The sequence below is a fragment of the Aulonocara stuartgranti genome (assembly GCF_965226115.1).
Source record: "Aulonocara stuartgranti genome assembly, chromosome: 1".
Lineage (NCBI taxonomy): Eukaryota > Metazoa > Chordata > Actinopteri > Cichliformes > Cichlidae > Aulonocara > Aulonocara stuartgranti.
The window spans coordinates 2,757,117-3,040,859 of NC_138939.1; the positions used below are offsets into that span (position 1 = coordinate 2,757,117).

General features: G+C 43.7%; 13 protein-coding genes, 5 long non-coding RNA genes and 1 pseudogene across 49 annotated transcripts; 10 read left to right on the forward strand and 9 right to left on the reverse strand.

The window, feature by feature from the left end:
- Nucleotides 1-5,134: 5,134 nt before the first annotated feature.
- On the forward strand, nt 5,135-44,073 carry kifc3 (kinesin family member C3). Of its 16 annotated transcripts, none has more exons than XM_082537509.1 (24): nt 16,536-17,525; nt 26,186-26,306; nt 30,129-30,271; nt 30,721-30,756; nt 30,952-31,108; nt 31,223-31,308; nt 31,997-32,062; nt 32,917-33,060; nt 33,142-33,423; nt 33,584-33,757; nt 34,139-34,225; nt 35,647-35,794; nt 36,315-36,445; nt 36,643-36,754; nt 37,275-37,456; nt 37,630-37,734; nt 37,871-38,001; nt 38,550-38,673; nt 38,914-39,043; nt 39,496-39,725; nt 39,817-39,963; nt 40,100-40,229; nt 40,798-40,955; nt 42,962-44,073. In XM_082537509.1, the coding sequence occupies exons 1-24, from the start codon at nt 17,274-17,276 to the stop codon at nt 42,968-42,970; spliced, it is 3,285 nt and encodes a 1,094-aa protein (XP_082393635.1). In that variant the 5' UTR covers nt 16,536-17,273; the 3' UTR covers nt 42,971-44,073. The 16 variants fall into 16 exon arrangements, with proteins under 16 accessions (XP_082393631.1, XP_082393635.1, XP_082393627.1 ...); XM_082537515.1 differs by having other exon boundaries at nt 16,537-17,525; nt 40,909-40,955; XM_082537505.1 differs by lacking the exons at nt 16,536-17,525; nt 42,962-44,073 and adding an exon at nt 5,135-5,242 and having other exon boundaries at nt 40,798-42,955.
- A 1,560-nt stretch (nt 44,074-45,633) lies between these two features.
- Nucleotides 45,634-96,745, reverse strand: LOC309709147 (uncharacterized protein). 3 transcript variants are annotated; one of them, XM_082537638.1, is made up of 29 exons: nt 95,039-95,230; nt 94,857-94,940; nt 91,350-91,466; nt 91,127-91,257; nt 88,881-88,998; nt 88,204-88,304; nt 88,082-88,123; nt 87,298-87,381; nt 86,455-86,570; nt 85,308-85,379; nt 85,087-85,237; nt 84,809-85,002; nt 84,362-84,510; nt 83,883-83,933; nt 83,616-83,680; nt 53,580-53,663; nt 52,737-52,852; nt 51,590-51,661; nt 51,369-51,519; nt 51,091-51,284; nt 50,646-50,794; nt 50,167-50,217; nt 49,900-49,964; nt 49,269-49,487; nt 49,038-49,187; nt 48,780-48,856; nt 47,508-47,582; nt 46,943-47,059; nt 45,634-46,160 (listed from the first exon to the last, which is right to left on the reverse strand). In XM_082537638.1, exons 3-29 carry the CDS (start codon nt 91,396-91,398, stop codon nt 46,019-46,021), a joined length of 2,985 nt encoding a protein of 994 aa, XP_082393764.1. In that variant the 5' UTR covers nt 91,399-91,466; nt 94,857-94,940; nt 95,039-95,230; the 3' UTR covers nt 45,634-46,018. The 3 variants fall into 3 exon arrangements, with proteins under 3 accessions (XP_082393764.1, XP_082393763.1, XP_082393762.1); XM_082537637.1 differs by lacking the exons at nt 94,857-94,940; nt 95,039-95,230 and adding an exon at nt 96,370-96,745; XM_082537636.1 differs by lacking the exons at nt 94,857-94,940; nt 95,039-95,230 and adding an exon at nt 95,997-96,362.
- LOC309709171 (conserved oligomeric Golgi complex subunit 8-like) lies at nt 64,356-69,340 on the forward strand. The gene is made up of 5 exons (XM_082537676.1): nt 64,356-65,714; nt 66,169-66,376; nt 66,913-67,737; nt 67,824-67,992; nt 68,527-69,340. The coding sequence occupies exons 1-5, from the start codon at nt 65,386-65,388 to the stop codon at nt 68,784-68,786; spliced, it is 1,791 nt and encodes a 596-aa protein (XP_082393802.1). The 5' UTR covers nt 64,356-65,385; the 3' UTR covers nt 68,787-69,340.
- LOC309709284 (RNA-binding protein NOB1-like) lies at nt 70,462-73,490 on the reverse strand (the record flags this gene model as incomplete). Its single annotated transcript, XM_082537839.1, has 5 exons — nt 70,462-71,080; nt 71,220-71,364; nt 72,173-72,270; nt 72,413-72,652; nt 73,257-73,490. 5 exons carry the CDS (start codon nt 73,488-73,490, stop codon nt 70,811-70,813), a joined length of 987 nt encoding a protein of 328 aa, XP_082393965.1. The 3' UTR covers nt 70,462-70,810.
- Nucleotides 75,740-77,673, forward strand: LOC309709387. Its single transcript, XR_014277497.1, has 2 exons — nt 75,740-75,828; nt 76,562-77,673. It is a non-coding gene; the product is annotated as an uncharacterized lncRNA (long non-coding RNA).
- Nucleotides 79,666-83,470, reverse strand: LOC309709294 (katanin p80 WD40 repeat-containing subunit B1-like). The gene is made up of 7 exons (XM_082537848.1): nt 83,248-83,470; nt 83,062-83,166; nt 82,831-82,980; nt 82,573-82,649; nt 81,325-81,399; nt 80,760-80,876; nt 79,666-79,999 (listed from the first exon to the last, which is right to left on the reverse strand). Exons 1-7 carry the CDS (start codon nt 83,338-83,340, stop codon nt 79,858-79,860), a joined length of 759 nt encoding a protein of 252 aa, XP_082393974.1. The 5' UTR covers nt 83,341-83,470; the 3' UTR covers nt 79,666-79,857.
- Nucleotides 96,746-98,910: 2,165 nt separating the features above from the next.
- Nucleotides 98,911-103,126, forward strand: cog8 (component of oligomeric golgi complex 8). Its single transcript, XM_082537687.1, has 5 exons — nt 98,911-99,431; nt 99,893-100,100; nt 100,637-101,461; nt 101,548-101,716; nt 102,250-103,126. The coding sequence occupies exons 1-5, from the start codon at nt 99,103-99,105 to the stop codon at nt 102,507-102,509; spliced, it is 1,791 nt and encodes a 596-aa protein (XP_082393813.1). The 5' UTR covers nt 98,911-99,102; the 3' UTR covers nt 102,510-103,126.
- A 1,121-nt stretch (nt 103,127-104,247) lies between these two features.
- Nucleotides 104,248-109,950, reverse strand: LOC309709195 (RNA-binding protein NOB1-like). The gene is given in 11 exon segments (XM_082537716.1): nt 104,248-104,844; nt 104,847-104,862; nt 105,002-105,146; nt 105,955-106,052; nt 106,195-106,434; nt 107,039-107,179; nt 108,457-108,597; nt 108,678-108,749; nt 108,993-109,126; nt 109,195-109,327; nt 109,839-109,950. Coding segments are annotated over 11 exon segments (1,440 nt in total). The 5' UTR covers nt 109,908-109,950; the 3' UTR covers nt 104,248-104,593.
- A 231-nt stretch (nt 109,951-110,181) lies between these two features.
- On the forward strand, nt 110,182-126,810 carry wdr59 (WD repeat domain 59). 3 transcript variants are annotated; one of them, XM_082537655.1, is made up of 27 exons: nt 110,182-110,278; nt 110,955-111,004; nt 112,756-112,891; nt 113,020-113,105; nt 113,183-113,263; nt 113,584-113,621; nt 115,340-115,428; nt 115,521-115,637; nt 116,013-116,090; nt 116,682-116,838; nt 116,934-117,013; nt 117,093-117,222; nt 117,457-117,578; nt 117,694-117,858; nt 118,019-118,114; nt 118,744-118,848; nt 118,977-119,098; nt 119,617-119,770; nt 121,362-121,415; nt 123,568-123,701; nt 124,153-124,234; nt 124,502-124,614; nt 124,727-124,877; nt 125,134-125,215; nt 125,293-125,413; nt 125,494-125,636; nt 126,067-126,810. In XM_082537655.1, the coding sequence occupies exons 1-27, from the start codon at nt 110,225-110,227 to the stop codon at nt 126,300-126,302; spliced, it is 2,976 nt and encodes a 991-aa protein (XP_082393781.1). In that variant the 5' UTR covers nt 110,182-110,224; the 3' UTR covers nt 126,303-126,810. The 3 variants fall into 3 exon arrangements, 2 of the variants coding, with proteins under 2 accessions (XP_082393781.1, XP_082393780.1); XM_082537654.1 differs by lacking the exon at nt 121,362-121,415; XR_014277442.1 differs by lacking the exons at nt 121,362-121,415; nt 123,568-123,701; nt 125,134-125,215; ... (1 more) ...; nt 125,494-125,636; nt 126,067-126,810 and having other exon boundaries at nt 124,727-124,842.
- Nucleotides 126,811-127,629: 819 nt separating this feature from the next.
- Nucleotides 127,630-134,346, reverse strand: LOC309711251 (WD repeat-containing protein 88-like). The gene is made up of 11 exons (XM_082541433.1): nt 134,142-134,346; nt 132,877-132,987; nt 131,775-131,863; nt 130,905-130,968; nt 130,591-130,729; nt 130,384-130,513; nt 129,990-130,177; nt 129,409-129,491; nt 129,248-129,316; nt 128,034-128,132; nt 127,630-127,927 (listed from the first exon to the last, which is right to left on the reverse strand). Exons 1-11 carry the CDS (start codon nt 134,229-134,231, stop codon nt 127,802-127,804), a joined length of 1,188 nt encoding a protein of 395 aa, XP_082397559.1. The 5' UTR covers nt 134,232-134,346; the 3' UTR covers nt 127,630-127,801.
- A 6,614-nt stretch (nt 134,347-140,960) lies between these two features.
- On the reverse strand, nt 140,961-146,438 carry LOC309710095 (uncharacterized protein). Its single transcript, XM_082539307.1, has 4 exons — nt 146,375-146,438; nt 146,204-146,292; nt 143,978-144,087; nt 140,961-142,266 (listed from the first exon to the last, which is right to left on the reverse strand). Exons 2-4 carry the CDS (start codon nt 146,254-146,256, stop codon nt 141,758-141,760), a joined length of 672 nt encoding a protein of 223 aa, XP_082395433.1. The 5' UTR covers nt 146,257-146,292; nt 146,375-146,438; the 3' UTR covers nt 140,961-141,757.
- Nucleotides 146,439-148,174: 1,736 nt separating this feature from the next.
- Nucleotides 148,175-151,665, reverse strand: LOC309688767. The gene is made up of 3 exons (XR_014271162.1): nt 151,559-151,665; nt 149,979-151,223; nt 148,175-148,914 (listed from the first exon to the last, which is right to left on the reverse strand). It is a non-coding gene; the product is annotated as an uncharacterized lncRNA (long non-coding RNA).
- Nucleotides 151,666-151,853: 188 nt separating this feature from the next.
- LOC309688813 lies at nt 151,854-153,114 on the forward strand. The gene is made up of 2 exons (XR_014271171.1): nt 151,854-151,962; nt 152,345-153,114. It is a non-coding gene; the product is annotated as an uncharacterized lncRNA (long non-coding RNA).
- Nucleotides 153,115-166,150: 13,036 nt separating this feature from the next.
- LOC309703076 (parathyroid hormone-related protein-like) lies at nt 166,151-175,365 on the forward strand (annotated as a pseudogene). The gene is made up of 3 exons (XR_014280656.1): nt 166,151-166,694; nt 171,458-171,989; nt 174,747-175,365. The product of XR_014280656.1 is annotated as a parathyroid hormone-related protein-like (transcript).
- Nucleotides 175,366-175,539: 174 nt separating this feature from the next.
- Nucleotides 175,540-179,109, forward strand: LOC309720402 (deoxyribonuclease-2-alpha-like; the record flags this gene model as incomplete). The annotated part of the gene is made up of 8 exons (XM_082557308.1): nt 175,540-176,218; nt 176,425-176,522; nt 177,143-177,281; nt 177,372-177,462; nt 177,657-177,818; nt 177,912-178,085; nt 178,712-178,867; nt 179,093-179,109. Exons 1-8 carry the CDS (start codon nt 176,216-176,218, stop codon nt 179,107-179,109), a joined length of 840 nt encoding a protein of 279 aa, XP_082413434.1. The 5' UTR covers nt 175,540-176,215.
- LOC309703017 (deoxyribonuclease-2-alpha-like) lies at nt 178,807-186,072 on the forward strand (the record flags this gene model as incomplete). 9 transcript variants are annotated; one of them, XM_082527720.1, is made up of 13 exons in its annotated part: nt 178,807-178,867; nt 179,144-179,241; nt 179,862-180,000; nt 180,091-180,181; nt 180,376-180,537; nt 180,631-180,804; nt 181,432-181,572; nt 183,120-183,217; nt 183,838-183,976; nt 184,067-184,157; nt 184,352-184,513; nt 184,607-184,780; nt 185,406-186,072. In XM_082527720.1, 6 exons carry the CDS (start codon nt 183,132-183,134, stop codon nt 185,828-185,830), a joined length of 1,077 nt encoding a protein of 358 aa, XP_082383846.1. In that variant the 3' UTR covers nt 185,831-186,072. The 9 variants fall into 9 exon arrangements, with proteins under 9 accessions (XP_082383846.1, XP_082383847.1, XP_082383848.1 ...); XM_082527721.1 differs by having other exon boundaries at nt 181,438-181,572; XM_082527722.1 differs by having other exon boundaries at nt 179,923-180,000.
- Nucleotides 183,137-197,468, reverse strand: gpatch1 (G patch domain containing 1). Of its 4 annotated transcripts, XR_014275820.1 has the most exons (22): nt 197,354-197,468; nt 196,049-196,183; nt 195,626-195,711; nt 195,173-195,333; nt 194,949-195,046; nt 194,399-194,457; nt 193,960-194,202; nt 193,732-193,879; nt 193,384-193,463; nt 193,080-193,296; nt 192,588-192,884; nt 191,029-191,207; nt 190,814-190,941; nt 190,627-190,715; nt 189,590-189,801; nt 189,179-189,512; nt 189,002-189,079; nt 188,594-188,709; nt 188,396-188,511; nt 187,865-187,980; nt 184,221-184,345; nt 183,137-183,184 (listed from the first exon to the last, which is right to left on the reverse strand). XR_014275820.1 is itself a non-coding variant. In XM_082527686.1 (20 exons), the coding sequence occupies exons 1-20, from the start codon at nt 197,421-197,423 to the stop codon at nt 187,947-187,949; spliced, it is 2,877 nt and encodes a 958-aa protein (XP_082383812.1). In that variant the 5' UTR covers nt 197,424-197,468; the 3' UTR covers nt 187,842-187,946. The 4 variants fall into 4 exon arrangements, 2 of the variants coding, with proteins under 2 accessions (XP_082383812.1, XP_082383811.1); XR_014275821.1 differs by lacking the exons at nt 183,137-183,184; nt 184,221-184,345 and adding an exon at nt 185,321-185,495; XM_082527686.1 differs by lacking the exons at nt 183,137-183,184; nt 184,221-184,345 and having other exon boundaries at nt 187,842-187,980; nt 189,002-189,076.
- A 52,593-nt stretch (nt 197,469-250,061) lies between these two features.
- LOC309703095 lies at nt 250,062-260,245 on the forward strand. The gene is made up of 4 exons (XR_014275829.1): nt 250,062-250,308; nt 257,573-257,637; nt 259,721-259,901; nt 260,203-260,245. It is a non-coding gene; the product is annotated as an uncharacterized lncRNA (long non-coding RNA).
- A 7,608-nt stretch (nt 260,246-267,853) lies between these two features.
- Nucleotides 267,854-269,332, reverse strand: LOC309703087. Its single transcript, XR_014275828.1, has 2 exons — nt 268,933-269,332; nt 267,854-268,705 (listed from the first exon to the last, which is right to left on the reverse strand). It is a non-coding gene; the product is annotated as an uncharacterized lncRNA (long non-coding RNA).
- Between the last annotated feature and the right edge of the window lie 14,411 nt (nt 269,333-283,743).

The window sequence follows — 283,743 nt, forward strand, 5'->3', positions numbered from 1 at the left end:
GTCCAGTTGGGAGACTATCAGAATGACTAAAAGGTAAGTAGAGCTGGCAGTCATCTGCGTATAGATGGAATGGCACTTTATGCTTTCGGAAAATCGCGCCAAGAGGCAAAAGGTACAACGAAAACAATAACGGCCCAAGAATAGATCGCTGTGGCACACCCCAAAGCAGAGGGGCCACAGAGGATGAAGCCGACCCCAACTTAACACAAAAGGTCCTACATAAGAGATAGGACTTTAACCACAAAAGTGCCAAACCAGAAATTCCCACACAGTGCTGCAAGCTGGAGATCAGCAAATCGTGATCCACTGTGTCAAATGCAGCGGTCACATCCAACAAGACCAGCACTGCATATTTACCACAGTCTGTTGCTATCAGGAAGTCATTCATAACTTTTACGAGGGCTGTCTCCGTACTGTGGAATGGCTTAAAGCCGGACTGAAAGATTTCTGACAATTTAGAGTCATTCAAGTAGTCCATCAACTGAGTATAAACAATCCTTTCCAGAATCTTACTAAGAAAGGGAAGCTTAGAGATGGGTCTAAAATTTGACATGACTGAACTGTCTTAAGTAAAGGATGCATGACTGCATGCTTAAATTACCTAGGTACCTGACCAGACAAAAGACTAGTATTAATAATGTTCAGAATGTGTGGTCCGATGATAGGAAATACCTTTTTAAGAAAACGGGGAGGAACAACGTCATTTGGAGAGCCACACGGTTTAGCATTCAGCACAAGTTTCTCTGAATCAGATAAAACAATTGGTAGAAAAGCAGAGAACAAACTTGAGCAAGAACCATGCATGGCTGGGTCAGCAATAGGTAGAGTCGGAGGTCTCAAACTAGCAACCTTGTCCACAAAATAATTAAGAAACTTATTAGCCGTCAGTGATGTGTTTCTGTGACAGGCGGCTCGTAACAAAGAGCCTGAAGCTCAAACAGGTTCTTTGCTAACTTGTCTGTTACGTGTCGACACAACACCAATTCATCCCTTCAGTTGGGAGCCTTTTTATGCTTGAATGATTCATAGATTGGGATTAAGAGGTTTAAGCAAACAAAAGCATTCCTCTGAGAATGGTCATCCCAAAGACTGGAAATGAACCTCGTGACACCAAGTCTGACTGCTTAATATCAGCATGGACTTTGCTTCCAAGTGTCGGTCCTTTAAAGCTCGCACTCTGTCACTCAACCATCCGGATGTGTTCCATCACTTCCATGACCACAGGTGTAGAAATGCAGATAGCTTCTACAAACCTGAAGGCACTGAGACCAAAGTCATCAGGTAAGTGTTCACTGAGCTGAGGTGAGGCTCCTTGTCTCATAGACGTCCTCCTCTCACTCCTGACCAGCCACAGCAGATGATTACCAGGTTTCTTCCTGTTAAAGGGGAGTTTTTGCTTCCCACTGTGGCCATGTGCTTGCTCATAGAGGGGTTGCGTGATTGTTGAGGTTTTCTCTGTGTTATTGTAGCCCCCTGCTGGCTGTTGCAAACAATGCAGGTCTAGGTCGTCACTCAGAGGCTGTGTGTCTCTTATAAACACTGCATGGATGCAAACTGTTGTTTTAGAAAACAGGAAGGTATTTGGGGGGTTTCGGTTTGTGATCTCGAGTCGATTAACGATCTCTGCGTTTCCTTGTTTTCAGCACTGATGGAAAAACTATGAAACCCTTCAGTTTACCTTTAAAGAGGCTGCTGTCTTTAACTGCTTCACTGTTTGAGGCCTTGATGTGTTTCACGTGTTTGTGTGAGCGTAAGAGGTGCTGCCTTCAGGGTCCATGGGTAAACATAAACTCTCTTAACTGAAACTAAACTAAAAACTAAAACCAGATGTGAAAAAAATACTTTCTTAGTAGAAATAGAATATAAACTATACTTGCAAAGTAAAATGGGCGATCGTGGCTCAAGAGTTGGCAGTTCGTCTTGTAATTGGAAGGTTGCCGGTTCTGACAGTCTCAGTCGTTGTGTCCTTGGGCGAGACACTTCACCTACTGCCTACTGGTGGTGGTCAGAGGGCCCGGTGGCGCCAGTATCCGGCAGCCTCGCCTCTGTCAGTGCGCCCCAGGGTGGCTGTGGCTACAATGTAGCTGCCATCACCAGTGTGTGAATGTGTGGATGACTGAATGTAGTGTAAAGTACTTTGGAGTCCTTAGGGAATAAGTAAAGCGCTATACAAATGCAGGCCATTTACCAAAATCTAACATGTCAGTTTTAGTTTCTGTTAGTTTGATCAAACGTGAAGAAGCTGAAAATGAAACTGAAACAAACAAACCTGCACGTCCTCAAACCAAAGTCAACAAATGAACAATACAAACATAAAAAGCTTCCTTTAAACGTGGGTGTTGTGTGAAGTCTTTGGCTTCTTTAGACAGAAAACACTGAGTTAGTTCAAAGGTTTAATTGTGCTTTGATTAAAATAAGACGATTTTAGATTTCAGACTTCTTGCTGGATCGCGGCAACTATTTCTAAGTGATTTTTGAAGCTTCCTGATGGATATCAGTGAGGAGACGAGGACAGGAAGTGGAAATGACTCTCAGCCCAAACACATGCGCTTCACATGTTCAGCTCTGACTGAGTAATGGTTTCATAACCTCAGAGAATATGGAATTTTTCTCACAGCAGAGACCTGCGGGTCATCCTCGCACGTCCTGATTGGCTGCAGTGTTTGAGACTCAGCCCTATAACAGACCCACAGGCCTCCAGCCTCCACGTCGCCGTCTTTTTCCACGAAGCCTGAGGTGGAAAATCACCAAAAGTCTGAAGCCACACAGACGTCTGTGGGATATGATGAAACTTCCACCACCAGTAAAATGAAATGCAGCAGCAGCAGAACAGACTGGGAGGCTTCCAGTTGCTGGATGAAACTGGTGGGAGGTGCATTGGAGAGCATTTTCATGTGTTCATCAGTTTTCCTGTGAATCTTGAAACCTGCAGCTCAGCAACAGATGTGCCTGCTGACAGATGCTGAAAGATTTTTACACAAAGCAGCGACTGAAATAGCCGCTGACAACATTTTAAAGGTTAGTCTGATAAAACAGAATATTCAGGAGGAGGCGTCACGCTGCTGTTTGCATCTTCTCCCTGTGCCTGTTTGGGCTGTTAGATAAACTGCTGCTGGATCCAGAGAACACGTGGGTCAGTTTGCTGCTCGCTCTGCCTCATGGATAACTGTGCGCTCACCTTGGTAATGACAGGTTTCTGCTGTGGCGACAGTCTGAGGACCAGCTGCTTGTTTCGGTGCACACACGATGCATTTCTTTCTCCGAGGCTTAAAGATGAAGCTCTGCGTGACCTCAGGTCCTTTCCGTTTACTTGCATGGACAGGAAGCGACACATCCAGATGTTCAGAATGAACGTTCTCCTGTTCTCCTTCATATTGATTTGGGGATTTCTGCATGAAGGTAAACCTGGCCTCCTCATAAACCCCATGGCAGCACTGAGCCAGAGGAGCAGCACTATGCAGCGCACCGTTGCAGGGCAGGTTCCTGCATCTTTTTTCAAATGGTTAACATAGTGCCAGTTCAGTTCAGTTTCATTTACACATCATCAAATCACAACAACAATCACCTCAAGGTGCTTTATATTGTAAGGTTAAGATGCTAATAATACAGAGAAGACCCCCAAACTCAAACATCCTCCTATGAGCAAGCAGGAAAAGCCCGATTTAAACGAGAATCCTAAATCTTTAAATCTGCTTCCTTCACCAAGATGAAGGATGAAGATCACTGTGTCACTTTTTTTCAAGTGAAGAAGTTAGAAACACTTTCTAAATTTGACTTTTTTGCATTTAGAATTATATATAAAATTCTATTTATCCTCAGCAGCAGAGGTGACTCCTGGTCTTCCCTTCCTGGGGCGGTCCTCATGTGAACCAGTTTCCTCGTAGTGCTTGATGGTTTTTGGGGACACATTCAAAGTTTTCTGGACTGACTGACCTTCAGTTCTTAAAGTAATGATGGGCTGTCGTTTCTCTTTACTTAGCTGATTGGTTCTTGCCATAATATGAATTCTAACAGTTGTCAAGTAGGGCTGTGAGCTGTGAACCAACCTGACTTCTGCACAACACAACTGATGGTCCCAACCAGATTAAGAAATTCCACAAATGAACCCTGACAGGCTCACCTGTGAAGTGAAACCATTCAGGTGACTACATCATGAAGCTCACTGAGAGAAGGCAGCGAGGTTTGCAGCGCTGCCAACAAAGCAAAGGGCGGCTACAGGAAACTAAAATCTAAAACATATTTAGAGTTAGTTGTCATTTTTTTCAGTTTGTGTTTACATTTTAGAGAGAAGTAAAAATAAAGAAAAACCATTCAATGAGAAGGTGTGTCCAAACATTGTGCTGGTGTGTACATTTACAGTGATGCATTCAGGAGGGTGGCACTGAGGTCCAAAGTCCGGATTAAGTCACACCCCCACACCTGTGTGGAAACACCTGTTATTTCTTCCTTTCTTCAAGCTTCCCTTAATGTGCCGCTCACCTGCATCTGCAAATACTGCATAAATAGATGCATTTATATAAAGTCTGAAGTCTTATTGTTGTGGTTTTATCTCACAAAGTGAAAACATGTCTCGCGCTCTCTTTGCAGGTTTTATGTAAAAATATGTCACATTTGCCCAAAAACACCAAGATGAGAGCTTCTGTTATGTAAACAGTTTCAGCTGCAGTGGGTCAACGTGACACACTGGCCACTTTGTACTGTCTGTAAAGATGTCTGTATCAGTCATATTACTGACATGTTGTCACCTGTTTGACTCTTTGCAGTGATACATACTGACACATGTGCGGGTCATGCTGATGTTTTAGAAAACAAAAAAGAATAATCATGAAATAAAGAAAAATCTAAATTTTAAAGAGCTCATCTGAGCTGATGACGTATGTGTGCCAGATCTTAGCCTGATGTTTTTCACTGACAGTCTCACAGTCAGACCCGCCCTCCGTCTATAAAAGTGCCATTTTTTCCACTCCGCCCATGCGCGCTCAAACACACACGCAACCACAGAGTCACCGCATATCCCACAGTCCGTGAAGGCAGCAGCACCAAGCAAGCAGTCCGGAGTTTCCAGCGGCGCAGGGCAGGAGGCGCACACGGATTCGGGGCCTCGGAGATCCGCAGGTTTCACTTTGAATCCGCGTCTGGTTGCTGGAGAGTCTGCCCGAGTCTGCAGAAGACTTCACTGCGAGGAAGGAGCGGGAGAAGAGGAGGAGAAGGAGGGAGAGGAGGCGCTGCTCGGGACCGGGAGGTAAGGAGAAGTCTGCTTCCTCTAAACTTTTCCTTCCGTCGGGCTGTCAGCTGTTCAGAGTCTGGGTTCTGGGTGCTGTCCTTCACATGACCCGGGTCTGACCCGGCTCGGCCCGCCTGTTTCTGCCTCTTTTCATCCGGCCGTCCAGCAGCTTCCACCGCTTCAAAGCTCTTTTCTTTCTCAGCGGTTTTTACGCGGACAAAAGCCCCGCGGCCTCACCTGGCCAGCTCTCCACGTGTTAGTTTCCATGGTGATGATGACGACAGGCCCGCCGGCTGTCAATACCGCTCCATCAGTTCATGCCCTGATCGATGGCAGGGGTTCAGTTTGACCTGCAGCACAGAGGTCCGAAACCTGCGTTTACGCAATCCCGCTGATCAGAGCTCAGCTTCACCATCAGCAGACGACCAAGTTTCTGTCAGCAGCAGCTTCTTTACCTCACAGGAGCAGAAAGCAGCAGCTCTCTGCTTTACTGCTGGGAAAACACGTTTTCAGCTCATCGGAGTTTCAGTAAAAAGTCAGAAAAGTGAAATATTTGCACGCACGTGTTCTCGGACACTTTGTCCACATCACAGAAAACTTCTGCTTCGCGTCCGGTTTGTTTTTAGAGTTTATTCTCAGAGTGGCAGCAGATGCATGCTCGTGGAAATGACACAGACGGTGTCCACCTCATCGACTAATCGATTAATCGTCTGCCCTGCTGTTAGCTTTGATCAGCAGATCGCAGGTTTAGTCTGTGAGTGTACAAACGCTGAAGAGGGAGAGATGCAGGAGAACAAATATCTGGATTTTCTCCTTCAAAGATCTTAAACTTATTTTCAAACTTGATCTAAACGATCATCGGAGCAGAAAAATAAAAATGAATATTTGGTTCGGTTTGTCGTTGCTGTGGTTTCGTGTCCTTGAGCAGCAGCTGTGCAGAGCGGAGGAGGAACAGCGAGGAGTTTATTTACTGAAAGTTGCATTTAAACAGCAGCAGGAGAAACCGTCACATTTAAGGCAGTTTACAGACGGAGGGAATAAATTTGCCTTCTTTTATCTGATATCCATCAATAACTGGAGCAAGAATGAGCAAAATGGTCATAAGTCAGAACAACTTTAATTCATTTTTAAATATAGTGACGCGTTTAAAGAACTTCTGAGGAGAACAGTAGACCTACAACCTCACGTTTAGGACCATCAGGTCCGCCTGGGGTGGGATGGTGATCTATTTACATTTATTTCTGGAGAGCAGGAGTCTTCTGACTTCTGTTAAAAATGATCGATTATCGTTTTTGCTGAGACGCATCAATGAGAAATGTTCTGGATCTTCATCATTGATGTTCACAGTTAAGTCTTAGAAAGCAGAACCAATAAAGGTGTCACGTTTTCACATCTGAGCACCTGTTGTTGCCGTGGTTGCATTGGTTGCAGGAGTTGCTTCAGCGTGTTGGTCTTGCTTCCTGGTCTTTTGCGGGTTTCTTTCAGCTGAATAAACTGTTTAAACCTGAAGTCAAACATTCGCCGTTGCGGCGCTTTGAATCGGGCCGAGAGCTCGGCTCAGGAAAGATGCTGGAAACTTTTCAGCTGAGGTGTGTGTGTGTGTGTGTGTGTGTGTGTGTGTGTGTGTGTGTGTGTGTGTGTGTGTGTGTGTGTGTGTGTGTGTGTGTGTGTGTGTGTGTGTGTGTGTGTGTGTGTGTGTGTGTGTGTGTGTGTGACTGAGCGAGCAGATGGCGAGCATGTGAGGCCTGAAGCGAGCTGCACGAGAAGCTGCTGAAGTTTTTCCTCTGGAGTCAGACGCTTCCTGTTCCTGCAGTGATGGAGGAGGTTGGCCTGCAGGGTGTGTCTGCACACGCTGACCACCGCAGCACAAAACCTTCTATAAATACAGTCTCCTCTCCGAAGAAGCCTCGTCACACTTCACTGGCGTGGACAGACTCCTTCTTTAACCCTTAAACTTCCAGGTTTCCAGAGTTCGGAGCTTCTTTCTCTCTCTGGAGCTTTCCGGTTTCTCCTGTGATAACTGAGAAAATGTCCTTTAACATGAGAGCAGGAGAAGCAGGAACCCCACACAGTGTCACCACAGGAGCCCGACTATGACCGGTCTCTTTTAATTTCACCAACAGCTCCAAATATTTCACGTAAAAGCAGGAAAAGGAACAAATTAAACCGTTTTGTTGTCGGGCGTCTTTCAGCACACGTTCTTCAGAAAACTGTGTTTTTCTGTTCTTAGTGTTCGATTCCCCGTCACGTCTGACGTGACGTGTTTTTAGTCTGCGGCGTACACACAGCACCGCTTTTATCCAGCCGGCTACGACCGAAGCGTGGCCTACAAAAGGTCGATTGTGAAAGCTTCGCCAGGTGTGCTGCGTCACTGTGCTGCCACAATTCAGACAAGAGTAACCACAAAGCTTTGTTGGGTTTTGTAGCTTCCAGGTAACAGGGAGTTGCACCTTGTTTACTGCACCGTTCCCAGGACGGCCTCTGCAGGCTCACGTGTGTTTACGCCGACTTCCTGCATCAGCCTAACTTCCACGTTTCAGAGCGACCGTCTCTGCGTGGATCCTTTTACGGCGCCCGTCAGAGCCAAAAAAAAGAGCTCGTCATTTTCCTTCTTAAATCTGTTTTTATGTTTTACTTTGTTGCCTGAACTCGCCCGGCCTCACAGCTTGTGTGTCTTTCATATTCAGGCTGCTTACAGGACGAAATGATTGGGCGTGCATCAGAAGTTGGTGACGGTGAGCTCTGCCCGTGCAGCTACCCATCAAAACACCTGGAAACGATTCTAATGGTCATCAAAGCACAACTTTATTGATATACACAGAGGTGTCAAAACTCGTCATTGAGGGCACAGAGGAGTTGGTCAGATGTCGTCTTTTTGGGGTAGCGGGATAAAGGCGGGAGCTGCAGATGTGTCAGTGAACATGTTGGCAGGTCAGCAGTGATTTTACACTTCAGACTCTGAACTCAGCAAACAGCCGGTTAACCTTTAATGAGCCGAGCGGCTGAAGCTGGTTCCTGTAAAGCTGAGCAGCTGGAGTCAGAGCTAGTGTGATGCTCAGTTAAACCGGATACCAGCGAACGCCTCGTCTCAGCAGCTGTTAGCACATCTGCTTTATCAGGAAGATGACTTAAATGAAAGCTCAGGTTTGCTCCTGTTTGGTGTCTTTCTATTGGTTTCTGCCGTCGCTGCTTCGGTTTGGTTCTAAATCTGATTTCTGACAGCAGAGATCACAGAGGAGTCGTGAAGGCAGCACGAGCTCTTCTGTTGTGTGAGGAAATTTAGTTTACTGCCGTTTGACTTGTTCGTGGACTCGATTTACTCGTCAGATGTGACGCTGCTGTGAGACGCCCGCGGGCCTGCAGGGAGGGTGTGGTGCTTAATGTGTAACGTCTTTTCAAGTATGGTGATGACGACGATGATGATGATAGTTATTATGTCATCTTGACTTCACGCTGAGAGACTGAACCCAGCATGAGAGGGGGAGTGTGTGCACTCACACACTCCCCCTCTTGTTTGTGTGTCTTAGTGGGGACTTGAATAAATTTGAGACATTTTGAGGACTTTTTGTTGAGCAAGACGGAGTCCAGATTCAAAAATGTAGTAGTTGTTTGTTTTTTTTTTCTTGTCATTTCTAACTTTATGTGACTCCATCACTCTGTATGCATTGGGGTGTCTTGCTCTGCACTATGACCAAAATCTCATATCCCGATATAACACTTCTTATCCCGATAACGATATATATCGCACAAATTTTACATTTTCGGTAAATTCTGTGGATCTCGGGCAGCTCGACCTGTGTGAAGTGTTTTCAGCTGTGCGTCGTGTACCTGGAGTCGAGTGTTTTGTCTGATGCCTAAAGCAATACGTTTTTAGACAGAAGTTGTAACCGCCGTCATTTTCTTTGTATTTATTACATGGCGTGCGTCGGGGCAACGCCCGTTTTAACGTTTGAGTCTGAGGTTTATTTGGAGCACCTGACAGCTCGTTTTTGCTTTCATCCGTAAACTCTCTACAAACTCTTTCACGTGATTTTTGCGTCGGTGGTTGAAGAGGTTTGTCGTGTTTGAGTCTGTGGTGGGGGCCGGTTTGCGGCGTAATTTACGGAGTACAGTTTTCTGGTCCGTGTCAGACATTTCATAACCAACCCATGTCCGTGCTACAGAGGCAGCCCCTCGTTTAGGAATAAGGTCCTCGATTTGCTTGGACTGGTCCTTCTGTTTGGAGCTCCCTGGTTCTGCCTCGTCGTCACTGGCTATGCTGGGATTCTCTGTGCGTGCATCCACGTGGTGACTGTAAGCGCCATTTATAGTCACGTCATGTTTGTATTTGAGGTCATTTGTTTGATGCATATTCTGAAATTTGATGATTGAGAATGATGTATTTTTCTGTCATTTCAGTTTATTTTGAAAAGTCTCAACAGGATCTTGAGCTTTATTGTGAAGGGTTTATATGGAAAATAAACAAGCGGACTCCGGAGCCACACGATAGTCTTACTGTCATTGTTGCTAACGACAACGCGTAAAAACAGTTGCTTGTCTGTCTGTAATGTGGTTATTTAAATCTTAGAGCGAAGTTTAAGAAATGACCAAGCTGCTACAGTGACCATCAAAACCATGAAGCAATATTCTGTAAACAGTTTATTTTCTGACACCACGAAACAAACGGTCGCGTATAACATGAAACGATAGACGTTTTCATATCGTCGTATCGAACAGCGCTATGTCCTGCCTGTGAATGCTTCAACATGCAGACTGGAGGGATCATCCACCAGCCTTCTGATTGGTCAATGATCTGTTTGACATCCTGAGCCAGAGCCACTCTCCTACTGCTGGTTTGCAAAGTGCACACTGTCAGATTCAGCGACTTGAGTTTTTCTACTGCAAAGTTTAAACAGTTTATTTTGAAAAACTGAGAATCTGAAAGACATTTGTGCTTTCTTTCAGTCTTTGAGTTTGTATTTGTTTGTTATTCACCGTTGAAAATGTTGCTAACGTCTCGTTTAGTAAATGAAGTCACTCTGCAGGACTTGTTTTTGGATGCCGGGTCCCCCTAAGCAGATCAGCCACGAGGCCTGAGAATTATGTCAGCGGCAGTGCTCACAAAGATGTGTATACAGATGTGACTGTGTTATGTAAGGCGTGTGATTAAAACCAGACGGCTGTAGCCGGGCTGAGTCCAGCAGGCGGAGCAGCTGAGTCAGATCTCCCATGATGCCTTGGGGCATCTCTGCTGTACGTGTGATTGGGTCTGGGGACTTCATTTCCTGCTCAGTGGGATTCCAATAAAACAGAAAGCGAGTGGCTTCATGTCGGCCCTGCAGAGCTGCTGAAGCCAGCACGGGTTTATTGACTGAAAACAATGACAGGAAACACACACACACACACACACACACACACACACACACACACACACACACACACACACTAGTTTAACAGTGATATTTGATCCAGATGTTATTTTTTTTATTTAAGTGTGACGATTTGTTTTGCTGGTGTTTGGACTTTAAAGCGCAGCAGGTGGTTTGTGGGAGATTTGAGTCGTTTTTGTTTTTTCACTTCAGATTAAATACTCCAGCTAAAAGTTTCAGGCCTGGTGAGATGAAACTGAACCATCGCAGTAAGAAACGGTCGCTGTAGATCAAAGACAGAGCTGGGCATCGTCTGGATTTCTATAATCGATTCGATTTCTGACACAGTCAGAAATATTCTAATTTGTGCCGTCGGGTGAACGATCCGCGCTCTGTGTTTACGTCTTTCTGCTCTCATTTACTGTTTTAGCTGTTTGGCAGCTGTTGAAATAGTTCTGTGAGCTTAAACTGAGATTCTGGGGTTTCTGGCAAAATTCATTTATATTTAGAAATTGATTCAGGATTTAATTTATCGATATCGCATTATTCAAGCTAAAATAGAGTTGTTGTTTTTAAACCCAGCCCTAGTTAAAGCGGTCTCAGAGCCGTTTCTCTTATTTAGCCTAAAAGGGATGGCCAAATCAGAAACCCCTCTGTCGGGGGTCTGCATGCTCCTGCCTGTCTTGAATGACTTCTAGCCTGTCATATCCGGCTTTATCTTCCTCTGATAATCAAAATAAAAATCAGGAACGGGGGCTCCGGTGAGAAAGGAGCCGACGCCACGTATCCTGGTCCTGTTCCCGGCCTACCTTCATCCATCCTCAGAAATCAGAAAGCTCGCTGCTGAGTGTCAAACGCCTGACGAGTCTCACAGAGGCGAGAGCTGCCGGCTGTCGCTTCAGCTGTGATTCTGTTACGAACCGTTTGTGCCGCGAGTCTGAACGTCGTTCCAAAGTCTCGTCTCTCTGTGAGGACGTGGGCTGTTGGATTCATTGTTTCATATTAAATATTTCAGTGGTTCTGCCCGTGTGAGAGGAGGGTCTGTGGTGAGCTTAACCTTTTTGTGCTGTTTGATTTTTGTCCTCTGGAGAAGAAAACATGACTGAGATGAAGTCATTGTTAAAAACGGGTTCTGATCCAGAAACAGTAGTTCAGTGACCGGTTAAAACTTTTAGACGCTCTGACAGGGCAGCACACCTCGTTTTAAGGATGTTGTGGGGACTCGGTGTCAAATAAAATGTGTTTGATCAGCCTGATCCGTGCACGTCGTTGTGCAGCGCGTGTGCAGCAGCGTTCAGTTCAAATACAGACAGATTCTCAGCTGCAGGACGATCCTGGCGTTTAATCAGGAGACCTCGCGCCGAGCTGACCGCTGTCTCACATGCCGATAAGAGCCTCCAGCTTACCCAGAATGCACTTCATCAAGTTCATCAGAAAACAAATGAAACATCTGGGACACCAACACTGTTAATTCAGACTGATGGATCCTTCACACTGATGATGAAGATGAGATTGTGACAAGAACAAACCAACGACAGTCTGAAAATGTTCAGAGTGTGAAGGTGAAGCTTTACTAAAATGTGCTGAAGTTACTGCAGAACAAAAATCACCCGACGTCCTTTACTGTCATAAAAGTCTGCTGCTCTGCGTCTCTGAGGGTTGAAGTGTTTGAAGCAGGAAACATGGAGTTTAGTCTGAGGTTTGGAGCTGAGGAGAAACTCCTCCTCCTCCTCCTCGCTGAGTTGTTTCCTTCTGTTAGCTCTTTCCTTCCCTCTCCTGTTTTCCTTTTTTCAGCTGGTTGATGTCACGGCTCCGTTACTCAGACTCTGTGTGTTTCCACCCGGCTGATCTCTCTGTAATTTCCTCCTGAAATAGCTCAGAGCAGAAGAGGGCGTAAACCACCAAGCCCAGCCGCCCCCTCCCCCCTCTAAGTGCTGCTGCAGTGGTGAAAAGAGCAAAAAGGTGGGATGAAGACGGAGGGTGGAGGGAGACAGGAAGTGCAGTTCATGTGCTGGTTTCTCTGGTTTTCCTGAAACGTGTCTGATTCCTGACACATGAATAAATCATAAATGAGAGCGCACGTGCTCGGTGACAACAACACAACCGTTACCAGCTCCGGGTCTCCATCCTGAACCGAGGCTCATCCCGGTAACTTCGGGGTTAACCCCTCTTACCGTCGTGATCACCGCCGCTGCAGACCAACCTGTACGTTGTGTTTAAGGTCGCTTTGGTCCTGCTTTTGTTGCTTTAAAGCTTTAATAAGATTTAAAAAGAAGCAAAGCTGAGCGTCCTGCACACGTCTAAGGTTAATTTGAGACGATATGTAACTGCTCAGCATTCAGATCCTCCCTCTGCTTAATGACAGAGCTGTGATGGCGGGAAGGCCGTTATCTTCAGAGTCAGGTTTTTTTGGTTTTCCATCTTTTCTTTAAATAAACTGTTTATATCGTCTTTTTCTTCTTCACGCAGCTCTGTCCTCTCTCTGCAGCAGCTGTGCAGGGTGTTTATTCTCTTCATAGTTTCTAATCCTGAGACTTCGTCAGTGAATCTGTTTGTGGAAAGTCCGCCTCTCAGAGCTGAACTGATATTTCTGGGTCAGACTTCTCCGGCCGATAAGCCCGATAAGGAAAAATATCCTGGATGTGTTGAACTGGTTTCAGAATGAAGCCCATAAACCATTTATTAAAAAACTTTGCTGAAGGATTGATGTGATTGGTTCAGCTGTGTTTGTTAGGATTACTCTGAGACTTCTGGACAGATGTGCTTCAAAGGTGTCACACAAATGTCTTCCTTTAAATACTAACTGGGAGGTTTCATCTGATGTCTTCAAGAAAATATCAAACTAAACGTGACAAAAAACAAACAAACGTTATTATTTTAAGCTGAGTTTAGAAAGTCTGTGACGGGCAGATGAGCCTCCAAAGGAAAAAGCTCCTTAAATAAAAACAGCAGGTTTCCAGTAATCTGCAGCAGGTCTGAGCCTCTTACAGTCGCCGACACACCTGAGACATGAACGCATGCCTGCACTGCCCCCTACAGGACCAACACAGTAACTACATGTGTGAATCCTTTCACTCTGACCTCGCTGTTATCTGTAAAACATTCCTGTGATTCACTTGATATAAACATTACGTCTGAGCTTGATGTGGAGGGAGGGTGTGAGAATGAAACACCGGATTATTTATCCACGTTTATCTAATCAGCTGATCATGTTGCAACAGTTTGGTGTGTAAACATTTTCCATTTCCATCGTGTGTGTGTGTGTGTGTGTGTGTGTGTGTGTGTGTGTGTGTGTGTGTGTGTGTGTGTGTGTGTGTGTATAAAGGAGAGTCCGATCTGATAACTGACACTCCTCCGTGTTGGGGTCATTAACTCGCCACAGCCCACTTTCTCTGGAAGACTTTATACCTCTGATTTGATCAGTTATTGTTTGATGGCGCGTTCAGGTCACCTGAAGAACAGGAAGTGGTTTCAGAGGAGCGCTGGAGGCGCGAGGCCGGGATCTCCTTCTGTAGTTTTCTCCTGTTTCTGTGACACGTCGTTTTCTCCCTCAGGCTCTGACTGAAGTTTAGAGAAAACGGCTAAAGGAAAATCCGCTCATCTCTAACACAGTTTGAGCACAATTAAATCACAATAAATATACATAAAAGCAGTCAGCCTGGTTTAAAGCCAGAGAATAAAAACTGGCTTTCAAACAGGTGTTACAAGTGTCGGCTGATGGATCGGCGGTTAGTTCTGATTTACTGCGGCGGGTATGAGATTTTGGTCATATCCAAAATCTCATATCCCGATATAAGAATTCTATCGTCCCAATAACGATATAAATCACAAAAACTTAACATTTTCTGTAAATTCTGTGAATCTCGGGCAGCTCGACTTGCGGGAAGTGTTTCCAGCTGGGCGTCGTGTAGCTGGAGTCGAGTGTTTTAACCGATGCATTAAAATATACATTTTTAGACATAAGTTGAAACGGCGCCGTTTTCTTTGAGTATTTATTACACGGCGTGCTGCGAGGAAAAGCCTGTTCTAACGTTCGAGTCTAAGGTTTATTTTTTAGCACCTGGCGGCTCTTTTCTACTTCTCATCTGTAAATAATCTGAATCACGTGAAAGAGTATGCAGTTTATTTTGAAAAGTCTCAAAAGGATCTTGAGCTTTATTGTGAAAGGTTTATGTGGAAAATAAATAAGCGGACATGCGATGGTAAAACCATCGTTGTTGGTAACGACAATGCATAAAAACAGGCGCTGGTCCGTCCGTAGTGTGGTTATATTAAAGAGAAAGAGAGAACTTTAAGAAATGAATATAGCCACTACAGTGACATCAAAACCATGAACAAACAGTTTATTTTGCGACACCACGAAACAAACGATAGATGTTTTTATATGGTCATCAGATATATATGGTTATATCGAACAGCCCTAGTCTACTGTACAGTATAAAGCACCTTGAGGCGACTGTTGTTGTGATTTGGCGCTGTATAAATAAAATTGTTCAGAGGTTTTGTAAGTCTGAGATTTAAAAACTACAAACATACAAGAAAGAAAATCTGCTGATTTTCTAACTAACGGCAGAATGTTGTTTTGGAGCCGCTGTGAGTTTAAAATAAAACTACGGGTTACAAGAAGAAAGTCGTGAAAGTAACGAAGCCAATAAAAATGTGTTAAATCTGAGTGGGTTTCATCTAAATTTACAATTAAATGTCAGGATGGCATTTAAGAGTGCATGTTTTCCCAGGCTGCCTCATTAGCACAGAGCCCTGAAATCCAGGGTTTGAGTCAAGCCCTCGTTCTTTGTTTACCATCAGCTGTAGAATAAACTGCGTGTCTGCGGAGCACGTTTGGACAGTTAGAAATTAAAACTAAAGTCCTCCTTGGCTCATTGAACTTCTGCAGGAACTCTTAAAACTCTCTGAGATCTCGATGACCCCTGGGTCTTCCTCGTGAGGTTTTTTTTTTTTTAACGTGTGACCCTGAGTTTGGACCGCAGCCCCGCCCTCCCCTCATTAGCGCCCTGAAAGGGGTCGGTGGACCGGAAACGCCCCCCTTTTGTTCTTGCAGGAACGTTTCCAGAAAAGGTCCCGGCTCTGTTTACAGTGAGCTGCAGGATGGATCGCTGCTATATGCAGTGAGGTCTGCAACCAATCAGAGGCGAGCATCAGGATTGGCTGGCTGTGATTCAGACCGTCAGCTCCCACTGGGTCAAAGTCCCAGCATGCCCGGCTCTGCCACATATATGGCACATATTTGGGAGAGGTGGTCGAGGTCCCTACGACATGAAAGAACGAGGTCACTCTGACCCTAAAACCCTTCACTTTACCAAAATAAAAGCCTTTGTGCCTCATCTACTTTCCCAATCAGCAGGTCGTTGTTCCCACAATAAAAGCCTTTTATGATTTTCCAATCTGCACATTCAGAATGAGACGGTGATGTCAATCAGATTGTCCCTGTCACTAAAATAAAAGCCTGTTCTGATCTAAAATTATACTTGGACATCGGGGTTTTTTTTTTTTCAAAATTAAACTTTTCTGGACTATTCTACCAACTAGAACATCACTGCTGTCAAAATAAAAGTCTTCTGTCATCTAAAATTATAGTTGGGACAGCACTTTCCAAAATAAATTCTTTTCCTCACTCTAAAAATCAGCCTTTACTGATCTTTATGACCAGTGTGCTGCAGTTATGTTTACTGTTCTCTACTTTATTTCTACTCTCTCTTTATTGAATAAAAGTGCTCCAGTAAAGTGAAAGTTAGAGATGTGATCAGTTTAAGCAATGACTGCAAACGGATCAGTGATCAAAGAACTGGAAGTAATCCCGACTGTTATTAAACGTGAAAACCGGCACGTAGCTTATCCTGAAGATATTAACATAAATCCATCGTTTAGTGTCGTGCTGTTACGTCACCGCCGATCCTCTGCAGTTTTATCCTGCAGCAATAACAACAGATGGTCCCGGGACGGCAGAGAGAGAGGAGGGAGAGGAGGCCCCTCGAGCTCTTTCTCTGATCCACTCAGTCTGATGGAGGTGAAGACGCGACCTGCCACAGTGCTAATCTGTTCCATTCACAGAGCAAGCAGTTTGCTGCACCTGCTGCTCATCCACAAACTCTGTGAGGAGAAGTTCTTGGACTCCACGCAGGAGCTGGATTCGTGCTTTTCTTGCAGGTCTGCACAACAAACTTTGTTTTTTCTTGCAGTGGAGCTCAAGGTCAGAATATCACTGCAGGGAAAACTCTGCTGAAACTTTGCATCTTGCTCTGCGTCCATGTTGCACTTCGAATCACTTTTCTCTTATCTGGGGGTTTTTGTTTTTGGTGCACGGCTCTGCAGCCTCGCTTCAGAGCAGGAGGCGTTTGCACAGTCTTGAGTTTCACTGAGAAACTGAAGCTGGCGGCTGCAGGCTCTGGTTACCTGTCTTGATAACCGTTGGCGTGACAGCAGAGAGGAGGACGGGACAAGGTTCAGAAGTTTTTATCGTCTGTGGATGTTGGCGGGGCGGGGTTCGGGACAGAGGTGAACAAACACAGCAGGATTTAAACAGCTGATCCTTTTTAGAGGAAACATTCAGAGCGAGGATCGTCAACCTCAGCGGGACCCAAACGAGACGCCTGTGAGCGCCCACCTGGGCTGGAACAACCCTGTGATGAAACCAAACACCCATCCGAAGCACCCTAGAGTCTGAGGGGTGGGGGGAGGGGGTCATGTATGTCCTGTGCACCCTGGCGGTTCTGACGCTCCACAACCTGATTAAGAACCGGAACAAACCGGAGCAAAGCCAGTCCACCGAGGCTGCGGGACTGGAAGGTCGTCGGAAGGATGGGGGCACCGGCGACGGGTGCTGGGGGACGTCCGGGCCCCGGGATCGAGTGGATGGATCAATGAACCGCAGAGCTGAGGGGAGGAGGAGGCGAGGGGACATACGCAACCTCCCTAACGGCAGGAGGCATGTCCAGGTGAGGAGGAGGTCGGGTTCAGGCAGCGTGAGGTTTCAATTCTTGAAAATATTAAAACATAAAAACTTTAAAACAAGTTTGGGAAACGGGGGACTCACTCCTAATTTTAGAAGGAAATACAAACTTTTAGTTACATTTTCGGTGAGTGTGAGTCTGCACTTATTAAGGATTGACCCCCTGATTTGATCTGAAGCGCGCTCGATCAGTAAAGCTCGGAGTGTAAAGCTGAACCCTTGTTTACCAAACGGGTGACGTGCAGCCTGAGAGACTTCACAAAAATGAGCATCAGGATCTTTGCAAAGGTCTTTAAAGTATTTTTATTTGACTGATTATTGTTTTTAGACTGATTTGTTTACATGTAGAAATATTTTTACTTCATTTCAGTATCGTTGGCCTCACTTCAGCTGGACCATCAGGTGCACTGGACCATTTGTAGCCTGAAGCTTTTACACCTTTAATTTGGTCAAATTAGTTATACAATAGATTATAACACTGCGTTTAAACAAGTAAATCTTTTTTTAAATTATGATTTTGTTTCCATGAAAACGTGATCAGTCTATTTTTAAATCAAAGAAGTAAATGTTGTTAAAACTGTAACCGTGATGATCACAGCAGCAGTTATGAGAGCTCGGTGTGTTTTTTGTCCTCGACGTTTCGGTGTTTGTGAAATCTGCTTTGGTGATTTATTATTATTATTATTATTATTATTATTTTTTAATTTGTATTTTATTAGTGAACAAGCTGCTCTTATTTTGAAAAGTCAGCCACTGCTAACCAGTTAGAGGTTAAACATTTGAAATCCACTGAGGAGAACATGATGCACAGGATGCTTGAATCTAACGCGACTTCATTTGTGAGTGCCGGTGTTGTGCCAAAAAAAGGTCGTCTACCAAAAACTGACTGCTTGTATTTAAACTGCTATAAATAACTGGTTGGACTATAATATGTGAAACATATGTCAAATGTATCCCTCATGAATGATATCAAGTCATTTTGAGCCACAAACAACATTCCTGTAACAAAGTAGAAGCTGGATCAGTTTTTGGCAGTCACTTATATATATGCTTTATTTATCCAGTTAAAAAATATCTTGTTGTTATTAAAAATTTGTTTTTTTTAAGAGTAATCTGCCCAAGAGGACAGCTGACAGTGCAACAAATATACCAACAGTTATGTAAACATATTTTAAGTGGACAAGAAGGACTGGATTAGTTACAATGTAAGTAACACAGTTATAAAGAGAAACGGGTCATTTTTAAATGTTATATTCAACCCCTTTGTGAACCTGTTCACTGAAGTCTATTTACAAACACATGTTAAGATATTACACATAAAAAACACACAAACATTGGAAATCACTGTTTGACACAACACCGGCTCGGAGGCCCTGCAGGCACCAAAATGGAACGAGTCCTTTCTTTGAAGCGTCAGGTCTCGCTCATCTTTGCATTTCCTGATTAATCCTGCAAACAGTAAAACAGACATGGCTCAAACCCCACAGAGGGATTATACAACACTTACACTAACACTGCTAAAGTACGAGTTAGACTCCCGGCCGACTGTTTGGTGAAGACTTCAGTTTTCGTAATGAGCGACTCGTTGCACACGTACACAAACTGAAGGCGCTGACACACATTCACAGACGGGACTTGTGTGATTTCTGTGGAGTGACTTTCACTTACAGCGGGGCGATTTTATTTTCCAATCCTTTATTGTTCAATAATCATAAAGTTGTGATTCAGCAGTTTTTACCTGAACTTGCTGACGGACTGAGGAATGTTTACAGCTGCACAGTAAAAGTTATCATATCTGACTGCAGCAGTAAAATGTCACTAAATGTTAAACTTTACGGGAGTTCTGTTGTTAGGCAAAGGTGAGTCTGCTCTCTGATTGGCTTAAAAATCACCTGTCTGATACGAGAGGTCAGCTCAGCAGGGTTTACGCGGTCAGTGACTCAGACTTGGTGGAGCTCTGATACAAACGCAGATAACACTTGATTGTGGAAAAAGCCATTAAATGATAGCAGGGCAAACTTTTACTGCGGAGTTTATTTTGTGATGGACCGATGTGACGCATGTTTGGGTCTCATTGTCAGATTTGTGGTGTTGTGCGGTTTCTGTGAAGTTTGCTGCTATAAAAACTATAAGTGCACTTGTTTTACACTCAGGTCAGCTGGTGTGAAATATTTCACAGGTGATCAACCTGTGAGTTCACATTTATGTGTCGGCTGTCAGAAACGGCGCCACCTGCTGGTCGTGTAAACTGATTGCACTTGTGTAGACGGAGGTGAATGATGAGCTCGGGATGAACAGATGTGGAGTCTGAGCTGGAGGACGGACTGTAAGGATGATCTCAGGTTTCACTTCAGCTTCTTTGTCCCACCCTCGGGAGGCGCTAGAGAACATGGAGCAAATATGTGACTTGAACTGCCTGTGAACATGCGAACTGTGTGCGTTTATTTTAGTCCCCCTGCTTTACTGTAAGTAATAATTAACCCCAGGAGGCATATTTGTATAGTCTGAATGCAGGGACAGGCGGGCACAGTGTTGTTCAGATATGGTCACTTTTTAAATGTTTTCCCTGTAACTCTCTAACACTCTGAACATGATGAAAACCTGCATCAACAGTAGCCGCTGGGACCCATCAGAGGCTTCATGCTTCCAGTTAAATCTGATGTTTGTTTGTTTGTCACAGGACATTTGATCACATGATATAAATGTCTGAAATCCTCTGCCTCCTTATAGAGAGACGGCATTCAGGGTCGAGCGCGTTGGTCACATCAGTTATGTAACCAAATATTCATCAGCATCCTCTGATGGTATAATCTGTGAGCTCCCGTCCTGCAGGACAGGACAAGCTTCGTTTTCCCAGAAGTTTGTATAACATATTCTGCAAAGTTCCCCAAAGATTATACTTTATGAAAGGCACAAACAGGATGTGTAATGTGTTAGTGGAATAAAAAAAGTAAAGATTTTACAGTTTAAGATGCGAATGACTTAAACAAAAACAAAAAAACAACCTAATTTGATATCAGTTAGACAAACGTCATCAAATACATTTAATAAAAGAAACTTAAAAGCATGATTTTTTTTTTCTTTCTTAATTTTGATTGGGTCCTTGAGTTGAAACCCTCACCTTCCCCTCACGTAAAGCCAACCTTGTGCATTGTGGAGTCCTCGCATCTTAACTGTAAACTTCACGTCCCCACAATCTGAGTAATACGAGTACACACAGTGCTGAATATTTGAGGTGGGGGAGGAGCAGCCGCTCTCGCTTCAGTGGAGGCTGAAATATTCATCCGCTGCTGGGATGGAGCGAGGAGGAGGAGGGGCTACAGGAGGTGTGATGCTGCTGTGCTGTTGCTAAGGAAACGGAGGGAGGAAGCTGTGTGTGTGTGTGTGTGTGTGTGTGTGTGGTTAGGGGGGTTGGTGGGTGTCTTTGACTCTGATCCTGCTGCTGTGTGTCGGCGCGAAGCTGCAGCAGTCTGGGCGATGCGGCGATGATGATGTGGACGGAGAGGCCGCAGGGAGGTAAGAGCCGGGCGGATGGTGCAGAGAGGGAGGTGGGGAGGGATGGAGGCGCTGCAGGAGGAGGCGGACATGTTGAGCAGACATGGAGGTCTGGCTGTAACCTGATGCAGAGCAGACGCTCGTGTTTCATGACCTGAATACGAGCCGTCGGTGGCACAAAGCTTCATCCTCATTCATCTGGTTCCTCTCCTCCTCCTCGCTTTCACGCCGTTTTATCTCGCCACAAACCTCTTCCTGTCCATGGAGAGTTTACCAAGGGACCCGTAGATTGTCCTAATTGAAGCGCACGTCTGCTTTCACGCATTGTGTCCTTGCAGCATGTGTAGGCGGAGCCACTGCCAGGTATTTTTAGCCTCTTCATAATGACTTCAGCAGTTTGTAAAAATAAGTGGGTCAAAAACGTGAAGCGTCTGTGGGACGGAGCAGGTGCAAGCGTCCTGATGATGATGTCACTCATTTATCTGCCTGTTGTCTGAATCCCGTTTAGACACCTGTGAGCTGAAACAGCAGCTAAGGTTGTGCAGGGAGTCTGCCTCTGCTTGCAGAGAACATCCAGATGTTTCCTGCTGTTGTTCAGCTTGCTGCCTGGAACAGATAAACGCTCTTATTTTGTTTGTTCTGCTCTTTTCTGAGAGCTCACAGATGCAGATGAACAGGGACTCAAAGGGCTGCGTTTAGATGCCAAAACAAAGCAGGTTGGATACAGATGTCTTTATCATGCCATCCTCTTTGTGAGACATGAAAAATAATTTCAGGGCATCAAAGATGTTGTTGTTGTTTTCAGTTGTAGGAAATGGTAAGATTATTTGAGAGGTTATAGTCTGAACTTTGACCCTGCAGTTTTGCTCTGTGGGGCAGACTGGCTCTAAAGATGAGCGTGTGCAGCCAACGGAGAACAAGCTGAACAGACGTCCCCATCAGCAGCGTAAAATTCCCCACACAGCTAACCACAGTGAACACAGGTTAACATGGTGTTGTTAAATGTCGGGTTCCCTTTTAGCTGCTTCAGCTTCAGGTTTGAAAAAATGAAAGATGTACTTCCTGTGTAGAATGTGTGTTTGTGGGGTAGCGATGATGATGATGAATGATAATGAGATCTGAGTCTGAGTACAGGGAGAGAAACGTAAAGATTTGACCCAGTTTGGAGGAGGCGGCTCTTAAAGTCTCTCCAGGAGGTAAACGGAGCAGGATGCTCACTTTGTTACTGTGACACTGAAGAGAAGCCGAGGATGCCATCCTTCTCCTTCATGCTTATTTCTTTCTAAGGATGTAAACGTTTGCAGCATAAGAGGATAGAAAGTAATTCAGAGGTTACAGTTGACAGAAACTGTATCTGCACGGTGAAATCTGAGGGTTAAATTACAGGTTTATCATTTTTTGTCTCCGTTATGACAGGATCAGTGTAAAAGCTGAGAAACGTGAAGATTTTCTTTCTGCTTTTGTCCAGTTTAATTACAAACTTTTTTAAAATCACGTCTGAATCTTAGATTAAGGATTTTTATTTCCCGTCTAATTCGGTTCACTGTGAATTTGTTTTTTTAGAGCCAAAAGTGAACGTGAGGTATCAGCCGATGAGGGAACGTTCACATTTTAAGAAGGTGCCTTGGTTAACATAACCATAAAGTGGCATTAGCCTAAGGTTATATTAGCACATTGTGGTTAAAGTAAGGTTAAAAGTGTGTGTGTGTGTGTGTGTGTGTGTGTGTGTGCGCGTGCGTGTGCTCATTGTGATAACTGGCAGTGTGAGAGGTGAACGTGAGCTCTGCTGTGTGCAGGGAAAAATGTGTCAGCAGCTGTCAGCATTAATAAAGCTTTGATATACTGTGCGTGCGTGCGTGCGTGCGTGCGCGCGCACACGCGCTAATCTGCACTTTCACCATACATTGCATGAGTCAGCAGCTCCAGCCGTGTAATTCCTTCCTAACTTGTAGGTTTGAAATATCAGCTCCACACACCAGGCAGCTGGAACATCTGTCTGTACGTGCTCTGCTGCTCTCTGTGAGCGGGAAAGCGTCGGCCTGGCTGCTGTCAGGAAACGGAGCTGTGGCCGGCTCTGGATTGGTCAGCCGCACGCCGGGATGAGTAAAACGCTCTCGGCCTAAGTGCTCGTTTATCGACCGCGTTTCCGCTCCGAGCGTCTCCTGCTGGCCTTTGTCCTGCAGTTTAACTTCATGTGTCCGAACATATGCTCCTGCCCAGATGGTTTCCATGTTCTTTTTGTTTTGTGTCTTTTCTATTCTTGGCGTTGATTTCTGGTTCGTGATCGCCTCTCTCTCCTCCGTCTTCACTTGGCTCGATTTACCTTCGAAAGGATCCTGTGATCATCAGCCTCTGTTTTCTCTGGACTTTCAGGCCTCTTCGTGCTGCTGAGCCTCTCTGTGACGATCAGCTGTGGTCCTGCTAACGTTCACGTCTCCTTTGGTTGCATGTTGTGGGTTCAGAGAACCATTACCAAATCTAAATGCCACAGTCCAAATCCCCTTCATACGGTTTACCTGCTCAAATGATGAAGAAATAACAAAAGCAATGAAGCCCACCTGTGCAGGTTTTTGGGATCCTGCCCAGCTTTCTTTTGTGTAATGCCCTCAAATTAAAGCGGATAATCTGCACTGCGAGCCCACGTATCTGTAACTTAAATATATTTTTAGCAGTTTTACTCTGATGACCTTCCAGAGATGGGATTTGTGTCTGGCTGGAATCGATCCAGCGGCCTTTTGCTTTCCAAGAAGGTGTGCTAGCCGCTGCCAAAATATTATTTTTTAATATTGTACATAATTGTAATAAAGATCTGTTAGTGATACCAGGTGCATCTAACCTTCCCCATGGTAGAATTAATCCATCACAGTGACCTTGGGCTATGAACGGATTACTGAGCAGGGTCAGAGGACCTGTGGACTACAGCAAGGGGTCCTGTAGAGTCTGTGCTGGAGACGGCAGGTAGTTTGTAGTTTAAGTGGACTTGAGTCCATTGAGTGGATGAAGTTTCTCCTGATAATGTTCGTCATCTCTTCATTCCTTGTAAGCAGACAATGTCATCCACTCGATACTGAATCCACATTAGTTTGTTTTCTTTAAACTTTTCCTTTCGATGCATTTGTGGTGAAAAAGAATGAAAAAGCTCGGCTATAACGTTCATGTAGAACTTTGTTTAACTGCAGGATTCTCAATCAGGTAATAATCACAGAACCGGTTTGTGAGGTGGAGGCAAACCTGTGGTGTAAAATTTCTCCTGGAAGTTTAACGTAAACGAGCTGAGGTGTGATTGGTGCTAACGACGTGTGAGTCGCGGTCACTCGAGGGTTAACGAGGCCATCTGCTCTCAGGATTAACAGATTACGCTCACGCTTGGCTCATCCTGACCAGAGAGACTCCCGATCAGCTGTTCTGGGATCAGCTGCTGGTAATCCTGCAGGTGATGTGGCGGTGAGGCTGTAGGTGGGTTAACTGACCGCCGTGCAGCAGGAAGCTCTGACCACCTGTCTCACATGTCCCACCTGAGACTGCGGCCGGTCGCTGGTGCAGAGTGAATGGGTGACTGGGACCAGCTGTGCGGAGTGGCAGCATGCTGGGCTGGGTGGGAATGCTGATCAACAAGAGCTGGCTGGACCGACAGCGCTACGTCCAGCCTTCAGAGAGAAGAGCTCGCTGTGGACCGGAGGCTGTTAGAGAGGGAGGCTGTCGGCTGATTGGTGGAGTGCTGCAGGTGAGACGGGACGGGACACCGACGGGCTGTGATGTCGAGGTCTGAACTGAGAATGCTAATGTAAGCAACTTAGCTTAAGCCTCAGGATGTTACCTAAACGAGTCAGCCAGGTGTGTGTTCGTCGTGTGTCGGCATCGCTGATATTTCCAGGAAGGATTCACTCAAAGACGTTTCCTGCTCGGCTCTGTGGAAGTTGCCAGGTGTGTTTCTGCTTTAGTGGTCATGACCCACTACACGTGCTCATTAGTCTTTTCTGGTGTTCATCCTGTACTGACGTCCGGATCGGCTGCTATCCGGCAAAGATGAAGTAAACTGACGTCACAGCTGCTGTTGTTAGCCACCTTTTCTGCTCGTCGTGCAGATTCTCGATTCTTGTCGCTGCAGCTGGATCGATGACACGAGTGCACGGCTGTCGGATTTTACTGCAATTCAGTGATCATTAAAGAAGTTCGGAGATTCACAGATCAGTGTTTCAACAGTTTGAAAAGATGAGACTTTGTGGAAAACTCCCTGCAATTTCTGTACTTCCTGTTTCTGATGAATCCTCATCCTATATCAGCACTGATATAGATTTTGTCTGAGTGGCGACACCTACTGTTCAGGAGAATACTGCAGCTGTAACAGCAAGCATAAATGGAGGTGGCTGTGCGATGGCGGCAGGTTTAGTCAGACCTTCAGTATTGGGTTAGTTTGGTTACTTTGGAGTTTTCCACAACTTTTCAGTGGTTGGTGCCACTTGTGAACCCAAATACGCCACGAGTCACGCCACGCTGGTGAAGACTCAGGTGGGTGGTGATTGGTGACACAATGAGAGTCTCCACCTGTTGTTACAACCAGGTACTACAGCCAACCGGCAACTGCCGTCTGTTTGGCTCTCACACATAAACAGACGATTAAAGTCCGCCTACCTGCTGCCGTTTCTTGAAACGTCTGGTTTTAATCCCAAAAAGTTGATTCTGTTCATCTGGACGTAGCGTTTCAGAAACGTTTCGTCACTCATCCAAGCGACTTCTTCAGATTCAGTTTCACAGTTTTGAGATATTCCTTGCCTGCATGGTTGCTCCTGCATCAAGATGTCTGGTTTTAACGTGTGTAATATTAAATAATATTTGCAAAGTTGTTTCACATAAACGTTCGCATCTACTAAAGCAGGAACGATGGAGCGTTTGATGGAGAGGCTCTGATGGTGAAGTGGCAACTAAAGCGCTTAACATGTGGAAACAATGTGTGAGAAACGTTATGTGAAAGCGTTTGGCTCATAACCTGTTGGGTCAAACAAAAGGGGGTGGGGCTTATCTCAACCAGCCACCAGAGGGCGCTGTAGTGTAATCCATCCATCAAGAATAAACTTCAGCAGCAGAAGCTGCTCTTTTTATCTTCACATCTTCTTGTTTTTAACCTTTCTGTTTGTCCCTCTGTGCTTCCAGCCGGTCCAGCGGTCCAGCGCTCTGGTCAACCCGGCGGTCATGTTCGGCACACGAAAGACCTGGGACCTCGGCCACGCCCCCTGCCTGCAGGATCTCTGGAAGAAAGACCTCTCATTGGATGGTGAGTCAGCCGCCTACCTCGGGAAAGAAACAGCAGCGTGGCTGCATATTTTCTGTGTGTGTGGAGGAGAGGTGAGTCATACCTGTGTGTATGATTGAAGCTCGGCGGTCAGAGGGATCCTGGGACTGTCAGTGGGGGGGACAGGTGAGCTGAAACCGTCACGTTTGCTTTATTGACTGCTGCTCGCTGTGTTTTTCTCAGCTGCTCGTTTCTCAGCGCGAGTCCCCGGAGAGCTGGATCAGGTTAACAAACACTGCAGCTATTGTCTCTCCTGTTCACTCGTCAGACTTTCATTCTGCCCCCTCAGCCACAGCCGTGTGTTTAAAGAGGCTCAGGGCTCCAGGTTTGTTTGAACGAGGGTTTAGGCGATTACAGGAAAGGGCAAACCTGCAGTTATTTTCATAATGTTGGTAAAACTTGTGTCTGAAACTTCAAGTTTCAGTTTATTGTGAGTGAAACCGGGTGAGCAGGTGGAAAAAGCTGAGGTAAGCTGCTTCACATTCCTGCTGCATAAAAACTTAAATGTCCTCTGGATTAAAATTAATATCAGCTTAAAACTTTTCATTCTACCTGCTCGCAAGTTTCATCACGTCCTTGGCACTGCTGCAAGAAAGTTTGGTGAATGACTTTTGAGTCATTATTGAACTGCTTAAAATAAAAGTGTGTGTGTGTGTGTGTGTGTGTGTGTGTGTGTGTTCTGCACTCTTCTGAATTGTTATGCACCATTTTGATTTGTATCCCTGCTGAGTCGACACATCCAGGCGCTTCATTCGTCTGTCGCCTCCTCTTTGTGATTTGCTGACTTGAGTGTAATGAGTTGATCATTTGCTCTGATATCGGGGCGATTTTCAGTCCTTTGTTCGGGGAATCTCAAATGAAGAAATATTCTGCACACAGCATACGTCACATATTTAAGACGTGCACATCTGAGCTCATTGAGACTTTAGAAGCCACTTCTTTTAAATTAGAGTTTTCTGTTTCATGGTTTGTGCAGTGCTTTCACTTTTAAAACTTTGAGAATCTTCATAAATTACTTTGGTGTCTGGGTTCTCCCTTAGAGATGTTACTCCTGCAGTTCAGTTGGTTGTTCTGAATGGGATGCTTCACGAGTGCCTCCTAGATGAGGTGTTTAACTGGCAGGAGACCTCAGGGCAGATCTATATCTTGGCTGGTCTGGGAACGCTTCAGTGTCCCTGCTGGAAAGCTGGAGGAGGTGGTGGTGGCTGAGGGGAGGCAGGTCTGGGCATCTCCACCCCTGAAAGCGTAAAAATGGATGGATGGATTTCTGTTGTTGTTTTTTTTAAGGCTGGCTATGAAGACAGGGGAGGTATCATGTAAAGCACATCATACTTTTTTGGGGAGGGAGGCATTTTTACTTTAATGAGTCAGTAACTTCACCTTTTGTCATCTATTGAAAGATAAACCTGCAGTTTTTTCTCTCTCTGAAAGTCCCAAGGAAAGGAATCTCCTGGTGATGAAACTCTCTCCCCGGAGTTTCATTTGGACTGTGGGTTCCTCCTGTGGTGGAAATGCAGGTTGTCTGTTGCCAAACAACAAAGGCTTTAAACAAAGTGGTGACGAGCCGCCGTCTGTGAAATTCAGGGTGGATACTGACGTGGATTTGGTTACTGTGCAATGTCCTCTTCAAGGTCTCCATTAAAACTCTTTTGATTATTTAGCCAGAACAAAACTGGTCAGTGGGATCTTCTTTGCTGAAACGCTTTATAGAGGCTGAGGGATATTGAGGTGAAGGCAGTGACGCTGCAGTATTTCCCTGTCAAACTGGGTCATACTCAAAATCGCAACCAAGTGATGAAATATGAAAGTGTAACTGGAGGCCGGAGGAATGCGGACTGTCAGACATGTAATTTTCTAACACGTCAGCAGCGTGTTGGACCTGTGAGCTGAGGTTTCAGCATTTTTTTTTTCTTCCATGTGTAAACATTTACTGTGATGCAGGAAAAGCAAACGCGCAGTACTTCTGTGTAATCCTGTTTTCTAATCCGTCATTATTTGGTTTAAAGCAGGTTTTCTGCTCAGTTTGAGTCCACGATGCAGCTCTGAATGTTAAACTTGGACAAGAAAACACAAAAACAATGTCTGAAGGTCGGCGAACAGCTGACTTACAGAAGATAAGATTTAAACGGTTTTATGGGCCCTTTGTTCACCTGGAGCAAAAGCACAAATAAGAAAAACAATTCAAACAAAATCAGGGAAAAGAGACGAATAGCTCGAGACTTTAGTTTCTGTTGTTTTCTATTGTAATATTGGGCGTCACACTGACCGGCAGTGCCCAATATTGCAATAAAGGAATACACAGTTTCAAATCAAATCAAATCAAATCACTTTTATTGTCACATCACATGTGCAGGCACACTGGCACAGCACATGCGAGTGAAATTCTTGTGTGCGAGCCCCACAAGCAACAGAGATGTGCAAACACAACAACACAAACGAGCAAAATACAAGAATGGCCAACCTGAAACTAATAAATATATGTACGATATATAATAGTGTATGCATTTCTGGATGTGTATACTAAATATTTTCGTGTGTGTGTGTGTGTGTGTGTGTGTGTGTGTGTGTGTGTGTACACACATTTTTACAAATTAAATAGTAAAAAAAGAAATAATAATAATAATAAAATATATAAAATATACAGAGTTGAATATGTGCAAAACAAGTGGCATTTATATGCAGTGTGGAGTGCATAATGTTTCACAGCACACTTGTTTTCATGTCTGCCAGCTGGAGTCATGTGAGTGATGAGTGCCATTATATTGTCAGATGGAGGCGGTTTGAACATAGCTTTGCTTTGCAGTGAGCTCGGTTTTACTTCCTCACAAACGACGTTTGGTTAACACACCACGGGCGTATTGTACGAGGTGTTGCAGAATAAGCAGAAATCTTCTGTGTCTTTCATTAAATAAGCGGCACATAACTTAGTTGTTTAACTCAACCGTCTAGATGTGTGAAATTCTCATCCCTGAGGAGCGGCCAAGTCAAGGTGTGACTAAGGGTTCTCACAAAGATGGAAAAACGGGTTTGTGTGTATGTTTGTGTACCTGTTTAAACATATTTGTGGGGACCAACAGTCCTGTCCTCACAAGTTTTAAGGCATTTTTGAGGCTCAAAATGTGGTTTTACTTTCAGGGTTACACTAGGTTATGGTTAGGTTACGGCTGAGGGTTAGCGTTAGTGTTAGGCATTTGTTTTTGAGGGTTAGGAAAGCATTCTCCCCATTAGATGTCCTCACTAAGATATGAAAACGTGTGTGTGTGTGTGTGTGCGCGCACAGAGAGCGGATTGTTCTCAGGTTGATAAGATTTGAGGCCTCACACACTTAAAGAAACTTGTGGCGACGTGTACACACACACACACACACCCCTCTGTGAGCAGGTTAATGTGTCAGTGGCTGTTATCAGTAGTTATCTGGTTGGACTGGTTTCCATGGAGCTGCAGGTTTACTCAGGAGGAGAACGGGAGCTGAGAGAGAGGAGCTCAGCTTGTTTCTCGCTGTGACCTCAATAATCACTGATCACTTACAATCTGCTTATAGATTACCTTACACCCACTCAGAAGGTGCTTTCTTCTGAGCTTATCAAGGTGGGCCCATAGTTTAATTTCACAATGAGGTTTTAACACGTGAACTTTAACAATCGAGCCATTGTTATATTTTTCCACGTTCAGTCGGAGGATCCGTGTCTTCTTCTTTTGGAAGATGCACTTTTAATTTTAACTTTAAAAACATTACTAAATGGAAATGATGCTGAGTAACACGTGACGTCGTATAACTAAGCTGTGTCTCCCGTGTCTCCGCAGCGAGCTCAGTGGACTTCCTGATGAGTGATGGTGAAGACGACGGCTCCTTCCTTTCTCTGCCAAGCACCGCCTTCTCGCAGCGCCCCTCTCTGACCGCCGAGCTCAGTGAAACGAGCGCAACCAGCCAGCAGCTGATTATCCAGGTAAACGACCAGCACAGACAATCGACTAATCAGGAGACTTAAAACGACCGTAAAAGCATGAACTGAGGCTCGACTGAGCGCGCTCACTTCATGCTGCACGGCGGCATGTCTGCAGCGACGGCGCTGACTCGCAGCTGACATCAGCAGAAAGTGACAATGTTCAGCTGACCGAGCCTCTGTCTGTTTACGCCTCGGGGACGCTTCCTGCCGTCCTGCTCGTCACATCTGTGACACGACTGCTGACGCTCTGAGTGTTGTTGCTCCGTCAGGTGACGTTGGCGACACGCAAACGTTTGCAACAGACTGACGAATGAGGGCTGGAGGCCCAGACTATAAAAGATGTTCACTTTTATTCTTTGTCTTCCACCTGTCAGATTTCTGGTTTCCCTCGTTTATTGTCCGTCCATCATTCCCTCCGTTTTTGTTTTTCATGCCGTCTTCATCTGCAGAGGGTCACCTGGTCGTGCTGGTGGACTCCTGCCAACGTAAAAACCTTCACTGTCCTTGTTGCTCGCTGTAGATTCTTCTTCTTTTGTATTTTTCTGTAGCGTTTCCCTTTTTGTCTCTGACAGGCAGAGGTCGTAGTGACCATGTAGACGTTGTTGTGAGCTTCTAGAATCAGTTGCACAGCCTGGATAATTGTTGCCGCTGATTGATTTGTGCTTCTCGTGTGTTTTCAGACCCTACAGGACAAAGTTTGCGAGTTTCAGGCTCGACTTCACTCTGAAGAAGTAGCCCGCCACCTGCTGGTCCAGCAGCTGCAGCAAAGTGTCAAAGAGAAGACGGGTGGAGGCGTTAAGACGCTACAGGAGGAGCAGACGTCAGAGACGCCCAACGGTCAGTGTTTGTAGAAAGACGATTCCATTCGATGCGACTGATCTTTCATTTTATTCCAAGATGGCAGGCCCTGCAGTCCTCTGCAGTGACGTAAACGCGTCTGTGTGTTTGTAGGTGTGAGGGTGGTGCAGCCCAGTGACCCTGCGGATCGTCTCAGCTGTCCAGAGGAAGAGCAGCTCGTTACTCGGCTGCGCACACAGGTACGTCTGCAGGAAACCCGCCGATCAAACAAGGCAGGCCTGACACTTCCCACAATGCTTTAGGGGGACACAAACATACGATATCAGCTAGCTTGTAGTCGTGAGTAACACGACGGTCTGCAGCTCTGATATTTGTTTAGAAGCTCCTGTTTGCAGGATTTGGTGGTGTTACAGACAGCTGTTAGTGAATCTGCTGCAATACTGAACACATGAACATGAATATTCAGGCGAAGGATCTTTAAGTTCTAATAGTTTATTCTGATCAGCGATGAGATTATTCTCAGGACAGTAAATCCAAAGCTGTGTGTTTCTGTGTGTTCAGACTCTGAACACTCGAAGGTGTGTAACTGAATATTTCTTTGTGTTTTCTTTGCTGTCGGGCTGACATCTGCACGTTGGCGTCAAACGTAAAGCGAGTCAGAAACGTTGACAGATTTGTTACATCAACAAAACGAAGCTGCCGGTCCGATCTGCAGCTTCATGCTCAGCGACACGTCACGGTGCAAACGCAAAGATCCCAACTATCGAATCAGTGTGGTGACATTCAGCAGAAAGCTGATCCGAATGCGATCTGCAGCTGAGCCGGCGCGTTTTGAAATGGACATGTTTAACTGAGACGTGCAAGATATAAAAACAGGGTTAAAAGTTTGTTTTTTACCTTTTTAATGATGTTCTTTGGCATCTGCAGGTGGAGGAGCTGGAGGAGAAGCTGTTGGATCAGACCCAGGAGGTGGAGAGACTTCGCTCTGAACTGGTGAGACCCTGCTGGACCATGTTGGACCATGTTCCTCAAAAACGCATGCGTCTTTGTTCTGTGTGGGGACACTTGCATGCTATAGTCGTAGGACCCACATCTTAAACTTTAACCTGACTCAAAACCTGAAGCTCGTCTGAAGGCTGTTCCAAAACGAGGGCTGGATGCAGTTTCCCTGTTGCTCCTGTTTGACAAAAACGACTCATTTTCAGTAAAATGTCCCAGTTTTGCAACAAAAGTGTTTGACTTTATGCAACAACATCCTGACTTTGGAAAAAATGTTCCTGCTTTGCAGAACAAATGTCCTCATTGTCCAGCCAGGAAAAGTGAGACAGCACTCGGTCATGTGGTCATGATGTTATCGATTAATGGGAAATTTCCCCTCCTGATTTATTTATTTATTTATTTTAAAACTCTCCAACATTCAGGAGAATGTTTACTTCATACGTCTCAGTAAATGGAAGTGGAGCTTAATGAGAGAAACACTTTCCTAATAAAACAACTCAATAAGTGGTCAGCTTTAGAAGAAGGTCGGGTTTCACGTACAGGAAAAATGTTTTTCACTTGTTTCAAATCACTTTTATTGATTGCCAGGTTAATGCGTCCCTCCTGAGGACTCTGCAGTGCTGCAGACATGCAAACATCAAACAAACGTCCTACTACACAGCACCAGTTTCATTTTGCCCAAAAACAGTGGCCACAAACACACGACTTTATTTTTCACATTTTTACACCATTTCAAATTTTGCCAGGAGGCTGGGCTGGCCTTTGTGAGGACCCTAATGTGCAGCTGTGTTAAATGTTGGTACACTCTGACAGACATTAAGGTGTTTGTGTGTCTTTGTGTCCTTTAGGGGGCGACAGACCTGGAGAAGCAGCTGGAGCTGCTGGTGGTGGAGAATGAGCGTCTGAAGCAGGAGCTGAAGTCATGCAGGAGCTCAAAGCTTCAGAAGCTCGATGCTGCCGCAGAGACCTGCAGCCACTGCCCCCACAGCCAGGTAACGTGCATGTGCGCGGGCTCGCTCAGCAGCCTGCTCCAGGTGTGCTGACGAGTTTAAACTCCTCTCTGTGTGCTGCAGGATGCGGAGGCCCTGCAGAGGGAGGTGTCCCGCTGGGAGACCCAGGCCCGGCAGAGGGAGCGGCGGCTAGCTGAGCTGGAGAGAGAGCTGCTGGAGAAAAGCTCCAGGACGGAGGCCCTCCAACGGCAGCTGGACGACTCCACCCGGCAGCTGGACGACAGCCGCAGGCAGCTGGAGGAGTCGAGGCGGAGGCAGGGGGAGGCTGAGCAGAAACTCACCCTCCGGCTGCAGGAGTGCGAGGAGGAGCTCGCCAGACAGGCAGCGACGCCCCCCAGAGTCAAAGTGAGGATGCTGGTCAGGTTGAAGGAGATTAGATTCATGCCTTCAGTTTTTCAGGAGTTCCATTAGATCTGAAGTAGCTGAGTAACTCTACCATGAGAATGCAGCATCGTCTTGGGTGGAAACTAAATCTAATCGGCTCTAATTGTTTGGTGTTCCTCAGTATGTGACGCAGACGGTGGAGGTGGAGTCGGCGGACTCTCAGAAAGCTGTGGCCGAGTTGCAGGTGAAGAACAACACCCTGCAGGAGCAGCTTTCCGCGCAGAGGCAGCTGCTGCGAGAGCTCGAGACGCAGCTGCACGAGTCGCAGAGGACCTGCGCTCAGCTCAGGACGCAGGTAAGTTCACCTGCAGCCGCACGTCAGCTCGTCCGGTTACCGTAGAGGCTCCAGAAGTGCTGCATGACCCAACCTGCAGAAGCCAGCTTTGCCTTTTCCTCGTCTTCCTCTTTAATGTCACCGGCAGCTCTATGAACGTGAAAGAGGAGACGAGCTGGAGAGGAGCTACGAGCAGAAGTCGTTTTTGTTCAGTGCTTTTCTAACTACGCATAGATGATGTTGGGTCAGAATAAATCATTTTGATGTGAACCAGACGTTTTCTTCACCTGTGGTGTGGTGAGGCAGGTGATGAGGTTCTCCTATGAGCAGACCTCAGATCAGCCAGTTTCCAGGTTAACCCCTACGCTTCACCTTTTCCTCTCCGCATGCATCCGGTTGCAGCTCCTTGCAGATCGAGGCCGTCTGTGCGGCCTCCTGTCCAAGGCCGGCGGCCGGCGCAACAGCGAGGTGGTTCGCAGGTTATCGAAGGTTGGCCACCCAGTCCTTTTCCCCGCCTACCCCGTGACATCATTAATGTTCAGAGAACAGAGGTCACAGCGAGCGACCGCCCCTGACCGAGAGCGCCGGCACTGAAGCTGCCAGATAAACCAGACACGTCAGCCACTGACGCCATCGTTTGTTACGATGCAAAGACACGATACACAAGTTTTATTAAAACATGATTACATGAGGGCAAAACGGCTGTGCAACGATGTGATGGCAGAAATAAAGATCTTGTTTAATTGGATAAAAATTTAAATATGAAGAGTGTGTGTGTGTGTGTGTGTGTGTGTGTGTGTGTGTGTGTGTGTGTGTGTGTGTGTGTGTGTGTGTGTGTGTGTGTGGCAGCTTATGAGAGTTTCTCAAATCTGTGGTTTGAACTGGTTTAACTGGGACGCTTCAGAGCCTCAGACCCTGTGTGATCACCCAGTGTGTGATTTTTAAACCATCCCAGTAACTGTCCCAGTGCTCCCTGGTTATTGCAGGCTGTGTTCACATTAAAATACAAAGCTTTTATTTTGGTTGTTCTAGTTTAGCATAAAGAAAGCGTTAGCCCAGCTCCAGGTATCAGCCAACCTGGCGAGCAGCTGCTGGATGAACCATTAGTCATCAGTGTGAAGAAGCCTTCCCGTATGTTCCTGTTCCACCTGTGTGATACACCTGTGTGTTCTCCTGTGACACTAGCTTTTGTGTTAGCTGTTCGCTTTGACAGTGTGTTAAAAAAAAAATTTACTAACTGCTGCTTAGCTAACCGATGTTAGCTGATGTTTGCTGGTGATCCTGAAGGTTTTTTTCTCCTCGCTGCATTTGAAGCGTCACTAAAGTCTGAGATGTTTCCGTGGTCTTGTTAGCTTTGTGATCAGCTGTGTCTGGTACAGCTGATGTAATGTTATTCTGAATATAACTTTAATTAAACATGAAAACAGTCTGCTAATGGAAGTTATCCTCTAAGAAATTCCATGTTTGAAATGTAAAATTAAATTCTGAGTTCTTGTGAATCCAATAATTTTAGCTGTAAATGTGAAATTATATTTAAAATTTGAGTTTCCAAGTAACATCTGTAAGTCATTTTAGTCCAATCCTAATTAAAGATGCCTACAGTTTATTTTTCACTAGCAAAAACATTCATTTCTTATTAGTGAAACTGTAGATCTGTAATTAATGTATTTATATTTTGAAATAACTAAATGTAATTTGGCCTTTTTGTAATTTATGTTGATATTATCTGCAGCAGTATCAACATTTCACATAATGTTTAACGTTATGGAAACAAGTCAAACTTGAATCGGGGATATTTAAAAGTTTTCCGTGAGGCTCGTCGTACAGATGAACGCAAAGGCAGAAACTCGATGATGTGCTCGGGTGTGTATTCTGACACTGGCCTCCACCTGTGTGCATCCGCCCTCCAGATCCTGGTCTATGAAGGAGAGATGGAGCGAGCTCAGGGTCAGCTGGAGGCGGAGATGCAGAACCTGGAGGAGGAGAAGAACCGTGTCATCGAGGAGGCGTTCATCCGAGCCGAGAGCGAGATGAAGGCCGTCCACGAGAACCTCGCAGGTCAGACGCAGTTTCCTGTTGGTCTGAACCGCAGACTGTGTATATGGACTCTGTGACCATTCCCATGTTGTGTGTATCCATCACAGAGACGCAGGTATCCTGTGTTCTTGGTAACATCCAAATAAAATCACTCGGACATCTTGGAGAGTCTGTTAGCACAGTAACCTCACTGCAGCCATATTGGTCACCTGAAGACATTAAAAATGCTCCAACAGCACAAACATGGTCCAGTTCAGGGACTCTGGTTAGTTGAGGTGAAGTCAGCAGAAAGCTACACAGGCCACACCCCTAATAATGCAAATTTTAATGCAGGCGACTTACCAGGCATTATAAAGGAGGAAATCATCTGCAGAGACCGAACAGTTTGTGTATCCGGCTGTAAACACGTTTATTTCTGCTGCAAAGTTTTAACTTGGGAGTCTATAGGGACCGACTCACTGCTGCCTCTGCTGGATGTTGGAGGAACTGCAGGTCTTGATGCTTCCTCGTTAGCTTCATTTGTTGTTGTTGTTGTTTACAGGTGTGCGTATGAACCTGCTGAGCCTGCAGCCGGCCCTCAGGACTCTCACCTCGGACTACAACTGTCTGAAGAGGCAGGTACAGGACTTCCCCTTCATGCTGGACAAAGCAATCACGGAGGCCAAGCAGGAGGTGAGTCAGAGCCCCGCCCTCATGGTTACGCTCAGAGATGGGTCGAGTCAAGACGCCCTTTAAATGGGAAAAAAAAAAAACTATAAGTGTTAATTCATACAAATGATTTTGCAGTCATTTTATAAATATTGTGTGTGTGTGTGTGTGTGTGTGTGTGTGTGTGTGTGTGTGTGTGTGTGTGTGTGTGTGTGTCTCAGATCTGCCAGGTGATCAGTGAGGTGAGCAGCACCAACCAGGAGCTGCTGCGTAAATACAAGCGAGAGATGAACCTGAGGAAGAAATGCCACAACGAGCTGGTTCGACTCAAAGGTCTGAAACAAGCTTCGTGTTTTCTGTCCGAACGTTTCATAGCTCCCGCTCTCACCTGCTCGCTCACACACCTGATCACAGATTTTAATACTTTAGTAAAACAAAAATCTTCTATTAAAGAGCTTTAAAGAATCACATATTAGTCTGCAACATGGAGCATATTGCTGCATTTTATTTTGAAGGAGGTGAGAACCTGCTTTTCCTTGTTTCCTGTCATGTCTTACTGACGAGCTCATACCAAAAACTTAAGCATCAGGCTACTCAAAACATCAAACACAGGTACAGAGGGGCAGCCAATCAGAATAAAGTTGGCATAAAGAGGGCGGAGCTCTAAATCGGCTTGTTTCAGATGGAGAATGAACTCCGCGGAGGATAAAGGATTATTTTGAGCCATGATTCATGCAAAGCTGCTCTGGTAGAGACCGATAATCTCACCTGTGCAGATGCAGGAAATGATCTTGTCTGTTTGGTCAGAACAAAATGTTCTAAATTCACCGTGCTGCTGTGTTTGGTCTCCAAGGTAACATCCGTGTGTTCTGTCGTGTCCGGCCGGTCAGTCAGGAGGAGCAGGACTCCGCCGATGCCAAAACCATGCTGAGCTTCGACTCGGACGACGACGCCATCCTCTACCTCTCTAACAAGGGCAAGGTCATGACCTTTGAGCTGGATAAAGTCTTCCCCCCTCACGCCACGCAGGAAGAGGTGAGCGTCCTCGGAACGTTTAGATTGTTGAACTTCAAAATAATGAAGCCCGAAACGACCTCCAGGTCAGAGGCTCGTCTTGTGAGCAGATACCCCATCGGTCATGATTTTTGTGGTCATTGTGAATAAAGGTGTGCGTCTCATCTGCTGGTTCTCTCTGATTGGCTCATCAGGTGTTTCAGGAGGTTCAGGCTCTGATCACTTCCTGTATTGACGGCTATAACGTCTGCATCTTCGCCTACGGGCAGACCGGCTCCGGGAAAACCTACACCATGGAGGTAGGACATTTATCCGCTCAGAAAAGCTCAGTTTTTGCTCCAATAACAAGACACAAATTCAAATGTAAGTAAAATTTAATCGAGATGTCGCTGAATACACCTGTAAACTCCGCCTCCTCTGCCTGTGGACCTTCAGGGTGTCACTGATAACCCCGGCATTAACCAGCGTGCTCTGCGGCTGCTGTTCTCCGAGGTATCGGAAAAAGCTCCAGACTGGGACTATAAGATCACCGTCAGCATGGTGGAAATCTACAACGAGACGCTGCGGTGAGGAGAGAGCTGTCCCGTCTGAGGGCCTCTGACCCTGTAGACTGATGATGGCTTCATTTACATGTAAACTACAGTGTTTGTGTTTACAGCGATGAGGAAACATGAGGATGTGTTTCAGGGTTTGAAGTGTGGAGGTCTGTTATCACAGGTTTTACTCCCGCCTCCTCGTATGGGAGCAGCTGCAGAGCAGTTATGTAAAGCTGGACCACTCCATCTGTCCAGCTGTTGTGTAACAAAACATCTGTGCAAAGAGTCAGAGCTCAACATCTGGCGAAAGGTTTTCTTGGCAGAAACATTCAGAGCTCTGAAGGTCAGATTAAACTCAGATTATCAGACTGAACAACACGAAACAGAAAAACGCAGAAATGGGAGAAAGGCTTCACGAGCTGCAGTTGGTGAAAGGTTAAAGATTTGTTTCATGCTGCAAATTACGGATCTCTTCAGACCCCTGAGGGCCCCTGAGTTCTGTTTTAATCAGCCTTCGTTGTTGCACTCAAGCCCTGAGTCGAAACCTGCAGGCACTCAAACGCCTCTGTTGCCTTCAGGGACCTGCTCGGGGAGAATCCGTCTGACAAGCTCGACATAAAGATGAATCCCGACGGCAGCGGCCAACTCTACGTCCCCAGACTGACCGAGATCACGGTGCAGAGTCCTGAGGACATCAACAAGGTGAGGACTTCCTGCTTGTCCTTTAGTGTAACATGCCTGATGATCATTTGTCTTCCTGTGATGATGGATGACGGCTTGTGTTTTAAATGTAAAAAAACAAACAAACAAAAACAACAATCAACTTTTGTGGATTTTTTTTTTTTTACTGTTTGCAAACATGTGGATCTAAAATTCATCTTGCACAGGAATGATGTGTTTAGCTCCCAGCGGCTCATGGTTACTCTGTTTACCTGTCTGCAGGTGTTTGAGTTGGGTCACGTCAACAGAGCGACAGCCTGCACCAACCTGAACGAGCACAGCTCGCGGTCACACGCTCTGCTCATCATCACGGTGTCTGGATTCAACACAGCCACTGGCAACCGCACGCTAGGTACACACACACACACACACACACACACACACACACACACACACACACACACACACACACACACACACACACACACACACACACACGCGCGCGCGTTTGTTAGGGTGTCTGTGTGAGGACTTGTGTTAATGCACAGTATTACCAGGACACCAAACCATAAACAGCCCTTAAAAGGTACCAGAGTGTGGATCAGATCAGCTGCCTCCTCTTTCTAAAAAGAAAAGCCTGACTTACCAAATATTTTGTCTTTTATAAAAAAATCATTTCCACATAAACTTTACTCTTCCTGTCCCAAAAATGTCTTATTTCAAAGATTATCTTTACAACATAGCTGTATTCCCCAAAACTTTCAATAAGGGGTCCAGATTTCATCAGTTTGCCCTCTGAAGAAACATCCTGGTTCGATTCAATGACTTTCCATGTGGTACTCACTCTGCTGTGCTCCGGTTTAGGGAAGCTGAACCTCGTGGACCTGGCGGGCTCGGAGCGGATCGGTAAGTCGGGGGCGGAGGGCAGTCGGCTCAGAGAAGCTCAGTGCATCAACAAATCCCTGTCGGCGCTTGGCGATGTCATCAACGCGCTGCGGAGCAAACACTCCCACGTCCCGTTCAGAAACTCGCGCCTCACGTACCTGCTGCAGGACTCGCTGAGTGGAGACAGCAAAACCCTGATGATGGTGCAGGTGAGTCCAGGAGCTGGCCAATAAAAGCAGCAACCTGAACAACCCCACAGGGCTTTGATGAAGGTGACGACTTACTGTTTATCATCATCAGGTCTCTCCGTTGCCCAGCAACATGAGCGAGTCGGTCTGCTCGCTAAAGTTCGCTCAGAGGGTTCGCAGCGTCGAGCTGAGCTCCTCGTCCTCCAGGAAACACGAGAACTCGTCCACGTCATCCTCGCCCACCCACGACAGCATTGAGGTAAAGACGTATTTCTTCTTCTTTGGTTTATTCACGATCAGCTGTTGAATAAGGGCGGGGTTAACGGTGTGATGTAGGGTAGAAATAATTGGTTTTATGAGACAATTAACAAAAGTTACCTTTGACCTCTCTCTAGCTGGACTCCCCCCCGGTGACCCCGGTCCCTCTCCCCATCTCTCGGGCCAGCAGCGCCGGCTCCACCCTCTCCTCCGCCTCCAGAACTCCCAGCAGCTCCCGCAGGAGGTCCCAGTCGCAGCTCTCCACAGGTACACTGCGCTCAGAGGTCACATGATTAATTGGGATTGTTGCTAATAAATTATTTCAGCTGTAAGCTCAGTGTTGTAGTTTTAGCAGCAGCTCGGCTCTGTGAGGACGGCTGCTTCCCGTCTGAACTGAACCCTGCTTCTTCCTGAAGTGCCCCAGAGCGGCTTTGCATGATTCAGAGTTTAAAATAATCCTTATTTGTCTTACACTGAGCCTTGGTGCAGCTCATCCCCTTCTGCCTGAAGAAGGCTGTTTAGCCCCTCCCCTTTTGAGCTTTTGACTTTCTACTGATTGGCTCTATTTTTTTATTTTTTATTTTTTTTACTGATGGTTTGAAAAACCATCTGTCTGAGATGACCATATGAGGATATCTTCTTTATGACATCACACAGTGCCAAGAGTTACAACAAAACATTTTTTTTTTTTTTTTTTTTTTTTTTTTTTAACACTGAGCAACCTTCATGCCATTTTTCTGCAGTGCATTGTGGGAAATGTAGGGCGCTGGTGCCTGAGCAGGGGAACAGCGGCAGCGTAAATAATAATAATGATGATAACTCCTGAACATCGCAGGTCTGAGCTGTAAGAGTGGAGGAGGAATTTTCCAGGAACGCCCGCTGTCAGTCTGTCCTCCTCCTTCTTCTTCTGTGTCCTCATTCTGTGGTCTGATTGGTTGGTTTGCAGACAGACAGGTAGACAGAGCCAGCCCATTGGTGGGGGACGGTGGGCAGGTAGGTGGGGGTGTATTCTGATTGGTGGACAGCTTGGCATGGAAGCTCTCAGCATGGCATGGTGCCCCCTCCCCCTGTCTCCTCCACCATCCATCTAATGCTCCTCACCTCTAACCACAGAATGTGTGTGTGTGTGTGTGTGTGTGTGTGTGTGTGTGTGTGTGTGTGTGTGTGTGTGTGTGTGTCGCCTGTTCGGCTGCTGGAGTCTTGTATTATCACTCATCAGCTTCTTTTGGAATTCAAGTCACCAGAAATTTACACGTTTGAGGTTTCATCTCATCCCAGGACAGAGAGGTGCAGGACGAGTTGGATAAATTAAAGATGAGAAATGATTCTTACATTAACATCTGGGAATAATAAAGAAGGTAAACGATGAAGGCACTGAGTGCAAAAGCAGCTTAAACCTGCATCCTTTCTGATGACCTGCAGGGGGCGACTCCTCAGTTTGAAAAAGAAGTGCTTTGAAAATATGATTTGTATCCCAGGTAAATACTTTCCTGGTGAGTTTATGGCCTCGGTTGCTCCTTTCAGGTCTTATCAGGTGTTTAATTTTTAAAATAAAGTTGTCTTTAGTGTCCAGAAGGACGGACGATAAACCCCACGTGACGATCTCCAGTTTCAGTCAGGTCTGGTTACAAAAAGCCATTATGGAGACGTAAAAGCACTCAGAGGCTTCGGAAGCAGCTGGAAGGTTTTTTATTTTATTTTTATAAAGCATTTAGTCCTTAATGGAGCGAGGCCAGCAGTGTGATCCCGTCTCTAATCCTCCTCCTCTCTGTGCTGCTCTCAGATGAAACTGATAAAAACACCTGCAGCTTTTTTTATTTACTCATATTTCTGAATCTGCAGCAGCTAAAACCAAACGAGCCGCCTCTCTCTGTTACGGTCTCGTGACGTCCGACTGTTGGTGGGTGTTTGAGTGCGCTGGTGTCCGGATAAATCCCGTCCCTCCCCCTCGCTGCTCTGTGGCCTGGCTGAGCGTCCTCGCTGATGAGCAGAGGATTGTGGGATTGCTTCCTTCCTTCCTTCCATGTCTGCACTGATAAATCTGAAAACACTGTTTGTGTCAGTTTGATAGGAACACTTCTGGTTGTTGCTCGTTCACACTGCAGTCAGGCTCAGTCTGAGGTTTCAGCCTCGGTAGATCGACTGACTCCTGCTGGTTTTTCTGGGACCACGTTTGACAGAAATGCTCGGTGAGAGATCGTATTGATTACCAGAAGCTAATTGAACAAATGTGACATGAAGACTTGGCCTCAGAGTCGATCTTCAGGTAACGTTAGCAAAGGTGCTGCTGTTTCCTGTATTAGCAGCGACCCGATGACTGTGGAGTAAAATCCTCCATGTTTCTGTGTTTTTGGTTAGAACAGGAAGTGTTATCATGAGGTTCTTGAACCATGACTGTAAAAAGCATGAAATTGGCCAGATTTAACTCTTTAACTTTAATTGTACGTTTCATGTAGAAGTTGGAGGAAGCCAGTGTGCTGAGCAAAGATCACGTCTGTCGGTGTTCAAACGCAGACGTGATCTTTGCTCAGGACACACAACTTATCTTTAAAAACACACCTGAATGATTCTTTGACTTGAAGATTTCTGTGGTGTAGATGGAGACTCTGCTCTGAGCACCAGTAATAATTCTCATCTAAAAAGTTTCCAGACTAAATTCCTGGTAAAAACTGGGAGGTGGTTTAAAAAAATGTCAGCGGTACACAAGAGAAATATTTAAAGCCAGTTTGTTTTCTTCTGAGCAGAGGTTAGTAAGGGCAGCACAGGTGTCTGTTTTATTTGTGGTCCGTGCAGAGGCGTTAGAGGAGAGTCTGCAGGAGCTGTCGGGATGCTTTGTAAACTGCTGACGAAGTCGCTTCACAGTGTAAGAACTTTGTGATCAGCTCTAGAAAGAGCGAAATGAAGAGAAACAACATGTTTTCACATTTATTGTCAGTAGTGTGGACATGGTGAGTTAAAGGGTCACATGACTGCTGGCTGACGCTCTCGTTTCTCTGCAGGACGACTGAAGCTGACGGCCTGACGGACGCCGCGCCGTCGCTGCAGGGTGTCAGCCAGCACCCTGAGGCCTCTGCTGCTCTTCCTGGATTTATTTCCTTCTTAGCCAACGACAGGAGCGGCAAAAGCGATCAAAGACCGATGGAAACTTTACAGGACAGGACGGTCTTAAATCTGGACAGACTGTTATGAGACGATGGCCAAACGTCTGGACTGCTGTGACGTCTGATATGAGCTGACAGGACTCGCGCTCCTCCGTCGGGACTCAAAAAAATCCTTATTAACCCTGAAATCAGTATCTGCTCTCCAATCAGTATTTCTCATTGTTTCTTTGTTGCACTTTAAACTTTTAGATCATTTTCTAACCCGAACGTGGCTGATGATGTGCATAGATGCATAATGTGTTTGTATATTTATGTTTGACATGCTTTAATTTTTTTCTTTTGGAGAATACGGGCACATGAATTTTTCCGCTTTTGTTTTTTTTGTGATCCAAATTTAATTTTTTTTGTCTCCATCTGTTTTTAATCTTTTTTTCTCTGCACCGTGTTCGATGGAGGATTTTCAGGCTGAAACCTTAAAGTGTACTTTTTTCTTCATAAAGTTTAGATAAATTTTAAGGTTTTTTTTCATGTGTGTTGTGTTCCCATCTGTAGTTTCTGGAGGCTTTCCTCCTTTATCCAATCAGGGTACTCCACTGATCCCAAGCTGTCCAATAGGACGTGAGCAATACGAGGAAATCTGTACATCGCGTCTCAGTCTTCTGCTCCGGTGGACGTTCCTTTTATTTCAAACTTCCTTCAGCTTGAAGAACAAAAAGACTCGAATCGTATCTAAACTCATTTCTTCTCTGTGTGCTTCTGCTGTCGTCTCTTCACCTGTTTGGAGAAAACAAAAACCTCCAGGAAGCCACTGGTGACCTTTGACCTGAGACAGAACACGTGTAGCTGTTGACTTGGTGCGAAGTGGACTGTTAGCTGTAGCTGTAGTAAACAGGAATGCTTAGAAACGCGATGAGCTGCTGTGTGTTGACCTGATGATCAAACTCTGCTTGCTGTTTTTGTTTTGTAATTACTTTTTAATAAACGCTCCAGAACAAACGCACACGTCGGCATCGTGTGGACACAAATATTTAAAAGAGCAGTAAAAAGGAGTGTTTGACACACCATCACTGTAGATTTGAAAATGACATGACCAAGAGGTGAGTTGAGTTAATCTAAAGAGTGTTAATAAAATGACTGAATTAACCACTTTTTTCCCCTAGCACCACTTTCAGACTCAAATAACTGGACAAACTGAGCTGAGTTTGTGATTAAACCTCATTTCCTGTCTATGCTTCCAAAGTTCCCACACAGCTTAAATCACATTTAAGGATCGCATCAGTCAGGAAGGCTTTAGACAAAAGGTGAATGATCATTTCTACCTGCAGTAATTGGCTCCGACTTGATGTCACCTGTTGACACCTGCTCAGTTCCTCAGGCTGGCGGAATAGGAGAAGGTGGGCTGCAAAGCGGCTTGCAGGTGCAGAGATTTGTTTAGGATGTGTAGATTTGCCAGGGCTGTCACAGAGTTTGGCTCGACTGGATTAATTAACTTTGAGGTGCTTCAGGATGTTTCAGCTCTCACCCAAAAGACTTTACTCCTAACCGCTAACGGGGAGTCCCACGTATTTGACCCCTACTGGGGTTGTCCCCTTGGAGCTGGTCCTGGGAGTTTTCATATGACTCATTGTAGACACGTGGTTAAGGTGCGAGTCTGGTTGGTTTGAGGAATCTGGTAGCTGATAGCTGGCACTTGGAAATAATTTCAGGTGGACACGGAGAGACCCAGGCGTTTAATCTCTAGTGTCAGCTGCTCTATCTATAGAGACGCCATCGTTCAGCGTCTAGATTTGAAAAAGTTTTTTAGATGTGAGACGGGAAAACCCTGAATGATCGGGAACCTACAGACTTGTTTTAATAATTCAATTCAATTTTATTTATAAAGCATCAAATCACAGCAGTCCTCTCATTGGAAGAGAGCCAGAGAGAACTGAACTCAACCATGCTAACCTTCCCTCCTTTGCTTTAGCTGGCACTGGGTCTATCACCAACCCTCAGTTTGTGTTCAGGAAGTGAAAAGCATGATCAGCTGATTTGGGGTCAGCTGATCGACTCGACTGTTGAATATTCTGGGTCTTGGGTTGCTTTCACAGAACGTTTTTGGTTGTCCAGTCAATGATGCTGGAAATCTGTTTGTCCCAGTAATAAACACCGGTGACTCCGCCCACACGTCACACTCGGCTGTGTGCAGTTTTCAAACCTGTGCCAAGCTGTTATCTGTATTTCAGTCACATATTTTACTATTTTAAATAAATTGTAGTCGTTTACAGAAGCAAAAGAATAAAAACTGCCCAAACACTCATGACCTGACCGTACACTCAAGAAAAGATCTTCAAATATGAGTCAAAGTGGTCTTATGTTGTAGAAATAATGCTCGATCATGTCTTTCCACAAGCTTCCTGTGCAAATGTCTAATTCTTTACAGACTTAAATCTGTGAGCAGATCACCCGACATGACTTTCACACGCTTGGCTCTAAACTGATGTAGAAATGCATGTTGCATTTGAGGTCTGCAGGAAATCTGAGAGACAGCTTCTGGTGCATTCATGAGTCACTCTGAAGAGTACAGTAACTAACTTCATTTTGTCTTTATTTAAATAAACAGAGCTGTACATAAACACAGTGGAGAAAGTGAACAGTAGAAAAGTGAAAAGTCCGAGCCTTTCATGAATCGCTCGTGTGGTGCAAACCTGTGAGCACTTTTTAAACATCCAAACCTCTGAAGGCACATTCCCGTCAGCGCCTCCATACGAGACCGAGACTCCTCCCCGATTCGAGTACCGACCCGCTCGTTTAGCAGCGGCGGTTTAATTTCTCAACTTCCTCTGAGTGTCACTTAACGTCTTCAACATTAAAACATTTCTTCTTCTGTGACGGAGGCCTCAGGAGAGAGTCGTGACAAAAGAAGGACACACAAAGTGCGGGGTCTTGGGAGTCAGCTGATCCACGGCGCCGCCCTCAGGGCGAGTCGTCGAGCGGCGACATGAGCAGCTGCAGCTCTTTGAACGTGCTGCCGTGACGACCGACCTGCGTCGCCTTGTTCTTCACGATGTTGCTCAGGTTCTTCAGCTGCTCGCAGCACACTCGGCACTTCTGGTGTCTGGAAGCACAAAAACATCAGAGGCTCAAACGCAGAGGACAAAGACGTTGGCGAGTCTGTCCGATTAAAATGGTTTTCCTTCAGTGATTGAACAAACCGCCGCTGATGATGTGTTGCTATGAATTATGGGACATCTTTGCTCCAGTGTCTCGTCTGATTTACATCATCTCTGCACAAACCTTTATAAGAGAAACTGACTGTCGCTGGTTACAGTTCAATTCATTTTATTATGAAGGTTCCTGTCGTCTGAGTACTACACCAAAGGTGGTTTAATGTTTCCTTTTTTACCTCCCTTGGAGGAGGAGACACTGAAGCATCCTTCATTCACAACAAATGCAGTGAGGCGCAGAATGAGTGCTGCCCCACCGCACTAACATGCTGCTCTCTCTGAAGCTCATCTCAGGAATAACGTCCGTTAACCTCAGCAGCCTGTGTTGCTGCTGGCGAGGACGCAGGCCCTCGCCAACAGCACAAAGGTGACACCTGCTGGACAAACAAACCTACTACAGTCACTAAAATACAGCTGTGGCTCCTGCAGATGCAGAGTGCAAAGAGGAGACCTGGAAGGGAAAAGCAGCCGGCTGAGGAGCGATTACAGCAGGAATCAAGTCTCTGGGTTCGAACACGTGTCAGACATCTTTAAAAACGTCCCACACAGAACGAGAGGTGGAGTCAGCCGAGGTTTGGGGCATTTCCTCCTCAGAGTAATCTGAGTAATCAGCAGATTGATTGACGGTGCTGCTAAATCAGTCAAGCAGCTGTTGGACAGATGTGAGACTCACCGCTCCTCTCGTGTGATGTCGACCCCGACGGACGGCGTGGCCTTTAGAGTGTCCGAGATCAGCGTCCAGAAGTGCTTCATGACGAGTTTCAGAGACGTGCAGCCGGTCTGTATGTAGCTGAGGAAACGCACAGAGAAGGAAGCTGATTGGATGATGGAATTACACGACATACCGACACACTGACGGCATCGGGGCAGGTTCAGGTTCAGGACGGGAGGAAGCGGAGATCTGCTCCACCTCCTGACAATCAAAGTACTCCGGGTGACCTCAGGTTACCAAACAGGAAGTGATCTTTCTTTTTACGTAAAATCCGAATTAGAGTTTTAAATTCACTTTGAGAAGACGAAATCATCTCTGATGCAACCCGAGCTGCCTCCCGGCAGTTCGTCTGAAGCATCATCAGAACTCATTTCTCTCATTGTAATGGTGAAACCCACAAAGTCATCCGTCACACTTGATGAAAACGCCCACAAAGATGCTGACGTTGTTTTAAAACGTACCCTCTGCCGCTGAACGCTCGCGCGCCATCTCTGGACAACAGAAACTTTACCTCTGAGCCGCTCACCTCTCGTACTTGCTCTGCAGCAGTTTGTCGAGCTGAGGAAGGACGACCATGCACACGTCCAGCTTCCACAGAGATCTGGAACAGCAGCGCAACATCTGGTTTTATACGTTCATAAAGGTCAGCAACCCGCAAACAACTGCAGGTCAAACTCTTCAAAATGAAACTTAGAAGACAGATGCAATCAAATAAACAATAAAAACTTTTCAGTGATTGGAAACAGAACAGACTGAAAATAATAATAATAATAAAGCTGCGTAGAACGATTCGTCTGTCATCAATCGTCAGCTTCTGTCACTGTTTTTAGATTTTTTGGGTTAAACTAACAAAGAAAGGTTTTGTTTTTGAACTCCAGTGTAAATAAAGGTTTGTACTTGTATAAAATCAGAATTGTGTGTGTGTGTGTGTGTGTGTGTGTGTGTGTGTGTGTGTGTGTGTGTCTCCACGCGTGTGTGTGACATCTTTGTCAGGACAGGAAATTGGCATGCTACTATAATTGTGGGGACAAAATGGCCTATTGTTGCAGAATAAGCAGATTTCTTTGTGTCTTTAATTAAACAAGCGGCGCACAACTTTAGGCTCTACAGCATAGGTGTCAAACTCTGGCCCGTGGGCCAAATTTGGCCCACAGACTAATTACATTTGGCCCGCGAAGCCATACCAAATTACTATCAGAGCTGGCCTACTGGTATTATACAGCTAATATATATATTGTTTAGTATTAAGCTTTGCTTGTTCCATATTCAGTTTTTCAGCAAAACTTGTTTGAGTCCATAAGAAAAGATTCATTCTTATATCTGGAGGAAGATTTTTTTTTTTCAATAAATATTAACGTTAGCCCGCGACCTTGTTCCAGTTTTGAATTTTGGCCCACTGTGTATCTGAGTTTGACACCCCTGCTCTACAGTAATTAGTCATTTAACTTGACTGGATAGATGTGTGAAACTCTCCTCCCTGAGGAGCAGCCAAGCCAAGGTGTGACTTAGGGTTCTCACAAAGATGTAGAAACGGGTTTGTGTGTGTGAGTGTGTACCTGTTTAGACAGCTTTGTAGGACCGAAACTTGAAATGTTACTATACTTGTGGGGACCAACAGTCACCTGTGAGGACAAAGTGCCTGTCCCCACGAGCTTGAATGCATTATTGAGGCTCAAATCCTCAGGGTTACGAGTAGGCGTTCATTTTTCATGGTTTGGGTAAGCGGCTCTCTAAAGCATGATGTCAATGAGATGTCCTCACTAAGATATGAAAACGAGTGTGTGTGTGTGAGACTCACGGCTGGGGGTTGATGATGTTCAGGATGTCCACGACTATGGACGGATCATTCATGGAGACGGCGGTGTCAAGAGCGATCTGCACACAAACAAAGAGCAGTTTGAAAATATTTTGATTGACACAAACGAACTGAAAACAAAACAATAAAAGAAGGAGCTGCATGAATGAGCTGCCCGGCTGTATCCGGGCAGAAGATCGCCAAACGGTCATGACCTTCTCACACACGTGCGAGCTGCTGGTACCGGTGTGTCAGCCTCACCTTGATGCCGTCTCGGGTCCACACCCCTCGGACCGTCTGCAGGTTCTTCAGTCGGCTGCTCAGCATCACACACATGGTCTCGTGACCCTTCTTCATCTGGGTCAGGGCCTCCTCGTCACTCAGGGCTCCAGATCTGTGGTTGGGTGAAGACTGACCGACCACACACGTTCAGCTTTATTCTCATCATCAAAGCTGTCGCGAGAATCTAAAAACACTGACGCGTGCACTCACGGGCAGGAAGTCGGCCACGTTCAGCCCGATGGGCTCGTTCCGGGCGCTCGAGATGATTTTGAGCTGCGGTTTGGATTTGGCCGCGGTGACGGGGGGCTGGGTGGGAGCGGGGTGGCTGGAGGACACTGTGCCCGCAGCTGGAGGGGACGGACGCTTCACAGCGGAAATGACCGTAGGCTCCACCCTCACCACGGGAGTGGAGGCAGCCAGTGGAGGACCCTTTAAAACAACAGACACGAGCAGTCACAGCCTTTATTCTCTGATCTCAGCTGTTTTTATGGGCATTTGATTTTTGGAAAAACTGTTAATAATGACAGAAACAAGAAATTATTACAAAATAATTTCTCACACATCATTTTAGTTGTTAATTTAGACTCATAAAACCTCTCATATAACCGCACTCAGACCAAAGTCACACAGCTGTTAAAGGTTTTAGATGGTTTTGAATTAAACTGATTTTCTGAAGACAAAGAAAAATCTTTAACTAAAGAAAGAGAAAACCGAGCGGCTGGAGGACTACTTTGTTGTAAACAGCAGGTATTTGAGCTCTGATAGGTTCGTTGCATTTATAGTCCGCTGTCCTAAGGCGTCCATGTTTCCACACAGACACACGGCTGCTGCGTTCACTGACCTGCTGTTTATCAGGAAAATTAGACTTGATGTCCTTCAGCTGCCGGCTGATCGCCAAAATGGACTCTGAGCAGAAGAAGAAATCATCAGGAAACGACCCAGTAACCACAAAACAGGAGCTGAAACACCTCTGTCGTGTGTTTTTGTGTCGTGTGTTTTTCACTGTCGAACACGTGATTTATTGTTCGTGTTTCATCTATAAACTGAAACGTCGGAGGCGCGTCGTCTCCTGATGTCTCACAGAAACGTGAAGCTGTGCTGGACTCACCGTCCTCTGGAGGAGCGGGAAAAGGCTCCGACATCTTAGGAGGAGTGCGAGCTGGAAGAGAGGAGAACGAGGAGCTCAGACTGCAAAATAAATGTGACGACATGAAAACAAAAGAAGAAATGACGAGAGTGTCTTTGTCCTCATTAGGATGAATATTTTAAAAAGGCACAAAGAACCAATCAGATCCTCCCATCCTGTTTGGCTCTTACAGCGAGTAATGTTTACTCCTCTCACTTTTCAAATATGGCCTGCTTCTCAAAATCAGCCAGAGCAGAACTGATGGCGATGCTGCAGGTGGATCAACAGGTGAGGAAATAGAAGCTTTCGGGGAAACTAAACACAGATTTTGTTGGTGCAGTGTTGATTAAAGATGAACTCAGCGTCCTTTTCAATAGCAATATTTCACAGATCTCGTTGTATGTACGTATAACTGTATTCGTTATTCAACATCTGAGCTGCGATGCTCCGGGTCCACCTACAGATGGCGCTCTTTGGCTGGAAGATGGCCTTGTAGTCCTCGGCGTTGTGGATCTCAGCAGACGACAGCTTCTCGTCCGCCTCGTCCTCGCTAGGGCTCCGCCTCTCCCCTTCGGGGCTCCGCCTGTCAGACTCTGAACGGTGCTTCAACCTGATGACATCACAAACATTTGTTTGTTTGTTTTTAGAAGAAAAACTGCAAATTTTTTACTTTATTTACTTTTATTAAAGAATCTGGAAGCGAAACTTTTCCACTGAAGTCAAATAAGATTTTTTTTTATATATATATATATATATATATATATATATATATATATATATATATATATGACATGTGATCTGAGTGTTTGATGAATGAAACCAGTGGCTCATGTATAAAACTTTAAATCCAGGAGTCAGTACTTGCAGTATCTGGAGTATTTTCTCCTGTCTCTCAGTGTGCCGTACCTCTGCGATCTGCAGGTGGTCGTGGGTCTCTCGTAGTTCTTTCGCAGTGCCGCTCCTTTGGGGTCCTTCTTCGGCTCTGTGAGCGGCTGGTCGTCCTGGATGATCCCCTGGATCACGGCGCCACCGCTCTTCTTTACCCTCTTCAGATCGACCACGTAGGACGACACACTCGACAGGTGATGAGACACGCCGATCTGACATGTGGAGAAGGTGGAAGATTAAGATTACCTAAAACTTCTGCACAGTACTGTTACTGAGCGGTGGGCGGAGCTACACACCAGCTGCTGGTTGCAGATGGCGAGGTCAGACACCTTTCCCCAGCTCACCGGCACCGCGTCAAAGCAGCGGTCCGGTTCCCAGCCGAAGACCCGCAGCGAGTCCGTGGCGCCGCTGTACAGGCAGGAGCCATCTGGGCTAAAACATATACACCTGAAACCACAGGGACAGGGGTCAGAGGTCACATTCCAGTTACACCCTGCTGCAACGGGGAAAAACTCACCTGACCGGAGTCGTGTCGCCCTCCAACGAGCCGATCATCGTAAACTTCTCCAGATCCCACAGCTTGATGGTCCTGCAAGCACATGCAGAGTTCATACAGCTGCAGCTCATTAGAGACACCTGTAGGTGTTTTATAGTGTCAGGTGAAGACGCTACAACACGGCTGAGGAACAGGAAGAGACCTCCAACAGATCCACGGTCAGCAGTGACAAGTCAGTAAATGAGGAGAAAGAGAAAAGAGGAACGAAACACGAACAAAAGAGGGAGTGGAGGGCAAAGTGCACCTCTCAGTGCATCATGGGAAGTCCCCAGGAACCTGAGGGATGGTTAGGGTCGCCTAACCCAGCTCTAACTACAAGCTAAGCTAAAGACATTTTTATAATTAATTGAAGAAAGTATGTGTTTGAGTCACTTCTTATTCTCATAAATGAGAGTAAGATTTATTCCATCAATAAACTGTTTGAGATAAAAATGACCCTGCTCCCTGTTCTGTCACTAAAACAGGCCAAAACCTACAAAATGTCTCATTTCTTTGAAGTGACACATTCAAAGCTTTAACGGCTCCATCACGATCACATGACAATCGGAAAATCAGGCCACAAACTACAGCTTTGCTTGCTGGTGTAACTTATAAACTGTCTCTAACACCAGGTCGATGTCCTCAAATTAAACATAATAATCAATTTAAGTGATTCATGTTGGAATACTTATTTATACTTCATATGCAAAAATAAAGAAATGATTAAATACTGAGTGCACTTGCTGGTTGTGTTGGAGAAAGGATGAGTTATTATTTCCATTTTATTATATTTATATTATATTTCCTGTTTACTTTTAGTTATAAATGTATGATTTAGTGGCACATGCAGAGGACATGTAGAAGACACAGGACATGTATGTGAAAAAAAGTAAAAGAATTTCAGACTAAAAGAAATGTTACATTTTAAAAAATGCCACAAACAATCAAACTCAGCACCAAAATAAAATCTTGGCGGCACAGAGAGAGGACAACCTCGCGCAGCCTCTGAGCTTCATGAAACAGAAAAACTAAACGAGCCACAAAGTGTCACAAACACTGATTCCACTCATGAGTCGCTCCTTCAGCTCCGAGCTGCTGCGTCTCGGGCGCTCGGCCTGCGGCGACGTACCTGTCGGAGCTTCCGGAGGCCAGCAGGTACTCGTTGGGGTGGAACTGGACGATGTTGACGGCGGCGGTGTGAGATTTGAATTCCGTGATGGTTTTCCCCTGAGCCAGGTCCCACAGCTGATGGAGACAAGAGGACAGGGCTGAGGTCATCGAACAGGAAGAGAGCAGAGCTCACCTCCTTCAGCCAATCAGAATGAGCGATTTTATTACAGGATGCTGCCGGTTTGATGCTTTCACAGCATTTACAGAATAAACACATCATGTTCACACTTTTAAATTCCCAAGATGCTCTCAAACACCCGAACATCCGACCGCTGCAAATGAAATGAAACTTAATTCTAAACATCGATGAAATGTTAGCCTAACGAGTCGTTACACATCACCAGCTTATTACTTTATTTAAATAAATGTAACTGAACCTGGGTCAAGAAGTGTCCTGAAAACTATTTTAATAGAAAAGATGGATCTTAAAAATCCTAAAACACTGAAGTGATTCAACAGACGGACCTTTTAAAACCATTTTAAAATGTAGAAGAATCTAAAAATGTTGCGATTCAATCGCTCGTTTTATTTTATGGGAACACGTGACTACCAAACATGAACCAGGACCAGCTGGAACATTTTAACGTCTTCCAGCCTTTCTGCACAGTTTCCTGCTGCTGATGTTCTGCTTCACAGTTTACATTCACAGCATCGTGTAACTCCTGCAGGTTATAGTTACTCTGAAGGTTTCTCAGCATCTACTGTTACAGAGTCAGAGTTACCACAACATGTAAGTACCGGGAAAAACAATCCTTAAAATATATTTTTTACATTAAAGGTGAGACGTCAGATCAGGTCGTACCTTGACGGTGCAGTCGTCGCTCGCTGAAGCTAACCACTTCCCATCAGGACTGAAGGCCAAACTCCTCACAGCCTGAGTGTGACCCTGCAACACCAACACTGGTCAGATTTTTGCTATCGAGACTCATGTGAAGCTTTTATTTTGAAGGAAAGTAGAAGCTCTGAGCCTGGTTCTGGAGTTTTTCCTTCCCACTGTCGCCAAAGTGCTCATAGGAGGTCATATGATTGTTGGTTTTTCTCTGTATGTAGATCTTAAAGTATAAAGGGCATTGAGGTGACTGATGTTGTGATTTGGCGCTGCATAAACAAAATTAAATTGAAGTCTCTCAGTTCTTTTAAATGCAATAATCCGTTTACTGTAAGACTCCATAAAAGCTCCGACTGACACAGTTTAATCCGAATCATTCTGAGCGTCCTCGGCTTTGGCGCACAGTGACCACGTGTCTGTGTGTGTTTGTTTTGTATGTGATGGTACAACTGTGGAAAACAAGCATCAGAATGTAGAGCGGGGCTTAAACATCTGAAAAACATCAAAAATCTGTCAGAAACCTGAAAACAATCAGGATTTAGCTTTTCACACGGTGCTGTTTCCAGGTCAGATGAGGTCAACTCATTTGCATAAAAGATCAGATTCCACTGAAGCAAATGTCCACATCACACTTTGTTAGGTCACCACAGGTGTGTTTACCAAATCCACCTGCAGCCACTGTCCACCTGTTAGAAACGTGCACCTGGATTCGAGCAGGATATTAGGAGCCGGCCTGTCATCCTGAGCACAAACTTACCTTATATCTGAACACGTATCCTTTCCTCCGCAAGTCCCACAGCTGACAGCAGAAAAGAAGAGACATTTCATTAGAGCGGATTAAGACTTCAAGGATGTTCTCACACAGGAAAGCACGCCTACCTTAATGTTTGTGTCCATGGAGCTGGAGGCCAGGAAGTCTCCAAAGGGATGGAAGCCCAGGCTGGTGATGTTGGCTTTGTGTCCCATCAGAGTCCTTAAAACTGAGCACAGGAAGCAGCAGGGTCACCTCTTTGCATCTCTTTCTAACTAAGACCCAGCTTAGGTGCATTAAAACGCCTCCGCATGATGGGACGGACGATTATTCTGACTGCGGGGTACAACGTCCTCCGTTACAGCCTGAGACTGAACACTGAGGAAGCTGTATCAATTTTCAAAATAAGAGTAGATGGAAAAATACTACTAATAATAACATATACTCAATCAGACTGATGTACTATATTACAGAGGCTGACATCATGTGGTATGACGGATGTCCTGTGTCCTCGAGGCAGCAGAGGTGGAAGAGCTCATAGCTCAAACTTTGCACTCAGAAATTTAGAAAAAACTCACCACACTAATAAAAAAAAGCAAGTTGATTTTAACATGTTTCAGCTCTTTGTGTGTCATATTTCTAATCGACTGGTTCGCTCACTTCACTTCTCTTTGTCAGTGTGAACCTTACGCTGTCCACCGCTGATCTAAAGCACCTGTGCAGATAAATTACGCACACAGACAGTTTAGAGGCGGTGAAGCTTTGACTAAAAAGCCTCATAGCCACAGAACAGACAGAGTCTTACTCTTGGCAGCCTCCAGGTCCCAGACTCGTATTGAACCTGACTGCGACCCGGCGGCGACCTGCTCCTCCGACACGTTGAAATGGATAGACTCCACTGGGTTCTTGTGACCAGTCAGACTCTGAGAGGAAACAGTCAGAACAGACATCATCACCTAAAACTGCACCTCGCTCCTTTCTCAAAAACTCAAAACACAGACTGTATATCAAAATGTTAGTGTTAGTGAAGCTGCTGAGGGACACCACGTCACCTGTCAATCACAAAATAAGCCCACCTTCATCTCCTGCTTTATCGTCCCCTGAACACTAATGGAAACCATCATTTCCAAAATGAGCTTCATCTTTTATTCAATAAGACCTGAAAACAGCGACTGAGACCATAAAGCCGTCAGGAAACTGTTTACTGAGCTCAGAGATCAGGTGAGGAGGCGGCTCGTTTTCTCACAGACTTCTATTCACAGTCAGAGGAGTCGCCCCCTGCTGGACATCCATGAAAATCGCAGGTTTAAGCTTCACTTTTCAGAATTCAAATCTACACCCATCCTTTATACAGGGAGTGCAGAATTTCAATGATTTATTTTTACCAGTGAAACCAATATAACATCTCCACATTCACAAATATACATTTCTGACATTCAAAAACAAAACAAAAACAAATCAGCCACCAATATAGCCACCTTTCTTTGCAAGGACACTCAAAAGCCTGCCATCCATGGATTCTGTCAGTGTTTTGATCTGTTCACCATCAACATTGCGTGCAGCAGCAACCACAGCCTCCCAGACACTGTTCAGAGAGGTGTACTGTTTTCCCTCCTTGTAAATCTCACATTTGATGATGGACCACAGGTTCTCAATGGGGTTCAGATCAGGTGAACAAGGAGGCCATGTCATTAGTTTTTCTTCTTTTATACCCTTTCTTGCCAGCCACGCTGTGGAGTACTTGGACGCGTGTGATGGAGCATTGTCCTGCATGAAAATCATGTTTTTCTTGAAGGATGCAGACTTCTTCCTGTACCACTGCTTGAAGAAGGTGTCTTCCAGAAACTGGCAGTAGGACTGGGAGTTGAGCTTGACTCCATCCTCAACCCGAAAAGGCCCCACAAGCTCATCTTTGATGATACCAGCCCAAACCAGTACTCCACCTCCACCTTGCTGGCGTCTGAGTCGGACTGGAGCTCTCTGCCCTTTACCAATCCAGCCACGGGCCCATCCATCTGGCCCATCAAGACTCACTCTCATTTCATCAGTCCATAAAACCTTAGAAAAACCAGTCTTGAGATATTTCTTGGCCCAGTCTTGACGTTTCAGCTTGTGTGTCTTGTTCAGTGGTGGTCGTCTTTCAGCCTTTCTTACCTTGGCCATGTCTCTGAGTATTGCACACCTTGTGCTTTTGGGCACTCCAGTGATGTTGCAGCTCTGAAATATGGCCAAACTGGTGGCAAGTGGCATCTTGGCAGCTGGACGCTTGACTTTTCTCAGTTCATGGGCAGTTATTTTGCGCCTTGGTTTTTCCACACGCTTCTTGCGACCCTGTTGACTATTTTGAATGAAACGCTTGATTGTTCGATGATCACGCTTCAGAAGCTTTGCAGTTTTGAGACTGCTGCATCCCTCTGCAAGATATCTCACTATTTTTGACTTTTCTGAGCCTGTCAAGTCCTTCTTTTGACCCATTTTGCCAAAGGAAAGGACGTTGCCTAATAATTATGCACACCTGATATAGGGTGTTGATGTCATTAGACCACACCCCTTCTCATTACAGAGATGCACATCACCTAATATGCTTAATTGGTAGTAGGCTTTCGAGCCTATACAGCTTGGAGTAAGACAACATGCATGAAGAGGATGATGTGGACAAAATACTCATTTGCCTAATAATTCTGCACTCCCTGTATACAGTCTGCGCTCTGCCATGATGTGGTGCACTACACACAACGTAAGAGGTCAGGCAGGTTAGTTTAGTTGGAGGAAGATGGCGAGCAGTGGAGGGGAAACATGAGTCTGTTTAATTCCCATGGAGCGAACTCTGTTTTCATCATTTAACAATCAGAAATGAATCAATAATAAAGATAAAAGCGTGAGGTGGTGACAGGAGAGAGGCAGGTGTGGGCATCATGACCTGCAGACTGCAGAAGAGCAGTAGGTAAAGGATGGGTTCCTTTGAATCTGCTCATGTTTCAGGCCTAAAAAACCTCGACGGAAACCTTAAAAATTAGAAACCCATCGCATTTTGCATTGCGGGGGACTCACCATGATGCAGTTGGCCTTGCTGACGGCCCAGATGTTGACCCTGCAGTCCTCTCCTCCTGTGGCCAGCAGGCGGCCCGAGCTTTTCCCCAGAGCCAGACAGGAAATGGAGCTGGATTGAGCCTCGAACTCCTCTGTACGGCAACAAAGGAGGAACAAATTCAGGTCGGGCTGGGCTGCTGGACAGGAAGGGTGTGATGATCGTTTGAGTAACTTTAATACTCACGAAGGCGCCATGCGATCTTGGTTGTGCTGGAGGCAGCCATACTGGTCATACTGGGAGACTGGCTGCTGTGTTTGACGACCCCGGCTGAGGTTAATTCATGAGACGGACATCAGCTCCTGGTTTAAAATGGAGCACTGTAACAAAAAATAATTTCCCCCAGGGATCAATAAAGTATTCTGATTCTGATTCTGATTTAGTGTTTGCACTGAGCGTCAAACACCTGCAGGAACACAACACAGTGATAAATAAGTGATAGAAGAGATAAGACATATAAAACCGTCTCAGTCTCGCCTCTCTGACGCTGAGCTCTCATTTCTACTCCCAGTGAAGATACCATCGTCTTCAGCTCGGCCTCCAAACCACACAGGTGTCACTACCACCCTGTAAACCCTCCCTTTCATGCTGGCTGCCGTCCTTCTGTCACAAATCACCCCTGAAACTCCACCAAGCCTGCACACTTCTTCATGTCTCTTGTGTGCTGTCCCTTGTTTTGGATGGTTGACCCCAAGTATTTAAACTCATCTATTATTGGAAAACACTGTATACAAGCCAGAAGCCAGATGATATAAGTTAGTTAAACTGCAGGAATGTCTTAAAGATATAAAAACCTTGATGACCGTTAATTTCCTACAAATATAGTATCTAAGCAGATTCTTACTCTGGATGGCATTACCTTGGCCTCCAGTAACGCTGTGAGGAACCTTGGAGTCATTTTTGACCAGGACATGTCCTTCAACGCACATATTAAACAAATATGTAAGACTGCTTTCTTCCATTTGTGCAACATCTCTAAAATTAGAAATATCCTGTCTCAGAGTGACGCTGAAAAACTAGTTCATGCATTTATTACTTCCAGGCTGGACGACTGTAATTCATTATTATCAGGATGTCCTAAAAACTCCCTGAAAAGCCTTCAGCTAATCCAAAATGCTGCAGCAAGAGTCCTGACAGGGACTAGAAAGAGAGAGCAGATTTCTCCTGCTATAGTCTCAGGCTGCTGAAGGATTCCCATGATGCACTGAGTGTTTTCTTTTCCTCCCCTCACTCCCATACCGGCCCCTCCCCGAGCGTGGTTCTTCTCGAGGTTACTTCCTGTGACAATAAGTTTTTCCTCACCACTGTCACCAAGTGCTTGTTCATTTTACCTTTATTTATACAAATAGTCCTGAGACTCAATGCCTCATTTACAAGAGAGACCTGTTTCAAACAGGCATAATAAAATAACACCAATAAAATATTGAATATTTTACCAAGTGTCTACACAGTCAAACTAAAAACAAGATTCCCAGTGATGATTTCACAAAACCATTTATGCGTCTTTTAAAGTCTACGAGCAAAATCAGCTGAGAGCCTGAAATCCTTCTGTCATGTAATCCATGAGGACGGGACAGAAAAGGAGAATACCTTCTCTCTGAGGTCTGAACAGTGAGTGCAAAGAAGTCCTGAGACCGCAGATTGTGACTAAACTATTTGTCAGATTACAGGTAATCTGACAAATAGGAGACGAGTAAACCAGAAATGAATTTAGAGACAAAATGCTATCAATGAACCATCCTGCATGAGGCTAATGAGGACTAATCAACCAGTGAATATAACGTACAGTGGTGTGCTAAAGGTTTTGAGCCGGTGATAAATCTTAATGCCGTGATAAACAAAGTCCAACGATCCATTTCTAAGAAAAACAAAACTCCAGCTTCAGCCTAGCTTCAACAGGAACTCGATGTTTGTAAGACTCCACAGCTTCATTGTTAATACATGTACCTTGAGAAGATACAAGAGAGGGAAGTTAGGATTAGGGTTAACCGAACCCTCTGAGAAGAACACAACCGTGGTTTTTTTTATAGATGCATTTCAAAGACAGCCTTAGCAGAAACAGCTGTGACTGTGTACGATCAAAAGCTAACTGCAAATGTTCGAAAACCATGTCGATACCAGGGTACCAGATTATTACCACAATTAATCATCTGCGTAAAAATAGGCAGTTGCACTTAGATTTTGTCCCACAGCACTGACATAAATAGTAAATAACGCAGGTCCCAAGACAGAAACCTGTGGCACTCCATCAGTCACATTTAAAAAACTGGAAGAGAGACCATTAAACTGCACACACTGCTTATGGTGAGAAAGGTGCTTAGCTTGGTCTGAACGGCCCTTTTCCAATAACCTCTGACATAAAACCCCACGATCAACAGTGCCGGAGGCTTTCGATCAATAAAAAGAGGGGTGCAGTATTTCTTTGCTTCCAGGGCCTCGTAGATATCATTGAGAACTTTAAATTTTAAACCTTTAAGTTACAGTACTGGAGAGATAAAATATCATTTTCATTCTGATAGCTCTAAGGTTGATTATTCCTCAGCCATTAAAGAATCTCAGCTAAAATACAGAGTTTGCAGATTGGTTCATATTATTACCATCCAAGAATCATCACCTTTCAGGAGGGCAGTACAAAGGCACACTGGGATCTCTGCTGAAGTGTTCAGTTGTATGGAAAGATTAAAAATATAAGACGCTGGCTCATCTATGATGCTTGCAAGCAGACGCAAGAAAAACGGAGACAGACTGTCTGGACCGGTGACTTTTTAATGTTAATGCTCTTCAAAGCTGTCAGAGAGAGAATTTATAGTCTGCCAAAGCGTCCCAGGGACTTTGAGACTGTCAGTGGTTAAGATCAGAAAGTGATCACATTTGGATTTCCTAATAGAAGCAGCGAAGCTATTACGCAGCTGCCAAACCTTAGCCATTGGCATCAGTGTCGGACTTTCTTGAAGCTGCTCAGGGCTGCTTCCTGTCCCGCCCTTTCACTCTGACCTGGCTAAAAGCAGCATGTTTGTCCACAAGGCAGATAAAACTCTCAGAGTAATATTTACATGCTAAGTTAACACCGTCCATCAATGTAAAACTGACCCAATGTAAATTCATGAAGTCGTGACAAAAGGCTTGCTCATGTAAAAGCTTTAAATTTCTGTTTGTGATGATGCTCAGAGCATGAAACTGTTCCTCGCAGCACCAACCATGCAGCGATCAGTCAAGTCGCTGGTAAAAACTGCTGTGGAGAAATGATGTGGCACATTAATCAAAGATGATTTATCTGGGGAATAAGGTGTGTGGGGCTTTAGTCATTTGTGTTAGATTAAAAACAGTGTGCCTTAAAATAATCAGACACAGGAGAAAACCGATCCCAATTAAAATCACCTACCAGAATGATTTCATTATAATAGCTGAGCCAAAGAGGAGAACGTGCCAGGGTCAAAGTCAACAGCAGTTAAAGACCTAGCTTTATAAAAAAAACTGTCACACTTCTGCCTTTCTGAGGCTGCTTGAGCGATAAATTTTAAATCCATAAATTCCCACATCTCACGTCTCAGAAACAATTATTCATTTGGCACTACCTCCGGTGCTTGCATGTTAACCTTTCCACTCGTCTCTCTCATTGTGTGAATGAGAGTGAGACGAGTGGCACGTTATCCTCTTCGGTTCAGCTATTTTCCTCCTACTGACTTTCATTCCTCTTGTGTTCAGAGCATACCTCGACCTGCTCCCACTGCAGCTCACGGTGTCATCTGCAAACATCACGATCCACAGAGACTCCTGCCTGGCCTCGTCTATCAGCCTGTCCCCATCACCACAGCAAACAAGAAGGGGCTCAGAGGAGATCCCTGATGTAATCCCACCCCCATCTTGAACCCATCTGTCATTCCTACCACACACCTCACCACTGTCTCTCTCTGTCCTCATACATGTCCTGCACCACCCTCACATCCTTCTCTGCTACTCCCGACTTCCTCATGCAGTACCACAGTTCATCTCGTGATCCATAAAGACACGGTGCAGATACATCATCAACAACCTCAAAGCAACCGCACAATTCAAACTCCTTGAATTTTTTTCTTAAATAACATAATTCTTCACCTGCAAACACAAGATTTCACAAATGAACAAACAGAATAAATCTTGTTTGGTGTTATCAGGTGATGTCGGTTGGTGTCTGATATTCATTTCCTGCTATAACAAAAGTCTCCCAAATATGGGATAAATAAGATATTTCTCATCCTCATCAGCACCTTCATCTACATCCAAACTGTTAGATAATATCTATTTTTCTAACACAAAAATAATACTTAAAATCTGCAAGAACCTTCATGTGTTACTGTCTGCAGACTGAAGCGAACATTTCTGTTTATGGAAACTGGCGCATTTTTCTCAGATCATAACGTGTATGAAAACACCGGTAAACTAACTGAGCAGTGCTGTTGTGGTCAGGAGTGTTTGCTCTGCTCTCCTGGAGCTTCAGCTAACTTCAGGTAATCTCATTAAGGTTCTTCATTAAGCTCATTAAACCACAGACGAGCTCATGTTCAGACTAACACAGCAGAGGAGGTCCGTCTGCTCCCCACTTTAACCCGTTAACTCTGACTCTGTGGCGGGTGTTCCAGATCAACTGGCGTTTAGATCAACTGGCGTTTAGATCAACTGGCGTTTAGATCAACTGGCGTTGGTCGAACAGATGTGTGGCAGTCTTGCGTTTCAGGAGCTCCCACCGACAAACCAGCAAAAAAACGCCAAATGTGTCACCTGTGACACTTGTGAGGTTGTCTCAAACACACTCCGTCAGTCTTGATGCTGTTGAACAACAAAATGTTTAAAAATGTGGCGAGTTTACCTGGTGATATCCTCATGCGCGACGCGATCAACTGGCGTTTAGATCAACTGGCGTTTAGATCGCGAAAACAGCAAACAAGTATGTTGTTCACAGGACACAAAGAGTAAACGATCGTTTACTCTTTGTGTCCTGTGAACAACATCGGCGTGGTGTTACTTGTTTGCTGTTTTCGCGATCTAAACGCCAGTTGATCTAAACGCCAGTTGATCTGGAACACCGGTGCTGACCTAACCACCCGCCGTACCGAGCTCCGGGCTAACGTTAGCCGAACACTGAGGCCGGGCATCGGCGTCAGGAGCAGCGGCTCCCCGGCGGAACTTGGACCGAGCAGACGCAGTCTGGCGTTGGGCAGCTTACCTCGGTCTGTCGGTCACCGACGGACGGCTTAAAGTTGATCCGGTGAGGCGGCGACAGCAACTTGTCGACGGTCCGTTTACTGCTCGGCTGCAGCTTAGCAACTGAATCACACACCTCACTTCCGGTGACGTCATTACCCTTTTCCCCCAAACAACTTTATTAACAAATACGCTTCGAAGTCATGACTGTAGAAAACGATCACTAGGTTGAACTTTTCAGTAGCGCCGTTAACTTAGCGGTATTTATCTTAAATTTCCATTTCTCCAGATTTGACATGTTTCTCTTTGTTTTTATTTTTGTTACGTTTGCCAAACTTTTCCCTTTTTCTCAAATCTTTTCTGGTAAATTTAGATTTTTTTCCTTATAATTTCTCCTAAATGCATCTTTTATTTTCTTGTGATTAAGTATTTTCCCCCTCACATATCTGTCCCTTTTCTAAATTTGGTTTTTAGTTTCTCATAAACCTGGTTACCCGCCCCCTCTAAATTTGCCTCTAATGATTTAAGCTGCACTGAAAGAAAAGCAGCTTTGTAAGAAAATGAAAGCTATCTAAAATGACATTGTGTATTTACAAAACTAAAATAAAACAAAATTAATTAGGAAATTAATTCATTAGTTCAGGGCTGGATTGGGACAAAAAATCGGTCCGGGCATTTTGACTAGTGACCGGCCCACCAGGTATTACAGGAAAAGCCATAAAGCCTTTGAATGAAAACAAACGCTGTTGTGACAGTGATGTACAGTCTTGTTGGTATATGTAGGATTTCTATACATTGTACATCAGATGAAAACTTTGGTTGTAAGATTCAGATAATTATTTATTAAAAGCGAGACATTTTAAATGAGAATAAGAAAGAAAAGTATTTCTTTGTGCCCCCCTCTCCCTGTTAATGCCCTACCTGCCCCCCTGGCAAAACTTTGCTAGACCCGCCCCTGCACAGTTACCAGCTGTCAGCTACATAAAAAAGGATCCTGGTGTTATTTGTCTCTCAGAAACAGTTGATAACTTCAACTCATTCATGTCATCTAAAAGGTAAACCTGTTTCTCCATCACCTGTTCAGCTCTGATGATCCAGTAAGGACATCTCCTGGTTTCATCTTCATGTTTCCCTCTCACATAACCAAACCGACATCATGACCAGCAGTTTTAGAGCTGTGGCTCCAGCAAACATCAGCTGATACTAGAAATTAATATTAAATAAATTCTAACAACAGCTGATCCAGCTTAAACGTGCTGCTGTTGTTTAGCGCGACATCTGCTGGTTTCCTGTTTCTGGCGCAAAGTGGGCGATCAACAAACGAGAGAGAAAAGCCGATCAGTTGATCATTGATCAGTTTCATGATTGAATGAGCGAAGAAGAGGCAGCTAACAGCGTAAAGACGCAGAATAAATCCAGCTTTGTGTCTTTTTCATTATAGCTGAAGTCCGGGACAAACTGCGTCTCTTCTCAGCTCAACACGAAACGCGTAATATTTTCTCTGATGATTCCGTTTTTACAGGACGGTTGGCAACTCTACTAACTAACCTTATGAATAAAGTAAAGTTCACTATCAGTAACATCATAGCACCCACCCAGCTGTATAGGAACTCTGTCAGTACAAGTTATTGTAACTGACTGTAAAAAGTCAGCATAACGAAAATAAACTCCACCTAAACTTGGTTCATATCTGACCCAGATAGACTGCAGGTCATAACTTCTTACCTGAAGTTCAGTTCACCTGACACTCGGACCGGCGGCCGCCTCGGGGCTCTCCTCCTCCTCCTGCCTCCCCTTTCCCTCATCCACCTGCTGGCCTCAGTGGGAGCTCCGCCATAGCCACCACCAAACAACTTCTTACACATCTGCCAGCATCTGGCCAATCCACCACCTTTCATTGTTTATACTGTTACAAACAAACAAAAAACCATCGGCCCATAAAAACGAAAAATCACCAAATGCCCGGTATGCCCATGGCCAGTCTATGCATTAGTTGTAATAACGTAATTCGTTTAAATTAATTTAGGCTATTTTTAGCCTCACTAGGCTTTGGTGCAGAGGTTCACTGAGAGGTTAACGAGTGTGTGTAATTTTTCTATTACAGTATCATATATACTTACTGTACTGTAATGTACTTAGAATATTATTATCATATTATTATACAGGTAAATCAGTATCCTAGTAATTATTCATATTGGTGTTGGTGATATTTGCAAAAACATTTAAACAGTCATAAATTAATTGTTGGCCTGTAATCTGTGAAAAAAGTGTTAGACATCTCTCTCATGAATAATTCATTCACTTTCCACAAAAAAAAAAGAAATCCTATCTCAAGGCAGAAGCTGCCTTGATAATAGCTGAGTTATCAGTTTTTAGCAACAGAAATGTCTTTTTCCAGAGAGACGTGGCCAACAAATGTAACGTCACAGTTATAGAAACATGATTTAAGTGACCAAAAAGGACAAAATAGATATAATAACTCAATAAATCAGAGTCACAAATATATTCTATGTATTTCATATATACCTATTATTATAGTATACAGTCAAAACAAAACAAAAACAAAGAAACTTCGGAAATGACTTTTTGGCACAACACCGGCAGGTGGCAGTATTTCACCTTTAAGCTTTTTTGACACGCGTCAGAAGGAGAAGAAGAAGAACCGGGACGTGTTCGTCAGCACTGGATGTTCCGGTTGTTTACAACCAGGAAATCTGTCAGTTTGTGAACCGGGACTCCGTGAACCTGCAGCGGTAAACATGGCGGCGGTGGACGTGGAGGATGAGAGCATCCTGGCGTCCATCTTTAAGGACAGCTTCCCGGACAGCTGGAGGGACAACCCGGACTTCGCGGCCTACCTGTCGGAGCTCAGCTCCTTCGGGGTGGAGAAGCTGGGTCGGGAGCCGGAGAGGCTGGCGGAGGAGCGGGCTCAGATCCTGCAGCAGACCCGGGAGCTGGCCTTCTCCAACTACCAGACCTTCATCCGCACCGCCGACTGCACCGAGCACATCTACCGGGACTTCGGGCGGGTGGAGAGCAGCGTGTCCCGGCTGCTGGACAAGCTGCCCCGCTTCGGAGAGAATTGCAGGTCGGTGGCTCCCTGTGGAGGGGATGTCAGCAGGAGGAAACTGGGGTCTATAAAAGTGTCATCATTTACTGTTAGGTTAATAAAAACTTTAGATATTTTTTAAAAAGCACACAGGATGAACTGATCAAGGAGAGAGATGCAGATTATTATTATTGTAGCTCACTGTAGGATCACAAAGTGAATAACTTAGTTATTTTCTTAGGAATATGCCACAGAAGGTGAATTGACTGGGAATAAAACAGCAGCAGATTAATTTCCCTTGAGCTGGCTCGTCAGCCTCCTTTCAGAATAAAAAACAGGCAGCCAGACTTTAGCCACAACCAGAACAAAACTACAGACTGGGAACATTAATGAAAGATAATAAAAGGTTCTTAGAGCTATAAAGTGTTACACATAGTTGTGTTTTTGCTGTTGTGCTGTCTCTCTGAGCTTTGGGGGCTCATTTTGTTTTCAGGCACTTCATGAAAGAGGCGGAGGAGATCGGAGCAAGCCGCCGGATGAACAGCCTCACTCTGAACCGCCACACGGAGATCCTGGAGATTCTGGAGATTCCTCAGCTCATGGACACCTGCGTCCGCAACGGCTACTACGAAGAGGCTCTGGAGCTGGCGGCATACGTGAAGAGGCTGGAGAAGAAACACTCGTCGCTGCCCGTCATCCAGGTGAGTCCAGACCAGGCTGACCAAAAAGCGGGTGTGTTTGGGGTTTTTTTACTGCCTGAATGAAACTCTAAATGTTATTTAGGAAAATGAACTGTTAGGGCTAAATAAACGTTACTTTTCTTTGATTTTCTGTCGTGTGATGTTGGAGAAAAAATGTTCAAATAAACAATTACACGTGTGAAGAGAATTAAAGAGCTCAGGCTCCAGACCGCTCTGAATACTCAGTTTTCTTTTGTTACGTGCACAGCTAACAAGCTCTGGGTGTTGCCCCTCAGCAGGCTTCCAGGTGTTGGCCAGCTGGAATAAAGCAGGCTTTCAGAGAAGGTGAAAAAGCTAAAATGTGACTGCGGGAGGTTGTTGATGGGGCTCAGGTTCAGGTACAGGCTGGAAATCGCTAGTTTAAACTCTAAATTGACAAAAACTGGAGAAAAACAGTTGAGAAACTTTCTCTTTGCTGAGATATAAAACAGAAAAGGTCACTGTGGAGAACATCTAATGTTTCGGCTCCTCTAACCTTTGACCTTCTCCATCTTTAGGGTATCGTGCGTGAAGTGCGTCAGTCGGCTCAGCTGATGCTCAACCAGCTGTTGCAGCAGCTCCGCAGCAACTCCCAGCTTCCCGTGTGCCTCCGCGTCATCGGTTACCTGCGGCGTATGGACGTGTTCACGGAGGCGGAGCTGCGGGTGAAGTTCCTGCAGGCTCGCAGCACTTGGCTGCACTCCATCCTCGCCGCCATCCCTGAAAACGATGCTTACTTTCACATCACCAAGACCATCGAGGCCTGCAGGGTGCACATGTTTGACATCATCACCCAGTACAGAGCCATCTTCTCTGACGAGGACCCGCTAGTGCCCCCCGCCGGTGGGCTCATGGCTGTGAACGAGGGCGCCATCTTCCACGGCTGGGTGGTGCACAAGGTGGCAGAGTTCCTGGAGACCTTAGAGAGGGACCTGCAGCGGGGTGTGGGCAGCCGCCTGGACTCCCTGCTGGGTCAGTGCATGTACTTCGGTTTGTCCTTCAGCAGGGTGGGGGCGGACTTCCGCGGGCAGCTGGCGCCCATGTTCCAGCGGGTGGCGGTGGACACGTTCCGCGGAGCCGTGAAGGAGGCGGTGGAAAAGTTCCAGGAGGACATGAACCTGTACACCCTCATCGCCCTGCCCTCAGTGCTGGCAGGGACCATCCCCGTCGTAGCCCCCGCCCCGCAGCCCGGCACCCTGCAGCCCCCAATGTCCCTGCTGGACTTCCAGCCGCTCGCCTGCTTTCTCAACAACATCCTGACCGCCTTCAACGACCTCCGCCTCTGCTGCCCCATCGGAGTGGTGGAGAATGTCACCAAATGCCTGGAGGAAGCCCTGAAGATGGTGAGCAGCTGGATCTTTGGTGTAATCTGGGTTAAAGTCAGACTGATGCTGGATTAACAGCTGCTGACGGTGTCGTTTTTTGTCAGGTGACCCGTCAGATTCTGGTGTTTCACCGGGCGGAGGAGACGGCCTTCAGCAGCCGGGAGAAGGAGCTGTTTATTCAGTTCTGCTGTGCGTACGCTGAAGACCTGCTGCCCTTCCTGAACCGCTGCCTGCAGGTCCTGTTTCCACCGGCTCAGCTCGCTCTCATCCTGGGTGAGGACTCGCAGCAACGTCTGAGTTTGTTTCTTCGTTTAAAACGGACGCGGTGATGCTGAAGACGTTTAACGACGGGCCTGGAAGTGAAGCCGTTATTCCAATAATGCGGTCTCAGTTTAAACTGTTGTCCTTGCGTTGTTGTTCTTGTTGGTCACCTTCGGTCTCGGGCTGGAAACCGCATGAACGTACATGGTAGACTGTACATAAAAGATGGGCGTAGCCACTGGGACATTTGTGAAACCATGGTCTGAATTTGGAGTAATGACCGCTTCAGCCTGTAGGGGGCACTAATAAAACCACAAAATCACCACACAAGCTTTTTTTGTGTAGTAAAGTTAAACTTTTGGTCCAATCAGTCAATGAGAAGAAAACTTCACAAAATTAGTTTAAAAGAGAAAAAAATCTTTAACCTCTTTTTCTTTTTTTGCCCTGGACTCTCTTCTCAAAGTTATTCTTTGTAATGGCTAAAATAGCTTAAGAAGTGCTGAGCAGCAGAGTTTGGTCTGAATCAAATCTGTTGTCTCTCCGCAGGTGTTCCTCCCACCCAGCTGCACAAGTACGGCCATCTGGGCTCCATCGACCTCGCCACAGTCCTCGAGCCTCTGGACTTCCTGCTTCCTCAGAAGGAGCCGCCGGTGCCAGAGGTCGACATTACGGCAGAATTGAGCAGCCTGACGTTTGACATGGAGCCCAAAGAACCGGCGCCGACCCCATCCGATGTCAGAGACTCCAAACCCGGAGCTGAACTGACAAAGACAGAGTTTAAAGAGCCGAAGCAGGACGAGGAGTGAAGGCGAGGAAACGCTGGCTCTAAACTGTATCCTGTGACGGACATCTGTCAAAACTGAAGCATTAAAATATTTTTATATATGTGAGAAAAAGGCTTTAATGGTGACATTTCTTCTCTTATTTAAAGGTTTACTCACTAACGTAGAAGGAAAATAAGCAAATAGTTTAGTTTGCTTCTTTTTCCATCGATGATGGAGTCCACCTGATTTTAACTCTGCTCCCGGAGATCTTCAGCTCGTTCTCGTCCTTTAAGAAGGAAAAACTGAATGTTTGTGTTTTCCTGGTAACGTGTCAGAAATGTGAGAAAACCAAAAGTTTGGTTTATTATAGGAAAGTCCTGAAGGGCAGAAACTGACTCTGCATTTTCATCCAGCGTCGGCCTCATCTTTGAGCTTTTTCTGCTGAGGCAGCTGGGAGTTGTAGTCCGTCAGCTGGGAGTTGTAGTCCGTCAGCTGTGTCTGATTTACATGGTGGGTTTGTTAAAAACTGTCTGGACACAAATCTTTCACTTTGATTCAAAGATTCATTGGAAATCAATAAAGATCAATTATATTGACGAGTCAGTCTCATGTTTAAAGGAGCGTACTGCAGTTTCTGCACAGTCACGGTCAGTCTGAGCTGATCTCCACCTGTCTGGAATATCTGAAGATAAACTCAAGGATCTCCACCTTCACAGATCTACAGGTGAGCACCTCGTGGACGCTACTTCCACCAACTAACAGCCTTACTACACCTGCCTGTTAGGTCTTATTTTCCTGTTTAAAAATATAAACCTTCCAGTGATCATGTTCTCCCTCTGCGTCGTGTTTGAATCGTTGGTTTTTGTGTAATTTTACTGTCAGACGGCGACGGGACAATTCAATGATGTAATGCTGTGTTACCATAGAAACACAGCATTTCTGGCACAACTTCAGTGACTCACAAGGTGCAACGAGAAGATAAAGGCATAAAAGGTCCAGCACTATGCGGCACACAGTGGTGTTACCGTTTAACCACACGCCAAAGCATGAAATTGTAATCAATAATAAAGTTTATTTATGTCGAACATGTGGCCCTCGGCCCCAGAGGCAGCCCACTGAAGGGTCACGTTTGGTCCGGCTTTACAAAGTGAAAACTGCAGAGAAGTCGGTTTGCGTTTTTCAGTGCAGGACCCCGACGTTACAGGACAGTTAGAAATGTTTCTCATGATGATGTTTTTATCATAAAGATGTAAAATACTGAAGATCAGCCATAAACACTGAGCTGGAAACTATAACGTAGTTCAAGCAGACTCGCTGTGAAAGGTTTCACTGCTCTCTAAAACAAATATTTTAATAAGAATATTACGTCTGGCAAAATTTGAAGGAAGGAGGATTTACACCTTAGTCGTTGTTTAAACCCTGAACCTGATGTGCACCTGCACGCTGTAGCCGTGTAACCCAGAGTGACCGTTATTGGTCCGTTCAGTACTGCCGTTTGCTCTTACAGATGTTCATCCACCTCTGCCATCCTTCATCTAATCGACTGGAGGAGAAACGTCTCCAGCAGCGAGTGTTTAGGAGCAGAGCTTTATTTCTTCCTTCTTCACTCACAGAAATCCTGATATGTAGCAGAATCTCTGTATCACGTCGCCGCCCTGCAGACCGAGCGCGCTCCTGCCTCTGTGGTGGAGGTAATGAGCAGAAACAGACACCGATGTGAAATTTCACACACTTTTAATGTATTTATTATTCTGGCTCGTTCCATAAGGGATGCTATGTAATCTGTAATAATCTGGAGCTGGTATTGTTAGAGTCACTCGTGCTGCCAGCAGTTAATTCGCCCGTGTGTCGCCGAGTGTCATCGACTTCCTCTGGCTGTCACGCGCGTCTCTTCTGCTTTGAACACCGTGTTTAGAGCTGTAGTTAATCCTCATGTCTTGGATGTCTGACTGTCCATGAACGCACCAGAAGACCTGGTGAGTTAATCTGTCGCACGTGAGCCGATGGATGATTTGGGAAATGACGGTCCGGTCCTTTAATTTAAACACGATGCATGCTCGCCATCTTTACTTCTTCTTGATGAACTTCCTGCGGGTGGCGTTGGGGTTGGCCCGCCTCCTGCCGCCGCCACACTGGCCGTCTCTGATCTGCAGGTTGGCGGCTCGGCTGTAGATGTCGTTCTCACAGAACGGCGACGCTCCGGCCACGTAGTCCGGGTTGAAGACATCGGTCTTTTGGCGAGCCTTCCGGGAGAGCCTCTGCTGGGGGAAGCGCTGGTCCTCCACCAGCTGGGGGTTGGTGGAGTGTTTCCCCCCCTGAGGCAGAGGCAGCGTGTGCTGAAACACAAGACGGCAGCGGTCATGTTTAGGACGTTTAGACCCGACTCAGGCAGAACTGAAGCGGTCTGAAAAAACGATTTACGCTGCAGATGCGAACGCAGAGTCATTTTAGAAGTGATAAAACGCCGCGTCTCACCCGGAGCCCTCTGGGGTTCAACACTTTGGGGTTTTTGGAGAAATGCATCTGCATGCTGCCATCCTCGTTCACCGTCACCGCCAGCTTCTTCAGGGTTCTGTTCCCGCAGTGAGGACAGAAAGCTTTGTTCATGTCGCTCGTCGTCCTGGAATCGAAACATTTAACAGGTCAATGCTCCTGGACGGGCAACCCCTCGCTTTATTCTCCTTACAGCCTCTAAGAACAGGACAGGTCACTAACATCTGTCCGTCTGAGGAACATCTGTCCTCTCATGTTAGGTTTGTTCCAACCCTGCACTCCACGCTCCATCGTTCTGATCCACTTTAACATCTGTGCTTTTTCTTAAAGCAGGCGTGGGCGAACTCCAGGCCTCGAGGGCCGGAGTCCTGCAGGTTTTAGATCCAACACAGCTGATTTAAATGTCTAAATGACCTCCTCAACATGTCCTGAAGTTCTCCAGAAACCAGGTAATGAACTAATCATGTGATTCAGGTGTGTTGACCCAGGGTGAGATCTAAAACCTGCAGGACGCCAGCCCTCCCACCCCTGGTGTAGAGCCACTTTAATGGATTATATTCAGATTTTTACATGATGTTTTATTTTGACCTTATTTACATCTGTATCTCTGGAGCACCTTTATTATATTTTTCTATGTAAGCATCATTTTTACTGTGTTTTATTATTTTTATTTTAACCTACTCAAGCAGCAATTTAATACATTTATTTATTTATTTTATTCCTTTCATTGACTTTGTCCATTTTATTTATGTATTAATTTATCTTTATTCTTTTAATAAAGCAGTCCTGACATTTTCACTTGTTCAGCACCTTTATTCTACTCTTGATATAAATTTAAATGTTTTAAATGTCGTGTTTTGTATTTTTCGCTGGAACGGATTCGAGCTGCCTCCCTTTCAGCCTGAAGAGGTTTTGTTAACTTTGTTCGGACTCACTTGAAGCAGGCGTGACATCTCAGGATGTAGTTCCTCGCCTGCTTGATCAGCATCCCGTTCACAGAGAGAACGTGAAGTCCGATCTGAATGAGAACGTTCTGGGACACAGACAGCGAAAGCTTTTTGAAGTCCGGCGTAAAGCAGGAGAATATTTATTCACGCAGCGGTTTACTGAAACCATTCACACAAACCTTTAGACAGAAGGTGAAAAACAGCGAATGCACCGTCTGCATCCGTTACCTGCATGGCGAAGTCGGTGGTGAGACAGCCGACTTTGATGTCAGCTGGAGCCGTCCAATCAGCGGAGTCCATTTTCACCTCTTTGATGTTACCGGGAGTGATCCATCCTCCTCCATCGTCATCGTCCTCCTCGTCATCTTCGTCATCAGGCTCGTTCTCTTTGTCCTCGTCGTCCGATTGGCCCGCCGACGCCCTTTGCTCCGCCCTCTCCTCTGTCTGTGGTGATTCGTTGCCCTCTTTCTGTAAACAAACATCATCATCATCATCATCATCATCACTGCAGTCTGACAGGTGACAGAAGTTATGACTCAGTGAGAGATGTAAAATTCCTCCTTTGTCTCCTTGCTTCCTCTCACATGCATCCTTTCCTACGGGGAGATGTTGAGGAGGAAACCCTGTTTATCCCACGCCATCAACGTCAGGAACGTTTTCCACACGATTCACTATTTACACATTACAAGAATAAGACCTCAGATCACACTTGAACTACTTTTTCTCTTGAAATGTGCTGCAGGAGGTGGAGGTGGTGGGCATGCACATGAAGTTCAGAGGCTGCAACACAACAACAGAAATAAAAGGGTAATGCACTGATGCACTAGAGTCTGACTGGCGTGTGAAACCATGCAAACACAAAGACGCCTGCAGCCCTCAAAGTCTCATGGAGGCTCCTTTAAATATGAACGAGGTCTCCTGCAAACTGCAGCCGGTCACACTCAGCCACAAGCGCTCACTGAGGGGCTGAACCGAGGCTCAGAGGAACACAAAGGATTATTCTGAACTGTGAATCATGCAAAGCTGCTCTACGAGACTCCCAGCATGAAAACATTCTTCCCTTTCAACTCACCAGTAAACCCAGCAGCTCATCGCTGAAGGTCAGGAGCGGATCCCTCCAGAACAGAAAGCTGCTGAACTGGTCTCCGTCCGAAGTCGTCCGTGTGTCCGCTTGTTTCTGTCCGCCGCTCGATTTTAAACCCTCCGCTGGACCCTGACAGAGCAGCAGCGATAACACACACGCTGTGTTTACGTGCACAACCTGGAGACACAATCTCTTTTCCAACAACACGGCACCCAACTCCATTCATCCACCCATGCCTCCGTCCATCCATCCACCCATGCCTCCATCCATCTGTCTGTCCATCCATCCTTAGTGGCCGGGGAAAACAGATGTTCCTCTCTTCAGACATTTTCTCGGGAATTTCCACCCAGCTGCGAGCTTTAACCTCTCCAGTGTGTCCTGGTTCTGTCCTGGGTGAAACAGTTAACCTGCAGCGCTGCAGGTTTTCTGGTCGGACCCCCAAAGCACCCTAGCTGGCTCCCTTCAGTGTGGAGGACTAACAACCACTGCACGATGTTCCAAACCAGTTCCACATGTTTTCACAGGAAAAAACCCAGTAAAGACACAGCACCACAAAACCTCTGTGCTCAGAGGTGGAACCACGCCACTGGCTGTGGGAGGGGACAGACATTCACACATGCAGCTCACAGAGTCCGTCCTCCATGATTTTATTCTGTGGATGTTACTTTAAACTCTGCTTCTTTGGTCTTAGAACAGTCAGAATAATGGAGCTGGTTTCATCAGTGGCAGAGAGATTGTGTATGTGTTTGTAACAAAGGCAGCTCGGCTCGGTTTCTGAAGCTTCTCGCCTGTTTTCTACGATCGCTTTAAGACACGTTCACAGAGGAAAGGTTCTGAGCATTGAAACTATCTGTGCAAACACAGACGTCTGTGTCAGCAGAGGGATTTAAAACCCTCTGAGGAAGTCGTTACAGCGAGAGTCGGTGAGACTGTGAGGTCCAGGTGCTCCTCGTCCTCTCGCCACGGCATGAAGTCTCAGACCGTCACTTATCGTGCTTTTAATGTTTGTCGCATCAAAAATACAAAAGAATAGAAAAAGTCTGAGGAAATGAAGACGAGCTCCGAAACAACATCAGAACAAAGCTTAGCGTAAACAAAGCGTAAATAATAATAATGATGATAACTCCTGAACATCGCAGGTCTGAGCTGTAAGAGTGGAGGAGGAATTTTCCAGGAACGCCCGCTGTCAGTCTGTCCTCCTCCTTCTTCTTCTGTGTCCTCATTCTGTGGTCTGATTGGTTGGTTTGCAGACAGACAGGTAGACAGAGCCAGCCCATTGGTGGGGGACGGTGGGCAGGTAGGTGGGGGTGTATTCTGATTGGTGGACAGCTTGGCATGGAAGCTCTCAGCATGGCATGGTGCCCCCTCCCCCTGTCTCCTCCACCATCCATCTAATGCTCCTCACCTCTAACCACAGAATGTGTGTGTGTGTGTGTGTGTGTGTGTGTGTGTGTGTGTGTGTGTGTGTGTGTGTGTCGCCTGTTCGGCTGCTGGAGTCTTGTATTATCACTCATCAGCTTCTTTTGGAATTCAAGTCACCAGAAATTTACACGTTTGAGGTTTCATCTCATCCCAGGACAGAGAGGTGCAGGACGAGTTGGATAAATTAAAGATGAGAAATGATTCTTACATTAACATCTGGGAATAATAAAGAAGGTAAACGATGAAGGCACTGAGTGCAAAAGCAGCTTAAACCTGCATCCTTTCTGATGACCTGCAGGGGGCGACTCCTCAGTTTGAAAAAGAAGTGCTTTGAAAATATGATTTGTATCCCAGGTAAATACTTTCCTGGTGAGTTTATGGCCTCGGTTGCTCCTTTCAGGTCTTATCAGGTGTTTAATTTTTAAAATAAAGTTGTCTTTAGTGTTCAGAAGGACGGACGATAAACCCCACGTGACGATCTCCAGTTTCAGTCAGGTCTGGTTACAAAAAGCCATTATGGAGACGTAAAAGCACTCAGAGGCTTCGGAAGCAGCTGGAAGGTTTTTTATTTTATTTTTATAAAGCATTTAGTCCTTAATGGAGCGAGGCCAGCAGTGTGATCCCGTCTCTAATCCTCCTCCTCTCTGTGCTGCTCTCAGATGAAACTGATAAAAACACCTGCAGCTTTTTTTATTTACTCATATTTCTGAATCTGCAGCAGCTAAAACCAAACGAGCCGCCTCTCTCTGTTACGGTCTCGTGACGTCCGACTGTTGGTGGGTGTTTGAGTGCGCTGGTGTCCGGATAAATCCCGTCCCTCCCCCTCGCTGCTCTGTGGCCTGGCTGAGCGTCCTCGCTGATGAGCAGAGGATTGTGGGATTGCTTCCTTCCTTCCATGTCTGCACTGATAAATCTGAAAACACTGTTTGTGTCAGTTTGATAGGAACACTTCTGGTTGTTGCTCGTTCACACTGCAGTCAGGCTCAGTCTGAGGTTTCAGCCTCGGTAGATCGACTGACTCCTGCTGGTTTTTCTGGGACCACGTTTGACAGAAATGCTCGGTGAGAGATCGTATTGATTACCAGAAGCTAATTGAACAAATGTGACATGAAGACTTGGCCTCAGAGTCGATCTTCAGGTAACGTTAGCAAAGGTGCTGCTGTTTCCTGTATTAGCAGCGACCCGATGACTGTGGAGTAAAATCCTCCATGTTTCTGTGTTTTTGGTTAGAACAGGAAGTGTTATCATGAGGTTCTTGAACCATGACTGTAAAAAGCATGAAATTGGCCAGATTTAACTCTTTAACTTTAATTGTACGTTTCATGTAGAAGTTGGAGGAAGCCAGTGTGCTGAGCAAAGATCACGTCTGTCGGTGTTCAAACGCAGACGTGATCTTTGCTCAGGACACACAACTTATCTTTAAAAACACACCTGAATGATTCTTTGACTTGAAGATTTCTGTGGTGTAGATGGAGACTCTGCTCTGAGCACCAGTAATAATTCTCATCTAAAAAGTTTCCAGACTAAATTCCTGGTAAAAACTGGGAGGTGGTTTAAAAAAATGTCAGCGGTACACAAGAGAAATATTTAAAGCCAGTTTGTTTTCTTCTGAGCAGAGGTTAGTAAGGGCAGCACAGGTGTCTGTTTTATTTGTGGTCCGTGCAGAGGCGTTAGAGGAGAGTCTGCAGGAGCTGTCGGGATGCTTTGTAAACTGCTGACGAAGTCGCTTCACAGTGTAAGAACTTTGTGATCAGCTCTAGAAAGAGCGAAATGAAGAGAAACAACATGTTTTCACATTTATTGTCAGTAGTGTGGACATGGTGAGTTAAAGGGTCACATGACTGCTGGCTGACGCTCTCGTTTCTCTGCAGGACGACTGAAGCTGACGGCCTGACGGACGCCGCGCCGTCGCTGCAGGGTGTCAGCCAGCACCCTGAGGCCTCTGCTGCTCTTCCTGGATTTATTTCCTTCTTAGCCAACGACAGGAGCGGCAAAAGTGATCAAAGACCGATGGAAACTTTACAGGACAGGACGGTCTTAAATCTGGACAGACTGTTATGAGACGATGGCCAAACGTCTGGACTGCTGTGACGTCTGATATGAGCTGACAGGACTCGCGCTCCTCCGTCGGGACTCAAAAAAATCCTTATTAACCCTGAAATCAGTATCTGCTCTCCAATCAGTATTTCTCATTGTTTCTTTGTTGCACTTTAAACTTTTAGATCATTTTCTAACCCGAACGTGGCTGATGATGTGCATAGATGCATAATGTGTTTGTATATTTATGTTTGACATGCTTTAATTTTTTTCTTTTGGAGAATACGGGCACATGAATTTTTCCGTTTTTGTTTTTTTTGTGATCCAAATTTAATTTTTTTTGTCTCCATCTGTTTTTAATCTTTTTTTCTCTGCACCGTGTTCGATGGAGGATTTTCAGGCTGAAACCTTAAAGTGTACTTTTTTCTTCATAAAGTTTAGATAAATTTTAAGGTTTTTTTTCATGTGTGTTGTGTTCCCATCTGTAGTTTCTGGAGGCTTTCCTCCTTTATCCAATCAGGGTACTCCACTGATCCCAAGCTGTCCAATAGGACGTGAGCAATACGAGGAAATCTGTACGTCGCGTCTCAGTCTTCTGCTCCGGTGGACGTTCCTTTTATTTCAAACTTCCTTCAGCTTGAAGAACAAAAAGACTCGAATCGTATCTAAACTCATTTCTTCTCTGTGTGCTTCTGCTGTCGTCTCTTCACCTGTTTGGAGAAAACAAAAACCTCCAGGAAGTCACTGGTGACCTTTGACCTGAGACAGAACACGTGTAGCTGTTGACTTGGTGCGAAGTGGACTGTTAGCTGTAGCTGTAGTAAACAGGAATGCTTAGAAACGCGATGAGCTGCTGTGTGTTGACCTGATGATCAAACTCTGCTTGCTGTTTTTGTTTTGTAATTACTTTTTAATAAACGCTCCAGAACAAACGCACACGTCGGCATCGTGTGGACACAAATATTTAAAAGAGCAGTAAAAAGGAGTGTTTGACACACCATCACTGTAGATTTGAAAATGACATGACCAAGAGGTGAGTTGAGTTAATCTAAAGAGCGTTAATAAAATGACTGAATTAACCACTTTTTTCCCCTAGCACCACTTTCAGACTCAAATAACTGGACAAACTGAGCTGAGTTTGTGATTAAACCTCATTTCCTGTCTATGCCTCCAATGTTCCCACACAGCTTAAATCACATTTAAGGATCGCATCAGTCAGGAAGGCTTTAGACAAAAGGTGAATGATCATTTCTACCTGCAGTAATTGGCTCCGACTTGATGTCACCTGTTGACACCTGCTCAGTTCCTCAGGCTGGCGGAATAGGAGAAGGTGGGCTGCAAAGCGGCTTGCAGGTGCAGAGATTTGTTTAGGATGTGTAGATTTGCCAGGGCTGTCACAGAGTTTGGCTCGACTGGATTAATTAATTTTGAGGTGCTTCAGGATGTTTCAGCTCTCACCCAAAAGACTTTACTCCTAACCGCTAACGGGGAGTCCCACGTATTTGACCCCTACTGGGGTTGTCCCCTTGGAGCTGGTCCTGGGAGTTTTCATGACTCATTGTAGACACGTGGTTAAGGTGCGAGTCTGGTTGGTTTGAGGAATCTGGTAGCTGATAGCTGGCACTTGGAAATAATTTCAGGTGGACACGGAGAGACCCAGGCGTTTAATCTCTAGTGTCAGCTGCTCTATCTATAGAGACGCCATCGTTCAGCGTCTAGATTTGAAAAAGTTTTTTAGATGTGAGACGGGAAAACCCTGAATGATCGGGAACCTACAGACTTGTTTTAATAATTCAATTCAATTTTATTTATAAAGCGTCAAATCACAGCAGTCCTCTCATTGGAAGAGAGCCAGAGAGAACTGAACTCAACCATGCTAACCTTCCCTCCTTTGCTTTAGCTGGCACTGGGTCTATCACCAACCCTCAGTTTGTGTTCAGGAAGTGAAAAGCATGATCAGCTGATTTGGGGTCAGCTGATCGACTCGACTGTTGAATATTCTGGGTCTTGGGTTGCTTTCACAGAACGTTTTTGGTTGTCCAGTCAATGATGCTGGAAATCTGTTTGTCCCAGTAATAAACACCGGTGACTCCGCCCACACGTCACACTCGGCTGTGTGCAGTTTTCAAACCTGTGCCAAGCTGTTATCTGTATTTCAGTCACATATTTTACTATTTTAAATAAATTGTAGTCGTTTACAGAAGCAAAAGAATAAAAACTGCCCAAACACTCATGACCTGACCGTACACTCAAGAAAAGATCTTCAAATATGAGTCAAAGTGGTCTTATGTTGTAGAAATAATGCTCGATCATGTCTTTCCACAAGCTTCCTGTGCAAATGTCTAATTCTTTACAGACTTAAATCTGTGAGCAGATCACCCGACATGACTTTCACACGCTTGGCTCTAAACTGATGTAGAAATGCATGTTGCATTTGAGGTCTGCAGGAAATCTGAGACAGAGCTTCTGGTGCATTCACGAGTCACTCTGAAGAGTACAGTAACTAACTTCATTTTGTCTTTATTTAAATAAACAGAGCTGTACATGAACACAGTGGAGAAAGTGAACAGTAGAAAAGTGAAAACGTGTGCACAGAGTCCGAGCTGGAGTTTGTTTTTGGCGTTTTTAAATCTGCGTCGCTGGTTTACGGGATTAAACATGGCAGATTCAAACGTTCGCATCAGAGCGGTTTGTCTCTGTCCGCTGATCTTTACTCCGCCTTTCATGAATCGCTCGTGTGGTGCAAACCTGTGAGCACTTTTTAAACATCCAAACCTCTGAAGGCACATTCCCGTCAGCGCCTCCATACGAGACCGAGACTCCTCCCCGATTCGAGTACCGACCCGCTCGTTTAGCAGCGGCGGTTTAATTTCTCGACTTCCTCTGAGTGTCACTTAACGTCTTCAACATTAAGGTCAAGGTCAAGGTCAAGGTCAGATTTATTTATATTTATATTTATTTATATAGCACATTTCCAAAGTGCTTAACAATAACAATAAAACTACAGTGTAATACAATAAATAATAAAACATTTCTTCTTCTGTGACGGAGGCCTCAGGAGAGAGTCGTGACAAAAGAAGGACACACAAAGTGCGGGGTCTTGGGAGTCAGCTGATCCACGGCGCCGCCCTCAGGGCGAGTCGTCGAGCGGCAACATGAGCAGCTGCAGCTCTTTGAAGGTGCTGCCGTGACGACCGACCTGCGTCGCCTTGTTCTTCACGATGTTGCTCAGGTTCTTCAGCTGCTCGCAGCACACTCGGCACTTCTGGTGTCTGGAAGCACAAAAACATCAGACGTTGGCGAGTCTGTCCGATTAAAATGGTTTTCCTTCAGTGATTGAACAAACCGCCACTGATGATGTGTTGCTATGAATTATGGGACATCTTTGCTCCAGTGTCTCGTCTGATTTACATCATCTCTGCACAAACCTTTATAAGAGAAACTGACTGTCGCTGGTTACAGTTCAATTCATTTTATTATGAAGGTTCCTGTCGTCTGAGTACTACAACCAAAGGTGGTTTAATGTTTCCTTTTTTACCTCCCTTGGAGGAGGAGACACTGAAGCATCCTTCATTCACAACAAATGCAGTGAGGCGCAGAATGAGTGCTGCCCCACCGCACTAACATGCTGCTCTCTCTGAAGCTCATCTCAGGAATAACGTCCGTTAACCTCAGCAGCCTGTGTTGCTGTTGGCGAGGACGCAGGCCCTCGCCAACAGCACAAAGGTGACACCTGCTGGACAAACAAACCTACTACAGTCACTAAAATACAGCTGTGGCTCCTGCAGATGCAGAGTGCAAAGAGGAGACCTGGAAGGGAAAAGCAGCCGGCTGAGGAGCGATTACAGCAGGAATCAAGTCTCTGGGTTCGAACACGTGTCAGACATCTTTAAAAACGTCCCACACAGAACGAGAGGTGGAGTCAGCCGAGGTTTGGGGCATTTCCTCCTCAGAGTAATCTGAGTAATCAGCAGATTGATTGACGGTGCTGCTAAATCAGTCAAGCAGCTGTTGGACAGATGTGAGACTCACCGCTCCTCTCGTGTGATGTCGACCCCGACGGACGGCGTGGCCTTTAGAGTGTCCGAGATCAGCGTCCAGAAGTGCTTCATGACGAGTTTCAGAGACGTGCAGCCGGTCTGTATGTAGCTGAGGAAACGCACAGAGAAGGAAGCTGATTGGATGATCGAATTACACGACATACCGACACACTGACGGCATCGGGGCAGGTTCAGGTTCAGGACGGGAGGAAGCGGAGATCTGCTCCACCTCCTGACAATCAAAGTACTCCGGGTGACCTCAGGTTACCAAACAGGAAGTGATCTTTCTTTTTACGTAAAATCCGAATTAGAGTTTTAAATTCACTTTGAGAAGACGAAATCATCTCTGATGCAACCCGAGCTGCCTCCCGGCAGTTCGTCTGAAGCATCATCAGAACTCATTTCTCTCGTTGTAATGGTGAAACCCACAAAGTCATCCGTCACACTTGATGAAAACGCCCACAAAGATGCTGACGTTGTTTTAAAACGTACCCTCTGCCGCTGAACGCTCGCGCGCCATCTCTGGACAACAGAAACTTTACCTCTGAGCCGCTCACCTCTCGTACTTGCTCTGCAGCAGTTTGTCGAGCTGAGGAAGGACGACCATGCACACGTCCAGCTTCCACAGAGATCTGGAACAGCAGCGCAACATCTGGTTTTATACGTTCATAAAGGTCAGCAACCCGCAAACAACTGCAGGTCAAACTCTTCAAAATGAAACTTAGAAGACAGATGCAATCAAATAAACAATAAAAACTTTTCAGTGATTGGAAACAGAACAGACTGAAAATAATAATAATAATAAAGCTGCGTAGAACGATTCGTCTGTCATCAATCGTCAGCTTCTGTCACTGTTTTTAGATTTTTTGGGTTAAACTAACAAAGAAAGGTTTTGTTTTTGAACTCCAGTGTAAATAAAGGTTTGTACTTGTATAAAATCAGAATTGTGTGTGTGTGTGTGTGTGTGTGTCTCCACGCGTGTGTGTGACATCTTTGTCAGGACAGGAAATTGGCATGCTACTATAATTGTGGGGACAAAATGGCCTATTGTTGCAGAATAAGCAGATTTCTTTGTGTCTTTAATTAAACAAGCGGCGCACAACTTTAGGCTCTACAGCATAGGTGTCAAACTCTGGCCCGTGGGCCAAATTTGGCCCACAGACTAATTACATTTGGCCCGCGAAGCCATACCAAATTACTATCAGAGCTGGCCTACTGGTATTATACAGCTAATATATATATTGTTTAGTATTAAGCTTTGCTTGTTCCATATTCAGTTTTTCAGCAAAACTTGTTTGAGTCCATAAGAAAAGATTCATTCTTATATCTGGAGGAAGATTTTTTTTTTTCAATAAATATTAACGTTAGCCCGCGACCTTGTTCCAGTTTTGAATTTTGGCCCACTGTGTATCTGAGTTTGACACCCCTGCTCTACAGTAATTAGTCATTTAACTTGACTGGATAGATGTGTGAAACTCTCCTCCCTGAGGAGCAGCCAAGCCAAGGTGTGACTTAGGGTTCTCACAAAGATGTAGAAACGGGTTTGTGTGTGTGAGTGTGTACCTGTTTAGACAGCTTTGTAGGACCGAAACTTGAAATGTTACTATACTTGTGGGGACCAACAGTCACCTGTGAGGACAAAGTGCCTGTCCCCACGAGCTTGAATGCATTATTGAGGCTCAAATCCTCAGGGTTACGAGTAGGCGTTCATTTTTCATGGTTTGGGTAAGCGGCTCTCTAAAGCATGATGTCAATGAGATGTCCTCACTAAGATATGAAAACGAGTGTGTGTGTGTGAGACTCACGGCTGGGGGTTGATGATGTTCAGGATGTCCACGACTATGGACGGATCATTCATGGAGACGGCGGTGTCAAGAGCGATCTGCACACAAACAAAGAGCAGTTTGAAAATATTTTGATTGACACAAACGAACTGAAAACAAAACAATAAAAGAAGGAGCTGCATGAATGAGCTGCCCGGCTGTATCCGGGCAGAAGACCGCCAAACGGTCATGACCTTCTCACACACGTGCGAGCTGCTGGTACCGGTGTGTCAGCCTCACCTTGATGCCGTCTCGGGTCCACACCCCTCGGACCGTCTGCAGGTTCTTCAGTCGGCTGCTCAGCATCACACACATGGTCTCGTGACCCTTCTTCATCTGGGTCAGGGCCTCCTCGTCACTCAGGGCTCCAGATCTGTGGTTGGGTGAAGACTGACCGACCACACACGTTCAGCTTTATTCTCATCATCAAAGCTGTCGCGAGAATCTAAAAACACTGACGCGTGCACTCACGGGCAGGAAGTCGGCCACGTTCAGCCCGATGGTCTCGTGACCCTTCTTCATCTGGGTCAGGGCCTCCTCGTCACTCAGGGCTCCAGATCTGTGGTTGGGTGAAGACTGACCGACCACACACGTTCAGCTTTATTCTCATCATCAAAGCTGTCGCGAGAATCTAAAAACACTGACGCGTGCACTCACGGGCAGGAAGTCGGCCACGTTCAGCCTGATGGTCTCGTGACCCTTCTTCATCTGGGTCAGGGCCTTATTACAAAATAATTTCTCACACATCATTTTAGTTGTTAATTTAGACTCATAAAACCTCTCATATAACCGCACTCAGACCAAAGTCACACAGCTGTTAAAGGTTTTAGATGGTTTTGAATTAAACCGATTTTCTGAAGACAAAGAAAAATCTTTAACTAAAGAAAGAGAAAACCGAGCGGCTGGAGGACTACTTTGTTGTAAACAGCAGGTATTTGAGCTCTGATAGGTTCGTTGCATTTATAGTCCGCTGTCCTAAGGCGTCCATGTTTCCACACAGACACACGGCTGCTGCGTTCACTGACCTGCTGTTTATCAGGATAATTAGACTTGATGTCCTTCAGCTGCTGGCTGATCGCCAAAATGGACTCTGAGCAGAAGAAGAAATCATCAGGAAACGACCCAGTAACCACAAAACAGGAGCTGAAACACCTCTGTCGTGTGTTTTTGTGTCGTGTGTTTTTCACTGTCGAACACGTGATTTATTGTTCGTGTTTCATCTATAAACTGAAACGTCGGAGGCGCGTCGTCTCCTGATGTCTCACAGAAACGTGAAGCTGTGCTGGACTCACCGTCCTCTGGAGGAGCGGGAAAAGGCTCCGACATCTTAGGAGGAGTGCGAGCTGGAAGAGAGGAGAACGAGGAGCTCAGACTGCAAAATAAATGTGACGACATGAAAACAAAAGAAGAAATGACGAGAGTGTCTTTGTCCTCATTAGGATGAATATTTTAAAAAGGCACAAAGAACCAATCAGATCCTCCCATCCTGTTTGGCTCTTACAGCGAGTAATGTTTACTCCTCTCACTTTTCAAATATGGCCTGCTTCTCAAAATCAGCCAGAGCAGAACTGATGGCGATGCTGCAGGTGGATCAACAGGTGAGGAAATAGAAGCTTTCGGGGAAACTAAACACAGATTTTGTTGGTGCAGTGTTGATTAAAGATGAACTCAGCGTCCTTTTCAATAGCAATATTTCACAGATCTCGTTGTATGTACGTATAACTGTATTCGTTATTCAACATCTGAGCTGCGATGCTCCGGGTCCACCTACAGATGGCGCTCTTTGGCTGGAAGATGGCCTTGTAGTCCTCGGCGTTGTGGATCTCAGCAGACGACAGCTTCTCGTCCGCCTCGTCCTCGCTAGGGCTCCGCCTCTCCCCTTCGGGGCTCCGCCTGTCAGACTCTGAACGGTGCTTCAACCTGATGACATCACAAACATTTGTTTGTTTGTTTTTAGAAGAAAAACTGCAAATTTTTTACTTTATTTACTTTTATTAAAGAATCTGGAAGCGAAACTTTTCCACTGAAGTCAAATAAGATTTATATATATATATATATATATATATATATATATATATATATATATATATATATATATATGACATGTGATCTGAGTATTTGATGAATGAAACCAGTGGCTCATGTATAAAACTTTAAATCCAGGAGTCAGTACTTGCAGTATCTGGAGTATTTTCTCCTGTCTCTCAGTGTGCCGTACCTCTGCGATCTGCAGGTGGTCGTGGGTCTCTCGTAGTTCTTTCGCAGTGCCGCTCCTTTGGGGTCCTTCTTCGGCTCTGTGAGCGGCTGGTCGTCCTGGATGATCCCCTGGATCACGGCGCCACCGCTCTTCTTTACCCTCTTCAGATCGACCACGTAGGACGACACACTCGACAGCTGATGAGACACGCCGATCTGACATGTGGAGAAGGTGGAAGATTAAGATTACCTAAAACTTCTGCACAGTACTGTTACTGAGCGGTGGGCGGAGCTACACACCAGCTGCTGGTTGCAGATGGCGAGGTCAGACACCTTTCCCCAGCTCACCGGCACCGCGTCAAAGCAGCGGTCCGGTTCCCAGCCGAAGACCCGCAGCGAGTCCGTGGCGCCGCTGTACAGGCAGGAGCCATCTGGGCTAAAACATATACACCTGAAACCACAGGGACAGGGGTCAGAGGTCACATTCCAGTTACACCCTGCTGCAACGGGGAAAAACTCACCTGACCGGAGTCGTGTCGCCCTCCAACGAGCCGATCATCGTAAACTTCTCCAGATCCCACAGCTTGATGGTCCTGCAAGCACATGCAGAGTTCATACAGCTGCAGCTCATTAGAGACACCTGTAGGTGTTTTATAGTGTCAGGTGAAGACGCTACAACACGGCTGAGGAACAGGAAGAGACCTCCAACAGATCCACGGTCAGCAGTGACAAGTCAGTAAATGAGGAGAAAGAGAAAAGAGGAACGAAACACGAACAAAAGAGGGAGTGGAGGGCAAAGTGCACCTCTCAGTGCATCATGGGAAGTCCCCAGGAACCTGAGGGATGGTTAGGGTCGCCTAACCCAGCTCTAACTACAAGCTAAGCTAAAGACATTTTTATAATTAATTGAAGAAAGTATGTGTTTGAGTCACTTCTTATTCTCATAAATGAGAGTAAGATTTATTCCATCAATAAACTGTTTGAGATAAAAATGACCCTGCTCCCTGTTCTGTCACTAAAACAGGCCAAAACCTACAAAATGTCTCATTTCTTTGAAGTGACACATTCAAAGCTTTAACGGCTCCATCACGATCACATGACAATCGGAAAATCAGGCCACAAACTACAGCTTTGCTTGCTGGTGTAACTTATAAACTGTCTCTAACACCAGGTCGATGTCCTCAAATTAAACATAATAATCAATTTAAGTGATTCATGTTGGAATACTTATTTATACTTCATATGCAAAAATAAAGAAATGATTAAATACTGAGTGCATTTGCTGGTTGTGTTGGAGAAAGGATGAGTTATTATTTCCATTTTATTATATTTATATTATATTTCCTGTTTACTTTTAGTTATAAATGTATGATTTAGTGGCACATGCAGAGGACATGTAGAAGACACAGGACATGTATGTGAAAAAAAGTAAAAGAATTTCAGACTAAAAGAAATGTTACATTTTAAAAAATGCCACAAACAATCAAACTCAGCACCAAAATAAAATCTTGGCGGCACAGAGAGAGGACAACCTCGCGCAGCCTCTGAGCTTCATGAAACAGAAAAACTAAACGAGCCACAAAGTGTCACAAACACTGATTCCACTCATGAGTCGCTCCTTCAGCTCCGAGCTGCTGCGTCTCGGGCGCTCGGCCTGCGGCGACGTACCTGTCGGAGCTTCCGGAGGCCAGCAGGTACTCGTTGGGGTGGAACTGGACGATGTTGACGGCGGCGGTGTGAGATTTGAATTCCGTGATGGTTTTCCCCTGAGCCAGGTCCCACAGCTGATGGAGACAAGAGGACAGGGCTGAGGTCATCGAACAGGAAGAGAGCAGAGCTCACCTCCTTCAGCCAATCAGAATGAGCGATTTTATTACAGGATGCTGCCGGTTTGATGCTTTCACAGCATTTACAGAATAAACACATCATGTTCACACTTTTAAATTCCCAAGATGCTCTCAAACACCCGAACATCCGACCGCTGCAAATGAAATGAAACTTAATTCTAAACATCGATGAAATGTTAGCCTAACGAGTCGTTACACATCACCAGCTTATTACTTTATTTAAATAAATGTAACTGAACCTGGGTCAAGAAGTGTCCTGAAAACTATTTTAATAGAAAAGATGGATCTTAAAAATCCTAAAACACTGAAGTGATTCAACAGACGGACCTTTTAAAACCATTTTAAAATGTAGAAGAATCTAAAAATGTTGCGATTCAATCGCTCGTTTTATTTTATGGGAACACGTGACTACCAAACATGAACCAGGACCAGCTGGAACATTTTAACGTCTTCCAGCCTTTCTGCACAGTTTCCTGCTGCTGATGTTCTGCTTCACAGTTTACATTCACAGCATCGTGTAACTCCTGCAGGTTATAGTTACTCTGAAGGTTTCTCAGCATCTACTGTTACAGAGTCAGAGTTACCACAACATGTAAGTACCGGGAAAAACAATCCTTAAAATATATTTTTTACATTAAAGGTGAGACGTCAGATCAGGTCGTACCTTGACGGTGCAGTCGTCGCTCGCTGAAGCTAACCACTTCCCATCAGGACTGAAGGCCAAACTCCTCACAGCCTGAGTGTGACCCTGCAACACCAACACTGGTCAGATTTTTGCTATCGAGACTCATGTGAAGCTTTTATTTTGAAGGAAAGTAGAAGCTCTGAGCCTGGTTCTGGAGTTTTTCCTTCCCACTGTCGCCAAAGTGCTCATAGGAGGTCATATGATTGTTGGTTTTTCTCTGTATGTAGATCTTAAAGTATAAAGCGCATTGAGGTGACTGATGTTGTGATTTGGCGCTGCATAAACAAAATTAAATTGAAGTCTCTCAGTTCTTTTAAATGCAATAATCCGTTTACTGTAAGACTCCATAAAAGCTCCGACTGACACAGTTTAATCCGAATCATTCTGAGCGTCCTCGGCTTTGGCGCACAGTGACCACGTGTCTGTGTGTGTTTGTTTTGTATGTGATGGTACAACTGTGGAAAACAAGCATCAGAATGTAGAGCGGGGCTTAAACATCTGAAAAACATCAAAAATCTGTCAGAAACCTGAAAACAATCAGGATTTAGCTTTTCACACGGTGCTGTTTCCAGGTCAGATGAGGTCAACTCATTTGCATAAAAGATCAGATTCCACTGAAGCAAATGTCCACATCACACTTTGTTAGGTCACCACAGGTGTGTTTACCAAATCCACCTGCAGCCACTGTCCACCTGTTAGAAACGTGCACCTGGATTCGAGCAGGATATTAGGAGCCGGCCTGTCATCCTGAGCACAAACTTACCTTATATCTGAACACGTATCCTTTCCTCCGCAAGTCCCACAGCTGACAGCAGAAAAGAAGAGACATTTCATTAGAGCGGATTAAGACTTCAAAGATGTTCTCACACAGGAAAGCACGCCTACCTTAATGTTTGTGTCCATGGAGCTGGAGGCCAGGAAGTCTCCAAAGGGATGGAAGCCCAGGCTGGTGATGTTGGCTTTGTGTCCCATCAGAGTCCTTAAAACTGAGCACAGGAAGCAGCAGGGTCACCTCTTTGCATCTCTTTCTAACTAAGACCCAGCTTAGGTGCATTAAAACGCCTCCGCATGATGGGACGGACGATTATTCTGACTGCGGGGTACAACGTCCTCCGTTACAGCCTGAGACTGAACACTGAGGAAGCTGTATCAATTTTCAAAATAAGAGTAGATGGAAAAATACTACTAATAATAACATATACTCAATCAGACTGATGTACTATATTACAGAGGCTGACATCATGTGGTATGACGGATGTCCTGTGTCCTCGAGGCAGCAGAGGTGGAAGAGCTCATAGCTCAAACTTTGCACTCAGAAATTTAGAAAAAACTCACCACACTAATAAAAAAAAGCAAGTTGATTTTAACATGTTTCAGCTCTTTGTGTGTCATATTTCTAATCGACTGGTTCGCTCACTTCACTTCTCTTTGTCAGTGTGAACCTTACGCTGTCCACCGCTGATCTAAAGCACCTGTGCAGATAAATTACGCACACAGACAGTTTAGAGGCGGTGAAGCTTTGACTAAAAAGCCTCGTAGCCACAGAACAGACAGAGTCTTACTCTTGGCAGCCTCCAGGTCCCAGACTCGTATTGAACCTGACTGCGACCCGGCGGCGACCTGCTCCTCCGACACGTTGAAATGGATAGACTCCACTGGGTTCTTGTGACCAGTCAGACTCTGAGAGGAAACAGTCAGAACAGACATCATCACCTAAAACTGCACCTCGCTCCTTTCTCAAAAACTCAAAACACAGACTGTATATCAAAATGTTAGTGTTAGTGAAGCTGCTGAGGGACACCACGTCACCTGTCAATCACAAAATAAGCCCACCTTCATCTCCTGCTTTATCGTCCCCTGAACACTAATGGAAACCATCATTTCCAAAATGAGCTTCATCTTTTATTCAATAAGACCTGAAAACAGCGACTGAGACCATAAAGCCGTCAGGAAACTGTTTACTGAGCTCAGAGATCAGGTGAGGAGGCGGCTCGTTTTCTCACAGACTTCTATTCACAGTCAGAGGAGTCGCCCCCTGCTGGACATCCATGAAAAACGCAGGTTTAAGCTTCACTTTTCAGAATTCAAATCTACACCCATCCTTTATACAGGGAGTGCAGAATTTCAATGATTTATTTTTACCAGTGACACCAATATAACATCTCCACATTCACAAATATACATTTCTGACATTCAAAAACAAAACAAAAACAAATCAGCCACCAATATAGCCACCTTTCTTTGCAAGGACACTCAAAAGCCTGCCATCCATGGATTCTGTCAGTGTTTTGATCTGTTCACCATCAACATTGCGTGCAGCAGCAACCACAGCCTCCCAGACACTGTTCAGAGAGGTGTACTGTTTTCCCTCCTTGTAAATCTCACATTTGATGATGGACCACAGGTTCTCAATGGGGTTCAGATCAGGTGAACAAGGAGGCCATGTCATTAGTTTTTCTTCTTTTATACCCTTTCTTGCCAGCCACGCTGTGGAGTACTTGGACGCGTGTGATGGAGCATTGTCCTGCATGAAAATCATGTTTTTCTTGAAGGATGCAGACTTCTTCCTGTACCACTGCTTGAAGAAGGTGTCTTCCAGAAACTGGCAGTAGGACTGGGAGTTGAGCTTGACTCCATCCTCAACCCGAAAAGGCCCCACAAGCTCATCTTTGATGATACCAGCCCAAACCAGTACTCCACCTCCACCTTGCTGGCGTCTGAGTCGGACTGGAGCTCTCTGCCCTTTACCAATCCAGCCACGGGCCCATCCATCTGGCCCATCAAGACTCACTCTCATTTCATCAGTCCATAAAACCTTAGAAAAACCAGTCTTGAGATATTTCTTGGCCCAGTCTTGACGTTTCAGCTTGTGTGTCTTGTTCAGTGGTGGTCGTCTTTCAGCCTTTCTTACCTTGGCCATGTCTCTGAGTATTGCACACCTTGTGCTTTTGGGCACTCCAGTGATGTTGCAGCTCTGAAATATGGCCAAACTGGTGGCAAGTGGCATCTTGGCAGCTGCACGCTTGACTTTTCTCAGTTCATGGGCAGTTATTTTGCGCCTTGGTTTTTCCACACGCTTCTTGTGACCCTGTTGACTATTTTGAATGAAACGCTTGATTGTTCGATGATCACGCTTCAGAAGCTTTGCAGTTTTGAGACTGCTGCATCCCTCTGCAAGATATCTCACTATTTTTGACTTTTCTGAGCCTGTCAAGTCCTTCTTTTGACCCATTTTGCCAAAGGAAAGGACGTTGCCTAATAATTATGCACACCTGATATAGGGTGTTGATGTCATTAGACCACACCCCTTCTCATTACAGAGATGCACATCACCTAATATGCTTAATTGGTAGTAGGCTTTCAAGCCTATACAGCTTGGAGTAAGACAACATGCATGAAGAGGATGATGTGGACAAAATACTCATTTGCCTAATAATTCTGCACTCCCTGTATACAGTCTGCGCTCTGCCATGATGTGGTGCACTACACACAACGTAAGAGGTCAGGCAGGTTAGTTTAGTTGGAGGAAGATGGCGAGCAGTGGAGGGGAAACATGAGTCTGTTTAATTCCCATGGAGCGAACTCTGTTTTAATCATTTAACAATCAGAAATGAATCAATAATAAAGATAAAAGCGTGAGGTGGTGACAGGAGAGAGGCAGGTGTGGGCATCATGACCTGCAGACTGCAGAAGAGCAGTAGGTAAAGGATGGGTTCCTTTGAATCTGCTCATGTTTCAGGCCTAAAAAACCTCGACGGAAACCTTAAAAATTAGAAACCCATCGCATTTTGCATTGCGGGGGACTCACCATGATGCAGTTGGCCTTGCTGACGGCCCAGATGTTGACCCTGCAGTCCTCTCCTCCTGTGGCCAGCAGGCGGCCCGAGCTTTTCCCCAGAGCCAGACAGGAAATGGAGCTGGATTGAGCCTCGAACTCCTCTGTACGGCAACAAAGGAGGAACAAATTCAGGTCGGGCTGGGCTGCTGGACAGGAAGGGTGTGATGATCGTTTGAGTAACTTTAATACTCACGAAGGCGCCATGCGATCTTGGTTGTGCTGGAGGCAGCCATACTGGTCATACTGGGAGACTGGCTGCTGTGTTTGACGACCCCGGCTGAGGTTAATTCTCCTGGTTTAAAATGGAGCACTGTAACAAAAAATAATTTCCCCCAGGGATCAATAAAGTATTCTGATTCTGATTCTGATTTAGTGTTTGCACTGAGCGTCAAACACCTGCAGGAACACAACACAGTGATAAATAAGTGATAGAAGAGATAAGACATATAAAACCGTCTCAGTCTCGCCTCTCTGACGCTGAGCTCTCATTTCTACTCCCAGTGAAGATACCATCGTCTTCAGCTCGGCCTCCAAACCACACAGGTGTCACTACCACCCTGTAAACCCTCCCTTTCATGCTGGCTGCCGTCCTTCTGTCACAAATCACCCCTGAAACTCCACCAAGCCTGCACACTTCTTCATGTCTCTTGTGTGCTGTCCCTTGTTTTGGATGGTTGACCCCAAGTATTTAAACTCATCTATTATTGGAAAACACTGTATACAAGCCAGAAGCCAGATGATATAAGTTAGTTAAACTGCAGGAATGTCTTAAAGATATAAAAACCTTGATGACCGTTAATTTCCTACAAATATAGTATCTAACCAGATTCTTACCCTGGATGGCATTACCTTGGCCTCCAGTAACGCTGTGAGGAACCTTGGAGTCATTTTTGACCAGGACATGTCCTTCAACGCACATATTAAACAAATATGTAAGACTGCTTTCTTCCATTTGTGCAACATCTCTAAAATTAGAAATATCCTGTCTCAGAGTGACGCTGAAAAACTAGTTCATGCATTTATTACTTCCAGGCTGGACGACTGTAATTCATTATTATCAGGATGTCCTAAAAACTCCCTGAAAAGCCTTCAGCTGATCCAAAATGCTGCAGCAAGAGTGCTGACAGGGACCAGAAAGAGAGAGCAGATTTCTCCTGCTATAGTCTCAGGCTGCTGAAGGATTCCCATGATGCACTGAGTGTTTTCTTTTCCTCCCCTCACTCCCATACCGGCCCCTCCCCGAGCGTGGTTCTTCTCGAGGTTACTTCCTGTGACAATAAGATTTTCCTCACCACTGTCACCAAGTGCTTGTTCATTTTACCTTTATTTATACAAATAGTCCTGAGACTCAATGCCTCATTTACAAGAGAGACCTGTTTCAAACAGGCATAATAAAATAACACCAATAAAATATTGAATATTTTACCAAGTGTCTACACAGTCAAACTAAAAACAAGATTCCCAGTGATGATTTCACAAAACCATTTATGCGTCTTTTAAAGTCTACGAGCAAAATCAGCTGAGAGCCTGAAATCCTTCTGTCATGTAATCCATGAGGACGGGACAGAAAAGGAGAATACCTTCTCTCTGAGGTCTGAACAGTGAGTGCAAAGAAGTCCTGAGACCGCAGATTGTGACTAAACTATTTGTCAGATTACAGGTAATCTGACAAATAGGAGACGAGTAAACCAGAAATGAATTTAGAGACAAAATGCTATCAATGAACCATCCTGCATGAGGCTAATGAGGACTAATCAACCAGTGAATATAAAGTACAGTGGTGTGCTAAAGGTTTTGAGCCGGTGATAAATCTTAATGCCGTGATAAACAAAGTCCAACGATCCATTTCTAAGAAAAACAAAACTCCAGCTTCAGCCTAGCTTCAACAGGAACTCGATGTTTGTAAGACTCCACAGCTTCATTGTTAATACATGTACCTTGAGAAGATACAAGAGAGGGAAGTTAGGATTAGGGTTAACCGAACCCTCTGAGAAGAACACAACCGTGGTTTTTTTTATAGATGCATTTCAAAGACAGCCTTAGCAGAAACAGCTGTGACTGTGTACGATCAAAAGCTAACTGCAAATGTTCGAAAACCATGTCGATACCAGGGTACCAGATTATTACCACAATTAATCATCTGCGTAAAAATAGGCAGTTGCACTTAGATTTTGTCCCACAGCACTGACATAAATAGTAAATAACGCAGGTCCCAAGACAGAAACCTGTGGCACTCCATCAGTCACATTTAAAAAACTGGAAGAGAGACCATTAAACTGCACACACTGCTTATGGTGAGAAAGGTGCTTAGCTTGGTCTGAACGGCCCTTTTCCAATAACCTCTGACATAAAACCCCACGATCAACAGTGCCGGAGGCTTTCGATCAATAAAAAGAGGGGTGCAGTATTTCTTTGCTTCCAGGGCCTCGTAGATATCATTGAGAACTTTAAATTTTAAACCTTTAAGTTACAGTACTGGAGAGATAAAATATCATTTTCATTCTGATAGCTCTAAGGTTGATTATTCCTCAGCCATTAAAGAATCTCAGCTAAAATACAGAGTTTGCAGATTGGTTCATATTATTACCATCCAAGAATCATCACCTTTCAGGAGGGCAGTACAAAGGCACACTGGGATCTCTGCTGAAGTGTTCAGTTGTATGGAAAGATTAAAAATATAAGACGCTGGCTCATCTATGATGCTTGCAAGCAGACGCAAGAAAAACGGAGACAGACTGTCTGGACCGGTGACTTTTTAATGTTAATGCTCTTCAAAGCTGTCAGAGAGAGAATTTATAGTCTGCCAAAGCGTCCCAGGGACTTTGAGACTGTCAGTGGTTAAGATCAGAAAGTGATCACATTTGGATTTCCTAATAGAAGCAGCGAAGCTATTACGCAGCTGCCAAACCTTAGCCATTGGCATCAGTGTCGGACTTTCTTGAAGCTGCTCAGGGCTGCTTCCTGTCCCGCCCTTTCACTCTGACCTGGCTAAAAGCAGCATGTTTGTCCACAAGGCAGATAAAACTCTCAGAGTAATATTTACAAGCTAAGTTAACACCGTCCATCAATGTAAAACTGACCCAATGTAAATTCATGAAGTCGTGACAAAAGGCTTGCTCATGTAAAAGCTTTAAATTTCTGTTTGTGATGATGCTCAGAGCATGAAACTGTTCCTCGCAGCACCAACCACGCAGCGATCAGTCAAGTCGCTGGTAAAAACTGCTGTGGAGAAATGATGTGGCACATTAATCAAAGATGATTTATCTGGGGAATAAGGTGTGTGGGGCTTTAGTCATTTGTGTTAGATTAAAAACAGTGTGCCTTAAAATAATCAGACACAGGAGAAAACCGATCCCAATTAAAATCACCTACCAGAATGATTTCATTATAATAGCTGAGCCAAAGAGGAGAACGTGCCAGGGTCAAAGTCAACAGCAGTTAAAGACCTAGCTTTATAAAAAACTGTCACACTTCTGCCTTTCTGAGGCTGCTTGAGCGATAAATTTTAAATCCATAAATTCCCACATCTCACGTCTCAGAAACAATTATTCATTTGGCACTACCTCCGGTGCTTGCATGTTAACCTTTCCACTCGTCTCTCTCATTGTGTGAATGAGAGTGAGACGAGTGGCACGTTATCCTCTTCGGTTCAGCTATTTTCCTCCTACTGACTTTCATTCCTCTTGTGTTCAGAGCATACCTCGACCTGCTCCCACTGCAGCTCACGGTGTCATCTGCAAACATCACGATCCACAGAGACTCCTGCCTGGCCTCGTCTATCAGCCTGTCCCCATCACCACAGCAAACAAGAAGGGGCTCAGAGGAGATCCCTGATGTAATCCCACCCCCATCTTGAACCCATCTGTCATTCCTACCACACACCTCACCACTGTCTCTCTCCGTCCTCATACATGTCCTGCACCACCCTCACATCCTTCTCTGCTACTCCCGACTTCCTCATGCAGTACCACAGTTCATCTCGTGATCCATAAAGACACGGTGCAGATACATCATCAACAACCTCAAAGCAACCGCACAATTCAAACTCCTTGAATTTTTTTCTTAAATAACATAATTCTTCACCTGCAAACACAAGATTTCACAAATGAACAAACAGAATAAATCTTGTTTGGTGTTATCAGGTGATGTCGGTTGGTGTCTGATATTCATTTCCTGCTATAACAAAAGTCTCCCAAATATGGGATAAATAAGATATTTCTCATCCTCATCAGCACCTTCATCTACATCCAAACTGTTAGATAATATCTATTTTTCTAACACAAAAATAATACTTAAAATCTGCAAGAACCTTCATGTGTTACTGTCTGCAGACTGAAGCGAACATTTCTGTTCCGCTTTATGGAAACTGGCGCATTTTTCTCAGATCATAACGTGTATGAAAACACCGGTAAACTAACTGAGCAGTGCTGTTGTGGTCAGGAGTGTTTGCTCTGCTCTCCTGGAGCTTCAGCTAACTTCAGGTAATCTCATTAAGGTTCTTCATTAAGCTCATTAAACCACAGACGAGCTCATGTTCAGACTAACACAGCAGAGGAGGTCCGTCTGCTCCCCACTTTAACCCGTTAACTCTGACTCTGTGGCGGGTGTTCCAGATCAACTGGCGTTTAGATCAACTGGCGTTTAGATCAACTGGCGTTTAGATCAACTGGCGTTGGTCGAACAGATGTGTGGCAGTCTTGCGTTTCAGGAGCTCCTACCGACAAACCAGCAAAAAAACGCCAAATGTGTCACCTGTGACACTTGTGAGGTTGTCTCAAACACACTCCGTCAGTCTTGATGCTGTTGAACAACAAAATGTTTAAAAATGTGGCGAGTTTACCTGGTGATATCCTCATGCGCGACGCGATCAACTGGCGTTTAGATCAACTGGCGTTTAGATCGCGAAAACAGCAAACAAGTATGTTGTTCACAGGACACAAAGAGTAAACGATCGTTTACTCTTTGTGTCCTGTGAACAACATCGGCGTGGTGTTACTTGTTTGCTGTTTTCGCGATCTAAACGCCAGTTGATCTAAACGCCAGTTGATCTAAACGCCAGTTGATCTGGAACACCGGTGCTGACCTAACCACCCGCCGTACCGAGCTCCGGGCTAACGTTAGCCGAACACTGAGGCCGGGCATCGGCGTCAGGAGCAGCGGCTCCCCGGCGGAACTTGGACCGAGCAGACGCAGTCTGGCGTTGGGGAGCTTACCTCGGTCTGTCGGTCACCGACGGACGGCTTAAAGTTGATCCGGTGAGACGGCGACAGCAACTTGTCGACGGTCCGTTTACTGCTCGGCTGCAGCTTAGCAACTGAATCACACACCTCACTTCCGGTGACGTCATTACCCTTTTCCCCCAAACAACTTTATTAACAAATACGCTTCGAAGTCATGACTGTAGAAAACGATCACTAGGTTGAACTTTTCAGTAGCGCCGTTAACTTAGCGGTATTTATCTTAAATTTCCATTTCTCCAGATTTGACATGTTTCTCTTTGTTTTTATTTTTGTTACGTTTGCCAAACTTTTCCCTTTTTCTCAAATCTTTTCTGGTAAATTTAGATTTTTTTCCTTATAATTTCTCCTAAATGCATCTTTTATTTTCTTGTGATTAAATATTTTCCCCCTCACATATCTGTCCCTTTTCTAAATTTGGTTTTTAGTTTCTCATAAACCTGGTTACCCGCCCCCTCTAAATTTGCCTCTAATGATTTAAGCTGCACTGAAAGAAAAGCAGCTTTGTAAGAAAATGAAAGCTATCTAAAATGACATTGTGTATTTACAAAACTAAAATAAAACTAAATTAATTAGGAAATTAATTCATTAGTTCAGGGCTGGATTGGGACAAAAAATCGGTCCGGGCATTTTGACTAGTGACCGGCCCACCAGGTATTACAGGAAAAGCCATAAAGCCTTTGAATGAAAACAAACGCTGTTGTGACAGTGATGTACAGTCTTGTTGGTATATGTAGGATTTCTATACATTGTACATCAGATGAAAACTTTGGTTGTAAGATTCAGATAATTATTTATTAAAAGCGAGACATTTTAAATGAGAATAAGAAAGAAAAGTATTTCTTTGTGCCCCCCTCTCCCTGTTAATGCCCTACCTGCCCCCCTGGCAAAACTTTGCTAGACCCGCCCCTGCACAGTTACCAGCTGTCAGCTACATAAAAAAGGATCCTGGTGTTATTTGTCTCTCAGAAACAGTTGATAACTTCAACTCATTCATGTCACCTAAAAGGTAAACCTGTTTCTCCATCACCTGTTCAGCTCTGATGATCCAGTAAGAACATCTCCTGGTTTCATCTTCATGTTTCCCTCTCACATAACCAAACCGACATCATGACCAGCAGTTTTACAGCTGTGGCTCCAGCAAACATCAGCTGATACTAGAAATTAATATTAAATAAATTCTAACAACAGCTGATCCAGCTTAAACGTGCTGCTGTTGTTTAGCGCGACATCTGCTGGTTTCCTGTTTCTGGCGCAAAGTGGGCGATCAACAAACGAGAGAGAAAAGCCGATCAGTTGATCATTGATCAGTTTCATGATTGAATGAGCGAAGAAGAGGCAGCTAACAGCGTAAAGACGCAGAATAAATCCAGCTTTGTGTCTTTTTCATTATAGCTGAAGTCCGGGACAAACTGCGTCTCTTCTCAGCTCAACACGAAACGCGTAATATTTTCTCTGATGATTCCGTTTTTACAGGACGGTTGGCAACTCTACTAACTAACCTTATGAATAAAGTAAAGTTCACTATCAGTAACATCATAGCACCACCCAGCTGTATAGGAACTCTGTCAGTACAAGTTATTGTAACTGACTGTAAAAAGTCAGCAACATGAAAATAAACTCCACCTAAACTTGGTTTATATCTGACCCAGATAGACTGCAGCTCATAACTTCTTACCTGAAGTTCAGTTCACCTGACACTCGGACCGGCGGCCGCCTCGGGGCTCTCCTCCTCCTCCTGCCTCCCCTTTCCCTCATCCACCTGCTGGCCTCAGTGGGAGCTCCGCCATAGCCACCACCAAACAACTTCTTACACATCTGCCAGCATCTGGCCAATCCACCACCTTTCATTGTTTATACTGTTACAAACAAACAAAAAACCATCGGCCCATAAAAACGAAAAATCACCAAATGCCCGGTATGCCCATGGCCAGTCTATGCATTAGTTGTAATAACGTAATTCGTTTAAATTAATTTAGGCTATTTTTAGCCTCACTAGGCTTTGGTGCAGAGGTTCACTGAGAGGTTAACGAGTGTGTGTAATTTTTCTATTACAGTATCATATATACTTACTGTACTGTAATGTACTTAGAATATTATTATCATATTATTATACAGGTAAATCAGTATCCTAGTAATTATTCATATTGGTGTTGGTGATATTTGCAAAAACATTTAAACAGTCATAAATTAATTGTTGGCCTGTAATCTGTGAAAAAAGTGTTAGACATCTCTCTCATGAATAATTCATTCACTTTCCACAAAAAAAAGAGAAATCCTATCTCAAGGCAGAAGCTGCCTTGATAATAGCTGAGTTATCAGTTTTTAGCAACAGAAATGTCTTTTTCCTGAGAGACGTGGCCAACAAATGTAACGTCACAGTTATAGAAACATGATTTAAGTGACCAAAAAGGACAAAATAGATATAATAACTCAATAAATCAGAGTCACAAATATATTCTATGTATTTCATATATACCTATTATAGTATACAGTCAAAACAAAACAAAAACAAAGAAACTTCGGAAATGACTTTTTGGCACAACACCGGCAGGTGGCAGTATTTCACCTTTAAGCTTTTTTGACACGCGTCAGAAGGAGAAGAAGAAGAACCGGGACGTGTTCGTCAGCACTGGATGTTCCGGTTGTTTACAACCAGGAAATCTGTCAGTTTGTGAACCGGGACTCCGTGAACCTGCAGCGGTAAACATGGCGGCGGTGGACGTGGAGGATGAGAGCATCCTGGCGTCCATCTTTAAGGACAGCTTCCCGGACAGCTGGAGGGACAACCCGGACTTCGCGGCCTACCTGTCGGAGCTCAGCTCCTTCGGGGTGGAGAAGCTGGGTCGGGAGCCGGAGAGGCTGGCGGAGGAGCGGGCTCAGATCCTGCAGCAGACCCGGGAGCTGGCCTTCTCCAACTACCAGACCTTCATCCGCACCGCCGACTGCACCGAGCACATCTACCGGGACTTCGGGCGGGTGGAGAGCAGCGTGTCCCGGCTGCTGGACAAGCTGCCCCGCTTCGGAGAGAATTGCAGGTCGGTGGCTCCCTGTGGAGGGGATGTCAGCAGGAGGAAACTGGGGTCTATAAAAGTGTCATCATTTACTGTTAGGTTAATAAAAACTTTAGATATTTTTTAAAAAGCACACAGGATGAACTGATCAAGGAGAGAGATGCAGATTATTATTATTGTAGCTCACTGTAGGATCACAAAGTGAATAACTTAGTTATTTTCTTAGGAATATGCCACAGAAGGTGAATTGACTGGGAATAAAACAGCAGCAGATTAATTTCCCTTGAGCTGGCTCGTCAGCCTCCTTTCAGAATAAAAAACAGGCAGCCAGACTTTAGCCACAACCAGAACAAAACTACAGACTGGGAACATTAATGAAAGATAATAAAAGGTTCTTAGAGCTATAAAGTGTTACGTGTTACACATAGTTGTGTTTTTGCTGTTGTGCTGTCTCTCTGAGCTTTGGGGGCTCATTTTGTTTTCAGGCACTTCATGAAAGAGGCGGAGGAGATCGGAGCAAGCCGCCGGATGAACAGCCTCACTCTGAACCGCCACACGGAGATCCTGGAGATTCTGGAGATTCCTCAGCTCATGGACACCTGCGTCCGCAACGGCTACTACGAAGAGGCTCTGGAGCTGGCGGCATACGTGAAGAGGCTGGAGAAGAAACACTCGTCGCTGCCCGTCATCCAGGTGAGTCCAGACCAGGCTGACCAAAAAGCGGGTGTGTTTGGGGTTTTTTTACTGCCTGAATGAAACTCTAAATGTTATTTAGGAAAATGAACTGTTAGGGCTAAATAAACGTTACTTTTCTTTGATTTTCTGTCGTGTGATGTTGGAGAAAAAATGTTCAAATAAACAATTACACGTGTGAAGAGAATTAAAGAGCTCAGGCTCCAGACCGCTCTGAATACTCAGTTTTCTTTTGTTACGTGCACAGCTAACAAGCTCTGGGTGTTGCCCCTCAGCAGGCTTCCAGGTGTTGGCCAGCTGGAATAAAGCAGGCTTTCAGAGAAGGTGAAAAAGCTAAAATGTGACTGCGGGAGGTTGTTGATGGGGCTCAGGTTCAGGTACAGGCTGGAAATCGCTAGTTTAAACTCTAAATTGACAAAAACTGGAGAAAAACAGTTGAGAAACTTTCTCTTTGCTGAGATATAAAACAGAAAAGGTCACTGTGGAGAACATCTAATGTTTCGGCTCCTCTAACCTTTGACCTTCTCCATCTTTAGGGTATCGTGCGTGAAGTGCGTCAGTCGGCTCAGCTGATGCTCAACCAGCTGTTGCAGCAGCTCCGCAGCAACTCCCAGCTTCCCGTGTGCCTCCGCGTCATCGGTTACCTGCGGCGTATGGACGTGTTCACGGAGGCGGAGCTGCGGGTGAAGTTCCTGCAGGCTCGCAGCACTTGGCTGCACTCCATCCTCGCCGCCATCCCTGAAAACGATGCTTACTTTCACATCACCAAGACCATCGAGGCCTGCAGGGTGCACATGTTTGACATCATCACCCAGTACAGAGCCATCTTCTCTGACGAGGACCCGCTAGTGCCCCCCGCCGGTGGGCTCATGGCTGTGAACGAGGGCGCCATCTTCCACGGCTGGGTGGTGCACAAGGTGGCAGAGTTCCTGGAGACCTTAGAGAGGGACCTGCAGCGGGGTGTGGGCAGCCGCCTGGACTCCCTGCTGGGTCAGTGCATGTACTTCGGTTTGTCCTTCAGCAGGGTGGGGGCGGACTTCCGCGGGCAGCTGGCGCCCATGTTCCAGCGGGTGGCGGTGGACACGTTCCGCGGAGCCGTGAAGGAGGCGGTGGAAAAGTTCCAGGAGGACATGAACCTGTACACCCTCATCGCCCTGCCCTCAGTGCTGGCAGGGACCATCCCCGTCGTAGCCCCCGCCCCGCAGCCCGGCACCCTGCAGCCCCCAATGTCCCTGCTGGACTTCCAGCCGCTCGCCTGCTTTCTCAACAACATCCTGACCGCCTTCAACGACCTCCGCCTCTGCTGCCCCATCGGAGTGGTGGAGAATGTCACCAAATGCCTGGAGGAAGCCCTGAAGATGGTGAGCAGCTGGATCTTTGGTGTAATCTGGGTTAAAGTCAGACTGATGCTGGATTAACAGCTGCTGACGGTGTCGTTTTTTGTCAGGTGACCCGTCAGATTCTGGTGTTTCACCGGGCGGAGGAGACGGCCTTCAGCAGCCGGGAGAAGGAGCTGTTTATTCAGTTCTGCTGTGCGTACGCTGAAGACCTGCTGCCCTTCCTGAACCGCTGCCTGCAGGTCCTGTTTCCACCGGCTCAGCTCGCTCTCATCCTGGGTGAGGACTCGCAGCAACGTCTGAGTTTGTTTCTTCGTTTAAAACGGACGCGGTGATGCTGAAGACGTTTAACGACGGGCCTGGAAGTGAAGCCGTTATTCCAATAATGCGGTCTCAGTTTAAACTGTTGTCCTTGCGTTGTTGTTCTTGTTGGTCACCTTCGGTCTCGGGCTGGAAACCGCATGAACGTACATGGTAGACTGTACATAAAAGATGGGCGTAGCCACTGGGACATTTGTGAAACCATGGTCTGAATTTGGAGTAATGACCGCTTCAGCCTGTAGGGGGCACTAATAAAACCACAAAATCACCACACAAGCTTTTTTTGTGTAGTAAAGTTAAACTTTTGGTCCAATCAGTCAATGAGAAGAAAACTTCACAAAATTAGTTTAAAAGAGAAAAAATCTTTAACCTCTTTTTCTTTTTTTGCCCTGGACTCTCTTCTCAAAGTTATTCTTTGTAATGGCTAAAATAGCTTAAGAAGTGCTGAGCAGCAGAGTTTGGTCTGAATCAAATCTGTTGTCTCTCCGCAGGTGTTCCTCCCACCCAGCTGCACAAGTACGGCCATCTGGGCTCCATCGACCTCGCCACAGTCCTCGAGCCTCTGGACTTCCTGCTTCCTCAGAAGGAGCCGCCGGTGCCAGAGGTCGACATTACGGCAGAATTGAGCAGCCTGACGTTTGACATGGAGCCCAAAGAACCGGCGCCGACCCCATCCGATGTCAGAGACTCCAAACCCGGAGCTGAACTGACAAAGACAGAGTTTAAAGAGCCGAAGCAGGACGAGGAGTGAAGGCGAGGAAACGCTGGCTCTAAACTGTATCCTGTGACGGACATCTGTCAAAACTGAAGCATTAAAATATTTTTATATATGTGAGAAAAAGGCTTTAATGGTGACATTTCTTCTCTTATTTAAAGGTTTACTCACTAACGTAGAAGGAAAATAAGCAAATAGTTTAGTTTGCTTCTTTTTCCATCGATGATGGAGTCCACCTGATTTTAACTCTGCTCCCGGAGATCTTCAGCTCGTTCTCGTCCTTTAAGAAGGAAAAACTGAATGTTTGTGTTTTCCTGGTAACGTGTCAGAAATGTGAGAAAACCAAAAGTTTGGTTTATTATAGGAAAGTCCTGAAGGGCAGAAACTGACTCTGCATTTTCATCCAGCGTCGGCCTCATCTTTGAGCTTTTTCTGCTGAGGCAGCTGGGAGTTGTAGTCCGTCAGCTGGGAGTTGTAGTCCGTCAGCTGGGAGTTGTAGTCCGTCAGCTGGGAGTTGTAGTCCGTCAGCTGGGAGTTGTAGTCCGTCAGCTGTGTCTGATTTACATGGTGGGTTTGTTAAACTGTCTGGACACTTAAATCTTTCACTTTGATTCAAAGATTCATTGGAAATCAATAAAGATCAATTATATTGACGAGTCAGTCTCATGTTTAAAGGAGCGTACTGCAGTTTCTGCACAGTCACGGTCAGTCTGAGCTGATCTCCACCTGTCTGGAATATCTGAAGATAAACTCAAGGATCTCCACCTTCACAGATCTACAGGTGAGCACCTCGTGGACGCTACTTCCACCAACTAACAGCCTTACTACACCTGCCTGTTAGGTCTTATTTTCCTGTTTAAAAATATAAACCTTCCAGTGATCATGTTCTCCCTCTGCGTCGTGTTTGAATCGTTGGTTTTTGTGTAATTTTACTGTCAGACGGCGACGGGACAATTCAATGATGTAATGCTGTGTTACCATAGAAACACAGCATTTCTGGCACAACTTCAGTGACTCACAAGGTGCAACGAGAAGATAAAGGCATAAAAGGTCCAGCACTATGCGGCACACAGTGGTGTTACCGTTTAACCACACGCCAAAGCATGAAATTGTAATCAATAATAAAGTTTATTTATGTCGAACATGTGGCCCTCGGCCCCAGAGGCAGCCCACTGAAGGGTCACGTTTGGTCCGGCTTTACAAAGTGAAAACTGCAGAGAAGTCGGTTTGCGTTTTTCAGTGCAGGACCCCGACGTTACAGGACAGTTAGAAATGTTTCTCATGATGATGTTTTTATCATAAAGATGTAAAATACTGAAGATCAGCCATAAACACTGAGCTGGAAACTATAACGTAGTTCAAGCAGACTCGCTGTGAAAGGTTTCACTGCTCTCTAAAACAAATATTTTAATAAGAATATTACGTCTGGCAAAATTTGAAGGAAGGAGGATTTACACCTTAGTCGTTGTTTAAACCCTGAACCTGATGTGCACCTGCACGCTGTAGCCGTGTAACCCAGAGTGACCGTTATTGGTCCGTTCAGTACTGCCGTTTGCTCTTACAGATGTTCATCCACCTCTGCCATCCTTCATCTAATCGACTGGAGGAGAAACGTCTCCAGCAGCGAGTGTTTAGGAGCAGAGCTTTATTTCTTCCTTCTTCACTCACAGAAATCCTGATATGTAGCAGAATCTCTGTATCACGTCGCCGCCCTGCAGACCGAGCGCGCTCCTGCCTCTGTGGTGGAGGTAATGAGCAGAAACAGACACCGATGTGAAATTTCACACACTTTTAATGTATTTATTATTCTGGCTCGTTCCATAAGGGATGCTATGTAATCTGTAATAATCTGGAGCTGGTATTGTTAGAGTCACTCGTGCTGCCAGCAGTTAATTCGCCCGTGTGTCGCCGAGTGTCGACTTCCTCTGGCTGTCACGCGCGTCTCTTCTGCTTTGAACACCGTGTTTAGAGCTGTAGTTAATCCTCATGTCTTGGATGTCTGACTGTCCATGAACGCACCAGAAGACCTGGTGAGTTAATCTGTCGCACGTGAGCCGATGGATGATTTGGGAAATGACGGTCCGGTCCTTTAATTTAAACACGATGCATGCTCGCCATCTTTACTTCTTCTTGATGAACTTCCTGCGGGTGGCGTTGGGGTTGGCCCGCCTCCTGCCGCCGCCACACTGGCCGTCTCTGATCTGCAGGTTGGCGGCTCGGCTGTAGATGTCGTTCTCACAGAACGGCGACGCTCCGGCCACGTAGTCCGGGTTGAAGACATCGGTCTTCTGGCGAGCCTTCCGGGAGAGCCTCTGCTGGGGGAAGCGCTGGTCCTCCACCAGCTGGGGGTTGGTGGAGTGTTTCCCCCCTGAGGCAGAGGCAGCGTGTGCTGAAACACAAGACGGCAGCGGTCATGTTTAGGACGTTTAGACCCGACTCAGGCAGAACTGAAGCAGTCTGAAAAAACGATTTACGCTGCAGATGCGAACGCAGAGTCATTTTAGAAGTGATAAAACGCCGCGTCTCACCCGGAGCCCTCTGGGGTTCAACACTTTGGGGTTTTTGGAGAAATGCATCTGCATGCTGCCATCCTCGTTCACCGTCACCGCCAGCTTCTTCAGGGTTCTGTTCCCGCAGTGAGGACAGAAAGCTTTGTTCATGTCGCTCGTCGTCCTGGAATCGAAACATTTAACAGGTCAATGCTCCTGGACGGGCAACCCCTCGCTTTATTCTCCTTACAGCCTCTAAGAACAGGACAGGTCACTAACATCTGTCCGTCTGAGGAACATCTGTCCTCTCATGTTAGGTTTGTTCCAACCCTGCACTCCACGCTCCATCGTTCTGATCCACTTTAACATCTGTGCTTTTTCTTAAAGCAGGCGTGGGCGAACTCCAGGCCTCGAGGGCCGGAGTCCTGCAGGTTTTAGATCCAACACAGCTGATTTAAATGTCTAAATGACCTCCTCAACATGTCCTGAAGTTCTCCAGAAACCAGGTAATGAACTAATCATGTGATTCAGGTGTGTTGACCCAGGGTGAGATCTAAAACCTGCAGGACGCCGGCCCTCCCACCCCTGGTGTAGAGCCACTTTAATGGATTATATTCAGATTTTTACATGATGTTTTATTTTGACCTTATTTACATCTGTATCTCTGGAGCACCTTTATTATATTTTTCTATGTAAGCATCATTTTTACTGTGTTTTATTATTTTTATTTTAACCTACTCAAGCAGCAATTTAATACATTTATTTATTTATTTTATTCCTTTCATTGACTTTGTCCATTTTATTTATGTATTAATTTATCTTTATTCTTTTAATAAAGCAGTCCTGACATTTTCACTTGTTCAGCACCTTTATTCTACTCTTGATATAAATTTAAATGTTTTAAATGTCGTGTTTTGTATTTTTCGCTGGAACGGATTCGAGCTGCCTCCCTTTCAGCCTGAAGAGGTTTTGTTAACTTTGTTCGGACTCACTTGAAGCAGGCGTGACATCTCAGGATGTAGTTCCTCGCCTGCTTGATCAGCATCCCGTTCACAGAGAGAACGTGAAGTCCGATCTGAATGAGAACGTTCTGGGACACAGACAGCGAAAGCTTTTTGAAGTCCGGCGTAAAGCAGGAGAATATTTATTCACGCAGCGGTTTACTGAAACCATTCACACAAACCTTTAGACAGAAGGTGAAAAACAGCGAATGCACCGTCTGCATCCGTTACCTGCATGGCGAAGTCGGTGGTGAGACAGCCGACTTTGATGTCAGCTGGAGCCGTCCAATCAGCGGAGTCCATTTTCACCTCTTTGATGTTACCGGGAGTGATCCATCCTCCTCCATCGTCATCGTCCTCCTCGTCATCTTCGTCATCAGGCTCGTTCTCTTTGTCCTCGTCGTCCGATTGGCCCGCCGACGCCCTTTGCTCCGCCCTCTCCTCTGTCTGTGGTGATTCGTTGCCCTCTTTCTGTAAACAAACATCATCATCATCATCATCATCATCACTGCAGTCTGACAGGTGACAGAAGTTATGACTCAGTGAGAGATGTAAAATTCCTCCTTTGTCTCCTTGCTTCCTCTCACATGCATCCTTTCCTACGGGGAGATGTTGAGGAGGAAACCCTGTTTATCCCACGCCATCAACGTCAGGAACGTTTTCCACACGATTCACTATTTACACATTACAAGAATAAGACCTCAGATCACACTTGAACTACTTTTTCTCTTGAAATGTGCTGCAGGAGGTGGAGGTGGTGGGCATGCACATGAAGTTCAGAGGCTGCAACACAACAACAGAAATAAAAGGGTAATGCACTGATGCACTAGAGTCTGACTGGCGTGTGAAACCATGCAAACACAAAGACGCCTGCAGCCCTCAAAGTCTCATGGAGGCTCCTTTAAATATGAACGAGGTCTCCTGCAAACTGCAGCCGGTCACACTCAGCCACAAGCGCTCACTGAGGGGCTGAACCGAGGCTCAGAGGAACACAAAGGATTATTCTGAACTGTGAATCATGCAAAGCTGCTCTACGAGACTCCCAGCATGAAAACATTCTTCCCTTTCAACTCACCAGTAAACCCAGCAGCTCATCGCTGAAGGTCAGGAGCGGATCCCTCCAGAACAGAAAGCTGCTGAACTGGTCTCCGTCCGAAGTCGTCCGTGTGTCCGCTTGTTTCTGTCCGCCGCTCGATTTTAAACCCTCCGCTGGACCCTGACAGAGCAGCAGCGATAACACACATGCTGTGTTTACGTGCACAACCTGGAGACACAATCTCTTTTCCAACAACACGGCACCCAACTCCATTCATCCACCCATGCCTCCGTCCATCCATCCACCCATGCCTCCATCCATCTGTCTGTCCATCCATCCTTAGTGGCCGGGGAAAACAGATGTTCCTCTCTTCAGACATTTTCTCGGGAATTTCCACCCAGCTGCGAGCTTTAACCTCTCCAGTGTGTCCTGGTTCTGTCCTGGGTGAAACAGTTAACCTGCAGCGCTGCAGGTTTTCTGGTCGGACCCCCAAAGCACCCTAGCTGGCTCCCTTCAGTGTGGAGGACTAACAACCACTGCACGATGTTCCAAACCAGTTCCACATGTTTTCACAGGAAAAAACCCAGTAAAGACACAGCACCACAAAACCTCTGTGCTCAGAGGTGGAACCACGCCACTGGCTGTGGGAGGGGACAGACATTCACACATGCAGCTCACAGAGTCCGTCCTCCATGATTTTATTCTGTGGATGTTACTTTAAACTCTGCTTCTTTGGTCTTAGAACAGTCAGAATAATGGAGCTGGTTTCATCAGTGGCAGAGAGATTGTGTATGTGTTTGTAACAAAGGCAGCTCGGCTCGGTTTCTGAAGCTTCTCGCCTGTTTTCTACGATCGCTTTAAGACACGTTCACAGAGGAAAGGTTCTGAGCATTGAAACTATCTGTGCAAACACAGACGTCTGTGTCAGCAGAGGGATTTAAAACCCTCTGAGGAAGTCATTACAGCGAGAGTCGGTGAGACTGTGAGGTCCAGGTGCTCCTCGTCCTCTCGCCACGGCATGAAGTCTCAGACCGTCACTTATCGTGCTTTTAACGTTTGTCGCATCAAAAATACAAAAGAATAGAAAAAGTCTGAGGAAATGAAGACGAGCTCCGAAACAACATCAGAACAAAGCTCAAAATTGTGTATTTTAAAAACTAAGCACAGACGAAGGTCAGCAGAAGGTACATCGTCAGATTTTCCCCAATTTTAACTGACAGCGTAAAGAAACGAGAGATTTACAAGAAAGGAAATAACTTTTTTAAACACTTTGAAAGGAGTCGAGTATTTCTGCCTGTGACGTTCAGATTCTCCTAAATCTCTCAAGTTTGGTTTCCTGATTAAAATAATTTCACATTATGAGGAAAAGATGCAAAAATTAAACGACAGAAACTTCTAAAGCTACTGTCTCAAAACATCTACGATCGAACCAAACAGAGCTGTGTTTCTTTCCTCACCAGTAAACCCAGCAGCTCGTCATCGATGGCCGGCAGCGGCTCCCTCCAGAACTGGAAGCTGTTGAACTCATCGCCGTTGGTCTCGTTCGGCGTCTTCTTTTCCGTCTCCGTCTGTTGGACAATCGTGCTGTCCGCAGGTTTCTGAAGACGCAAACACAAAGTGAGAAAACGTTCCTGTCTGCACGCCGGCCTGACGGCTGACACAAGCGTCCGACTCTCACCTTGGAAGGAAAGTGGAACCCGGCGACGTTCATCGGAGTCTCGGGGTGGCGCTGCGTGCTCTGAATGTTCACCTGGATCAGAAAATAACCAGAGGAGTCTGAGTTTATCACAGTGTGGAGTTAAACTTCTACGTGTCTGCTGTACAGAGTCAAGAATAGAATAGAATAGAACAACCCTTTATTGGGATTGTACAACCAAAGTATGGGTGCAATGAACACGCGAGGCTAACTGCACAGGAGTAAAAATATACATAAATATTAAACACATTAGGAATAAACAGCAAACAGGAGCGCCAGTCTGTGTGCTGCAGGTACCTTAACCTCCGGCTCCTTCCTCAGGTGCTGCGAGCCCACGTTCTCCAGCTCCAGCTGGTAGGTCAGAGCCAGGACTTTGATGTCGGTGGCTGAGAGACTCGGATAGTCCCCGGTCTTCTTGGAGAACTCTGTCACTGAAAACAGACACCAGGATGTTAAATCACACCTTTACAAGAGGTTTGGGATTCAGACGCCCGCTCACCGTGTCTGATGTGCTCTGGATGAGGTTCCTTAAAGTGCAGCTGGTACGGCAGGAAGGCCAGGCTCCTCCTGGTGGGCTTGTCTCGGATCTCTTCCACCACATCTTTCAGGGTGTAGATATTCCTGCCGATTTCCTACCAAATAAAACCAACAGAGTGAGATAACATCGGGAAGCTTCAGCCTCATCTTTATCGTGGCAGCAGCCAGAATTCATTTTTTTAATGCGCTTCAAGCTAAAATCTTTATTAAAGTTCCAGTGAATATTTATTTTACTAAACACGGTTTTTTTCTCCTTTAACAGTCTGAGAACAGAGACCAGATCCGGACCAAAAACCTGTCCATCTACGTTTAAACCTGAACTACAGCATCCGGTGATGCTTTGAACACCATTGATCCAGATCTCCTTTCTCTGGACGACATTAAAGATCCGGGACCAGATGAACACATTTAACTCAGTTTTATGGTCCTGGATCATTTATTGTCCCTGTGAAAGCAGAAGACGATCCGGTTTCTCGGTTTGTTGTCGGGGACCTGTTGGCCTCCAGCTCCACGCTGAGTCCTCTCCCCCCGGTCTCTGAAGCCCCTCTCCCGGGTCAATCACACCCTCACAACCCGGTCCACCTGTATCAGGAGGGACAGACTCACCTGGAGAGGAGCTTTCCTTAAAAACGCTCCTGCATCTGCGACAACATGCTCTACCAGGGTGGTCGCCATCTTGGTTTGGCGAACAGCAGCGGGAGCGACCAATCAGAAGAGAGGGGAAACACTCGTGACACGTAGAAGCCGAAAACACGTCATTCATGTGGGAAAGTTGAACTTAACCATTAAAGTTGTTTTTAAAAAAGTGAAACGTTTGTTTTCTTATTTAATTCGTGTATTATTTTAATCGATGTATTAATGTAACTCATATTTTATATACAGTAATTATATAGAACAGATCGCGGCTGTTATTGCGTGTTGTTCCCACTGTCCTGAACGTCACGTCACTTTAGCGTCACGTGGTGTTTGTTGACGGTAGGAGAGGGAGAAAGATGGCGGCTCGCTGGAGCAGTGAGAATGTTGTGGTGGAGTTTAGAGACGCCCAGGTGAGTTTTTCTTTCTTTCTTTCTTTCTTTTTATTTTTATATTTTTAATTTCATGTTTGTACGAAGCGCCTGCGCGCGCAGGTCAGGGAGCGTTCAAAGTCTCGTAAAAGAGAAAACTGCTCAGTCCAAGTTGAATCACCCGGACTTTTTTTTTTTTGTTATTTATTTATTTATCTTATTTTATTTTATTTTTTTTAATCACCCGGACTTCTTCTTAGTGTTTGTTGTAGATCGATCCAGTTGAATGTTTTTAATCGATTAATCGATGGAGTTGTTTATGTGGCACCGAAGTTAATCAGTAATTCAGGTGCTTGAATAGTTGTTCTGGTCACTTTTAAAAGCGCAGACTCCAAACATTTTTGATAATTTTTGAATATCTGTATATGTAATAGTAAAATAAACAGAAACAAGTTGATAATAAATTATCATATCGGGTAATTTAATATCACCTGAAAGCTTCGTTGTGTCAGCAGCAAAGGTTACTTCGTCTTTAATCTCACGTTTAATTCAGGGAAAAGCACATCTGCTCTGAATGAGAGGAAATCTCTCTGAACTGAAGTTCGACGATTTTAATTCTGTTTGAATTTTGATTGTCACTAAAATAGGCACAGTGAAAATTACACGGCGTTAGCTAAAATTAAAAACTGTCACTGCTGCTTTTGTCTCGTGTTTTCAGGCCACCGCCATGTCCGTGGACTGCCTGGGCTCCCACGCTGTGCTGTCCGGGTAAGTTTGGGTCACCTGAACGCGCCACAGTCCTTTTTCTCAAACAACAAATAATGAAATGTGTTTAATGTCACATCAGAGGCTCGTAATTACTCATTAGTCAGTTAATTATTCAGTTTCAGAGCAGCTCTGTCCGCTGAGCTACAATAAATGTTTGCGAGAAGGAACATAAGTGTAGTAATAATACATTAATAATAAGTTAGTATCAGAATGACAGGATACTTAAATTATTAAAAAGTTAATAAAGATAAAAAAGTGAAAACGATCTATATTTATATAAAAAATCAACTTCATTATGATTTATGACATGAAAACATTTGAAATTTGCAGCTATGAAATTTTTTATGTCATTATTTAGAGTTTCAAGAAAGTCAAACTTTGGTTAAGAAAAGTCAAATATTAATTTAAAAAAATATTATTAATAAGAAGTTAACACTGAGACAAAGTCAGCTGTAATAAAATTTTAAATGATCTAAGATTAAGAGATACAAATGAGATACAGATATTGAGGTAATAATAATTAATATATTTTTTCTCATATTTACTTCAAATCAAATCACTTTTATTGTCACATCACATGTGCAGGTGCACGGGTACAGCACATGTGAGTGAAATTCTTGTGTGTGAGCTTCACAAGCAGGTGTGCAAAATACAATAACATAAAACAAGCAAAATATAAGAACGGCTAAATCTGAGAGTTATATGAATAAATATGTGTACAATATAAGAGTGTATGCACATTACTGAATGTGTATACTAAATATGTATATCTACGTGTGTGTGTGTGTGTATATACACATTTAAAAAATTAAATAGAATAAACAATAAAATAAAATATACAGAGGTTGGCAGTTGAATATGTGCAAAACAAGTGGCATTTATATACAGTGTGGAGTGCATAATGTTGAAGTTCCAGTAGTGAAGCTGAGGTGTCTATGAAGTGTTCAGCAGTCTGATGGCCTGATGGAAGAAGCTGTCTCTCAGTCTGCTGGTACGGGACCGGATGCTGCAGAACCTCCTTCCTGATGGAAGCAGTCTGAACAGTTTATGGCTGGGGTGACTGGAGTCCTTGATGATCCTCCCCGCTTTCCTCAGGCAGCGCTTCCTGTAGATGTCCTGGAGGGAGGGAAGCTCACCTCCAATTATCCGTTCAGAGCACCGCACTACTCGCTGGAGAGCTTTGCAGTTGTAGGCGGTGCTGTTGCCATACCAGGTGGTGATGCATCCAGTGAGGATGCTCTCAATGGCACAGTGATAGAAGGTCCTGAGGATGCGGGGGCTCATGCCGAATCTTTTCAGTCTCCTGAGGAAGAAGAGGCGCTGCTGCGCCTTCTTCACTGTTTTGTTTGTGTGTACTGACCACGTAAGATCCTCAGCCAGGTGTACGCCAAGGAACCGGAAGCTGCTCACTCTCCACAGCAGCGCCGTTGATGGTGATGGGGGTGTGTACTTCTCTGCACCTCCAGAAGTCCACTATCAATTCCTTTGTCTTTGCGACGTTGAGGGTGAGATGGTTGTCTCGACACCAGTGGGTCAGGGCGCTGACCTCCTCCCTGTAGGCCGTCTCACCACTGTAGTGTCGTCCGCAAACTTCACAATGATGTTGGAGTGGCTAGTGGCTTCATTTGTGTTGTTCCTGTTCTCCAGTGACAAATGCTTCATTTCTCCTGCAGCATATTTTTGTAATTTTTAATGATTGAAGATTTTAAATTCACACGATTTTACCTTCTGTCACCGTAATCGTGCCGCAGGCGTCGCTTCCTGTACCTGGTGAACCTGGAGTTGCCGTCTGAACCGTCGCGGAAAATCGGGCGACAGAGTAAGTGGGACGTGGGGACGGTCCAGTGGAACCCGCACAGATCAGACGCCCACGTCTTCGCCGCCTCTGTGAGTGAGACCTCCAGAATAATTCATCATAAAATCATCGCAACAGAAATAATGTCGTGTAGGTAAAGAAGGTGGAGGGTTTGTGTGTTTCCCAGTGTGTATTGAACGTGTGTGCGTGTTGTCCTCAGAGTAACCAGCGGGTGGATCTGTACTCGTGGAGGGACGGCTGCGGCGAAACGCACACCTCCCTGCAGGGGCACACCCGGGTCATCAGGTAACAGCAGATCAAATCAAACGCACCCATCAGCGGGTAAACGCGGTCCGGCCTCACTGATGTGTTCGTGTCCGCAGCGATCTGGACTGGTCCTGGTTTGAACCCGAGTTCCTGGTCACCAGCTCCGTGGACACCTACATCTACATCTGGGACACCAGGTCAGAGCAAAGGAAGACCTTCCAGTATCATGTTTATTATTTATTATTATCTGTCTAAGACAAAACATTCACACGTTCCCGCATTAACATGTAACCTGATATAACAAGTGTGCTTACGACGAGCTTCGCTGGTAAAATTATCTTTATCCTGATTCGTGGCCTGGACTACGAAGCTGGTTTAACAAACCCAGGATATCTCTGTTATCTGGCTTCTCTTAGCCTGACATCATCAGTTAGACTAAGAGGTCACAGGGAAGTGGTGATCGTCTGAAGAATCCCGACAATACTTCTGAGTGATTTTTGATTCTTTGACCCCACAGAGACACTCGGAAACCCACGCTGGCGCTGTCCGCGGTCGGTGAGTATTTAAAGGGCGGGACTGTTTCCTCCGTCAGTGTCCACATGACCTCACACAGCTGACACATTCAGTTTGAGTCTAACTGACCTCCTCACAGTCAGTCAGAGTTAGGCTGGTTTGTGTGCTATAAGGGGACGCGTCCACGAAAGCCTGATGTCCTGATGGAGTCGGGCTCAGGATTAAACGAGAGGGCAGAGCAGAGAGCGCGCACTTTACCGATGTAAACACCAAACAAGCTTTTTCTTTGCTCATTTATTCATTCATATGTTTTTCTCTTTACCGTCCTCACTGCCTCGCCAACACTTTCAGTTTTGCATCAGCGTAGCGTCTCAGCTTTATTGTCATTTATAAACGATTTCATGTCAACTTCTAAGGGGATCCTTGAAAAGTCTCCATTTAGATTTAGGCAAATGTGTTCAAGCTGGTAATTACTTCGTAATGTATATATCAGTTCCTAATAACTGCTAAAATTTAGAACCAGCGGGTCGAGGAAGTCACACCCAACAGTTTTACATGAAATGAAACCATAAATGATTTCAAACAGTAACAACGTCTGAAGTACTTTAGAGGTTTTACATTGTAATGATCAGTGTTGGTCAAGGTACTTGAAAAAAGTAATTAGTAACTAATTACTGATGACTTCTCCAAAAAAGTATTCTCATTACTTTACTGATTATTTTCAAAAGTAATTAGTTACTCAGTTACTTTTTAAAAACATGACACACATGAATATGTAATAAAGCGACAGACCTTTCAGCCCAATTCTACTGTTTCTCTTTATTCCAGCGCAGAAAATAAAATAATGTTTTGTGTTTACACTTCAAATAGATGCAAGTAAAACACAGCAGAAAGAAATAAAATCAAACATTCAGGACTTTTAATCCATTACAGGACAGGACTGAGTCCTGTCGATCTTAAATCTGTGGTCACCTGTTTAGCAGGAGTGGGGCGGGTGGAGGTTTGCCCTGGTGCAGGTGTGCCGTAGAGGTCGTGTCAGTGGGAGGATCCGGAGGTTTCTCTGTGAATTTCACATTCCCGTGGCAGCGAGCTCGCTGCTCGCTCAGAAGTTTTGGGATTTTCTTCGCTGTAAAAAGTTTTCTTCCCACGCAGAGTGAACAGCGGACACTAATGTTTTTGTCACTTTTTCTGGAATCAAACTCAAAGTAATGTGAGTACTTCCACGCTTTAAACGCTGCACAGTCGTACTCTCCCTGCACTCCATATTACCCGTTGTTGATCTGCACACGTCTGTTACCACGAACGTCGCACGCTCGGACGTCATCTTCATGGGACACTCGCAAACAAAATCACGGTTTAGTAGTGCAGCGTGCTTACAGGAAAGTAACACTGGTCCCTTACTTTACTCGTTACTTGAAAAAAGTAATCGTTATCACTGATCTCCGGCCTTTCATTGGTTATTATTGTCATGTGCTGATGCAGCTGTGAGCAGAGGCGGAGACTGAGTTTAATCCAATCAGAAATCACATTTTTACTACATTTGGTTTGTTTTGTTTCTCTCTTTCTTTTTTTGTCTTTTGGATAAACGACAGCAAACCTGAGACGTCCAGATGGCTGAGTGTCTTTGAATGCACCATAACTGCTCTTAAATGCAATATTATGTGGGAAAAAAAGCAACTGAATGTTAAAGTCAGCTGTAGTGATGGATGAACTTTGCTTGGTTAACTCTCTAATTACAAACTAGTTCTCCCTCCTGCCAGCTGGGGCGTCTCAGGTGAAGTGGAACAAGAAGAACCAGAACCTGCTGGCGTCCAGTCACGACGGTGACGTTCGGATCTGGGACAAAAGGGTGAGCGCTCCCGTCCTGACTCACTGGCTTCGGGCTGACGTGTGCACGTGAACGCACTCAATCGTCTCACGGTGCGTGTTTCCTCTGAGCAGAAGCCGAACACGGCGGCAGAATACGTGGCCGCTCACCTGTCCAAGATCCACGGCCTCGACTGGCATCCGGACAGCGAGTTCATCTTCGCCACGTCCAGCCAGGACAACTCAGTGAGGGTGAGAGCAGAGAAAACCCAGAGGCCACAAATAAGCATGCGAAACACTCGAGAAACAGCAGATTCACATCCTGTCGCACGCACGTCCCAGCTGGAAAAACAGAATTCAGAGCTGCGTCTGTCAGTGTGACCTCTACTCTACCTGAGCACTCAAAGCTCTCAGAGTATTGTGTTACTGAACAGGCTCACGAGGAAGAAAAAGCAAAACCAACCAGCTGATTCGCCTAAAACCAAAACAGAGGGATGAAAAAACACCACAGAAAGACCCAAATCACCAAAAAGAGACACAAAAGCACCGCAGACATGTTTAAATAATTCTTTAAATGCACACGAGCAGAAAAACATCTGAAAAATAAACTTTTCATGTTTTGTGCAGTTTTGGGATTACCGGCAGCCCAGGAAGTACCTGAACATCTTGTCGTGTCAGGTGCCGGTGTGGAAGGCCAGGTACACGGTGAGTGTCGGCCTCGTGTTTGTGCTTCTGTAGTGGGATAAAAAGGATGAAGCTTCAGGGTCTGACAGGTGAAGCAAACATGGAAGTGCCTTAACCCTGCATTCATGTTAATGGTCAGCAGGGGGCGCCACTCTGGTTCCAAAAATACTGCAGGCTGTGTAGAAGTGTGTGAGGGGAAAAACCCTCAGATCCTTTGATCTGTGTCCACTTTTATGATGACTTCATGGCCTCCATCACGGCCTCCACCCTCCTGCAGGGTGCTGCTCGTGGTGAAATGCACACAGACAGCTTATATTTCCTGGTTCGCCTGGGGTCACAGTTTCTGCTGCCTTAGCATCAGATCACAACAAATTGGGGGGCACGGCGCCTTCGCGTGCTGAGGAAATTTACATCACTCGGATCCAAGCGAACCTTTAGCACCCTGCTAACAAGCGCAGCGGCTCAGTAACTGCCCCGAGCGGGTTATAACCGTGGTCAAATCTGGATTTGTGCAGTTTGCTGTGCATCCTCCAGTCACATGCAGACTCGCTGGATTTGCGCTTGGTTATAAAACTGAGGAAAAAGCAGCTCAGTGTGTTTTTGCCTCGTCAGCCGTTCTCCAATGGTCTGGTCACGGTGATGGTTCCTCAGCTGAGGAGGGAGAACAGCCTTTTACTGTGGAGTACGCTCGACCTCAACAGCCCCGTCCACGCCTTCGTGGGACACGACGACGTGGTGCTGGAGTTCCAGTGGCGGCCGCAGAAAGAAGGTGAAACTCGCCGCAGAGATGGGGAAAAGCAGAGCGGAGGTTTGTGGCTGTTTTCTCTCCTCTTCAGTGACGCCCTGTCGCTGTTTCCCCTGCAGGCTCCAAGGACTACCAGCTGGTCACCTGGTCCAGAGATCAGACTCTGAGGATATGGAGGGTGGATCCTCAGCTGCAGAAGGTCAGCACGCGGCGTCACGGGGACGAGCTCACACAGAGACTTGATTGGCTGATATCTGTGCTGTTTTTTTGTTGTGTAGCTGTGTGTCAGTGACGTGCAGGAGGACCTGATGGACGCGATGTCCCTCACCGCGGAGTCGGAGAAGCCTCTGTCGTCTCAGGAGTCGGAGGGCCAGCAGAGCGGGGGCCCCGCCTCGGAGAGCCTGCAGGGTGAGACGACGAGCTGCCTTCACACGTTTCACTGACTGCACACTAACTGACGGCTAACACAGACGTCACTACCGTCTCAATGTGAAACTATATGAAAGCATGCGAAAAGAAGTGTTCCAGGAACGCGTGAGGCTGCAGCAGAGGATATTAGAAAACTCTGACTGTAAGCAGATGTAACATTGATCCAGGTCCAGTCTGAGTCTGACCTCTGACCTTTCTGTATGCATCTCTCAGATCAGGACGGGTCTCTGACTGCTGGAGGTCTTCAGGACTCGGCGGCAGGTTCGGGTCTCGCTCAGACTCTGCAGCAGGAGTTCTCTCTGGTCAACCTGCAGATTAGAAACGTCAACGTGGAGGTGAGCTGGTGCCTGATGGTAGTGAGGAAACGTTTCAAAGGAGGGCGAGCAGTCCTGAGCTCACTGATGGACGATCATTGAAATCAGACTGATTGGTGATGTTTGTTTTGTGTAGATGGACGCGTTGAACCACAGCTGCGTGGTGTCGGCTCATTTCGGGAGCCATCAGGTTCACCTGGTGGTAAAGTTTCCGGCTCAGTATCCAAACAACGCCGCGCCCACCTTCCAGTTTGTCTCCCCGACGACCATCCCCTCTGCCATGAAGACCAAGATCCAGAAGGTACCCGAACGCACCACGCTGTCAGTAAACCAGACCTGTGTATGCTGGAGGCTGCATGCAGCTCACGCTCTGATTTCTTCTGTATTTTTTAAATCAAACTGACTGTGATTGAAGCTGTAGTTCAGTGAGGTCTGTGTTTGAGGCGTCTCCCTGTGCTCAGATCCTCAGAGACACGTCTCTGCAGAAGGTGAAGAGGAACCAGAACTGCCTGGAGCCGTGCGTCCGACAGCTCGTGTCCTGCTTGGAGTCTGATATGGTGAGAATAACGTCACGTGTCTGTCCCTGAAGTCCTCCACCAGCAACACCAGAACCTTTAAACGGACCACACCTGGGGGCGCTGCTCCACTACCACCTGTCTCGCTCTCGCAGGTGTAGGCTCTGTTTTGTGGGGAAACTTTGTTTGCTGTATTCTGGTGAGGGTGGTGTGGTGGTTAGCACTGTTGCCTCACAGCAAGAAGGTCCTTAGTTTGACTCCGGGGTCTTCCTGTGTGGAGTTTGCATGCTCTCCCTGCGTGTGCGTGGGTTCTCTCCGGTACTCCGGCTTCCTCCCACCGTCCAAAGACTTGCAGTTAGTGGGGTTGGTTCATTGGTGAATTGATTGTAGGTGTGACTGTGATGTGAATGGTTGTCTGTCTCTGTGTTAGCCCTGCGTCAGGCTGGCGACCTGTCCGGGTTGTACCCGCCTCTCGCTCTACGGTAGCTGGGATATATCCCAGCTCCCCCTCGTGACCCTGAGAAGGATAAGGGATATTCTGTTGAATTTCATGTACAAATTATTTTTGTTTTTGTTTATCTTTTACATAAGTTTATGTTGGTATAGGAAAACAGTCATGTGACTGTAACAAAATCTCAGCCAATCACTGCTCTGTCTGTTTCCTGTCTCAGACGCAGGAGGACAGTCCGGCCTCCGGCCCCTTCGTCCTGTCCAACCCCGTCACTCCGTCCCTGCAGGCGTTTCCTCGAGTCACCAACACCTACGGCTCCTACCAGGTAACACCTGCACCAGGTAACCTACTCTGTGCAGGATAGTTTTCTTCTGTCCTCTCCATGTGACAGCTGAAGGGTCGTTTCTGCCTGACGCTCTCAAAGTGTCACAGGAGATTTCTTCTTCCTTCCAGGACGCCAACATCCCGTTCCCTCGGACATCCGGAGCTCGCTTTTGTGGCACCGGCTGTCTCGTTTACTTCACCCGACCGATAACCATGCACCGCTCTGCCCCGCCCACAGAGCCCACTCCCAGGTAAGATACCACACCTCTTTTTTTTAACAATCATGTCAACATTTCTTTACATTTTTATAAACAAACATCAGATTTGTAGGAAACAGATGACGCAAAGTTTACAACTTATCTTGAAAATTCTTTGTGCAAAGTGGCGTCGGATCTCCTCCCGTGTCAGCGCCTGTTTTCATGGCGATGTGTTCATGTTTTGTTCTCATGATGGAGACAAACTTTAAAGTGTCCCTGCAGCTCTAATCCTGAAGGCTTTGAGCAGTGACTTTTGATTTTTAGCCGACATGGATGTGCTCAGTTTGGTTTTTATCCAGGTATTTATGACATATTAAAGAAAAGTGCATTAAATTAACATAATCCAAACATTTTCCTTTTAAATGGATGTTTTTTGTTTCGTTGTATCCGTCTGATAATGAAACATCCAAACATGTCTGTGGATGCGAGCTGTGGTTATAAACTGTTGTGGTTCTGTTTGATGGAGCTCGGATAAAGTACACGAACCTGCGTGTGTGTGTGTGCGTGTTCAGGTCCCTGTCGGCTCTGTCGGCCTATCACAGCGGGGTCCTGACTCCGATGAAGATGCGTTCAGAGTCTCAGAGCACTCTGCGGCTTTACAGCGGCAGCCCGACTCGCTCGGATAAAGACACCGTCTCCATCTCCTCCTTCTACTACAAAGAACGGGTGAGACCCTCTCTCTCACACACACACACACACACACACACACACACACACACACACAGGTCCCTTTAGTTTAGCCTCTAGTTTTCCCGGGAGTCTCTCGGGGTCTCAGTCATAACACTGTGTTAAGATTCGTCCACTCTGAAAACGGTCTCAGCACCGTTAGTTTCACAGCTGTCGCTGCTTTGATGTGTTTACAGTGACCTCAGCTTTCCTCTGTCTGCAGGCTGATTACAGAAAACAGAACATGTGTTGTTTGTTGTGAGATAGAGGATTCTTTGCATTACAGAAATATCGTACCAGTCCTCTAATGTTGAGCCTTCTGGGTTGAGCTGGGCTTTTGTTCTGGCTGCGACACTCAAATCAAACACCGATTTATTTTTAAGGTTGCAGATAATCCAGAAAGGAGTTCCCTTTTAGATGAGCCCAGAATAAAGAGTGAGCCGACATGCATGGAAACAAATATCACATGACCGTTCCCGTACACTGGGCGTTGTTGTTTGTAGGCGGTTGGAACTTGACCTGCAGAGTTGAACTGTGCAGCAGCTTCTAGCGTTTGTGTCAGAGGACCTGTTAGACCTGTGGCTGCTTTAGCCTTTTATATGCACCACTTATAAAAGTGAAACTGTTCATCGTATAAAAGATGGAAACCGGTTGTTTGGTGAAGCCTGTTCTGGATGGCTCGAGCTGAGCGTTTGACGGAAGACGGGTGGATCTGAGTGACAACCCAAGAACACCGCACACTGATTGGGTAACAGCTTGTGATTGATCGCACCGTGCACACTGATTGGCTGACGGCTGTGTAATCCTCTCTCCTGATGAATAATTTATGTTTTACTCAGTATTACAGACAATAAGATCATCATCAGAGCACGGAGTCGAAGGCTGTTTCCTGTTGTCTGTATGGCTTTGAAGTCTTTTTGCATCCAGAGTAGCGCCCCCTGTTGGCCATTAAAATCAGAACAGTGGAAAGTAAGCTGGTGGCTATCAGCTGAACAGCCATAACATCTGCCTGGTGTTTTTAATTGTTTCTTTGTGTAAAAATGGCTGAAAAGCTACGTGAGCTAAAATAAACATACACATCCTTGGCGCTTGGGCCCAGCGGGGGGCCGCAGTGAACTGCTGGAAGCTCTGGCTAGCTTAGCGGCAGCTGTGTATCCGCGCTGAATTAACCGCTGGCAGTTAAAGCCTGTGTATTTGTTTTCTTCTTGGAAAAGGTCATGTGACGAATCAGGGCGTGACATCTGACAGGCTTCGATATGGAAGGGAACGCTGATGTTGTCATTTCTATAAGAATTAGTTTTTAAAACAATCTCTGCCTCAGTCACAGGCTGTTATAAAGTGCTGCCAAACAAACTCATGTGTAAGTGAGGTGTGAAGAAACACTCCTGAGTCTGGACCCTGACAGGAAGTAGAACCCTCGCCGCTCGCCCCTGTCGAGCTGAACGCTGCTGCTGTTTCCTGTCCCGTCCTCTCTGATCAGTTTCTGTTTGTTTTGTTTTTTTATTCCTGTGTTCCTGTTTCTCTCCGGCCAATCACCCGCTCCCCTTCCCCCATGCCGCTGTGGGCCACTCCTCCTCCTTACTATCCGAAGCTCCCAATCTCTGCCTCCCGCCGCTGGTCTGTCCAAACCCTCCACGATTGGCCGGTACTGAGCTCCTCCATCCGAGCACCCATCCCCGTTTCCTGATCTCCGCCTCCGTCCTCTCCTCTCCTCGCTCTGGGCTTTTCCTCAGCGTTCGGGGTTAACTTTGGTTTTTTTGCATGTCACTGATTGGCTGCAGCCGCCTCGACTAACACATCCTGATTCTGCTAATTTAATAACAATATTAAATTATGTGTTCTGGATTTAAGTGTGTCATGAGAAACTCTCAGGGCTGATTTACGCTCTGTGAAAAACTGCAAGTGTCACAATCTGAAGAAGTTTTAACTCAAAGGTTTGAAAAAAGTGTTTTGTACATTTTAAAAGTGCTAAAAAAACATGTCTGTCATAGTTAGTAAGTTTACAGCAGAGTGCTGTTCGTCTGTCAGCGAGGGTTTGATAAAGGCGGTGCAGAGGTGGAGCGCGGGTGAAGGAAGAATCCGTGAAACTGTGGCGTGGACGCAGACGTGTTTCTGGACACGGGCCTCAGCAGCGGCTCACAGAGGTAGAAGCTCTCGGGGCAAAGCTGATGTAAAGACGCTAACATCAGGATGGTGGCGTTTGAGCAGCTGGGGTTACTTTGCTGCACTTGGATTGGATGCTGCAGGGCTTTGGTGCTCGAAGAATTTAAGTTGTTTTGTTTTTCAAAATAAAAGACAGACTTCCTCTTGCTTCTTGTACCGAGCAGCAACTCCAAAGGTTCACAGCAAAGGCAACTTCCCTCAGGTAGCGTGGGATGAAAGCGCAGTGATTTTAGGTTAATTTGCAGCGTTAGCATGACCGATAATTCTGAGCACATAACTGAACTTAAATCATGTAACGGTGCTGCAATAACCCTGCTGCCCGACTTCCTGTCTGCTCATCAAAGTGTGAAGCTTTGAATGTTCACTAACATTTAACACGTCCAGGTAAGTCTCAGCGCAGAGCTGCAACTTATTATTGAAAATAACTTGGCCGCATAATCGTGTGTCACTAAACTGGAAGCTAACCGTGTTCACACTGCGAGCTGCCGAGGACGACGATCAAATGGAGATCAATCAATCAGCACTAATCGCCCTCTTATCAATAACAGAGTGAACACATAAACACACGCCACCTGCATCTCTGCGGATCTTTGCGGGAAGGCTCGGAAACTGCTGAGGTGAAGTTTATGACCCATGAAGAATGTTGTTGGGTTAATCCGGCCTGTCTTTGACCTTCCAGGTGAGATTTTTAATGTCAAGAGTTTCACTTCCTGGTTTAAGAGAGGAAAAAGGGCGCTGGCGTAGGTCACAGGTGACACAGGTGCTGAAAGATGAGTGCAGCGGCCCGAGTTCGATTCTGGTTTTCTGACTTTTTTAGAGGTCACCAAAAGATCTCCCGACAGTCTGGTGTGTAAGAATTCCCCTCTGAAGTCTCCTGTGGTCCAAAACAGTCAAAGGAGGACTCGAGTATCGCAGTATAACAAAGTGAGGACACTTCAGTTAGGAAGAATATAGGACTGTGAATCCGTTTGACCTGCTTTGGTTCAAATCACAGTGACCACAGGTGCACCGGCGAGACCACGATGAGACCGTCGCTCTCTCCTCACCGATTTCTCTTTACTTTAGCTTTTTACAACCATCCTCGTCACTGCTCGTAGCACGAGATGGTACCTGGTAGGATAGCACAGGTTTGCTGTGTCTCCCAGCAAAGAGTGTGGAGGAGCTACCAGGAGATGGGTCGCCTGGTGGAGGAGAGCTGCATGGGGCTGTAGGACCAGTATCTGTCAGACCTCATGATGGTCCCGTGCACGCTGATTTCCTCCTGGTGCCTGACCTCACGTGGCCAGAGATCCTCTGTGATGCCATGGACCGGCTCTCATGTTCCTCAGGCATAAATCCCACTGAGACCTTTGGTAGGCGTTGTGTATCGGTGCATCTGACACTGCCTAACAGCTACAGACAGGAGCTTATTGATGCCGTCATCCAGGTCTGGGAGGAGAGCTCCCTGGACAAAGTTACAAAAAGTACCCTTAAAAACAAACAATCACTTAATCTCAAAGCTCGGAGTCTTTGGTCAGTCAGCGTCTCGCAGTGTGAACGGGCTCTTGAAGAACCCCGTCCTCCGGCCCACTTTTAATCAGGTGGTGCTCTGTTGTGTCCTCTCGGCTCGCTGTCTGTCTGTCTCTGTCTGTTAGAAATCCCGCCGCTTTAAGACGAAGCGAGAGGGGACGGACTACGGCAACCGTCCGATCAAACTGGCTGGAAAAGTCATCATCCAGGAGATCTCCTGCCTGCTGCCCGTCCACAAAACTCTGGGAGAGAACTACATGTGAGACACGAGGCTGTAAAACAAACACTCACCCACTCGAGTCACATCACAGCTGATTCACAGAAACTCATTTAAACAGATTTAGCCGAGCGTAAAGGCCAAAATAATCCTCTGGTTCCTCTGAAACAGGAGCATTTGATGCCTTTCAGTTGCTTATGATAGAAAACTGTGTCTCTGACTTATTGCTGTTATTTTATTTATTGAAAAGGTCAGATTAACTAATCAACAATCAATCGAGAGAACAAGAGAAATGAGCCTTTGCAGGAAGGTTTGGATCGCCCGACTATCACACAGACAGTCAAAGCCAAAGCATAGACTGTATATAAAAGATGGATTTACCCCCCCTCACCAGAAGCCTTCACAACATCGAGATGACGGCTGTTGTGATGTAAAGAAATTCTTCACGTTCGTGTTTCGCGCTGATCGTTACAGGTTTATTTTCTCTCTTCAGCCTGAACATGAACGACATCCAGGAAACGTGTCAGAAGAACGCAGCAGCGGCGCTCGCTGTCGGACGCAGAGACGTGGCGAAGGTTGGTGCTTGCATCCTTTTTATTTTTAACTTGCATTTGAATCAGATTTTGAATGCTTTTGTTGATGCTACACAAGTAGAAACTATACAAAACGTGGAGCCAGGAAGGTTTTAGAGACAAGGTAACAAAATCACAGAACAGGGAAGCAAAGTGAGTTTAGTTAAAACTGAGTTTAGTTTGTGGCTGAAGTGTTCCCCACATAAAGAGAGCAGAAAGTACTGAACCAGAGGTGCTGTCCGCCTCTTCTAAACCCGCCTCTCTGTGCAGGTTTGGGCTCTGGCGTCTGCAGCAACCAATCAGGACCTGAGCCCAGACTCTGACCCGGACATGGAGACTCCTTGGGCCAGACACCCATTCGGACGCCACCTGCTGGAGACTCTGTGAGTTACTGAGAGCAAAGCTGAGGCTCCTGATCGCCACGCCTGTGCCGCGTTGAGCTCTCGGTTTGGGTGACGGAGCAGCTGATTCACATGTTGATTCTCTGTGTTTCAGCCTGGATCACTACAGTCAGATAAGTGACGTTCAGACTCTGGCCATGCTGTGCAGCGTGTTCAAAGCTCAGGCTCCGCCTCCAGACTCTTACGCACTATTCGGGCACCATACGTCACGGGCCTCCGCGTTCCCCCCGCACCACGCTCGTTATGTGAGTCAGATTAAAGGCTGCTTATTGACAGAAATGGAAACAGCTGAGCTGAGGTACCGTGATGTTTGGGAAATCCTGTTTAGAAGAATTGATTTTAGCTTTAGTTTTGGATGAGAGTTTATTTTTTAAATAAAAACTTTAAGCGCCCACTCGGCTCTTTGACTTCCACACCAGCTGACTCCACAGGGTTTGTTTAGGTCATTACAGTAAAATCAGCTACAGGAAGTGATGTAATGTGTGTGTTTGGCTATCTCAGCCCAGCTACACGTCCAGCTCCGTCACCTCGGGCTCCTGCTCCAGCACCTCTGACTCCATCACCACGACCACCTGGAACCCAGGTGAGGCTCCTCAGCTCCTCACACACGCCGCCTCTGGGAATGTTTGGATTCATCTCCTGTTTTTGTTTAACTTCCAGGTCGAGACTCTGAGCACGCCAACCCGTGGGGCGAATCCTCTCCCGACGACTACCGCTATGTCAACCAGGGCTACACAGACCCGCGAGAACGCGAGCGAGAGCAGCACGTGATGAACAAGAGGTGACATAGCTCCGCCTCCAGCTGCGCCTAATCATATCTGCCCAGCTGTCAGTCTGATGTCACTTCCTCTCCCTGTGCAGGCTTCTGGACCCGGCCAACACACTGCAGTTTGACGACTTTAAGAAGTGCTACGGTGAAATCTTGTACCGCTGGGGTCTGCGAGACAAGAGAGCCGAAGTGCTCAAGTTCGCCTCCTGCCCACCCGAACCTCACAAAGGCATCGGTGCGTCTTCTGGGGAAGAAGTCGCTGATGTGTTAGAACAATGAAATAACACGCGTGACTAGACTAACTTACACTGCAGCGACCTCACCTGCACCTCTGATTCACTTGTGCACTATCCAGCATGTCTCTGTTATCCAGCTTCAGTTACCATCATCATTCAAGCTAAGGAGTCACACGAAGAGTAAACCCAGGGTTTATCTAGCTACACACAGGAAAGAGGCGGGGTTTGCAGCATCTGACCAATCAGAAACGTGTTCAGGTTTCTTTCTATAAAGGAAAACTGTAATGTTAGAAGAATGTGAAGAGAGTAAACAAAGAATAGAGGCACAGCTAAGTATTTAAAGCTCTGAGGAAGACAAACCTCACACAGGTGAAGACGCTCTGTGTCCGCAGGTGTTGCTGACGCTCTTCTTCTGTCGTCTCTCTGCAGAGTTTGGCGTGTACTGCTGTCACTGCCGCAGTCAGGCTCGTGGGACGCAGTGCGCTGTCTGCAAGCGCCTCACCTTCCAGTGCGCCATCTGTCACGTCGCCGTCCGCGGCTCCTCCAACTTCTGCCTGAGCTGCGGCCACGGAGGACACACCAGTCACATGATGGACTGGTTTCGGCGGCAGGACGAGTGTCCGGCCGGCTGCGGCTGCCACTGTCTGCTACAGAGCACCTTCTGACACGGCGCGGACGCTCCACGTGATGGGGTCGCCATGTTTAAAACCTCCTCTGTGATCACATGATGGGAGATCAGCAGCTGCTCTGCTGGAGGCGACATCAGTCCGTCCGACACTTCGCTCCAGAGCGAGATCTCAGCATCGAATCCAGTCCAGGAGAGATGGCAAAGATGATTTATTAGCACAAGTGAAAAAACACGGACGTTTTTCTGTCTGTCAAAGCTGGAAAAGTTTGTACGTGGAAAAAAGTGCAAAGAAAACAGACTCATCGAACGCAGATTATGAAACACACGACTCGACTAAAATCGCATTTTTGTGGCAAATCAAGTCACTGATGTGACCTCACCTTTGGTGCTTTGTAACACAGCGGAGTCGCCGCGCTCAGAAGCGAATGATGCGGCGAAGACTCGCAGCAGCTCACTGCAGACGCCGTCGCAGACTCTGACGGATTTCTGTAGAAAATTAAAGACTGAATAGTTTCAAATGTTATAAAGTATGTTTGTGCATGAAATCTGAATCAGTTGTGCTTTTCTCCAGCGTCCAGTTTAAAACAGACGTCGCAATACAAAGGTCACTGTTCACATAACAGCCTGTTGTGTGTGTGTGTGTGTGTGTGTGTGTGTGTGTGTGTGTGTGTGTGACTAAAGCTCGATGACATCATCAACCACTACGCTTAACCTTTATCTAAAAAAGCTACAAGTTACTGAAATCCAAAGATGCATTTCAGGCGTCACTTCAGCTGAGTTCAACACACCCAGATGTTTGGTGGCTAATCTACGCATCACATCACTTCCACTTTCCCATGCTGTCAGCTGATTGTGACATCACTGGTCTGGTCCAATCATCTTTCAGGCCAATCAACCTTTACACGTACTTTAAATCTCAGTGCACATCTGCCATTTCACTTGCAGATGCCTTTGTGCAACCCACCTCCATTCAAGCATCTTCATCTCCACCACCGGCGTCTAGACTCCGGCGTCCCTGCACTAATCCCGATCCCGCCGGGATTCAATGCCATCAGAGACAAATATCTCAAAATGAATTCTGTACTTCAATAAATCATATTTGCTTCCTTCCTTGGACCTCTCTTTATTGATATGCTGTGTAACCACCTACGTGGGTCAGCTGGACACATCCTGGAGAGCTTACACGGGTGGGCAACTTCAAATCACCACACGCATGTCTTTAGACTGGGAAGGACCCACAGACACAGCAGAACATATGAAGTCCATCCAGAAACACCTCAGACTGGATTCATGAGCTTGGCAGCGTGGGTGGAGGTGGAGGTGATGTAAAGCTTATATGAGCCACCAAACACCTGGGAAGCAGACAGATGTGTGACTCCAGACTCAAAGAACTTACACATTTATTTATACAGCAGCATTATCAGAACCAGGATTACAGAGTTTCATACTCGGAATCATTTTAACATCAGATTCGATTTTCGGTTTAAAAACTAGACCTTGCAAAACTTAGTACAACATTTCCTCCTGCGCAGGAAGTCATGTAAGCAGTGGCGGCTGCGGTCGGTATGCGGTCGGCGATTTGAGGCGACAGAAGACGCACTGCGTGAGCAGCTCTGAGGTCAGCAGTCTGGACACTGGGAATGGCTTTCCACACTCTTCACACTGCAAACACACACAGTGTCGTCATCACAGACCACCAGCAGCTGTGGGGAGTCTAAAACATTTAAATCAGAGAAAAAAGGACACAGGATCCATGAACGACTCAGACCTTGAGGATGTGAATTCCCGCTCCCTCCGCGTTCCTCTTCTTCATGACCTCTGGGATTTCTTCCATGTTCTCTATGTCCCACAGCCGAACAGTCCCGTCCTGCAGAGACAGACGCGGTGAAATTGTTGTCGTCGTCTAACAGAGTTTCAAATTTAACCTTCAATATTTAAAAATGATATGTGCCCCAAAAACACCTTCATCTTCATCAGGAAATGAAGTAACAAACTGAGTGGAGAGCATCCTCTGATCCTGACAGAGGGTTGAATTGCACTGAACTTCACAGCCATGAGCGGCAGTCACGAGGCTTCAAATGTGACTCTGTTATATAATTACTGACACTGAAGGAATCACAGCTTGAAGATGGTCCTGGAGTCCAAATGCAGGTGAACGAGAGATCTTTCCATCAGTCCCACATGGTGATGTGACCCTGCAGCTAGTTTTCTTCATTGTGACAGATAGGAAGGAACTTTGACTCCACCCGTCCTGGGCCCATGATGCTGCTTACAGCTGACCAGCTCAGAATACAAAACAAACACACCCTTTGGTGTCTTCACCCACTTCTTGCTCTGATGTCTTTCTGTGAAATGTGCCGGCATCAGAAAGTTTCTGCATGACCTGTGTTGTTCTCAGATGACGCGCTTTGGTCCGTCTCTGCTAAATATCCGCGTGGACGTCAAACTCTGCTCTGATTGGGCTGCCAAAATACATGAAACCTTCAGCACGTTCCAGCTGTTCATCACTATTAGTCAGACCTGTGTGGCGTTATGTTGATTTGCTGCCTTTTCTTAGTACTGATGTTGAGACCATCAGCCTTGGCATCCTGGCTACGTCTGTTTGTCCTGTACCTGGTTACAGGATGTCTTAGGTGAGATGCAGGAGACTAAACACTGTTTGCTTTCCAAATTTCCATAAAATGTTTTTTAACATTTCTCTGGTGCATTATCAGAAAACAGATTAAACATCCAGGGTACCAATGATATTGTAACATCCAGACCCTGCAATAAAACAGAGAAACCCCCCTGTGAACAAGCACTTTGGTGACAGTGGGAAGGAAAAACTACATTTTCACAGGAAGAAACCTCCAGCAGACCCAGGCTCAGAGATGGTGAGCACGGTGAGGGTGAGGGGAGAAAGACAGGACAAAAAAAGAAAGAAAGAAAAGCTCAAGGAGCAAAAACTTCTGGCCGGGACTGTGAGGGAAAATACTTGTGAACCTTGGAGGAAGAAGCCACCAACTTCCCGTCAGCACTCACTGACACATCTGTCACCCAATCACTGTGGCCCTGATGGGGGAAAAAGCAAAATCAGGAGTTAAGTGTCTAAAAGAACACGACCAGAAACATCAGGATGTCTTCACACAGCCGAGTTTAATCACCTTCAGCACGAGAGTCTGAGAGAGAGACGACAAATCCCAGAGAGCAACAGTCCTGTCGTAGGAGGCGGACACCAGGAGGTTCGCTGAGGAAACACAACAGGAAGTGATTTTATTAGGCAAACATTATGAGGAAGAACTGAGCATGTTCCAGTACCTGCAGAAAAACACATCAGCTCATCAGTGAGCAGTGCTTGCTTTCTAAACATAGTAAACAGCATGACGGACGCTAAGGTGCTGACATTTCTTACAAATCTTAAGCTGTGCAACCACCAGAGGTCTAAACCACCTGACCTCTGATCCTTTAGAGGTCTGCTTCTTAATGAGGGCAGAAAACATGCTTACAGCACACGACACGATGAGCTTTGTTCATTTTCATTATTAGCTAACATCCTAATGCATAAATAATTAAATAGTTAAAAATACACATTAAAAGAACTCTTTTGTCCATACGTGGATTTAGAAAGTGTTCATCGAATCAAACTCCGCCTCTTGCTCGTAGTTCAGCACAAATGTTACTGGAGAATCTGAGGACGTCAGCTGAGGACACCTGAACAGGAATGTGCCTTGCTCAGAGGTCTCACCGTCAGCAGCGGCGAGGCAGCAGGCACTCACGCTGCCTGCGTGGCCTCCCTGCAGCGGCGTCCCGCCGTGAGATCGGAACCCCCCCGCCTGCAGGTCCCACAGCTTCAGCGTCTTGTCCCACGACGCCGTGCACAGGAAGTGCCCGTTGCTGGTGAAGCAGCAGGCTGAGACGACGTTTCCATGGTTACTGATTGCGAGAATGTAAACAAGAACAAGTGCACAGGGGGCTGCTCTGAGGGTCTGAAAATTGTCATCAAACTTTTGTGAATCTGATAAATATCTGAGGCTTCAGAGTGTTTTGGATGAATCATTTTGTACCGTCTCACACTGAAGACAAAAGCCACACAGCGGGAGAGGAGCTCAGAGCATCTACAGGTCACTGAAATACTTCACCTGTCGATGGACATGGTGGTTTTCTGCGCCCGCAGGTCCCACAGTTTGACGCTGCGGTCTGCAGAGACGGTGGCCACTCGCTGGCTCTGAGGGTCGAACCGACATCGAGTGATGCAGGAGCGGTGAAGATCTGATCAAAGCAAACACACGCTCACTGACGCTCACAGGAGTATTATTGCCGACCGGGCAACATGTGACCTGTCCTACCGCTGACGTGGTGCAACATCTGTCCGCTGGCGGCGTCGCAGACGGAAACGCCATTCTGAGGATTTACAGCACAAACGACCAGCCGGCCGTCGGACGAGGAGCTGCAGGAGGTCAGCAGGCCGAGCTGCCTCGATTTCCACTGCGACAAAGATCATAAAAATGAGTCAAGCTCAGAAAAGCAAAAAGACCAAATTTATTCCATGTGTGTGAAAGAGCAGAAACACGTGCTCTGAACCCAGCGCAGAGAAATGTGTGCAGCCAATCACAGGAAGGTTGCTGGTTTGAAACTCCAGGAGCGTGACGGCAGACGTTACCAGAGTGAGTCCGGTCTCCAGGTCCCAGGCCACCATCTTCTTATCCCAGGACACTGTGACCATCCTGACACACACAGAGCAAACGTTTCATTCACAGCTGCACTCAGGCTACTACATGGACGTTTCTGCATTGTTGTTTTTTGTGAACTCTGTTTTTTTCATGTTTTTTTCATCAGCGTGAGAGATTACATGAAGCCTTACGGGTCCATGGACGATGAATAAGTCATCGATTAATTCACAAAGATGTTTTTTCCTCAAAGAAATGAAGAAAAACTTTTCCTAACAACAATCTTTTCCTGGTGCTCTGCTTGGTGGCGTGCTGTTCCAGCAGGTCCATAGTTGACTGGGTTTTTATTTTATTTGAACAACTTTATCATCAGATAAAGGTGCAAAAATTGCTACTGTTTGTTTTACAAATCTCAGAAAGTCAACTTTTACAAGTCTACTTGACTTTACAGTCTTGGTAACAGCGACTCTTCACCAGCTGGTGGAGCTTACAGTTCCAGTGACAGTGACGGGGAGCTCACGGGAACTCATTTTTCCAAATATTCAAACATTGCAGTAATCGACTACAAGGCCAGCTGCACAAATAACTGAAAAAATGTTTTAATGTTGGCCTGTACACCGCCACCTTCTAACGCTACTTCTGTAAATGTTGGCAGAAGTTCATCTCACCCTTTCTTTTACACCAAATCACTTCTGCCTCACTTGAAAAGACCCGACAGCTCAGCTTTGACCAAGACAAAAGGAATACAGGTGGAAAGATTTTGGCTTCCAGGGCATAATGTTTGCAAAATTCAAAAGAGAAATCATCTGCTCTCAGCTGCAGGATCATAACCTAGCTGAATTTAAAGCTAATGTGGAACCCACCTGTTGCTGTTTGGGATCAGAGCACACTCAGTGATGGCTTTACTGTGAACTCCATCAAACGTCCTCAGAGGCTGACAGCTCCCCACATCCTACACAGGTCAGAGGTCAACCAGGAAGAGTGAATATGGAACAACCTTCTGATGATTTATTCCTAAACTTTCTGTGGAATGAATTCATCAGAAAACTGATCTACAGAGAGGCTGTTCAGTCAAACACAGATTCTGAGATTCTACAGACTGATGTGGACACACAAAAACACAAATACGAGGCTTTTCTCTCAGGGTTTGCAGAAGAGCATCTCTCAGCACACAACCTTGAAGAAGATGGGTTAAAGTAGCAGACCACACGGGGAGCCACGCCTGTCCGCTAAGAACAAGAAGCTGAAGCTACAGTTTACACATGCTCACCAAAATAAGACGATAAAAAAAACTGGAACTGTCTGATCTTCTGTATTTCTAGTTGGGACATTGAGACGGTGGGATTGATCCATCCTGCCTTGTGTCCTGATTTCAGGCTGCTGGTAGCTTAAGAGTGTAGAGTTACGTTCACTTTGGCACACTTTGGTGTCAACTTAGCAACATTTAAACATCATTTAAACTCCACAGCATACCCGAGTGTTGTTGCTGACTATTTCCATGCCTATTTGACCACAGTGTACCATCTTCTGATGGCTCCTTCCAGCCACAAAGCTCAAATCGTCTCACACTGGTTTCTTGAACATGACGATGAGTTAACTGTACTCCAACAGCCTCCACAGAACTTTGGGGATGTGGTGGAACAGGAGATTCAAAGTACAAAGTATCTCCTGGTTGCAGCAGATGGCCGCCCCTCCCTGAGCCTGGTTCTGTCGGAGGTTTCTTCCTGTTAAAAGGAAGTTTTTCTTTCCCACTGTCACCAAAGTGCTTGCTCATAGGGGGTCATATGATTGTTGGCTAGGATCTATCTTACAATATAAAGTGCCTTGAGGCGACTGTTGTTGTGATTTGGCGCTGTGTAAATAAAACTGAATTGAACTGACATTAGAAACTCGAGTGTAAACCAACCCTAAAATCAAAACAGGCACATCAACTCATAAAAACTGCCGACCATGACAGCAGCTTACCCAGAGGACAGCGGTGCAGTCTGAGGAGCAGCTCAGGATGCAGCGATTGTCGCAGCAGACTCGAGCTGTGGTCACAGCATCGTTGTGAGCTTGCAACACCTTCACTGGGACCTGCAGACACAGATTATACAGCAAACTAGCAGAAGACCATTGAGGAGAAAGACAGAAGACTGACATCTACTGTACAAAGAACATCCATGCAGTGGTTGCCCAGTATAATTATGGACCAGCTTCGGATAGCAATATATTTTGGGCTATTGGAGCTCAAATTCTAAGCTTTGGTTTTAAATGAATGCTTGTTTTGCAATAGCTGAGAGAACAGGAGAAAGTGGGATCTTACCGCACATAGAACCCAGACAGAGAAATAGAGGTAAGATTTGGTGCTGCGGATAAAAATATAGAGTTGATGATGTGCATTTCCCTACTTTAAAATGAGGGCGGAATGGCTTAAAGCCAGTTTGCATGTTTGGCCCTCCCCTCTGACTCACTCAATGACCCGTGGCTGCCCTACCACCTAAAAGCCTTTTAGGTTGGGGTTTCTGGGTCTTACTGTCCCGTGAAGGTCTTTCTTATGTCCCCAGATGATTTTTAAGGGAAACTTTCCTAACCAGCTTAGAGGCATCAATGTCAAACATGAAATAAAGGCAGGCTAGTGCAAGATAAGCCATTTTACCTGGTTTTGCAATACACATGCAACTCTGCCCATCAGTGTCACTTTTACAAATAGTTTTCAGACTCATCTTACAACATTAATCTGCGTATAACAGTCCACACTGACAGCACAGATTTTTAAAAATGATTTACAGATCCTTTATTATGACGCTCACGCTGGTGAATCCTAATTTTGAAACGTTCATTTGGTTGATCCAGTGGCGCCTTGAGGCCGTTCACTAATCTGCCCATGTTTCTATGAGCTCTTCTTATGTTTTGTAAATGAAATCTTAAGCTCGATAAAACGTCAATACATCAAAGATAAAAGTAGCGACCTCAGTATTGCACTGTACTTAGACTCTAGGAATTGTAATAGTGCTTTACTATTACCTGAACTTTATAATAACTGTTACAGAATTACTGGAAGTTACAGAATAAATATGCCTGCTCCATCTCAGTCAGACTGTCGGGATCAGACGCTCTAAAATAACTTTGTTCTCGTGAAGCGCTTCAGACCAAGAGACAGGATGCAGGATTCTAACTTTGCACAAACCTCACATGCAAGTGAACGCATCACGCTAACGTTAGCCACCGAGCTAACCGTTTCGGTTTACCTGAGACTCCCAGCTCCACGCTCCTCTCTCCTCTTCTCCGCCTTCTGAAGGCTCCTCCGCTGACAAAGGGTCGATGTTCCTTGACGCCATTTTTCGGTACAAATAAAACTTGTCGTTTAGCCAAAAGCCACATTAGCTGATGACAGTTACCGTGGCAACAGCCTCACAAGCGAAATTTGGTGCATTCGGGGGCGGTGGGAGATAAGATAATTAGTTGATAATTCGATTTTTGATGGAAACGGAAACAAGCAAAATGCGCACGCACTTTGACAGTTAATGATAATTATACTACTGTTTAACACCGCGTGTTTCAGTTTGAGTTAATCTAATTATGGTTCTGTGAAATAACACTCAGTGATTTTCAGAGTTCAGTCAGACTGATGTCAGAGTTATGTCCGTGATCACCACTGTATGAAAGCTTTAGTCACATTTAAGGGCAATATCACCAAAATACAGTAAAAGATCTCCTTGAATGTTTCAGATAAAATGGAAAATAGACTCATGCAGTAAATATTCTTTTATTGGAGAGAAAACTGTGCAGTATAATTTACTTGAGATGTTGAAGATATGAGAGCATTAAACAGGCTGATGTTTGGAAGAGGCTCTGACAGGAGAGAGATGATACAGAAACATGGCATCCTTATAAAATACTGACACACTTTATGAACGGACAACTTTTCACAGCTCTTTGAACATTTAAATGAGCTGCATACTTTCCCCACTGAAACCAGCACAATCCCTCTGTGATGAAAACAATATTTGAACTAAATGTACTGTGGATAAATCAAAGCATTATCAAAGTTGTCCGTGGTTCCCTTATTTTTACAGACTACAGAGAGCTGTCTGTTGTCCCCCTGTTCTCCTCTATATCTCTCAGTTGATGCTGGCTCCTTTTTCTCCTCCTCTTCCTCACACACTGTCCTGGTGTCTCATCAGGGGTGGAGAGCCTCTGTCACGTCTCACCTTCTCAATTCTGACTCTGGACACTTGCAGAAGGAAATCAACCATGGCAGTTAGCAACTAAAGCAGCACAACTAAAACAGGACACAGGATCCTGCAGAACATTGGTCTTTATAACAAAGGTGACAACTCAGGTTGTTTGATATAAGCCTGACAAAAACAGCAGAGAAACAGGAGGAGGACTTCTCCATCTACTGTCTCTCTCATTAGTGGTTTAAACAGGGTGAGAGCTCTTTTACGGACAAACTTCAGCACTGCATGGTTGAGTCTGTGTCCTCACCACAGTTCGCGGGCCACATATTTGGTGAACCGTCTCATACATGCCAACCCTCCCGACTTTTCCGGGAGAATCCCGCATTTCAGAGCCCCTCCTGAAAACCTCCCGGAGCCACCATTCTCCCGAATTTCTCCCGAATTTCAACCCGGACAACAAAATTGAAAAAACATATGGCAGAATTCATAGCGCGGCCCAGCCAATTCCAGTTTCCAACAATGGCGGCAGCTTGTAGTTTTAATATTACTCTTATTTCTCTTTCTGGGTCACAAAATAAACTTTGAAACTATTTTCAGGCGAGAATGTAGCTGTGTAAACTTCAAATCTCTGAGACGGCGAGAACACCGGACTCCCGGCACATCGTTTTCAACCCCCCGCGGTCTTTCGCTACTCGGGTTAAACAGGATATATAAGTCACTTCGATAACTTCAAAATGTTCTTGTTTGGCTTTTCCAGTGTTTTACTTGTTCGTGAGTAAATCGTTTTGGCTGAGATTAAAGTTACTCGATTCGATTAAATGTAACTTTATTAATCCCTCGGGAGGGGTCCTCTGGGGTTTTCACAAAGCTGAATAAACGTCAAACAGAAAACTGATTAAACAAAGTGTGAGACGGTGGAGAATTGACGCCAGCGCCCGGTTATATTTTAGACAGCAAGGAGCAGACGCAGTTTCACTCCACCGAGGGAGCTCGTGACGTACTACGCGGCTTTCTTTAGACCGCGAAGGCGGGTCCTCAGGTGGAAGCAGCCTCTGAATTTGGACACCCCCGCTGTTTCCGGCCAGCCAATAATAACGGTGACATTTAACGTATTTTGTCGAATAAATAAACACTGTAAAATATATTTGCCCCCCCCCAACAGCCCTTTGAATGTTGGCAAGTATGAGCCGTCTGCTCGGTGTTTCCTAAAACGTTAAAGTACGTTTGGCTTCACACTGACAAACAGACCCAGCTTCGGCACAAACCTAAACTAACTAACCGACCAAAGAGCCGCGTTAAGTGGCGATATCACTAACGTCACGTAACTTAGCCGAAGGTTAGCTAAATTTGACTTTGTAAGACTTTTTCATTATGCTAACATTTGTGATATGACTGCACTATGCTGCTGTTGTTGACTCCACCTAATTCTACAATTCTTTCATTATGCTAACATGTGTCCTGGTGTATATATGAAGTGAGATTAAAAACCCAGAACTAACTTTTAAGAGTTTATTTCTTCTCCGCTTCGACCGTCGGCCATTTCCCCCCAAAACGTCCTCCAACCTATGATTCCAATGAATCCTGGTGGGTCACGAACTGCTTTTAAGCATCTTGTCATCGTCGTTCCAACAGAGCGTGTTTGTTTTGATTCGTAGACCCCGAAAATGGTGCCGGGCTCCCACAATGCATTGCGGCGTGCCGTCAACTCCAAAGCGTCATTCAAATCTGTGAGCGCGGGCAAGGAACGCCGCCTCTCCGCGTGCGTTTCTTGTGACGTCACTGGCAGATCAAAGGCGTTCGCGCTTGCTGTGACCTGTCAGTAACGTCACAGACAACCGAGCCTATAAATAACGGCTCTCAGACAGAAAAATCAGAACTGATGCTCATCTGTTTGCAAAACGTTCAGCAGTCGGCGCTCTGTAATACAAGAAAATTCTCACAGGCTCAGACGAAGAAAATCAAATTTGTGACACAACAATGGAAACATTAAATGAAAATTCAATCGTGGTCACACCAGACCAGATTATCCCGCCAATCAACAGGTGCCTTGAAAGGCTCTCTGAAGTTCAGTGGAGCATTATAGAAAATGGAAAATGCGACTCCAGCGTCCATGCCGTGCTCGCTGAAATGATTTCTGAAATCATTCAGATCGCCTCTGCCAGCATCCTGGAAATAGCCCTTCCTGTTATTCAGGAACCCATGATAAGGGAAGAGCTTATGGATGAGGGGAAAATAAGGGTGTCCCTCGGAGACTCGATCTCAGCTGCCATCGCCGGCGCTCTTAATGTCTCAAAACAGCAAGATAAGAGCGCTGACAAGCTGACGCTGATGGTTGAGGAAGAGATCTCAGAAAAGGTCAGCTTAACCATTGCACTGATTGAAGCAAGCCCTGATTTCCTGCAAGACCCTGCGGTTTATTTTAGCGGCAAACTTAGTAATATTAAAAAACTAGACCGCATGGTTTCTTGCGCTGCCTCATGCCTGAAAAGGTATGCAGCATGTAAGCTGCCGTTCCAGTGTGGGACAAGCAGCTCTGATTCCGGTACAGAAAATCTAATTTGGGACACAACAATGGCAACACGCAACAAAAACAAAAATTCAATGGTGGTCACACCAGACCAGATTATCCCGCCAATCAACAGGTGCTTTGAAAGGCTCTCTGAAGTTCAGTGGAGCATTATAGAAAATGGAAAATGCGACTCCAGCGTCCATGCCGTGCTCGCTGATATGATTTCTGAAATCATTCAGATCGCCTCTGCCAGCATCCTGGAGATTGCCCTTCCTGTTATTCAGGAACCCATGATAAGGGAAGAGCTTATGGATGAGGGGAAAATAAGGGTGTCCCTCGGAGACTCGATCTCAGCTGCCATCGCCGGCGCTCTTAATGTCTCAAAACAGCAAGATAAGAGCGCTGACAAGCTGACGCTGATGGTTGAGGAAGAGATCTCAGAAAAGGTCAGCTCAACCATTGCACTGATTGAAGCAAGCCCTGATTTCCCAGTAGACCCTGCCGTTTATGTTAGCGGCAAATTTAGTAGTATTAAGAAACTACACCGCATGGTTTGTTGCGCTGCCTCATGCCTGAAAAGGTATGCAGCATGTAAGCTGCGCTGCCAGTGTGGGACAAATGGGTCTCATTCCAGTACAGAACGTACTGGTTCAAAAATATCAGTGCAATCAGCAATCGCAGAGATTTCTGTTATTCTGTCAACAAGGAGCTCAGATGGAGAGATGACAGGAAAAGATAAAGATGAGGTCCCAGAAGAATCAGCTGTAACAGCACAAAGCAAAATAAAACCCACTGCAGAAACACAAAGTATCCAGGCTCCAACCCCAGTAGAAATGGTTGCAGCTGACATCGTAGGTGAGATACTTGCTAACATGGATTCAAGCAGTGAAGAGCTCTGTGAGAAATGTAACTTACCCAAACCTGCCTTTAATGCAGGCTTAATTATCCACAAGGTGAGACACTTCTTCTCCAAATGTGTGCCATCCACCTCACACGCCAGGCTCAAAGCACGCAAACACAACTTTTCCATGTTTGCAAAAAAACAATTTGAAAAAATGAAAACAGAGCTGAAAAAAAGAATAAAGGCAAACAGGAAACATTTTGTTTGTCTACAAAACATTTGCAGCCACCCCAAGAAGGAAACTGCGCCCTCCAATGAAAGTATAGTTTTCATTCTCCCAGGGTCAGTACCTGAAACGGCTGCTCCCCAGAGTACAGAGGCTCATCGCTCCCCTTCTCGACATACAGCAAGCCTGGGAACCGCAATTAAACGTTCTTCTTCAGTCGACTTTAACGTCATTAGATCAGACGTTAATCAGTTATTTGACAAATTAACAAAGAAAGAAGAACTCTTCCTCATCGATAAGACCTTGGGGGACTTTAAAAATAGTGGGCATATCAGGAATTTTACGGAGGACTTAGTGGCAAACCTGTTTGATCTACTTACGGTGGATCGAGGCTATCAAATCCCCATACCTCTAATGGGTAGGTCCCTCTCAGACACGGTCATCTCCAGGACGCCACAATCAGTAGAGGGCTCAAAGCGTCCCATTTCTGCTGAAGTCCTCTATGTCCTCATAGATGACACAGTAGAAAGGTTTTTGCAGAAGCTTTTACTCTGGGTGGAGAATGAAGAGAAAGATCAAATTGTTCAAATGGACAAGATTTCTGGGGCCCTGGAAGACATCCACAACTTTATTAAAAGAACACAGACCACAACACAGGAGAAAAGCCCTGCTTCAGATGGCAGAGGAAAAGAATCTGATGCATCACTTCCAACACCAAAACCTGGGAGCATTTCTCCAGAAAAATGCTCTGTGGCATCTGAAAAACCACCTCGAACGCCAAAAACTGGGAGCATTTCTCCAGGTAGATGCTCTGTGGCATCTGAAAAACCACCTCAAATGCCAAAAACTGGGAGCATTTCTCCAGGTAGATGCTCTGTGGCATCTGAAAAACCACCTCGAACGCCAAAAACTGGGAGCATTTCTCCAGAAAAATGCTCTGTGGCATCTGAAAAACCACCTCGAATGCCAAAACCTGGGAGCATTTCTCCAGAAAAATCATCTGGAGCCTTGAGCCTGAAACACTCTCTCAAAGATTTCTCCAAAATATCAGAGATGGATTCTGTGTCAGGTTCATCTTCTGATGTTGAGAAAATTTCCAATGACCTTGCGTTGCTCCTTATCATGAGAGTCATCCATAAATCTAAACCTGAGACCCAAAAGTTTGCTGCTCGGATCGCAACTACTACAAAAGAAATAGACACGGTCATCAATCGTCTGAGCAATCTAATGCAGCCTGAACTCAGCAGCACAGCGTCTGCCACAAGTCTGACAAATGACAAGACAAAGTTCATCAAGAAAATAGCCAAACGCCTCATCAAGGAGTTTGGCTCCCCAGACAATGTCTTAAAGGCTTCGATGGCAAATGATTCATCTTTTGATGAGGCTCTGATTAGACATCTAAAAATCACTCTCGGAGTCATCCCGGGTCCCCCAAAGACGTCCAAAATATCCAGGTTTTTTTCTGCGGTGGGAAAAACATTGCTAAAACCCTTCAGGTGGTTCACTAAAGCCAGAGATCATTAAAATGACCATTTTGGCTTTTCCCACTGCCCTGCTTCTTTTAAAATCTTGAAGCAGACTTTTAGCACCAAATCCTTTTTTTAAAAACATCACCATAAAATTTTGGGATCAGCCCTCAAATCCAAATTTTAGAACTGTAGTTCACGCCATCTCGTCTCCTTTTGATTTCCATCCCCCCAACCGGTCGCAGCGGATGGCCGTCCCTTCTGAGCCCGGTTCCGTTGGAAGTTTCTTCCTGTTAAAGGGAGTTTTTCTTCCCCACAGTCGCCTCGTGCTTGCTCAGAGGGGGATCATTTGATTGTTGGGGTTCTCTGTAGTACAGTAGGGCTTTGACCTTACAGTACAAACAGGGAGGAGACTTTGGCTTGATTTTTAAAATATCTAATTCGGCATGAAATAAAAAAAATCCAAATTAAAAATGCATTCCAAGTTTGTTTGTGTTTTTCTTCTGTTGTCAAATATGTAGAAAGTGTTACACGTGTGATTTTAGTCATTTTGCATCAGTTTGTAGCCGACGTGTCTGTTTGTGATCATCCTGCATCTGTTTTTGTCTGATTTGTGTCTTAGTTTGGTCAATTTGCATCACTTTTGTGGCCCAATTTAGTTGTTTTGCATGTATTTGTGGCAAAATGTGTGGACGCTGTTTGACGTTGCTATGTTTTGTCTTAATGCTTCACTTTGGTTGTTTATGTATGTGCTCATTTTGATTCTAGATGTAGACCTGACATCTGAAAATTAGCACCTAGCCCACTTCGAACATTTTTTTTAGTCCAAATAAAAAAATGTTAATACATTTTTTTTTATTTCGCCAACCTTGTAGAGCAGTGGTTCCCAAACCTTTTTTGCTAGGCCCCCCTTTGTTTTACAAGAAAAATGTTCGCTAAAAAATATTATTAGCCAAAGCTTTCACTGGAAGTCAGTTACTGGTGTCAGGCCAGCTCCCACTTCTTCTTTTGTGTTACTTCTGCATATAAGTATACACAAAGAGACATTGAGACCTGAATCACAAATAAAAGCCACCTTCAAGATTAACAAACACTGTTTAAAGAGCTCCGTATAAACTTCTGTGTGCAACAAGGCCTCTGTAGCATCCAGACCACACTGATCTAGGTCTTCTTGGTAGAAGAAGGTGTTTCCTTTTTCCAGATGTTTAAATGCCAGCCTCCCCAGATTCAGAAGAAATTTCCTTTCAGCCATCTCACTTGTTTCATGTCCCCCCACATGTTTGTTCCCCTTCTTCATCTGAACCAACAAGAAGTGTGAGTACATGTCAGTCAGGGTCTTGGGCAGCTCTCCTCTCTGCTCTGTAGTCAACATGTGCTCCAGAACTGTAGCAGTGATCCAGCAGAAGACTGGGATTCTACACATGATGTGGAGGCTCCTGGATGTCTTCATGTGGGAGATGATTCTGGACAGCTCTTCATCACTGAATCTCCTCCTGAAGTACTCCTCCTTCTGGGCATCAGTGAAGCCTCGTACTTCTGTTACCCTGTCAACACGTCTAGGAGGGATCTGATTGGCTGCTGCAGGTCGGGGAGTTATCCAGACGAGAGCCGAGGGAAGCAGATTCCCCTGGATGAGGTTTGTCAGCAGCTGGCTGACTGATGACTTCTCTGTGACATCAGACAGCAGCTTCCCGTTGGTGAAATCCAATGATCCAAGTCTGCTTTCATCCAGGCCGTCAAAGATGAACAAAAGTTTACAGACAGCCAGCTTCTCTGCTGTGACCTTCTGTAATGTTGGAATGGAAAACATGGAGCAGCTCCAGAAGACTGTACTGCTCGTCTCTGATCAGCGACGCTGTTGGTCAGAACCACTCTGATGGGTCTCTGTTGGTCAGGTAAGGCTTTAAAGGTGTCGTGACACCTGACTGTAATGTCATCAAGAGCCTCCATCTTGGAAGCTGCCTCCAGCTGCATCACCTCATGTTGGTTATGAACGTCTTCATTCTGTCCCTCTGTGATGTAGAGCTCAGTGTAGATCCTGTTCGGGAGGGTTCCACTTCCTGTATTATCAGTTTCTTCAGTCACACTTTCAAACCTCCTCCTCAGACTGGTCTTATATTCTTCTAAAACCTCTTCCAGACTCGCATCTGCTGATTGACAACAAGAAACCAAAAAGAATGAAATGTCTTTAGTGTGTGAAACTGCATGAAAAACAGACTTTTATCTTTTGACGGGAGGGATGGGAATGGTGTTAAGCATTGTAAATTGTAAATAAGCTTCAGAAAATAGTAAATCATGTAACATGACATTTTCGGCATTAAGTTATAACCAGTGTGTGACTTATTTAAAACATTTTGATTCATAATCAGAACCTTTTTTTGTCACAGCAGAGACAAGAAGCAACTGTTAAAAATGTTCCTAATGAGACATTTTAAGAGGAGGGAAAATCCCCCTCATACTGGCTTCACATCATTGGCTTCTTGTTAAATCCAGAGCTGAATTCAAAATGCTTCTCACATAAAAAGGGCCATAATAAAACAGCCCCATCTTATCTGAGAGGCCTCACAGTATCATATCAGATAGATGGAGCACTTTGCTCTCAGCCTGCAGGTTTTATCCTGCCCTCCTCCCCTCATTCCAACCAGTCGTGGTGGATGGCGGCCCGTCACTGAACCTGGTTCCGTCTCAGTTTTCGACTGTACAAAGAGAGAGTTCTTCTTTCTTAATGTCTCCAAGTCGTTGCTCGTAGGGAGTTGTCTGAGGCTTTATTACTGAGGCTTTACCTAACACTATAAAGTGCCTTAAGGTGGCTGTTGTGACTTGGTGCTATATGAATAAAATTTAAGCGATAGCAGAAAAGCAACAAAAACTGTTAACCCAAGAAAATAATGGAAGGAAATAGTTCTGAATATGCTTAATACGCGAATCCTCATCTTATATAGTTCATGTAATCTGCTACATGTAATTTCATTCAGTGTGATGTTATATGTAATCTGTGTGGGAAAAACGAGTTATTGTCGTCTTAGTGAGCTCTGTGGGTCAGACGTTTCTGGCTCTGTACGAAGAGAGGGCTCGTGAGCGCGCTCCATTTGTTCTCCATGTGATCCTTTACTCTCTCTGTGCTACTGCGTCTCTTTGCCTGCTGTGCTACACCCTGGGATTACTGTTGCTGTTGTTTGGCCATTTACATGATTCTGTTCTTGTTGTACAGTAGCTGCTTAATAAAGTGTGTACATGAACTCTGCTCTTCTTTAGATGATCTTTTGTTGAGTGTTTTTTTTGTTTTTTATTTCATCTAAAAATCTACAAATGACCAGCTAAACTTTTGGCCCAGCAGCACACGCAGCCATACAAACTATTTCATTTTGAGCTGCTGCTATGAAATCAGAGCCAAATGGAAAAGCCTGCTGCAGCGTTTTTCACTCTGATTTTCTGTTTGTATTTGGATTCAGCCAGTATCCAGTATTTTGATCATTTATTTCCAACAAACAATTGAATCCTTTCGTTTCTAACACATCACCCAGTTTGCATCAGTATTGATCTCCAGCATGTTTTTCTCCGCGCGAGAGCCATTATGCTTTCAGTGTGTTCCTCTGATTGTTTTGAGTAGTATATATTGAGGATTGCCTGATATTGTGAGCAGGTGGGGAACATGACAGCTGAACTTTAGCAAACCAGGTGAAAAATAATTAAGACAGGAAGTAAAACTAACGTGAGACATGAAAGGAAACAACATTCAAAGTAAAACAGGAAAAAAACCTATACCATAAAAAATCGAATGAAATCTTTTTCATGCACCTACAAAACAAGAAGTCAAGTTTTCAAAAATGTGTTCATCAGCACACGGATACCGACTCTTACTTTGGACAGAGACGCCACAACTGGTAGCGACTGAATCCTCTGAGACATCTTGACCCAAAGCACAGCAGGACAACTGCTCCTCCTCCTCCACACCAACATCACTGTTCTCTCTGAGGACACAAAGGGAAAATTATTATTACCAGTGCAACTGTCAAAGTGACCAAAGTGACTCACACGCAGGTGTTTACAGTGCATTCATCTGTAGTGAATAGTGAAGCACAGTTCAAAAAGACAACAGGACGAGTTGATGCAGGAACTTGCCTTAGTTAAAGGTACAGCTGCACAAACTAAGTTCAAACCTGATCCTTTTCTATGCAGAGCTCTTCTCTAAGGTCAAAAGTGTTCTCCTCAAGGTTTCCCACCCAATGACTGCTTTCAGTTTGTCACGTTAGGTGCAGTGTGGAAGATTATTCCACGATCAATGGTCTTTGATCAATGATTGTTGATCAATGGTCATGACAATTTGCATATTCATGATCAAGGAACTGACGTCACAGCCAGTGGGCTGGTTTCAGTCATTGTACAAATGTACTGTTTATAAGACTGGAAAGCTGCAGTCAGCTGTGTGTGACCACCCAACAATTTATCGTTGATGGAGTTCATCTTGTTCCAGAACAAGGAAGGGAAAATGCAGCTTTTTCCCTTCTGCTGTCTTTCTCGAACTGAGCAAAACTATGACGTGGGAGAAGTGGAACTGCTAGCTGGCGGGAGGGAGCAGAACACCTGCTCATTGTTCATCGTTTGACTGACCACAAGCATCTTGCATATCTCACAGCAGCCACTCAAGACAAACCAGGTGGGCCCTCTCCTTTGCTTGGTTCAACTGTGTTATGATCTATAGACCCGGCAACCCAAAACGAGAAACCCAACACTTTGTCCCGTCAATTCTCAACTTCTGATGCCACGGCAGAGGAGACCATTATTTTCCCGCCCTCCTGCATTGTTTGTTTGCTGTACTAAGAGATTGAGTCATTTTCTGCAATGCATAGCGGGACACATGTCCCAGATGTTGAACTTCACATCATATCATGCTTTGTAGATACTTGCAAATCTCTATAATATTAAAGCTTGGCATTCTACACAAAAAAGCTATGAAACCCTGAAAAAGAACCAGCTGTTTTTCTGTGTTCTTTAAATTAATATATTGACCATTATTAGCTGCAAAGGCCTTTGAAACGGATTTGCACAGGGCAGATGTATTCAGGTGAAAATGTATGACTATATTATGCCAAGCTTTTGAGGATCTTAATGTCTTTTTCCTTTTTGGCAGTTTTGTTCGCTGACTGTGGCAGATCAATACTGAACTACAGGTTAAAAGTCTTCATATAACAGGAAAGTTTTTCAGCTGCATTATTCACTTGGAAACTCAATCTCTGATTTTCAGAATCCATTTGTTCCATTCCAATCATATTACCAAATCATACACTTTTGTTGTTGTTATAAATGTTATTTTGGTTTTAGCGACAGCAATTCTTCGCTTCTTTTTGACTTTTTAAAGATGCATCTTGTGGGCTTCAAGTATTTGGAGTTTCCATCCAAACTTCTACATTCTGAAGCCTCTACAGCTCTGAAGATATTCAGAGATGCTGAACCAAACAACCAACCGTGTCTTCTAAGCCTACATTTTATTTCTTTTTAGTTTGATGACAAAAAGTAGCCCCTCACTCAGCCGTACATCTCTGGGCTCAACTCTAAAGTCCAACCTCCTCCTTAGGTTTGTCCTTAAGGCTAAAAGTCCAAATTCTTGAGACGTAACAAAATTCAGTTAAAATGAAGTCTTCATTTTAAACTAATCTTACAAACCAATACCAACTAAAAATTGGCAACTAATATTACCAAAGTCACTTTGACTATTCTCATAAACTGATCGGACTGCATTCATTTTATATATAAAGCTCCAGTCACCTCAAAGTGTTACTGGGCACTGCGCTGGTATGGAATGACTGATAAACGTCTGTACAGGTGTTTTTGAAGTAATAATCATCATAATCTCAAACTTCCAGGAGTAAACTCCACTGACACCAAGTCCACCTGTTTGTCCACATTCTTTTAAAGATTTCAAAGTGAAACTTTTTGCACGGATACTGTGGAATTTTCTCTTCTTCCTGTTAAACCAGTCCTCTCCCACTCAATCTTACTTGTCCTTTTAAACTTGTAATTGTTTCTACATACTGATTTCACCTATGTTCTCTATTTCCTTCGTGTACATTAGAGACAGTATCTTACTTTGTGTCGGTCACAGACAGACGGCTGGATCCTGGAGACTCCAGATCACTCATCTTCAGTCAGTCTGAGAGAGAAACCAGCAGTACTGACTGTGAAAGGAGAACCAGAATCATGGTGAATCTCTTTTCAGGAGTCACATCCAAGACTGACAGAACAAAAAATGAAACACACTCATGGTCTCGTAAAAAGTGACTGTGAGGAGAAGGAGGCAGGCCTTCATCAACACAAATCAAACAATTATTAATTAATTCGATTTTTGATGGAAACGGAAACAAGCAAAATACGCACTTACTTTGACAGTTAATGATAATTATACTACTGTTTAACACCGCGTGTTTCAGTTTGAGTTAATCTAATTATGGTTCTGTGAAATAACACTCAGTGATTTTCAGAGTTCAGTCAGACTGATGTCAGAGTTATGTCCGTGATCACCACTGTATGAAAGCTTTAGTCATATTTAAGGGCAATATCACCAAAATACAGTAAAAGATCTCCTTGAATGTTTCAGATAAAATGGAAAACAGACTCATGCAGTAAATATTCTTTTATTGGACAGAAAACTGTGCAGTATAATTTACTTGAGATGTTGAAGATATGAGAGCATTAAACAGGCTGATGTTTGGAAGAGGCTCTGACAGGAGAGAGATGATACAGAAACATGGCATCCTTATAAAATACTGACACACTTTATGAACGGACAACTTTTCACAGCTCTTTGAACATTTAAATGAGCTGCATACTTTCCCCACTGAAACCAGCACAATCCCTCTGTGATGAAAACAATATTTGAACTAAATGTACTGTGGATAAATCAAAGCATTATCAAAGTTGTCCGAGGACTTCTCCATCTACTGTCTCTCTCATTAGTGGTTTAAACAGGGTGAGAGCTCTTTTAAGGACAAACTTCAGCACTGCATGGTTGAGTCTGTGTCCTCACCACAGTTCGCGGGCCACATATTTGGTGAACCGTCTCATACATGCCAACCCTCCCGACTTTTCCGGGAGAATCCCGCATTTCAGAGCCCCTCCTGAAAACCTCCCGGAGCCACCATTCTCCCGAATTTCTCCCGAATTTCAACCCGGACAACAAAATTGAAAAAACATATGGCAGAATTCATAGCGCGGCCCAGCCAATTCCAGTTTCCAACAATGGCGGCAGCTTGTAGTTTTAATATTACTCTTATTTCTCTTTCTGGGTCACAAAATAAACTTTTAAACTATTTTCAGGCGAGAATGTAGCTGTGTAAACTTCAAATATCTGAGACGGCGAGAACACCGGACTCCCGGCACATCGTCTTCAACCCCCCGCGGTCTTTCGCTACTCGGGTTAAACAGGATATATAAGTCACTTCGATAACTTCAAAATGTTCTTGTTTGGCTTTTCCAGTGTTTTACTTGTTCGTGAGTAAATCGTTTTGGCTGAGATTAAAGTTATTCGATTCGATTAAATGTAACTTTATTAATCCCTCGGGAGGGGTCCTCTGGGGTTTTCACAAAGCTGAATAAACGTCAAACAGAAAACTGATTAAACAAAGTGTGAGACGGTGGAGAATTGACGCCAGCGCCCGGTTATATTTTAGACAGCAAGGAGCAGACGCAGTTTCACTCCACCGAGGGAGCTCGTGACGTACTACGCGGCTTTCTTTAGACCGCGAAGGCGGGTCCTCAGGTGGAAGCAGCCTCTGAATTTGGACACCCCCGCTGTTTCCGGCCAGCCAATAATAACGGTGACATTTAACGTATTTTGTCGAATAAATAAACACTGTAAAATATATTTGCCCCCCCCCCCAACAGCCCTTTGAATGTTGGCAAGTATGAGCCGTCTGCTCGGTGTTTCCTAAAACGTTAAAGTACGTTTGGCTTCACACTGACAAACAGACCCAGCTTCGGCACAAACCTAAACTAACTAACCGACCAAAGAGCCGCGTTAAGTGGCGATATCACTAACGTCACGTAACTTAGCCGAAGCCCAGTCAACACACATATGTGGGGCCCAAATAGGGAGCAGCAGGGCTAATATTTGGGGCCCACTTGGGAAACCCAACTGGGGTCCAGCTAATTTTGTCCTCAGTTTCCATGGTGGCCCCAAATGTGTTTTCCTAGATGGGTTTATGCTGGGTCCCAGATAAGCCCCAAATCAGGCCCAGTTGAAAAAAATATGTGGGGCCCAGATGGGTAGAAGCAGATCTGATATTTGGGGCCCACTTGGGGTACCCACCTAGGACCCAGCTAATTTTGTCCTCAGTTTCCATGGTGGCCCCAAATGTGTTTGCCCAGATGGATTATTGATGGGACCCGGATGGGCCCCAAATCAGGCCCAGCCAACAAATGAGTATGGGGCCCAGATGGGTAGAAGCGGGTCTGATGGTTGGGGCCCACTTGGGTTACCCACCTGGCACCCAGCTACTTTTGTCCTCAGTTTCCATGGTGGCCCCAAGTGTGTTTGCCCAGATGGAATTTTGGATAATGTAAGTAAGCTATAATTTAAATCACCTGTACAACAAAGCCAGTTTATCTTTTTTATTAATACTGATTACTATGAAATTTTAAAACAGTATGCTTTTTTATATAATACATTTTTTGTGTGGAGAACATGTTGACAAAAATGTCCACAGTATACACAAAACAATAACAAATAAATGTTATACAGTTTAAAGGAAAAACAAATGCAGCAAACCACAGCTTCTCACTCATTCACCAATCCATTGGTCCTGAAAGAAATAAAAAAAAAAAAGAAATTAGTGCATTTTCACAAACAAAATCAGATTTGCGATAGTACTGAAGTTGTTTTGGAGGTTGTGCTGTTCAAGTTGTTTGACCTCCTACATTGAACTCTTTGAAGACCATGAGTATTCATGGAAACAGAAAAGCTATTTACAAAATGATTTACCAAGTAGGCACTCAAAAATTAAATTAATGTGAAATATTTTACCTTAAAACATTTAAGACAAATGTTTAAAAGATGTCTACATAGTTACAATGATAACTGGTGTTGTGGGCTGTCTCAGTGATTGGCACAGAGCTTAGAACAGGCAAGTGGTTAACCAGTTTTTTGCATGGTACAGCACCTCATAATGAACACAAAACAAAATAGTAAAATGTAACAAGGGCTACATCTACCAAGGAGAAAACAGATTCCACTTCTTGAGGTGTGTGCCAGGCGGGCGCCAATAATTTTCATGTAAATCAAAAATAGGGCCATCAGATAAATCAGTGTGTTACTAATTACACTGGAAAAAATAGAGGCTGGCTCTGGAGTTCCTGGAGCTTATTCACATTCTGTGAGCAACCAAAAAACTGTTTAGTGAGAGACTTCTTCAAGTATGCTACAAGCCAGAAAGAAACGTGGTCATTCCTGCCAGCAGCCACCAACCTCCAGAACAACATGAGCTGATGGTTTCATCTCCACAATTTGTACAGTCTATCTAAACCACGTGTCAAAGTCAAGGCCTGCGGGCCACATCCGGCCCGGCATACATTTATATCCGGCCCGCAAGATCATTTTATATAGATGTACTATTATTGTTATGCATGGCCCGGCGATATGAGGCGCTAATAATATACAAACTACAGATCCCATAATGCACCGCTGAAGCCTCCTTGCTGACTGCTAGGCTAACTGGGAACATTCCCGCGTCAATCAAGTCAAACTTCTGTTATTGCGAAGCTAGCCGCTCACAATGGTGGAGAGAAAAGTTGATTCTGAATGACTGCAGCTGTAGTGAGCATCCGTTATTCAAACATCAACAAAATATCTTACAACTAATGAACTTACCATATAGCACTTCAAAAACTTTAAGCCCTCGAAATTCCCGCTTTCCATGGCACCCAACGAAGTTATATTGCCTGGAAAGAGCATTGTCCATAATGAAGGCCATCATTCTTCTTGTGGCTTCATCAACAGTGCTCCCTCTGATCTCTGCCACAACAGAAACCTTAGGACACGCAAGGACAATAATTTTACTGACAGTAGTACCATCAGTCACACCTAAAAGAAAGCAAGCACAGCTACACAGTAATTAGGCTCTATAATATTGATGCTAATTGACTGAGAAAGAGTTAGGTGTCAAAAGAGAGTGATATTATACCCCTTTCGTCAAACGCAGTGATTTATGACCCCCTTAATTGATTTATGACCCCTAATTAAATTATCCCCTAATTAAATTATTCATGAGCTCCGGAAGTAGGAAGTAATTAAATAATAAAAATATGATATTCATAAAAATATGATATTCATAAAAATATGATATTCATAAAAATATAATTGATTATTTAGAAAGTTTCTTATATATCAAAATAGCATTCTTTTATTTCTTTAAGCAATTAAATTTTTATTTTTATTTTTTTTTTATGCTCAAAAAACGCCATCTGGTGGCGGGTCAGTGTGTGTGTGTGCGCGCGCGCGCGCGCCCGAGGCTGTGTGTCTGGGCGCGCGGGGGCGCGCCCGTGTCTCCGGACCGTGCTCTCTCGGGCTCCGTGCTCATGTGTTTAAAAATGTATTAAACCATATTAAAATTGTTTAGTTAAACTTGTGCTTTTGTAACGTTCAGTATGGCCACAAACACATGCTGCATGCCTTGGGGGAAAACTTTATTTAGATTTATATGCATTTGTAGATTTAGAATAAAACTCATACTCAGAAAAAATTCGCGATCCCCTAACCCTCCTTAGATACATAAGCAGGGAAAACTCCTTAAAAAACCCTCCGCTATTTCTCCAAAACCCTACAATAACTTGTTAGGGTACCCCCTCTATTCCCAAAACCTTATATTCGATAACAGGGAAAATCCTGAAAAAATCCTTAGTCTTTTTTCTCAAATTCAGCGCCCCGCGGCTCCCTTCATGCTCAGCCAAACAAAGCCAAAACTCCTTTTAAAAATTTCTCCGCGATTTCTCCAAAACCCCTAGAATAACTTGTTAGCTACCCCTCTATTCCCCAAAAAAAAGCGCTATAATCCAAAAACATTGGGAAAGCTCCTTACTCTTTTTTCTTCAAAAACTTGCCTCTTGCTAGCTACCTCTAACCTCAAATCTCGTGGTGATAGATCCTTCTCTGTGGCAGGTCCCAGACTTTGGAATAGTCTCCCCTTTAATATTAGATCTGCTCAAACTCTTGAGCAATTTAAATCTTTACTAAAGACACACTTTTACGCTCTGGCTTTTAACACATTATGACCCAAGCATTTTGGATTTATCTGAATTAGTTAGTATTGTTTCAATTCTTCTATTCTATTGTTTCTATTGTTATTATTGTATTACACTGTAGTTTTTAATTTTATTGTTATTGTTAAGCACTTTGTGCAGCATCGGCTGTTGGAAATGTGCTATATAAATAAATCTGACCTTGACCTTGACCTAAAATTCTACGCAGAGTCTAAGTTCTACCTCGCTCTTAATCGCACCGACCCGCAACAGCTTCCAGAGCACAATTTTTTCCTGCTTGTTCGCTCCCCGCTCTGGTCCCGAATGCGCTGCTTACCTCGTTTGAAAATTCCCCCCTTAGACCAACTCCGCCTCACTGCGCCCCGCTGCCAATCACATAACCCTTGCACCGCTCCCTTCGCACCCCGGTTAGCCAATCCGCTCCAGCTCTGATTTTACGATCTCCCGCTGATGTTAAGACTATCTTCGAACCCCAGAAGAGATCTGACTTCAGACGTATCAACAACTGGCGCCGCTCAGACTGCTTGCGAGTTCGCATAGGGAGCGGCCGATTTCAACAGCAACTTGCGTCTCTTTCCTTATCCGCATATCATTCGGTAAGTGTTAATCTTCCTCTCTAACTACATTTTTGCATTTTCCTTTTTACCATTCTGTCAATCCTTTCATTTAAAAAAATAAATAAATATCACAATGGTTTGTAACAGGTACAATACACCATCCATCCATCCATTCGCCTCCACTTATCCTTTTCTCAGGCTCGCGCGGTGCGCTGGAGCCTATCCCACGTACAATACACTTTAAAATATATATAAGCTCCACTTTTAACTCCCGTAAAAGTTTATACATTACATGTCTACATCACCTATCATGGCCTCATCGGGTATCTCATATCATCTTGTTATTGTTATGTTATGCTCCTTTGATATTTTGCTAGTTTGCGTGTTTTAAAACTCTTTTTGTTTTTCTTTATATTTTTAGACCCAGATGTGTTAACCTGATCCCTGCGAAACACCAGCTCTGCGTGGATTTTGACCGCGAGTGACCGGATGTTGTTTCCGGCCTGAGGTTGCCTGAAATGCCGTGAGGCTCGTTTGAAAGATTGCGCCCGAGACCAACTCCGCCTCCAAGGCATGCCTACCTTTAGCTGCCACCAGTGAGATATCAGAGCCGGGCTCCACATATCCAATCAGGAGCATGAGCAAGACAGCTTTTGCAGACTCTCCAGAAATATACAAGTCCTTACCAACTGCTCTGCAACCCAGTGTTTCTGGTCCCCTCACTAACATCGCTTTTTGAGATATTTTTTATGAACCACCAAAAAAGCAATTTTACCCCACAGACTGGGTCTGAGGGCAGCAGCGGGGACAAATGATTGTAATGAAGCGACGGACATTTCATGGCTGGTCTTGCATAATCGTGAGTTATTATGTCATATGGTGATAAGTACATAGTTTTGCAAGAGGCATACAAGCACTGTGGAAAAAGTAATCATAAAACTGTTTTTGTGAACACCCTACGTTATGCTTTAAAAAATGTGATACATGTAATGTGATCATCAAAGAACATGATTTTTTAAAAAAAAAAAACTTTTATTCTTATGCTTTTAAAGTATGTCAGATTATCTTAAAACACTTATTTGTATGTTATAATGTTTTTCTTACACCATGTGTAATTTTTATAGACACCTTATTCATTGTATCAATGTGTAATTATGTATCTTTGATAAATAAATAAAATATTTAATCTTGTATTTGTGTACTTTCTGGTGATTCAATAAAAAATTAGTCACATATCGCTCTGATAAACACAGATGGCTGAAAGAAATGTTTGATGGAACAAAGGAAACAAGTGTCTTGCTGCTAAACTTTTAAGTCACCATGGTTTAAATGAGAAAGTCTGTATGTAAAACATGAAAAACTCCAAACCCGGTTTAACTACAAAGGTGTACTCATTTCTTTGTAATGGTACTTTACTGTTCCAATGAAACAAAAAGAAAATCTCATTTTTAAAGTACATTTTTCGGCCATCCTGACCTATTTTCAGGGGCAAGAATGTTGATGTTAGACTGTGTTTTAAATCAGGTTGTGATCTTAAACTAACTATCACAGCACTGATTTCAGTTGTAATGTCAATTAGAATCCCAATTTGGCTTTTCTCCAGTCAGTGTTATGGTGAAATTTAACTTGTTCTTTTGTGTAATTGCACATGGCCCAGCAAAGGACCCCTTAGTAAACTGTACAGCATAAGTTTTCAATTCACTTTTGTCAGAAAACTTCACAGTATGAGAAGTTACAGCACAGTTTCTCCAAACGTGTGGTTCTTTTTCAGCCAGCGTGCTTTTAGAGCATCTACATTAGCTCATGTAGTAAAAGTACAATCAGTAAGTGTACTTTAACATTTGAGATTCCGAGTCACTCTTGCTTAGATCATGTGAACTATATCATGAACCTTTTTTTGTATAATGCATCAAACGTGTTCAAATCAGTTTATTTTCAATTTATTTTAACTAGAGACAAGCAACTCCTTTTTAGCTTCTGTTATGTATTTACCTCTCACACCTTAATCTAGATGTTAGTGTTCTCAGAGTTAACATGTCTCATGTTGCCATGTTGTATTTCTAATACCCAGCCTCAGTGTTCGCCCTGTTGACCCTCAAATCCAAACACCAATGATCTAGATATTCACAACATTCATAAGGAGATTCTTAAGGTCTTAAGTTTTGTTGTTTTTATGTTTTACAAAAAAAAAACTTCACATTTTTTATATTTTTAAACGAAAGTGACATGCAAGGATATTTTTCTTTAGTGATGTTGCTTCAGCAATCTCAAATACTAATTATTCTGGGAATTTTTATGGTCAAACTATGTGATTTTCCAAATGTGTGTGTGTGTGGAGTAAAATGACCTTGTTCTTATGATGTTGTCACCGTGAATCATTTAGGATTAACAACACAAATTGTATCGATAGCAGAAACAGTCTTATAACTTATAATTCTCACACGTTACCGCTAGTTTTACAAACGCAGTCTTCTTCAGCTCTGTTTATGTAGCTTTTATGAAACTGATTTTCCATAGTACAAGTAGAATTTAATTTTTCTTTGCTCTCCAGTATAAATGCAATAATTTGCAGGCTTTTTACTGAAACTCTCACAATGCAACACTCAATGCTCAGAGCTTCATATATCAACAGCTCTGAAAATATCTTCTTTTTTAAAGTAATGTAGGACAGGATCTCTCACTCTCTGTGTCTCAAAAAAAACCCAACTAAACTGGCAATCACCACTAAACAAATGAAAGTAGTTTATGGCTTTTTTATCAGCTGCATTTCTTTCATTTATGTATTGATCCCATTGTTTATTGGTAATGCTTTTAGGTCACTGTTTTAGCATGTCTGCCTCACACTCCATTTAAACAGTTTAACAGATAGTGGGAGGAAGGTGGCATTGGAGTTTGTTGGGTGCTCCTTCTGAGACCGATCTGTTGCAGTCTGTTTGGCCACAGCTGTGGGTGCCTTCTTTGCTGATCGCTTTATTCTCTCTTCTAGCATACTCCTTAATCTTATCCAATTTCAGTTTATCCAACAACAGATGCAGCCTGTGATCCACTCATTTTAAGCATTCAACATAAGCAGCATGCCAAAATCCAAAACAAAGGCAACAGCAATTCCTTCAAACTCAGGTGAACGCCTGCAGAGCCACAGCACACACACACACCAAACCGAATAGCAAACGTAGCGGTGGGCGTGTCACAAAAACATCTTCGTATGGTCAGAATCCAAACTGCGTTCAAACAAACAATACGCAGCACAAAAACACAGTTTACATACCACCGTCGTCTTCTCCTTATCTGTCAGACTAGCCGATTTTATGGGTGTAGTGGTGGCGGTGTGTGGGCTCGCGTCGGCGTTTATTCAGCGCTGATTGCGGGACGCTCCATTGCCGTCGCGCTTTTTGCTGACAAATATTGGCGACTGTCAAGCCTTTGAGTCGCCGAGCAGCTGAATAGGGGAATAATGTTGACGCGCCCGCTGTTTAAAACGTTAGTCAAAGTTCCAAGTTAAAACTCCTTTATTTGTTGTTAAATCCTTAAAATCCGTAGAAAACAGTGAACAAAAACATTCTAAGCTTGAGCGGTCAGCAAAAGTCGACTTCCCCCATCACCCACTCATTCACAAAATTTCCCTCGGGCCGTGAACAGGTGATATAGCAATCACTATTACAGACACCACGTGCAAAATCCAAAACACGTACAAAATCCAAAACACGTGCAAACTCCAAAACACATGCAAAATACAAAACACATGCAAAATACAAAACACATCATCTGTGAGGCTTTGCACCCCTGATGATCCACCTCACACGCCAGGCTCAAAGCACGCAAACACAACTTTTCCATGTTTGCAAAAAAACAATTTGAAAAAATGAAAACAGAGCTGAAAAAAAGAATAAAGGCAAACAGGAAACATTTTGTTTGTCTACAAAACATTTGCAGCCACCCCAAGAAGGAAACTGCGCCCTCCAATGAAAGTATAGTTTTCATTCTCCCAGGGTCAGTACCTGAAACGGCTGCTCCCCAGAGTACAGAGGCTCATCGCTCCCCTTCTCGACATACGGCAAGCCTGGGAACCGCAATTAAACGTTCTTCTTCAGTCGACTTTAACGTCATTAGATCAGACGTTAATCAGTTATTTGACAAATTAACAAAGAAAGAAGAACTCTTCCTCATCGATAAGACCTTGGGGGACTTTAAAAATAGTGGGCATATCAGGAATTTTACGGAGGACTTAGTGGCAAACCTGTTTGATCTACTGGATCGAGGCTATCAAATCCCCATACCTCTAATGGGTAGGTCCCTCTCAGATACAGTCATCTCCAGGACGCCACAATCAGTAGAGGGCTCAAAGCGTCGCATTTCATCTGAAGTCCTCTATGTCCTCATAGATGACACAGTAGAAAGGTTTTTGCAGAAGCTTTTACTCTGGGTGGAGAATGAAGAGAAAGATCAAATTGTTCAAATGGACAAGATTTCTGGGGCCCTGGAAGACATCCACAACTTTATTAAAAGAACACAGACCACAACACAGGAAAAAAGCCCTGCTTCAGATGGCAGAGGAAAAGAATCTGATGCATCACTTCCAACACCAAAACCTGGGAGCATTTCTCCAGAAAAATGCTCTGTGGCATCTGAAAAACCACCTCGAACGCCAAAAACTGGGAGCATTTCTCCAGGTAGATGCTCTGTGGCATCTGAAAAACCACCTCGAATGCCAAAAACTGGGAGCATTTCTCCAGATAAATGCTCTGTGGCATCTGAAAAACCACCTCGAATGCCAAAACCTGGGAGCATTTCTCCAGAAAAATCATCTGGAGCCTTGAGCCTGAAACACTCTCTCAAAGATTCCTCCAATGTATGTAAGCATTTGAGCCAAATTTAGTAATGCCAACATACTGAAGGAACAACATTTGTCTCTTATATATGATACACCTATATATGCACTGTCAATATACATTTTGAACCAGCTGCAGATGTCAGAGTAACAACTGACTGACCCCCACATAAAGTGCGTTACAGTAGTCCACAGGGGAAGAAATAAAAGCATGGATCACGGTTTCAAAGTGCTGCCTAGAAAGAAACGATTTCACTCTTGCCAGTCGCCTTAAATGATAAAAATGGACTGGTCCAACTTAAAACCAAGGGCAGTAACAACAGGTTTAAAATAAACCTCCAGGGGTTCCAAATGAAAAGAAGAGGACTCACAGGGGCCACTGGGTCCAAACACCAACAAATCTGTTTTCTTTTCATTCAAATTTAAAAAGTTTAGAGCCAACCAAGCTTTAATGTCATCTAGGCATGTCAAGAGAGGTTTTATTCAGATGCCATCCTTCGGCTTCAGTGGCAAATAAATTTGGCAGTCATTCCTATATACTTGTCTTTGAGTGAAGATTTAAGGTGGTAAGACATGTAAATAACTGCAACTTGAATCTGTACTGAAGCTCAGTATTTGACAAAGAGTTCATGTTCACTGCTGTAATACCTAATAATGACTAATATAATAACCATAATATTGGCCATATTATATTTACATTACCAAAGTGATATGACTTTAGTCTCATGAACAACATTAGCTAATTGTTATTTACTAGCTAATCTTAAATGACTGTTCAGTACAGAAATGAAGCCCAAAAATCATGTTTTACTGTCCTGTGGTCTCAGCCTCAGATACTTATCAAATCACACAAAGCTCTTGTAGAAACAAACAAACAAATGAAAAAAAAATATGTTCTCCTTCATTTCTGTCAAAAAAAGTTGTATGACACGTTTCCAGCTGTTAGTATCATAGTTGCTAGGCAACGGAGACTAGAGCCCATGTGTTTGCAACAAACTTGCCGTTTATTTTACAAATCGAGCTCAACACTGCCCCTAGCGTCCTGGAGCACTTCCGTTGTGATTTGGAGTTTGCATGTGTTTTGAATTTTGTACGTGTTTTGTATTTTGTACGTGTTTTGTATTTTGCATGTGTTTTGTATTTTGTACGTGTTTTGGATTTTGTACGTGTTTTGGATTTTGCATGTGTTTTGAATTTTGTACGTGTTTTGGATTTTGCACGTGTTTTGGAGTTTGCACGTGTTTTGAATTTTGTACGTGTTTTGGATTTTGCACGTGTTTTGGAGTTTGCACGTGTTTTGAATTTTGTACGTGTTTTGGATTTTGCACGTGTTTTGGAGTTTGCATGTGTTTTGAATTTTGTACGTGTTTTGGATTTTGCATGTGTTTTGGATTTTGTATGTGTTTTGGAGTTTGCACGTGTTTTGAATTTTGTACGTGTTTTGGATTTTGCACGTGTTTTGGATTTTGTATGTGTTTTGGAGTTTGCATGTGTTTTGAATTTTGTACGTGTTTTGGATTTTGCATGTGTTTTGGAGTTTGCACGTGTTTTGGATTTTGTACATGTTTTGGATTTTGCATGTGTTTTGAATTTTGTACGTGTTTTGGAGTTTGCACGTGTTTTGGAGTTTGCACGTGTTTTGGAGTTTGCACGTGTTTTGGATTTTGCACGTGTTTTGTATTTTGTACGTGTTTTGGATTTTGTATGTGTTTTGGAGCTTGTACGTGTCTTGGATTTTGTACGTGTTTTGGATTTTGCATGTGTTTTGGAGTTTGCATGTGTTTTGGATTTTGTATGTGTTGAGGAGTTTGTGCGTGCTATTTGGAATTTGTAAGTGTTTTGGAGTTTATACATGCTTTGTCTCTAGGGGCCACCGTACATAGCTCAAAGATAAACTTAATCCAAAAATTGCCAGCTTAACTGTCAGCTTTGTCCAAGGGCGCGAAATGAAGAATGTTCCAGAATGGGGGGACGAGTTTGAGAAAACCTTGTGATATTTCATGAAATAACGCGAGATTTCGAAAAGCACTCCTACATGGAGTGAAATTTTTTTCCCACTCAAATGTAAAACCATTTGTTTTATTTTATTAAGCGTCTTACAATTTTAAGTCGCATCTGTTCTTTGTGTTTCACTTATATTAATATATTTTATATGTATATTTTGTTATTAATTAAATATACATATGCTGCCTCTGGCATAATTTATTATCAGTTATTTCATCTTAATTCATGTTTATACTTACACATGACTAATAATTATACTTAACTAAGATCGTTAAACTCAGTTGCCTGTTCATGCAACTTCCCATATGTTACCCATATGGTGCCCATAGAATATAGCCCATCTGGGCTGGCTCAAGTGGGTCCTACTTGGCTAACCCAGGTGGGTCCCAGATTGGATGCCCATTGTAAGCCCATCCCCACTTGGAACCCCCATAGCCCATGTGGGGCCCACATACTGGTGTTTACTGGGAGGTTTCTTGTGACGTCACTGGCAGATCAAAGGGGTTCGCGCTTGCTGTGACCTGTCAGTAACGTCACAGACAACCGAGCCTATAAATAACGGCTCTCAGACAGAAAAATCAGAACTGATGCTCATCTGTTTGCAAAACGTTCAGCAGTCGGCGCTCTGTAATACAAGAAAATTCTCACAGGCTCAGACGAAGAAAATCAAATTTGTGACACAACAATGGAAACATTAAATGAAAATTCAATGGTGGTCACACCAGACCAGATTATCCCGCCAATCAACAGGTGCCTTGAAAGGCTCTCTGAAGTTCAGTGGAGCATTATAGAAAATGGAAAATGCGACTCCAGCGTCCATGCCGTGCTCGCTGAAATGATTTCTGAAATCATTCAGATCGCCTCTGCCAGCATCCTGGAAATAGCCCTTCCTGTTATTCAGGAACCCATGATAAGGGAAGAGCTTATGGATGAGGGGAAAATAAGGGTGTCCCTCGGAGACTCGATCTCAGCTGCCATCGCCGGCGCTCTTAATGTCTCAAAACAGCAAGATAAGAGCGCTGACAAGCTGACGCTGATGGTTGAGGAAGAGATCTCAGAAAAGGTCAGCTTAACCATTGCACTGATTGAAGCAAGCCCTGATTTCCTGCAAGACCCTGCGGTTTATTTTAGCGGCAAACTTAGTAATATTAAAAAACTAGACCGCATGGTTTGTTGCACTGCCTCATGCCTGAAAAGGTATGCAGCATGTAAGCTGCCGTTCCAGTGTGGGACAAGCAGCTCTGATTCCGGTACAGAAAATCTAATTTGGGACACAACAATGGCAACACGCAACAAAAACAAAAATTCAATGGTGGTCACACCAGACCAGATTATGTCACCAATCAACAGGTGCTTTGAAAGGCTCTCTGAAGGTCAGTGGAGCATTATAGAAAATGGAAAATGCGACTCCAGCGTCCATGCCGTGCTCGCTGATATGATTTCTGAAATCATTCAGATCGCCTCTGCCAGCATCCTGGAAATAGCCCTTCCTGTTATTCAGGAACCCATGATAAGGGAAGAGTTTATGGATGAGGGGAAAATAAGGGTGTCCCTCGGAGACTCGATCTCAGCTGCCATCGCCGGCGCTCTTAATGTCTCAAAACAGCAAGATAAGAGCGCTGACAAGCTGACGCTGATGGTTGAGGAAGAGATCTCAGAAAAGGTCAGCTCAACCATTGCACTGATTGAAAAAAGCCCCGATTTCCCAGTAGACCCTGCCGTTTATGTTAGCGGCAAATTTAGTAGTATTAAGAAACTACACCGCATGGTTTGTTGCGCTGCCTCATGCCTGAAAAGGTATGCAGCATGTAAGCTGCGCTGCCAGTGTGGGACAAATGGGTCTCATTCCAGTACAGAACGTACTGGTTCAAAAATATCAGTGCAATCAGCAATCGCAGAGATTTCTGTTATTCTGTCAACAAGGAGCTCAGATGGAGAGATGACAGGAAAAGATAAAGATGAGCTCCCAGAAGAATCAGCTGTAACAGCACAAAGCAAAATAAAACCCACTGCAGAAACACAAAGTATCCAGGCTCCAACCCCAGTAGAAATGGTTGCAGCTGACATCGTAGGTGAGATACTTGATAACATGGATTCAAGCAGTGAAGAGCTCTGTGAGAAATGTAACTTACCCAAACCTGCCTTTAATGCAGGCTTAATTATCCACAAGGTGAGACACTTCTTCTCCAAATGTGTGCCATCCACCTCACACGCCAGGCTCAAAGCACGCAAACACAACTTTTCCATGTTTGCAAAAAAACAATTTGAAAAAATGAAAACAGAGCTGAAAAAAAGAATAAAGGCAAACAGGAAACATTTTGTTTGTCTACAAAACATTTGCAGCCACCCCAAGAAGGAAACTGCGCCCTCCAATGAAAGTATAGTTTTCATTCTCCCAGGGTCAGTACCTGAAACGGCTGCTCCCCAGAGTACAGAGGCTCATCGCTCCCCTTCTCGACATACGGCAAGCCTGGGAACCGCAATTAAACGTTCTTCTTCAGTCGACTTTAACGTCATTAGATCAGACGTTAATCAGTTATTTGACAAATTAACAAAGAAAGAAGAACTCTTCCTCATCGATAAGACCTTGGGGGACTTTAAAAATAGTGGGCATATCAGGAATTTTACGGAGGACTTAGTGGCAAACCTGTTTGATCTACTTACGGTGGATCGAGGCTATCAAATCCCCATACCTCTAATGGGTAGGTCCCTCTCAGATACAGTCATCTCCAGGACGCCACAATCAGTAGAGGGCTCAAAGCGTCGCATTTCATCTGAAGTCCTCTATGTCCTCATAGATGACACAGTAGAAAGGTTTTTGCAGAAGCTTTTACTCTGGGTGGAGAATGAAGAGAAAGATCAAATTGTTCAAATGGACAAGATTTCTGGGGCCCTGGAAGACATCCACAACTTTATTAAAAGAACACAGACCACAACACAGGAAAAAAGCCCTGCTTCAGATGGCAGAGGAAAAGAATCTGATGCATCACTTCCAACACCAAAACCTGGGAGCATTTCTCCAGAAAAATGCTCTGTGGCATCTGAAAAACCACCTCGAACGCCAAAAACTGGGAGCATTTCTCCAGGTAGATGCTCTGTGGCATCTGAAAAACCACCTCGAACGCCAAAAACTGGGAGCATTTCTCCAGAAAAATGCTCTGTGGCATCTGACAAGTCACCTCGAATGCCAAAACCTGGGAGCATTTCTCCAGAAAAATCATCTGGAGCCTTGAGCCTGAAACACTCTCTCAAAGATTCCTCCAAAATATCAGAGATGGATTCTGTGTCAGGTTCATCTTCTGATGTTGAGAAAATTTCCAATGACCTTGCGTTGCTCCTTATCATGAGAGTCATCCATAAATCTAAACCTGAGACCCAAAAGTCTGCTGTTCGGATCGCAACTACTACAAAAGAAATAGACACGGTCATCAATCGTCTGAGCAATCTAATGCAGCCTGAACTCAGCAGCACAGCGTCTGCCACAAGTCTGACAAATGACAAGACAAAGTTCATCAAGAAAATAGCCAAACGCCTCATCAAGGAGTTTGGCTCCCCAGACAATGTCTTAAAGGCTTTGATGGCAAATGATTCATCTTTTGATGAGGCTCTGATTAGACATCTAAAAATCACTCTCGGAGTCATCCCGGGTCCCCCAAAGACGTCCAAAATATCCAGGTTTTTTTCTGCGGTGGGAAAAACATTGCTAAAACCCTTCAGGTGGTTCACTAAAGCCAGAGATCATTAAAATGACCATTTTGGCTTTTCCCACTGCCCTGCTTCTTTTAAAATCTTGAAGCAGACTTTTAGCACCAAATCCTTTTTTTAAAAACATCACCATAAAATTTTGGGATCAGCCCTCAAATCCAAATTTTATAACTGTAGTTCACGCCATCTCGTCTCCTTTTGATTTCCATCCCCCCAACCGGTCGCAGCGGATGGCCGTCCCTTCTGAGCCCGGTTCCGTTGGAAGTTTCTTCCTGTTAAAGGGAGTTTTTCTTCCCCACAGTCGCCTCGTGCTTGCTCAGAGGGGGATCATTTGATTGTTGGGGTTCTCTGTAGTACAGTAGGGCTTTGACCTTACAGTACAAACAGGGAGGAGACTTTGGCTTGATTTTTAAAATATCTAATTCGGCATGAAATAAAAAAAAAATCCAAATTAAAAATGCATTCCAAGTTTGTTTGTGTTTTTCTTCTGTTGTCAAATATGTAGAAAGTGTTACACGTGTGATTTTAGTCATTTTGCATCAGTTTGTAGCCGACGTGTCTGTTTGTGATCATCCTGCATCTGTTTTTGTCTGATTCGTGTCTTAGTTTGGTCAATTTGCATCACTTTTGTGGCCCAATTTAGTTGTTTTGCATGTATTTGTGGCAAAATGTGTGGACGCTGTTTGACGTTGCTATGTTTTGTCTTAATGCTTCACTTTGGTTGTTTATGTATGTGCTCATTTTGATTCTAGATGTAGACCTGACATCTGAAAATTAGCACCTAGCCCACTTCGAACATTTTTTTTAGTCCAAATAAAAAAATGTTAATACATTTTTTTTATTTCGCCAACCTTGTAGAGCAGTGGTTCCCAAACCTTTTTTGCTAGGCCCCCCTTTGTTTTACAAGAAAAATGTTCGCTAAAAATATTATTAGCCAAAGCTTTCACTGGAAGTCAGTTACTGGTGTCAGGCCAGCTCCCACTTCTTCTTTTGTGTTACTTCTGCATATAAGTATACACAAAGAGACATTGAGACCTGAATCACAAATAAAAGCCACCTTCAAGATTAACAAACACTGTTTAAAGAGCTCCGTATAAACTTCTGTGTGCAACAAGGCCTCTGTAGCATCCAGACCACACTGATCTAGGTCTTCTTGGTAGAAGAAGGTGTTTCCTTTTTCCAGATGTTTAAATGCCAGCCTCCCCAGATTCAGAAGAAATTTCCTTTCAGCCATCTCACTTGTTTCATGTCCCCCCACATGTTTGTTCCCCTTCTTCATCTGAACCAACAAGAAGTGTGAGTACATGTCAGTCAGGGTCTTGGGCAGCTCTCCTCTCTGCTCTGTAGTCAACATGTGCTCCAGAACTGTAGCAGTGATCCAGCAGAAGACTGGGATTCTACACATGATGTGGAGGCTCCTGGATGTCTTCATGTGGGAGATGATTCTGGACAGCTCTTCATCACTGAATCTCCTCCTGAAGTACTCCTCCTTCTGGGCATCAGTGAAGCCTCGTACTTCTGTTACCCTGTCAACACGTCTAGGAGGGATCTGATTGGCTGCTGCAGGTCGGGGAGTTATCCAGACGAGAGCCGAGGGAAGCAGATTCCCCTGGATGAGGTTTGTCAGCAGCTGGCTGACTGATGACTTCTCTGTGACATCAGACAGCAGCTTCCCGTTGGTGAAATCCAATGATCCAAGTCTGCTTTCATCCAGGCCGTCAAAGATGAACAAAAGTTTACAGACAGCGAGCTTCTCTGCTGTGACCTTCTGTAATGTTGGAATGTGGGAAAAACGAGTTATTGTCGTCTTAGTGAGCTCTGTGGGTCAGACGTTTCTGGCTCTGTACGAAGAGAGGGCTCGTGAGCGCGCTCCATTTGTTCTCCATGTGATCCTTTACTCTCTCTGTGCTACTGCGTCTCTTTGCCTGCTGTGCTACACCCTGGGATTACTGTTGCTGTTGTTTGGCCATTTACATGATTCTGTTCTTGTTGTACAGTAGCTGCTTAATAAAGTGTGTACATGAACTCTGCTCTTCTTTAGATGATCTTTTGTTGAGTGTTTTTTTTTGTTTTTTATTTCATCTAAAAATCTACAAATGACCAGCTAAACTTTTGGCCCAGCAGCACACGCAGCCATACAAACTATTTCATTTTGAGCTGCTGCTATGAAATCAGAGCCAAATGGAAAAGCCTGCTGCAGCGTTTTTCACTCTGATTTTCTGTTTGTATTTGGATTCAGCCAGTATCCAGTATTTTGATCATTTATTTCCAACAAACAATTGAATCCTTTCGTTTCTAACACATCACCCAGTTTGCATCAGTATTGATCTCCAGCATGTTTTTCTCCGCGTGAGAGCCATTATGCTTTCAGTGTGTTCCTCTGATTGTTTTGAGTAGTATATATTGAGGATTGCCTGATATTGTGAGCAGGTGGGGAACATGACAGCTGAACTTTAGCAAACCAGGTGAAAAATAATTAAGACAGGAAGTAAAACTAACGTGAGACATGAAAGGAAACAACATTCAAAGTAAAACAGGAAAAAAACCTATACCATAAAAAATCGAATGAAATCTTTTTCATGCACCTACAAAACAAGAAGTCAAGTTTTCAAAAATGTGTTCATCAGCACACGGATACCGACTCTTACTTTGGACAGAGACGCCACAACTGGTAGCGACTGAATCCTCTGAAGGAAAGTGTTAGAAACTCTGGAGAAAGCTCCAGTCACCTCAAAGTGTTACTGGGCACTGCGCTGGTATGGAATGACTGATAAACGTCTGTACAGGTGTTTTTGAAGTAATAATCATCATAATCTCAAACTTCCAGGAGTAAACTCCACTGACACCAAGTCCACCTGTTTGTCCACATTCTTTTAAAGATTTCAAAGTGAAACTTTTTGCACGGATACTGTGGAATTTTCTCTTCTTCCTGTTAAACCAGTCCTCTCCCACTCAATCTTACTTGTCCTTTTAAACTTGTAATTGTTTCTATATACTGATTTCACCTATGTTCTCTATTTCCTTCGTGTACATTAGAGACAGTATCTTACTTTGTGTCGGTCACAGACAGACGGCTGGATCCTGGAGACTCCAGATCACTCATCTTCAGTCAGTCTGAGAGAGAAACCAGCAGTACTGACTGTGAAAGGAGAACCAGAATCATGGTGAATCTCTTTTCAGGAGTCACATCCAAGACTGACAGAACAAAAAATGAAACACACTCATGGTCTCGTAAAAAGTGACTGTGAGGAGAAGGAGGCAGGCCTTCATCAACACAAATCAAACAACTTCATGGTCCTGGATCAACGCAAGTCAACAGCTGCGAGCCACCAGTGCTCCCCTCAGTAAACTACCATTGCAGTTCTCTTTTCTTGGTAAGGAATATTTCTCTTGTACTCAGCTGCTGTACTCAAACTCATTAGTATGCTGTGCAGTGCAGCCTGCAGCGGGCTGACACGTTCATACAAGCTACTGTTTTTAATATTTATTCAGCTTCAGAGTTAATCTGTCATATGGTTAAATGGTAAATGGCCTGTATTTGTATAGCGTTTTACTAGTCCCTAAGGACCCCAAAGCGCTTTATAGTGTAAAGCGCTTTGGGGTGCTAAGGACCAAGGTTATTATCGTTAACGAAAACTAATGAAATAACGAAAACTAGAAGTGAAAAAACATTTTCGTTAACAGAAATAAAAATAAAAACAAAAAAAGGAAAACTAACTAAAGCTGTCATGAGTGTTCACAAAACTAACTAAAATTAACTGAATTTATAGCAAAAATGTGTTTAGTTTTCATTGATGTGTGCGTGTCCTACAATAGTCAAGGGTGAAAATGAAGTTTAGTTTCCAGATTTTTTCTTGCTGTGTCTCATTATGCCAGCAGGTGGCAGCACGTTAGTCGAGTCGTCTGTGTTGCTGCTCCGTCCACGCGCAGAATCATGTCAGGAAAAGTCGGGAGAAAGCGCCAGAGTCCAATTTGGGATTACTTTGAATATGACTGTGTTTTGGATAAAACAAGTGTCTTGTAGTGGAAAGAGACAAATTATGAGGGACATTTCTAAAGGGGAAGAAATCCCACAAACCTTAAAGTGCACTTGAAAAGCTCACACAAGAAGGCTAACCTAGCTTACCTTGAGAAGGGAGCACACTCAACCCTCATCCCCAGAAACAGAAGCTAACCCCAGGCAGGCAGCGTGATGCATCCCGAGACAACAGGACGGGGACATCTACATAACTGTGTGAGTCAATTGCCTTCAAAAAGTTTATCAATTCACTTGAACCAAAATTAGGAACACCCGGTGCTGCAAGAGCTAATAGTCTCATTGGGGCCAAGATATACATTTTATAGTTGCCTGGTATCAATGGTTGTTCATCTGCCTTTGTTTATTTATTTATTTAAAGAACCCATAGGTGGGAATGTGAGTTGTCTGTCTCTGCGTGTTAGCCCTGCGACAGACAGGCGACCTGTGCAGGGTGCAGGGTATGGTAGCTGGAATAGCAACATACCCAAGGATGAGCAGAAGAGCATGACTGATATGATGAAACTGGGATTTTGTTACACTTAATTATTGCAAACACAACTAAAACTATAACTGAAACTAATCAAAACTAAACTGAAACTAAGGATTTTCAAAAAAATAAAAACTAAACTAAACTAGCAAACAACTGGTAAAAACTAATTAAAACTGATATAAAATTGAAAATCTGAAGTCAAAACTAAATAAAAATAAAAACTAATGAAAATTGCAAAACTATTAAAACCCTGCCTGGATGACTGAGAACCTTCACAGACAAAAAAATATAAATTTTCATGGTTTTTCATGTTTAATTTGTGTTTCTCAGGCTGTCAAACGTGAACTTTTGGTATTCATGAAGCAGTTTTATGAAAGATGTGTCTCATTTTTTCTGTTAAGGAGTTACACGTTAACAAATGAATGATTGCACATTAATTTGTTTAAAGGTATTTCAAATCTTTAAAACTTAAAACTATTTTGTTTTTACATCACAGGGTCAACATAATGACCTCTCGACTGCACTGACTTTATGTCCAAAGCATTTGTTGATTTTAGAGATATTAACAAAGTCAAACTGGAGCTTTTCTTTCTTGTAATACTGTTTTGAATCAGGAGATGGCGCCGTGATTAAATTTAAACTTTAACTGTTAAATTGGTCACCAAGTAAAAGCAAAAACTATTGGTGAAGCCAGAGCGCGACTAAAAACGGAGAACATGTCTCAGCTAGCGCTGCCCCCTAGTGGTGAAAGTTTTAGTTAAAATCTGCAGCGAGTGATTAAAAAAAGTCCCTTTAAATCTGGAGCCAATAACAATCATAATAATAAAAATAATGATAATAATAATAACAATGACTGTCAGGATTTTGTGGTATTCTTCATTTTTTTCTGGGTGTCTTGTGGTGTGGTTGTTTTTGGGCTAATGCAGGAATAATTCTAGTGTTTTATTTGCCGGACAAAAAAAAAAGTTGCAAATTTCTTTTAAAAGGGGCCGTAACATCAGAAACATTCATCAAATTCAAATTCAAATTTTATTTGTCACGTACACAGTCATACACAGTACGATATGCAGTGAAATGCTTAGACAACTGCTCGTGACCTAAAGAAAAAAAAAAGGAAAGGGCTATGAATAAGATAGGAAATAAATATGAAAAATTAAAGTGTAAATTTAACTAGGAAGGAATAAAATATAAAAAAATTAAGGTTAAAAATGAAATAACTGTACAACACAAATTAGAATGAAGGGTAAATTTAACTGGGAAAGAATAAGATAAAATATATAAATTAAAGTTGAAAATAAAATAACTGTACAACAAAATACACAATACACAATATAGAACTATATAAGAATGTATGAAGAAATCTAAATATAAATAAATATATATACACACACAATAACAGCAGCTGTACAAGTATTAACTGGAAATGAAGAATATAGTGACCAGTGTTGTGCAAAACCAAAGTCCAGAAAGTCCAGTGTGTGTGTAAGAACCATATGTGTGGGTCAGTACTGTGTGGTGGTGTGATTGAGAGACCGTATCGCCTGCAGGAAGAAGCTCCTCCTCAGTCTCTCTGTGTTGGTCTTCAGGGAGCGGAATCGCTTTCCTGACCTCAGCAGAGAGAACAGTCTGTTGTTGGGATGGCTGAGGTCCTTCACCATCTTCCTGGCCTTGGTCCAGCACCGCCTGCTGTAGATTGAGTGCAGGTCAGGGAGCTCGGAGCGGATGGTGCGCTCAGCTGACCGCACAACCCTCTGTAGAGCTCGTCTGTCCTGCATGGTGCTGTTCCCGAACCAGGTTAAGATGTTTCCCGCCAGGATGCTCTCTATGGTGCACGAGTAAAAGTTCCTGAGCACCTTGGAGGGCAGTTGGAAGTCTCTCAAGCGTCTGAGGTGGTAGAGACGCTGTCGGGCCTTTTTCACCACGGTGTTGATGTGACAGGACCATGACAGGTCCTGCGTGATGTGAACTCCGAGGTATTTGAAGCTGTCCACTCTCTCCACTGGGCACTCGTTGATGACGGGGGTCTGGTAGTTCCTCTCCTGCTTAGTGCTGAAGTCCACTATCAGCTCCTTTGTCTTACTGACGTTTAGAAGGAGGTTGTTCCTCTGGCACCAGTTCTCCAGATTCCTAATCTCCTTCAGGTAGGCCGTCTCGTTGTTATCAGAGATCAGGCCCACCACGACGGTGTCGTCAGCAAACTTGATGATGGTGGTGGAGCTGGTAGTGGCCACACAGTCATATGTGTACAGAGAGTACAGCAGGGGGCTCAGAACACACCCCTGGGGGGCTCCAGTGCTGAGAGTGGTGGAGGCTGAGACATGTCCGCCCATCCTTACTGCCTGTGGTCTGCCAGTTAGGAAGTTGGAGATCCATCAGAGCCGCCCGGTACTGTCAGCCATCAGGGCCGTGAATCATCTCTAACCACTCGCCGCTGCCTTTAGGAAACACACGTCTTTCACTCGTCTCCCACAGAAAGAAACAATTAAGAGCCGGCAGGCTGAGGACGGGGGGCGCTGGAACGCTGCCACTGCAGGATGTCCCGGCCTGTTTTCCCGCTCCTCCTCCTCTCTGTGGAGTGTTTGATGTGACTGTTATTAAAGGTAAAACAGAACCAGATCGGCTTTCAAAGGCGGCGATTTACAGGAAATATCTGTATGCATATAAACCCAGGCCGCCTGTGTGTTCTGCTCTGGATATTTTTATTATTCAGCAGGAAAAGCTGAATGAGAAGCGGCAGCTCAGTCATCAGGCTTCACTTACTCAGTTTGCTGTATGAAGCAGGGGGTGGAGGAGGGCATCACGGGAACCTCCAGTATCTCCTGCTGAAGCTGTTTGTATGCTCACACACCTGAAGTGTCTGGGCGGCGTTGGCGCTCAGCAGTGTGCAGCCTCCGACCTTTGTCCGCTGCTCTGTTAGTCTCAGAGACTCGCAGTAAAGCAACATTGCGGCGAAGCCTGAATCCCTCACAGCTTTGTAGATCTTTCATTTATAAAACTTAACAAGTTTCAGCATTTTTGAGATTATACCTCTGTGCTGTAAGAGGGGATCCATCCTTGAACTGAGACCGCAGGTAACCTGCATCACCGTGTAACTCTAACTCTACGTTGCTGTAACAGATTTTTTGCCCCAGTTTTTGAATCAGTGAGAGAATACAAGTCAGTGCATCAGTATGAAGAGTAATTATCATAGCCTCAGTATAAGGACTCACACATGTCAGCATAGTCCTGCATGGAGCTCACAGGAGGTGCTGCAGTGGATGTGAGGTCAAAAACCTGAGGGGCAAAACAAGAGAAAGCAAGAGTCATAGATATAAGCGCTGTGTGTGTGTGTGTGTGTGTGTGTGTGTGTGTGTGTGTGTGTCTGTCTTCGAGTGGTATGATGATCAGCTGAGTGGAAACAGGTCCTTCACCTCCCGCCTACTGGTGGTGGTCAGAGGGCCCGGTGGCGCCAGTGTCCGGCAGCCTCGCCTCTGTCAGTGCGCCCCAGGGTGGCTGTGGCTACAATGTAGCTGCCATCACCTGTGTGTGAATGGGTGGATGACTGGATATGTAAAGCGCTTTGGGGTCCTTAGGGACTAAGTAAAGCGCTATATAAATACAGGCCATTTACCATTCAGCTAAAATCAGAGTCGATAGATTTATTATGACTCACTTTTTCAGTGTGGAGGAATGTGCAGCTTCATTTCAGAATCACAGCAGCTTTTTTTTTCCTTCACCACATTTAATTGGCACAAAGTGTTTGTGGCAGCAGTTTTTTTTAATTCCTCAAGGGTTTTGAGTGCCACGAATGTGCCGGTTAACATCCACGCTGATGAAGAGTGAAAGCGTTGGCTGCGCTCATGTTCATCTAAAAGGAGAGAAAACCCTCCTGGACCTCCTCGCAGGGCGGGGATCTTCTGTATCACTTTTAAAAGGCTTGGAAAGCAACGGCACGGCTGTGGTTTGATGAATCAGGTCATTTCTCTGCATGGATGCAACAGCGCTGTCCAAAAACAACTGGAGAGGAAAGACAGCAGTGAAACCTGTGTTCAAGAAATGCCGTCGAATTTATAGGGAAGAATTTAAAGGAGAAGAAGGATACGGTTTCTCCGGCTGCTCCATTTCAAACTGTTTGCCTGTGCTGCCCTCTGCTGGTCAGTCAGGTCAACACTAAAATGCCAAAAGTATGTGGACAACAGGGAGCAACCCAAAATAATGCACATGTGTTTAGCTTCGTCAATAAGCCTGTAAAAACAAATATTAGACCAAATTTTTCCACAATAAAAATATTATTTTATTTTGCATGGTTCAGTTTGAAGTGCTTCCTGTGGTGTAGATGGTAACACTTTTGATTCCAGCCAGAGTCACAGGGTGTTTTTATTTAAGGAGAAACCTGCACAGATGAGCTCTGAAACATTTAAAAGGGCGTTGTTGTTTTTGTTTGATTGAAAATCTTTTAGAACGATGAAAAGCTTCATGTAAACAAACCTTCTCTCTTTCTTCTGTTCAGGAAACGATCGGTGAGTCACGCTCAGCTGATGCACGACAAAGGCCGGATGATGATGGAACATGAGCGTGTTTTACTCCTGAAGGCACTTTTGGACAAAGTCCACACGGCAGAGATCCGTGACCTCCCCATGCGGACCACAGGGGGAGGCGGGAGCAGCAGCGACGCCGGAGTCAGGATGCCGGGGGTCGGCCTAGGAATCAACCTCAGCACCACCGGCAGCACCCTGCACTCCAAACCTCCCGGAGGCACCAAGAACCGCCCCATCAGCTTCCGGCTGGAGGAGGAGGAGGGCACCAACCTGCCACAGGAGACCAACAAGTCGCAGACATACAAAGACGGCGTGAATAAAGTGTCGGGCAAAAAGAAGAAGAAATCGAGGGCTGGGAAGAGGAGGGAAGGGGAAAAGAGGAAGAGGAGGGCACACTATTTGGGGTGGAGGCTGGAGGATGGGTAGCGGACTCCTCCTGGAGTGGAGGTCTCTGCTCGGCCTCCAGAGGGCGCTGCATTAAAACGCCGTCAGTCTCTGACGAAGGTGAGTCCAAACAGCTGACCTGGTTTTCAGAACACGTGTGTGCCGCGTTACAGCCGCAGATACTGCAGAGTGCACTGACTCTGTGCTGTGTCAGTGTTGTGGAGCTGAGATGATGATGATGTCTGAAAAATAGGGCGGTATTGAGAGTGGAGAGATATTTTGCTGCTATTGTTAATAATCATCGTCATTACCATTGCATTAATAATATAATCTACAGAACTGATATTGCATTCAGATGTTTAAACAGTGTGTGTCTTTCAGAAAGACTAAGTTGTAGGCTGACAGGAAGTTGCAGGTTTGCAGAGCGCGCGTTTGCAGAAGTGAAACCGAAAGCAGAGTCTAAGTGCAGGTTATTCTGAGGAGCTGTTTGGACTAGGTTATTCAAATTTCATTTATATCTTTTATTAAGCTTTTAGTAGAGGTTCTTGATTATAACATTTATTCAACATAGTGCATATAGTTTCAGTTAGGTTGTTACACATAAGGATGAGCCTCTGTTCTGGTGAAAGGTCAGAAGTGCAACGGGTGAGATGAGAGAGAGAGACACACATACTGTCATGATCCTGGGTCGTTGACCCAGCGTTTTGTGTTGCTTTTTGGGTTCATCTTGTGTTTGGTGTTTATTCTGACTCTGTATTCGTTCTTTGGGTTGGTTGTCGTGTTTATTGTTCCTACCTGTGTCTCCCCTCTGTGCTCCGTTCAGGTCCCTGCATTTTTGTTGTAAAACAGTCTGTGTGTTTCCGGTTTTACTTTGTAGGTCTGCCTCTCATCATGTCCATTAGTGTCAGCTGTGTCCACCCCTGCATGTCATCTCCTCATTACCTAGTGTGTATTTATAGTGTGTGTTGGCTTCTGTTCATCGTCGGATCGTCTGTGTTTCATGGTGTCCTGTTCCTCGTTGGCGTCTCTCTGCCTCCCACCCTGTTCCTATGATCTCCGGTTTGTTATTTAGTTTTCCCAGTTTAGGTTTCCGTTAGTATTTCTCATGCTTCGTTGTCTGTTTCTGCCACTGTCACCTGTAAATAAATCCTCACTCATATCATCAGTCGGCTGCCTGCATTTTGGGTCCTTTTTCCTCCTACACCACACGGCTCACCCCACCAGCCGTGACACATACAGTTAGTGAGCGTTAGTAGGCGAGAGAAAATAAGTAAGTAATAAATAAGAAAATAAACCTTATTGACGCTCTGCAGGGCGACAGATTTTACTCTTTGTGAATCCTTGCTCACATCGCTCCCCAATGTGCCTTACAAACTTTTTTTTAATGAGTAACCATAGACAATGAGAATATAGCTATGTAATACAGTTAGCATGATTCCCTGAGCTAACAGATCATCTGCAGAGGTTTATTTGAAGAGTTTCAGTCAGGTTTCAGAGCTCAGCACAGCACAGAAACAGCTTTAGTGAAGGTTACAAATGATCTTCTTATGGCCTCTGACAGTGGACTCATCTCTGTGCTTGTCCTGCTAGACCTCAGTGCAGCGTTCGATACTGTCGACCATAATATCCTATTAGAGCGATTAGAACATGCTGTAGGTATTACAGGTACTGTGCTGCAGTGGTTTGTATCATATCTATCTAATAGACTCCAGTTTGTGCATGTAAATGGAGAGTCCTCTTCACACACTGAGGTTAATTATGGAGTTCCACAGGGTTCCATGTTAGGACCAACTTGAACGATAGGCTCAGTATATCATATATACAGTATAAAGTTATCCACAGAATAGGCTCCACAGGTGAAAAACTACATAAAAATCGGATTCAGGGAATTTCAAACATGGACACAACGCACACAGAAAACTACAGACAGCTGTTAGCGTGCTATCTGGCACTGCACTCCTGTCAGCACTTTCGGAGTTATAGACCATTTATCACACATACTGGACTGCCCGATCCCTCTATCCCCCAACATTTGCATCCTGGGTTACTTATCAACACTACAGTTACAACCCTCCCCTGCTAATGTAATCTCCACATGGATGACTTTTGAAAGTTTCAGAGAGAGTCCCATGGGAAGGGCCCCAGGTCTGAGTGAGCCAAAAAAAAGAAGTCATCATCGGGACCAAAAATTATTAGCTGTTGCTCATCCACCTGCACACCTCTCGGCTGGCTTCATCTATATGTTCATGTTACACTCTGAATCATACCTTTCATCAGTGAAGCTTCCATCTTAACAACAAAGTTACAGTTTACACAGTTTTTAAAATTTGGAATTAGATTTATAGATAAATAAATGCAAATAAATGTTAATCTTAATAACTGGTTCCAAAGCTGTACCTATTAAAGTGTCTGGTGATTATCCACCTTCCCCACAAACGTGGAGAAGATGGTTGAGTTGAGAGAGCACGGAAAAGTGACTCAGCTGCAAACACATACACTGTAAATAGACACTGAAGCTGCTAACCGCTGTGTGTGGGGGTCCTCCTTAACACATTTACAATAAAATTATTTGTTCATCATTTAATTCAGTATAAAGGAACTTATGAATGCATCTAGTCTCCTGTGTTTGGGTGAGCAGCTAGAAATAATTGGTGGACAACTTGGGTGAGGCAAAAAGTGGCTGTTAGAATAGATGACCAACGTGGAAAAGAGGCAAAGATAAGCTTTCACTGTCCAGATTAAGAAAATGTCCAATGGGGAAACTACCTGCAGACATTTAATAAAACTCTGTTATCAGTGACTGGAAAATGAAGCCTTTGCATATCAGACAGACTGTACCATTGTACTGTACATAAAGAGAATCTGTCTGTCATGAAGGTGGCACGGATGCCCCTCTGGTGGTCCTCCTTGGGCTCTCGCACTCTGGGGCCTCTGGATGTCTGGGGCCTGGATCTCCTCCATGCCTGCTTCACGCCCTGGGGGACGGGGCTATGGCTCTCTACATCCTCTTGCAGACCATTACATGTGGAAACCATTTGAATACAAGCGTGCTGATCCACACAGGTGTGCACACGGGTGTTCACTGCTCGCAGACTTAAATTACACCTTTCTTGGCTGCTACTTCGAAGCACATTGTGCGCTGTCTGTCCTGCGTGCTGCACAACAACATTGAATATTTAGTATTTACTGCTGTTTACACTTAGCTAGATTAATGCGATGGTGTTGTGTTTAGTATGTTGCTTTGGGTTTTTTTGCTTGTTTTCTATTCTTCTCTCAACAGGTGATCCAGGAGATTTTATTTTATTTTTTTTCCCCCTTTCTCACTGTCCCTCTCCCCTTCTGTTTTTCTTTTCCTTCCTCTTTCTTTCTCCCTTTCCCATCTCTCACTCATGTCTGTCCCGTCTGTAACATCTGAAAATAAAATAAAATAAATAATAAAAACAAAGGTCGATCAAATGGACCAATACGCCAATGCCACGATGATCCATTTGGCAAAATAAATCCATCGGGTATCCTTGTTGGTCTTCAGACAACAATTCTGACGGCTAAAGAACCAAATGGGACAGGCAAAAAAAAAAAAGAGAATCTGTCTCCTTTTTCCTGCTGCAGGTGAAGTCTTGATTTTTTCCAGCTTTGCTGATGAGTGATAAAACAAGACTGGCTAAACACCCGGCAACAGACCAGGGATACAGGTCTATGTGTTAAATGGCTGTAATGTTTATACATTATGGTTGATCAAAATCAGCAACTAACCCTCTAAACAGGAAGTGAGGTCACATCTCAATAACCACTAACATTTATATCATCATACCCTCCTGAAGGTTTTGCATAACCTCTGCTCACACCAATGGTGGTATTTAATGTCTTTTTTGAAAAAAATATTTTTGATTTATACTTTTGTTTGATTCCAAATCTGACAAAAAAAACCATCGATTGATCACATGTACAGTATGATGGCCGTCAGTTCAACCAGCTGTTGGAAAACAGCTGTTAAAGCAACTAATCAACAATTGTGGGATGAATAAAGCTCTGTAGTACTTGGAGTAATATTTGCTAAAAACTGTAACACTGTAGTTGCCAGGAGTGTAGGAAAAAAATGCTTGTATTAAACATCCATGGGTAAAATCTAATAAAGTATTTAGTTTGACAGCAAGAAAAGAAGTTTGCTGTCATGTCTGATACAAAACAAAGAAACTCCTCTTTTATTCATTTTCCTATCAATACAATATATTTAAAAGTCCAACGGTATTAAAATTCTTGACCATGGGTCAATGCAAATCATATTGTGGAGCTGTATAACTAAGGGTCAGTTCAGCTGAGGACTCACACACTCTTCACTCAGCCTGATGGTAAGTTGGTTTCTGTCTGTATTAGGATGGTGACACATTTGGTGCAGCACAGAATAACCTGTGAACTCAAGTCATGCTGTGATACTGAATTATGTTATTACCTGTAAAGACACTGCAGCCTGTAATAGTGGGCTAATTCTTTTTTTCATGTAAAGGGAAGATGATGTATTAAAATGATTTTTATTATTATTATTATGTTCTTTCAGGAAGTCCTTTGGATGATTGTCCTCACTGTTGGTCTGCTTGGCTCACATTGTGAGGGCGCTATATCCTGTAAAAATGAAGATGATAAAGATGTAGACTGGTAAGACAACATTTGAGCTATTCATTCATGTATACTGAATTATACATTAGTAACTTTGGTCTTCAAGTGCTTCAAAGCTGCGCTATGGTACCTTTTACACCTGCATTTCAACATAGTCATAGATGATGTTCAGACACTGTAACACTATTTTACACTGTTATTATCAGTTATTTTATATATTTCCATTTCATAAATAACGTCATTTCCAAGTATGGGAAGTTAAAACAGGGACATTAGACATACCTAATGCATTAAAACACTGAAGACAACACAATACTGTGACACTTGCCTCCTTTCTCCAGCCCTGCACATCTATTTTTAACACTCATCTTATTCTCACTTTATTGATCAAAAGAGGAAACATGGAAAGAAAACACTTTGCAAAGTTTCATAAGCTTCATCACATTTTAGCATCATGAGGAAGCCTGTGGAAAATACTATTCATAAAAGGCTCTGTTATTCATAGTTAAAGGTTTTCAGTCATATCTCTGCTTACTCATACAGGTGCTTGTGAGACTCGGGTATAACAGAGTTTGTTATTTTCTTCTTCCATGCTCAGTTAAGCTTCTCATCATTTATTGTGATCTTTGAATTTACTGACTTGTCTCTGACATCACCAGGTTTATTTTGTACAAGGTGAAAAACGGGTTTAACTATGTTTACACTGATTCAACCAACCAGAACCTTAGAAAGAATAACAAGCATGTCAACAACCAAGCTGGTGTCCTGGCAAATACCCTGAAGCCCTACTTTGAAAAAGTGAGATTAACTCCATGAGTTTCTGTTATTAGTGTGTATGCTCTTTGAGGAAAGACATAATTTATGTCATGTTTTTGTGGATTCTTTCAGGATAAGCAGTCATCAGATTTTGGATTCATTGCATACAATGACCAACCACCAACATCAAATAGTGTAAGTCCCACCCATGGCCACAGCAAAGGTGGGTAGAAATAATTTTTTAATAATAATAAAAATAACACAATAAATACTAATAAAAACACACCTGAGTTAAATGCGCTCTCCTTCACGCTCACCTCTGAGCATCAGAACCACAGCTGCTGTTATTCTCAGATCACTCAGCAGATGTTCTCTTCTTAATAATGACATGTGCTCTTTCATGTTCTTGTTCTGCAGGATTTGTGATGATAGATGAGGACAATGTAGTCTGGCTTTTACACAGCACACCAAGATTCCCCTTTTCTCATGAAAGCAATAATTTCTATCCTAAAAATGGGAAACGTAATGCACAGATATTTATGTGTGTAACACTGAAATCTACAGAGTCTGAAGAAATAGGTAAGAGCATGTCCAAGTTATTTCTTCATGTGTAGAGTGTATATGAAGTCTTAACACAGTAACATGTACATCCCTCATTTTGATGTTTTTCAGCTCAACATCTTAAAGATATCAAAGCTTATAAATTTGAAGAACACAATGCTAAGAGACTCACAGATTCTTCCCCCGTACCACGAGCGCGGCCCTATAACAAAGACTTGCGGTCAGCTGGTAATTTGCTGTTTAAACGCTTTGTTAAACAAACCTCAGCCACCAGGGATCCTGAAGGTGAGATTTCTGCTTCATTCGTTTAAGAAAAAAAAACCTTAAAACCACACTGTGAGTTTCCTGTGTGAAATAATTGTGACTTTCTGTAGTTTTCCCACCAAAGAGCTGAGAATCTTATTTACAAGGTGTGAAACGTCCAACCTAACACAGTCCTTTATTCTAACCCTCTAATGATTTGGCCTGTGAAACATCAGCTGGGTTATGAGTAGATCTAACTTTACAGAGTAGTTCTGTTCAAAATGTACTTCATTTAGATTTTAACTCTAAAAATAACTCACATTTAAAATTAAAAAATGATCCTGGTATGAAAATGTTGTGGAAGCTGAAAAATAAATCCTGTGAACACACGTTGTGCTGTAAGTTTGTATTGCCATGGAAACCTTTCATTAAGGTGTCAGCGTGACCCAGCCTCAGTGCAGAGTTAGTGCAGGGGAGTGTAGCAGCAGGGATCATACGAGGTCTGATGTTTGTAAAAGAAATGATTAAATAAGAAGAGCTGGAATTTCCCATAAACTCTCAGAAAGAGAAAGTCGAGTCAGGGTTGTTGTAAGCAACACTTTTCTTTTTTTATTCTGTTATTTTAAAACTATCTGATGGTTTCTTGGTGTTTGTCTTTCCTTTTGCAGTCGGAGATCTTTATGTCACCATTGCTGACACACTAAATACCAATTTATACATCCAGACCTGGCGCAGCGACCCTAATAAAGCTGATAAACGCCCACCTTCTGTAACTGGAAAAGGCAAAGAACTAGTCACCATCATGTCAGTAGACACTGCCGCAGGTAAATGGAATCATGGATGTGATCATTCCAAATGGTGTGTTTCTGAAACTCAAGACTGGATGTGTGTTGGTGACTCAAACAGAGAACCATCACAGTTCGAAAGGCCTGGTGGTGCACTGTGCATTAATAGCAAACCTGTGGCAGAAAAATTTAGGGAAATTAAAAAACTTTCTGTAAAGACACTGCAGCCTGTAATAGTGGGCTAATTCTTTTTTTCATGTAAAGGGAAGATGATGTATTAAAATGATTTTTATTATTATTATTATGTTCTTTCAGGAAGTCCTTTGGATGATTGTCCTCACTGTTGGTCTGCTTGGCTCACATTGTGAGGGCGCTATATCCTGTAAAAATGAAGATGGTGCAGATGTAGACTGGTAAGACAACATTTGAGCTATTCATTCATGTATACTGAATTATACATTAGTAACTTTGGTCTTCAAGTGCTTCAAAGCTGCGCTATGGTACCTTTTACACCTGCGTTTCAACATAGTCATAGATGATGTTCAGACACTGTAACACTATTTTACACTGTTATTATCAGTTATTTTATATATTTCCATTTCATAAATAACGTCATTTCCAAGTATGGGAAGTTAAAACAGGGACATTAGACATACCTAATGCATTAAAACACTGAAGACAACACAATACTGTGACACTTGCCTCCTTTCTCCAGCCCTGCACATCTATTTTTAACACTCATCTTATTCTCACTTTATTGATCAAAAGAGGAAACATGGAAAGAAAACACTTTGCAAAGTTTCATAAGCTTCATCACATTTTAGCATCATGAGGAAGCCTGTGGAAAATACTATTCATAAAAGGCTCTGTTATTCATAGTTAAAGGTTTTCAGTCATATCTCTGCTTACTCATACAGGTGCTTGTGAGACTCGGGTATAACAGAGTTTGTTATTTTCTTCTTCCATGCTCAGTTAAGCTTCTCATCATTTATTGTGATCTTTGAATTTACTGACTTGTCTCTGACATCACCAGGTTTATTTTGTACAAGGTGAAAAACGGGTTTAACTATGTTTACACTGATTCAACCAACCAGAACCTTAGAAAGAATAACAAGCATGTCAACAACCAAGCTGGTGTCCTGGCAAATACCCTGAAGCCCTACTTTGAAAAAGTGAGATTAACTCCATGAGTTTCTGTTATTAGTGTGTATGCTCTTTGAGGAAAGACATAATTTATGTCATGTTTTTGTGGATTCTTTCAGGATAAGCAGTCATCAGATTTTGGATTCATTGCATACAATGACCAACCACCAACATCAAATAGTGTAAGTCCCACCCATGGCCACAGCAAAGGTGGGTAGAAATAATTTTTTAATAATAATAAAAATAACACAATAAATACTAATAAAAACACACCTGAGTTAAATGCGCTCTCCTTCACGCTCACCTCTGAGCATCAGAACCACAGCTGCTGTTATTCTCAGATCACTCAGCAGATGTTCTCTTCTTAATAATGACATGTGCTCTTTCATGTTCTTGTTCTGCAGGAGTTGTGATGATAGATGAGGACAATGTAGTCTGGCTTTTACACAGCACACCAAGATTCCCCTTTTCTCATGAAAGCAATAATTTCTATCCTAAAAATGGGGAACGTAATGCACAGATATTTATGTGTGTAACACTGAAATCTACAGAGTCTGCAGAAATAGGTAAGAGCATGTCCAAGTTATTTCTTCATGTGTAGAGTGTATATGAAGTCTTAACACAGTAACATGTACATCCCTCATTTTGATGTTTTTCAGCTCAACATCTTAAAGATATCAATGCTTATAAATTTGAAGAACACAATGCTAAGAGACTCACAGATTCTTCCCCCGTACCACGAGCGCGGCCCTATAACAAAGACTTGCGGTCAGCTGGTAATTCGCTGTTTAAACGCTTTGTTAAACAAACCTCAGCCACCAGGGATCCTGAAGGTGAGATTTCTGCTTCATTCGTTTTAGAAAAAACCCCTTAAAACCACACTGTGAGTTTCCTGTGTGAAATAATTGTGACTTTCTGTAGTTTTCCCACCAAAGAGCTGAGAATCTTATTTACAAGGTGTGAAACGTCCAACCTAACACAGTCCTTTATTCTAACCCTCTAATGATTTGGCCTGTGAAACATCAGCTGGGTTATGAGTAGATCTAACTTTACAGAGTAGTTCTGTTCAAAATGTACTTCATTTAGATTTTAACTCTAAAAATAACTCACATTTAAAATTAAAAAATGATCCTGGTATGAAAATGTTGTGGAAGCTGAAAAATAAATCCTGTGAACACACATGTTGTGCTGTAAGTTTGTATTGCCATGGAAACCTTTCATTAAGGTGTCAGCGTGACCCAGCCTCAGTGCAGAGTTAGTGCAGGGGAGTGTAGCAGCAGGGATCATACGAGGTCTGATGTTTGTAAAAGAAATGATTAAATAAGAAGAGCTGGAATTTCCCATAAACTCTCAGAAAGAGAAAGTCGAGTCAGGGTTGTTGTAAGCAACACTTTTCTTTTTTTATTCTGTTATTTTAAAACTATCTGATGGTTTCTTGGTGTTTGTCTTTCCTTTTGCAGTCGGAGATCTTTATGTCACCATTGCTGACACACTAAATACCAATTTATACATCCAGACCTGGCGCAGCGACCGTGGAGAGCCTTCTGTAACTGGAAAAGGCAAAGAACTAGTCACCATCATGTCAGTAGACACTGCCGCAGGTAAATGGAATCATGGAAGTGATCATTCCAAATGGTGTGTTTCTGACACTCAAAACTGGATGTGTGTTGGTGACTCAAACAGAGAACCATCACAGTTCGAAAGGCCTGGTGGTGCACTGTGCATTAATAGCAAACCTGTGGCAGACGCATTTAGGGAAATTAAAAAACTTGAAGAGATTACAGCCGGTGCCACAGCCGGTGCCGCTGACAGTGACACAGTCAATGTCACTGTCAGCGGCACTGTCTTTTTTAATCTTTTCAAGTTTTTTAATTTCCCTAAATTTTTCTGCCACAGGTTGGCTATTAATGCACAGTGCACCACCAGGCCTTTTGAACTGTGATGGCTCTCTGTTTCTTTCTCCCTTTCCTATCTCTCACTCATGTCTGTCCCGTCTGTAACATCTGAAAATAAAATAAAATAAATAATAAAAACAAAGGTCGATCAAATGGACCAATACGCCAATGCCACGATGATCCATTTGGCAAAATAAATCCATCGGGTATCCTTGTTGGTCTTCAGACAACAATTCTGACGGCTAAAGAACCAAATGGGACAGGCAAAAAAAAAAAAAGAGAATCTGTCTCCTTTTTCCTGCTGCAGGTGAAGTCTTGATTTTTTCCAGCTTTGCTGATGAGTGATAAAACAAGACTGGCTAAACACCCGGCAACAGACCAGGGATACAGGTCTATGTGTTAAATGGCTGTAATGTTTATACATTATGGTTGATCAAAATCAGCAACTAACCCTCTAAACAGGAAGTGAGGTCACATCTCAATAACCACTAACATTTATATCATCATACCCTCCTGAAGGTTTTGCATAACCTCTGCTCACACCAATGGTGGTATTTAATGTCTTTTTTGAAAAAAATATTTTTGATTTATACTTTTGTTTGATTCCAAATCTGACAAAAAAAACCATCGATTGATCACATGTACAGTATGATGGCCGTCAGTTCAACCAGCTGTTGGAAAACAGCTGTTAAAGCAACTAATCAACAATTGTGGGATGAATAAAGCTCTGTAGTACTTGGAGTAATATTTGCTAAAAACTGTAACACTGTAGTTGCCAGGAGTGTAGGAAAAAAATGCTTGTATTAAACATCCATGGGTAAAATCTAATAAAGTATTTAGTTTGACAGCAAGAAAAGAAGTTTGCTGTCATGTCTGATACAAAACAAAGAAACTCCTCTTTTATTCATTTTCCTATCAATACAATATATTTAAAAGTCCAACGGTATTAAAATTCTTGACCATGGGTCAATGCAAATCATATTGTGGAGCTGTATAACTAAGGGTCAGTTCAGCTGAGGACTCACACACTCTTCACTCAGCCTGATGGTAAGTTGGTTTCTGTCTGTATTAGGATGGTGACACATTTGGTGCAGCACAGAATAACCTGTGAACTCAAGTCATGCTGTGATACTGAATTATGTTATTACCTGTAAAGACACTGCAGCCTGTAATAGTGGGCTAATTCTTTTTTTCATGTAAAGGGAAGATGATGTATTAAAATGATTTTTATTATTATTATTATGTTCTTTCAGGAAGTCCTTTGGATGATTGTCCTCACTGTTGGTCTGCTTGGCTCACATTGTGAGGGCGCTATATCCTGTAAAAATGAAGATGATAAAGATGTAGACTGGTAAGACAACATTTGAGCTATTCATTCATGTATACTGAATTATACATTAGTAACTTTGGTCTTCAAGTGCTTCAAAGCTGCGCTATGGTACCTTTTACACCTGCGTTTCAACATAGTCATAGATGATGTTCAGACACTGTAACACTATTTTACACTGTTATTATCAGTTATTTTATATATTTCCATTTCATAAATAACGTCATTTCCAAGTATGGGAAGTTAAAACAGGGACATTAGACATACCTAATGCATTAAAACACTGAAGACAACACAATACTGTGACACTTGCCTCCTTTCTCCAGCCCTGCACATCTATTTTTAACACTCATCTTATTCTCACTTTATTGATCAAAAGAGGAAACATGGAAAGAAAACACTTTGCAAAGTTTCATAAGCTTCATCACATTTTAGCATCATGAGGAAGCCTGTGGAAAATACTATTCATAAAAGGCTGTGTTATTCATAGTTAAAGGTTTTCAGTCATATCTCTGCTTACTCATACAGGTGCTTGTGAGACTCGGGTATAACAGAGTTTGTTATTTTCTTCTTCCATGCTCAGTTAAGCTTCTCATCATTTATTGTGATCTTTGAATTTACTGACTTGTCTCTGACATCACCAGGTTTATTTTGTACAAGGTGAAAAACGGGTTTAACTATGTTTACACTGATTCAACCAACCAGAACCTTAGAAAGAATAACAAGGATGTCAACAACCAAGCTGGTGTCCTGGCAAATACCCTGAAGCCCTACTTTGAAACAGTGAGATTAACTCCATGAGTTTCTGTTATTAGTGTGTATGCTCTTTGAGGAAAGACATAATTTATGTCATGTTTTTGTGGATTCTTTCAGGATAAGCAGTCATCAGATTTTGGATTCATTGCATACAATGACCAACCACCAACATCAAATAGTGTAAGTTCCACCCATGGCCACAGCAAAGGTGGGTAGAAATAATTTTTTAATAATAATAAAAATAACACAATAAATACTAATAAAAACACACCTGAGTTAAATGCGCTCTCCTTCACGCTCACCTCTGAGCATCAGAACCACAGCTGCTGTTATTCTCAGATCACTCAGCAGATGTTCTCTTCTTAATAATGACATGTGCTCTTTCATGTTCTTGTTCTGCAGGAGTTGTGATGATAGATAAGGACAATGTAGTCTGGCTTTTACACAGCACACCAAGATTCCCCTTTTCTCATGAAAGCAATAATTTCTATCCTAAAAATGGGAAATGTAATGCACAGATATTTATGTGTGTAACACTGAAATCTACAGAGTCTGCAGAAATAGGTAAGAGCATGTCCAAGTTATTTCTTCATGTGTAGAGTGTATATGAAGTCTTAACACAGTAACATGTACATCCCTCATTTTGATGTTTTTCAGCTCAACATCTTAAAGATATCAATGCTTATAAATTTGAAGAACACAATGCTAAGAGACTCACAGATTCTTCCCCCGTACCACGAGCGCGGCCCTATAACAAAGACTTGCGGTCAGCTGGTAATTTGCAGTTTAAACGCTTTGTTAAACAAACCTCAGCCACCAGGGATCCTGAAGGTGAGATTTCTGCTTCATTCGTTTTAGAAAAAAACCCTTAAAACCACACTGTGAGTTTCCTGTGTGAAATAATTGTGACTTTCTGTAGTTTTCCCACCAAAGAGCTGAGAATCTTATTTACAAGGTGTGAAACGTCCAACCTAACACAGTCCTTTATTCTAACCCTCTAATGATTTGGCCTGTGAAACATCAGCTGGGTTATGAGTAGATCTAACTTTACAGAGTAGTTCTGTTCAAAATGTACTTCATTTAGATTTTAACTCTAAAAATAACTCACATTTAAAATTAAAAAATGATCCTGGTATGAAAATGTTGTGGAAGCTGAAAAATAAATCCTGTGAACACACGTTGTGCTGTAAGTTTGTATTGCCATGGAAACCTTTCATTAAGGTGTCAGCGTGACCCAGCCTCAGTGCAGAGTTAGTGCAGGGGAGTGTAGCAGCAGGGATCATACGAGGTCTGATGTTTGTAAAAGAAATGATTAAATAAGAAGAGCTGGAATTTCCCATAAACTCTCAGAAAGAGAAAGTCGAGTCAGGGTTGTTGTAAGCAACACTTTTCTTTTTTTATTCTGTTATTTTAAAACTATCTGATGGTTTCTTGGTGTTTGTCTTTCCTTTTGCAGTCGGAGATCTTTATGTCACCATTGCTGACACACTAAATACCAATTTATACATCCAGACCTGGCGCAGCGACCGTGGAGAGCCTTCTGAAACTGGAAAAAACAAACTAGTCACCATCATGTCAGTAGACACTGGAATGGAATGGAAATGGGATCATGGAAGTGATCATTCCAAATGGTGTGTTTCTGAAACTCAAGACTGGATGTGTGTTGGTGACTCAAACAGAGAACCATCACAGTTCAAAAGGCCTGGTGGTGCACTGTGCATTAATAGCAAACCTGTGGCAGAAAAATTTAGGGAAATTAAAAAACTTGAAAAGATTAAAAAAGCCGGTGCCACAGCCGGTGCCGCTGACAGTGACATTGACTGTGGCACTGACAGTGACACTGGTCCACCCCCTAAAAAACCAAAAGTAGTACATGGTTAACTGCAGCAGACAACCGCCTCGGTCTTGTTTTCTATCTACGTTCACCAGTTTCATATTTATTGTAAATTCATTTCAGATTTTATCAAAGTGAAGCTGACTTGAATCTGGTGCTGACATCGTCACTCTTGTCAGTGTTATCTAATGTTTCTGTGAACGATATGAAATTAAAAACATTTGATGGATATTTCACAGTGTGCTTCCTTTGCTCATGGAAACCATAGAAATAAATGACTTTGCATGAATCTGTCTTGTTTTTACTCCGAGGTCCTGTTTCTGTCTGATGACTTTTAAAATTATTCAAACTAGCCCCTGCAGTCAGACATCTTTATTTTTATGGTTTAGTAGATTCTGATTTGCTAAACCAGGTTTTATACTGAAATTTTTCTTCTGTAACAGGTCTTCTTTTATAGGCCCAGTTTTTTGGCCTACTCTTTTTAGTTTTGTTATTGGCAATATTGAGAAGTGTTATTGTTGATTTCGAATATATTCGATATAGTCTATCCAATTAAGGTTAAAGTCATGTTTTTAGCTGTTAGAATCTGATGAGCAATAATTTATAGCTGATTCAAATGGCTAAATAACCTCCCCAACATGTCTTAAAGTTCTCCAGAGGCCTGGGAATGAACTAATCACTTGATACAGGTGTGTTGACACAGGGTGATATCTAAAACCTGCAGGACAAGTCCAGGCCTCGAGTTCCTGCAGCATACCGGAACTCGAGGCCTGGACTTGTCCACCGCTGCTTTAAACACTTCAAGCTGTAAGCTGCAGTTCCTGTATGAACTGAACAACTCTGAAAATCTAAGAAACAGTTGAGTTTCTCTCCTCGAAAGCTAAGATGGACAGACTGAACATGCAGACTGGACTTTGTCACAGTGGAGCATGAAACAAGGAACAAGAACACTCATGCACAACTTTTCTCCCTTTCTAAAGTAAAACAGCTGAAAGATGTATGAGAGACATTTTCATTTGCATTTAAAGCTGTGTTTGACAAAGGCTGCATCCCAGTTCAGGGTCTGCAGCCTTTAAGGCCGCATCTTAAGGCAGATTACGTCACAGCGGCGCAATGAAGGCTGTCCCAATTCAAAGGCTGCTTGAAATGCGGCCCTGATATGAGTCCTCCATTTTCCTGAATTTTAAGGAATCCGGCTGTATCCCAATTCAGGGTCTGCAGCCTTAAATCTATAGATTTACAGTATAATTTGAAATGAATAAATCCTGATTATTGATCCTGATCAAAGATTTATAGAATAATGAAACTCTTTTATTACTGGTTTTGTCCATGTTTACTTTCACCTGTCGACTGTGTAGCTCAAAGTCACAAGTGACATTTACACAACATATTCTTCATTCCACAGTTTCACAAACTGTGAAACAAGCTAACAAAGAGCTTGTTTGTGCTGCTTCTTCCTCCGGGTCTCTCTTGGAAATGAGGATATTTTTCCTTCTGATTAAATAAAGATGAAAAAAAAAATAGAACTGCTTCTGTCTGAGATGTGGTGAAACGTGGAATCCAGTAATTGTGACACATACATCCATTTGTAACGCATTTCTTACCAATCTGTAATCTTGGATTAATGTTTGTAATATTATATCAATGTCAAGCTTAAACGACGTCACACACAGAAGTCTCTGAAATCATCAGAATATGTAGCAAAAGTTCTAAAAGATCACAGTTTTCTCTTTGTGTCAATATCAATAAACTTCTTACAATGTAACTGGTAACGAAGGAATCTATACGGGGCAGCAGGAATGTTACCACAGCAACCCAAATCAGCTGTTCCTTTCCTTCTCCATAGTAATCGTGGTTACACGTCTTTTCTGCCCAATGTGGCCTTTTTGGTCTCGAGTGTAACCTAAGGTTTCATCGTTTGCAATCGATGAATGGAAACAGACTGTGACAGTGACATGTTCACCTCCTTTAAGAGAGAGTTCTTCACTTAAACACAAAACGTCAGTTTTTCGTGTGATTGAAGGTTTCCCAGCAGGTCAGTAAATACAGAACACTTGGTTATAAAGATTTTTTGTTATTACCTAAAACTACACAGCAGGTAATCTGTCAGGTGAAACAATCAGCTGACTGACGGTCCTCACAGAGGACAGACCTCCAACTGATTCACCACATCTGATGGGAGCGGATGCTCTTTAGTCTGGAAGAGAAAACAAACACACAGACAGTGAAGAAGACGGTTCGAGGTGCTTTGCATACGACACTAAATTCAGTGTTTAAAAATAAAAGCATCTGTTTACTAAACGTAAACACAACACTCCCCCCTCTAAGAGATCTGATAAATAAAAATGATATCAGAATCAGAAGAACAGATGAAAACAAACTCTGTTCTTAATTGAACGCAGTGCGTTTCTGTCGGTGAGCGATGGATTACGGATTTAAAACGTTTTGGTGGAAACAAAAAAAAGAGAGAAAAAAACTCTAAATATTGTTAATAATGATTGTTTTGCATACACAGCTTCCGACTTACATCAGCACTTTATAACAAACTAATTTCCAAATGTCTCCCACTCCATCAGGGTCATCTTTCGATGCTCTGACAGGTGACCTCTGACCTTTTTAGCAGCTCGTCTGTCGACACCTGTCCGTCTTCACCTTCCTGCTCGCCGGCTCCTCCTCCTTGCTCTTCTTCGGCTGCTTCTTTGTGCTTGTGCTTCTTGTGTTTCTTCTTCTGCAAAGAAAAAAGAAGTCACAGCTTCAGCGTGAGGAAGGAGCCATTTTATCTGATCTGATCCTTATTCTTCGTTTTCTACCTTCTTTTCCTTCTTGTGTTTGTAATGCTTCTTTTTCTTGTGTTTCTTCTCTTTGCTCTTCTTGCCCGTTTTAACCTCCTTGATTGGAGGGCACATGGAGGCGGCGCCCCCTCTGACTAAACACAGGAACAACAGGCAGAGGTTATTAATCCTCCAGCAACGCTTTTACGAAGCAGGATGCACTTAATGAAGTAGAAGCAGAAGAGGAGCAGTGAAAGCGTCGATGAACAGACGCTCTAGTTCTACACACTGAATGTGGATCGATTCACACGAATGTAACCCAGCTGAGCTGATCACAGAGAGACTGCTGTATCTATAAAAACAATGTCCACGCAAGGGAAACCATGTGACTGGGTCACGGTGAATAAACTTGAGCTGTCTGTTGTTGATCTGGTGGGTGACACTCACTCAGAGCAGCCGAGGGAGGCGGCAGCTTCGGCCCAAACTCCTCCTCTTCCTGTTCGGAGGCCTGAGTGGAAACTGCTGCTTTTGAAGGAGCAGAGAGGAAAAGAGTTAACAGAGTTATGCTCGACAGGGACGTGAGATTAGAGGAAAGGTTAAGGTGATTCAGCAAACTCAGAGTACCTGCTTGGTGACTGGAGGAGGTGGTGGCTGAGGAGGAGGCGGTGGCTGAGGAGGAGGTGGTGGCTGAGGAGGAGGCGGTGGCTGAGGAGGAGGCGGTGGTGCTGAAGAGGTTCAGTGGCTCCGAGTCCACTTTTCCTTCATCCTCCTTTGTCACCTTTTCTTCCTCCTCATCGCTGCTCTCCCCCTCTGATGAAGAGGAGGACTTCTCATCAGAGGAGCTGGCAAAGATGGCCTTAAACAGATCCATGGGAGGCCTGCTCTCCTCTTCCTCCTCCTCCTCTTCTTCATCACCTTCTTTCTTCAGCTCTGAGCTCTGCTGCTCTGATGACTTTATCTGTAGAAGGAAGGATAAACTCTTTAGATTTAAGGACTTCCTCGCCTGCTGGTTTGGACACTTTGCTCTTTCACTACCTCCGGTTTGCTTCCTGGAGCCTGATCGCTGCTGCTGATTGAGGCAGGTAAAGCAGGTAAGGCAGGCGTGGGGGTGTGCTCCACTTTGGTCTCGGTCTGGTTGCGTGCAGCACTGAGAAGCTCACCCAGCGGGTCCTCCTTCTTCTTCTCCACCTTCTGCTCAGAGACATCCCACCTGGACTTCTTCCCGGATTCTGGAGGTTTTGGAGGTGCTGAAGAGAAACAATGAGCTTAATCTGTGAGCACAAACACTGTGGTGTTAAACGGAAACTAAGAAAACATCAAATTTGTGTTAAGGCTACAAAGAAACTTAAATTCATGGAGGAAAAAAACGGAAAGAAAGTATCAATTTAATAAAAGCAATCACTTCAGTTTTCCTGTCTTTACTTTTTTATCCTAAATAAATCCTGATTGGTTAACAAACCTCAGTCTGAGGAACAGCAGATTTAATCCTTAAAACATTTAAATAAATTCTTACATAACTCTTCAGTCACACTGAGATATTCTTTGATAAAAATGAGTTCGGATCAGTTTTCATCTACTTGAGTTTTAAAAACACATTTAACTTTCATTTGTGCTGAAAAAAAAATCTGTCTACTTTACTGAGGTTTAGTGTGACTGTGACAGGGCAGGATGTGATAAAGCTGCTGCAGTCAGAAACATTTACTCGCTTTGGCTCATCGATGTGTAAATGGAGCTTGGGAGCTCGCTCACGTCTCGCTGTCAAAGCTAACACTGCTTAACTGCTTCGTGCACTGACAGCTGCTCGTGTGGCCGACAGAAACAAGCCAAGCAGGCAAAAGTTGATACTGAAGGTCTGATCTTCCCTCTCAGCACACCTGGGAACATCTTTTATGTTTAAAATAATACTGAGCATTATTACAGGTGGGTGCTGTGGGTGGCAGTAAAGACAACATGGATTCAAACAAGCTTTTAAGTTAAAGAAACAAGAAAAGGGGCTTAAAGTTCTCTTACAGAATATTCTACTGCTTGCCTGTTAAAACTCTTTAGCGCCTCCTGTGTGTGAATGAAGTTACCTGCAGCCTCTCTGCTCTCAGTCACAGTCAGGAAATTGAAGACTGAAAACTTGTCTCTCTTCACTTTGGGCAGACCCACAATACCGGACCTGCAGGACCAATCACAGTGAGACTTTAGCTCAGCAGAGTTTGGATTTAACCTCGACGTTCTGTTTAGAGCTGATTCAGTCCGATCTGTGTGCCGTACCCGGGGTAGGGGTCGGGCACGTTGAATCTTTTGCAGAGCAGTTTGTCAGGATACCACTCGAACGTTTCTCTGGTCAGTTTTCCAAACATCTTCATCTTTACTGCAGACTGTTTGTCATCCAGGTCTCCCTGACAACCAAAAGAAAGCATCAGTGACTCCTGAGCTTACCTGCAGTGTAGGGGTGTGGTTTTTTACAGCACCAGGTGGCGTCCTACCTCTTGGTCCTGGCTGACCTCCACGCTGTCATCGTCCTCCTGGTCTTTGGCTCTGGTGAAGCGGGAGGACAGCGAGGAGGAGGTGGGCCGGTACAAGATAGAAGCTCGGACAAACTCCTCCCTCTCCCGGCTGCGCTCCCACTCTGTCATTCCCGGGTCTAGACTCTGCTCCAGAGCGTCTGAGGGACACACAGAAGATTTTTACATTTTAATATCCAGGCGGTCTCTAATGTGGGAGCTTTAATCCAGCGTCTGTGTTAGCCAGTAATCACATATACGCACGTGCTCAGACACGTAGGAGCATTAACCCTCTGGGGTCCAGGGTATAATTGGCCATTTTTGACTACTTGATTTTACTTCTATATTTCACCGTTAAAAACTGTTTATCTTGCCTTGTTTGGTATCATTATTTTCAGCACAACCTCAAATATCTGAAATTTGAGTTATTTTTTCATTTTGGCAAACTATATTAGAACAAATGATCTAAATTCAGACAAATAATTCAAAATCCGAGTAGAAAAAAGTTATTTTTTACTGTAAAACCCACAAACATGTTTAACGAATCATTTTCATAACTTGAAATGCAAATAGAAATTGTACATTTCTAAAAATTATGCACAAGATTTGCAAACAACAAAGTTATATGGTACTATTCACCTAAAAATGCAGCCAAGGCCTCAGGCGTTTATATAACCATTTAAATCTATTTACAGAACAATCAGCTGTGCTGCATCAAATAAGAAGACACAAATTATTTGTGCCGGTCCAAAAAAATAGTTTGTGTTCAGTATAAGACAGAGGAGAACAGCACCGGCCTAAACCTGCAGGTCTGACAGCAGGAGGAGCATCAGTCCCGTTTTCCATGTGGGAACAGCGTTTACACTGGAATCTGCCTTTGGTGGCGTTTTTGGAGCAAATGTGACATTCAGCAGTATAACTGACACACAATACAAGACAATAACTACACAACACACTAACTACAGCCTCCAAACACGCTAAACGTCACTAATGTCTCACATATGAAAACTCGCTCTCTCTCTCACAGGTGTCACTCCTAAATCTTCCCCTTCTCCCTAAGCAACCAAGTGCCACATGTTACCATATCATTTTTTTGATTGGCTGACATGGTAAACTCTAACATCAAATAGGGAAGGGGTGTTTTTTCTTTCTTCACTCGTAAGCGGAGAGTGTTTGCGAGCGCTGTCTGTAGAAAACGCCGTTTTTACCGTTCTTCCTGCTGTAAACGCCGCTGTTTTGTTGAGAAAAAAACATCACGTGTATTTTTTATCATAACTCTGGTTTTACGTGGCCCATCGACACAATTCAAAAACTGGTATATAGTTTGAAGTCTGCACTTTCGACCCAAGTTGAAATGGCGACTCAGAGTCGCTGCATCTTGTAGCTGTGACGTCTTAAATTGGTCATGTGATTTTGACGCGCCGACGCGTTCGTCGACCCCAGAGGGTTAATGATGGTTTTTGTGGTTTAACTAAAACTGTACCAACTATATCAAAGGATCCTGCAGTGCATGATGGGACCTGCAGGGCGGAGCCTCGTACCATTGTCTCCCTGCTTGAGACGGCTCAGGTAGAGTTCGTAGCGTGCCTGCTTGCTGGGGTTTTTCTCAAATGGTTTGAAGGTCTGTGACGATGTTTGGATGCCTCTCCACGCTGCCAGAGCTTCCTGCTGGAGGCCGGAGGAGGCAGGCAGCACTTGTGCAGACTTCCCTGATGTCTGCGAGGCATGACCGGAGACGGGGGTGGAGGTTTTGGCCGAGGGCGGGTTAGAGGAGTTGCGGAAGCTGAGCAGGCGCTGCCTGTCCTCGGGCCTCAGCAGCTCCATGACCGAACTGGGACCTGATCGGGATGAAGTTGGGAAAACATCACCAGCAGCATTAACGCACTCGCCATCAGAATGGGACACGATGTCCTGATTATCCTACATTTTTAATTAATCTAGAAAAACTACATATAGTTTCAACCGTTTTTAATTTTCCTCATTTGTTGTTTTTTGCACTTCTGTGGTTGCTTCATTTTTCAGCCATCTCTTACCTTGCAGGGCGTCCTCTCCCAGCAGCGCCCTCCTCTGGCCAGAGTCCAGCTGGTGGCGTCCTGCTTGCTGGGGCTCCTCTTTGACCATGTGGCCTTTGGACACCCGGAGAGCCTCGGCCAACGCGGGGCTGACCCCGGAAAGATGCGAAACATCGACCGAAGGACGGAAATGATGGACTGGACGATAATCGCGAGGCAGACAGGGAGGCGGGAAGATCTACAGAGAGATACAGAAACATGAGGGGTGTGTCCAGGTACTGATGAGGACAGATATGATCAGATCAGATATGTTGAAGCTCCTCACTGTTTTTTCCTCGAGGGGTTTCTGTGCCAGAGTGAATCCTTCCAGGATTTTGCCGAGATACGAAGCATCTTTACTTCTGACTGGAAGCAAAAATAAAATCCAAATAATTTTCCATCTTACTTCATGAATGCTTTCATTTCAGTTTTTCATGGACAAAAGAGAGAGAGACATTATTCTTTAATAATTAAAAAAAACTAAAAAATACACCTCTCTGGTGGAGAAAGTATTAAAAATGATTTCCCTGCTCTAAAATAAGGCTGACTGACAAAGAGCTTCTCTGTGTGAAAAAGCTTAATGACTGGTTTAAAAAATGCCTGGAACGTTCCAGGTTTTCCCAGGAAGCATTACCTTTCTTCTTAGTGTACTGCTGCGGGGCCGTCCAGCCGTACAGGCTGTCGCCCGGCTCCTCTTCTCCCAGGATTGTGTCGTATCTGGACATGGAGTCTCTGTGGTACACGTCTTCATCGTCATCCTCTAACGCACCCACGCCAAAGGCCTGCAGGTCAAAGGTCAGCAGCCAAACACTTTGTATTTAAAAAAGACAACCAAAAACACTTCTGGGTTTTGTGGGCTCACCTGTCCGACCACTCCTCCTCTCCTCGAGCTGCTCTTTGTGTCTCCGAACAGGCGATTCCTCGTCTCAGACTGAGGTTTAAACAGATCGATGTGTTCAGCCGTGCCGTGACCCAGCAACGCCAGGCTCGGGTCCAGACCGCGGTACCCCAAACCCTGAACTCCCAACCTAGGGTTGAAGTCCACCGGAGTTACATCCTTCGGGGCAAAGGTCACGTTCTCTGGGGCAAACTCCTCATCGTCATCCTGATGAGGCAGAGAGATTTCATGCACGCACAGGTGAAAATATGCAGCATGCATTATGAATTTCAGATTCATTATGCAGCATGCATTATGAATTTCAGATTCATTATGCAGCATGCATTATGAATTTCAGATTCAGTTTAGATCGTCCTCCATCAGGTTCTGTGTTAAAATATTCTGTCTAAGCAGCCGCACTCACCTCCGATTCCTCCGAACCAGCAGGGGGCAGCGTGCAGCCGTAAACTTTACCTCCACCGTCTGTCAGGAGGACAAAGTGTCAGTATTTACACATTATAACTAACACCAGACAGATACAGGATTCATGCTGAAATGAAACACAGCATAAGGGGAAGTAGGAAAAACAGAATTTAAAAAACCGGCATCAAACATCAAAGCTGCTGCGAATCTTCACTTGAGACGCTGAGTGGACTGATTCAGTATTTCATTTTTTCAAGTTCTGGTTTTAAATGATCCAAGACACCAAAGCTAACTCCACCTCCTCATCGGCAGCCTCAGAGTGAATGTGCTCACATGGTTTTTACTGACACAGTTTATTCTGTGTGAAAAGACATCAAAGACGGGAAAAAGCTTCAAGTTTCCGAACTCACATGAATCAGATCACAGTGAGCAAACTACAGGTGTGAAAACGCCCTAAGTCAAGTGTCACAGGGATTATTTTACCCTTTACAAACTCCTGAATTTCTCTTATTGGTCAAGCAACCTTGTGCCTGTAAAGATGACACACTTACCCATCTGCTGCCTGCGAGCTTTCCTCTTCACACGAGGCCCGACGCCCTGACCTTCCTTCCAGCCCATCTTCATCAGCAGCTCCACCCCGATGGAAGACCTGAGAGACAAAACAAACACACCTCAGAGCAAATTCACTCTGCAAACTGTTAAAGAGGGAAGGATGGTGCTGCAGAAGCAGGGTGCTGGGACACAGTTGGTGGGATGTGGGTGTGGCAGCAGTTACCTGGCAGGTGCGATCAGCTCCTCCAGCAGCGTGTCTCCGGGGATCAGAGCCGCCTGAGCGCTGATGGCTCTCGCCTTCTCTCCGGCCTCGTCTCTGCGGCTGGACGAGAACTCCTGACTGGTGGTGATCTCTCTGGGAGCGATGCCGTGTTCGCTGAAATCCTGACAAACACCAACAACGATGTGCATCAGCTCCACTAAACCTGAACCTCAAACCTCCTCACGTCTCTTCTGAAACATGTTCTGCATACCGGAAAGACCAAGCACTCAAACGCTGCAGCGTAAAAGCTATAAAATCAGCTTTAGATGATTTCCAGACATCAGACAGCTACTCTGACAGAAGCGTATAAAATGTTATTTGATATTTTAGGGTATTTGACGTTATTTGGATAAAGTCCCAGATTTTCTTTTACATGTGAATAAAAAACCTTCCCCTCTCTCTGGGTGGTTGTACCTCCTCGTCCATGAAATCTTCTGGCCTGGCATGGTGTTTCTCAGCTTTCTGTTGCCGTGACGACACAAAGGCTGACGGGGCCCAGCCTAAAAAGACACGGGGACGCCAAATGTCAAGATATGGAATCAAAATTAAAATGCTTGAGCTGAAAAAGCGGTTTCACTGTTTGCAGAACAACATCTGCGACGGACGCCAGCATCGCAACATGGAACAAAAGTGGAGGACAAAAAAGAGAAAACAACACGCAGCTACAAAGCAGCCAGGTCTGCTCTAAAGCCAACTTCAAAATCAGAGGCTGGACTGAACCAAACACCGTTAGCTTTACGATGAGGGGACACCACCTCCCCTTACACGTCTGCATGCAGCGCTCCATAAATATCACATTAACTAAAATATGTGTGAACTCTACAGGAGGTCTCTCACCTTCTTTTGAGCCGACAGTGTTGAAGTATCCGGCTGAAAAGCCTCCAGTGAACGCTCCGTGGAACCTCTTATATCGTCCCTTCTCATCTTTGACCGTCTGATCGTGGAGCGGGACGGGCTTCTTCAGCGGCTCGTCTGTGAAAACACGGCAATTTTTAAATGGTAAACATTGAAATGGGAAAACATTTAAAATTGTTGTCAATTCTGTACAAAACAGAGGTTGTAGTAAACTATAAGGATTTGGAAGTAATTTATTGCTGATTTATACACTGGTCAAAAATGAAGCAAAGGCAACAACAAGACAACCCCCCAAAAAGCAGATGAGGGCACAGTCCATTGCTCTCTCCTTTTCTCTCCTCTTTCTTTTGCTAGCGTCACCGATGATCACCACTTGTCACTGCTGGCAGCCTGAGATGGTGTCTGTATCCTATTTGGGTTGCACAGGTAGTCCAGCTCCTCCATGTGTATCATCTTTGTCTCAAGAATGTGGAGGAGATACCAGGAGATGGAGCCGTAGAAGGTCATCACCCAAGATCGGCATCTGCTCCTTTGTGTGAGGAGCAGGATGAGCTCTGCTATAAGATGACCTTCAGCTGGTTACCCGTTTGCATGTTTCTGACCAAACAGTCAGAAAAAGACTTCATGACGGTGGCTGGAAGGTCCAATATCCTTCAGTGGGACCCGCGCTCACAGCCCAGCACCATGCAGAACCAGCGGGTCCACCGCCGGAGCCCAGGGTAGGCTCACACTGCGCTATGAGTTAACCACTACACCAGAGTCTGTGTAATACAATTTCTTTTTTCCTCCAACTAGTAACGACATTTACTGATATTCTTCTTTTTGTTTTCCCGCATTAAACACACTAAAAATAATCTACATCCTGTAACGATATTTAAGACACACAATGTCGCACAAAGCCACAGTATAGTCTTTACCGCAGTAAGCACACAAATCACACACACTGCAGCTTCAGATTTGAAGGGGAAAAAATAAATGGCAGCTTTCTCTACAACTTTGAGGCCGAACTGAAGACCTGATAGTGCTGAAACTTTAGAGATGAGAAATGGCACTGTATTCAGTAGTTATGTTCAACTACTTTAATCAGCAACATTAACATAAAGGGTTTTTGAATGAGGTCTGGGTTTCAAACTAGGAGGCTATGATTGCGCTTAGCTAGCTGCTCGTTAGCTGAACTCAGTGAAGTAGCGCTGCGAACGGCGCAGCTAGTAACGCTTTGCTTTAAACACCTGGGAGATTTTTTAAATGCAAGTAAACAGATGACCGAGATCATAAAATTCACCCCACCTTCTTCCAAAGGTTCCAAAGGAGTCCCGTAAGTCACAAAATCTTCATCGCTGTCGCTGTCGGACGCCATGATTTATTTTTTTACTCCGTTTACGGTATCCGCAAAAGGACAAACTTTGTGAAGTGTACTTTAGCGCTTTACAAGAACGGTTGGGGAAAATAGCGACACCTTGCGTTAGCTACAAATAACTACATCAGCTGTAACTACATTCACTCAAACTTTAGTAAAATATTTATGTGAGACACTTTCCCTGTTGTGAGGATATCTGTGCAGATATAGCTTGCCTTAAAATCAACAAATCAACAATTGTAAATATTTCATATAATTCATTTAAGATAAGATAAGGCATATTGAAACATTTACTTATTATTAAAATAAAGTCTAATATCTTAAAGTCTAGCAAAATAACAGAATTAATGATGGCTTACCTATTACTAGTTTATGTTATTATGAGTTATTTATAAGGACTTAAAGTCGTTAGTGTGAGACAAACTTTTACAGTGACAACATTTTTTCTTCTAGTTCACTATGATTCTGTTTCTTTACTGGAAATAAATATTCCTGTCTGAAATGTCATTAGTGCGTTTAATGAAGAAGGTGGTTTCTCCCTTGTTTGCTATTAAGTGCTTGTTTTAGTTGTCTTTTCTTCTTGTTTGGTTTGTTGATAAAACAACCAGATTTATTGTTTCTTACTGAACTGTGTAATTTCCTCTGCAGCCTCGGAGGAGCTGAAGTGTTGGCTATCGAATGTCCATCCAAAGCTCACAGCAGTTTGTCATTTGTTTTCTTTGAGCCTGAAATCACTCACACCCCCTCAGTGATCCATAAAACCCCACGCTCTTGACAAAAGCCAAACGCCTGGCTCAGCAGAAAGCCAAGACCCTGTAAAGATCCAAATCTGAGACCCCCACGTCTCTGCACAGAAAACACAGAGCCTCCCTGCTCTTTGTAACCCGACCGAACTGCTAAACTTCAGGGGGTTTAAACTAACTGAATCTGGACGGCGCTCAGGGTGGGGGGCCACAGGGTCAGTTTGGTGGTGAAATCTGTGGGCAGGATGAAGCTGTGTGGACTCAGAACCATGACAGTGCAGGAACAGCCACAAAAGAACCAGGTTATCAGAAAAGAGCCCGGACAGAGGTAGAGCCGGGACACCAGAGTTATAACAGTTTTGTTCCCTGTTGTTATTTCATTTTCAATACAGTTTAGTTTCAGTTATTTTTCAGTTCTTCTAGTTTTTTAATCATTACCAGTATATTTGACTAGGAAATGCTGAACATGGACTTGACAATATGAACACAGAACTTTAAAGGCAAGATACTCAAAGTCAACAAATTCTTTACCAAAACCACCAAACGGACTAAAATTAGAACATTTTTTCATTTGAGTTTGACACAATATCTTTGTGTCCATGTGTCCATCCATCCTCATCTGCTTATCAAATTCAGAGTTGTGGGGTGAGGTGGGGGCGTGTGGACCCTATTCCAGCTGCCATAGGCCGAGAGGTGGGGTACACCCTGTACAGGTCACCAGTCTGTCAGAGAGATAGCTTTTAATCTATTTTGTCAGTTTTTACTGAGGTTGAGTGAACTATAATGAATAATTGAACGAACTATGCTTGGATAAGAATTATCATATAAAAAATATAAACTTTTAACCTGACCTTGAATAGTTTTGGAGACCTCAGCTTGTTGACTTAACGAGTCCCTTCCTCCTTTTGGCCACTAGGTGTCAGTGTCTGCCTGCAGATCACGGCTTTGTCTCACAGCTGGGTTTACTCTGCACGCTCACATTAAAATAACTGACAGAAATATATATTTGTATAATTTAGACTTTCACTTGCAGGATGAACTTGTAAATGTGATGCATTAACAGGTCAGAGATGGAAAATCCACACGAGAAGGCACCGCGTCGAGGCACCAAGTTTACACTCCCCAAAAGTCTGATGATCAGTGAGGGAAAAGTTGTTCCTATCTCCAGAAGACAGATACAAACATTAACCATGCCTTCATAGTTTTCCAAGATAACGGCTTCAATATGCTAAATAAAATTAAAAGATTGTTATTGTTTGTTTATGCGCTGTTTTTCCTCCCTTGGTTGCTAAGACTTTGCAGGACATTTCTTGAAAAGCCAGAAATCTTTGCAGACATCTCACTATGTGGCTGCTCCTCATAAATCGTTGCATATGTTCATTAAAGTGGATCCGTAGAGTTGTGGTTCACACATTTGCTTAACAAGTGTCCCTGGTTTGATCTCGGCAGGAGACACAAGTCCCTCGGGATTGGAATCACTTCATTCAGATCTACCTGCTGTGGTGACCCTTTGTGAAAAAAGTAACTTTAATTAAACTGTATACAAACATTTAACATGCAGATGTAAAGTGAGCATAGACTGCATGTGAAAGATGGACGTGTTTTCCACTTCTGCAAAATGACGCCAGTGCACAACTGTCCAAATCATGCATTCTTTCTAATCTCCAACAGGGGGCGACTCCTCTGGTTGCACAGAGTGACTGTATGAGAAAACGACCCTCAGCTCCTTCCTCACTCACACTTTCCTGATAACTATATATATATATATATATATGTGTGCTGACGTTTGATTGAGGGTTTATGTGTCTGATCTGTTTGTCGTTGAACAGCTATGAATGAAGTATTTTTGGACGCAGCTGCACACTTTTGTTCGGGAATACTGTGGAGCTCGAGTCTGACGCTGTTTCTGCTGTTCTGTGGTGGAACAGTCGATGAGGGCAGCTTAAGTAAGAGAAGCAGGTCTCATTATGAGGCAGGCTGACCAGCAGCGCAGCTTGCAAAAGTTTCATCATGAGTCTCTTTGACAGTTTCAACAACAGCTGCACGTCATCGCCTCCACAAAGAGGCCTGTTGGAATAGCCTGCAGTAGCTTTAGTCACTTTGAGTTAAAAATGGAGTAGGCACCATGTTTTAGGTGTCAGTGGACAAAAAAACCACAATAATTTCTCAGCATGCTGTTAAGGAAGTGGTCGGAGAAGGAACTACGCTTCTGCACCTCCTTGTGACTGTGTTCGTGCTTTAGAAAATCTCACCTGTGACTGGAGACTTTGGTTAGTCACTGTTGTTTGAAGCAGGATAAAGAAGGTCTGCATAGAACGATGCGATGGCATGCACGTGTGTCTAGAACAGAGCTGCAGGATCTACTTTCAGTAGAGTTTTCTGTATTTCTGAGGGACACGTTTACATGATCCACCATCTGAAGACTTGATCTGAACCCGTGAACAGTTTGAACTCTGTCAGCCAGATGTGATACTGTGTGAAATGGAACAATATGAGTTGTTACACCAGAATGAAGGAAGGTCTCTTTGTTGTAAAGAACCGGATTTTTAAAAATAATCATTCTTGTATTTGGATGATTGTTTGCTGCACTCGAATTTCCATTCTTTCATTTCTTTCCCTTCTTTGTGTGCTTTTAGGGTCAGTAGGGTCATGCAAAAACTGCATGGTCAAATGTAACTGAACCACCTTTTCAGTTATTAACTGGTGCATGTGCAAGAAAGAATTTTGGACTGTTATATATTTTTTGCTGACTGGTCTTGGCGACGTCTGTGCTCTCTGCACTGGCGTTCTTTGCTGTTCTGCTGCTCCGTGCTGTCTAAATTTCATTGCTCCTCTAAACAAAGGAAGTTTGGTGGAGTTACATACTGCTGTTTGTCACAGCTGCTGGTGTCCCCAGTTTAAGGTTTCCTTCAGTATCTGTACCTGCAGCACTCGGTTTAGGCAACAATCAGATGGATCTGTCACTCCCATTTCTTGTAAAGGACTCCTTCACTTTTAACCTCACTGGTTAAACGTGTTTTCTTCAGGACGCAGGGTTAAAGATGTGAAAGGGGAATGTTTGAACCCAAATCACCTTTTTTGAAAAAAACAAAACAAAACAAAACGTAGATTTCAAGGACACCTTGTGCATAACTTGCCAGAAGCATCTTAGGGCGCACTCACACTAGGTTCTGTGTCCTTATACTATTAAAAGTGAATTAGAAAGGGATGCCTATAAAGCACAGTTAGGTCAATAAGTTTATGCATACTTAATCATGACCAGCAATCGCAGTACAGGCTTACCACCTCGACTTCTGACCTGTGGTATGAAGCGACCATATGCAAACACAAACATGCTTGTGGATGGTACGGCACACCTGATACGAGTGCACCCGACGCCCCGCAATAGAGGTTTGTTTGCTAAAAGCAACCTTCAGACTTTACATCAGAACCTTCCCTACAGAAACATTACGTAATGCGTGCGATTCATAATACAGAATGCATCTGGTCATCGTTTGATAGGTTGCAACATCACCGGCTGGTGTTGTGACAAAATTAGTCTGTGGTGGCAAAATAAGCAAACCGCAGGGAGACTTTTCTGCAAGGTTGTAGTAACCTTCTAGAACAACACAAATACTGTGCAAACCCGTCATTTTTATACAGAGAGTGCAGAATTATTAGGCAAATGAGTATTTTGTCCACATCATCCTCTTCATGCATGTTGTCTTACTCCAAGCTGTATAGGCTCGAAAGCCTACTACCAATTAAGCATATTAGGTGATGTGCATCTCTGTAATGAGAAGGGGTGTGGTCTAATGACATCAACACCCTATATCAGGTGTGCATAATTATTAGGCAACGTCCTTTCCTTTGGCAAAATGGGTCAAAAGAAGGACTTGACAGGCTCAGAAAAGTCAAAAATAGTGAGATATCTTGCAGAGGGATGCAGCAGTCTCAAAATTGCAAAGCTTCTGAAGCGTGATCATCGAACAATCAAGCGTTTCATTCAAAATAGTCAACAGGGTCGCAAGAAGCGTGTGGAAAAACCAAGGCGCAAAATAACTGCCCATGAACTGAGAAAAGTCAAGCGTGCAGCTGCCAAGATGCCACTTGCCACCAGTTTGGCCATATTTCAGAGCTGCAACATCACTGGAGTGCCCAAAAGCACAAGGTGTGCAATACTCAGAGACATGGCCAAGGTAAGAAAGGCTGAAAGACGACCACCACTGAACAAGACACACAAGCTGAAACGTCAAGACTGGGCCAAGAAATATCTCAAGACTGGTTTTTCTAAGGTTTTATGGACTGATGAAATGAGAGTGAGTCTTGATGGGCCAGATGGATGGGCCCGTGGCTGGATTGGTAAAGGGCAGAGAGCTCCAGTCCGACTCAGACGCCAGCAAGGTGGAGGTGGAGTACTGGTTTGGGCTGGTATCATCAAAGATGAGCTTGTGGGGCCTTTTCGGGTTGAGGATGGAGTCAAGCTCAACTCCCAGTCCTACTGCCAGTTTCTGGAAGACACCTTCTTCAAGCAGTGGTACAGGAAGAAGTCTGCATCCTTCAAGAAAAACATGATTTTCATGCAGGACAATGCTCCATCATACGCGTCCAAGTACTCCACAGCGTGGCTGGTAAGAAAGGGTATAAAAGAAGAAAAACTAATGACATGGCCACCTTGTTCACCTGATCTGAACCCCATTGAGAACCTGTGGTCCATCATCAAATGTGAGATTTACAAGGAGGGAAAACAGTACACCTCTCTGAACAGTGTCTGGGAGGCTGTGGTTGCTGCTGCACGCAATGTTGATGGTGAACAGATCAAAACACTGACAGAATCCATGGATGGCAGGCTTTTGAGTGTCCTTGCAAAGAAAGGTGGCTATATTGGTCGCTGATTTGTTTTTGTTTTGTTTTTGAATGTCAGAAATGTCTATTTGTGAATGTGGAGATGTTATATTGGTTTCACTGGTAAAAATAAATAATTGAAATTGGTATATATTTGTTTTTTGTTAAGTTGCCTAATAATTATGCACAGTAATAGTCACCTGCACACACAGATATCCCCCTAAAATAGCTCAAACTAAAAACAAACTAAAAACTACTTCCAAAAACATTCAGCTTTGATATTAATGAGTTTTTGGGTTCATTGAGAACATGGTTGTTGTTCAATAATAAAATTATTCCTCAAAAATACAACTTGCCTAATAATTCTGCACTCCCTGTATAACTGGCTGGAAAAATGGGAAGAAGGTGCTGTGATTTATTGAAACATGTACATACGTACACGGAGATACGGTATGGAAGGCAAAAATGACTCTCACAAGCTTAGAAGTTAAAATTTGACATGATCACCTTTCAGCAGCTTTCTATCATTTCTTTAAGTATCTTCAGGCTTTTTGAAGAACACCGAAACGTCCTCTTTGGCTGTTTTTGCCTTTTGTTCTCCATCAGGATGATCCCACACTGCTTCAGCCATGTTGACGTCCGGCCTCTGGGGAAGTCAATCCATGACTGATGTGTGTTTCCATCCAGGTGTACTTTTACTGTACTGGCAGCGTGTTTGGGATCATTGCTAAAAAATGAAGCTGCTCCAAATCAGATACTTTCCAGATGCTCTTGCACGGTGGATCGAATCTGACTTTTCTGCATTCATAATTTCACCAATTTTGACAAGATCTCCAACGCGAACCATGACACAGCCTTCGCAGTGTAAAGCGGGCAAAATAAAAAATGTATGCAAGTCCTTATAAACACGACCTTCATAACTACGAATGTTATCAGTTACCTGCACTCAAGCACTTTATTCAGACAGTTATGGTTGATGATCAGTGACAGCACATCATCAATAAGTATCGATGTTAGAAGAGCCATCAAAAGAGTGAAGCATATCTTAGCCCCTAGCTCACACTCAGAAATGTGTTCCTGCAATCTTTATATGTTCATGTGCATGTAGGCAAATTACAGCTAGTTTCTGGTATATTTGCACGGCGTGCTTCTAAAAACCAGGTCATGTGTATTTAATATTGAATTTCTGACTCCTGCTGCACTGCCTGTGTGAGGAGCTTTATCAAAGTGAAATCAGCGTAAAAGGTATCGTGTTTCCTCTCTCCTCAACCTGAGGTGACCTGAAATGAAGAAGCGCTGACATCCTCTGCTGAAGCAAAGGATGTGCCTTCTTCTTGTGCTGCTGCTGCTGTCATTTGTGTCCTCCGGTCTTGTCTGAGCAGTGTTACACCTCCTCAGCTCCAAATGTCATCATGGTGCGATAACGCCTGAAATATTAAAGAGACGAGCGCTCAGGCTGCTGCACAGAAACTCATGACTAAAGCATTAAGGGCTGCTTCTGATCTCTCTGTGCACGTCTGCTGCATGAGGCAACACGCTGCAACTCACTGTGCACGTATGTGTGGATCCAAAGAGGAAGATGAAGAGGAAAGAAGAGCATGGAGAAGAGGATAAAAAGTTACATAAAAGAAGGTAAATGAGTGAAACAAAGAGGGAGATGCAGAAGAGACACGGGAGACAAACTGCAGAAGCAAAGGTGAGAGAAAGAGAGCACGGGGGAGGAAAGGAAATAAGGAAGAGAGAAGTGGAAAATACAAAGAGGTACAAAGTTGAAAGGAAAGGAAAGGAAAAGCAGGGAAGTTGGCAGGAGACATAGAAGGAAAGAAGAGGACATGAAGAAAAAGATGTAAAAGGAAAAAACCAGTAAAAAAATAAACTGAAGAGGAAAAGCAAAGTAAGTGGTCGCTATAGGAAAGAAAAAAAAGAGATTTTATAGGAAAACACGAGAGGAGGTAGAAAAGAAAAAATGACGTATTGAAGGGAAAAAGGTAGAAAAGGAAAGGATGTGACAGGAAGGAAGGAAAATAAAGAAAGAGGGCACAGTATTTTAGGCTAGGAGGTACAGAAGGAAAGAAGGAAGGAAGAGAATGAGAGAAGGAGTTGGAGAAGGTCTACAGCATTTTAAGGAAAGGACATGACAGAAAAGAAGGAGGTAAAAAAGGAAGCAATAGTGTAGGATATGAGAGAAAGTGCTCGACAAGCAAACAGCATGTTAGGAAAGTAAAGAAAGGATTGAAAAGAACTGAGAAGTGAGGAAAAGGATTAAAGTGGGAAATAAAAAGAGACGTAGGAATGTGAAGGACACAGGAAAGAAAGAAAGAAGGAGGTGGAAAAGAAACGGATAAAAAAGAAGTGTGTCTGATAAGAATGCTGGCTGTTGTGCTGTATTCTCACACCTCCCCTCGCTGCTGCTTATCGCATCAAATTCTCTGCAAATCAGATTAAGGCACTTGGACTTTGTCCTGCTGGCTGTAGATACAGGGTGCAGACCGGCCCGGGACCAGAACTATCACAAACCAGATCATAAATACACCCGGCATAGAACCTAAACGTGCAGAATAAACCAAAGACATTCACAATAAAATCTCCAAGGATTCTGAGAGAAAGTGAAACGGCGATTAACAAATGCCGACACACTCCCGCCCAGCCGGTGAAAGTAACTGAATATTGTTTTGGGGCCGTGAGCAAGCGAGACGTGTTCTCCGTGTGAACAATGCGCCTGCTCCTGGTTTCATTCGTCTTTGTCTCAGCATGAAAACCCGCTCGGCTTCCTCCCAGCAGAGCAGATAGAGCTGCTCGCTGTTCGTCATCAAACCCTCTGTGAGTAAATAACATCCAAAGCAAGCAAGCTGGAGCTGAGCGCTGAGACCTGGACCTCTTCACGACGCTGGGAGGGTCAGGAGGCCTTTCCGGAGAAGTTTGGAGGGCGAGAGGAAGCCAATTTCAAAAAAGCCCAATCGAAAGGAGAAAAGAGAAAAGAGAAGGAGGAGATGAAGACAGAGCAGAAGATTTAGAAAGCATCAGAGAGAAAGGAGCCTGTTCGGCGCTGTGTTTAACTTCACATCACAAAATCAAACCTTTATTCTAATCCCAGAAACAAAAGACAGACGTGTGCTATCAGAGCACAGGACGTTTGGCCCAAATAAGAGATGAACGTCGGGGCTGTGAAGCCTCATTTACTAAAATTCAAGTAGTGATCAAAGACCATAAAGTATGAATAGATGTCAGTTTCACATTTAAGCAGCTTGCCTGACAGAAAACACACAGCAGCAGGTTCACCACCTTTACAACTCAAGCAAAAGCAAACGAGGACATGTGCGCGTATGTGTGGTGATATTGTACAATCTGCCATGTTTGCCTGTTTTTTGTGTTTGCCTTTACACAGAAAAAGATAATTAAATTATGTATTGACACAGAAAATAGCAGAAATGAGCATGTTTAACTGACAGGAATGCAGAAAATAAATTATCTGACGCTTCCTTTAATAAGGCGGTGGTGATGGCTTTAATAACGTTTGAATGGGAACAATCACACGTATGAAGTACATTAAAGCTTTTTAGCTTTTATTAATTGCTGTGCAGTTTATTTAACCCTTGTATGGTGTTCGGGTCTGTGAGACCCGTTTTCAGTTTTTCTCAAAAGAAAAATTTAACAATTAATTATTTTTTCAACCTGAAATTCATTGGCTTTGGCTTATTTTCTGTGAAGAACATAAATCTGAACAAATTTTCAATGACTTCATACTGTACCTCCCCCCACGCATTTACATTACATACAAGGTGTTCGGGTCCACTGGACCCAGGTCTAATAAAAGTGTTGAAAGTGTAGGTCCTGTGTTCCCACACTCTGTCCTCCTCCTTTCTGGTGCTGCTGATAGTGTTTTCTTCCCCTCCTGCTCCGCACAAAGTTGCAACATTGTTGAAAATTCAACTATCAACACCGTCTGCTCTTACATTCTCTGACATTTTACCCTCTTTCTTGAGGGATCCAAATTTTATTTTCTCATACCCTGTCCCACCTGCAAATTAGGGGCATAATACTATAAATAAGACTTTGCCAGTGTGGTTCTTTATCACAACTGATCAAGATGGCAAAAGATTATCTGCTGCGAGGGCCATGCATGTCATGGTCCTGGGCCATGTGGGCCCAGTATTCTTAGTTTTCATGTATTTTTGTATTTTGTTCTTTATTTAGGCCATGCTTCCTGGGTTGATCTGTTACGTTGTTCCTTATGTGTTTTCCCTTCGTGACTCTCACCCCCTGTGTGCCCCTCTGTGTATTTATGAGCCCTCGTCTCTCTTTGTGTTTTATTCTATGTTTTCCCCAGCCCGTTATGTCTGCGTTCTCCCCGTGCTCTCTCCCCTCCTGTTTGAACCTCTGTGTACTTCCTGTTTTACTTTGCCCATCTCCCATCAGTGTTACGTTCACTCCTGCCGTGTCTTGTTATGATTATCAGTGTCACCTGTGTTCCCCGTGTGCATCCACTTCCCCTGATCATCCCTCATGTGTATTTAGTCTCTGTGTTTCATACAGTCTGTGTCGCGTCGTCTGTGTTACCACCTCTGTGTTCCGTATTCCAAGCCATAGCTTTTCCTTAGTTTATTTCCAGTTTAGGTTTTCGTTTGAACGGTTACTCTTATGCTGCCTTCACTCTGTTTTGTTCCTTTTCATCAGCCATAATAAACGGCTCGCTTTTGTTTAAATCCACTCCTGCATCCTCGCCTGTGTTCGCACCTGGGTCCACCACACACGTTTCCGCACAGTCTGCCTCCGCAGACCCTGACAATGCAATTGATTTTGGAAGAGAGAGGAGCTTTGGATGATGATGTTGACAAAGAGGTTTCAGAATATTTCACATTTCTGAAAATTCAGAGTCTGACAGTGACTTTGAAGAAGAGGATGAGGTTGAGCACCATTTAGTAACAAAACGAAGACGAGTACCCCATCTGCTGCCAGCTCCAGGACCAGAACAAGCCCACCAGACAGCAAGTGAAGAAATATGGATGTCAATAACTGGTGAAATTGAATGGTCTTCTTGCCCAAGAAATGAGCCACCCTGCAGAGCTGTTACTGTGATAAGCCAGGGCCAACACGGCTGACAGGTACTCATGTGCAGGACATCAAGTCTTCATTTGAGCTTTTCATCCCAGATTCCATCCAGAAAATTATTCTGGTCTGGTTTGCAGACCGATACCGATACGTAATATCGGATCGGTCCATCTCTAGTTTGCAGTAATCTAGAATGAAGGTGTGTTTTTGGAGAGAGGTGGAAGGAGATGGACCAAATTGATCTACAGGCCTACTTTGGGGTTCTTATCCTTGCAGGAGTTTTCAGGTCCAAAGGGGAATCCACAGAATCTTGTGGGATGCAGAAACCGGCACGAACCTTTCCGTGCATCAATGTCTCTGGAAAACTTCCACAAAATTTCCAGGATTATCCGTTTTGATAACCGAGACAACAGACCAGCTCAACGGCAGAGAGACAAGCTAGCTGCCATCAGGACAGTGTGGGATAAGTGGGTGCACCACCTCCCCCTGTTTTACAACCCTGGGCCTAATATCACCATTGATGAGCAGCTGATGTCATTTAGTTGTGAAACATGTTGCTTCACGTGTAAATGTGTTGTGTCTTTCCACTCACTTCACTTGATTATAACTGATTAATTTTTTTATAACATTTTATAAAAAAAAAAAAAAAAAAAACGAGAAGCACATTAATTCATAAATGTGATCTAACAAAGGTAAAGGGAAAAAAATAATCATGTTTGCTGTTCATATGGCTTGTAATTGGGATGAAGTAAACATCTGTTGAGTAATTTAACATAAAATTGTTTGATAGAGTTAATTTGGAAAGCCAAAACTCTAGCGGGTCCACCAGACCCATGAACACTGGCTGAGTAACAAAAATATGAACACCACACAAGGGTTAAATACATCATGCTGTATGTACACAGAACAGACAAACGGCTGCAGGTGAAGCATGGAGCGGACTTACAAAAAACTAAAATCGTTTAAAAACAGATAAAATATAACGATAAGAACAACAATGTGACTTAACTCATGACAGCTGAATACACAGAAAGCCTTTCTCCACATTTTCCTTCTGGGTGCTGTAACCTGCTCTCCGAGGGCTGCAGCGTTGCTTAAAAGTCATTCTTAATATTTCTTGGAAGCGACTGCAGTGTTTTATGAGAAATAAAGGGCGGGACTTTGATGAAACTACAGACATTTTGAGCATTTTAAAGTTTCTTTGTGGACCTTCGGAGCCTCCCGACCTGCTGCTGTCCTTGCTCTTAGTAATAAAAAGTGATGTGCGGTTGTAATAAAGGGAGGTGGAGTTACTGCTCAGCTGGGACAGATACAGCCAAATCTGATCTCAGAACAGCCGGTCAGCATGACCTCAGAGTCAGAGGACCACCCGAAGCTCATATAGACCTTGGATATAAAGTCATTAAATCTAAACCACAGTGATGAAAAAAAATGAGCTGTTTTCTCTTCTAACGTTGAGCCGAACATTCAGGATTTCTGCCTGCATCACTTCCTTTTTCACCACATCTGCAATAATGACTGAAACTCTAGCTCCTGTTTACTGAGTGAACTGGGTGCAATTCAATTTAAAAAATGAAGTATTTCCAAGCTCCTCAGACTACCACGACCTGGATGACTGAGAACCTTCACAGATATATATACATGTAGTATACAGAAACATCTGTGCCGAGTATGGCCTGCAAGTCTCAAGGTAAAATAGGAGAAGAAGTACCAAGGGCTCAGAGACAAGCTCGAGAAGATGTGGAGGGTGAAGGTGAAGGCAGAGGCGAGCAGGGAGTTTACATATACAGCGGTCCCTCGTTTATCGCGGGTGTTACGTTCTAAAAATAACAATAGGTGAACTCCACGAAGTAGCCAACTTTATTTTTTACAATTATTATAGATGTTTTAAGGCTGTAAAACCCCTCACTACACACTTTATACACTTTTCTCAGACAGGCACAGACATCTTCACACTTTTCTCTCTTGTTTAAACTCTCAAAGATCAAACCTTCGTAGAAAAATAAGCCCAGTATTATAGAATGAAGCCAAAGGAAGCCGCGGTTGCCTCTGATGGTGCAAAACGTTTTATGTTGTCAGACATAGAGTCCAGCACTTCAGAGTCACAAAGCTAGCGATGGAAGATTTATGTAAATTTGATAAGCTTTTGTACTGGACAGGAGACACGACACAAGATTGATTGACAATAGTCTACACAGCCAATCAGGATGCAGAACACAATGGGCTGTAAAAAAACATCAAACAAACAAAAAGAAAAACATGCAAAATTCCACAAAAAACAAATCTGCGAAACAGCGAGGCTGCGAAAGGTGACCCGCATTATAGCGAGGGACCGCTGTATATATTTCAACGAATGATCAACTAGTGATCTTGGAACTTGGTAGAGTTAATTTATCATGTTGCTTTGAGAAGATGATTTGTGATTATATGAGGTGCTGCTGGTTCCAAGTTAGTTTGGTTCTTGTCCTGTTCCTCCTGTGTGAGACAAACACCGTTAAACATGAGCTGGAGCTTCATATTCTACTGAATTTAGGGACCCACATAAACTCTGAACCCTTTAAAGCTCGTCACTCTCGGAGGGATGGATGTAGTCAGGCGTCTCACACCCTTTGGTCCAGATCACAGCTACGTGTTGACCTCTGTTTGACCAGCATGTCACTGCTGTTTGTAACTCTTAATTCAGCTTTATTGTGAAAGCAGGTCAATGTAAAGCTGGTAGATTACTCACACCGCTCCTTTTCGCTCGCATTAACCAGCAAGTATGAGGTCCAATCAGCTTCCACTGATCCCAAACCAGTTGACCTTTGTGTGACCTGTTTAAGGTACGTTTTTTTCTTAGAAAGCAATAACCGCAGTGGTCATATGCAAAGACTGGAGCTGCGAAAACGTCACCAAAACACAAACACGCCACTGTAGGTCTCCCTGCAGCCTATGCAATCACATGCTCATTTCCCTCACCTTACTGCACATTAAGCTGGAGCAGGGGATAATCACAGCTTTCTGCTGGAAAGGCTTCATATAGAAGAACGTACACAGCTCAGAGGGGAGAAATTCTTTAGAGGAATGGGCCTGAACATTGACTATCATGCCTAACATCCCCGACCATGTGCTCCTGAGCCAAGGCAGTGTCAGGCACCCCCTTCATGGCTCTCTTAAAAGTGTGTGTTTCTGAAACACACAGCACGGCATACAGTTATTTGTTCATACTTGTCGCACTCCTCCCACAAAATCCTCTTATTTCAACCTGCAGCTTTAAACTTTTTATCATCAGCTGTTATTTTAAACTACACGTCGCTGGTGATGGTGGGCAAATGTTAAATATGGCTTTAAAACTCAAATAGTTGCTGCTATAAAATAGCTGTAGTTTTCTTCATTGCATGAAATCACCCATTCCCATAAGTCTGATTTAGACGAGGCAACTATATTTTAATTAAGGAACAAAACCCCATTAAATTCTTACAAGCTGAGAGATATAATCTCTCCAGCGAGTCCAGATTCTGCCCGAGGGCCTGTAGGATATGCCTGGATCACCTCACCTACAGAGTCCAGAACCCATCATGCTCAGATGCTCAAACCAGCTCAAATGGCTCCTTTCCATGTGGGGGAGCAGCGCTTCTACTCTGAGTCCCTCTTGAGTGATCGAGCTCCTCATCTTATCTCTAAGGGAGTATCCAGTCACTCTTTGACGAAACTAATTTCCACTTGTATCCAAGAACTAATTATCTCGGTCACTACCCAGAGCTCAGGACTATAGGTGAGGGTGGGAATGCAGACTGACAAAGCACAAAGCAAAGACCAGATACGGAGGCTACTTCAGAGGCTAACGCTAGATATTCTATCCATAAAAACTATGAACAAAGGGCAGCCCTGGTGGAGTCCAACAACTAAAATGAGTTATTGCCGACAATACGAAACAAGTTCTAGCTATGGTTGTACAGGGACTGATTGGGCCTTAACAGACCCCTCCCGAAGCGCCTTCCACAGTTTACCCCAAGGGTAACCCGAATGCCTCCTCCAAGTCCACAAAACACATGCAGATAGTTGGGCAAACTGCTACGCGACTCTCAAACATCCTCGAGAGGCTGAAGAGCTTATTCAGTGGTTTCACTTTTCAAACTGTTGAAACATGAATCTGTGAATCTATGAGCTTCTGATATGTCATTAAAATGGAAAAAACCTCAGCAAATACACCGTCACCTGGCTGCGGAGGCAGTGGCTCAGTAAAAAAAATACAGATTTTGAAAGTCATCATCCAAACATATGACCAGTTGATGTGATCTTACTTTTGTTGCATTGTGCCGTTTAGCACGAGGATAACGGCCTCATAAAGAGGAAATCAAGATGGAAAAGGAGAAGTAGAAAAAGTAAACAAAAGGTAGAGAAGGAAAGGAAGAAAGAGGTAAATATATATGAAAGAAGGCGCCGAAGGTATCAGCTGTTAAGTGATGACGTATGAACCGTGCTTTGGGGTCCAAACTACTCTGAGTTTATTAAGGCTGTTACGTTTTAAAAAAAATATGTTTTAATGTTTAGTATCTTGTTCTGTTTAATCTGTACAAGCCCCTAAATAAAGTTAGTGATCGATGTCGGCCTCTCTCGGTTTTTATTACCGCTGTTCATCGGCAGCACTTTACGCTGTAACTACAGCCCAGCAGCAGTGTATTAATGACTAACCTCATATTGTGGATCGATTATCTCAGTTGTTCTCCTGACTGAAGTTTGGTCCGTTTACAGCATCTTTTTCTGCACGTTGATTTTTATCAAGTCGAGAAAATTAGCAATTGCAATCATAGCTGTGTAGCTAGGCAACACATCATTATATACCAGCTAGCCCAACTTCAGTAGCCCTACAAATGTCACTGCTGTTTAGTTTTCTGTCTTCATTTATGTTGGAAGTGATAGCAGAGCTGTACGTTTGAATTTTTCAGAAATCTCTCAGTCAGAACATGCTATATCATGCTTAGACGGAAACTAGCGAGCTAACTCTCTGCTAATTTCTAACTCCGTTAAACTCCATAAATCCTGTTTTCATCTATGCCTGGATGTTAAAGTTAATAGTTAGACCTGGTAAAGCAGCCACACTGATCATTTTATCAAAGATGAAAGAATTAAGACAGTTTGTAATTCTCAGTGATGCCGCAGTGTTTGTTTGACTTTGGGACCTAAAGCATAGTTTCGACCTGGAAACGGCTAATGACGTCAGACTTGAAGACCAGATAGAGGAAGCCAATAAGGAAAGAAGAAAAAAGTAGAAATGAAAGATAGATGGAAAGATGGAAAGAAGAAGGGAGATGGAACAGATGAAAAAATGAGGAAAGGATGATACAGAGAAGAAAAGGAGGGGTAAAGAAGGAAAGAATGAGACAGAGAAAGGAAAGTAGGAGGTAGAAAAGGTTGAGGAACGATGTTCTCTTTTAAAAATCCAGCCTCAGTACTTCTTCCATATCTTGATAGTGTTTGTACTTGATGTCCACTTCCTAAAAGATATTGAAGCTAATATATTTCTCAGTCAGAGAAACCTGCAGGAAAACAAATGTTGAGTTCGTTTGAAGCTGAATTTGACCCTATAAAAACTGTGGAAACATCAGAGAGTGATTAGAGGAAACACTAGCCCACATGTTACAGTGAGCTGTGACTCTGTTTGTTAATGTCTCCGGCAAACTTTATTGAACTGTGCGATCGATGGTGGAGGACAAAGTGACCTGTCAATGGAGCCGTTTTATCTTCTCAGATAAGTTTTACACACAGAGACATCGTGGGGGCCGAGGGCCTCCCACAAAGTTCCTAAAACAGTGAACTGTACTTTTCACCAGATGGTCTGAGGCTACACTGTGACATCACAGGGTGCAGCCAATCAGAGGTCAGCCAGGTGAGACGTAAATGGATTCAAATTTACATTTCAGATTTTGAACATCAACTGATAACAAGAACAGAAACAACAAGAGTGACAGATCTTAATGAGGTTCTTATCAGTAGTTCGTTTTATCTACTGAAGATTACAGCTGGCGTGACGCCAGTGCTGCTGACGCTGGTAACTGTGCAGGGGCGGATCTAGCAAAGTTTAGCCAGGGGGGCCGATAGGGCATTAACAGGGAAAAGGGGCACAAAGACATACTTTTCTTTCTTATTCTCATTTAAAATGTCGAGCTTTTAATAAATAATTATCTGACACCCAAAGTTTTAATTTGATGTAAAATGAATAGAAGTCAATTACTGTATATAGTAACTATTAAGTCTAATATATATACCCTAGTAAGCTATAGTACTTTTTCCTTTGGGAAGGTACCATCTGTGCAGTCTGCAATTTTGTTGAAGAAAGATGTTGAATCTATTTAATATTTCTTGAAAAATAATTGATTTCTGTGCATTTTTTTCACACTGCATCAAATTAAGGTTGATTACGTCGATTAAGCATCATGAGGTGGAGCGTGAGGGGTGGTTCCCCATTTTTTATTTATTTATTTTTGTTGTTGCTGGGAGTTGGAACCCTATTAGTTAGGTTGCTTAATATATATGCTAAGTACTCTTTAAAATACCAGAATAGGGAGGATGGTGTAGGTTTAAGTTTATTAGATTGATCAGTATTGCTGAACTATGAAATATTTTTTTTTGCATACAGGTATAACAGAATAGCTTTAGTGTAGTTGTTGTTTTAAACTTGAGTATGAACTTATACAAAATGCAGCAAGATATTTAAAAAACAGTTTTATTGATTAAAAAACACTATATCGGATTCATATCGGTATCGACAGATATCCAAATTTATGATATCGGTATCGGTATCGGACATAAAAAAGTGGTATCGTGCCATCTCTAGTTTTATTTATATGATTTATTTATTTATAATCACAACAATAGTCGCCTCAAGGTGCTTTATATTGTAAGGTAGATCCTACAATAATACATACAGAGAAAAACCCAACAATCATATGATTGGTTGTCCTTTCTGATAGGAAACACATGTTCACTTCTCAAATGTACACTCTGTTTGCAAAAACAATAACTTTACATCACAGAATATGGGTCGGTACATGGACGGCTCATTAAAATATCGCATTTAAAACCAAAGTCTCTAAAAAACAAATAGAGGAGTAGTAGACCGTGTGGTGTGTGAGGCAAAATAGTTCATCAAAATGTGTCTGGTGCACTGAGTTAGTCTTTCACCTTCAACTCATCACATATGGATGCTTGTGAAGAAAATTAAAAACAACAAAAATCACACTGAACTGTAAACAAAAGGTTAATATCTGATAGGATCAATCAAATGAAGTGCAAACACAAAACTCCAAAAAGGAGAAGTATAACAGAAACAAAAACCCCACTGCCCATCCAACCCGTTAATGAAAACATGGTCTCTCGGTGCTCTGTTATTGGACTTCTGTGCTAATCACAGTTTGGCCATAACGAACACCCTGTTTGAACATAAGAGTGTCCATAAGTGCACGTGGCACCAGGACACTCTAGGCCGTAGGTCGATGATCGATTTTGTAATCGTATCAGCAGACCTGCGACCATATGTTCTGGACACTCGGGTAAAGAGAGGGGCTGAGCTGTCAACTGATCACCACCTGGTGGTGAGTTGGATCAGGTGGCGGGGGAGGACGCTGGACAGACCCGGTGCACCTAAACGCGTAGTGAGGGTGTGCTGGGAACGTCTAGCAGAGGCCCCAGTCCGCGAGATCTTCAACGCACACCTCCGGCAGAGCTTCAACAGCATTCCGAGGGAGACTGGGGACATTGAGTCCGAATGGACCATGTTCAGCGTCTCCATTGCCGAAGCTGCTGCATTGAGCTGCGGCCGCAAGGTGGTTGGTGCCTGCCGTGGTGGTAATCCCCGAACCAAATGGTGGACACCAGAGGTGAAGGGAGCCACCAGGCTGAAGAAGGAGTCCTATCGGGCTTGGTTAGCCTGTGGGACTCCGGAGGAAGCCGACAGGTATCGACAGGCCAAGCGGAATGCGGCTCGGGCAGTGGCTGAAGCAAAAACTCGGGTGTGGGAGGAGTTCGGAGAGGCCATGGAAAAAGACTTTTGGACTGCCTCGAAGAGATTCTGGCAAACCGTCAGACGTCTCAGGAGGGGAAAGCGGTGCTCCACCTGTGTATAGTGCTGGCGGAGTGCTGCTGACTTCGACTGAGAAAATTGTCGGGCGGTGGAAGGAATACTTCGAGGACCTCCTTAATCCCACTGACACGTCTTCCGAGGAGGAAGCAGAGTCTGGGGATGAGGGGAATGACCCGCCAATTTCCGGGGGCGAGGTCACTGAGGCAGTTAAACAACTCCTTGGTGGCAGAGCCCCTGGTGTTGATGAGGTCCGCCCCGAGTTCCTGAAGGCTCTGGACGTTGTAGGGCTGTCCTGGTTGACACGCCTCTGCAATGTTGCGTGGAGATCAGGGGCAGTACCTGTGGACTGGCAGACCGGGGTGGTGGTCCCCATCTTTAAGAAAGGGGACCGGAGGGTGTGTTCCAACTACAGGGGGATCACACTCCTCAGCCTCCCTGGGAAAGTCTATGCCAGGGTGCTGGAAAGGAGAGTTCGTCCGTTAGTCGAACCTCGGATACAGGAGGAACAATGCGGTTTTTGTCCTGGTCGCGGAACACTGGACCAGCTCTTTATCCTCTCCAGGATACTTGAGGGTGCATGGGAGTTTGCCCAACCAGTCTACATGTGTTTTGTAGACTTGGAGAAGGCATTCGACCGTGTCCCTCGGGGTGTCCTGTGGGAGGTGTTGCGGGAATATGGGGTGTCTGGCCCATTGCTACGGGCCATTCGATCCCTATACAACCGTTGCAAGAGCTTGGTTCGCATTGCCGGCAATAAGTCGGACTCGTTCCCGGTGGGTGATGGGCTCCGCCAGGGCTGCCCTTTGTCTCCGGTTCTGTTCATAATTTTTATGGACAGGATTTCTAGGCGCAGCCAAGTGGCGGAGGGCTTTCGCTTTGGTGGCCTCAGAATCTCATCTCTGATTTTTGCAGATGATGTGGTTCTGTTGGCTTCATCGGGTGAGGGCCTCCAGCTCGCACTGGAACGGTTCGCAGCCGAGTGTGAAGCAGCGGGAATGAGGATCAGCACCTCCAAATCTGAGGCCATGGTTCTCAGCCGGAAAAGGGTGGAGTGCCCACTCCGGGTCGGGGATGAGTTCCTGCCCCAAGTGGAGGAGTTCAAGTATCTCGGGGTCTTGTTCGCGAGTGATGGGAGAAGGGAGCCGGAGATCGACAGACGGATTGGGGCTGCAGCTGCAGTAATGCGGACGCTGCACCGGTCCGTCGTGGTGAAGAGGGAGCTGAGTGTAAAAGCGAAGCTCTCAATTTACCGGTCGATCTACGTCCCTACCCTCACCTATGGCCACGAGCTGTGGGTAGTGACCGAAAGAACGAGATCGCGGATACAAGCGGCAGAAATGAGCTTCCTCCGAAGGGTGGCTGGCCTCTCCCTTAGAGATAGGGTGAGAAGTTCGGCCATCCGGGAGGGGCTCAGAGTAGAGCAGCTGCTGCTCCACATCGAAAGGAGCCAGCTGAGGTGGTTCGGGCATCTGACAAGGATGCCCCCTGGGCGCCTCCTGGGTGAGGTGTTCCAGGCATGTCCCACCGGGAGGAGGCCCCGGGGCAGACCCAGGACACGCTGGAGAGATTATATCTCTCGGCTGGCCTGGGAACGCCTTGGTATTCCCCCGGATAAGCTGGAGGAGGTGGCTGGGGAGAGGGAGGTCTGGGCCTCTTTGCTTAGGCTGCTGCCCCCGCGACCCGGCCCCGGACAAAGCGGATGAAGATGGATGGATGGATGGATGGATGGATGGATGGATGGTCTGTCGTGGACCTGGGTCTTGGACCAGTTTTTGTGTTTGTGGCTTATGTTCTGGTTCTGTAGGTGTGTTTGCTGAGTCCCCTCATTCCTGCCCATGGCCATCTAACTGTAAACACTGCGATAGTTACACCCTTTGCACACGCTCTACAGTGAAATAACAAATGATTAAGTTTCACAGAGTTAAATGTCGATCATGCATATTTCACCTCTGTAATATGCTTGATATTTATTATTGAGCGATTGTATAATTTAGTGCTATTTCTTATATTTGTAAATGTTGTAATATATTGTATTATTTAATTCGTTTAGTCTGTTTCTGTTACTGTCTTGGAGCAACTGTAACCCACATAATTTATTAAAGTAATCTGACTGAACTCCAAGTGTCAAGTCCACGTGTCTTAGTCATGTTCTCAGCGTTTGTACTTCCTGTTTTATTTTGATAGTCTCCTGTTTCGTGTGTATTATGTTCAGCTTTGCTTCCCCTGTCTTGTCAGTCACAATACTGCCAGCTGTGTCCCCACCTGTGGCCCGTTTCCTCTGTCACGTTCTCCCTCGTTGTAGGTGGCGGTTCTGTCTGACAGCGGTGCTTCTGTGACTTCCCTGATGTTTACGACTGTTAAGTTGCGTTTCTCTTACCTTTTGTTTTTTGTTTTCTGTGATCTTTAGTTCTGTGTTGCTGAGTCCTGCATTTTTGGGTGCATAACTCTGCCTGCCACCCACCTGCAGCTGCAGCTGTGACCGAGCACTACGGTGGTGTGTCACGTTACAGATGGCGAATGACATCTTGTGCCTAACGTAGAGAGGGTGACGTCTGACAGAGTGACAGGATTTGACGCTTTGTGATAAGAAACAGAGCTTTTTAAAAAGTTTCAAGCAAAAGAAAAACTACAAACTACATTATAGAGTGCAGCGAGGCAGCTGTTGTTTGGTGCTTTGTAGTACGAGTTACTGACTCCGAGTAACTAAAGTCACAAACCATATACTAACTGGCCACTTTATTAGGTACCCTCCGAGCATCATTTTGGACCTCCTTTTACCTTAAATATACTTTTCACATTACAAAGATCAGAGATCATGATGGCATCACACAGCTGCTCCACAGCAGTGACGTGAACTTCCCGCTCCACCACATCCCAAAGGTGCTCTATTGCAGTGGTCTCCAACCTTTTTTTCACCACGGACCAGTTTAATGTCAGACAATATTTTCACGGACCGGCCTTTAAGGTGTCGCGGATAAATGCAACAAAATAAAACAATGCGACGAAGACAAAAACTGTGCTATTTTGTATATATAGTAATTAAAGCAAAGTCACTGTAATTGTGTAACTTTATCAGCAGCGTCTTCCTGAAATGCAACAACAACACTGAGAGTAACATCCTCCTCTCTGCCCCTTAATGCTCTCTGGTTGCTATGGTAATGTGTAAATATTTCTTTCAAAATAAGACACACAACTACAACACAGGAAAAGACTCAGGGAAACCGAGTTAATGCTAAAAACCCTGAAAACCATAAATTTCACACCCGAGCCTCAACTCTCACGGCCCGGCCCCGAACGACTCACGGCCCGGGGGTTGGGGACCGCTGCTCTACCGGACTGAGATCTGGTGAACTCATAGCCGTGTTCAAGACCAGTTTGAGATTATTTGAGCTTTGTGACACACAGGTTATCCTGCTGGAAGCAACCAAGGGATGGACATGTTCAACAATACTCAGGTAGGTTGTGGAGTTGAAACAATGTTCATTTGGTACTAAGGAGCTAAAGAGTGCCCAGAAAATATCCCCCACATCACTGCACCACCAGCAGCAGCCTAAACTATCGATACAAGGCAGGATGGAGCCATGCTTTCATTTTGTTTATGGCTAATTCTGACACCAGCATCTGAATGTTGCAGCAGAAACGGAGACTTATCAGACCAGTAAACCTCTGTTGTCCAGTTCTGGTGCTAATTGTAGTCTCTGTAAAGTCCAGAGACGGTTGTGTGGAAAAATCCCAGCAGATCCCAGCAGCAGCAGTTTGTGGCTGAGCCACTTGAATCATTTTCTTCCTCATTTATGTATGACATATTGGTTTGTCCACCTTTTTTGACTTCTGATGGATTCCATTACATTGAATAAATAAATGAACAGCTTTGTTGCAGATGGAAAAATTCTTTTGAATCCTAAAACTTTTTTAAAATCTTCGTTCTCACTTGATTCCTGCAAGTGAAAAATTTACATGGATTGCTGAGCTGAATCAAAATGGGCCTTTAAAGTCTGGAGCTGCACAGCTTTACTCCCATCACTTTGATGTACTTATAAATGAAATATAACTGCTTCAGTTCCCCATCAGCAGATATTTTACTTTTCTCTTCTTTGTCTGTTTTCAGGTTCAAATTGGGCTGACGACCTCGAGTCAGCGAAGCCGAGACTCCTGAAAGTCTGCAGCTAGCACACAACAGGAAGCAAACAATCACGGGACAAAAGGTTCCTGCATGAATGAGTGAGACCTGATCGCTTAATTCCTGCTAAACTGCAGGCTGTTGAACCCACACAGGCTTTTTGTTTATTGTTCAGCAGTGGAACACAAACCAGCTGGAACAACTGGCTGCGTTCGAGAAAACTTTATTTATCACCAGTTTGCACATTAACATGTAAGTACATGCTCAGAAAGCTCCTTGAGCTGTACTCTAGCATGGAAGCACATCTGCTGTCAGGAAACTGAGTATTGCATATACACTTTAAACACAGATCCGTCTGCATTATAAGAAATGTCGTTTTTTTTCTTTTTCTATATTTTTGAAAACTTAAACTGCACACTAAAACCACAGACTGTATATCAATGATTGTTGAAGGCATCACCAATGACCCCCTGCTTCAGACTACAAGGCAGTAAGGCCACTTGGCTGTATCCATCTTTAATATGCAGCTTATGATAGTTACTGTGTTTATATTAGCGATGACAGTCAGTGATGCAACAGCGGTTTTGTTAAGCTCCCTTGGAAATCATTATGATTTCATCCGGCTCAGTTGTTCCCAACTTTTAAAAAGGTCTAAATCAGACCTGGCGTCCCAAATGAGGTCGATGGGAAAATACGATTCTAACATAAATAAGTATTCATCATGTAATCCATGTAATCCACAGCGTGTCTTCTATCCTGTCTTCCTTCTCTCACCCCAGCCAGTCGAAGCAGATGGCCCCGCCCCTCCCTGAGCCTGGTTCTGCTGGAGGTTTCTTCCTGTTAAAAGGGAGTTTTTCCTTCCCACTGTCGCCAAAGTGCTGCTCATAGGGGGTCATATGATTGTTGGGTTTTTCTCTGCGTATTATTGTAGAGTTCACCTTACAATATAAAGCATCCTGAGGCCCCCTGTGTTGTGATTTGGCGCTGTGTAAATGAAGTTGAATTGAATGAAGTTGAATGTAATTTCAGCCACCGAAAGCACAATACAATTTTATTGCTTTTATTTTGAAGGGTCAGTGCTTTGTGTGTGTGTGTGTGCGTGCGTGCGTGCGTGCGTGTGTGTGTGTGTGCAATTTGCGTTGGAACTGATGTTTGTGAGAGATGTGAGTTTGCTCTGAAAGCTGTCAGCTCACACTAAAAAGTAAAGATGAATGTAGGATGTAGATTTCATAACAAGACATGAATTTCTAACTATTTATTTACTGGATTAAACCGTGCACTTAGTTTGTGACGGGGAGATTAGCATGTCATAGATCACAGTTTGAATTTATTTGCAAATACAAATACTTGACTGATGCAGAGCATCAAGGACTGTTTATCAGCATTTTACTCATGCAGGGATGAAGCTGTTAAGATCATTGTTGAAATTTCCCACAAATTTGCAAAAAAAACCATTTGTGGACTTTGGTGGAGTCTTTGCTAATATGCCCTGAGGAAAACGAAGCATTTGTGCTCTCTGTTCAGCGAAGCAGACTGACTGAAGACACTGCAGGAAATCCGGAGCTTCTGATGGAAACTATTTTGACTTCTTTTATGTTTGTTGTATAAAGATGTAGCTGACCTTTAAAAATGTTACTGCAAAGCTTGTCATGGTCCCGGGCCATGTTGGCCCAGTATTCTTAGTTTTTGTGTGTTTTGTATTTTGTTCCCTATTTATGCCTTGGTTCCTAGGTTATTTAGTTAAGATGTTCCTTATTTGGTTACCTCCTGTGTGCCCCTGTGAATCTGTGAGCCCTCGTCTCTCCTTGTGTTTTATTCCATGTTTTCCCCAGCCCGTTATGTCTGTGTTCTCCCCGTGCTCTCTCTCCTCCTGTCTGAACCTGTGTACTTCCTGTATTACTTTGACAGTCTCTCGTCAGTATGCGTCATGTTGTGTTCACTCCTGCCCTGTCTCGTTATGGTTATCAGTGTCAGCTGTGTTCCCACTTCCCTCGTTAACCCTCTGTGTATTTATGTCTGCGTCTCCCTCAGTTCGGTGTCGTGTTCTCCCTCATGCTGCGTGTGATTCTCCCTGTGTTTCTTGGTGGGCTTTATATTTAGTTTTTCCCAGTTTAGTTTTGTATTACCCGTGATCTGCCTTTCCAGCAATAAAGCTGTGCTCTCTGAGTTTATTCCCCGTGTCCCCGTGAGTGTGCGTTTGGGTCCTATTTCCTGCCTGCCACACAGCCGAAACATGACAAATCTAAAGTGTGGTCAAAGAGTAAGCGATGGTAGCTCATTTGTTTTTAAGTTGTCACAGTTAATAAATGTTTGGTCAGCTTGTGAATCCCACTGCTGCAGGTGTAGGATGCTTACAGCTTACTGCACGATTTCTGCAAATATTTCTGTGAAAAATGTTAAAATGAAAAAACTTCAGTGTTATACAATTTTTAATGAACCATTAGCTCTGCTTTATCTTTCAGGGGCTCCCTGGCGTCTGACGTAAAATGCTCCAGGTTCCACCCGGAACAGCTGAAAGCCGGAGAACCTGAATAAAAACCAGGCAGGTACAGATTTGTTTCAGCACTGCTGACAAACTGGTAGCAAAACCACTGTGCACATGTTTGCTGCCAGTGACAAATGTGGCTGAAGGTTTGTCAGGATCAGTAAAAATGCACCAACATTAACTTCTTTCACTCAACCACCAACATTGTAGGATTATAAAGAACTGTTCTGTCACAGTGAAAGTAAACAATGAATGCATTAACATCACCAGAACCCGCAAAGGTTCCTGCATGATTGTGCATAAACCTTAAAGTTATTTAAAGTTACGAGTTCACAAAGACAAATAAATACCTCTGATGACACAAAATCAGCACAAAGAGGCTCAAAAGCTCCACAAAGACAACCTCAAAATTCCTCACAGACACCCTGAAATACATTTCCAACATCACCATTTAATTTAATGATAAGTGAAAATATAATGTTTAAGTCTATAGCAAGCAAAAAAAGTCTACTAATAATTTTGCAAATTAATTTTTTGACATCCTGTAAGATTTTTGTTTGATGAATGCTGATATTTTACTCACTGTTTACAAGACTTTTTAAACCAGCAGATCTTATTTATTTTACTGCTGTTACTGTTGTTCGACTAAAGAACAAGACGACTCTTCCAGAACTGAGGAACATAAGACAAAGGAAAAAAAGAAAAGAAGGAAATAATCTTTGTTGCAGTTTAAAGGTCACTAACTGTGTATTCAAGTTCTGCAAAGTTTTCTAAAGTGCCTGTTTGGTTCTTATTAAAGGTCAAAGGCTGGAGAGATGAGTGGGCTGACCAGTATGCACAATCTGATGCTGCTACAACAAACAAACCCACGTTAGCGGTCACAGGTCAGTGCCCGCCCACAGACTGGTGATGGACAGCTCATCATGACAGCAAGTCTTTCAGACAGAAGACAGATTTTTCTGACTGGCCCAGTCTAAAACAGGAAATAGTCACAAAAAGCCTTTTTTCTAATTCAAACTACGGGGAAAAATGTCTTTTGCCTTCTCAGGATAGCACAGGCCTGTGAACAGAACAACACTGAAGGACTCACGATCAACAAGTTTTAATGAACAAGACTTTCAGACGGCACACAACAGTTAACTGTCACAGGTGTGTGTTTCTGCTGAAACTCAGATAAGGTTTTCAGGTAAGTATCTGAGTCAGGTTCACAGCCCGGAACATTACACAGGCAAGACTGGTCTGTTACCCAACAGTAAACACAGTCCCTTTCTTTCCTAGCAGGCTTGGGCAATACTCAGGTGAGTTCCTTTGAGAGAGGAGGAAGGGGTGCTCCTTAAAAAGCATCTCTAGACCCAGCAGTCTTAGCTAATTATAGGCCAGTCTCCAACCTTCCTTTCATATCAAACATTCTTGAAAGAGTAGATGTCAAACAGCTAACTGATCATCTGCAGAGGAATGGCTTATTTGAAGAGTTTCAGTCAGGTTTCAGAGCTCACTATACATACACTATACACCATAGGTGTCAAACTCTGGCCCGCGGGCCAAATTTGGTCCGCAGCCTAATTACATTTGGCCCGTGAAGCCATACCAAATTACTATCAGAGCTAGCCTACTGGTATTATACAGCTAATATATATATATTGTTTAGTATTAAGCTTTGCTTGTTCCATATTCAGTTTTTCAGCAAAACGTGTTTGAGTCCATAAGAAAAGATTCATTCTTATATCTGGAGGAATAAATATGTTTCAATAAATATTAACGTTAGCCCGCGACTTTGTTCCAGTTTTGAATTTTGGCCCACTGTGTATGTGAGTTTGACACCCCTGCTATACACTGTCACTATACTTGCTTCCCTTAGGCAGCATCATTAGAAGACCTAGCATACATTTACACTGCTATGCTGATGACACCCAGCTCTATCTGTCCATGAAGCCAGATAACACACACCAATGAGTTAAACTGCAGGAATGTCTTAAAGACATAAAGACCTGGATGGCCGCTAACTTTCTGCTTCTTAATTCAGATCAAACTGAGGTTATTGTACTCGGCCCTGAAAAGCTTAGAAATATGGTATCTAACCAGATTCTTACTCTGGATGGCATTACCTTGGCCTCCAGTAACGCTGTGAGGAACCTTGGAGTCATTTTTGATCAGGACATGTCCTTCAATGCACATATTAAACAAGTATGTAAGACTGCTTTCTTCCATTTGTGCAACATCTCTAAAATTAGAAATATCCTGTCTCAGAGTGACGCTGAAAAACTAGTTCATGCATTTATTACTTCCAGGCTGGACGACTGTAATTCATTATTATCAGGAAGTCCTAAAAGCTCAATGAAAAGCCTTCAGCTGATCCAAAATGCTGCAGCAAGAGTCCTGACAGGGACTAGAAAGAGAGAGCAGATTTCTCCTGTTTTGGCTTCCTGTTAAATCCAGAATTCAAAATCCTGCTCCTCACATACAAGGTCTTAAATAATCAGGCCCCATCTTATCTTAATGACCTTGTAGTACCATATCACCCTATTAGAGCACTTCGCTCTCGCTCTGCAGGCCTACTTGTTGTTCCTAGAGTATTTAAAAGTAGAATGGGAGGGAGAGCCTTCAGTTTTCAGGCCCCTCTTCTGTGGAACCAGCTTCCAGTTTGGATTCAGGAGACAGACACTATCTCTACTTTCAAGATTCAAACGTTGCTTTTTGCTTAAGCATATAGTTAGGGCTGGACCAGGTGACCCTAGATCCTCCCTTAGTTATGCTGCAATAGACGTAGGCTGCCGGGGGATTCCCATGATGCATTGAGTTTTTCCTTTCCAGTCACCTTTCTCACTCACTATGTATTAACAGACCTCTCTGCATTGAATCATATCTGTTATTAACCTCTGTCTCTCTTCCACAGCATGTCTTTATCCTGTCTTCCTTCTCTCACCCCAGCCAATCACAGCAGATGGCCCCGCCCCTCCCTGAGCCTGGTTCTGCCGGAGGTTTCTTCCTGTTAAAAGGGAGTTTTTCCTTCCCACTGTTGCCAAAGTGCTGCTCATAGGGGCTCATATGATTGTTGGGTTTTTCTCTGTATCTATTATTGTACAATCTACTGTGCAATATAAAGCGCCTTGAGGCGACTATTGTTGTGATTTGGTGCTATATAAATAAAATTGAATTGAACTGAATTGAACACAGGGTTTTTTTCTTTGGATGTTTTTCTCAATTCTGAATAAACTAAAAAGATAGCTGTGGTGAAAATGGCATCAGCAGCTTTCGAAAACACGTCAGCTCACTTTATTTAGAAGCTGACTACTTTCCATATTAACGCTTCAAATATACAAGAATATAGACGCAAAACGGAAATCTCACATTATAATGAAAAGCAAAGATTGCAATGATAGCAATACGTATAAAATAAGACAACATTTCTGGGTGAAACTGTTAAAAAAGAATCAAAACTTTCAACAACTAACTAGAAAATCACCTCAGGCACCTCAGTATAGTAAAGTACATGAAAATGTGGGTGATTAAGGGTCAACTGCTGGAATTTATTGGGACCGTAGACTATTCCAGAACTGGGCATGGTGTTCCATAAAGAATGTTCACAGTAAGTCTTTAATGTGAGGCAGGCAGAGAGAAGCTGTTTGGAAGATGGCCTAAGAGAGCTGGATGCAAAACATAAAGTAACTCAGCAAGATGTTTTGGTTCTGATCCAGATATTGCTGACATGTGACTGACTGAATGTCCTGGCATCAGTGGGACAAGTTTAAGTGGGTGTGGTTGCAGGGTGCGTAGTTACAGAAATGCTGGTTGAGAGGCCACCTCAGGTCTCTGGGGTGGGGGGGGTCGTCGGAGGTCCTAATGGTGCTTTGTGTGCACTGAACTCACTTTGGTGACGTCGAGGATTGTTTTAACAGCTTTTCACGCTGACTGGAGGTTTATTAAGCTCTTTACAGCTCCTTGTGTTCAGTGTGTTGGAGGCTGAGAGGCCTGCCGGCAGCTTATATTGCTCTTATATAACTCACTGTGCTGAACTCAGTGTTACTTTGCGGCGATGACAAACAGCCACATGCTCCTTAAGAGGATTCGGCATCCGTGTCTGCCAAGCTGGACTCTGCCGAGTTTGTTGTTTTTATTTTCTGCTCCTTCATCTCGCGTCTGTCCATCATGTGTCTCGCTGACTTCTCTTGGTAAACCCGAAAGAGGAAGTCGCACAAACCACTTCTTGCTTCTTGAGAGTTTTAGATTTTGTGCTGATTCATTACTGGTGTCCAGAGCGCTCAACGCTACAGTTTCCAACACAAACCGGCTGAAAAACACCAGCATGCCGTCACTTTGTTCCTGAGCCTGTTTGTAGCCTCCTTCACTTAAAGGAGCCTGCCTGAGTTTTTCTGAGTATATCCTGTTTTTTTTTTATATTACAGATAAAATTGCACTTTTTCCCACTTTTTTTTTTTTGCAAGGAAATTCTCTGAAATTTGATATAAACACACACACTGTAATTGCATGTATGTGTTGCTGAGCTGATGCTATACAGTGTGTCAGCAGCGGTTATCTTTGCAGAAATGTGGCACCATGATGTTTCATCCAGGCCTGTGTAGGAGTCACATGAACCCATTAGTGCCTCATATAGTCACTTTTTTAGTTCGGCTAATATCTACTCAGAAAATGTACATTAATTAGCTGCAACTGACTGAAACATCAAGAGAGTCTGATTCATTGAGCATCGCAGAACAGCTTTCTTTTCTCACAGTTTTAATGCTTAGAGGTCTTTACATAAATAGCTAGCAGGCCCCTGAGGCCCCAGGGTATTTGACTTTACAATCAATGCCAAAAGGGGAAGTGAAACAAAAGCTAGAAATACTAAATGTAATTTCAAAACTCAATGTCTTGCAGCTAAAAGCTAAAAGCTGATGATGATCAAATACAAACTATAAGCTCAAAGCTATAAGTTAAAAAAAATATATTAAAAGCTTTATTTATTTAGCTTTACTTGAATAAGGATATAAGGATACACACATGACCTGGTCTCATCTCAGCAGCTTCTATTAATCTGTGGTGCTGAGCAACTTGCAACTGTTTTTCTGATCCTCACCAAAAATTTCCCAACATTATGACCTTTCATGCCCCCGAGCATCACTCTCATACGTGCTGATGAAAAACAAAAAGTCTGTTTTTTGTCTTGACTTTCATGCTGGACACCTAAGTTTGACATCACCGTTTTTGTCATATCATTTTTAATTACAAATATGTCATTTGGATATAGTTTTATTTCAAAACTAACTAACGCTGTAGTTAAAAAACATGATTTAAAACATAGTTTTCCTGGTTTCCATGGTGCTCCCTGTTTTCTCTACAAAAATATGTGCTCATGACATGAAATGTCATTGAAAGGCATTACTTTCAAATTCATGCTCACCAACATGCAGAGTACATTCATTTTTAACACAAGACAGCAGGCAATGAAGTTAACGGGCAAACAAAAATGCTAAAAAAAGCTGACAAATGAAGGATGGCAAGCTGGGGCTATAAACGCTGCTGGGGCTGATTTGTGAAGTGGAAGCAGGTGAATGAGCTGAGTATAAGCAGGTCAGGTGACTCTGCATGCACGTAGGAGTAACGAGGTCTGAAATAACAGAAAAGTTAGAACACAGGAACCAAGAGAACCAGAAAAATGAATGAAAAATAAATGTATGAGTGAAAAATTGACATAAAGCAGACTTGTGCTCCTTGAAAGCAGATAAAAGCTTCAGTGACTGCAAGCTGAGCTGAACATATTTCCTGGGCTGCAGTTGCATCACGAGCTCTGACGTTTCTCACCGGCTGTAGAGCTCCAGCCTCTCTTTCACCTTCCCAGTGAATTTACAGCTCAGATAAAGAAGCGCATTTAATGCACGTTGCGACATTTCTGCTTAATCTGTTATCCTGACCCCTGACCTCTGAACGCCTCTGTGCAGCAAGCTGATGGCGGCGAACTGAAGGTCAGCGATAACGCGCTAACATAAATCGCAACGATAGTCACGGAGCCAACAAAGCTTTTCCTCCACTGCAAGAAATATGATGATGCGTCCCCCTGTGAGGGATCAGAGCGTTTCCTCCCAGCAGTCAGACGGACTTAACATTTCTGCAGCTTCATGATGGACTACACAAACGCACACACACACACACACACACACACACACACACACACACACACACACACACACACACACACACACGTATTATCCTCCACATTGTCTCCAACTCAGTAGTTTCAAAGTAAAACTGGCAGATGGTTCAGTAAACGTCTCTGGCTTGAGTTTGTGTGCCCATCGGTTGTATTTTTATCGGGAAGTCATCAACAGCAGACAAACCAGTGTGGTTTATCTTTTCAATAATGCTATTTCGGTTTCAGTTTGCTGTTTTAACTTCGTCTTTTGGTTGTTTTTATTAGTTTCTGTTTAAGTTTTTACTCGGTCTCAGTTCTGCTTCTATTTGGTCACACTGCTGTTATTTTTAAAGCAGAATGAAGAAGTAGAAGATGCAGTTTGTGTAGTGATATTTTATAAAAAAACACAACAAATGTCTTTTGTGGTTGGGATTCTGTTCTGCCCAGAACGTCTATGGGAACACTTTAGTTTCCTGTTGTCTGACAAATAAAAAGAAGAAGAAGAAAATGTAAGTATCTAAATTAATGTATTGTTTTGATAAGATGGTGGAAAAATCCATCGCAGTGCATTTTAAACTCGGCTTGATCCCAAAAATCCCGACACACCCTACTTTGGATTTTTATATTTACAGCAGGTATCCTCTATTCAAAGGTTGTAGGCATTAACGCATATGAAACTTCAACATGCTGGTGGTGCTAGAAAGCTCGAGGAAAAGACAGATTAGCAAACAATCAGTTGAAACAATGTCACAATTGTTTTTTCACAACACACTTCTATAGACTTTCTGGGACTCCAGAGGAGGAGGAAGAAAGAAGATGAAATACATCAAATATTAGATATATACGTGTGGAGTTTAAGGTGTGTAGAGGCTCCACTCGCTCATTTTGGGCCTCCTCTCTATCAGTATTAGTATTTTCTTTGTTAGTGCAGCAGTGCAGCCTTTGCAGGATGATGTTCTTTATTTCGTACAGTCATCCAGAAAAAGCTGAAAAAGTGAAGAAGAGGAAAAGCAACTTTTACACTTTTTTTAATCAACAGATAAGTTTCAATTTAGTATCAAATGCTACTTTTATGAGCTTGTGAGCTGACAGTAATAACTTTGGTATGTTATTGTCATGTGGTAATGTAGCTGTAACCGCAGTTGATTTAAAAAGGAGGAACTCTGTGACCACAGTAATGTAACTCTGAAAAACGGAACAGGCTGAGCTGCTACGTTAGAATGATGTTGCGTTGTTTGCTGTTTGCTCTAATCAGTAGTTTTACTGTTTAACAGTAGATGCAATGAATGTAAAAAAAATAAAAGAATACAATATGTGCAGCTGCGTGCAGCTTTTCGGCAACTTTTAGCTCTATATTTTGGTGTCGATGCACATTTCCTGTCTGATTCAGTAGATGAGCACAGTTAGTTTAGAACGAGCTGTGAACTCAACGGGACATTAAGAGCAAAAAGGTATATCCTTTACATGGTTACAGAGACAAAAAACAGAAATGGGGAATCCTGCACTTTAGTGCTGTTTGCATGTGACTGATGCTACTGTGGATGGAGGGATAAGCTACTCCCATCCAGCTTATTCCATCGCAAAATTATGAGCTGTGATCTGCAATAGACACAGAATTTCACCTGCCTGAGATTATTTATGTTTTTAAACTTTCCTCATTGCACAGTTCGAATGATAATGCATTTATCAGACAAAGGCTCACTTCAAATGTGCAGAGTTGAGAAAACAAGGTGTGGATAGTCTCCTTGCACTGTTTACATCCTCACAGATATAAGTGGCCAATAAGGTCTCTTTATTTCATGGGAAGTGCCACACATTTACCTCGTTTGCCTCTCTGAGATTGCACTTTGGTTATTGGTTATCTGCAAATTTCTAGGTTGACTTTGCACAGGTAATGTTTCTCTTGCATTTCTTTGCCAGTTTTGAACTTTTCTCCCGTTTGGCTCTTTTGCCATCAGAATTATTGCCTAAAGGCGAAGAAAGATGCCCAACGGATTTACTTTACCAAATGGACCATCCCAGCCTTGCTGTAATGGTCTATCTGATTCACCTTTTATTGTTTATTTTATTTTTTATTTTCACTTGTTAACACGGGACGCATTTGAATGAGGAAAAGAAAGGGGAGAAAGAAAGAGGGAAAGAAAAACAGCGGAGAAGAAACAAAAAACAACTAAATAAGCAGACAAAAATACATCTGGATCACCTGTTGAGAAAGAAAAAAGAAAACAAGCCTTTAACAAGGGATAAACAACATCATGATGATCTATGTGAATATAACAGTAAATACTAAGTGTTAAACATTATTGTGCAGCACGTAATATCAACAGAACACAGTGTGCTTTGAGGTAGGAGCCAAAAAGGGTGTAGTTTGTGGGTGTGATCACCCGTGTGTACACCTGTGAGCATGGACGCGCTTGTATTTAAAAGGTTCCTTCATGTAATGATCTGCTAGAGGGTGTGGGGGGGCCACAGCCCCGTCCTCCAGGGCATGAAGCAGGTATGGAGGAGATCAAGACTCCAGACATCCAGAGGCCCCCAGAACACAAGAGACCAAGGAAGACCAACAGAGGGGCAGCCGCGCCACTGTCCCAGAAAGAGCTGAGGAGAGTCCCAGATGAGGGCTCACTCAGCAGCCGCGGAGCAGAAGCCAGGGGGAGTTGCAGTGACGCGCCCGTGAGCTCCGCCGGCAGCCAGCCGTGCCTGAGTGACCGAGCCCCAGGCCGAGAGGCCGGGGGCACCCCACCTCCGAAGTGGCCCGAGCGAGCCCCAGGCTCCAGGCCCCGATAAGCGGCCGCCAAGGAGTGAGCCGGTGTGTACCTGGACGCCCATCCCCGGACACAAAGAACCACCAACGCACCGATGTCTGAGGGCGTCCGCCACTGGCAGGGGAAGTGGTGGTAGGGGGAGATAGGCCTCCATACCTTGGAGGGCCTAAGATGTCCACAGAGAGGTGGCGCCTGACACCCAACCTGACATATAGACACAGACATACAGGCACACACAGATACAAACATCCATTCCCACCCTCATGCTCTCATATACACTTACTCCACACTCAACCAACGTGGAGACAGACATAAAGAGACGCTGTACACACGATCACACTCCCCAAGCGTACTCTAAGCCCTGGGTCTAGGTACCCTTGCCCCTGGAGGGGGAAACTGCACCCAGGTGGTGTTACCCTTTTACCTGCGGTGGGGAGAAGCAGACCGCCCCGACTCCGCAGCAGCAGGGAGGCCCCACACTCCAGACCGCAGTCGGACAGCCAGTTTTTCACCTAAAGATTTTCCAGTGTAATAATTAAAGTTGAGGTGAATAAAGGAAACGTATACAGTTTGATCTTTATTTTTGTCTTTTGCAGCTAAAATAAGGTTTGGAGTTCCTCAGGGATCAATTATGGATCCTCTACATTTGTTTTTGCTTGGTCAAACTTTTAAGCTCGAAAGCATCTCTGTCACATTGTCACGGTCTGCGGGGAAGACCGTGGGTGTGTGGGGAAGATAGGACCCAAAACGCAGGACTCTTCACCGCAATGGTGTAGGAGAAAAAACAATAAATCCCCGTGTGCTCCCTTGACTCCCGTGCAGTGTCTTCTCCCAAAATCCGTGTCTTGGTGCTCTCCGCTCCTGTGTTTTCGCGATCCCCGTGCTCGCTGCCCTCCTGTTTCCACGCTCGTCCTGGGGGAAAGAATACCAGAGGCAGCCGTCAAGAAACACGCTCTTGCAGGTATGCACACACTGATTTAAACCTTAGTCAAGACACTGACGTGGAGTCTTACGCAACAATCCGGCGTCGAGGAGCGCTCAGGCAAACTGTTAAATAGCTCCCCGACGAAGCTTGATCGACTTCAGGTGTGTGCGCTTCTCCTCAGGTGTGGCCAGGCTCCTGACTGCCACGCCCACCAGGGCTGAAGAACAGGTGCTCTGCCACACCCACACACACCCACCTACACACAAACATAAGGAAACAGAGGACAGAAGCACCAAAAATACACACGTCCATGCTTGTTCACAGACCGTGGGTCCTTCAGACCCAGGTCCGTGACACACATACAGATATTAAAAAAGTGAAATTACTCTTTGATGAAGCTGTGCTAATATATTCATGCTTATTAATAGATAATGATGATATTTGTTTATAGCAGTGATGTTTAAGCACCCGGGAGAGTCCTGACGTCTGCTGAGCGGACATATTTACATCGTTTTTCATCGTCATGGCTCTGGTTAAGCTTTAAAATGATCTTGTTCAATAAAACTAAATACTCTTCATTAAAAGGGCCTTAGATCTCCAAGACCAGATGTTTTGTCCTCCAAACCCTCAGATATATATATATATAAAGTATCTTCTCCATACTAAACCCGAAAGCAGCTGCAGGTGTAGCAAGTCCACCAGACACTCTGCTGCACCACCGTTTAGGCCTTGAAATTGCAAAGTGTCCCTGCCACGCAGACTGTTAAGCAACAAACCTCTGTCTCTACGTTCATCAAGTCGGTGGCGTGCACTTTTCAGCTAAAAAGTTAAAACATGGTTCTGGATATTCTTCGAGGAAAAGGTTGGCCCCTCTCCACTCCTCCCAGTCTGCAGGAGGTGAGACTGTCGGAGCAAAGACAGTGTCTCAGGTAAACTCGCTGCTGGATTACTCCGTCTCGCCGTCTGTGCTCTTACACCACATCATCAGCGAGGCTGAGCTCATAATGACGCTGCATTAATCTGATGTGCCGTGCCCCAGCGGCATGCACCTGTGCAGTGACATCACTCCTCCCACACATCCAATGGCAGGTCAGAGCGAGCAGGCCCCGCCTTATGCATCCACGCGGACTTCTGATTGGCTGGCGGCAGCAGTCTTAATTAAAGTGTGGCGGCAGCATTATAAGCTCACCATCCATCAAAAATTCCCCTCTGTGTTATGACAAGGTAATTACTGGTTTGAACATCACACGGCAGGACTTTTATTGATTCAATCAGTCAGCAAATTAAAGAGCTTTTCAAAGAGGTTTGAGAAGGCGGAGAGGAGCTTCCGGGCCTCGCACACAGCAGTTTATTTGTTTTCCATAGATTGTTTCTGCGCCACAATTACAGCTCTGGGCTGGAGAGAACACTCGGGTGATTTAACAGGACAGTGGTGAACCGCAAAGCAGCAGATACAGCCGATTACAAGATCATGGAAACACTCGGAGCAGCTCAGAGGCTGGCGTTCAAGCTGTAACGAGAGGCGTAAACAGCCCAGCCTGAAATCCTTCCAGTGGCTTTCAAATTTACTCCTCATTTTTTCAAGAGTTTTACAATTTGAAGGCTGCTAAGTGCTTCTGTGCTCGGTGCTGATTACAGTCTGGCAGTCAGCAGCGCTGGATTAGCAGAGGTTCTAATTCCAGAGCAGGTAGATGCTGAATCACAGCAGCGATCAGGCTGAGTGGGATTAATTCAATTCAATTCAATTCAATTTTATTTATATAGCGCCAAATCACAACAAAAGTCGCCTCAAGGCGCTTCATAGATACTTAATGACGACACGACGCATATATTCCCATACAGATGAATCTTTGAAGGTTTTGAGGTTTAACAGCTTATTGAAGTTAAAAGAATATAAATTCCTAATAAGGAGCTGTTGTATGGAAACTCAAATATCCACAGCTGCGGTCAGATTATGATAATGACACTTGCACGCGACATGTAAGGGCCCCTAAGACCTCGGACAGAGGAGAAAAAGCCTCTCTTTGTAGTTCTTTTGTGTCTCGTTGTGGTCACCGTGCATCCACTGACCTCCCTCCTTTGTCACGAACTTATTACAATGAAACATTAAAGTTTTTGGTCCTTTGTAGAAGTCAAAAACAGATGCTTGTGACAGTTTAATGAACTCTGAATATGCTTCAGCATCACTGTGTGTGTCAGCAAGGGGCCACTTATAGCATCTTAGTCATTCTTGCCATGATGTAAGATGGAGATGAAACAACAAAGAGAACTAACATCCCAGAAACGTTGCTCATGATTTTAACAGTTAATTTGACCAATTGTTTCGGGTGCAAAGATGCTATTTTTAAGCCGTCCGCTGTGCTGCACATCGTACAAACAAACATCAATCAAACACTTTTATCCTTGTCCACCGGTTAAGAGGAAAAGTGGCACATGTTTCTGCTCGGCGCTGCTTTAGTTCCTGTTTTTATTTGCAAATTAGACGTACAAAGATGCAATGATCTGATACAATATGATGACCAAGGATTTTTTTTGTATGTGACCGGTTTGAGCATGTAGCTGTATCTGTGTCAGCGCTGTGTTGCTAATGTAAAGTTGCGAATGAATGTTGCATTTGTGTGACAGACAGAAATACTTTCACTGCTGCAGGCAGGTTGGGGATTTCACCTGACAAAATGTCCTTAGAAAAACTTTAGGACTGAAGCTTCAAGAGGCCACGCCGACACGCCAGGTCGCTCCGCGCTATCAGACCCGTGGAGCCTTTGGATCCCGCCGTGGCCTGTACATGACCCCAAACTGAAGGAGCAAGTTTCACCTGCAGCCACTTCGCGTGTTGAAACGTTGCAACTGTTGTTGCTTCAGTGCAGCAGATTTTGAAACCTGCAGGGGATGAAGACAGTTGTTCTGTATTGATGTCCTGTGGTGAGATAGTTCTGCAAAACCTGAGAGCCACTTACGGAATAAGGCTGAGACGAGCGGTTAACAGCATTAAACGGGAAGTTGCAGGTTTTTTCTTTTTCTTTTTTTTAACAGTGTTCGTTAAAATGTTTTTACGTGCTGGTCGACATCTCCGACTCCAACGTCACCGAGCAGAAGATGGTTACCTAACCACTCTGACCAGCTCATTGACGGTGGGATCATTGAAATTCTTTCCAGGTTTTATTCACAGTGATTTTACGTCACGCCAACGTTAACCCTTCAGACACAGATGGATTGATGCCTTTGCCTTTTGAAAAGCTTCAAATTTTGCACGAAGGTTCTCTTTTTTGTGTAAAAACTCCCTTTTTTTTTTAACCTGTAAGAGCCCAGGCCCATCTTTACTGCCAGGAAAACTACATGAGCGGCAATGTTGAAACTTTTACAGGAACTTTCCTCAATGTGCGAGGGGCGGTGACACCTGTGTCACTGTGGGTTCTAAGGCTGCTTAGTTTTTAACTAAAAAGATGAACATCTCACACATCAGCAAATCCCCAATCATAACAATGATAAATACAGCGTATAACCTTTAGCAGAAGGCTGTTAATAGTCAAATGGCAGAAGAAATAAAGCAACTGGACCACCACATATATAGTTTACATGACTCGTCTCTGCACGATTTTAAATAAAGTTATAATGTCATCAATCATACTCAGTGTTGGTTTCACTGATGAATTAGGAAACTCCAGAGGGTTAAATTATCCATCAAAGAATTCCCAAAGATCTTAATGCTCTTATGTGTTGTGTTTAGTACCCAGTGCCAGCCAACCACTGAAACCAATACAATACCAGGCCATGCCAGACCACGAGTGACTGCCACGCCGTGACGTAGACATTTCTAACCCAGGAATTAAAAATCCAAAGTTCAACTCTGCAGAGATTTTATGTTTGAAGTTTTCAAATAAAGCTGGTGAGGAGTATTTGGATTAAATGATGTAGTTATTTTTGTCGAAGATGAGGATGGATTACCAGAGCAGCAGAGAGGGGAGGGCAACGTGCAGGAGCTTGAGACTGCAAAACTACACACTGCTCTGCGTATACATGTGCCAGCATTCGGTCACAATGACACGATTTCAGCTCCTTGCAGATTCTTTACACGGTCATCTGCTAAAGCAATAACACACCAACTAGGAGCTGATACGAAGGAAGCTTTCCTTCGTATAAAGTTATTGGAGTGGAATCCAACAGTGTTTGAAAAAAATATGATAGTGATGGCGACAAACACAGCAGGTCTTTCATACGACCCTCTAAGAAACTCTCAAAAATGGAGATGAAGCCTGAAGGTCGGCTGTCACCACACTCTGAGAACTTTGTTGTTATATCCTGACAGATTTCAAAGATCCTGGTCAGGAGAAAGTTTCGTAAACTGTTACAGCAGATGTGGTGAATGTTGTTCGTCCGGTGCGATGATGCAAACTTAAAAACACAGAGTCTCAATAGAGCTGCGCATTGATTTTAATAACCTTCAATAGAGGCATTAAAGCCGGGGCAGGCAACACGTTCTTTAGCATCTCATAAATCAAGCAGCCTGAAACGTAAATCCCGAGTGGACCTAAGTGCAAGCATTTTGAAATCCCACCAGGTGAGGAAAGAAATAATCAGGGAAGAAGGACTGATGGGTTGCACCTTCACCTGGAAAATCCTGTGTGCACCCCCAGCGGTTGTCCTAAAGCTGCACTCCAGGGCACTACCTTACAGACTAAACACACAGTTCAGAGTAAATAGCATTAAGATTGTACAATAATAGGCACATGTGGATACATTTACCTTAGTCTATTCATTAGATTCATTGTATCTTCAATCATTTGCTGTATTTCTTACAGTTTTTTTGCTGCAGTATCTGTTTTCGCTCAGGAAGCAATAACATCTACATGTAATATCATCAGCTGAATCCATGAACCGACCAATGAATGCATCCCGGTATGTTGTTAACTGTTTAAAGATATTAACCGTGCAAAAGTGAAATTAATGCTGCTGTGTGATAATAGAATAACAGGGTGTTGGTTTGAACTCAATAACCTCTACAGGAATAAGGAAGAAAGCAGAAAGCGTTCTCACTCTGAAGGATTAAATTTTTCTTCCTCTGATTGTTGTGATGACATTGCCCCCCCCCCCCCCCCCCCCCCCACACACAAAAACACGCACAGCTGTGCACCCCCCATGATGACTCCTCTCATGATTTAGGTGACAGACTGTGCTGATTGATGACTCGGCGCGCTGGAGGTTCATTCGCTTCGTTCCTCCAAAACCACCGAGCACAAAAACATCCCGCCCTGCCAAACCCGCAAGACGGGGCGAGAGACACCCTGCGTAGGTGAGAGAGCCTGGAAGGGTGGGGGCAACTTGCCTCAGGAGTGAGGCACGCAGGCGAGGAGAGAGGGAGGAGGGTTAGCAGAAAAAGAGAAGTTAAAGAGAGGAAGACAGAAGGAGCCGAAGGTGTGGTCTGACCTCAGAGCAGTTTTCTGTCTAATGAGAACGATTACTGAGCTGTCAGCCTGAACTCTGCTGTTCCACAACCACAGCTCATCATTACAGCACCTAAATGCTCTCCGTGTGCTATATACGCTCAGGCAAGATTGATTCGTCATTTTAAATGCCTTCAGAGTCACATGGGTGTGATATTTTGGTGATGGGAGTCTGTTGACTCCTCTCTGCTTTACGTTTGAATCCCGGATCAGGAAAGTATAGTTTGTCTTCACCTATTGGCCTCCACCACAAAGCAGCAAAAAGAAGCTGCGGTGATGATCGTCAGAGAGGACTGAGCCATGACGGCACAGCTGGAGTTTTAGCCAGCGAGACCAAAACAAGAACACAAACCACGGTGGTTTTATAAAAAGAGGCCCTGAACTATCCAGCTGTCATTTACTGCACAGAAATGAAGACTGAATGTAATGAAGCCAAAATATCTGGGTCGTCTACTCGAAGCGGCTGTTTGGCAATAACCCATCATGTTAGCTTTAGCTCCTGATTTTCTGGGTGGACTGCTAAATTTTCAGCTACTGCTAGCAAGTTTGGCTAAATGTGCATCACAAAAGTGCTTTAATGAACATTTGACCATCGGAGGCAACTCTGAGTTTAGCAACTTGCTCAAGGACACTTTGACAGGGAGACTCAAGGAACCAGGCATCAATCTACCAACCTTCTAATTAGAAGACACCCAACCTCTTACTGGAGACACAGCAGCCTTTATTGACAACGACACAAATTAATACCAAGTAACATAAAATACTTGAATTCACACCAAAACTGCAGCACAGACGTCTTTGTTGTTAGTTTCACGTTTCAAGTTTTATTGTCATGTACAGATACACAGTGTAGCCACATTTACCCATCAGCTTTACATGAGCATATAGAAAGTGTGCAGTTGTATTAGGAAGAAAATAACAGAAAATAGCAACAATAATGATAAAAGAGGAAAAAAGAGAGAAATAAATATTAAAAATTTAGAGAAATTAAGACAAGTTGGTATTTAGAACACTAACTGACACCAAGCCTGACTATTTGTCAAATAGTTATATTATTTAATATAAGTATATTATTAAAAACACCCCAAAAGGCACCAGAAGTACAAACATAGTGCAGTTAGTGAGCTGAATAGCAGACAGCAGACAGTAACAGTGCCGCTAAAACATATAGATTTGAGCTTTAATACAGGTTAAACAGATTAGTTATATACATACAAAAATATCACCAGCTGTTATTGTGGAGAATTTATCTGAAACCAGCTAAAACAGTTTTGTGTAGCAGACTGTAAGCGTGTTTGTTTTAGAGTATTTTAAAGTCTTTGAAGGCTGAAGTGGCCATCAGAGGATCTGTAGCTTCATTTTTAGTCCCAGAGGTTCTCGCTTAGATGGGACAGGAGCGTCTAATTTAAAAAACATTTTGACAAATACTTGGCAGATATAATTAAGTCATATTCACTTTTTTTTTATCAAGTTGATAATTGCTCCAGTTGAACAAAGCGGTGGTGTCGTTTGGAGTCTTTGCACAATTAGTAAAGTGTACAGAAGTGAAGTAGTTATATAATATGATAAATGTGCAGAAGACTACTGTTTAATACTTGACCTTCTTCTTTAAAGACTTGATTGACATCTGTAGAAACTAAGACATCAAATAAGCCTTTTGTTTTTTATTCACATCAATCATTTCGTAAGCTCCTCTACAAAGTAATGATGACTATGTTCTGCTGGTTTATACGAATCATCGTGACACGTTTTATTTTATCAGCTTTGATAGAGTGAGTGAACATATAGAAGTGAGCAGAGAGGACGAAGGTCCCAGGGTTCATGTTAAACTGCTGTGTTTTTTTTAACCCCACAGCAGCGCTTACCAACCTGTAATCCCACACCGCTGCAAACCTCAGTTAGTCTAATAACTCGTTTTAAGTGGAAATGAAATGCAAATTTAAATCCACACAGGAGGGGGCGCTGCAGAAAGCTGAGCCCTGAGTACAGCCAGAGGTCTGCACACAAGTCGGAGACTCACAGAGCTGGTCAGACCGAGTCCCACAGGAGTCTGTGGGAGGACTCTCGCTGTTGTTAAGCTGAGTGTTTACACTGTATGTGGGAGACAATAGTGGAGAGAGAAGCCTGTGATTATATTGTATGTTAGTCATATCTGTACATTCTGTGACCAGGACCTTTTCTACAAAACGAAATTATGGTGAAATGAAGTTATTCCTCCTGAATGACCCAGAGGTCCAGAGGCTGACCACTCTGACAAACACTGCGGTGGACACTCAGCACATTTCTTCTGTTTAGGAGGTCCTTCTGTAAAACACACAGCAGAAAAAAATGCATTTAACTACCTCCCAATGTAAATGAACTCAAATGAAGGTTTATACTGTTTATACTGTCACCAGGTGCTTATAAATGACCTGATTATATCTTATACTGAAGTGTGTTTTAATGGCTATTTTTTGTGTTCTTCCCTGTGTCAAAAGTAAATCATGATAGTTTTCATTTTTAATGCAAAGAGATTTAATACCAAGGAAACAGTAACTGGTTATCTGGGCTACAACATGGCTGTCGGCCGTGGTTACTGTCAAACTGCGTGTACTTCACTATATCTCTGAATCTTGTTCTGGGTCTGTTAGCCAGGGTTCAGTGAAAAACATCACAATGTAGCGATTAGAAGTGGAAAATTGCAGTTAAATCAAAGCGTATACGATTATATAAATGATCCCAAACAGTTTTCCATTATCCTTGCCACACCAGCGGGCCAACTCCTGTAAAAAACACGTGTAGGAGACAGAAAAATTCAATGGTAGGAAACATTGTTGCAGAAAAATTACACACAGATGATCCCAGGAAGCAAATTTAAGTTCAAGTGAAAAATGAATAATTACATTTAGGCTAACTGGGATTTTCGCCAAGCACCGAGCTTTGATGATGTTCTCAGAGCTACTCTGCTTTATTATCTCTAGAAAGAGCAGGACAATTGCAGTGTTTGTTTTAAGAGTGCTGGATTTAAAGTTGGAAGCAGATGCACTTTTTAGATCTAGAGAAAGCAGATGGGAGGGTGTCGAGAGAGGAACTGCGTTACTGCCGGAGGAAGTCAGGAGTGGCAGAGGAGCATGTGAGGGTGGTGCAGATCATGTATGAGGACAGATAGTGGCGAGGTGTGCAATAGGAATGACAGACGAGTTTGAGGTGGGGGTGCGATTACATCAGGGATCTGCTTCTTGTTTGCAGTGGTGATGAACAAGCTGACAGATGAGGTCAGGCAGGAGTTTCTGTGGACGTTCGAGATCTTGTGATTTTGATATGTAGTGAGAATAGTGAACAAGTGGAAGAGAGCCTGGAGAGGTGGAGGTGTAGGCTGTGGAGAAGCAAGATAGAATATATGTGTGTGAATGAGAGAGAGACAGGAGGACAGATGAGGATCCAAGGACCATAGGAGGCAGAAGGTAGATGAGTTCATCCAAAGTAAGATGAGTCAGGAGAAGGAAGGCAGCAAAGGGTTTCGAAGACGGTAGTGAGACCTGCTAGGATGTGAGGTTTGTAGACAGCCACACTGACAAAAGGCAAGGCTGAGATGGTTTGGACATGTGCAGAGGAGGGAGAGTGGATGTACTAGACAAAGGACATTGAAGATGGCGCTGCCAGGCAGGAGGAAGAGGAAGACCACAGGGAAGCTTCACAGCTGCAGTGAAGGCCACGGGATGTCATTGTCTTCCTATTACTTACTTGCCATCAGTGGAAGCAACTCCAGGCTACAGCTGATGAAAAATTAACTCAGCAGTAACAAGCACTAACCTGGCTGCCAGATTTAATTACTCATTAACTGAAGAAGCAGAACGATGCACACTGGCGTTCCCACAGCGCTGCTGAGCCGTAGCATATGTTCAAAAGTAAGAATTAAAACACACCCGACACACTTGTTTATATGTGGCTGTGCGTTGCAAGGTGAGCTTACTTGTACCAGGCTCTGAGACATTTAAAATGTATTGTGTCTTGGGTGGTGTCTGTTGAACACGACGGAGACTTTGCCACTAAATTGAGACATGAAGGGAAGTCTTTTCAACAGTGTGAAAAGACAGATTTTCATCTTTTTTAACTGGTAAAATATTGTAGGTTGTTTATTTTTTCATTTAAAAAATCTCCGACTCAATGACTTAATGCTCGACCGCCTTTGTCCTGACGGCTACGCTGTCATGTCAGAAACTGGAAAACAACAGAGGAACAAACAAAAGGGTGAGAAAGACACTTTCACCAGGGGGTGTGGATGATGTCATACAGGTCATACAAGGCACAGCTTTTTGGTCTCATATGACTCCACCAGGACAGGTCTGACACATCCATGACAAACATATGAAAGTACAGCGGCGCAGAACAGTTTGGTGTCTGGTCGGTCGTCAGGGCTCGCCAAGTGACGTTGGAGAAGCGAACTGATGTTTGCTCAGCGTTTCCAGCTGTGGTGACATCATCATGGGTGACAGCAGGAGGGTTAATTTTAGATGAGCGTGCTGCAGTCAGCAGGCAGTGACTGGGAGTCACAGGAGAGGAAATACCAGAGCCTCGTGGTGGAAGGATGACTGACGTGCATCGCTGGTGTCGTCCCTGCACGTCCTGAGGAAACACTCATCTTCAAAGTTTCCAAAACACACAAAGAATTCAGGCTAAATTTTTTAATAAAATGATGCAACAACTCTTTGCAAGTTTCACAGACTCTCGGTTAACCCTTCCTGTATTTTAATAACAGCTTCTCACAGAACCAGGGTTAGGTTCCCTCTCTTGTTCCCTCTCCTTGGTTCCTCTCCTCTGTCATATTTCCTTGGCTTTGGTTTAGTTTCCAGTTGGATTTTAAGGTTTGTGGCAGCAGTGAAATAAGGACGCCTCACTAATAGATTTTCTGCTTGTTCATATTTTAGTGTGTATATTTATGTGTGTGTGTGTTGATGAGTGTTTATGAAAGCCAAACTCCAGCAGAGAGGAGGAAGAGGAGGAGGAGGAGGAGTGAGGATTTATTGCAGAGCTGAAAAACCTTATCGTCCTTCAGAGGGAGGACACAAAGTCCACATTATATAAAAGTCCCAGAGGACGTGTGTGTGCATATACTTGTACAGGCATCCTCATGTGGACCAATAAGAGTTTTACTATCTGTAATCTGAGGACATTTTGTCCAAGCCTCACTCGGACAGACCTGAGACTGTTTGTTCAGGTTTAAGGTCTCGATTAGAACCGGGGTCTACAGTAAGGTATGGATAATGGATCTCACAAAGGCAAATGTGTGTGTGTGTGTGTGTGTGTGTGTGTGAGTCAGCTTTGCAGTACATGTATGTACGGCTTGTTTCTGTGGTCACTCCCAGCAGCATTGTCCACATGCTGCTGAGCGCACATCAGGGATTCAAACACACACATTTGTCCATCTATCACTGCGAGGCCTTTGATTAACAGGATGCTTTCCTGGTTGCTTCTGGGTTTTATTCATGGAGGTTATTTCTTAAGTAATACACTATGTTCACTGGAAAAAAGTCCTTACATGTCTAATACTTTCCAGATTTAGATGATTCTTGTCTGCTACTGATTTACATAAGGCCCTTTATGGATTAGTTTTTTCTTGTTCTTTATCTTGGCATGAGTCAAACTGACTTCACTGACTCCAGCTAATCCAGAATTAGTGCTGCCCAGACTTAACTGGCAATAAGAAATATGAATGCAGTTCTCTGGTACTGGCAAGTTTATCTGGCTGCATGCTGAAGTCTTTATTGATTTAAACATTTTGTTCCTCAGGTTTAAAGTATTAGATTCCCTTGCTCTGAAGTACATCCACTGCAGCTGAAGTGTTTGAGCGATGGCTTAGTCTTTGCTAGTTATTCTGTGGTCTCAGCTAGCAAACAAAGGTGACTGGACCCCCCAAAGTTGATTCTGTTCATCTGGATGTAGCTTTTTCTTTTAGCAGGAGAAACATTGAACTGCTACGTTCAGATGAACAGAATCAACTTTTTGGGATTTGCTTATCTGGAGGATTTAAGCATCGAGACAAAGATGACTGGACCTTTGCAATCTTTTATTAAGACATTCTTGTAACAAAGGCTCTTATGAACATTTGATCCATGGATGTGCTGCTTTTTTTATTTCTCTTACTTTCTCATCATTGGGTTTGATGTTTGTTTGTTTTTTATAAATAAAGTCTTTTAATAAATTTTCAATTTCGTCAAATTGTTTTGTAAAATTAATATAAATGTAAATGTCACTCTTGTACTGTTATTAGTGTAAATTAAGCAAACAAAAGAAAACTAACAAAATAAACTCATTCAATTGAGGTGAAGGGTCAGAATGAGCTGTCAAATCGAGTCCTACTGCAGATGGTAGGTCAAATATCTCTAATGGCAATTAAAATCGAAGTAATTAAAAAAAATCTTAGCTGTCAAAGACGTTGTTAAATTCCAAACGAGTGCCCCTTAAACTGAAAGATGAGTTTTACAACACTGCAATATTGTCATTTATTATGACTTCATAAACACAGCTGTGCCTGCAGAGAGCAGCTTAATACAACAGAACGTGCAAGGCATGCAAGGACTCGTTCAATTTACACAGTGAGTCGAAATAATCACTCTGTCATTAAAGTAAAAAATGGGCTCATGGCACAAGATCTGTCCTGCAGGGTGTTTTGGAGCACAAATGCCAGTTTCACACAGATGAAGGCACTGCAATACTTTCTGAGGCATTGGCTTCACTCACTGTTGTTCTTTAATAGATATTAATACTGCCAGATTTTTTTCCACTGAAGACAAACTCTTCTCAGCCGGCATGCTACAATATTCATGGTGCTCTTTCTACGTCTTTTCCTGTAGGTGTTTAGAAGATCATTATTATGTCGACATGATTTCAGTGAACAAGCGAGAGAACATTCTTCTGACTAAGGTGCTGAGAGAGGTCTGTTTTTAAAAAAATCCATCTGTTGCATCGCTGCAGAGCGAAAGGCCTCGACGAGCCTACGCCACAGCAGGCGACATCCCTATTTTTATCCAAACACATGTGCTCGTCTATCGCAAGTTGATTTTGTTGGTTTTGGAAAACATAAATGTTGAGCAATTGTAGCTTTACTGAAACATGGAAGACTTCCGGACAGACGGCATCTGTACACAAACTGTCAGACGAGAAGAAGCAGGCATGTGCTTGCAGAACACAAACGATCGCATTAGCATAATGAGCAAACTAGATACAATTACAGCCCATTACACGTTGTTTAACAGAGATATTATCATTGAGTTATACTGTGTTTACGCCGCACATTGCTACCAGACAAACCATAGTTGACGTCTGTGCTGCTGCAACTTGTTCTGGGAATGTGCACTTCAGCCACTGTTGGAATTAATGGATTTTAATTTTACTTAAAACTAGCATGTGGAATATGTTGCTTTTCCACTTTTAACAGTGCTAAAAGGGAAACTCGAGCTGTGACAGAGCAGGACACTAAGAAGGCAGATGGTGACCCCAAAAGAGAAGAGTCAAAAAGAAAATGAGAAAGTGTTTAGTTTTTGCAACGAAACCTTGCAAACATCAAACAATTTGTGATAGAATGAAGCAACGTTCATCATTAGAGCCTCTAAGGCCTAACGGGTCCTATAACAACTTCACTGCTGTTGGTCTCAGAGGAAGTGCTGACTGAGCTGCAGATCACTGATCTGCCTTTATACCTGCTGATTCTGGTAGCTTTTCTTCTCCACCGAGCTACTGGTGTCATTAAGTTATCTGCTAATGTTCAGTTCAATTTAAACAGCACCAAATCACAGTAACAGTCACCTCAAGGCGCTTTATATTGGAAGTAACAATCACATGACCCCCACTAAGCAAGCACTTTGGCGACAGTGGGAAGGAAAAACAGGAAGAAACCTCCGGCAGAACCAGGCTCAGGGAGGGGCGGGGCCATCTGCTGCGATTGGTTGGGGTGAGAGAAGGAAGACGGGATAAAGACATGCTGTGGAAGAGAGACAGAGGTTAATAACAAGTGTGATTCAGTGCAGAGAGGTCTGTTAACACATAGTGGGTGAGAAGGAAACACTCAATGCATCATGGGAATCCCCCAGCAGCCTACAACTATTGCAGCGTCACTAAGGGAGGATTCAGGGTCACCTGATCCAGCCCTAATGTTCTCACACTACCACAGCTATGGATGGACTAAACGCTGATGCAAACGTACCTCTTTCTACTTAGTAACAACAGGTTTGTGTTGATTTCGACTCTGCAGTGATGTAACAGTGAATGTAAGATGTCATTTTTTTCAGTTTCATTCTGACTAAGATAAATATTTTTCGACGATGAAACACAGCTTTCAGTTTTGAGTTAGGAGAAGGAAAATAAATCTGATCACTGCGTGTAAACACTAAACTGCAGGTCAACAGTCATTTTCTCTTGCTCAAGGACACATCAACAGATGTGTTTTCTATAATACTGTGCAGCAATGAACGGCTCATTTTGTTGGTTTTATCATTTTGTTTTTGGCACAAACTCAAATTTCCGACTTTTACAACCCGAACAAATTAAAGGGTGAGAGAAGCTGCAGGTGAATTGTAAAACCTGGCGAGTGACGTGACTTCAGGGTGAAAAAGAAAAGCCTCCCAAACCAAGAGTTCTCTTCACTCTCCTTTTTCATGACATAGTGCAACCTGTCAAACTTTCAGACTTTCTCCTCCTTGTCTGTGCTGAGCAGCGCTGCAGTCTCAGCTCAGATGATGACAGCGGCTGAAATCCAGAAAGAAACTTTCCCAGGTTTCCCTGAAGCATTCTTGGGCACCATTCACCTCCCAAGCAACAGAGGAGGAATTATTCTCAGAGCGCTTCTGGGAAAACTCAGCCTTAAAGGATTAGTTTTCAAGATATGTGTGTAATGTTCCTGTTAGTTCGGGACATGTGTGTTAATGTGAAGTGTTCGGTTTGAAGGCCGGGGCCAAGAAAAACTTGCAGATGGACCTGTGCCCACAGTCTGATTGTTGTTGTGGTGCAGAGGAAACTAAAGTAAATAATGTGAGGGGAGTTAATTCAGAGGTTATTTTTACTGGATGCACAGCAGGAAGAGAAGAAGAAGAAGCCAACGAGTCTGTAAAAGTCACTAACATGTTAGAACAGACCATAATGGCGTTAACTCATCCATTCCCATTTGATCATAAACAGGAGCGCCATGCGCGTTGTGACCTACAAACACAAACACCACGCCGCATTCTCCAGATGTGCTGCAGGCTTAGCATAAAGCAGATATTCAGAGGTGTGTATCTGCTAGCATATAGGACTGCCTGTGGAATCACCTAACACAGCCACAGACATCAGAGGTCACGCTAAAGAATTGAGTTCATGATAATCATCATCACCTGGGAGCTTTGTAATGTATTTGATGTGCTTTGGCCACCGTTTGGCCTCCCTGGTCTCTGCCATCGCGTTTTTCATCATGTCTTAACGTGAGTTACTTTACTGTTGTGACTTACCTGCACCTGTGTGCGACTGTTCTAATATACACATACACTATGCACACTTTTGACTTTTATAGGGGAAGACTGAATCCTGCCTTTCTCTTTGCATTTGTTAGGCACAGCAAGTGTTCCAATAATCTTCCCCATCCTCCTGGTTTTTAGATTCCTGTTTTGTTCTCCCTTGTTGGACTGTGTTTCTTTGAATCTGTTTGGATCAGCTGAGAAAGCTCATTCTTTGTTAACTAAGTCTTCAGCGGGTCCAGCTTGGCCAAAGCCACCAGAGAGTCCTGCGAGCTGATACCGTCCAACCTGGACTCTGCACATCTTAAACCCAAGCCACCTGCTCTTGGGTTGGCTCTGCTATTAGAACCCAAACCCAAGCTGAAGAGGTTCAAACCCCAATGAAGATAATATTTATATGGCATAAGAAACTCCACCCTGGCTGAGGAGAAACGACAGTAACATGTGTCACTGTCTGGAGAATAATTTATAATGCCATGGGACGGGGAGACCAAACACACCTCAGAGCTTTGAATGTGTACTGGAAGACTGGGCTGACTCGTGTGGACTAACCTCCCTACTCAACTAACCACAAACTAAATAGTCTGAGAAATCAAAGAAGCTCTCTGACAGGGTGGTAAGAGATCCTTATTTACCGAGGACTGCAAAGCATTTCTATCAATTCTTTCCTATCCACCGTATTCAACACATCTCCTACATTTTTATTGACTCTGGATTTCAAACGTCAACACTAAAGGAAAGACTTTTTTTTTTCTCTGGCTTTAATTTAGTGACCATAAAGAAACTAGGGCAGGCTGACGTCACGAGTCACAGACTACGTTTTTGCTGCCTAATGGGGAAATGTTGCAGTACCACAACTATGATGGAAAAATAATGGAAACTATTACAAAGAAAAGGATGTATGGCTTAAATGGAGGTTTGCTGATATATGGATGCATCTCCACTGAAACCCAAAGATGATTATCAGACAGAACAAGTGCCAAAACAGGAGCATCTGTTATTTGAATATTTGAAAATTAGAATTCATCAAAATAAGAGCAAACTTCAGATTTGTCTTCACTGAGTTAGAACAACAGGCCTCTGTTAGTGTTTCCTATACTAAAATCACGCATGGTCTCTGTGTGTTTATCTTTTATTTTGTATTATCTGTCACATGTTAGTAATGTGTCCCGTTGTACCCCCACCCCGACCCCCAACATCTAGTTTTATGGCATCTGGCTATGTCAGAGAAATAACACGAGCCATTATCGATGAAGGAGGTTTGTTACGTATTTTCTAGGGGTGCAACGATACACAAAATTCACGGTTCGATATTTTTTCGATACAAAAAAAATTGTTCATGCCTTTTGAATTTGTCATTTATTAAAATTATAAATTTATATTTTAACTCAAAAGTACAGTTTTTAAATTTAATGTTACTGAAACAACAAAGTAATAAAAAAATAAATCTATCTGATCGAGGAATCACTCATCTTTGGAAAAGAGAGTTTATTACAGAGAAATGTCTCTTTCCAAAATAAAAGCTATACTATACGCTTCTTCTGGGCTATATTCTCAGCAGCATATTAAACATATCAGGTCCCCATAAGGAGAATCATGTGCTAACGGCTGTCTAAATGACTCGGGTAAAGTTTGTAGCATGTGTGCTTGTTGTTTTTGTCTGCTTCCACTTGTCTTTGCACGAGGATGCTGTCTAAATGTGCAGTCATATTCGTTGTGTTCCCACTAGTGCTGTCAGCGTTAATCTGAAATGACGTTAACGCCACAACACGGCAAATCTCCGCTAACAAGCTACCGCGGATTGCCCCGTGCATGGGGCTAGACGGCCAACACGTTAACGAGCTAACTGCGCTAACGCACTAGTTCCCACCCATGTAATTGAGCATTGCGTGGCACATCCGACATACTGTTTTACTTTTGTCCATGACGCGCTTACCTTCAGGGTCATACGTCACATGAAAACCAAAATAGTTCCAAACGCCAGATCTGAATGAGGATGGGGGAGGTTCAGTTTGCCATGTCGCAACGAGAGCTTAACTTCTCACTTGCTAGCTTGCGCTGCGCTCAGTGAATCTGCGTTCGACTACTCCGCCTAGGCTGCACTGTTGAGCGCAGATCCACTGAGCTCTCAACACAGACAGCATCGTCAGAAGAAAAGTTGATAAAATAAATTAAAAATTTTGCATTGTTCGATACACATGCGTACCGAACCGAAAGCACTGTATCGAACGGTTCAATATCGATACGAGTATCGTTGCACCCCTAGTATTTTCATTCTTTATTTGTTTATTTTTTAGTTTAGTCTGACTTGTTAGTGTTCCCAGTTACTATTTAAACCCCAGGGGCTTTCTGAGGTGCCTGCTTGAACAAGACCTGCCCAAAACGAACCAGCTATTTCTCTGCAGTTACAAACTGTGTGTAATCCATCTTGGCATCAACGTGTCAAAATAAAGCTAACACTAGTGAGACCTAATTATAGGTGAAAAGGATGTAATAAAGAAAGATATGAATTTTTTATTAGGCTTTTTATTGTTTTCTTTTATAACATATAACCTGTTGGTAAATATGCTGCAGTTCATCAAAAAACCATGAACCAACATATGGACATTACCTGTGGACAGACTGATGCTGCTGAAGCGAAACAGAGACATCGCTAAGAGTTTTGCTGTTTGGTGTACATTTGTTTGGTATTTAATAGCAGAAATTAGACCGCCTTGTTGGAGGTCATTTTTGCATAACAAAAAAATTAAAAAGCGGACGGCCACACTGTACACAACGGTCGGCTGGTGCATAATGCATCTGCTTGTAAACAAATAGAGACGTATGAAGGGAAACTGCTCTTGAAGCATACTGGGAGATGGAACCAAGACAGCAAGGGTAAGACAGAATTCATGCTAATGTTTTTCAAATGTGAAGCATAATTTTGGTCTTCTTTCGCTGCAGGTTTAGTGAATTTTGATCGGATGAAACTTGCAGTTCTGATATCTGAGATCTGTGCTTTCAGCTGAGACGTTGTTCGTCCGTGTACGTGCCATCGGGTGAACGTGGGAATCCACGCTTTGTGTTTACATCTTTTTGTGGAATCTGTTTACCTGCTTTTGCATTGTTTGTTGTTTTAGCTGTGTTTGGTGGTCAAAGAGTTTAGCAAGCTTTTAGCTGAGATTCTGATGTTTCTCTGGATACCGTACATGTCTATGTTTAAACAGAGCTGGTGGCACAGCCTGTGAAACTACATGTTCCCCTCTGCCCGGGGTACCGGGGCATTGGAGGTCAGCAGGTTAAAACTATTTGGTTTATAAGTTTTGGTATTTTTTCTTAATTATTATAATATGGTGTACAGGAAAATAATCCAATCCAATGAAAGTACTGAAAAATTCCACTTTAGGAATTACAAACAAACTTTGTGAAGAAACCGAGAGTCTGTTTGCTGTGTGTATCAATAAATCTGACCAGCATGACCAAAACATTTTCTCCACATGCAGTTTTAAATTCATTCAAAATTGAATTCAGTTTTATTTATATAGCACCAATTCACAACAACAGTCACCTCTCTGTGCTTCATATTGTGAGAGCCTACAATGATACAAAGAAATGATTTTTACGGTTGCACCCAATTTAGGCACATATTGTGACCTTCAATGATATATTTAACAGTAAATCAGTCCTTTCATACACACACACACACACACACACACACACACACGGAGAGAAATAATCAGCCAGCATGTACACCAAAGTTAAAAATAAGCTACCTTTAAAGTTTGTTTAGAAAATTCCAACATTTGTTTGATTAACATGATTCACTTCATGTCAAGTTTGAATGAATCAGACCATCAGATCCAAGGTCATAATAACTGACTGTGACCATCTTCTTTTACATAACATGCCACCCTAAAAGGATAATTATCATTAATGATTCCTCCACTTGATCTTATTACTTATTATGAGTAATAACTTGCTCTCACATCTGCACGGAAGTCTTCAGTTTTCAGTTTGTCACTTGCATCATGAGCAGATTTGCCCCTGATGTTTCACGTATTGACATCTAATTTGTAATCCTCAGAAACATTGTGTGGTGTGACGAACGTGGAGCACTGCAGAAAAACCAGCTGTACCGCAGCTGAGAAACAATGTAAACTACTGATGAATGAATCTTCCTAGAAGTTGTGCACAGGTGTGTCACTTATGCTTCCAGTTCCTTGGAAGTAAAACTCAGCAATCTGCTGGCTCTGTGCCAGAATACCAGTTTATTAAATGACTAAAACTTCTCTGAACTGGTGGCTTCAGTCCAACACACATTCAAAGCGCAGCCATGACACTCGCCACTGACATATAGGCGGTCGAGGAAACGAGAACTAAGTAATCAATAGTAAAAGTAATCAATTTACAAGTAATACTTGAAAAAGAGACAAAAAATAACCTGGAAAAACTACTTGAAAAACACTGACTTGAAGAGATTATTGTTTAATGGGTTTTTATGTTAACAGGCAGCTTTTTAAAAAACATCCATCCGTGCTTTTAAATGAGGGACATCCTCAGAAACATAGAGGTTTGCCTCAAGTGAAGATACAAACACACAGAGGTTACAGAAGTGTGACTGTTGTCAGTGTATTGCATACAATTATATATAAGACATATATGAGAAGAGAGTCAGCTGTATGTAAATACAAACATTGTTATAATCGTAACACTCAGATTACACAATGTTCAGTTTTACTGAAAACAGTTTGTGTCTGAGAAACATAAATTCAAAGGATGCTCAGCCAATCAAAACAGTTTGTAGCTGCTTTATTCTGACACGATGTAATGTGGCTTTGTTTTGAACATGGTAACATAATCCAGCAACAACTTATAAAATATAGTTTTTCAATCGATTACATGTTTAAAACCAAGATTAAGTTTGGCACAAATGTATTTTAATTGGACAGGAAGTACCAAAGTTCAGGCTTGTGTGTTATTCTGCATGTACGTAGGATTACACCCAGAGACATACTTGATTTCAGACCAGCACTCACAGCTGGATTTAACTGCACTCTGTGTTTTTTAAAGCGCATATAAACTTTTGCCTAATTTTACTTCCTTTTGGTCTAAATTACTATCGGGACAAATATGTTTGGAATCTGTTCAACATCAGGAGAGAATGCATTAACCGTACAACAATGTAATCCCACAGGATGATGATTGTCCGTGTTATACGTTTTTTTCACTAATAAACTGGCTGGTGGGTTTTCATCTGTACATTTTCATGTATACTTTCATGAAGCAAAGTGTGGAAATGCACAAAATGTAAAAAAACAGCTGGAAGTTCAAACAGATTCAGTTTCCTGAAATATAAAACAGAGACATTATCCATCAGATGTTTCAGCTCCACTGACTGAGCTCGCTCTATGGCCAGTTCATCTTCGTCGCATGTTCCAATTGCTAGTCCAGGACACGTTCTAAGAGGACACGAACCTGTACAGATACTTAAAGATCTTCAGCACACCGAGTGGTCTCTCTTAGGAAGACTCCTTCCAAGCTTACAGAGAATTAATAATAGAGTAATAAAACAGTCTACGAGTATTCACATGTGCATCTTTGAAACGGACCCACTTTCAGAATCCACATATAATGTTGTGTGTGTGTTTTACATCACACTACATTTAATATTAGAACAGCTCGTCTGTGGAATTTGAAGCAGCTTCCTAGCTGTTTAATTATTGACCTTTTTTTGTGGATTCTGAGAAACAGCTTGAGATTTTAAACTTTATTCTGACTTCACTGACTGAAACTTCCGGAGAAAGACACAAAGATACAAATAGACCAACAAATGAAGCCCACAGAAATGTCCAATTTTCATCATGTTTGTGTTTTCTCTTCGTGAGTTTCATCATCTCGCATTGAGCTTTTCTTCTGCACAGACTGCTCGTCTAACCAAACAATGAACTCTAGTTTTAAAGGAGAATTTATTTTAAGAATCTTATTATGATACAACGAGGTTCTTTTCTCTATTATACATTATGACATGATCATGTCACCAAACAACCACCTACCAATGGACTAAAATGGCATTTACTGCAAAGCATTTCTCACCTAGAAACAACTTATAAAGGAATTGTATCATCTTCATGTCATTACAGTAACATTTGTATCCACAAAACTTGAATTAGGCATTTTTGTAACTATCATGTTGCCTAGCAACCGCCTAATAGCAGCCTAAAATCATTTGGAATTTAAACAGACGTTCAGCTCCCATAATCCTGCATGCACTCTATTTTCTTCTATCTAGTATCATTGTTGGACTGGGATGAAAAATTGGTGTTGGCACATTTTTGGTCCAGGCGGGTCATTTCTTAGTTGCACTGTACTGCAGCACGTGACAATTAAAAGCTACACTTTAGCTGTTAGAAGTGGCACGTAGTGAAATCTTTCCCTTCTGTTCCTCCATGTATTTTCTTATCACATTAATGTCACCTTCCTCTGTCTCTTACTCACTCTGTTGTTGGGACTGCTGTCCCTTCTCCTTCACTTCTCTATGGCTGGTGCTAGCAGGAGCCTCCTGTGCTAGCGAGGGTTTGTTACTAGTTGTTGGTGGATCTGCTGTTGTACAGCCGCCATGTCAGTTAATTTTGCTGTGTTTATTTTTTGCTTCTTTTTCTCTCCATCGCTCCACCTTTTCACTACTTCTGCCACACTGAACTCTGTTGTACGAGATGTGTAGCAAAGGTAGAGGAGGCCCTGGTTGTGTTTTGAGATTTGATTGGGCGATACATTGTCAGTAATAGAAATGTCAGTGCTTGTGAGGCTGGGAAAATGACAGGTATGCCAGATTACCAGTCCAGCCCCGTGTAGTGCCAGTGCTCGGCTTGAATACACATTCCAGGAATACATACCGAGTGGACTGATGAACATATATCCTTATATAAGAACAAATGTTTGGACCAATTTGGCAAGTTGGACAATTCTGAGATGCAGAATGAACGTCAGGCTGATGTGATGTTATTTTCTCATTTTAGCTGTGTGTTGCAGCACCTTGGTTTTGTCCTTGTGCCTCAGCTGTGGCTGATGCTAAATGCAGGAATCATGTTCTGCTGTTCCTGTGCATACTACGAAATTAAGTCCCATCGGTGCCACTGCCTGGGGACACATTTTGCATAGACTGACTCTCACATCTAAACCCGCAAAACTTCCAAGAACACCTACACACACCTCTCATCTGTTGCTAACAAACCAGTTTGTTTGCTTTGTTCACATTTCATTGGGGCATCTGTTTGAATTTGTTCTATCTATATTTACAGTTACATTAAAGTGTTTTTGGAACAATCTAAATGAATCATATTCCAGAAAGAATCCCATATTTTGCTGCTTCTGATGTTCTCTTGAGCCAGGCAACATTTCTGCCAAGTCGAGCTGCAGAAGAAAAGGCGCAGATAGACACATGCTTCCAATTATCCGTCACATACACAGATGCACGCACACATCAAAACACACTCATCACACACTGGCGAGTGTGTGCGTGTGTGTGACCTCACCGAAGCACTTACTGGCAGCGTGTTCTTCGACTGAGTGGTTTTCTAAGGAAAGAAATGTGTGTATGTGTTTGTTTGCACTTGAGCGTCTATCATTGTGAAGACCAGTTAAGAGTTGGATCAGCTTTGCTTTAAGACGGAGTTTTAAAGAGCTGTTAAATGACTCAGACCTGGTTATGTGCTTCAAATTAGAACCAGATGCAGGTTTAGGTAAACCACTTATTTACGATGGTTGAAGTTTGTGTTTGGGGTCTGAAAATGCATTGTGTCATTACAGGTTCTCACATCTAAAGCAGTATGTTTGGGTAAAGGTGCTTTTGGACGTCAGTTACTCAGAAAATCATTTTTTGCTTGACATCAGCATTACAGAAAAAATGCTGAATTATTGAGGCCGAGTCTGTTTTCTACAAGATTAGTCACGGTCAGGCGTCATTTATTGTTATTGTCATAATAAGTCTGATTCCTCAGAAGTGCCTTTAATTTGCACTACACATGTTTGAGGACATTTATATGGTGCAGTGAAAAAGTAGTTTGCTCATTTCTTGCATATTTGTCACATCTGTTTCAAATGATCAAACAAATTTTAATATTAGACAGCTATAATACGGCTAAACCTATCCAGACCTATCTGGCCCTGTGTGAAAAAGCCTTTTCTCCTCAGGTGATTAACCACATTTTTTTGAAAGTTGAGTTCAGTTTCACTAGCCACACCCAGGCCTGATTACACTTACTGTTACTGTAGACCTGTTGAATCAAGAAATCATACAATCAGAACCTGTCTGACAAAGTGAAGTAAGCTAAAGGAAGCACGTCATACCAAAGAAATCGCTGATTAACAAATTCATTGATATTTATCAGCTTGGAAAAGGTTACGAGGACATTTCTAAGGATAGGGGACTCTACTGAACCAGGGTGAGAACCATCATCCACAAATGGGTAAAACCTGCAAGTGTGTCCCATTACATCTGGTGCAAAACTAACACAACAGTCAAACATGGTAGTGGTAGTGCGTTGGTCTGCTGTAATTGATGGAATCACGAATTTCTATCAGAAAATCCTGAAGGCTGCGATGTTCAAGCTCACTAATGTTAGCACACACACACACACACACACACACACACACACACACACACACACACACACACACACACACACACACACACAGGATAAGATGATCTGTCATGACTTTAAACAGGCTTATTCATCCTCGAAGACCCTCCAATGAATAAAAAACATTCTAGAAAGAAGACGGGGCAAAATTTCAAATAAAGATCAAATTGTCTATTATTAATATTTGTGTGAATATACATGAGCCAGTCAGTGTTTCTTGAATATGAAAAGTGATCTAATTGATCTTTTTTAAGGTCATGGATACGATCCTCTGGACTACATCTTAGCCCAAAAGCACCAATTAAAAAATTATGTTGTGCTGGTTGGTCAGACGTGGCCGAAATTTATCCCAAGTTGATGTCTATTTTTGGCTATAAGCATATTTCAAGTTGTTGAAAAGACATAAAGAGCTCTGTCTATGTATGAATCTACCAAACAGTCTAACCTTGAAATTTAAAGGTCAAAAGAAAAGAAAAAAAGAAAAAAAAGCAGATTTAGACCTTCTTCAAAGTAAAAGTCTACACAGTGTGTGGGTTTCAGGCACACACGTTCAATATTCACTGATGTTTCTGTGATATCTTCCCATAGGTCTGGAATGCAGTTGTAGTGGTTAGCATGGTTGTGTCATCGTGATCAACTTGTTGGAGTTTTTTCTTAGATCTTAAAAACTTAACATCTGAATCATCGTGCGTAGGTGTGAGAAAGCGTCACGTCAGATGTTGACACTTTCGCCCACACTGACGGTAAAAGGGCTCAGGTGAACAGGAAGCGATGGCCCAGCCCATTGAACTGTACACCTGTGCCTCATCATTTTATACCTGTCGTTATCTGACAGAAGGGAGGCAGATAAGGTCAGATTAGGATTTAAGGCAAGGCACACATAGAGAGAAAAACAACACTTCCAGGGATTTCTCTCTTTACATACACCAGTTTAATACTGCAGCACTGTCATTTTATACAAGGATGCTCACACTTGGTCAAACAGGATCCACAGAGTCTCTTTTTCTGTCTCATTTGATGAGACATAACCAGAACAGTGAGCACTGTTTCGGTTATGTCTCATGTTGAAATATGAATGGCAGAGAATCAGGAATAATCACTATAGACTTCAGCTCAGATTGTCCTTTTCGATTTGGTTTATAGCCACATTTAAAGTAACAGTAGGCAGTATTTTGTGAAATATTTTCAGGGATGATCTGCCAGTATTCGTGCATGTAACTGCTGAACTGAGCAGATCAGAGTCAGGATAAAACACCAAAAGGAAGGGATTTGTCATGCCATCCCATAATGAGGGGCAGGAGGTGACTGGATCAGTGTCTTTAATGTCTTTTTCTTCTTTCAGCTGCTCCCTTCAGTGGTCACCACTGTGGATCATCTGCGTCTATCTCACTCTGTCACCTCTGCTTGTCCTCCTTCACTACATCCATGAATCTTCTCTGTGGTCTTCCTCTTTTCCTCTTTTCTGTCAGCTCCATATTCCATACACTGGCCTTCCTCTTTTGAACAACCTCTTCTCATTCCAGAGATACTCGGATAAAGGAGTCCACAAGAAAGTCCACATTAGGAGCTCTTCAGCCAGGCAACCATGGTTTGTGTCTTGTTCAGGAGTTTTATGTCATGGTTTACTGTGTGCCAGGCAGGATGAAGGACCCAAATGCAGGAGTCGTAGCTAGATAAGGAGCATGGAGGAATCACACACAGCACAGAGTGGGTACATGAGGGTTATCAGTGTTGGGGAGTAACGGAATATATGTTACGCGTTACGTGTTTAAAATACAAAATACGAGTAACTGTATTCTGTTACAGTTACCATTTCAGAAGGTGGTATTCAGAATACAGTTACTTTGTTGAAATAAATGGATTAGATGACAGTCTTTTCCTGTTTCATATGTTAGCATATGCCCTCTCTAGTTTTGGTAATTCCACGCTGGTGGAAACCCAAACAAAACACACATTAAGAGGCTCAAATGTCTCAGTCTCGTGGCCCATGCCACCTCTACTTGCAGCCTTAGTAACTTACTTAACCTTAGTAGTGAAAAGACCACCGGGGGGTTCAAAACGATGTGCCGGAAGTTCTCGCCGGCTCTAGTGCTCCTCGACCTCCCGGTCAGTTATGGAGCTGGCGGGTCACAGACGTCTCCAAAAACATCGGAGCACGTTTGGAAATATATGATATCTTGATAAATCGAGCAGATATTTGAAGCTTACACAGCTACATTTGCGCTTGAAAATAACTTAAAAGTTTATTTTGTGACCCAGAAAGAGTAATATTACAAAGTTTTTAGCCGCGCTCCTCCGCCATTGCCGCATTTGGGTTTGGGACGAAATGCATTCTGGGATACTTAGCTGTACCAAGTACACACAAGTCACCACCAATGCATGCTCGATAAAACGGGCAGAGCGAGAACACGTCCGGGAATTTTTTTGCGTTCTCGGCTTGATGCGTACTTTGAATTGGAACAGTGCTTGGTCTCCGACTGATGACGTATCACGAGTACATGAGAACGCAAGAACGCACAAGTACGCATATTGATACAGGCCCCTAGTTTTCGGCTACGAGCCCAACACGAACCCGACGTATTAGCCAGAGGTCCCTTTACTACAGTTCGGAGCCGCGGACCTGTTTTATATACGCGCGGAATAGTTTCTATACAAGATCGCTGCAAAAAGTGCAGCCTTACCTAATGTCCACCTACTGTTACTCATTTATATCAAGATTTAAACATCTAGTTGGTGTTGGTGTGGAGAGTAACCTTCAGTAATAGTAATGAATCACACAGCAATAGTACATTCATGTAGCTGTAAAAAGCATGACGATATATTAAGTAATCCTAAGTATTCAGAATACGTTACTTTCATTGAGTAACGTAACGGAATATGTTGCCCCACAGAGAAAAACACAGGGCTTAAATACATCAGGGAGTAACAAGGGGATGGGAAACAGGAGGGAAACACAGCTGGGACTAATCTGACATAATGGGAAGCAAAACTCAAAACACTGAACACAGGACACAAGAGAGTCAAACAGGAACCACAAGACAGTCACAGGGACGAGGAGGCACGGCTGACAGGGAAAACAGGGCGAACATGGAGCACGAGTACAAACTGCGACATGGAGACACGAGTGACTGAGGAGACACAGGGAACACAGAGACAGGGGAGACTAGACATGAAACGTGGGCCACGGCACAGAGCAGACACGTGACAGAAAAACCAAACCAAAAACACAAACACTGGGTCACCAGACCCCTTTTAGGTTTTATACTTTTACTCACTAGTTAGGTTTATCAACTTAAAAAAAATGCTTACCCAGTGCATCCAGTAATACCAAGACGTCTTTTACAAATGTCCACATGGGACAGGATCGGAGTGACAGACTCATTTCACTGATGACTAAAACATTAATGGTGCATTATGTCAAAGGGCAAAATCTGATGCCCTAGGAGTGACAACTGACTGATTTTAGTGTAACAATTGACTTTTTTTCTTTACTAAGTTAAGTCTCTGTCCTGAGGTAATATGGATTACTGCAGTAGCTGAATAGAACGGTTTGCTGTATACCAACACTTTCAAACTCTGAAGGTGACAGAGTCATTTACCTGGTTACCTTTGCCGAAAATGAATAAATGATTATAAAGTAACTTTTAGTATTGTCTTATTGTTTTCTTTAGATGGTTGAAAAGTAAAACAAGACTGAAGTTTGAATGGACACACAAAGGCATATTCATACAACACAAAGGCTTTTGTGCCATGATGTCAGAGCAAAGAATGATGGCTGATGAAATCAGAAGGTGCAGAAAGAAAGAAAACAAAGAGGAGAACAGGTGGATCAAAACAAAAGAGTGACTCAAGGTAGGAAGAGAAACCAAAATATATGCAGAAAGTGAATTCAAAAGAAATGTGATTACAGTATAAAATATAACTCCTGACCAGATACTGAATATGAAGTTGATATTTCTTAATGCCACGGCGCTTTTAGGTACTCTGGGTCTTTAAAATGTGTTGCACAGATATTTGGAGGAAATGTTTTCCCATGTTAACATTGACTTCCTGTAATTGTACAAAGAATGCTTATAGAAAAAACATCCCTGCCTCCATATGACATATCTTCCCGTGTCTGTATTTTTCTCTAAACATATTCATCTCCCAGCAGCAGTAAATCACCTTCTGATCCAAGAATACAGCACATTATATGAGAATTTCTGATGGATGTATGAGACCGTGTCATATTTCAACCATCGAGCGAGAAGAAGGTAATAAACTCTGAACGTGTGGTGGCAGAACTGACGCAAAGCTGCTGATATCATGTTGTTGTTGGCTAAGGAGATAGATGAAGAGACTGACAGAGAGAGGGAAAAATAAGGAAATAAATCATTCCTATTGTTTGTGCTCTGCTGGTTGGTGCAGGTAAGGCTGTCACAGTTCTCCTCTCCAAAGTTTCTGACAGGGAGCCAGGTTTCTGTGACCATGGGACCATATAGGATTTGTCTTTAAGGTTAATTTGGAGTATAAGCTCATTAAAAGGGATCGTCCATGGTTTTCCTAAACTCTGTCAATAAACTCTATGTATATATATGACAGAAAAAATACTGATCCACAGCCCTCAATCTTTGCCCTGAGTGCACCAGTTGCCACTGGGAGCACTGCTACCTTCACCCTCCACATCATCTTGCTCACAGGGGGTCATATGATTGTTGGGGTGTTCTCTGTATTACTGTAGGTTTTTTACCCTACATTATAGAGCGTTTTAAGGCAGCTGTTGTTGTGATTTGGCACTACAGTATATAAAGAAAACTGCACCCTGCTGTTATGTGCTGGATTGTCTCAGGGCATCTCTGCACAGCCTGCACCTGGGGTCTTACCTGGTGTGTAGGACCCTAGACTCTATCAAGTTTTTTCCTGCACTACTATGATTACTCTCTTTGTGCTGGCTTTCTCCATGTATTAATATGATTTTTCAGTGTCAGTCACTTCGTCTGTCTGGTACATGCCATGCAGGGGCCTGTCCTTCCATGATTGGTCCTCTCCTTGCTCCTTTTCTTTCTCAGGTTTCTGCTGCCTAGTTTTCACTAAGCACACTGGCCAGTGTGAGTCAAACCCTGGAAAAATGCAGGATAAACTGTACGTGTGCATTGGAGTCTACATGTTTTTTGCAGACTTTGTCCCTCGAAGTATCCTGTGGGAGGTGCTTTGGGAACATGAGGCATCTTGGTTGTTTTTACTAACCATTCATCCCCTGTACAGCTACAGAGCTTGGCCTGTGACGTTCCCAGTGACAGATGGATTGGTGCAGTGATGAACTGGTCCCTCATGCTGAAGAAAGCCTCAAAGCAAAGGTTCACTAGTTTACCAGTTTATCTAAATCCATATTCAAATAACACGCTCAAGTAACCCCTGTAAGCAAAAAGGCTTCAGACCAATCTGAACACTCAGTTTGATCACTTTATTTCACTCGTAGATCTTTATGATTTGAAAAACATGGGATATCCCAAAGCTCATCGCAGACACACAGCTTTGGCTACATCTCTCTGGGACCAGCTTTAAGGAGCTAAAACAGCTCATTTTAGAGAATAAGCTGCAAGTCTCCTACACAATAATGTTGTTAGAACAATATGAACTAATATAATTTGTAAATTCTGCAAAAGGTGCTCTATGATCTGTGCACATGAATATAGAGTCAGCATAATCAAAATCCAGGCACACAGCAACTTTTGCCAAATGAGCAACATAAGGAACAAATCACTGAACTACTCTTTGAAACAAATGACATTTATTTACACAACGATTATTTTACAGAGAGAAGTCAAGGAATGGTGAAAAAAGCAAGAAGGGCATCCAAAAACATGTCGGGGTCTCTAACACCAAAATAACAAATACTTTGAGACTGCATACCTCTGCCAAGGCCAAACATTCACACACCATGCCTTCACTGGAGTTGTTCTGGTAAGAATTTCATGCAAATCAAATCACATGTGCACCCTGGCAAACTACAAAAAAGGAGGGGAAGCCACAATAACCCTATGGGGCTTAATTTGCCTTCTCATGAGAAACGAAACAAACATTTTATCTCAAAAATTTAGCTTTTGGGAGGTTAAACTGATTATTTCCAAGGAACACAATTCTAGGTCCAATAAACAAATCTAACCACAACTCCCAGTCATCACACAACACAGTAGCCAAATGACCCGGGCACCTGATGCGCTCCACTTATTGATTGTACTCAGGTGTGGGGATAACCAACCATTAAGCTCAGGTGTGTGGTGGACCTGATGCCAAGAATCTGCTTTGTTTGTACTTTCAATGTACGTAACACAACAGACAAGCAGACAATAACAACATATGTTCAGCGTTCATGCACACAAACATTGAACGGGTAACCGCTTAGAGTGTGTGTGTGTGTATATATATATATATATATATATATATATATATATCGGAGCACTAGGTGCGGTGACTCCCAAGCTAGGCGAGTGGCTCCAGCAGATCCCGGGAAAAACATCGGAGATCTCTGTCCAGAAGAGCGCAGTCCTGGGAACAGCTAAGATACTGCGCAGGACCCTCAAGCTCCCAGGCCTCTGGTAGAGGACCCGAGCTTGAAGGATAAACCGCCCGCAGGGGCGTGCTGGGTGTTTTTTTTTTTTTTATATATATATATATATACTTCTCCATGGAGAAGGAGGCTAGAGGCTGAAATCAAGGTAGCATGGAGGGAGGTCAGCCAACTATCGGAGTTACAGAAAGGCACAATGAAGAAGGTGCCCATGAAGTACAGGAAGTTGTCCATATCTGAGGCCTTGGAAACTGCCAAGCAATGACTCACAGCCTTGGCCAGCCTCTTGAATAGGTACACCAGAGAGATAGAAGGCAGGAGAATAACCGAGCTGTTCTCCACAGAACCAGCCAAGGTGTACTCTCAGTGGCAGGGGAACAATATGAGAACAGCACCACTGAGGCTGGAGACGGAACAATACTGGAAGAGCATATGGGAGAAGGACGCAACCCATAACAGCAATGCTCAGTGGCTAGAGGATCTGAGGGCAGACCATAGTGACCTCCCTGAACAGGGTCCAGTAACCATCACAGTGGCAGATATCCAAGAAAGGGTCTCCAGTATGAAGAGTTGGACAGCACCAGGGCCTGATATGGTTCACGCCTACTGGCTGAAGAAGCTGACTGCACTCCATGAGTGCCTGGCAGCACAAATGAACCAGCTGCTAGTTGACGAGAAAACACCCAGAATGGCTAACCGAAGGCCGGAAAGTCCTGATCCTCAAGGACCCCCAGAAGGGGCCGGTCCTCTCCAACTACCAACCAATAACCTGCCTCAGCACCACGTGGAAGCTCCTGTCAGGCATCATAGCGGCTAAGATGAACAGGCACATGGGTCAATACATGAGCGGGACACAGAAAGGGATGTGCAAGAATACCAGAGGCGCAAAACACCAGCTACTGGCAGACCGAGCAGTCAGCCGAGACTGCAAGACCAGACTGACCAACCTGTGCACTGCCTGGATTGATTACAAGAAGGCCTATGACTCAATGCCCCACACCTGGATCCTGGAATGCCTAGAATTGTACAAGATCAACAGGACCCTGAGAGCCTTCATCAGGAACTCAGTGGGGATGTGGCGGACAACACTGGAGGCCAACTCCAAGCCCATAGCACAAGTCACCATCAAGTGCGGGATCTACCAAGGAGATGCTCTGTCCCCACTGCTGTTCTGCATAGGCCTGAACCCCCTCAGTGAGATCATTAACAAGACTGGCTACGGATACCGACTACGGAACGGAGCAGTTGTCAGCCACCTCCTGTACATGGATGACATCAAGCTGTATGCCAAGAGTGAACGAGACATCGATTCACTGATCCACACTACCAGGCTATACAGCAATGACATTGGAATGTCGTTTGGACTGGAGAAGTGTAGTCGGATGGTAACAAAGAGAGGGAAGGTAGTCAGAACTGAGGGGTTTGAACTACCAGAAGGCAACATTGCAGACATAGAGGACAGTTACAAGTACCTGGGGATCCCGCAGGCGAATGGGAACCATGAAGAGGCCGCTAGAAAGGCTGCAACCACCAAGTACCTGCAGAGGGTCAGGCAAGTCCTGAGGAGTCAGCTGAACGGTAAGAACAAGATCCGGGCCATCAACACCTACGCCCTGCCCGTGATCAGGTGCCCTGCTGGGGTAATAGGCTGGCCAAAGGAGGAGATAGAAGCCACTGACATCAAGACACGAAAGCTCCTTACCATGCATGGAGGGTTTCACCCCAAGTCCAGCACCCTGAGGCTGTACGCTAAGCGGAAGGAAGGAGGCCGGGGACTGGTGAGTGTCAGCACCACAGTCCAGGATGAGACAACGAACATCCAAGAATACATTGGGAAGATGGCCCCACCTGACCGAGTGCTCAGTGAATACCTCAGGCAGCAGAAACCCAAGAAAGAGGAGGGAGACGAGGAACCATCATGGAAGGACAGGCCCCTGCACGGTATGTACCACCGGCAGATAGAGGAGGTGGCTGATATCCAGAAATCCTACCAGTGGCTGGACAAAGCTGGACTGAAAGACAGCACAGAGGCACTAATCATGGCAGCACAAGAACAAGCTCTGAGTACAAGATCCATAGAGGCTGGGGTCTATCACACCAGGCAAGACCCCAGGTGCAGGCTGTGTAAAGATGCCCCAGAGACAATCCAGCACATAACAGCAGGGTGTAAGATGCTAGCAGGCAAGGCATACATGGAACGCCATAACCAAGTGGCCGGCATAGTGTACAGGAACATCTGTGCCGAGAAGTCCCAAGGTCAAAATGGGAGATGCCCCCAAGGGTGATGTAGCATGACCGAGCTAAAATCCTGTGGGACTTCCAGATACAGACGAACAAAATGGTGGTGGCTAACCAACTGGACATAGTGGTGGTAGACAAACAGAAGAAGACGGCCGTAGTGATCGATGTAGCGGTTCTGAATGACAGCAATATCAGGAAGAAGGAACACGAGAAAATGGAGAAATACTAAGGGCTCAGAGAAGAGCTCGAGAGGATGTGGAGGGTGAAGGTAACGGTGGTCCCCGTGGTAATCGGAGCACTAGGTGCGGTGACTCCCAAGCTAGGCGAGTGGCTCCAGCAGATCCCGGGAACAACATCGGAGATCTCTGTCCAGAAGAGCGCAGTCCTGGGAACAGCTAAGATACTGCGCAGGATTAACCGCCCACAGGGGTGAGTGGGGAAATTATTTATATATATTTAAAAACTACTAAAGATTTTAAGGTACGAAAAAGTTCTTGGCTGGTTTAAAATAAACTTTTGTATTTTTAATACAAAGCTCTATTTTCTGGTTGCCAGGGTGACAAGCATCAATGGTGCAGAGATTGAATACACTTCCCAGTGAAATCCATGACTTTCAAAGTTTTGTCCAGTTGTGTGATAATGACTCATCAAGCAGGCCCATGGCTTTTTTGTGTATATTTTATATTTTGCCAGCAGACCAGGCTGTTGAGTTTTATCTCTTGCAATGTTTTTCTTTCCTGATTAACATAAAAAAAACAAACTTTCAGGACTTGCTAGACAGCCGTGAAAGGTCTTCCAGTGCGTGTTCATTAAGGACACTGAACAGACGGCCAGTTCATTTTCCAAATGTTGGCTTAAGTTTCTGTTTTGAAACGTATAATTCAAACATAATTACTCAAATGAGAGTGAATCCCAAAATGTTTGCTGGTTGTTGATTACGCACGGTTTGTATAAAGAGCCAAACATCAAGTGTACAGTAGATGACAACATCACTCCAGTAACTCACTGTTACTGGGCAGCTGAACAGATTTCCATGTAATGATGTCATCTTAACGTTGCTGTCCATATAGTGACATTTTAAGCTCGATCACTCGGTGGCGGCCTCACAGGACGGACGTTAGCTTCACTAGAGCGGGCCGCTAGAACAGCTGTAACAAACACTGCAGGCTCTGGGGACTGTGTGTTAATAATCGAAGCTGGTGTACCGAGCACAGCTGGACACTGACAGCTTGGTTTGTGCTGTGTGGTTTGTAAACTGGTTTTAGGGCAAGCAGAGCCCTGCCGAGAAGCTGGCAGGCTAGAGGACTTTCACAGGAAGTGTGTTTCCAGCGAAGGTTGGAAGGAGCAGCTGAAATTGATTTAACCACCAAAAACACTGGGAGGTGATGAGTAACCGAGTCACAATTCAGGGTTCACTGAGAGCATGAACAGACAACAGGCTGAGGTGCGTTTGTGTATCTGAGCACATACTTTACTTTTCATTATGCGCAACAGGATGTGAGGCTTAGAGACAGGGTGGGTCCTGATCCTGATCAATTTTATTACACAAATACATCGATTGTGCTGTTTTTGTTCATGTGTTCCCAAACAGACGGTGGATTAAGTAACGCTCTAAATGTTACTTCAAAGAAAGACTACAGAAAATTATAAAGCAAAAAGCATTATGTACATTTTTCTGTATATTTATCAAACGTCAAAAATGTGAAAGCTAACGGTGGGTATTTGGGAGCTGGATGCATGGATGCTTAGTCTTCACCGGGATTTTGCAAGAAATAAATGAGCTGAATCAAACAAACGGTTTTATATCAGGCTATCCAGGAATCCTGGAACTGATGCTTCAATAGTTTTTAGTCATTCCCTCCCGATTCCCTTGTCTCTGTCACTGCGTTAGTCTCACGCGTTAATTGTCTTTTGTTTGCTTCCTGTTTCAGTGTGAAGGTTGTTTTCTTCTCAGACGTCTCCTTGAGGTTTGACATCATGTTTTTGTTCCTTTCCCTCTTTCGTGATTGTCTGTCCCACCCTCATTACTTTCATATGTGTTAGTAACAAGCACCCCCGTGTTTTTGTCATCTATATATAGATCTGTGTGTCCCTTTGCCTTTGTCAGATTATTTGTGCCCCTACAAGTCATCGGCAAAAATGAAGCGAAGCGAAAACACAAAACCTGTGTCCAAAGATGGCACAATAAACAAAAAAAATCTGATGATTTTACTGACAAACTTAAGAAAATCCTGTCATCCATGAAGGATACCATGTGTCAGCGTAAACCAGTAGGTTTGAAGTTTCCTTGCTGTAATTGAGCTCAAATGATGTAGCTTCAACAACAGGTGTAAAGATCGTTCGCGTGTTCTTTCGGCACCGTATACAGTATCTGTATACGGTGCATTTCACAGTAAAATGACATGCTTACATACAGCTTTATAATCTATAATGTTCTAATATGGCCTGATGCTAATGAAATGATAAGTGTCACTAAGAAAGATGTTGAGTAGGAAATGATGACAAACATTTACTGCGTATTTATTTGTGCAGGGGTTTTTTTTTCCAGACAGAAATCGCAAACTGTTTTACAGAAAATAATCTAAGAATAAAAAAAATGCAAATAGGACAAAAAAAAAGAAAAGAAAATTAAATAAATGTATGACCCCTTTTTAGTATTGACACAAAGTTCCCCCAACACTGGGTAAAATCTATAGACAAACACAATTTAGTATGTCTGATGTGACTATTTTATTTTAAGGAGCTTGCCTTGTCTGTGCTCTATGTCACCTGCCAAAGCTGTCTGCAGATTTCTCCCTGGAAGTCCTGTTGTAACCACCCAGCACAGAGATCAAGGCACTTTATACTGTAAGGTCGACCCTACAATAATACATACAGAGAAAAACCCAACAATCATATGACCCCCTGTGAGAAGCACTTTGGCGACAGTGGTGCTACGTTCAAGGCGTGTATTGAACGCAACAAGAAATTGGCCCACTCCCGCTCCACCAAAGCAAGAACACAAACAGTCGTATCTTTTAAAGTGCTAAGCAGCCATTTATTTGCTTCAGCAGTGAGCAGTGCCAAAAATAACAAACAAAACTCCCTAATGGTCCCTACGCTTTCCTATACAAATGAAAACCAAACAAAAGACAATTCACTTACCTAACTTTCTAAATGAAAAACAGGAGAAAACTCAATCAACAAAAACGGCTTCTCACGCCTACTAGGCTGCTGCAGCGAAGAATATATACAAGGTGAACAAAATACACAATTGCTGCTTTACAAATCTATTACAGCTATTTACAAAATGAAGATACTAACACCAGACACACACACACGGTTATACTTGCAAATCAATGGGCAAAGACACTCTACGACTCAAAAACACATGCTCTTTGTTGGATGGTGGCAGCTAGTAGATCGGGGGCCAAGTGGCTGTGATCCGGTAGTTAAGTACTGGAGGTGATCAACCAATTATCCAATCCCAGGACATGAAGAGACTCCACCCAGCTACTCAGCAGGCACGCCCAGGTGTCCACCTCCTAAGAGAGAGGGGAAAAACCCCACAGCCATCCTCTGGTGGGAGGAGTCACACATAAAACAACATTTTTTTTTTTTTTTGTCTTTAGCCATCAGAATTGTTGTCTTAAGGCCAAGAAAGATGCCAAGCAGATTTACTTTACCAAGTGGATCATCATGGCCTTGGCATATTGGTCCATTTGATTGACCTTTATTATAATTATGTATTTATTTTATTTTATTTTCAGTTGCTACAAACGGGACAGACATGACTGGGGGATAGGACAGGGAGAAAGAATGAAAGAAAGAGACGGTGAGAAAGGGGGGAAGAAAGAAAGAAAAACAAACAAAGCACCTGGATCACCTGTATGGAGAAAAAAAAACCAGAAGAGAAAACAAACAAAAAAGAGCAACATGATAAAAACAGCACCATCACAATAAGCTAGCTAGCAGTAGATAACAGTAAATACTAAATACTAAACGATATTGTGCAGCACGCAAGATAGACAGCGCACAATGTGCTTTGAGGCAGCAGCCAAGAAAGGTGTAGTCCGCGTCTGTGAATACCCGTGTGTACACCTGTGTGCATACCTGTGTGGATCAGCATGCTTGTATTCCAAAGGTTTCTCCATGTAACGATCTGCTAGGGAGTGTGGGGAGCCACAGCCCCGTCCACCAGGGTATGAAGCAGGTATGGAGGAGATCAAAACTCCAGACATCCAGAGGCCCCAGAGTACAAGGACCCGAGGAGGACCACCAAAGGGAGGGAACCGTGCCACCCTCCTGGGAAGAGCTGAGAAAAAACTCCCTTTCAACAGGAAGAAACCTCCAGCAGAAGCAGGCTCAGGGAGGGGCGGGGCCATCTGCTGCGACCGGTTGGGGTGTGAGAAGGAAGACAGGATAAAGACATGCTGTGGAAGAGAGACAGAGGTTAATAACAAGTATGAAATTAACCAAGCTGTGTTAGCAACAGTGTCACATGTGAGTTCCAGCGAGTTTTTGCTAACACACATAAACAATGAGTGACAGTAATGCAAACGTCTCCAGTGCAGTGCGCGATAATATAATTGTAAGGACATAATCAAAGTTACTGGCTTCACCTGTCAAGGTTTCTGATGTTGTTGCCAGCAACACTACACATAATGTACAATTTCTCCAAATTTCTGTTTTCAGAAGGTCCAAAATAGTCAAACATTTGCACTGAAGGAACCATCCAAAGATCATTTATGGACTTCCTAAGAGGGAAGGCTGAGTCCTGCACCGTCTCTAAGCCTTGTCCAGGGGGGGTGTTAAAGCACTGATGTGTTTCATCTTTGACCTCAACAGGTGCAATAAACTGATTAAAGGTCAGGGAAGATTTGTCTTTTCTCCAATAAAGAGTTAACACGCAGCCAGTAACATCACATGTCTGCTGTAAGAAAAAAAAAAAAGTAAAGGAGCAGCATGATCCAAAGGGGTGGTTTTATTTTTTCTGTAAACATGTGCTCAGAAATCATAGAAAAATAAAGCTCAGAAGTTGTCTGTTTGCTCTTTCTGCACAGAGCAAACAGCAGCTGCTCAAAGTGAATTTAATTTGAATTTAATGGCGCTAAGTGATCAAATTTACGCAGACACAGATTCCTCCAAATATAGCTCAAGATTTGAACTTTGCACACAGACAGCTCGTTCGGTTTTAAACGGACAGTCGATCAAACAGCAAAGCGGTGAGATTGAAAACAGTCTGGTGACAGCGTGACAGACAGTCTGACCTCTATCGCTGGATGATATCAAACACACTCACACACACACACATGAGTCCCATGACTGGACAGAGAGGTCTGTGTGACAGGAAGTGGCAGAGGAACCATCCTCAGACCTTTGTTTGATCCGTGTTAGACTTTTTCTTTCTTCTCTTTCTTTTTTTGTGGCCGACTGCTGGTCAGACAGTGTTGCTGAAACAGCCATGGACAGATTCACTTCCTGGGCATGCAGTTCATTCTGGCCCCGCACCGTACAGGTACACAGGAAAGAAGCTGTGACAGATTTTTCACATAAAAAGACAAATTTAAAGAGATTAATTTAATTAGTTTAAGCTACACATTTAACATAATTTCTCACATTTTAATTTAAATGATAGTTTAACACTATAAACACATCTATCTGATGCACTGAGTGAAAAATAAAGTAGACGAAGCATGAAAGTATAAGAATTATACTTAAAAATACATGAATAGCTTCACCATAAAACTATAAACAGTATAATGTTTGCGACATATATCTACAAGCATTAGTCAACTCTGAAAAGTACATTTATTGAAAACAGTTACAATAACTTTAATTTCACAGAGTTTTGACCTAATTGGCAAAATTTACAGAAAACTAATAATGGAAAATATATTGTATATATATTATTTATTACTCTTATAAATTCACAGATTTTATTAACTTGATCAATTAATGTTAAATGCACGCAAAGTGATAGGTTTAAATTATTAAAAATGTATCAAAAAATGTCAAAAAATGTTGTAACATATTTCTTTTGTAATATAAAATATTATATGTATTATATAAAAATATAATAAAAATGTACAAAAAGGCTTTTGTATCTTAGTTTTGAACAGGAACAACTGGAACTACGGTGGCCTTTAAAATCCTATAAGCGGGTTAGACATGAACATGTCTTGTGTTACACATGAAGCCCGTTACAGATTCTGGGACAGTTTGTAATTTTTCATATTTTTCAAAAAGAACTTCAAGACATTGAGCAAAAAAAAAAAAAATCAAATAAGGGAAAGATTTGGGGGAAACAAACGGGGAATTGAAGGAGTATAAACAGGCCTTAAAAGATCAAGCAGTGCAAATGTTTGCTTTTTACCAATAACAGCTTCAACATGAGAGCGTTCTAAAGTTGTTGCTGTAAAAACAGCGATAGCTAATTTTGAGGAAGGAAAAAGGACCATACACATCAGAGCCTCTGGCAAAACATTACACGTTTCCCCTCCAAGGCAAGTATATCAAACTCACACTCAGTAGCATTAGCTTGATAATACACCACACTGACTTTACTGCAGCTGGGCACTAAATCTCTGTGACCAGTAAGCAGAAGCCTTGGACACTTATTAATTCACTAAACCAAACGTCTCGATGCATCTCAATCATCCAGGTAAGTAAATCTCCAAAAGTTGATTCTGTTCATCTGGACGTAGCGTTTTGTGGGAGAAACGTTTTGTCATCATCCAGGTGACTTCTTCAGTCTCAGCTGACTGCAGGTTTCAATCTTATAAACAGGACATTTGCATAATGACTGAAACCAGCCCACTGAGGGAACAATGGGCTGGGAGGTCAGTTCCTTAATCTTAATTATGCAAATTCTCATGACCATTGATCACTAAACCAAAATTTCCTCTGCATTCACGTAGCTCGCTTTTCTGTCTCTCAGCAGATTCATTACACGTGTTGGTGTCGAAAGGTATTGGGAAAAGGTGAAGTTGGGACAGTGGGAAGGAAAAACCTCCAGAAGAAGAAACCTCCAGCTGAACAGGTTGCGGTTGAGGCAGTGCATTATGAATAATACGCATTATTGGAAGATTCATGACAACCACTTCAATAAAACTTAAAATCATATAATAAATCATCCAGCCTATAAAAGCCCAGACCTCCCTCTCTGCACCTCCTCCAGCTTATCCAGGGAAACATCAGTCTGATTCCAGGTCTCTCTCCAGCATGTGGTGGGTCGACTCTGGGGCCTCCTCCCAGCGGACATGCCCGGCTGGAACACCTCGCCCAGGAGGCGACAGCCTCAGCTCGCTCTTTTTGATGCAGAGGAGTAGCAGGTCTACCCTGAGCACTTTCTACATGATGACCTCTCACCCTGTCAGTAAGGGAGAGCTCAGCTCATCCACCCGTCTGAGAAAGAAGCTTGTACCCTCGATCTCATTCTACTAGTGAAAACACTAAGACACGGACCCTCATGCTATCCATTAAGTTTGTTTCTGACAGCTTGGTTCTTCCACAGCCCTCTCCTTCTGTAACGGCCTGTCTCGTGATACTTTGTTGGGAAACACGACAAACTTTGGGTAACTTTGGTTTATTGCTCGTTGGATCTTTAGAAGCCATTTGGCTCAGATCTATAGCAAAGTTTTATAAGCCCACAGAATTGTAACTTTTTCGCAGTATTTGTCTGTGAATGTTCTCAGTCCTCCAGGTCATCGTAGTCTAAGGAGCTTGGAAAGAAAAGCGTCTGGACTTCTTTAAGTTGCTTTAAGGCGTTTCACCTCTCATCCGAGAAGCTTCTTTAGTTCTCAGGTCAAATGTTTTGTCTGTCCCTCATGCTTTGGCATTAAAACAATAAGCTGAGGAAGCCATGAAGTAATTATTTTGATAACTGTCAAAGGAGCTTGCAAAGAAAAGCGTCTGGACTTCTTTAAGTTGCTTGAAGACGTTTCACCTCTCATCCGAGAAGCTTCTTCAGTTCTAAGGTCAAATGGTGGAGAGTCCCAGATTTAAACCTAGTGGAAGAAGCTTCTCGGATGAGAGGTGAAACGTCTTCAAGTAACTTAAAGAAGTCGAGACGCTTTTCTTTGCAAGCTCCTTAGACTACGATGACCTGGATGACTGAGAACCTTCATAGACATATTCTGATAACTGTTTAGGACAAATCCATCCAACCAACCAATCATCTTCTACCACTTACTGCTTCTTCCACCCTTTCAGGTAGGTGGACACTGACGCGTTCCCAAAGCTGCTGTTTTCTCCAGCAAAAAATATCTAAACAAATACATAAAAGTCTGTTATCACTTTCCTGAATGGGATTTTTTTGCTTTTCCTATTATTTCTCATGATGAACTAAACTGCTGCAACTGTGCACATAAAAACTAAAATCCATAACCAACTTAAATCCAGCTGATCTCTGGATTTGTCCACGAGGACTTCTCGACTGCTTCCAGCAAGGCTGATATTTTCAGATCACTCTCTGGAAATCCAATGATGACCCGAGCACCTGTTGATTTTGGGTTTTGCTCTTGAGTTTGGCGTCCATGTTGAAGTTACAAAGCTCCCACGCCCGTGGTTACAAGAGAGCTTCCAGGGAGCGATCTAAAGCTAGCCGAAGGGATGTAAGCGGTCCAGAGGTGCATTTAAATCAGGTATTTCTTTTTATCTTCATTGAGTGAAACCACAGAACTGTGACAGCATCTTAGCTTTTTCCAAAAGAAAGTTCTTATATTTATAGATTTTTTGAAACTCTTTTTTTTGATATCATGAAATTTAAATTCATGACAGATTGTTCTCAGAAATTTTTAGTTTTAAGTGACGCAATAGAAAATATGTTGAATGAGGAGGTTCTTTAGGGTGTAAAACACCCAAATATCATTTTCATTTGTTTTCTTTCTGACACAAAATGAATGAATATCTCACTGTTTCTGTATCCAGCGGTACTGGTTCCAGCTGGACGGCCTTTTTTAAATTTATGTTTAATAAAACACGCTATTATTATTTATTTATTTTTACAGCTAACACTGTTAGTTGGCTAGATAAAAAAACTTTTAGTAATATCTCTGAGTAATTGTGTTTGACATATTTTCATTTGTCTGCTTTTGATGGATGATTTAAAACCACTCTGAGTCTTATTAAAGCCTTCATCTGTTAATCTAATTTGTGTCACAGCCATTATTTGTGGTTTTCATTTGTTGATGTCACTGTGAAGTCCTCGGAGACAAATAAACTACTTTAATGAAGAAAATATTCTAGATGAGTTAAAGCGGTGAGATGAAGAGAACCATCACCAAGAGAATGACAAGCAGCTCTCTGTTATTAATTCTCATCATTGTTCATCACGTCTTCTTTCCTCCAGAAACCACAATTATGGCCGCCACAATTGCAGTCTCTCCCCTAAAACAGCCGCCAGACTCGAACCTCCCTCCTGTCACCCCAACCAATCAAATTCCACCGTATTAAACCTGCTTGGTTTTATAAGCGTCAGTGGAAACAGGAGGGAGGCGAGGAATCTGCACAGCTGGGTGGAAATATACTGCAGGCTCCTCTCTGACTAAGAGTCCCTAAACCAGAAAACATGCCGGCCGATGACCATGTGGGATTCAGGAGGTGGAGATAATCGATGTGTCTCATTCAGCGATGCTTCAGACGTGCTCTCATATACGTCTGATCTTTTCATGGATAAAAACATCATTTCGTGTTTACTGACTTCAATCAGAGGCTGTGGAATTTCAGTCAGGAACTAAACCTGGAAAACCAGACTGTCGCTGAGAAAAAATGTTTCCCGCTCAAATCATGTGACACAAAGACTGCAGCTGTGTCTGCAAAGTATCATTGGAAGAAACGTAAAGGTCAGAGGTCACACTAAGCCTGCAGTAGGCCTACTGCTTCGATATATCTGTGAATCAAAGAGCTGCTCACAGGATTTATTCAGATGATTTTTCACCCTGACACAGTCTAAAGATTTTAATTAGAGGTGCAACCTGTAGAAATAGCACTAAAAACTAAATAATGGCAGCCAGAAAAACTACACCAACCTCACAGACTGATTGTCACATCTACATTGTGGTGTGAGGTTGCATCCACCTGTTAGTCCAGGTAACAACAGTGAACAAGACCTTTTTTTAAATCAGGCTGCAAAGATCTTTATTTCTGCAGTAAAGTTGGACATTTTCACTTGGGGGTGGGAATCTGTTACTCTCTTTTCAAATCAGCCTCAAGTGGCCAGTGGAAGAACTGCAGTTTTCCACACTTGGCAGCGTCTCATGCTCGCAAATATCCACATAAAAATAAAAGCAAACCTCACAAATCTATCAGTAATGTTTAGTCCAGGAATGCCATCAGTGTTTGCTCTTGTATCTGAAGGCAGATGTTCTTCGATGGCGATGAGCTGCAGTTTCCTCTCCTTCTGCATAGTTGCAGCTCTTAAACTGTCCCACATTACCAAGGTAACGGGTGCTTGTCACCAGCGTTTTTATAAGGAAGCTTTTGTTTGCCGCTCACATCACAGTGATGTTTATGTGTGTTTATGTGTTTTCGTGCCGTTTACATTCCTCCTCGAGTCTGATTTATGCAGACATGTGAGTGGCCACACGTGCTTGTCCCTCTGAAAAACACACGCGCGCGCACACACACACACACACACACATGCACACACACACACATGCACACACGCACAATCACTGTAATTACATCCTGTCTGTTACTGTCAATCATTTGTTTTAGTGATTCATTGTTTAAACGTGACCTGCTGGTGCCTTTAACTGTTTATTCGTCTGACCAACAATCCAGAGAAAGCGATTCACAGTGAGATACTACAAACAAAATGACCTGAGGGACTTTAACCCTCTGAGGTCGAAGTGACAAACCTAACCCTAACATCTTCTAGCCTCATATTCAATTCAATTCAATTCAATTTTATTTATATAGCGCCAAATCACAACAAAAGTCGCCTCAAGATCGAGGGTAGATATAAAAAGAAACAAGAGTCAAATCCTCATTCAGACCACAGTCATGGGCATTCTTTCAGAGCCAAGTCACAAGTCAAGTTAAAAGTCGAGATCAAAACACTCTGATGAAATTTATTAGGCAAATCAAGACCAAAACATTCCCAGTTTAATGTTATCATAATGTTCTGGCACAGTAAGTTTATCCCAGTTTAATAGTTCAACAGGTCAAGAACTGAACATTATGAAACTGAATATGATTTCAGGATTTTATCTATAAGCAGAGATGGGCAGTAACGCGTAACGCGTTACTGTAATCTGATTACTTTTTTCGAGTAACGAGTAAAGTAAGGGATTACTATTGCAAAAACGGTAATTGGATTACCGTTACTTTCCCGTAGGAACGCTGCGTTACTGCGTTACTAAAACCGTGATTTTTTGCGAGAATGTCTCACGACAGTGACGTAAGCGAGTGCGACGTTCGTGACAACAGCTGTGTGCAGATCAACAGTGGATCATATATCGATTGTGGGAGAGAGTATGAGCGTGCAGCGTTTAAAGCGTGGAAGTACTGACCTTACTTTGAGTTTGATTCCTTAAAAAGTGACAAAAACATTAGTGTCTGCTGTGCGTGGGAAGAAAACTTCTTTTTACAGCGAAAAAAACCCCTAAACTTCCAAACAAGCACCGAGTAGCTACGACGTAATGGGAAACTCACAGAGAAACTGCTGTATCCTACCACTGACCGCGGCACACCTGCACCAGGGTAAACCTCCGCCTACCCTACTCCTGCTTTACAGGTGAAAATAGAGCAACAGGACCGCTGAGTCTTTGACTTTATTTATTTTCTGCTGTGTTTTACTTGCATCTATTTGAAAGACTGAGTGTAAACACAAAAAATATTTCATTTTATGTGCTGGAATGTGCAGAAAATAGGTTTAAATGTTAAACTAATTTCTTCCAGTCAGAGAATGTTGCATATAATTACATTTTTGCTTGATGCATAAAGTTAAAAGATTAAAACTAATAAAACAAGTTTTAAAAAGAGACTTTTCCATTTGATTACATTTTGTATGATGGATTATGCAGAAAAAGTAGAATTGGGCTGAAAGATCTATCACTTTATCACCTATTCAGGTTGTAAATCGTGTTTTTAAAAAGTAACTAAGTAACTAAGTAATTAATTACTTTTGAAAATAAGTAATCATGTTACTTTTTTGGGGAAGTAATCAGTAATTAGTTACTGATTACTTTTTTCAAGTAACTTGACCAACACTGTCTATAACACATAATACGTACCACCTTTGATGCAGTCTGAAAATCTGAAAAAACCCGGTACCCTCGTGGGAACACTGAAAGACATCCGCAGATCATTTATACTCAGAGTTAATCATCACAAAGCAGCACACGGCTGTAATGTTAAAGAAACCCGGTTCAGTGATGGTTCTGCTTTTAAGGACGTCTTTTTAGAATTAAACCCATCATTTAGGTAAAGTTCTTTAACTGCTACGTCTATTTTAAACTCCGTCTTTGCAGATTTTAACAAAGAGCTGCTCTTGTCTAGTCTGAATCTTCATCATTTCAGAGTGTGTGGTGAATCCGCATCACTGACAGGCTGCTTCAGAGTAAACTACAGGCTGCTATTCTCCGTTATTTCACCACATTTTGTCTCTCAGTCTCGGAGATGTGACCAAAAGCTGACCCACAGGTGTGCGCGTGGCCTGAGCAAAGTTCAGCTTGCTTTATCAGGCAGGTTAACCAGTCATTTATGGTTCCGTGAAGGTTTCGATGTACATACATATTTCTTTACGGGCACCATAACCGTCGTGTAGTTTTCACCAACTACAGAGCTGCTGCCAGCTGCATGTTGCTGGACGCGGATGATGTTTGCATCGGTCGAATGCTGACTGGTGGCAGGTGGGCTGGAATAGGCAAGGGCGTGACGGCAGGTTCACCAGGAATGAGAGAAGTTTTACAAAGTAGAGGATGAAAACTTTTTATTGATTTTAACACCCGTGTGTTAGAACTTTGCTCTTTTTTGATGGATCAACAACAGCACGAGCAAGACTGACCCGCAGACCGCTGTATCAGGTATTTGTTCGCTGTCTCCACTGACAACAGCTTTCTGTTTGTGACTTTGGCGTAAGCTGCTGGGGGAGAATATTTGCTGACTTTGCTCGTTCTTGTGAAAGGTGACCTTGAATCCTGAAACGATCAGAATGTATCGAATTATTTTTTTCTCAATAACTGTGCAGGATTTTGTGAAGCTCCACCTGCTCTGCAGTCACAGAGCATCGGCGCTCACAAGTCAGTCACATGGGGATCTTTCTGTTCATCGTCCCACATGACCTGAGTGCAGCAGGAGCCTCAGGTGGTTTGGCTGCTGCGGCCTTTGACCTCTAACGTCCTCACTCTGTGCATGCAGCCAGTTGGACACATGATGGTGTGTGTCTGTCTTTGTGTGTGCGTGCGGACTTTTCTTACTTTGTCCAAAAACGACACAAACAGGAAAATGAGGAGAAGCCTGCTTTTCTCTGTCAGCCCTTTTCGCTTCCCCTTTCTCCTGCAGGCCTCCTTGGCGGGGGAGAGGAGCGAGGAGCAGCCGTTGTATCATGACTCACCAGCGCTCCTCCCACCCTCCTCCCTGCTCCTCCTCACAATGTGGTTTTATGTCCCGGTCACTGTTGGTGAGAAATACTTCATAGTCCCCCTGAGCTGTGACCCAGATCTGTGTGTTTGTGTCCATCTTTTCTGCCTCTATGTGCTAAAAATGTGTTTCCTAAAACTCCACAAACACAATCAAATAAAATCATCCACTGATTATTTCATATTGAAGACTTGCTTTACTGCCGTGACCATTTTTGATGGAGGCTGCAAGATAAAATGTTCCGTCTTTTGTCTCCATAGAGAGTAAAATCTCAGAGATTAGACTGATTGTTTGTTTTCCAGAGAAATCTTTGTGAAGCGTCAGTTTTACTGGTCGGGTTTGGTTTTGTGAGTCCCGTCTGCAGATACAAGTTGATAAACGACTTTTGATACATTTTAGCATATACATATTCATATTTTATATATAAGGGCATGGAAATGCAGCTTAACTAGTGGTGCTTGTCAATGTAGTTACTGTTCCCTGTTGTCCCTGCTGCAGAGGAGGTAATATATGTTGTCCCTGCTGCAGAGGAGGTAATATATCTTGTGCTTTGTTTACATTAGAAATGTGCTTGGAGTTTTGAATTTTACTTTTTCACGCGCTCAGCTCCAGCGCTGCTTTGTCCTACAGTCCTCTAACACATCACAGTGGCTGTTTTTCCATTGCTGATCATTTCTTTTTTACCTTCTTCATTCTGCCCCCTCTGTCATTCTGCCCCGGCCCTTCTCTCTCTGTCAGTTTCTTCTTGCTTCCATCTTTCCCTCTTATTTGGTGTTTCTTTCTTTTGCTCTTTTTTCTTATCATAGCTTTAATTTTTTAACCCAAGTTAAGACAGTTGGGTTGAGTTAAACAGAGGAGGCTGCTGCAGAGCAGTGCTGCGTTTAATAAATTTGGTCACTTTGAATCTTTGATCACTGCAAATATGAAATGTTCAGAAGAGGATGTGTATGTTGTGAGTAATTTGTCTGCTATGGTGTTCATGATATGGGCATTAAATGGTAAATGGCCTGCATTTGTATAGCGCTTTACTCAGTCCCTAAGGACCCCAAAGCGCTTTATACTACATTCAGTCATCCACACACTGGTGATGGCAGCTACATTGTAGCCACAACTGCCCTGGGGCGCACTGACAGAGGCGAGGCTGCTGGACACTGGCGCCACCGGGCCCTCTGACCACCACCAGTAGGCAAACATGGGGTTAGTATCTTGCCCAAGGACATTTGGCATGCAGCCTGGGATCGAACCACCGACCTTCTGATTAGTGGCTGACCTGCTCTGCCACCTGAGCTACAGCCACCCCAAAAATTAAAATAAAAACTGCAGCAGTTTGCAGGAAATCAGGAGTTTTGAGGATTTTGATAAGTAATACTTTAGCAGGTTCAGTGTAAAAAAAGAGAGAGTGCAAATATTTGTATGAATACGAAACTCTGTGTTGTGAATTTTCTTCCTGTTTCAGCAGAAAACTGGAATCATTTGTGTGATTTGAGTCTGAAGTGCAGATAATATTTGTAAAATAAGCTAATATCTGAGATCTGAACACATGAACATGATGGGAACAGGATGTGATCGTTATGTAAATCCGTATATGTAAACCCTCAGATTACATCACAGGACGCACTGGGCTTTCCCTGCCTGGTCTCCGCCCTCACACCTACTTCTTTCTTCTCTTGTTGTCGATGACCCAACATCCTCTGTAGGTCAGACTCTGTGTTTTCTGTACATCCATTGAGTCACAGCCGTGTTTTCTCAGTTGCTTCAGTCTCACATTTACACGCTTGTGAAATGCTCCCGTCTGACTCCGCCCCTCAGCCCTGAACATCTTTACATTTATCAACAGTAAACTCTTAATTTTATATTTGTGTATAAGAAGTACAAACCAAATTTCGCCAAAGAGGGTAAAGATTTTTCTTTTATTTAAACATGAGAGAAGTGAAATAATCCCATTCTCTTTATTTTGCAGGATTTTTAATCCAGTTGCTGTTAAACTTCTCAGAGTTCTTCTGCTGTGTGCCTGCGGTTTGCAGCAGCACAGGGCTTCAGCTTAATATATCATACAGAGTTTGTTTCTCTGTGTTTGCAGTGATGGTGCCGTGTCTCTATTTTCAGTTAGGTGGCTGGGTTATTGACTATCCTATGCACATTCATATATCATATCAAATGTACTTATATAGCTCGTTTAAAGACCAAAGTACACCAAAGTGCTTTGCAGTAATACCATGATACAGATAAAATCACAATATAAAATATAAATTACAGATATAAAATAATTACATAATGTAGATGCAGATGAAATGCCAGGTTAAACAAGTACGTTTTTAGACATGATTTAAAAGATAGAATAGAGTCAGATGAGCGAATGTCAAGAGGAAGATTATTCCATAATTTGGGTGCGGCAAAGGCAAAGACACGGCCTCCTCTGGTCTTCAGCCGAGACCTAGGTTGCACTGAGAGCAGCTGACCTGATGATCTTAGTGCTCTCTTAGGGCTACACAGACAGAGGAGATCCTCTAAGTAATTAGGTGCCATATATTTAGAATTTTATAAGTAAACAATAAGATTTTAAAGTCAATTCAATATTCAATAGGAAGCCAAAGTAACTCAGCTAGAACAGGGGTGATGGACTCATGCCTTCTAGTGCCGATTAAGAGTCGTGCTGCGGACCAACTGCAATCGCTGAAGGAGGGAACATTGGAAGCCCAAGTGAAGAGAGAAAGAGAGTTAAAATAATCGAGTCTTTCTCTAGATCTTTACGTGGTATATAAGGTTTAGCCTTCGAAATTCAGCGTAGTTGATGGAAGCGACGTTTTACCACAGTAGAAACCTGTTTATCCAGTTTGAGGGAACTATCCATAAAAACTCCAAGATTCCTGGCAGCATCAGTGAGGTGTTTAGCAACAGTGTTCCAGCTAGTCGTCCCAGAGGAATATCTCTATTAAAAACAATAATTCCCATCTTCTTTTTTTCCATCTTCATTGATGGAAGTGTGCAGAATGAAGTTCAATATTATATGAAGATGTGATAGATGTAGCATCAGTCAATATATTCAAACAGGTCAAAGACATTCGACTTCAAAAATACTAATTCTGTCGATGTCTTCAGGTCCAAATATTTCCTAAGGAAACGTTTAGAGGATCCAGGATACTTCTGCAGCGTATCAGTTATTTTCTGTGTATCTTCATATTCCATTCTTATTATTATTATGTTTTATTTTATGTGCATGAATTTGAATCTGTAGGTCTTGCATATGATATATATTCCACATCTACTATACCGATAACATTTATGCACACTGCAATGTGCATGTTAAATAGCACTTTTCAATTCTAACACTCAGAGCACTTTTTACAAGACGTATTCACCCAGTCACACACACACAGACACACACAGACAGTAATGCACGCACTCACACTCTGATGGATGCATCAGGGGAAACTCAGGGGATCAAACCAGCGGCCATCCACTTGGTGGATGGCCCGCACTACCTCCTCTGCTCCAGACACCCGCATGTAATGCGGTTTGGCTTTCTGACTGTGTGTGTTTGTTCTCCGTTCTATCATGTTTTAATCTCCTGCTGTGCTCGGTTTAGTTTTCCTCCAGGGAGTCATTAAAGTCTGATCTTATCAAGCAGATCTCCTGAGTAAATTTATCTTTAGGTATTTGTCAGATTTATGACAATGGAAAAGCTTTTCTTACAGAAAGCTCCACTGTGACCTCACAAAGTTGCTGCATAAACAAAATATACATCATAAGCAAATGCACTGAAATGTGTGTTTTATGTGTACGTTATAAAACTGTCGTCCAAATACGATCATCATCTCAACAGGTCTGCTGAAGTTCAGGGCCCATCTGGGATTTCTGCCATTCAACAATTATCACTTGGAGCCAGAACCAGCAGAAACACCGAGCTGGTTCCAGATCCTGGGGGGATGTTTCTGGGATGTAGAAATCAATTTAATTAAAAGTTGACACATGAGGAATGCTGAGTGTTTTTATGGCACCAGTCTGCTGATAGTCCGGATTTTACTTGTGCTTTTTTCCCCCTCCTGAGCTAACTAGTGTGTGTCAGAGCCAGACTCCTCAGTGGTACAGAGCTGTGATTAAAACACATGCGTGAACCACAGCGATGATCTTGATGTCTCCTTTTTTATCTTGAATCCACACTGGGAAACAAATTTTAGGGATTTAAGATTTATGCTCCCTTGTCCCTTCAACCTAAACCGTGACCCTCTTCCTTGAGCTTGGTTTTTCTGAACATCTCATCTTCATAGAAGGAAGTTCTTCCTCCCCACTGTTGCTAAATGCCTGCTCCTACGATTGTTTGGTCTTTAGGTCTTTAGTATTGTACAATCTTTACAAATGTTGTAAAGATTGTGGTGAACTAGGCCTATGTAAACAGAATTACATTTAGAATAAGCAGCTGCCCTACCTGACTCAGCTTCAGTAATGATTAATAATAAAAAACTGGCAGCTAAACTATCAATAATCAGCTAAAACAACTGGAACATTTCACTGGTGCCAGCTTTGGTTAGGAGATGAAATGAAATTTGGCAAATCTGTCATCAGAGTTGGTTAAAGAGGAAAAACGTGGTTGAGAGTTTGAGTATCTCTTCAACTTAATGTGGATTTAACAGTAATTTAGGTCAACCAACCATTTAAATACAAAGGACAAAAAAAAGTTTACCCATAAAGTTCTACATCACAAAAAAACCTCAAATAAGATGTTGATAATCATCTGACCCAATCAACTGTTTGTACTGGTGACAGTCTTTTTAATATTTTAATACTGTCAGTCTGCCCCAGGGCAGCTGTGGCTACAACCGTAGCCTCCACCAGTGTGTGAATGTGAGAGAATTGTAAAGTGCTATGTAAATGCAATCCATTATTATTATTATTTGATTCATTGTTTCACACACACACACACACACACACACACACACACACACACACACACACACACACACACACACACACACACACACACACACACACACACACGATACAGCTCATGTGTAATGTTATTTATCTAATTACATCAGCTTATGGAACAATAAAACGTGTTTTCTTTGTTATCTGGCGTGTTGGCATATTCTTGGCTATTACTTTGATTATTAGCAAAGCCGCATTGTATTTACACTGTAGTTATGTGACTAATGGAGCCATTAATCACCGATTGCTTTCAAGAAAGAAAAAACTTTTCTTATTATGTTGGCACAGTGGAAATCTGCTGATTGCTTAAAGAAGCAATAAATTTGTGAGTTCTAATGTCTGGAGCATCAGTCACTGTGGGTTTAATTATAGCACAGACATGTGAACCGTGTGGCTTTATTTGGTCCATGA

What these genes read in the sequence shown, in the direction of transcription:
- LOC309709294 (XM_082537848.1), bottom strand. Translation starts at nt 83,340, where the DNA reads ATGATGTGTGAGAAATTATTTTGTAATAAGGCCCTGACCCAGATGAAG. An exon ending in ACGTGGCCGACTTCCTGCCC is followed by an intron (nt 82,981 to 83,061) that starts GTGAGTGCACGC and finishes GTGGTCGGTCAG; the next exon opens with TCTTCACCCAACCACAGATC. An exon ending in GACATCACACGAGAGGAGCG is followed by an intron (nt 80,000 to 80,759) that starts GTGAGTCTCACA and finishes TTGTGCTTCCAG; the next exon opens with ACACCAGAAGTGCCGAGTGT.
- kifc3 (XM_082537501.1), top strand. Translation starts at nt 17,274, where the DNA reads ATGTATGTCCTGTGCACCCTGGCGGTTCTGACGCTCCACAACCTGATT. An exon ending in GCCAGCAGCTGATTATCCAG is followed by an intron (nt 30,272 to 30,720) that starts GTAAACGACCAG and finishes CTTCATCTGCAG; the next exon opens with AGGGTCACCTGGTCGTGCTG. An exon ending in TCACGGAGGCCAAGCAGGAG is followed by an intron (nt 36,446 to 36,642) that starts GTGAGTCAGAGC and finishes TGTGTGTCTCAG; the next exon opens with ATCTGCCAGGTGATCAGTGA.
- LOC309709147 (XM_082537636.1), bottom strand. An exon ending in GATACGTGTTCAGATATAAG is followed by an intron (nt 87,382 to 88,081) that starts GTAAGTTTGTGC and finishes TTGGTGTTGCAG; the next exon opens with GGTCACACTCAGGCTGTGAG. An exon ending in CCAGCCAAAGAGCGCCATCT is followed by an intron (nt 50,218 to 50,645) that starts GTAGGTGGACCC and finishes CCTCTCTTCCAG; the next exon opens with CTCGCACTCCTCCTAAGATG.
- cog8 (XM_082537687.1), top strand. Translation starts at nt 99,103, where the DNA reads ATGGCGGCGGTGGACGTGGAGGATGAGAGCATCCTGGCGTCCATCTTT. An exon ending in CGCTTCGGAGAGAATTGCAG is followed by an intron (nt 99,432 to 99,892) that starts GTCGGTGGCTCC and finishes TTTTGTTTTCAG; the next exon opens with GCACTTCATGAAAGAGGCGG. An exon ending in CGTCGCTGCCCGTCATCCAG is followed by an intron (nt 100,101 to 100,636) that starts GTGAGTCCAGAC and finishes CTCCATCTTTAG; the next exon opens with GGTATCGTGCGTGAAGTGCG.
- LOC309709171 (XM_082537676.1), top strand. Translation starts at nt 65,386, where the DNA reads ATGGCGGCGGTGGACGTGGAGGATGAGAGCATCCTGGCGTCCATCTTT. An exon ending in CGCTTCGGAGAGAATTGCAG is followed by an intron (nt 65,715 to 66,168) that starts GTCGGTGGCTCC and finishes TTTTGTTTTCAG; the next exon opens with GCACTTCATGAAAGAGGCGG. An exon ending in TCAGCTCGCTCTCATCCTGG is followed by an intron (nt 67,993 to 68,526) that starts GTGAGGACTCGC and finishes GTCTCTCCGCAG; the next exon opens with GTGTTCCTCCCACCCAGCTG.
- wdr59 (XM_082537655.1), top strand. Translation starts at nt 110,225, where the DNA reads ATGGCGGCTCGCTGGAGCAGTGAGAATGTTGTGGTGGAGTTTAGAGAC. An exon ending in CGCCTCGGAGAGCCTGCAGG is followed by an intron (nt 117,223 to 117,456) that starts GTGAGACGACGA and finishes TGCATCTCTCAG; the next exon opens with ATCAGGACGGGTCTCTGACT. An exon ending in CAGCACGTGATGAACAAGAG is followed by an intron (nt 125,414 to 125,493) that starts GTGACATAGCTC and finishes CTCCCTGTGCAG; the next exon opens with GCTTCTGGACCCGGCCAACA.
- LOC309710095 (XM_082539307.1), bottom strand. Translation starts at nt 146,256, where the DNA reads ATGAGTGATCTGGAGTCTCCAGGATCCAGCCGTCTGTCTGTGACCGAC. An exon ending in CTGTCTGTGACCGACACAAA is followed by an intron (nt 144,088 to 146,203) that starts GTAAGATACTGT and finishes TTGTGTCCTCAG; the next exon opens with AGAGAACAGTGATGTTGGTG. An exon ending in TTGTGGCGTCTCTGTCCAAA is followed by an intron (nt 142,267 to 143,977) that starts GTAAGAGTCGGT and finishes GTTGTCAATCAG; the next exon opens with CAGATGCGAGTCTGGAAGAG.
- gpatch1 (XM_082527685.1), bottom strand. Translation starts at nt 197,423, where the DNA reads ATGGCGTCCGACAGCGACAGCGATGAAGATTTTGTGACTTACGGGACT. An exon ending in AACCCCTCGAGGAAAAAACA is followed by an intron (nt 193,297 to 193,383) that starts GTGAGGAGCTTC and finishes ATCTCTCTGTAG; the next exon opens with ATCTTCCCGCCTCCCTGTCT. An exon ending in AGGTCAGCCAGGACCAAGAG is followed by an intron (nt 190,942 to 191,028) that starts GTAGGACGCCAC and finishes TTTGGTTGTCAG; the next exon opens with GGAGACCTGGATGACAAACA.
- LOC309711251 (XM_082541433.1), bottom strand. Translation starts at nt 134,231, where the DNA reads ATGGCGTCAAGGAACATCGACCCTTTGTCAGCGGAGGAGCCTTCAGAA. An exon ending in TGGAGACCGGACTCACTCTG is followed by an intron (nt 130,730 to 130,904) that starts GTAACGTCTGCC and finishes TCTTTGTCGCAG; the next exon opens with TGGAAATCGAGGCAGCTCGG. An exon ending in CTGCCTCGCCGCTGCTGACG is followed by an intron (nt 129,492 to 129,989) that starts GTGAGACCTCTG and finishes GTGTTTCCTCAG; the next exon opens with CGAACCTCCTGGTGTCCGCC.